This window comes from Falco rusticolus, chromosome 5 (assembly GCF_015220075.1).
Source record: "Falco rusticolus isolate bFalRus1 chromosome 5, bFalRus1.pri, whole genome shotgun sequence".
Taxonomy (NCBI): domain Eukaryota; kingdom Metazoa; phylum Chordata; class Aves; order Falconiformes; family Falconidae; genus Falco; species Falco rusticolus.
Genome location: NC_051191.1, coordinates 38139428 through 38427785, shown reverse-complemented (window position 1 = coordinate 38427785; position 288358 = coordinate 38139428). Strand labels below are relative to the sequence as shown.

At 39.0% G+C, this 288358-nt stretch overlaps 1 protein-coding gene across 2 annotated transcripts; it reads right to left on the bottom strand.

Moving 5' to 3' along the window:
- Positions 1-71681: 71681 nt before the first annotated feature.
- On the bottom strand, positions 71682-263474 carry TAFA2 (TAFA chemokine like family member 2). Of its 2 annotated transcripts, XR_005104598.1 has the most exons (6): positions 262852-263463; positions 127730-127836; positions 96919-97071; positions 95769-95893; positions 81030-81277; positions 71682-73784 (listed from the first exon to the last, which is right to left on the bottom strand). XR_005104598.1 is itself a non-coding variant. In XM_037390186.1 (5 exons), exons 2-5 carry the CDS (start codon positions 127833-127835, stop codon positions 73773-73775), a joined length of 396 nt encoding a protein of 131 aa, XP_037246083.1. In that variant the 5' UTR covers position 127836; positions 262852-263474; the 3' UTR covers positions 71682-73772. The 2 variants fall into 2 exon arrangements, 1 of the variants encoding a protein (XP_037246083.1); XM_037390186.1 differs by lacking the exon at positions 81030-81277 and having other exon boundaries at positions 262852-263474.
- Between the last annotated feature and the right edge of the window lie 24884 nt (positions 263475-288358).

The following is a 288358-nucleotide window of genomic DNA, read 5'->3' as shown; positions in this document are numbered from 1 at the left end:
TGCAAGAGGTACTTCAGAGTGGTGGTGTTTACCAAGGAATTCCTTCTGCCAAAGGAATATAATAGTAAAACTCAGCTGGCTCAAATATGAATTGTATTTTTGCCTAAATCAGCATCACCGGTACTGATGGACTGAGGTCCGCACTAAGGCATTTCAGGCTGCTTTACTTCAGACTTTCTTTAGCGTGGTCTTGTGAACTGAAGTCCCCTTAGTGTTTTGGGTGCTGAAAAATGAGCTCCAAACAGATTAACTAGCAAGGCACTCAAAAGCCTGATCACTTATGTCCACAGTCTTGACAAGAGGATTGCCTCGGAGCTCCAAGACTTTATGACTTGCAGGTTTCCTATCACAAATAGGAGCTCTGCAACTTTCATACCATTAGCTGGGAACTAGCCGCACATCCAGCCATGTTCAGCTAGAGCACCGCAGGTGAGTGACACATGGCAGCCCTCAGCTTTGTCTGAACACCTCCAGAGACCTGCGCTTTGTGCACGCTTCTAGAGACCCGGGCTCCTGCACTCAGTCAGCACACAATAATCCCGGCTGCAGCCTGCAAACTGTCTTCCTCAGCGTATAAAGGTTCCCAGCTCCATGCACACCTACAGTTGGGGATGTGGTAGCTGCTTAGGCATAACACAAGAAGTTCCTTTTTTTCTTTTTGTTTTTTTCTTTTTTTTTTTTTTTGTTAAAAGGAAAAATCCAGGTGATCCTTTTTTCTAATGTGTTTCCCAATGTCCCAAAAGTTCACAAGAAGTTCCTTTTTTTCTTTTTGTTTTTCTCTCTCTCTCTTTTTTTTTTTTTTTTTGTTAAAAGGAAAATCCAGGTGATCCTTTTTTTCTAACGTGTTTCCCAATGTCTCAAAAGTTTTTTACTGCTGGAAAGACTGATTTTCTTTAAGAACCAAAATAAATAATTTTTCAAAGTGTAATTCCTCTGCAACACAGAAATTAAATGTCACCCTCTCCACACCATTTAATTGGCAATTGCAAGCCAATGGCACAGACATCTGCCTCATTCTTCACAGTAGCAGCTCTATATGCACTTATCTGTATCACACACACCTACCAAAGACTGAAGAATACTTAAGAAATTACCTGAGATCCTCAAGACATTCCTCACACAGAGTGCAAGGACAGAACATGCCTAGCTTGAAAGGAGCATGAGAAAACTGTGAAGTTTCACCTGTTTTCTACGTAAATTAAAAGCTGCAGAGCAAGAGAAAAGGAAAGCAACAACTCATGGGAAAATTAAGTTCATGGAAGAAATAATATAATAGCTGTTATTTTAAGCCCAGCAAGGAATCTATGAGGATGTATTAAATAGGAATTATGTTTTTCAACCTTATTTCCTATTGACAACAAAAAGTTTTCCCGTACTTCAACCGTTCCCTAGATGAATTCATTTATTAAAATAATATTTCATATAACTATGTTCTGCCCTGTGGAATGATTACCAGCATTATATTTTGAGTATCTCATAGCTCCACAGAGAAGCCTTAATTGGATATATCAGTCATTTGGTACATTCTTCTTCCCTGTCTGGGCTATTTTAGCTCTTCAGCTGACAGGTTTATGGTGAATGTGAATAAATTCAGAGACAAATTAAAATCAAAGTCAATGTTGAGAAAAAATGAGAACAGAAGGTAATGTATCTATACAGAGAAAGAGACACACACATACGTTGATAAAAATTACTTTCATGTATGCAGTCCCAGATCCAGTTTCCTTCCTGTAGCACGGTCTGCTGCTTATACTGCCTCAAAGAGTCCTAAAGTACTCATGGATTTTCTAAGATCAGCTGCACAGAGTTGACCTCTGCCCCTAGCACCCAGTAGCCACAAACCATTAGTTTGATTCAAGACTATGTTGGTCTCTCAAATTCAGTTATTCAGGCAGGATAGCTAGTAACAAATGTAACAATGTGTACCACTGATTAGACAGCACACAGGACCGTGAAGCCTGGGCTAGAAGCACAACCAGACAGAAACCAACCATTCATTATTTTCAATTATTTAATGACTGAAGTAAACGCTGAAAAGGATTATCCAACAAAAGTAATAAACTTCCAGTTGAGGAAAACACCTGTGTTCCAGGCTTAAATGTGTACTTTACTTAAACTAAAGCAAAAACTGAGGTTCTCCACGGTCTTTCATGCTTTCTCAATGGCCAGGCAACTCATCACTGCACTTTAAGAGTAGTATTCCTTCTGCTTCCCTAGCATGTGTCTGCCTTGTAAAGAGGCTCCTCTCAGTTTAAGAAGAAATAACACTAATTTCTAGCCTTGTTTGTAAATGCGTTTTTGTTCATAAGATTGGTGTTATAGCACTTCAGTGGAATAGAAAACACCAGTTAATTAATTTTCAGGTGACTTGGGGTATCTACATCTCCTTAAACATTCATTTGTCTGGCAGCATGGAAAATGCCAGCATCCCAGTTAATACTGTTTGTAACTGGAGTTGTGAGGTACAGTTACAGGAATGATGTAAGAGAGATATGCCAAATAATCAAGCCATGCAGACCTAAAAACATGCTTAATGAAACTTGTTAGCCCAAGTTTACACACCTGAACTTTGATATTCAGGTACCTTATGTGCAAGCTTCTTAAGCAACTTGCACAGCAGCTTGAAAGAACTCAGGCAATGTTTTGTATGAAGCATAAATGATTCACCAGTAATGACGGCCACAATGAAATAAATCATAATTATATCAGACATTACTAAGGAGGTCACTGGGGATTATAAACTCCTATGATAATCCCAAACTGCAGATTAAATCAAATCTTAGCAGTTGAGTGTTATCATCAAGCTGGTCACACAAGTCAATTCCTGGCTCTGCTGGTGACAGTGAACCATAATTTCACTCACAGTCCTTAGATTTTCTATTAAGATTGGCATTGATCTTATTGCTTTAGAACAGCTCTCATGGAAAATGAATAACTTCTTTTTTGAGGTCTTCCAGCTATAAAAACTTTGTTGATTCATTTAAGTTTTCCTAATTTATGAAGCACCCTAGAGGCTTTGATCCCCTCAGAATCAGTACCTTATTCACACCTCAGACAGCAGAAGTCTATTGGTCTTCCAGGAAGATAGGAGGGCTGCAGTGAAAAGCCTTAGAACACCTTAGCCTAACCCTGCATGAGGTATTTACATGGACTGAGACAAGTACACGTAACCACAGAAAAGCATGTACTCTAAGATTAAAATTTTATTCAAAATGAAAACAACTAGCTTACCACACAAATTTTACAGTGTGATCTGCTACAGGATAAACATAAAGGTGAAGATAAACTACTTTGTATTAGGGTGTTTATTTTCTGATCAGTGAAGAAAAGTGGAAATATTGAAGGTCTCCTTTAATATCTGACAGCTGAACCCACCCTGCCTGCCTCTGCAAAACTGAAATGAGGACACACAGCTCAAGTCCTCTGCTTGCCTGAAAATAAATTTTCAAGCCATGAAGTCTTAGCAGAGTCATTCCAGCATCGTTATATTGACAGTGAAGTGGATTAAGTTTTCTTGGCAACCAGTAGTCTCTATACTCAAGTATATTTTGCTTTCTCCACTAAACAGCTACTCCTCCTTTCATTGGGAAGCTCTCCCAAGTCTGCAGGGTGATTTGGCACTCAGCTCCATTCTGCTAAGGGAGTTAAGAGCAGAGGTCTGATCCCCCACTTAAAAGTTGCTGGAGGGCTTACATAGGCTCAGGACTGATCCTAACACCAGGACTGAATTTCATTAAGGGGTGTTGACAATCACCTTGTTCCAGTTTGTAGCAGGTTGGGATGAAAATGCTATTAATTCTGATGAATATATGTACTAAACCTACATACAAGTAAAAGCAAGCACACAGACACACAATACAGTTTTCTCTTATTGGATTTTTTTGTAGAGATATTGATTTAATTATGATATATATATAAACATATTATGCTATGTTTATATATATATCATAATGTAAAAAACAGGGGATTATTTGACTATATAAAATTATGATTATAGCCTCTGTTCAGTTTCAGATCTGCAAAAGGTATTTAAGCTCTTAACTCCCTTGTGAATATATTTAAATAACTAAATTACAATTGAATCTGGTTATTCTGCATGAAACAAACACCACAGAACAGAACTTTTCATCATTGATTGTTAATCTTTTTGAAAAATTTTAGCTAAAGACTTATGGATTTGAAGTGCTTAGATACATACTTTGAGAACAAGTCCCTACAAATGGAGTTTGAAACATATTGTTAGGAGGATGTTGGGAAACATAGCGTGCAAATCCCTCATCAATAGATAAATAAATAATTTCAAAGATGCTAATCTGTCTGCTTTATCTCATAAAAAGGATTTTCCTGTGCATACAAAGCAGAATGATGGAACCCAAACTCACCGATTAACTAGTGTGTCAACAGAGCCACCTCTTAATTGCTTATCATATACAAGATGTAAGATATGCCACTACATCAATGAACATGATAATTGGTGTAATAGAACCACAGAGATAGGGTTTAAATAAATTCCTTACCAGCAAACCCATACGGACCAAACCAGAAGCCCCTTATGAAAGAAATAGCAAAGGTTTTCTAGATGGTTACTGTCTGACTATATCACAGACAAACAGAAAGAAATTTAAATCCTCTAAAGCACTAAATTGAGTTAAGATCAGTGTGTAATCTTTATCACGCTGAACAAAATACAGAGCTAATGGAAAAGTTTTTCATTGAAACAGCTGGTTTTTTAAAAAAGCACATATAATCACTCTTTTTATATTCTGACCAGTATTGCATGCCCTCCCATACACTGATGATGCAAAGCAACTAAAAACACAGGCTGGCCATTTTACAGGCTGACATCTTTTTGTTAGGGGGATCCTCCAAGTAGCAGACATCTGGGACTATAACCACTGCATCTGGTAAAGTACACAGTGGCAGCTACATAGCCTATGAAAACCGGTGAAATCATGCTGAAGTTAAACAGATTGCTTTAAAAATGTTTCCCTTCTCTCAGTGGGAGGTCACCCACCAAATCAAGACCCTTAGCAGAGGTCTAATACTGTTTTGGAATCACACTTTCAATTTTTACTTCCTCAACAGATGAAGATTCTATCAATGCAGCTGAGTATCTGAAGTGTCATGCTGGAGTATCTCAAACATTCAGTATGGTTTGGGGGAGTTCATTAGCTCTTTCCCCCCCCACCTCCCATCCTACCTTCTTTCTTCTTTCTTCCCTTCCACTTCTCTCTTATACTACAGTTAAAAGAAGCAGCAGCATAAAGATGTTCTGTTGTCAGTTTGGCTTATTATATCTTCTTCAACCTTTAAGCCAGCTCATCAAAGCTTTTATGAACTCAGTTTCTGCCACAGTCCTTAATATACACACCCACATTACCTCTGTTAACACCCTGTTTAAAATGGCATCATGCTAAAGGGTGCCTTTTAGACTGCAGATACTCTCTTCATCATGCCCTTTTCCATATTGCACTGGTACCTGCTCTCATAAGTGACTGTTTGAGGGAATTTGATTAATAACTGATTCAACACTGCACACATGTAATCATAATTGAAGAATTTTATAATTTATGGAAAAAAATAAGCGTATAATAAAGCTAAAATGTCACAGGTGACAATATACACCTTTTGTCTAGAATTATTATTCCATAGCTAGACAGGGGGCTGTAAGGGAAAGCAGTGTTTATTTGCATTCTAAGAGAGAGAGAATCCTTTTTTGAAATCTGCCACTATTTCATTGCAAAGTAAGGCATGTCTGGATAGACCTTTTTCAACTTTTCTCAGACATTTCAGTTTCCTGTTAAATTACCATATCAATTTCATTTTTTTCAACAGAAACTCCAGTAGGATAGCGACGTGTAGAATGGGGTTCATACACGGGTTTGTTCAGCAAAGGAGATAATAGCACTTTGGCAATACAGTTCCACCGCAATGCTCAGGGAGGGATTAGCAGGCAAGACAGACTCTTACTCCCCTAAGTGGTCAGACCCCAGTGAGCTATGATCAGGCTGACTACAGCACATTGCTCCTCTTTGGAAAGGGAGGGAAGGAAGAGGGAGACAGGAAATGTTGATTACATCTGCATCCTTCTGACTGGCATATCTGAACTAAAATGAATTGATTCTGTTAAATATTTCATTTTTCAAAAAAGCCGAGTAAAGAATATTCAAATGCAAAAGTATGCACACTGTGTAGGCAAGGTACTATCTATATAACACCAGTCCCAGAGAGTTCATAATGATATTCATTCCTGTGAAAAAGAAACTGGAATACTGAAATTAGTATCAGTCCTGAAAACATCACATCATTAAGAGCTTATGGATTCTCACTGTAGATGTTTTTTAGTGCTATTTTCTTTACTGTCTAAAAAACCTAATAGATAGAGCTTTTTATGGATTTTTTTCCCCCAAGAATCATGTTAATGATAACTGAATAGTGAAATTATGCTGCTTCATGAAACCAAAGGGAGGAATTCTGTTCTGCTCCTGTGATTCTTCAGGTGTAATTGCAACAAATACATGTAGGGCAATAGAACCCTCTAGTTAGTGATCTACTCTGTGTCACATGTCAAATGTAGTTTTTCCTCATGTCAATAGGTAAGGCAATCTTAAAATAAGAAGCTACATCTAGATACAATGGGTCCTAGGAATAATTTAACACCTAATATTTATTCACAGTGCAAATCTTTCAGCCCAACAGAGTGCAATTCCAAGGAAGATTCAGAGACAATGTTTGATGTTTGTCCCTTGCACATAGAACAGCAAGCTGAGTACTCACCAGGTCTTCACTCACAGGATGTTACTAACCTATAGGGACAACCCAGTGATGTGTGCAGGAACAAAATATTCTGAGGACATTTCAGTTTAATAACCCACTGGAGTATACCTATCTGAAGTCATTTGTGACCTCCAATGTGATGTTAGTAATATATAGTTAAGTTCAGGTTCTGGATGAAACTAGCACAATTTTCTCATTAAAGAAAAAACACAAAAACAATGAGTGGAATTTAAGAAAAAAACAACCTGCAGGAGTACACTTTATCAGAAAACATAGGGAGAAAAAGATAATGTTTTAAATTTAAAATGCCTTGCAGTCCTAAAGGTTCCAAAATCGATCATAAATCATACGATTTCCTCACCACTGAAAAGTATCACCTAATTCTTAATAATTGTAATTTATTTTACCATAATTCAGGGTACTTCTATTTTCTGTTACACACTGTGAAAAAGAGACCAAAAAGACAGTCACTGTCTTTGCATCAACCTAAATATAAGAGATACAAATTAATGTAGACAGGCAGGGATATCACAGGAAAAAATGAGATAGCATTGGTCACATCATTAGGGGGTGATCTCAGTATCATATTCTAAATTGCCATACCTGTAAAGGTATCTTTGGGCATTTTTGGCAAGAGCATTTTTTAGGGTTAGTGGTCAGTCTCAAATAGGTCAAGGGCGGAAACTGCAGAGAGCAATAAGTACACAGTCTTACAGAACTTAGGAGCTGATGACTGAGAATATTGTTTGGTGTTCAGTAGAACTTAGTACTGGAACTCAGTATTCAAACTGTATAATTGGTCACCAAAATCTCATGATATTGCCTCCTTTTTAATTAGAGCTTTCTAATCAGAAGCCACAATGAACTCAGTAGGACTTCTGATTTTTTCAATATTAAAAGTGCAATCAGGTAGAACAACAGATCTAATGAATGTAATTAGACACTGAAAACTTTTTTTTTTTTTTAATCAGAGAGATATTTTGGTGATGTATAGGGACATCAGATCTAAAGTCAACCTCTCCTTCCAGCATGAGTGAAATAAAGAAAGTATAAGCTCACTAAAAACTAGTTCTATTGACTTTGTGTAACACACAGTATTTTACTTTCTCTTGCCACATTCATGGAAAGTAATTGCATTTTCATATACGTGCACAATCCTTTTCGCCACATTTGAGTTCCATTTATTCTGCCTACACACCATAGCTTTCTGAAAAATGCACTGGCATAGCACTTTATCAAGTGAGGATATAGGCCCTTCTGTAGCTGAACAGACCTGCCTGTACAGCATTACACAATTCAGCCAATGTTATCTCATCCCACTGCTTCAGCTCTTTCATCCATTTTATCCTCTACCTAAAATTATCATCAGAGGTGGAAAAACCAGAGTACGCGTAGTAGTTTTTCAAAGAACAGAGGGCAGGTCTGGGGACTGCTGTTCATCATGATCTTCTAGGCACTTTAACTGATGTAAGCACTAATGGAATCAGGAGTCTAAATAACAGCTTTTGAATTGGCCTAGGAAGCCTTAATGGACAATCTCTCTCCTACAATAAATAACACAGAGAAAAAAAGATCTACAAATATCAGAGGAAGGAGAGGAAACATTCATTCACATCAAGAAATCGAAAGATTGATTTTATATGTGGCTTTATGTACATAATATGCACTCAGAAACAATTAAAAAAGATATCGACTTTAATATGTAAGAGTACATTGAAAGTTCATGAGGGTATACAGACACTTTCAGATCTGAAATCTTTTCTTACCCAATTCAAAAAATTAGCAAACAGGCTCTTGATATAGCATAGGAACCTGACTTATCACTAAACCCATCCAGGTACAGTCTGCTTTTTCTTCAGCTTCCTTACATCCCTAAATTTCTGGAGATTTCTTCCCTAGACCAAGCCCGCACACCCATTCAGGGTACGGTCAGAGCAGGATATGAGAGGAGAGCGCAAAGGGCACCACACAGAGGTAGGTGTTGCAAGTGAATGGGGATAAAGACACCACTGCAATTCAATCCATGTCTAATTAGGTCTGCAGAACTGTGCAAAGAACTAGACTGTGTCAGTTTATAGAAGCTGGTAGATACTTCTATTGATTTCTAAGGCTCTGACTCAGCACAGAAGTTACTAGAGTTTTAACTCGAACAATGTACGCAAGCATATCTACTGCTGCAGCAGGGCCTTTTTCCTTAGGCTATACTCTTGCACATCAGTGTTACACTGAAGTTCTATGTAGATCTGTCCTTTGCTGATGCGCATGAAAAAGCTGATATCACGGCTGAACAATTTTAGTGAAAGCAAATATTAGCTTAATGATAGTTATCCATTACACATTTTCACTATGTAGCTGGACTTCTTTTAAAGGATAGAGGTTCCCATTTATTTGTTTCAGTGTAGAAACAGACACAGGTTTTAGTCCATCTAAAATTCTACAAGATTTAACCAAATTAATTACAATCTCCTTTTATATTCTCTGGTTTTAAGAGCAATTATAGGTATAGCGAGCATTCGCCCAATTCTTCTTGTATCTGTAATATCAGATGTATTTTGAGGGTTGACCATTTACATTAATATTATGTTTTGAGAAACCAAGTACATTTAGATATTTTCATTATGAGTGTGATATAGCAAATAGCAAGGACGGATACACACAGAAAATGCACAGTGCTAAAAAATTCATTCCTTTCATATGAATGCACAATATCAGGGCTCAGGTCTTGTAGCTGAATACATTATCATATATTACACTGCTGACATGCACGCTCCTAGTTTGTGGCAAATACAATGTAATTCAGCTCAGCCTTCTTTCATTGCAGACTCTTGCATTTATTGTGTTTTAAGACATGTGCACATAATCCTACTAAGTTCAGTAGACTAATTTCTTCTTTTGCCTCTAATGGTGAGTAAGAAACCCTGGCACAGGAAGTACTATCTTTAGAGTAGCCAAGGAAGAAATTCTACCTGGGAAAGATGCCTATGTTCCCCTATGACCTACTGTGACCACATCCTTAGAAGGCAGTATTCTCTTTTGGTGCCTCACTATGCTACAGAAGGGTTAAGGTTTAATCTTAAGAACTTAGAAATAGTCATACACCCTAAGTCTGAAAAGTTAGTGTTAAGGCACCTCGATTGTTTGAAACTAATCTTTGTATACTTGTAAGCAATAAATTCAGGTTCTAACAAAGGGGTAACCCTGAAGGATGAAGGAAAACCAGCCCAAGGCCAGTGATTTAAGGCTGAGAAAAAGCAAGATACTGAGATGACCTGGTTTAAGACCCTATATGGGCACTACAAAGGAGAACTCTAGCCAACTGTATAAAGGAGTGGACAAATTTGCAGACCCTCGAGACCACCGAAGACCCCTCTTTGGGCAACTGGGCATGCATGAGGGGGGGGGGCAAATATTATAACTAGTTTTGATTAATTTCTTTAATATGTATGTCTTTTCTGTAAAATATGTTGAATATGTATACATGTACTGCATAAAAAGAGCTACCTGAGAGAAGGAAATTATGCACATTAGGTGGAGCGATCCCCCGTGTACCCAGTGCCATAATAAAGAATACCTGCTTCTTAATGTTGTGCTGTTGTTAAGGAGATTCATATTCCTGATTTTGGCGACAACTAATGCAGATTTGATAGAAGTATATTTAGAACTACTCCATATTCGAAATTACTTACAGAATGCTATACCAGTCAATGAAAGGAGGTAACACAACTTAACAAGAATATAGATCAGTCATGATAGCCCCTTGCAATAGTGGAGGTTAGAGATATACTTCAGTTTGAAACAATCAGATCTTTAATAAAATCACTGAGTGGAATTCTTTAAGAAGGATTTGTATCACTCTTGGTATTAACCATTTTCAAAAAAATGATCACAAACTAGAAGAATGGAAAAGACATAAGTTGAAAGAAAAGACGAGGAAACAGAGGAAATGGAAGGGGATGATTTGAATTAAATCCTACAGAGAGTGAGACCTTCATCTGAAAAAAAAAAAAAATCAATGGAAATTTCCAGTGATTTTATTTGGTACTAAAACATAAAATACAAATCTTTTCATATCCTATTGCCATGCAGCCTTTAAGAGGCTTAAGGCTCCTAAACAGTAATTCTTCAGATGGAGTTGCAAAGGATTTTGAAATATCAGTAGAAATTGTCTAGCACTGAAAAACAAGACTCCAAAAATCCCAGATCAGCACTTGTAAATTCAAATATTTATTTTGTTTTTAAAAACACCAAAGGCACTAAACAGAGATGAAATAACCTAACAGCATTTTTCATGCAGCTGCTTTATTTTTAAGCATCCTAGAGAGGGCTCAAGGGAAGAAAGCCTTATCAGCACTTTAAGGATTAAGTGCTAAGTGTCATTCACTAGGGGAACTGGCTTGAATTTCCCCCTCCCTGCCCTCCTCCAATTCAAGATTTATTTAACGTGATCAGACTGAAATTGATCAGGGCAGAAGACAAAAGAATTGTTTGCATGCACATCTGGTCCAAAGTTCAGTGACTCACAAGAAAGTCTCACTCACAGTAAAATGGAAATAATTAAGTATGCCCACATACACGCTGCCTTTATGACGAGTCTTTATCTGACAGTATTGGCACCTTTTAATACTAAGCAAAAGGATGCAAGCAGGATGCAAAACATCCATCTCTACAGCTGTTCAGCTACTTCCTATAGCAGTCACTGAAGAGCTATCATAGAAACTAATTATGAACAGCAATTTATTATTTATTATTTATGAACAGCAATTTCCCATGAACCCTCCACAAGACAGCATACCTCTTGGTGAGACCCTATAGGGCATCTCACATAGATCTCTGCCATCAGCATGCTTTTGACGGTACAATCCCCGAGTGAGAGCAACTGCCTTATATAGTCTCTTCCATCAAAGCTCCATTTTAACATAAGCTAAGGTTTCATTTGTGCTCAGTTCTTCTTTCAAGGTCTCTTCCAGAACCTCATTAAACTTTTGATTAGAAACTTCTAATTTTCAACCTAAATGTTAAACTCCATTGAACCTGGGGCAAATGTTGTACATTAGTTCAGTACTGGAAGGAAGAACTGCTGAACTCCCTTGATGTTTTGATAGAAAGTATTTATATCCCTTTCAAGTCTCTCTTGCTATGTTAAGAAATGGAAAGGGGAATATGTTCTCTCATTCTCCTTTCAGAAGATATCTGTTGTCTGTTCTCTTGTCATCCTAGCTGTCCTTCTTTCCTGTCTCAAATCCAGCCAGAATTATTCTTCTGTGAGAAAAGATAATCAGACGTGTAGGTATGATACCCCCAAATCTCAGCTACTGTACAACAGATTTAGTACTTTTTTACCTCTCAGGGTGAAATCCTTTGCAGTACACACTCGTGGGAGACATTTGAAGGAATGCTTGTACAGAAGACCTGAGAAATCATAAAGCAAAATGTAGGGTTTTGTCTCTGAAAGTTAATACAGAGATTAAGGATAGTTTCTTTTATTCTTTCCCTCATGATTAAGAACAAAATGTAAAATGTCTACTTATAGGCACTTTGATCACTGACATTTTCAGAAGGAACAACTACAAAAATCACTACTCTGTCCAGTTATAGGGTTGAAGAACAAACACCTATGTCAATATTCTTGATCTTTGTGGAATGAACTAAAAGCTGGGTTTTGAATGAATAAACAAAAAGCAGATGATCAGATGGCAGAATATATTATGCAGATGAAAAATTACATTAAAGTTGACAACATTTTTCAGTACAGCAGATTTATTAAACTGAGAGTAAGTATTCTTTGATGACTGCACTGACTTGATCACAGTGTAATTTCACAAGCTACCAATCACCTAGTTATAGATTGAATCCAAACTCCTTTTCTAAATTAAGGTAAAAATTAAGTATTGTATCATTATAGTCTTGCCAAGCACAGATAAAAGCGATTTGTGACAGCTGAAACAGCAGAGTGATTAAAAAATCCAAAACCATGGCAAAGTTAAAGAACAAGGAGTTAATTACTGAATTTCTATCTCGTGAGCTAACGTTGCCATCTTCATTGTCTCATACCTGCATCCATGCCACGTATTCACAGCAGACTCTGTCTGTCACCAATAAAATGTAAAGTGCCAGTGTTACTAGAAAGAATCTCCACACCTTAGTCACACTCCATTGCTACCTAGGATGTACATTGACATGCAAGAAAATCCCCAGCAGTATCTATTTTTGCCCTCTTCCATAACAGCAGAAATACTTTTTCTTTGTTTTTCTTTCTTTTTTTTTTTTGACACTTTGTATACTATACTGTGTGAGAAAGAACATACATAGTCACCTTTCAGAATTTATTCAAAGGAATATTCTAATTAAAAGTCATTGATAAGAAATTTTTACCATGGTTATGTTTTACAGTTTAGGCTATGCAAACCGAAATTATGGGGGGAAAAAAAATGTTTCTAGTTTAGTCACTTTGGAGAATAACTCATGGGCCACTTCCAGTTTATAATTTCTGTATGTTAGCATAGACGTTTCATTAATTTTAAAATTTTATACCTTGAAAGAGAAATCCTTTCATACAAAATAAGCCATTTTTGTAGAACTATGAAAAATTGTTTTCTATTCTACAGTCACTATATATTTTCCCTTTTGAGGGTTTTTTCCTAGTTTACTAAAATATTTACCAAAATAAGCCTGAATATTTAAAGAAATTAATCAGAAGTTCAAGCAGCTTTTAAGTTTTGGAAAATTCTTTAACTTAGAATAACCAAGATCAATTTTGCATACTATTCTTTGAATTAGAATAACTAAGAACAATTTTGCATACTACTATTCTTTTTTACCCTAACAAGTATCTAAAAGGGCTAAAACTAAAATAAGATAGTAATGTGCTTTTATAGATTTAAGAGTGCGTCAACAGACACACTGTTTACTCAATATGCTTTTCTTAACCCATGTCTAAGCATAATAAATTGCAAGTTAATTTTAGTATCATTCCAGAGTCCCAAGCTTTTAGCCAAATATTAAGTCTGAGGTAATGTTCTACATGCTTGCCATTGTAATTGCATATAAACAGATGTTAGCAGAGGGTTTTTTTGACAAAAGGAAATTAGTCACAGATGGTTGGAGAGTTAAAAGTAGCTATATAATAATAAAATGCTAATTTCAAAAAAACTTAACATCAAAAATAATGATCTTCAAAATCCAACTGAAAAGACTAAAGGCCATATTTTCTGATACTAATTTCCTTTCTTCCTGTTCCACAAGCAAAACTTGCATTACCAGCCTTTTCATCCCACCATCATGTAAACCTAGCTCAAAAATAAGGGGAGCACGTTTTTAACCTTTTTGTTGCAAAATACAGATCTATAATAATTTCCTGAAAAATTCTTTACCAAAATGTTCAAAAATGAGATGAACACACCACTCAGCGTTCTTTCATACTAGGTTCAAATAAAGCTTTTTACCAATAAGGTAATAAATTTTCCCTCTATTCAGTGAAGTTTTCTGCCCCATCAGAAATGACTCGTGTTGCTGATAGCTTAATCCTGTTACTACCAACATTGAGAAACATACTACTACCCTGTGACTGGTTTAACACTTTATTTCAAGTTTCTCTGTTGGAGAAACTTAACCAATGAAAAAAAACATTCAAAATGTTAGTTAAAAAAAGGAACAACTGAATGAGTACTCAACATAATTTGGAAGGCACATCATCAAAGCAATAAAATTCACACTAAAAGTAAAACTTGATATGTCCTAATCATGAGAGGCTACTCAAGAGTCATTACTGACCTCCCTGTGCAGAAAGAAAAAGCCAACATTTGGCTTTGGTTGGTTACCCAACCACTGGGAATTGTTTTTACTAGCCCAATCATCCTTGTTCCTCACAAAAGAGGATCAGGAGGATCAGAGCACAGGACAAGAAATGACATGAGTAATTAAACTTTTCACATACCCAAGTGATTAGCAAGAGGCAAATGCCACTGTAGATACATATCACACATCCTTGCCAAGTTGTGCATCTTTGTTAGTTCCTACTGGTCACTTTAACCCCTTTGAGACTAAGTACATCACATTTAAGGCTGATCAACCATTTCTGTGTAAAAGATACTTATCTTGAAAACAAGAAAAAATCCTACATTATGCTTCTATTTGGCTTCTGATACTCAAATAATCTTTTCTTCTCCCCCCCCCTCCCCCCCCGAAAGATGCATTAACTCTCCAACAGTCTTCATCGTTCCCTAGAGAACCTCATATGAAACACTGGTGCTATGAATATTTTCTCATGTCACCCCCATAATATTCTCAGTGCCTGAGTTCCAGCAAGAGAAAGTTAGTTAAAGTCTTGAGTAAATGATCAAAAAGATAATACCGATTGTTAAAAATAAATAAACAAAAATAAAGTATTTCAAAACACTGTGCTCCATCAAGCAAACTTACCTGTGTTTACAAGTCCTGATTACAGGTACCGCACTGTGGGAACAGCTTATACCATGGCAGCACAGGCATGGGGTCCTCCATGGGCTGCAGGTAAGATATCTGCTACCCTGTGGGCCTCCATGAGCTGTTTCACCATGGTCTTCTCCATGGGCTGCAGGGGAATCTCCACTCTAGTGCCTGGAGCACCTCACCTCCCTTCTTTTTCTCTGACCTTGGTGTCTTCAGGGTTGGGGTTTTTTTTGCATTTTCTCACTCCTCTCACAGCTGCTGCATGGTGTTTTTTTACTATTTCCTTTCTTAGATATGTCATCACAGAAATGCCACCAGCATCGCTGACAGGCTCAGCCTTGTCCAGCAATGGGTCTGTTTTGGAGCCAGCTGTAAGTGGCTCAGGCTGACATGGGGGCAGCTCCTGGTGTCTTCTCACAGAAGCCACCCTGCAACTCACCTGCTACTAAAACATTGCCACGTAAACCAAATACACTCAGATTAATATGATGAAAATTGAAAATTATTTAAATCAGATGGTGATCTGCCCCCATATAACTCCAAAGGGGAGAAACTATACTTGGAATTACTAGCACATCATAGATTGACTTCTGTACAACACTTACAGTGAAAAGTAAAAGTAGTCATAATCCATTATTTCTTTACACTGAAGATGATATATGCCTCACTGACCAGCAAAGAGTTCTGTTCATTTCCCACCTCTACAAAGACAGCCCTAACAGTGTTTTCTTTACAAAGTTACAGAAACTTTTAGTTTGTACTACCTTTTCAGAAATGTATTGGAGTCTTGTTACAGGCTGGGTCATCCTCATACTTCAGGAGAACCTGCTAAATCAGTGTTTCAAGTACTGCACATTTATGTGATGAAAGTACCATCAGGTACTAACCAATATTTGCTCAATACCAAGAAAGTATTGTCCTGACTAGTGTTTTATTGTGTATTAAAAAGTAGGACCTTTATCTCCTTACTGGTTATTTAAATATATTTCATTCTTTCATGTTCATTGCTGACTTCGTTCAAAACTCCTAAAAGACACATGACATTTTCCTGCATTTTTCCTGAAACAATTCTTTCCAGATGTTACTTTCTGAGAAGTAAAAATAAAATCAGTTCATATGGAACTAGACTTTTTTGCATTTGATTATTTTTATTACAGTTGTCAGTCATAGAGTCATATTTGTGAAAATCTTCCATATTTGGAAGTCCTTGCAGCCCTGAAAAGCAACCTTTTCAGCATCCTCGCGGAAAAAAAAGAAACAAATAAAAAAAAAAAAAGAAAAAAAAAGTCCAGAAACTACTCTCTCTGCCCCCGAAACAATTTATAACCTAAGATATTGTCAACATGAACACAAAAGATACAAGAACACTGCAGAAGAAAAGAGGGGACAGCAAGGTACTAATAAGGGAAATAAATGATGTAGGGTGGATTTTAACAAGGCCAGGGTCTTAATTAGGGAGGGATTTGGACAGAGAGAGAATAAAAACCCTTTCTTGTAATAAGATAATTAGTGGCAGTGGTTTACATCAGCACAAAACTAGGACAGGCAGTCAGCAATTAAAAAATACTGTTTCCTTGGTGGTGTCAGTCAAACAGCATAGAGCAGCAAACATTTCTAAACACAATGAAGTGCCAGGTATCAGCTGGAAACACAGCCCTTTCCTCTCTTCTTGTCACTATAGTTTTGAAACCCTGTAGTACTCCTTTTCTCTCTCTCTAAAGTACTTTGAAAGGTAAATGGATTATTCAAAAACCAAATACTAGATACTCCCTAAAACGGAGACAAAAGCATGAATAGGCCGGGGGGGGGGGGGGGGGGGGGGGGGAAGGGTTAAGAAAAGCTGTCAGATTTTCAATTTGGATATGCATCATATGTGGTACACAGGAGGCTCTTTCAGATAACAACTAGATGTATGATCAGGAAGTCAGAATCTACAAAGTTGAAAACAGATTAGTTAGATTATGCATAAAAGGCTTACTATCTTAGGAGAGCTAGAAGAGCTTAGGCAGACCCTGCGTGTCTGTCCTATTGAGATTTACATACCAACATTTTTGCCAAGGAAATAAACAGATAATTTACTACCAGCTAAGCATACCCTGTCTGTCCTCTGGCTCCCTTCTGAAATGGCTTTAGAGTCTTGAAAGCTACAGCAAAATATTTTCTTGTCTAACCTGTCGGCAGCAGCAGAAATATTCACTATGGACTGTACTGTTTATTCTCCATCCTTGGCACCTGGTAAATTATATATATATATTATTTTATTTTATTTTTTTTACAATCTGTGTCTGTGGTTCTTTATAATTTCTCTTACACAGGGACTGCCTTGGGTCACAGTTGGCCTATTTTTGATGGGAGCTCCGGGCATTCTGAAGTCTCTGGTGACTTGAAATATAGCCAGTGCCCCAGAGCATCCTGTGGGGCATCCTACACCAGCCCTGCAACGGTTGTAACCAGCATTGTGCTTAGCTGATAAAAGACATTGCAAAAGAAACATTTAAAATTTCTTACTCCTGAGGCAAACCATGTGTTAAGTTCTAAGCTGGTCAAGGAAATCTCCAAACATTATACCAATAGCTTCAATTGCTTTAGCCCTCTGTTAACTGATTGCACTTCTCTAATATGCCTTTCTCCTCCATACCCTTTTCCCTTCCCTACTGTGCCAAGCTCTCCCCACAGAAAAACTAGTGACCTTTCACACTATCACTTGTTCATTGTCCCCTCCTGCAGCCACATACTGCCACAGCTCATGAGTCTTGTCTGAGCAGAAATGCCTTGAGCAGGGGCAACGTAGAACTGTGCAGCTGCACGGAGCCTACCAGCAAGGACCTTCGTCTGGGCAGCACCAGTTACTGTTCTTGGGCCTAAGGAATAACCAGGATAAACACTGTAGATATCAGTCTCGTACTCCTAGCCAGGCACCTGCACAGGGTGCACATTAGGCATTGGCACTACACATTTTGAGGGCTTTCCAAACACTGGGATGTTACAGCTGTTAGGGTTCTACAATGTCAAAAATGTCATAGAAATCATGCCCATGGGTACAGTAAGGGAAAAGAAAGCATCAGTGGCACAGCTTGTGTTTGTAAGTTGGTGAATGGGATGGTTCAAGGGGGATGGGAAGACCAAGGATTATAAGCACAAGGGGATTTCTTGAACGTCATGTTATTTCTATCCAGCAGAGATTTTGTGCCCTCAGTTGTCTGGTTCCTGAGGTAGAAAACATACTAAAAAACGGCATCTAAACTCCTGCTCTGGGAAGCTTTAAGCTTAAAAGAAATTACATGTTCATGAAAGCCGGTGTCACTCATTACAGGGAAGGCAGACAGTCTCCCAGAAATTCAGCTTGTTTTGGGTAGCAGAGGTTGGGCCCCCTGAAAGTAAACCATCAAGTTTCTTCTGTTATTTAGGCCACTGCCCTTAATTTACTCTTCTGGGAGCAAAGATTATAAAAGCAGCAGAAAGGATAACAAAAAAATTCATTTTAATCTGAAAATAGCATTAGGGGTTTATTTTAATACAATTTCTACTTTCAGTTGCTATTCACAAGGGGATCTGCTTGTCACGTTTAGCATATTTGATCCCAATGCCACTGATGGTTCCAAGCACTGAGTCAACTGACATGAACTGCCACCACATCACTTTGTTGAACGAAGAAAGCATCTGGGACTCAAATATCTGACAGGCTTTACTTATGGCAACAGTAAAATTTTACTGTGCATTAGCGATTCAAATACTCAGTATCTTAAGCTTTTGAAAGGTAACACAGAAAATGTTTACTCTGGTATGACAAGACAATCTTTGACATGCATAAATCCTCACACACACTCTTCAACCTATCTTTTTCTTGGACTATACCAGGGTTACAGCAGAGGGGAAAAAAAAAAAAAGTCTAAAATCTTTTTTAGTGTTATTTTTTGGAGCAGGTAGGAAGAAGCAGCACTCACCTTCAAAGCCTGCCTAGGAAAATGAAAATCATTTTAAAAAAATGTGATGTTACCTTTCTGTTACAATTTTCTTCTGCTGTAATGACTGTTTTCCACTGTAATAAATAATTGTCAGGTTTTTTTCTTACAATTACAGGCAATGCAGAATTAGAATGGAGAAAACCTGTATTGCTCTGGGGATAGAAGTACCTGGAAATTTTAAAGGAGAAAAACTTTTATAAAAATATTAGGTTCACCAAGGCCAAAATATGTTTTTCTAAATGTCTTGGTAACAAGTAATTTTCGTTGCACTGAAGGCAAGGTTTCAAGGTAACATTGTCTGCACTTACCATTTATGCTACAAAGCTAAGTTGTGTGGAAGTGGTGGCTTTCTGACACTGAGGTCTGCTGTAAAGACACTAATAATCTAGAAATTGCTTCAGAATTTCAGCTTTAGCAAATACATGCTCTGTCCAATATGTCCCAAGCCAGAAGGCTCTAATACCTGCCTCCTATCTGCTCTGGATGAGTCAAAACCCCAAAAAATTTCGAAATGTGCAGAGCTCCTTGGAAGCTCCTCAGACCACAGAGCTTCCCTGGAAAATGGCATGACGTTGGCCTCAACACTGAAAAAAACCAGCCATTTCCCAGCTGCAGGGCAGAAAACTTCAAAGGTTTGAGACTGAATTTTTTTGTATTTGCTCTAATTCTGAGTGAATACAAAACAAGCAGAACAAAAGAAAATCCCTTTGAAAAGTAAATATTCCTTGCTGGACAGCTCTGTGGGGAAAGAGACATACAATGTAGCGTATCAGGCAGTTGACATGTGGAAGTTTGTAGAGAACTTCTAGCTTCCTCCCTCTTTCTCTGATTTCTGTTTCCTACAACACAAAATAGTAATGCATCCAACTCAAATGTTGTGCATTTCTCTGCACAACATGCTATAGACCGATACTGGTAATATGGCCACCAATGCTGCTGAAGTCCCAGATAAGCAAAACTTAAAAAATGGAAAACCACTTACTGCACTTTCCATTTGGTCACGACACATGTCTTAGAATATCCTGCCCTATTAATCAAGTCACCCTCAAAACCATGCTCAGCTCAGACCCTCTCTGGATTGATTTCCTGCAGTCTGAAGAATATATTCTCTTTGTAGCAGAAGATCAGAGAACTACGCTGTACTGAAAACAATGCACACCCCAGTTCTTTGCAGTTCAAGCTGGCACCAGGAAGCCTTGCCATTTCCACCACTTGGGTCTTGATAGACAGACAAAGAATAGGATTTGGATGCCTCAACACAGATGTCTGGTGGCAATTCAGATGCATTAATGTGCACTGGCAGGCCTCCGGCTGCCACTCCTGAGGACAAGAGTCTTCTGTAGATGTTACATTCTATATGGCAGACTTGTGTGGATGCTTTGATCACCATGGGGCCATCTCTAATGGTACTAAGACATCTGTATTTAGGCAATTAGAACACATCTAAATGCTGAGATAACTTCAAAGTAAGAGATATGAATATTAATGTCTAAACTCCCACCATAACCAATACAGTCAGTGGAACAATTCAGCTTATCATAAAGTTCATATTTAGCATCAGTTGATCTAAATATCTCCCCAGGCTCCACTGGTTGAATGGACTATGTGCCTATTTGCCATAACAGAAGTGTGGACCTCACTGACCTGTATACCCATAAAACTCAAGTGTCTCAATCTCAAATTTTAATCCCTCACGAGTGATTAGCACCTTCCCTCTACAGAGAGGCAAGCCAGCTCATCCTCTAATTCTGCCATTTGGAAGCACCTTTTTGTGTAGGTGCAGGTCTCCTACCACTTTCAAAGTTAGGGACCCACATTGTCTACATCAAAGATTAACCACAACCTGATATGTTTCTCAGTCCAGTTAAGAACAGGTTGATTGGACAGCCTCAATTTATTAGAATAGATGACATGAAAATGTAATCAAGATCAGCTAGTAAACAGTGCATAAAGCAGAAACAAGCAGGTTGAGGTTCAGGTAACATCTCAGAAACCACAAGGCAGTTTGGTGTATTAACTCAGGAGCAAAAAGGGCCAAGCAATCCGCACATTTCAAGGTGAGCTCATGCATAAGGATTTGGTGTTCACAGAAAGATACATCTACCTTGTATGTAGGTACAAGACTACAAAGAGTCGTGTTGAAGAGCATACTAGTCCTGTGTTACAGCTACAGTATGTTACATATTAAAGGTGAGCACTTTCAAATGTTCCCCTACTCAACAGGGTTACACAAAGCCTTATTCTGAGATACTTTTAGCACCTTTCATATAGACGACATCTATTAGCCTATTAAAATAAAAAGGCACAAAAACCTAAACAAAATGCGTAGGTGTTGCAATAGAAAAGAAAATACTCAGACCACAGCTCACAATGAAGACCTGTGCCTGGAACAGGCCAACAAATATCAAGTAGAGATCCAAGCACTGCTCAAGGTGAGCAAAAAATTGGAATTCGAGCCAAATAGGGTGGAAGAGAGCAGAAAGAGACAGAGGGAAAAACAATCAGAAAATATATATTTGAAAGCACTTCAAAGCACTTCACCTGCTTCTGCAGCAGATTCTAGTGCACCTACACAGCTATTCTGAGCTCCCAGAAACATTGAAATAAATCCTCACACAAGAAGCACCTGAGAATAATAAATCCACATATTAATGGGACATGTGAGTGACACTGCTAATGAAAACTAGTGCTAAATTTAAAGGAAAAAAAAAAGACTTTCTGGTATGCACCAAGACATAAAAAAAATCCATCTTCAAAAGTCTGAATACGATTCCCCAAACGAGTACAAAATAAACAAGAAAAGCCCTCATGTAACATGCCTATAAAGAACTCTTCAGACAGTCTTTGGACAGGGTAACATCACACTGGGGCATGTGGTTTATGATTAGATAAAAAAAAAAAAAGTTGCTCACAAGTATAATGTACAGCTGGTTTATCTTTTCTTCCTCTGCAGTCCCTGTAACAACAAGTGATAACATGTGCAATTGGTTAGGTAATAGAGTATTTTTTTCTTAGCTAGGAGATTGTGCCTCAGTGCAGAAAGAACTCCTTGACTAGAATCCCCCTCTGAAAGAATGGTACTTTTTCCTTGTCTTTGCCACTTTTAACAGACAGCATTTTTACCACTCTGGAGAGATTACCTTTAGTTTTGTCCAGGATATGTAAAATCAACAGATAAAGAGTAGCAACTATACCACTTGAAACTTAAATTCTTGTGTTGCAATGCTACCTCAGTACTGTATATGTCAACAAAAGTACCTCTGTTTCATCAAGTTAATAGGGGTAAAATAAATAGTTCCATCTGAGTGAGCTGGCTATGCATAGTCATGCCTGTCATGGTGGCAAGTTGCTATTGAGTTTGTGCTTGGCTCTCAACAGCAGACACATGTGGAATCCATTATAGTGATCTACCCCAGTCTGAACTTGCTGGCTTTAAGATTTGATGGGGTTTTTTTATCTCTTAGAGCTGTTGGTCTGTTAAGTCTGCAAAGACATCACAGAGCTATCTAAGGTTAATCTAAAGTCAACAGATTTTTGCTGATATGGCTATATTTTAAGTGGCACCACAGTTTATATGGGCACAGAATCAGTATTTCCCTATCCGGGGGATACTGCCTAGAAACTAGTTTACAAACTACTTAAATAGTGACATTAGAAAATACACCAGGTAAATATGCTACAGGTGTAGGATTGCCAAGAGGAAATAATAATGATTGACTTATCCACTGGTCAACAAATTATCTCAGTTGCTCACTAAACTCTCCTTGCAAAAAGGTAAGTGATCCTGGAGGAACAGTGCTTGCCCATGATACTGGGTCTACCATCAGCTAAAGTCTGTGCCAGAAAAACTTTGAAGTGCAGAGAAACCTGCAAGGTAGCTACAACCATACTACTCATTAGCACTCATTCTCATGCTGCTCCTGAGGTAGATCCAGACCTAGGGGAAGCAGGTTCCACTCAGTTTAGATCCTGCAGCCTGAATGCCCCATCATACCTTGTGGCAGATGCAGGCAGATGTGCCAGCATTTCCCTCTTCAGCCTCCACAGCAGCTGCTGGGGCCCTCCCCATAGCAGATGTGATTGCAGCATGCTGGATGCACCTAGGATTTCATTTCAGAAGACAAGCAGGAACAGCCCATCACAGATCTCAAGACTGATGCTGTCAGCATATGATTTGCTGGTTTGCCTCGAGGCCAAATTGAGGATGCTCTGTACAGGAGCATAAACGCAGACAACCAGTCCAAAGAGACCTGACCAAGTGTGAAAGTGATTTGCTGGTAAGATAGACTGAATACAGTTTTACACTATACAGCTTTCTCAAGAGTTACTGTAGCAGAGAAAAATAGCACGGCTGGAATAAAAGGGTTGGTTTTGTTTTTTTTTTTTAAGAAGCCACAGGAGATTCGTGGGGTTAAATAACTATATTGCTAACTAGATACAAGGCTTAGCTATTGCTGCTCTGGTAGAGATCAGATTACTTCTGAAACATAGAAGGTTGTGTTACAAAAGAACACTGAGATTATTTTTTTACCTTGCTTACTTACTAGATCCTCCTGTTTTGGACATGGATGGCACACCAAAGGTGACCTGTGCCTTCTCTGGATGATTAACTGAGTCCATAAAGGTATTGCTTGCATGCTTTAAGAAACAAAACTGCTTTAATCTTTTAGTTCTTACACATCTTTGAACGTATGGCACCTGAAGCTAGAGATCCCCCAATCACTGCTCCTATCTTAGCTACCTTTATCAGCCCTTCTCAATTCTTTGTGTTACCACCCCCACTCCACCTCTGTTCTTCCCCTAAAAAAAACACAATGCAGAAGCTCCAGCCTATACATGAAGATAACAGCTTCTCAAAGAGCGTAGAGTGACATGCTCTTCAGCCCTGCACCTGCTACCATGTTTGATATCTGGGCTGAAAATGCATTATACTTGGTCAATACAGACTAGTGGCACCATGAGAGTGAAAGTCAAATTTTCCTGTGCTGAGCCCAGTAGGGACCATTCACCTTCCTGATTTTGCCTGCTCTCACCAAGGAACTGCATGAAAATATCTGAATTCTAGACCAGTATTCTGATGCAGGTTAATTTTAACAGAGCTTAGACAACTGAAAATAATTGATTGCAGTTTTCAGAACCAGACCTGTGCTGTGCTGAACAAACAGCAGAGGCAAAAAGCATGATTAGAAGTTGGAATAGTTTGAGACTGGTGAGGCAGGAACAACTCCAGCACATTTCTTTAGCTATTTCCCATTTTACTAGCAGCCTTACTAGGAATTGGGTCATGGAGTGGTGTTTCCAATAACATTGCAGCCTGCTTTCTGTGGTGGGTTGACCCCAGCCAGCAGCTAAGCACCCACACAGTTGCTCACTCGCTTCCTGCCCCCAGCAGGATGAGAACACAATAAGAAGAGCAAGAAAACTCATGAACTGAGATAACGACAGTTTAGCAAGTGAAGAAAAGGGGGAGGGGGAGGGGGAATTATACAAAGGCAATCACTATACACACCCCACAAGCAGACCAAGTCCAGATAGTCTCCAAACAACAACTAGAAGACAAAACCCACATTTTTTTCTTCCTACCAATTTTACTACTGAGCATGACCTTTTATGGTAGGGAATATCTTTTTCAGCTGTTTGGGTCAGCTGACCCCGCTGTGTCCCCTCTCAGCTTCTTGCCCACCCACAGCTACTCACCAGGGTGGGAGGTGGCAGGGAGAAAAAAAGAGAAAGCCTCAATGCCGTGCAAGTACTTTTCAGCAATAGTCAAAAAACAGGTGTGTTTTAATCACCAATCCAAAACAGCACCATAACAGCTGCTGTAAGAAAATGGACTCTGCAGCCAGACCCAGTACACTATCTGTGAGGATCAGATTTAAAAGAGAGAGAGAGACAAATGCCTGTACTGCCTCTCCTACCTGGAGGGAGGATACCCACACTGGAATGGGAGTGATTTGCTCTTCACTCGTTTATTTCAGAGTCCACCAGCTACACTATATTTTTACACTACCTTACACCAGGGCATCATTAGCAATTAAAATGGCACTCCCTTTCCAGGGTTTCAGCCCAATGGAAGACATTTAGTCTTTACTTACTCCACTATGCTTGATTATTAAAGCACACATTTCTTCTGCTTCTACAGTCAGTTGCCATTGGTCCAGTTCACTTTATAGTGCCTATTTTGGGGGGTTCTAGAAATATAAATTAGATTACAACTCTTAACTTGGTCACCCAATTCATAAATAAACATGAAGTAGCTAAAAATATCGTTTTCATCTACAGATAATTCCAAGAAATTCCAGATTTTTGGAAAATTAAGGTATTGCTCTAGTTCCCTATTGAAAGTAATAAATGTGCAGTTAGATACTGTGGTAGACAATACTGTGGAGAAAACCCTTCTTAAAAATACAGTTCTGAATATGTTTAACCATCTGGACTCTCACTGTATCACACCTTTAGGACTGTATGAACTACACTGGACCTCACATGAATTTGCAGTCAGTGAGTGTCTGCAAGATTACAACAGTGCAGGAGCTGGACCATTACTTCGAGGACACTTTCTGTTGCTGAATACCAGAGTAACTGTTTCTATAGAAAGTAGTGTTCAACAGCAATAATTAATGTGAAATCATCTTATACTATTTATTGTATTGCTTTATCACCTGACATAGGAACTAAGCTACCACACTGTGTGATCCTTTATAGGAAAGCTTTGTGACAGATGCTCCCAAGCATGCTGCTAAACCTTAGGAAAGCAATTTCAATTAGTTGAATTGTGAATATTTTAAAACTGCTGACAAACACTTTTAAGCTGAAATGCTTATTAGCATATCTGAATCTGTTCGAAAGGCACATCTTGTGAGCTGATTGAAGGGGAAGCTTTAACAGAACAGTCAGGCATGTAGTTTCAGTGGTACTTGATGGTTCCTCAAAATGACCTAATTTCTTGTAATTGACTATCAGATCGTGTTTGCAGTCCCACTTCAGCATTTGCAAAAATCTCTTATTAATCCTTACCTACTATTTCAAAAAAGAAGTGTAATTGACATTTCTCTAATATAAAAGTAATCCCTGCTTTTCATATTCTAGTAAATGTTTCTAAATCTTGCAAAAGCTGCTGTTGTGGATTCTTTTGGAAAATAGACAATGCTTCTGTTAAGTCATCTAAATAGAAACATACATTTTGAAAATTAAAGCTGCCATAACATGACTGCCTAATCTCAGCAATATTGCAGGTGAACTAAAGGACACAACTTGGAAATGATACAGCATCCTTCTACTACAGAATGGTGATTTTCAACTTAGGTTCCAAAACACCTGCAAGACTGTTATCCCTACACATGTTTTAGGTGCTAATGGACCTAGCTTCACTTCAAAAAACTAATGAGTCATCAATATCAGACAGTAGATATTGATCTCTGAGAGGCACTGTTTAATTTCCCGTAGTCCATATAAAACTGCTCACCAGAGAAAATGTACTAATAAGTGTGGAGATGCCCATGGACAACAGGCAGCAGGGACAATGCCCTCTTTTAGCATTTGATTTCATTGATCTCGTATAACTTTTTTCCCCAACAGATGAAGCTCTCTAAGGTATTTCAGCAACAATCTTTATTTCCAGCATCAACGTGACATTTGATTAAACCAGTCTTTCTGGGTTTATCTTTAAAGTTACTGGATTATTCTGTGTTAAGAACTTAATCCTTTTGTTTTGGATATGATTCCATCTGTAGATGTAACTAACATTTTCTGTTCTCTGGATTATTTTTAACTCAAGGCCTTCCCACAGCTGGTGAATGCTTACACTTCTTCATAAGCTGAAGCTACTTATGACACTGCATCTGAGAGCTAATCTTATATTGTGTTTCTAAATCCCATTAATTCATTGTGAGTCTAGGAATATTGTAAAATATGAGGTTTGCTAGAGATATAGCAGAATATCCACACCATCTACTGTAGCCACTAGGCTCCATGTCCATTATAAAATAAAACAGGCTTTTCCAAACAGAACATCTCAGATAAAGTCCTGGTTTGAACAGTACTGTTAAAGAGCTGTTTTTTCCCCTATCCAAAGGCTATAAAAAATGCCTAGACAAGACAGCCTAGACAGCATATGTGATGACTTGCATGCCACGCCAACAACAACAGGCATCCAGCTCAGAAACCTTGGCTACTAAATGTCTGCTGAAAATGGACATCATCAGAAGTCGCAGCATGGGCTGGATGAATTCAGCAAAGTGTCGCTTCAAAGTATTTTTGAGTACCTTCTGTTATATCTGATTCTCATAGCAAAGGCAGAAAACTACTTGTGTCTGTCCTTCCTCCTCTGGGTTCACAGTGTGCAGCAGGCTGCTTAGGAGCAAGATCTTCTCATTTCTTATATCCTAGGCCCAACAGGGAGTTTAGGCTAGCTTAGCTGTTTGTCAGCTTACCTGGCACATATAGTCAGTACATTGTAATTTTCTTGAGAAAGAGGTCTGCAAGGGGAAAGCTTCACAAGGGAGAGGATGAACCTGTGAAGAAAACACCCCAGAATAGTGGTTTATGACCACAAGGGAAGTCAGTGCTGTGAACCAACATCACCAACATGCTCTAAAGTGCTGTCAGGATGAGGGAATCAAAAACTATACTTCACAGTAGAAAGGCTGAGATACCCTCTAAGTATCTTTCTTGATTTACTTAGTAAAAGAAAACTGACAACTCTGTAATAAGCATATCTACAAAAAAAGGGCAGGAAGAGGAATACAAGAAAATGGCGAGGCAGTCAAATTAGCAAATACATGAGACACACAGTTAGTAAATGAATTCCCTGTCCTGCCAGAAGGTCTTGGAGGACATGTGTAGCAACATGCAGGTGGTAGATAATCTGAGACACAGCTAATACAGAACCAGTGTTCAAAAATGAATACACGAGCCTGACAGCTATTGCCTCACAAACTTCACTTCTGGTTGAGAAAATGAAGTAGGTAAGCCAAAAAATGTTTGTATTCCAGACATTAACTAAACAACAAGGAAGAAATACCCTGGCTTCATTAGAAGTCTATTATGCTGGATCAAATTAATATGTTACGGGATACAAGCATGCGGAGGCAATTCTGAATTTTACAAAATTTTCACTAATATTTTTGGGCTATCTATTGATGTTCAATCAGTCTGGACTGGAAATAAACAGGTCACCATCAGAAAAACAAATGAAGAAAACACAAGCAGAAGAGTAGTAATACTATAATAAATATCAATGGAATAAACATTAGAGTGTTTTGCAAGGTCTGTAATTGTTGGCTTTGTACTCTTTTAACATAAAATTGATCATCAGCATTAAAGATGGAAAAGGTGTAATAGATTAATCTTCATTAACAATCAGGAGTATGTTAAACAGCACAATAGTTAAAGTAACGGATGATAATAAATTGGGAAGTGTAGCAAATGACCTTTCCACAGCAAAGGCAAAGAAATACAGTATAGAATTTCCTTGGGCTCAGCTGAATAGGTAGAAGATGAAGAAACAAGATGAAGCTGTTTTTCAAAACATGAGAAAAGAAACTAAAACACCAGTATTATTTCAGGAGAATAAACTGTGAATTACACAACAGCAAGTTGCACAGAAAGGACACTATGACTTTGACCTACATGTACAGAAGTATCTTGACTTACAGCAAAGAAAAAATAATTTGTTTCTACAAAGCTAGTAGAATTTAAACTAATGTATTCAATTCTAAGAAGCACAGCCCAACAGACATTGGAAAACTGAGGGTACCAAAAGCATGAAAATAATGTGAGGGTGTGGAGAGAATAATTTAACAGGAAAGACTTAGAGCATGAAATATCCATTGATTGATTAAGAGAAAATGCCTAAAGGAAGCTAAATGGGTAGAGAAATGGTATTAAGGTCAAATTAGGCAGACTAGGAAGTTGGGGTTTAAGTTTTTAAAAGAAAGATCTTTCAGGCTGTGTTTTATTGGAAACCCTTTTTGAAGTTTAGAAAACAAATTGTTGGAGACCATCTTACCTTTGCCAAGAAAGAGAGTTGGTTGCTTCTTACCTCATATCTAAATCCATCCACACCAAGCAATTTCACCATATCTTCAATGACAAATCAAGGAAAGGCAGCAAGGCAGAAAATCTTCAGGGAAAGTGGAAGAAACTGAATGTCTAGCAAAGGCACTAGATTTGTAAATATGTAGTGATTCCCTTTAAGATCAACAGACTTCAGCTTACACACTCTAAAAAAATAATTTAAGTAGCCTACCTGCCTCTTTAGCCCCTTACATGCATTTTGGAAATTATTAGCCTAAAAATCTGTATTAGTCTTCCACAAACATGAAACTTCACCTCCTCCATCACTTGTCCCCACCACTACTTCACATCTAAGTGCAGAGACCTGTGCTACAGACTGCCTCACCAAAAAGGCCACAAATTCATCACGCTGACTCAAGACTGCTCTATCAGAAAAAAAAATATTTTTTTTCCTTCTGTCCCCAAATTATCCATTAACTAGTCTATGGACACAGTTCTAGAAATTTCTTTTCCTATTCTTTTTGCATAGAATTTAACAAATTTTAAAGTGATGGAATATGCTTTTGTTACATTGTTTCAACTTCTCATGCTATCTCAGAAATGGTACATTGGATAATAAAACTGTTGCATGTTTATTGTAATAAGCAAGAATTTCTGGTAAGAAGACACAGCTTTGGTACACTAAAATGATAAAATATGCATTTTATTATGAGTTGCCAGAGAATTATTAATATTGTGCAACCATTGCATAGACATTTCAAGGTAAATTAAAATGCTTCCTATTTAGAAACTAATATCACATTCTGCTGAAAACTTTCAAGATAAAGTGAAGACATTTATACCAACTACATTGCATGACTAAGTGCCTTAAACTTTTCATTATAGTTTAAGATGCAAACAAAATTAGCAGACTTCATTATACTACTATAACAACTAAACAGTCATACTCCAAGTGAAATAAGGAAATATTCAAAGAAAATAAATGCATAGAAATGTCAAAGTGAAACTATTTTTTGAAAAGCTTAACATCTTTCAATCCTTCCTTTCTCCTCTGCTCCTAATCACATCCACCAAGAAAATAACTAAACTGAGCAGGTTTTATTTCACAGGCACAACAGGTGCCTGTAACAAGAGGCTCAGCTGACTCATTAAGCCATGCTAATTCAATCACTTTCAATCATGGTCGACTGTGTTCAAATGTACACAAGGGCTCTAAAGCAAGCACAATATTTTTCATACTTGTACCAAGAGGTACAAGAAACACTTTGAGAAGGTATACCATATAGTACTCTTAGAGTAATGTAAACTCTACGCTTGAAAAGTCTCTTAGTTCCCTGATTTAAACCAAACTGAGTGAGTTTTCCAATGGTGAATTGGTTAACAATTGTGTTCCTTTTTTCATTTTCCCAATTCTACTCTTTCTCTGTATTTTTCTTCCTTCCCCGTTTAGAATAGTCTTTCTCATTCAGAACGAAAACTTGAAAATGTTAGTGTCAAAGTTTAACACTGTGTGATATTTATTGTATATAAATCAGGGGTCGTCACACACGTGAGTACAAGACTAAGAATCCCATGTAATTCAGTAAGCTAAAAAGACATACTTTATATGCAGAATGAAGATTTTATTGTTTGTTGGTCTAACTAAGGTACTGGCAATCTAATCCAAGATCCATATACTTACAACAATTTTCACAGCTCATTCCTGGTAATAATACAGAAAAAATTATGTAAGCAAACTTTCAGAGATCTCCTTTTCTGGTGTTATGCTCAACCTTTCCCAAGTTCCTCATGATTTTAGAGTTGATAGTACAGGTCTGTCTCAAGAAGGTGAAAGGGTTTCCAGTGATCCGTCAGCATCTCAAGTTCTTCACCAGTATGAAAATGATAGGAGATTTGGGGCTGGGGGGAGGTCTGGTGCTTGTGTTCTTTGTCACTCCTGAGTTTGCATAGGGTTATTTTTATGTTTGTTAACACAAACCATTTGCTTTAATTCCATGTTATACCTGAGTTTCATTTTGTAATGGTCTGTAGAGACTTCTGTGCTCTGTTTTGTTTTGGTTTTTTTTTTAGTCCTTAGAACCAGTTTTACCCAGTTCCCAAGGTTACTTTCCTTTAGTGACCCGTAGTTGACTGTGATTTGTGTTTATAGCCCGGGGAACTCTGTTATCTGTCTATGCTTGCACTTCTAAAGCTCTTGCTATCATCCTGCTCTTGTACTTCTGTAGGCCTATGTTATAATCCCATTTCTCTTCAGTGGCCTTCAGGCTGTGGCTTCCTGATAACACACCTTAAAGTTTCATTAGCATAACTTAGTTACACATACATCTGTGTTCTAGGGGCACTGAAGGGTTTACCTCTATAAAAATAATGATCCATTAAATGTATATATCTACAAACACACAGACACAATGTTCCAGTATCCACCTGCCGCTGATACCTACGAGGTATAGCAACATCACCAATTTGTTATCATAATAGCTTTACAGCTGACTCAACTGTGCTGAAAATCAAGTAAAATAAATATGTCTACTTCTGACACTACTCACTTATACCATGGTTTAAGGGATTAAATTACACTTCAATGAATACAATAATTTTTAATAAGATGAAGAAACAGGGAGCACAGATATTTTTTTTTTATTATTGTAAAAGACAGGTGTTTTTGGTGGATGAATACAGCATTCCCTTCATTCAAGAGCAAATGCAGTTGGAGTACCCAGGGGAACTGCCCTGCTTCTTGTTTGCTGTAGGGAACGATGGCAGGCCACGCCATAGCTATGCCAAACAGCGGTGGATGCCTGTAGTGCTTTATATTGTTTAATTGCCACACCCAAGAAGCACAGCCCTACACAACCCACCCTGCTAGCCTGGCTGAGGCACACTGGGTCCTGTTGCCATCAACACACTACAGACGGATATGTTAGACAGGCCACTCAGGTCTGCTTTTAACTGCCAAACCCTTGCAACTTACATTCACACTGGGTTGACTGGAATGATTTTACCTCTGATTTATGTTGCCATATCCTTACCACGGTTCACCAAAGGTCAGGGAGGTACTGTTACACCAGGCCATGTGCATTTTGGCTAGGAGCCCCGTATTTGCAGACCCTCTACCAATTCAGGGCTGCATTGAATGGCATATACCATTCCAAGATGGAGTTACAAAACCCTAATAGACCAAAGGCACAACAGAGTTTATTGATAATGTATAATAACTTTTGTACAGCTGACAAGCCATTATACTCTTATAAAAGTCTTCCCCCAAAAAATAGGATGGATTTTTTCATATTGGACTTAACAATACCAGGGTAAGAATCCCTCCTCCTCTCTACAAGGACCTCTTGCTCTATAATCAAAGATTTTATATTTGAGAAGAAAACTTTCTGACCTTCATGTTTGTTAAAAAAACAGAAAACATGCAGATGAACTGCCCTGTTTTTTCCAACTCTGAAATCTGAAGATGTCAATTTAAAATGTCAGCATTGTTACCTACTTGACTGCACAAAGTTCTATAGATTCAAGGATATTAAAGCCAACAGACACTAATAGGCTAATGTAATCTGACCTGCATAATATATGCCGCTGGATTCCACCCACCCTTTCCTGCATCAAGTCAATAACCCCAGGCAAGCTAGTGACTGTACTTTTAGAAAGATGTTGAATCTTGGTCCGAAAATTTTGCATGGTAAACAAACCATCATATTTCAAAATAAAATATTCTTGCCATTAATTAAAAATAAGCTCAATTGTGTTCTCATGAATTTCAATGCCTTTGTCTTCTAATTAGTAGCTTGTTTTCTGCAAGGTTTAAATTACTTCCTCTACAAAAATTTTTTCACTGCCCAGAACGCTACTGGATGTGTTTGCACCATGCAGCAGAGCTCAGTGCAAATATTCCCAAATTAAAGGATGTTCACCAAGCCCACATAGTTCAGCTTCTCAGTAGGGCTTATAAAATTCAGATCTAGAGCCATGTGAACACAGCATAAAGGCCAGAAGCATTCACCCGCCTTACGTGTATTTCACGAGCCTTTGGATCCATCACATCACCCCGTAGCTATAGAATTCCAGCAAAAAAAACCCCACTATTGTTTGTAGAGGAATGAAGCTGGTTTAATTGTAATAATAATAATAATAATAATAATTGTATTTTATAATCCTGGCAATATTATTGTAATCTCAGCATTCTTCTTTTATGAAAAGAACACCATTACAGTCTGTCTCTGCTCCAGATCTGAGGTTTCTTTCAACAGACTCAAGGGTCTCCACTCCTGACTAGTGATTTCCCTCAGGATTTTGAAAACCTTGCTATTTGGGGTCAGTTCCACAAGTTTAGTTCTCATCCTCTAGTTTCTTGCATAAGCTAGAATCAAGTTTCCACAATCCAGCCCATCTCTAATTAGGGATTTACAGAGTGGGGTGTTTCAGAGCAGCAGTTAGATATGCCAGAATGCTTAGTTCTCTAATGCATTAATTCATTATTCTACTTCCTGGTTTTAGATTAAAATAAGTGAATCTCTTTACAGTCTCATTCCAATACATACTGTTATCAGTCTTTCCCACAACAGCAGCATTAAACCTGGAAACTATAACTTGCTTTCCGCACCCCACCCCCCCACCCCCCACCCCCCCCTGCATTTATTTTCTATGGTCAGTTCTGCAAACTGATGCAGTTCTTGCTTCCATTGTTTTAAAATCTTATGTGGGACTTGCTGTCCAGAAATCTGCCTTTTCCTAAGGTTCATTCCTCCAATGATTCTGGCTTGTTCCATTTGTAGCTGTTGTTTTCTCTCCTACCTCTCTCCTCCCTGCTGTAAGTCTCAGTTGACCATCACTACATTTCATATGCATACAGACTAATCTAAGAAAAGGTCTCCTAAACTAAACTGACTCCCTAATATAAGAATGATTTCCTGTAATTGCAGGCAGCATTCAACAAATGCACAAACATGTTGTCTTTCTCCTCCTTTTCCAAAATCAACCTTCTAGAGATATTTGTCCTACTTTAAGTTGCTGCTAAGTACAAAAGAGATATATTTCTAGTCCCATCCTTGCTGCAAATCAAGACTACAAAGAGGAAAAATTGATTCCAAACAGCCCTGTAATGTTGGAATTTGCCTGCAAAGCTGAACTAAATGATATTATGCCAACACAGAAAGCCCGTCATTCATAGTTTAACTGTAATGCACTTTGAACAGTCAGTTACCATAAAAGGGTGGTGCTATGGGTGAAACTCAAGCCAGCAGAAAGAAAATTAGCTCAGTCAACAGTAGATTTAATAAATGCCATATTCACTATGGTCTAGGTTCACTTCTTTCAGCAAATCTTTTTCTACAGTATCCAAATTACATTGGACCACATGACAGGACTCCACGAGAGCCAAAGCTTTGAGATGAGTTTCCTACGCATTAGCACTGAAGTAAGCAAACCTAGGTTCCTCACCAAATCTGAATCTCAAACGGTGGATTTTACTTGAATTTAAATTGGAAAAAATTAACACTTCATATAGAATAATGCTTATCTGCTGAGTGAGGAAAAAATAACTAAACCTCCTTGATCCTGTGTACTTCATAGATCAGCTTTGTTCTCATCCCAGCAATCTGCAGTTGCTTTCTATGATATGTTCCTCAATTCTACATTCAACTATACATTCCCCATTCTACAATACATTGCCACATCCCTGGAAACATTCAAGGTCAGGTTGGCCAGGGCTCTCAGCCATCTGATCCTGTTGAAGATGTCCCTACTTATTGCAGGGGGGTTGGACTAGATGACATTTATAGGTGTCTTCCAACCCAAACTATTTTATGATTCTCCTTAGGTCCATGGGGAAAACCCTACTCCCCATCACAGTTTTGACTGTGCTTCAATTTATCTCACTTCTTAGTAACCCGGCAGTCTGGCTTCCACTGGAAACCCTTCTCTCTGCCAGTTCCCTCTCCTCACCTCCATATCCAGCTGCTCAGAAAAGGGGTCTCATCTTCTGCCCTGAGAGAACTCCACCTGACAAAGGAAAAAGGCAGCCTTCCTCTCTTCTCCTAAATCACAGCCTTTTAAAGGAATATGTTCAACAATTAGATACAGCACATGGTGAATGAACAAGTTTAAACACAGGCTGTCACAAACCAGGTAAACATTATCCCCTGGCAAAAGACCTGGAGGACGTATCTGTTCTCAGTATTGGAGGATTATATTTGAAGCTTTTATAGCAATACTCAGGGCGAGTCAAGATTAATTCAGAACTGCCAGCTTGCTCAGGCCTCAGTAATAAAAGGGCATAAAAACTGCCAAACCAGGTCAGTCCGTCTTCCAATAGTAGTGTGCTAATAGACGCTTTGGGAAAGATTGTAATAGGAGTAGGAATAGCGTGATCCAAGCATAGCCTCACAGCTCCCAGAAATGAGTGCTTAGGGATTTCATGAGCTGGACATTGCATCTGGCCATCACATTTAATAGCTACCAAGGGAACTGCCTTCCGTGAGCTTGTCTAATCTGCCTTTGAATCCATTTTCACTCCTGGCCTCCACAGCTTCTTGTGACAAAAAATGCAATAATTTTATTATGAATTATGTGAATGAAGATTCTATCTTCACGAGGCCCAACTGTTTGCTCCTTGCTTCTTGTATGGTGAAGTTATCAGCCCCTATTCACCTTCTCCAAATCATTTATGGTTTTATAATTCTCCACAGTATACCTCTTCCAAGCTGGAGTTGTCCTGTTTTCTCTTTATTTAGAAGCTTGTTTGTGGTTCTTATTAAGGGATGTTAGGAGTAGACATGATTCTCCAGCAGTTCTGGTCCAGGACTCCTCCTTTCTGACTACTGGACCCCAGCCCTGTATGCTTGAGGACCCAGGGTTTGACACACACACATGCACGCACGCACCCTGCCAACAGACTACTGAAGACACAAACACAGCACTATCTGGAGTCACACGCATACACAGATTTGCAGGTTCCCTGAACACCAGCACAGATCCTCTTGCCTGCCTGATCCCCTCACCTAGATCAAGGTCCCCATGCTCCCGGGCTGCTCCAGCCTCAGATTTGCTGGTGAATGACACATAAACCAGACACACACACACATGGTTTGGGGAAGATGCAGATACTGGTTCCCCCAACACCCGGCATCAGACACAAGCTGTGACCACTGTCCCTCTCCAGTTGCCAGCACTGAGCTCCTCACTCACCTCACTCATGCTAGTCACCCCCAGTAGCTGGGTTTTTTTGAGTACATACTCTTACCACCCCAGTGACAAGAGGCAGAGACCCAGCACGTGCTGCAGCAGCTGATGCTGAGACCTCACTTGCTCCAGCAGCTGACACCACAGACCCACACCCCCAGTCAGGCTCCAACTGCTGGCACCAAATCCGCTCACATTGATCCCCAAGTAATTGGCACCTACTCCTGGCAGGACACATGGGATAGCAAGTGAGATTACACAGAGAGATAGTTAAGAAAGGATTTAATAAGGAGACTGCACAGACTGCGATGATCTGCAGACTCTGTCAGACAAATGTACTGATTAGCCCTGTTTTACAGGCAACCAGCCCTTTCACACCCCTTACTGTCTATTTCCTCTTTGTTCTTCCCCAGTTCCCTTCTCCTGCTCGTTCCCCCATCAGTCTGTACAGTCCCACCAACACTTCTTCCCCCTCAACAGGCTGGATGCTCAGGTTTGCATCCTTATGGAACGCAAAGTGCCAGTTTGCCCGCAGGTTCTGCATAGCCCATCAATTAGTGTGTCTGAGGAGGTTTGTTCTTCTCTTTGTCTCCCTTATTTTCATCCTTCAGGTTTGAGTCTATATTCTTTTCATAGCTTCCTCCTTTCCTTATCATTCCTTTTTGTGTTGAAAACGTCCTTGACCAGATACCCTCAAGGTAGTAGATACTTTCTCCTTCCACATACCCTTACATTTTTTTGCCTGTTCTTCCCTGAATTCACATCTCTTCTAGGGCTAGTATGCCAAATTTGAGCTCCCCATAAACAATTATAAGATACTGGCATGAAAGTGTTTTCTACTTGCTTCTTACTCTGTAATTCCTGAGGTTATAGAGCACAGGAAGAGAGGGAACCATCCCCGGTCTTTCTTAAGAGAGAAGTAGAAGAGAAGGAAGACCAGGTGAGAAGTCTGTCCAAGGCAATTTTAGCTTAATGCAATCTGGAAATCAAAGGATAGCACTTCATGAGTCTCATGTGTCATCAGTATAAACATAGTCACATTTTTTTGAAAGCGGTATAAAATACTACCTATTTTTGAAAAACAAGATTTGAAAGTCTAAATTATTTGGCCAGTATACCCAAAATATTTTTTATACTGTCGCTTTAACATAAAAAGTATAGTGAAAATTATAAAGGCAAAATTACTAGAAGGCATAACAAACTTATATGCATAATAACAAAGTTGTTTCTAATTAAAGTTACCATATTTTCATTAAACTTTATGTGAAGATTATAATTCATAGAAGCATAGAGTACCAGGTTGGAAGGGACCTCAGGGTTCATCTGGTCCAACCTTTCTTGGCAAAATCATAGTCTAGACAAGATAGCCCAGCACCTTGTCCAGCTGAATCTTTGAAGTGTTCAATGTTGAGGAATCTACAAGTTCCCTGGGGAGATTATTCCAACATCTGATTGTTCTCATTGTGAAAAATTTTCGTCCTGTGTCCAACAGGAATTTCCCCAGGAGTAACTTGTGCTTATTACCACTCATCTTTTCTATGTGACTCCTGTAAAAAGAGAGTCTTCATCTTCCTTGTAGCCACCCTTTAAATACTGGAATATGGTGACAAGGTCTCCCATAAATCTTCATTTCTTAAAGCTGAACAAATCCAAGTCTTTCAGCCTTTCCTCATATGGCAGGCTTCCCAGGCCTTTGGTCATCTTTGTGGCACTTCTCTAGACCCTCTCCAGCCTGTCCACATCTTTTCTGCCTAGTGAGGACCAAAACTGAACACAGTATTCCAGGTGTGGCCTGACAAGCACTGAGTAGAGTGAGATAATGGCTTCTTTATCTCTGCTGGTGACACCCTTGTTGGTGCAACCCACCACCCTGTTGGCTTTCTTTTCCACAGCAGCACACTGTTCACTCATATTGAGATTGTTGTCCATCAGGACTCCCAGGTCCCTTTCCACAGAGCTGCTCCCCAGCCAGGTAGATCCCAGCCTGTGCTGCACTCCAGGATTATGTTATCCCAGGTGAAACACCTTACACTTGTCCTTGTTGAACTTCATAAGGTTCTTGTTAGCCCACTCTTCCAGTCTATGCAGGTCTTCCTGCAGGGTGGCTCTCCCTTCCAAAGTGTCCACTTCCTCACTCAGTTTGCTATCATTAGAAAACATCATCAGGATACAGTTGATCCCATCACCCAGATCACTTATGAAGATACTAAACATTAGGCTCAGTTTCAATCCCTGGGGGACCCTGCTTGTGTCCAGTTGCCAGTTTGAAGAGAAGCTATTTACCTCCACCCTCGGTGTGGCCTGTCAGCCAGCTCCCCACCCACCACACAGGCCACTTGTCTAGACTGTGACACATCGGTTTCTCAAGGAGAAGGCTGTGGGAAACAGTATCGAAAGCCTTGGAGAAATCCAGGTAGACAATGCTCACCACTCAGCCCACCCACATCAGCTGAGCAGGGTACTTTGTCATAGAAGGTGATCAGGTTTTTTAAGCACGACTTGCCCTTGGTGAATCTATGTTGGCTTTTCCCAGTCACGTGCTTCATTTGACTTGTGATAGCCCCTAGGAGGAATCATTCCATAACTTAACAAAATTCAGTGTTAGGTAACATGTTACCAGGCCATTATAAATGTAACTGAAAAATCCGAAATCTGGAAAAAATGGTATTAAGACTGACTGAAACATTAAGTTTTATTTCCTTCTAGAAGAGCATTTTATTTGTAGTCTGCTTCCCTGCTATCAATACTTACACAGGTCCACGCCCATAAAGTTGTAATTTTTTGTCAGTTTAGTAAACTCAAAGAAAAGAACAAGAATAAAAAGTCTAGCAATACATCATAAGAGAAAATTACTTGCCTTTAATAATTAGTGTTTTCCATTTCAAACTGAACTGCACTTTATCTCTATTCTGTTAGCATTAATAGTTACAGAATTTTGTTCTTGTTATTTAGTTGTTACTCTGTTTGCACTACTAGAACAGTACAGGTGAGTGACAACAGAGTATCTTTCCATTACATTTTTGAAGACACCAATGTGTAATATAGACTGTTCAATTACACAGGCTGACAAAGCTTAAGCTTCATTCAAACAAGAATGTTCTTTTGCACGTAAATGCAGCAAAAAGCATAAATGTGTCTGATGTGGATTAAAGTAGCAAACACCTACTACTTGATTTTTTAATTAAGTGATAAAATAAAATGTTGACATGCACAGAGGAATATACTCAAAGAAATGATAGGCATGTACCAAACAATCATTCCATTACTGTCCTTTGGAGAACTGCTTTAAATAGTTTATTATTATGTATGTCATTGGAAACCAACAGACTGCTACAGACAGGCAGCAGAGGGAGTTCAGGTTTATTGCTGTTTCTCAAAAGAGATGAAGCACCTGGAGTTTCACAAGGGAGAGGGAACATGAAAAGGCAGTTTCTAAACCAGTTCCATTTTTTAAAAGTGTTATAGCAAACAGACTTTATACACACTTACAGCCTTGGAGAATCAGTCCCTGTGCAGAAAGATCTCCTACATGGCTGTGATGCTGAAGCTGTAATGCCATACACGCTGTTCCTCCCAGGGAGCATGTGGTAGACGTGGCAAAAAAAGTTGCCACAGCAGAAGTCCTCATGTCCTGGCCCACCCCACCTTCCCTGTGTGAACCTCCTTCCCACAGTGGTGACTGTTCCACAGCCCTAGATCAAGGTCTTCCAGGTTGCACCCTAACTCCTAACAAATTGTCATATCTTTCACAGCACCACTTTGGAGAAGGAGGTTCCCAGTCTCTAATATGTTTCTGTCTTTGATCCTGGCTTACTACAAAACATGCTTGGTGATTGTATGAAACCCAGTACAAACAGTAAGGTCAGAGCAAGTTAACATCCACCGTGTTGAACACAGCATTTTTCAGCAAACGTGGATCTGTTGAAACACAGAGGCTTTCCCCTCTCCATTTTGAGTTTGATGACTTTTCTGGCAAGACTGTTGTGTGGCAACTTGGAAAGCACTCTGCTGATTTGACACCATTTTGGCTTTTTGTCTAGCTGTGTGGCTTTGTTTCCACCAGAGGACAGAATGGTTCTTTTCAGTTCCACATCACCCTATTCAGTATCTCCTTGGGCGAGCCAGCTTCTGATTTTGACCAGCTGAGGGTAAGCCCTTCAAGTCACATTCCAAGTCACACCTAAAATAGGTCCTTTAGATTTGTCTGAAGCTAGGTGGTCCTTATCTCTGTATCATTGTGGCTGTATCTTCAGTGAAAGAAACAGGGAGGGCAAGTTGTAGGTGTAATTCCTCCAGCATTTCAGAACAGCACAAGGTTTCCTGTAAGTCCCCATACTCACACGTGCTGTTACATCCTCTTGTAGGAATCAGCAGCACACGACTTTTACCCAACAACCGTATAACCTAAATTTCTCTTGTCCATTTTTCTTCTTCACTTTTACAAAATTGAGGGGAAAAGGGGAGTGAAACAGCATTTCTTTCAAACTCAAAAGAGGAAATATGGGCCATCCAGTCTGTTAGGGCCATTTGCCTTGTTGTTCCTACAACCAATCTGAAGAGCCACAGAGTAAGGCTCGTCCTAAACTAGACTTCTAAAAGGGGGAAAAAGAATTTTTTTCTGGGAAAAGGACTACTGTGAAATTAATCCCAGCAGAAATTTTCTGAACTGTGGTGAAAAAGACTTATCCATTTGGGTACAAAAGCCGGTGACATTAATGAAACACGAAAGCAAGCAGTTAATACATGCATAGTTTATCAAGCAACATAATAAAGTGGCTTCTTTCCCCAGCTGTTATCCAGCGATTATCAGTTTTCAAAAACATGAGTCTCAATTCTGCAAGGCATGAGGCTCTTTCTCAGAACTCTGAATTAGGGAGAAAGGTTCCTTCCTACCCTGTCACTGAAATCAGGCCCCTGCACGGGGAAGTGACAAGACATGAGTGCTGCTGAATGATGAAACACAACGTACTCAGTCATTTAGCACAATGAGGAAGACAACGGACCAGTTCACATTCCCTTCCAAAGGCATAGGCACTGGCACTACTGTGCCGAGGCTGGTGGATATGTATTTTTACAGAAAAGACACTGGCAGTGACTGACTCAGTCTGACTTTGTCAATATCAGCTGAAGTGCTGCGTTTATCATCTCCCACCAGCTTTGCTCACCATCAGGCATTTACTAAGCACATAGCTTAATTCACCACAGATCACAGACTGCAACGGACACATCTCTGTGGAAAACATCCAGTGAATTTCAGGCTTATGAATTAATAGTATTTCAGCCAAACCCAGCCTGAGCACAAGGAGGAACATCATCGTCTCCCAGTCTGAAAGCTCTGAGGCCATGTGAAAGAAGGAAAGGAAAAGGACTGGTTTTCCTTTTTCCTATTTTGTAAAATATGCCTCCGTAGGTGTGAAATAGAAGAGGAGAGTTCAGTGAAGCATCATGCCTTCCTCAACTCTATTTAATCCAGTCAATTTGACTGAAACAATGAAGAGTAATCTCTTCATTGTCTCACCCTTAATAACCAATTTTGCTAAACCCCTTTCAATGGGAAACTTCTTGCTATTTCAAAACACATCCTACTGCTGTGTCTCATTCTTTCCTACAATATCAGTTTTGATGATTTTTAAATCACATAGCAAAGGTACCTGCTTTTCTTTTTCTTATTGATTTGTCAATTCTTCAAAGAATATATGGTGCTCCTTCTACATCTGAAGAGACAACTTTCAAGGAAAATTGTTTTAAAAGGGTAAATAAAACTCTGTTGCATCAAAAATCTATAAATCCAGCCTGTTTACAGTTCATTACAAAGAAAAATATCTCCTGAGATGGATTTCTTGCTTCTGGAGATGGTATAATGGTCAGCAGGTTTGCCAGTGTACAACATAACTCTCTTCCAAGAATTTGTCAATTGGGTTTTTGCACCCACTTGTCAGAGGCACCTTCTCCAGAGATATTTAATTTGAAATAATGGAGGACAGCAAGTGATTTACTTGGTTTGGATGGCTCAGAGTGGTCATTACCATTGCAGTTGTATGTTCTAGGATTTCATCTGCTCAGAAGGGAGACAGTATTAGACTAATTGCATACAAAGAAGAGGCAATATTTTTCTTCCCTATTTAGCTTTTTTCCCCCCACAAATAAAGCCGTATGCATATGGTGGTTTGACCCTGGCTAGATGCCAGCTGCCCACCAAAACCTCTCTATCACTCCCCTCCTTAACCAGGCAAGGGAGAGAAAACATAACAAAAAGCTCATGGGTCAAGATAAGAACAGGGAGAGATCACTCACTAATTACTGTTACAGGCAAAACAGAGTCGACTTGGGGAAATTAGTTTAATTTATTACCATTCAAATCAGAAAAAACACCTTCCCTCCATCCCTCCCTTTCTTCCCAGGCTTAACTTAACTCCCATATTCTCTATGTCCTCTCTCAGGGCAGTGCAGAGGAATGGGGAGTGGGGGTTGTGGTCAGTTCATCACATGTTGTCTGTGCTGCTTCTTCCTCTTCACGCTCTTCCCCTGCTCCATTGTGGGGACCCTCCTATGGGAGATCGTTCTCCATGAACTTCTCCAACATGAGTCTATCCCATGGGATGCAGTTCTTCACAAACTGATCCAGTGTGGGTCCCTTCCATGGGGTCACAAGTCCTGCCAGCAAACCTGCCCCCGCATGGGTTTCCCACAGGTCACAGCCTCCTTTGGGCATCCACCTGCTCCAGCATGGGGTCCCCACGGGCTGCAGGTGGGGATCTGCCCCATCATTACCCTCCACGGGCTGAGGGGCACAGCCTGCCTCACCAGGGGCTTCCCCAGGGGCTGCCGGGGAACCTCTGCTCTGGCACCTGGAGCCCCCCCTGCCCCTCCGTCTGCACTGACCCAGCTGTCTGCAGAGTTGTTGCTCTTACAAATTCTCTCTCTCCTCTCCTGCTGGCTTTTTTTGATGTTTTTTTTTATTTTTTGCCCCCCCCCCCCCTTCTTAATATGCTCTCCTAGAGGTGCTACCACCATCACTGATAGGCTCAGCCTTGGCCAGTGGCAGGTTAATCTCGGAGCCAGCTGGCATTGGCTCTGGGGGACATGGGGGAAACTTCTGGTATCTTCTTGCAGAAGCCACCCCTGTAGTGCCCATGTGTCCCATCATCATCGTCCCCGTCCCCCGCTAACAAAACCTTGCCATGCAAGCTCAGTACAATGGATTTGCTTCTTATTCTATGGGGCTTATTTTACTTAAAAGGCCACATTTAGATTTTGTCATAACTTTCTCCCATTTAGTCTGGGTGCAGATACTAAGAGAGAATCTCCTCTGTTCTACTGTAGATACTAAGGTAGAATTCAGAAACAACATGAGAGAAGAGTATGAAGTGTTGATGTAAGGATGAATTTTATGGTGTAATCTAACATGTGGTCTAATAGGTGCAACTAACAATCCCAGGGGAGGAAACAGAAAAGTGAATTATTGATAAATGACAATTAAATAATATATTAACTGTTTGGGATTTTTTTTTTTTTTTTACTATACATAAATATAAAGAAAGAGAGATCATAATTCTATCTATCCTCTGCTGATGAAACTGAGACAGCTCAGAGCTCATGACTACACCCATGTCTAGAAACTGGACACAAGCACACCCTGCCCCAGGGAAATGCCTCTTTCCTTTCCTTAATTCAGACCTGAGACTCCAAAATCCACTCCTTGCACACAACTAATTCTTGTGTCCCCTGGCCAGCACAACATGAGCCTGCACCTTCTCTCAGCCTTGTCCAGTGAGGAACACACTAAGCTGACTGTCCCAGTGCAAGCACAGTCATTCCATGTCTTACCCTTTAAGAACAGGATCCAAGCACCATCTGGAGGATGTGCATGCTCAGAACAGAGGTATCACACCCAGACATGCAAAGGAACATGACTGAGTGAGCAGGAGTGGCATCAGCAATGTCTGCCACCACTGTTAAGTGTTCACAAGTACTGAGTCAATGGTCACAGAGCAAGCACCTTCCTGGATCAAAACCCTGTCTTCTGTATAACACACTGGTCCAGCTCCCTTTTTCCTCATTTTCACACAGTCTTTATTCATCCCAGCCATGGTTTTAAAGATATCAGTCTCTGCAGAATAAGAGTTAAATCTTTAGTTTACCACTCAGCTATGTCCCCATGGTTCAACAAAATTAAAGCCAAACTGACCAAGAGACACCATTCTGTTTCAGGTAAGAAAAAGTAGAATGCTTTTATTTCAGTGACAGTGTATTGTGCTAGAATGCACTGCTTTGATTTTAAGGCAGTAAATCAACCAGTTAATACCATTCCAAAACATGGAGTTCCATTTTTTTTATTTGCCATTTCCAAGATCCAAGATATATTGTGTTAATAACAAACTACAAATTCCATCATTTATCCAGAAGACAATATATTAATAAACACTTTACTAATGAGGTAGACATGTATCAATTTTATAAATATTTAAATAGATACAACAATTTAGAGTATCAGGAACTGAGGGTCATTGAGTACTCAAACTGACGCCATTTAAAGAGATCAGAAAACAAATTCCTGTAGCTTTCTGAAGACAAGATGTTTAAGATCTGTTTCTCAGGTTGGGTTACCTAAATTTTGGAGGACTCCAAATTATTACCCTGTAGAAGATTAGATCTATTAAGCCAGTTAAATTTTAATTAGGGAAACTAAATTAAAATGAGAAATCTGGATTCTCAATATAATTGTAATCAGCCATGCTTAAGAAAGATACATTCAAACTGGAACTGTTGCAGAGCATGGTCACTAGAATGTCGAGGGAAAAAGAGATTTGTTTAGCCTAGCCTGACAGAGACTGTAATGATATGCATTAGCAGAACAGAGGGATAACAAATGAGTATAAAGTGACCGTGACTAAATTTAGGGTGGAAAGAAAAAAAATATTTAAAAGGCATATCACACAGTAGAGTGCTATAGCAGAAAACTGTAGAGTTAATTAAATCTATCACTTGGTAGACTGCAATAGCAGGGACTTTCAAATTAATTTGCCTGCATCCAGAGACAGTTCCTCTTCTTAGTTTTCCTAAAGGTGATATCCACTTGGCACTCAAAAGGAACTCCTAAACCTGCAAATCTTCACCAACAGGATTATATGGATGAAGGGCTTTTAGGTCTTGCATATTCAGAATTTTTCTGTGTTCACAGGGCTAGGAAATACATTCAACATAATTGTTTGTGAAATGATATTGTACCATTCCTGAACTGTCTTTGGAAGGTTGTGTTTAGGTAGGTGAGTTCATACAGTCCTGAGATTGAGATAAATTCCTTGGACAAAAGAAGCGTTCATGGGGAGTCATGTAAAAATTATAGGAGGAGATAATTTAGTTAAGCCTAATTTAGTCCCTGCTTCAAAACTCTTATGTCTGAGATTGCTTTATGACTCTTCTGCTACTTAAATGTGTGGCATGTTACTATAAATATGACAGCATTTCAAAAAACATTCATTTATGGCTGACTGCTTTAGTGGCTTAGTGAAAGTCAAGTGGATTATTTTTGCAATATGTTCCCCCCTATTAAGCCTTCTGTCCCAGCCTGACAAGAACTAAGAGTGTCCCAGAAGAGTACACTCTAAATTGTGGCTTGGGGAAGCTACTAATGCTGCTGTACTTGCTTTTATTAGCCATCTCCACTAGCTAACAACATTGGCAAGGAACTTGTTTTTTGTTCCTGGCTGCAATTGTGTGACAAGTGTTTCCAATTAGGGCATTAATTTTTGACCTGTTAAACCAGAAGGATTCCCCTGGCAGCAAAAGGGGAAATATAGCTTGACATCTATGAAGCTTCATTTAGTTCTGTCCTAAATGTTGTCCAGACAGAAGTTAGGAAGGTCAAGAGAAATTCAGAAAGCAGAAAAATGTATTCTTTTCTCAGCTAAAACCTGTATGGTGTGTTCGACAGGCAGCAGTAAACCTTCCTCTGCACTCTGGTTTTAATCAAGGGTCGCCAGCAATCCTAGTTTCAGAGGCAGTTTGGGGTGTAACTGGTTGCTTTTGAGGAGTGAATATACCACCTGTGGCCCTCTGCTTTAGGCTTCTGGACATTGTGGATGAAGGTGGTGGTAACAGTGAGGTTTGCTAGATGCTTTTTAGTCACCCTTGTGCATACAGATACAACAAGAGCCTGCTAAAATATCACAGCCCCACGTGCAGGTTAACCTACAAGAGTTATATCACTTTAGCTTCTCCCATAACAACTTCTCTGCTTCTATCAACTTCCTTGGAAAGTTGGTAGCAGAAATTTTGAAATCACACAATAAATTGTTAGAACTGAAAACAAAACTGGCACGGTCTCCAGTTGACCTAATATCCTCAAATAATTGATCTATCACCCAGACAGTGAAGAAACACCAGAAACCAGTCTCCAAGAGAGATTTCTGTTAGCCAGATGCTCCCCCCCCCCCCCCCCCCCCCCCCCGGATTTAGGGACTGTTACCTAGTCTCTTACCAGCTGTGTCATATCCTCCTGTTTTAGAGCCTCCATCTCGGTTTGATGCCACTCACTGTTACAGTGAGTTAACGCTTATTAACTCTGTGTTCATTGATATGAGCTTTGTATAACCCACCACAAGGTAAAAAAGAGTTTTATTAAAGAGTTATGGCAGAAATGTATGAAGTAGTAATAGCCATCTTATTCTTGAAAGATTTTCATAGCCAAAGACAAAATGAGAAATGATAACAAACCCCTCATTAAATGAGGATTCAGCATTTCTCATCCTCTCTTTAGTGAATATTTTTGAAATGTATTTTGCTGCTGCCAAAACCTGCAGCATCTGCTAAGATTTCCAGCTATATTACTACAGAAAGTAGAGAATAAAATAGGAAATGCCCTTTAAAATTGCCCACGACGTGACATGGCATTTCCATCTCACCCTCAGTTAGCATGTGTAGGTCTGCTGCAAACAGTTAGGCTTTGGGACGGGGGTGGTGGCAGTGTCCCCCAATCCATGCATATGGCTGCTAATAATGTTCTGACCTCTGACTTCTCTAATTATTACCTTCTACTTACATCATTCACCAACTCATTGTTAAGAGCCTGTTAACATATTATAAGACATTAATAGATCTTTTATTACCAATTATATTTCAGGATCGCTTTACATATAAATGCCCTATTGCTAAGTGTATGTCATCTCATTGATTCTACTCCAACGTACCAAACACAGTAGTTAAAAAAGGCTAATAACTCACTCATGTAACATTACGGGTACATTTGGTACCTTTCTCTCCTCTGATTAGAGACATATCAGCTCATTAAACACTAGTGTAAGAACACTAGCTGAGCCCTTCCTTTTAACAAACTACCAGTGTGAAACTAGAGGCTAAGCCCTTCTCTTTTAATGAATCGGTAGTACTGCCTTCATGATCAGGGGAGGCTGGGAAGAGATGGAAGGAGTGCACACAGTGTTTCAACCAGCTTTTGTAGCTACATAGGTGGCGTTTTTCATGTCTGATTTCAAGCACTTTTTAAAACTTCCTCTTGTTCCCTTCTCCGGTTGCTTCTTTTCTTAAAAATGTTGATGTTTGTTTTCAGAAAAATTGCTGTACTTGTATACATGCCACATTGAACAGAATCATTCCATACAATCATTTAGAAACTGTATAGTACTACAGATATAACAACAAATTAATATACCTGGTAAACATGAATATACTAAATAATTTAACATACAAGCATGTACAACTATGTGTCTCCTAAGTCGGACTAATTTGGAAGCATTAGAGGTCTGGGAGACTTTTGCTTCTATAGAGAATATGACAGCATTTCTTATGGTTGCCTTAATGAATAAAATCAGTCATTTTTTGCTCCCAATCCAATTGCATACTAACTGTAAATTGTTTCATGGGCTAACGGGTTTCCTCTCCTGAAGCTTTAAAGGGATATAAAGGTTTTATCTTAATGCAGAACTGAGTCTGCAGCATCTGGAAGGTACTCTACACTCATGGTAGGAAACTTAGCCCTCCAGCTATTGACGTGGAAGTCCCTCCTTTCTGGGTTTATCAGTAATCAGAAGGAAAAACAGATGCAGAACTAAACACAAAGTGAAGCACTTGGCCCTTAGATATTCACTGGTGGACCTCTCCACCTGAAACACAGATCAGGTCACAAGGCCCCTCCTCTCCCTACAGAAGCACGCAAGAAAAGAGTCACCGCAGAGACAGTTGTTTTACACGGTCCTCCCTGGGCACAGAGGACTCTCCATGAGCCTGTGCCCTCCCCTGTTCCACTTTCTCATGGTTTCTCTTTTCCTTTTCCTTCCCTTAAATATGATTTTCTTGCTGCCATGTTGGGATAAATTGTTATTGCTTGATCTCACTACAGCTCATGAACCCAATGTTTGCCAGTAGCATGTTTGCAAAACTGTTCAGATGGTACCATTGAAGGGTACAAAAAAACATTTCAGCAGAAATATATGCTGTAGCAATGTAATAGTGCCCATCCAACTCTTGGTTGATTTTCATGGCCAAAGGCAAGGTGAGAAGTAATAACTAATTCTACAGTAGATGAGGATTTAAGGGTTTCTCATCTTTTCTTTGCTGAATATTTAGATAAAACGCATTTTATAGCTGCCAAAAAAATTATAGCTCATACCACAATTTGCGGTTCCATTACCCAAGATAAATTAATACAGTATGACAAAGTAATTCAACAGATTTGCTCTGTTATTATTACCTGTTTCAGAACACCCAAATAAAATCAGTCAGCTGCAATGTATGCTGTGTCTCCCAGAGCTCCATGAGTTCTCTTGGTACCTTAAACAGAAATAACTGCTGGAAAGGGAAAGGTTACATTAATGCCTCTAAATATAGTACCAAATAAATAAGCTGTCTAAAACAGAGGTAACAAACTTATTTTAGGACCTTCCTTACACTAAAAATTTCATAATATTAGTAGTTAATAGGACACACATCCTCAAGGGCTATTAAATTACTTTACACATTACAGTCCAGGAAACAGCATTATTTGCATTTTAAACTGAGGAAATTGAGGAATAGAAAGGTTATTAGACAAAACATAAATGGTGGATCACATCTAAGACATAAAAGAACAGAAATGGTGACACAGATTCATTTAACAGCACTTAACTGGGTCAAGCTAGGAGTATAGTCACACCACATTCCCTTTGTTGATATAGGGAGTATATACAGTATATACAATTTTGCCATTATTGAAAAAAGGCCACAGGATCTGTATTGCCCTTACAGTGCTGGGTCTTGCCAGGGCTTGTCTGGGCATGGCTTAGCCATGATATCAATCATCTAGGAGCGAGGTAACTATTGTCAAAATTTGCTTTAACTTAGTTTTACCTCATAATAACAAGCAGTTACTCTATGTGGATTGATCTAGGACTCTAGAGAAAAAATTCAAAAGATGATCTGACCGTAAATACCAATTACAATGGTCAACAAGTGGTCACTATACAAGTGCAGCCTCATGAGTAATGTGACACCAGCTGCGAAGAAAAAAACAAATAGAAAAACTGAATAATCTGGAAACAATTAAAATAAGCAACATATAAGACATCTGTGTGAAGAAAACATATAAAAATAAATCCAAGCAGACGCAGGACTGAGGAAGAAACCCATATCATGAACATCACACTCCTTCTGACAAAGACCTCAGGAGTCTGATGACTTGTTATAGACCTCCCTTTATTCCTCTTCAATAGTACTGAAGGGTCAACCTTGGACCCAGAGGAACATTGGAAGGGTGAGCACAACACCAAGGAACAAGGGGGACATACTAGGAAGGCTTAGTGTAAAAATTTTAAGAATACTATTGTGAAGGCCCTCTGCGTTCATTTGGACTATTAGACTGTTAAAACAATAACTGGATTAGCAATAAATTCTTACCTCTATATAAATGATGTTAATGCCGTTTACTCATATCTGAATTTCCAGCACAGTGAGACAGAGAGCCTGGTCAGATCCTAAGGTACGTGGAGTGCCATAAGCTACATGGTCTTCTCTTAATTCTTCAATTCCATTCCCAAAAGGAAGCACTGCAAGTTCTCCAGGAGCTCACATCTTCCCTGTCAGCAATAATACCCCTATTTACAGAGTCAATTACGAATTCTTAATCTACATTTAGAAATTACACTGCTTACAACATATAATAATTATGGTACATTTGAACGCAAACCTCATTTTCTAATATGAGTTATCAATAAATAATATCCTTTTTCAGAAGGAGGAGCTGAACTCCTGGTCAGTTTCAAAGATAATAATCTGCAAATTGAAAATAATATTTTTCCACAAAAGGGATTTCATCCCTCCTGATAATGGCTCTACTGCTTTCAGTCTTATAATGCATGGTATTTTTGCATTCTTCCCACTCTAGAATGGTTGCATTTCAATAAGAGGTAAAATAACATTCTTCCTAATATATACTCCAAAAAAGCTAACATGTGAATAGAATGTCATTTTTATTATTAGACCCTTTCCAGACCGTTCCTCATAATGCAGAATTTGCACTTTTTGGCTGACTATAACATTGTAGAATATCATCTCTCTCTTTAATGTTTGGTATCACAAAATACCATGGCAGATTAATCCTGTTCAGTAGCATGATGCCCCAGCAGGAATACTTTAAAAAAAAAAATCAACAAAAAAAAAACCCACCCCCTGCAACACTAGCTTTCATTTCTTTAGAATACATGATTTCTCAGTAAAGGATTAAGAGTAGGAAATTATTGACAATAAGCCTAAAAAAGAAGCAGACAAATAAACCCAGTATTTGGTAAATCAAGTCCTGGGCAATGAGATAATGGGGAAGATTACTTTTGGGGCTGCAACCAGTGCAAAACCGAGCAATATTGAAGTTAAACAATTCTAAAAAGGAGATGCGGTAAGACTGACTTGGGCTCACAGGGACCTCTCTGAGTATTTTGGAAACAAGAAAGGATTGTCCAAAATATAAACAGGGAAAAAATGCTTAGGGTGAGTAAGAAAGTAGTAGAGAAACACAAACAAACAAGACCAGGAGTGGGTAAGTGGAAATGTGTAAAATCCAGCAATTGATAATAAGCTAGCAAAAGATAGTTAAAAAAACAAAGAACAACAAAAAAGATATAAAATCCTTAGAGGGCATGGCAAAGCAAAGTAAAATGTCTTGAGCTTTATGAAGAAGGTGATCTATTAACAGATGACAGTAAAGGCACAAATGTCTCAGGGTTTTTCACTTCCTTATTCACAAAAAGTTTAATAGTGATCTGACGCTTCACAAGATTGCCATTAACAACACAGTGATGTGAATAAAGGCCAGACTAGAATAAGGATATAGCAGAGAATATTTAGGTATTCAGGAAAATTATATATATTCAAGTCACAAGGCTTGAGAAAATTTATTGTAGAGCAAAGCAATCCTTGAATTGTTAGTGATTATCTTCTAGACTTCATGGAGAATAGATGAAATCTGAAAGGGATGGAGAAGGATAAATATTGATCTTACCTTTAAGAGAAGGAAAAATAAACACCTGGGGAATTAAAGCTCAGTAAACATAACTTTGTTATGCAGAATGATACTGATGCAAATGATTAAATAATCAATTTATAAGTTCCTAAAAACAATGAAGTAACATTAACCATCCACTACCCCTTTCTTGAGACAAAACCCTGTCAATGACTAACCTGCTTGTCTTTTCTGGCTGTCTTTCCTGCAGTAAACAGCTGAAGCACGAGCCCAGCTGCCTATGGAGCTGGGGAGTGCTTTTGGCACAGTCACTCTTAGGAGAAAAGGCAGGAGGAAATGGTCTGCACTGAAAGAGTTAATGAGAATGATCACTGTTTGGCATTTTGGTTCTGCCTGAACACAGTTGCATAGCAGGCAAAATAGCTATTTTTAAGGCAATTATCACTAAGTTGCCTCACACTGGAAAATTACATTAAGTGGGGACAATGTAAGGCTGCACTACATATAATTCTAGTCAGCGTTTTCCTGAACATGAATAGTGGAAGAGCTCCTTGTAACATTTGTGAGCAATTAAGCTGGGAGGGGCTGCAAACACTTTGGAGAGTAGGTTTGGAATTCAAAATAATCTTGATAAATTAGTGAAATGGGCTGAGGTCAATATGGCAAAATTCAATAACAACACCTATGAAGTACTACAGGAAACCCAAGTGCACAATATAACATGAGAAGCGAGTGACTAGGTAGCTACTCTGCAAAAAAGGACCTGGGGTATGTAAGGACTGAAAACTGGACAGAAGTCAACAGTGTGCTGCTGTTGCAGAGAGGGATGTACTAGGAGTATGGCATATAAGAAACAGAAGGCAACCATTCTGCTGTACAAGGCTCTGGCGTGGCATCCACTGGAGTCATTTTCAGCAGCGTGCTCTCAGAAAGATGCAAAAGAAAATGCAGAAGACAGCAATAACAATGAAATGGTTTAGAAAACACAAACTATAAAAACAGTTTGAAAGAACAGAGTATTTTTAGCCTGGAAAAGTCAAAAGGGAAGGCAAGATCCAATTCATCATTGTCACTCCATGATTTGTCACAATCTTCATGGCTTAGCTGACTCCTCCCGAGTGTTTCTTCCCCTTGTCACTTAAAAAAAAAAAAAAATCTAGACTAAGTTCTTCCATATTACCAGCAAATCAATAGCTGTGTGGATTAAAACTGAAACAGCCTGTTTACTTTGACAAGCCAATTGTCCCATCTTCCCCACCTAAATCCTGATTTCTTTCAGCTTTCCTTATTAATACTGTGCCTGTAGTATGTAAATTAATCTGCCTTTGAAAAAGCCCAACTAGACATTACTGACTAGATTTAGTTCACTGCATGATTTATTAATTGGGGTATTTATGACCATAAATTGATCTGTCATTTTTAGGACCAGATACTTGATAATATGCATAATCCTTAAAATATGCAAGATACAGATAAAAATACAGCCTGTTATCTGGAAGCCATCCTAAATCAGCTCCAAAATGATAACAGTTGAAACGACACTTCTCAGCTGATTTCTGCTTCTTTGACACAACCTTGCTCCTCTAGTATCATAAACAAATTATGTATTTTTACAGAAGAAACTTAGCTCATTTGCAGCACTTGAGCACAGCAAAGTTTCTTACAACACTTGAGGTACATGGTGAGAACCATTATCATCTTATCAACTGGCTCAGTAAGTGATATCGGCTGGAAGCTCATACTCCCTTGTTTGCATTGGAAGATGAAGCTGGAGGAATTGTACCACATTACATCACCCTGTATGCCACGGCCTGGATGTGGCATTGAACTTTTATTTGAGTAGGGAGAATATAAAAGAGAGCCTTCACTTTCTTCTTCAGGTGAGAATCAAATAAATGTTGGAACATTTGCAGAGCAAACAGCACTAGACACGAACAACCTACAAAACTGGCTGTTCAGTCAGATAATGGTGTTTCTCTTCAGAGACTAAGGTAAGCTTGTGTTTCCTCTTCAGTTTTGGTTTTCCGTTGCTGGAGAGAGTGTCTCCAGATTTCACAGCATAGTTCCCTTGCAGACACGGTTCTTTCTACCTTCCTGACATCTGATTAGGACAGAGTGATGGCTCACTATAACACATGAATAAGAACTGGAAAATTACTTAGGGGTTTTAGCAGTGAATTTTGTTTTTCTGGTATTTTTTGTTTTCTCTTTAGGCTTCAATCTGACATGGCAGCCCAAGGTCTTAATTATTTGCTAAGGAATCACAAATAGATGGATAGATAAACAGGAAGAGAAAAGCAGTAAGGTAATTGCATCTAGTGGGGAAGGGGGCTAATGGTGGTAAAGAAGGCAGAGATTACAAATGCTCCTGAATCAGATTTTATTTTCTTATATAAGAGGTTATCCTATTCATGGTCACCAATACAGCAAGCTCCAGGTTTAGGAGAATTTGAAACATATCATTGCAATGAAGGAGGGAGAAAGCTCTTGAAACAATGTGATGTTACCAGCTCCCAAGCCTAAAGCCCAGACTAAAAGGGAGAATGTCAGAAGAAATCAGGCCAGATTAGGCAGCCCAAGGGAGGCTGCTGCAGCTCCACATCCTTGGTCCAGCCAGTAGCAAGCCTGAGCAGGACCTCCTAGTAAGCAGATACAGAGCATCTGTATGCACCACATATATACAAGTATATGCAGCTGGCCATGCAGATAATACGCACAGCACTCACATAAACACAGGCAGCACCAGTGGCCTCATCCTTCTCCCCTCTCTGGATGAGCAGAATGGAAAAACACTGCTGAGAATATCTATGTCTATGTGTACATATGTAAACATATACAGAGAGAGACAGATGCATGCATGTGCAGTGTGGACCCTTCCAACATGTGGGCTCAGACACCAATTCTGACCAGTAACTCACCCCTGGATACCCTGGTCTACACAGACACACACAGACTGACACAGACACACACATCCCCCAATCTGGCCAGGACTCCCATGGTCCCCAACAGCCAACCCTGCTATGGTCTCACCCTCTGTGCTCCTTTTTGGGTGTGCAGACTGGCTTTTATCACACAACCTAGCAACAAGGCAGTCAGTGGCTGGGAATCATGTTCAGAGGTGGGAAGGAGGTAGTCAATTAGGCATGACAGAAGTCCTTTCATAATTATGAAAGCAGGGGAATCTGCAGAAAATTGAGGCAAATTCTGAACTGATGGAAGAAAGTTCTTCAATAAAAGCAGAAAAAAAAAAAAAACAGATGAAGATTTATGGACTTGGTTTGGTTTTGAAAAAATAGAAAACATGTATCCCACTGAGAACAGTTATGAATTTAGTACATGCTTGTTCACTACTACTGTATCACAAAGTTGTCAAAACTGCAAATGCAACAATGTGCAATAACATGGACATGTTAATTTTTTAATAAAGTCTGCCAAAACACACAGTAGGCAGAAGCTCAAACCAGTGTTTGGGAATGTTTTTCATCCCAGTTACCCAAATATTTAATCGGGATTGGCAAAACAACATAAAGAAAAATAAAATTCTCAACCATGACTTGAAAAGGAACCGTGGGACTGTGTGATATTTATGCAACACGGGAGATGCCCTACAGTTCACAACAAAGAAAGCCTGCCAGATGTTTGGCAATTTATGCATGCCTCATGCCATGGCCCTTTGCAACATTTTGTATGTAATGGAGGAGAAGCCTGCACAAGAGGAAGGCAAACAAAAGGAAAGAGTAATAGGTATGGACGTATTGAGCAATAGAATAGGGAAAAGATGTCAAGTCCATTTTGTCAGAAACTTTCTCTATACTAATCTTCCCTGCATAAAGATACAATAACAACACTTTTCTCTAATTAGACTCCTTCCGAAAATACCAGTGAAAGGTGTATTTTAAAAGTTGTGCAGTCTGCAGCCTTGGAGATTTTTAAGACTAGTTTAGATGAAGCCCTGAGTAACCTGGTCTGATCTCAGAGATGATCCTGCTTTGTGTTAGAGATTACGCTAGAGACTTCCTGAGGTTTCTTCCAGCCTGAATTATCCTGTAAATCTGTGATTCTAAAAAACTTTGCAGATCAAAAAGTTCATCACATAATCTGAAAGCAGCCAAGGCGGTGGGCAGGTTCTGAAAATTCGTAAACATATCATATCTACAGATATCTCCTTCTGCGGGCTATCAGTTACAACTGTGGATAGATGCCTGGCATAGAAGTTTGGGGTGTTTTTACCTGAAGAAATTGTGAGTTCAAACCAGAGTCTATTGAGCCTGATGCCAAATTATCTTTGAATGTCATTTTGTGACATCTGTCAGTATAAATGTCATCAAACTATGACACAAGAAGAGGGTAAGTTTAGGGAGGAGCATCCACTCAGAAGAGCTGTCAGCCTCCTTAGCCTGCAGGGATGAGGCAACAGATCTTGGACCTGTACCAACAGCTCCTCTCTTGACAATTTTCTATGAGAAGACTCCTGAAGTACTTGCTTTTCTAGGTTGCTCTAAGAGTGTTGCTGCAAAGTTCATGTTTGCATTATTTTTTTCAATTCATTGTGACCTTCTGGGATGGACTTTTCTGTCAACTAAACCTACTTTCCCCTATTCAAGCAGCATGAAGAATATCACTGATAACTGGTGAGAATTATGCCTGTCAAGGAGCTTTCCATTGGCAGAAAGATGGTAAAGGTGGAATTGCCACCTCCCATGGCATCCTATTTAGTGTAATGGGTAGGAAAGAAAGTTGACAGTAATGGTGCTGAAACAGTGCATAGAGTCAGCTAATAAATATAAACTGGAGATGCTGCTTGGGAACTGTTTAACTAGCACTAGGAAACAAACATGAAAAGCTGTACACTTTGCTCACATGCGTAAAGCTCAAATATAGCTACAACCCTTCTCCTGCTGTCTCTGTTTTATTTGGTTAATCATACCATACTTCTTGTGAATGGTTCATAGTTTTCATCCAAGTTCCTTCACCCCTACCTTGAAATTTTCTGTCAATGTGCAAAAGAATGTAAAAGATACACAATAATGCAAGAATTGGAAGCAATCAGAACAATTGCTGACAAAACGATGTCCCTTCCATAAATATTGCATTATGAGTATTGACAAGAACAACAAGAAAATTTACTGTGTACAAGATTCTGATTTCTACTCAGGCGAGAAATTGATGCCCTTTAAAAGCAGTCATTCATAACACTGGCAAAAATTCTCACAATGCTGAACATGCAGCAGCTGGTGGGATGCTCAAATGTCATGCTTTCTCTGTGAGGACATGAAACTATTGAAGAGTAAATATGTTAAAAGTGAAATAGAGTTAAGGAGGGTTTTGGGGCATGGGAGATCTACACTTTCTAAAGCTGTCCTGAGAACAAGGTTGTTCTTTCCACTTAAATTATGTCCATGGCCCTTAAGAGGTACACAGCTGTTGACACAGCATTTGTTACTGGTGGACATACATGAACCAGGAAAGGATAAACTTACTACTTTACTTAGAAAGTCATGTAAAAGTTGTGTATGGACTCTTCCTTGTCTTCTTAGCTGCCATCTTGGTAAGATGGTTATAATGGTACAGAACTTTCTTACAATAGTATGGAATGTCTTTATGTTTGTCTGTCAATGAGTGATTCTTATTTACTTTCTTTCAAGAAAGTATATTATATATTACTACATATTATATATTAGTACAATTTAATTTGTAAAGAAAAATACAAAACAGGAGTTAAAAATATTAGAAGATGCACATACAGAACACTAAATACAGCTGGATGTTGATATAAATCTATTTTCTGCACTGGTTTCCAGACTTTGTATATTAACTTCTAATCAGAATCTGCTGCTTGTGTTTCAAATCCTGCCAAATTAAACAATTTCACACTTTTCTGGAGGCTAATCTTAGCTCATCTTAAATTTATGTTTAATACAAGTGGATCAAATAATGGCACATACTTTGTTTGTTGCTGAGATGTGATAATTGTTAATATCTTTAGCTAGTATTTTCCATTAACATACATTAGATTACATCAGTTCACTTCATCTTGTGGAATGAGAAGATTAAACATCGTGGGGGCAAATGAATCCCCTTTAAGCCTCGTTCTTATGCTTTCATGAAGGGTAAATTGTAGTGGTGATGTAACCATAAAAAAATCCCCATTTGTTTGCTGAGGGTTTTAAGCAAAACTTGCTTTAATGCTTTTGGTTATACAGCTAATTATTAACAGTCCTGGAATCTAAAAAGCCTGCCAATCCACTAAAGGGATAAGTGAAATTTAGGGCTGTAAAAATACTGTCCACAGATCGCACCGCGTGCTTCCACCCTGCAATAAAGGGTCATCTTGAAAGTGAAGACTGAAGACTTCATGATCATTCTACTCTTACTCTTTGTGATAAAGCTGCCAGGAAAAGATATTAATGATGATGACTTTGAAATACAAACACTCATCCAATAGAAATGAAGTGAGTGAACAGATTCGTCAAGATCCACTGGGGAAAAAAAAATCCCCATTAAATGGAAACCACTTTCTGATTCAGAGCCAGACTGCAAGGAATTAGTCTAATTTGTAATCCTTATTAGCTCTATAGTAGGCTTTTCTCTGGCCCAGGAAAGGCTTACTGGAACTACACCCAGCACACAGACAATGAGCAAAATAGTTCTAGCCCATCCTCATAAATTTGGCTAAAAAGCACATAGCAATGAGTACCTGCATTCAAATATCCCTACTGATTCTCACCTCTCACACAAGAATACTTTGAGGCCATCCCAGGTTTACTAGTGATGTATTCAACTGTGCAAAGAATAGCTACATAATACACAGCGGAGAAGGACTTGTCCTAGTGTGATAGGGATTTTTGTTGGCTGAGCACACTCATCAGTTCTGTGTCTCTGCTGTGAAGTCAAAGGCAGGATCCATTGGAAGAGCTTTCTGTAAGTACACTCCAATCATTAATCATATCAGCTGGTCAGGGAGCCAACCAGGGGAGATGCCCCACTGGTCCTGCTGTTTACAAACAGGGAAGGACTGGTGGGTGATGTGGTGATGGGAGAACATCTTGATAGCAATCATGAGATGATAGAGTTCTTGAGTCTCAGAGAAGTAAGGAGGGGGTCAGCAGAACTGCTGCCTTGGACTTCTGGAGGGCCGACTTTGGCCTGTTTAAGAGGCTGGTTGATAGTCCCTTGGGAGATAGTTCTGAAAAGCCAAGGGGTCCAGGAAGACTGGACATTCTTCAAGAAGATAGATTTAAAGGTGCAGAAGCAGGCCATCCTCGTGTGCTGAAAGATGAGCTAGCTGGGAAGAAGACCAGCCTGGCTAAGCAGAGAGCTTTGGCTGGAACTCAGGGAAAAAAAATGAGAATCTACAACCCTTAGAAGAAGGGGTAGGCAATTCTGTAGGACTATAATGTTGTTGTGCAGTTATGAAAGGGTGAAGATTAGAGAGGTGAAAGCCCAGCTGGATCTCAGGCTGGCCACTGCCATAAAAGATAACAAAAAAGTGTTTCTATAAACAAAAGAAAGGCCAAGGATAATTCTTCATCCTTTATTGGATGCAGCGGCAAACATTGCCACAATGGATGAGGAAAAGGCTGAGGTACTTCATGCTTTCTTTGCCTCAGTCTTTAATAGCATGACCAGCTTCCTTCTGGGTACTCAGCCCCCTGAGCTGGAGGAAAGGGATGAGGAGGAGCAGAATGAAGTCCTCACAGTCCAGGAGGAAGCGGTCAGTGACCTGCTGCTCCACTTAGACACACACGTCTATGGGACTGGATGGCATCTACTCGAGGGCACTGAGGGAGCTGATGGAGGAGTTTATCAAGCCCCTCTCCATCATTTATCAACAGTTCTGGCAAACTGTAGAGGTTCCAGAAGACCTGAGGTTAGCCAATGTGATTCCCATCTGTAAGAAGGGCAGGAAGGAGAATCCAGGCAACTACAGGGCAACGAGAGGATCAGGTCCAGCCAGGATTTATGAAAGGCGAGTCCTGCTTAACTAACCTGATGTCCTTCTGTGAAAAGATGACCTGCCTAGTGGATGAGGGAAAGGCTGTGGGTGTTGTCTACCTGGACCTTACTAAAGCCTTTGACACCATCTCCCACAGCTTTCTGGAGAAATTGGCTGCTCATAGCTTGGACAGGTGCACTCTATGCTGGGTTAAAAGCTGGCTGGCTGGCCGAGCCCAAAGAGTGGTAGTAAATGGAGTTACAACCAGCTGGTGATCGGTCAAAAGTGGTGTTCCCCCGGGATCAGTGCTGGGGGTAATGCTGTTTAGTATCTTTATTGATGATCTGGATGAGGGGATTGAGTCCACCCTCAGTACGTTTGCAGATGACAGCAAGCTGGGCAGGGGTTTTTATGTGTTTGAGGGCAGGAAGACTCTGCAGAGGGATCTGGAAAGGCTGGATTGATGGGCCGAAGCCAACTGTATGAGGTTCAACAAAGCTCAATGCCGGGTCCCAAACCTGGGTCACAGCAACCCCACGCAGCGCTACAGGCTTGGGGCAGAGTGGCTGGGAAGCTGCCTGGTGGAAAAGGCCCTAAAGGCCCTGGTTGGCAGCCAGCTGAACACAAGGCAGCGGTGTGCCCAGGTGGCCAAGAATGCCAACAGCATCCTGGCTTGTGTCAGAAACAGTGTGGCCAGCAGGACTGGGCAGTGACTGTCCCCCTGTACTCAGCACTGGTGAGGCCGCACCTCGAATCCTGCGTTCAGTTTTGGGCCCTTCACTGCAAGAGGGACGTTGAGGTTGCCAGAGACGGGCAACAAGTGTGCTGGAGCACAAGTCTGATGAGGAGCAGTGGAGGGAACTGCAGGTTTTTATCTTGAAGAAAAGGAGGCTCAGGGGGGATATTATCACTCTCTACAGCTGCCTGACAGGAGGCTGTAGGCAGGTGGGTGTCAGTCTCTTCTCCCAAGTAACAAGCAACAGGACAAGAGGAAATGGCCTCAAGTTGTGCCAGGGGAGGTTTAGATTGGATATTAGGAAAAAATCTTCAGTGAAAGGGTGGCCAAGCATTGGAACAAGCTGCCCAGGGAGGTGGTGGAATCACCATGCCTGGAGATGTTTTAAAAACCTGTAGATGTGGTGCTTAGGGACATGTTTTAGTGCTGGACTTGGTGGTCCAGGGTTAACAGCTGGACTTGATCTATCTTAAAGGTCTTTTCTAACCTAAATGATTCTATGCTTCTGTGGTTCTGTGGTTCTATACCAAGCCACCTTTCAGAGGGGCTGCATCAACTCTCAGGCACCAAAGAAGCATCTGCATCACCAAGGATAGCAATTTTTCTTGTGGAATATGCCTCACATACTGCAGTGTAATCCACAGCACTATCACAGCACCTAGAAAGCATCCTAGAAGCAGCACAGTCCCAGGGTGAATGCAGGCAAGAAAACTCTGGTACCTCTGTGAATGCTTACATCTGTGGGGCACATGGTGATTTAGATCAGTCGTCAATTGCAAATGCATATATTTTAATGGAAAAAAATTAAAACCTGCTGTATTGATATGTTATCAGGTTTTTAAAGGACTGTGTGCTTAATTTATTTTCATTTCTGTGGTGATGAGACTGCTAATCTGCACTTAGTATATTGCATCTGAAAAATTTTATGGGTTTGACTATATAAGGGTTGATTTCTTTGTCAAAGAGAGTATCAATTTAAGTGCAAGCCTCTATGCTTTCTACTTCAGGGACACAGAATGCTATTTAATTGGCTTGTGTAGATTGCTTGCTGATTTTTGATACTTTAAAAAAAACGTTTGGCATTGCTGTGGTTTTCCATTTTCTTACAATTAAGCAGAAAACAAGTCCTTAATACAAATGCAGAAATTTATTAAACTTACAAATATATGCAATAAAAAAATTCTAGAGCAGTGCCATCCAACCTGCTGATTGCTAACAAGTACGAATATACTTTCTAAAATTAAAAAACAACGCTTAATCTAAAAAGAAAAATAAAAAGGAAAAAAAGTTAATTAAAACTAAAGTACAGCTTGTAAATAGCATTTTAAAACTTCCTACAGGCAAACTGAATGGCAGTGATCTCTGTTTTCTTCCCTACATCTACTTTTCTCTTATGCACACTGTGGAGCCGTATCAGAGCTGAACAAGTGGGGAGTACTTGTCCTGTTCCTCCTACAGTTACTCAAGATGTGCATTCCCTAAAATGAATGCAGCCAGTAAATCCCATGTTTAGGAACTTGCTGGTTCCCAGTGTGATGGATTACCAATATCATACAGCACGTTGCCCGATTCTCTCTGTTTATATTTTGAAACTTTGTGAGGAACCCAGAGCTGGGGGAAATCCAATCCATCTTCAATCACTGATATTTCATGATGTTGTAGAGATAGAAAGACCACAGGAAAATCTCAGCCTGAGGTGGAAATTAACTGCATTTTGTGGCACCTTTCAGCTGCAGCAAGCTATACAGGTGCACTTAGGACACTTGGATTAGGCCATTTTTTGGGTCCAGACGGATTAAGCTGAGAGGCCTGGATTTTCACTGCCATGGTGAAGGACTGCCACTTCACTGCCAAGTCAGATGGGACAGTCGCATGCCTCTTCCATAGCTTCTGAAGATCCAACGGACCTCAGATGTTGTAGCACCTGGCAACTGGGACACCAGGAGACTGGCAAATTTCAATCCTGATCAGCCAGAGAGGAGGAAGGGCTCGGGCAGTCCGTGTTGCATGTGACTACATGCATGCTCTGTATGTGTTCATGGAGGTGGCGACACAGGCACCAGTCTCTTGCCTGTGCTGATCTGTATTGTATTGTGTGTATACTTGTATATTCAAAGTACATGCCCTGCCTTGCTACAGTTTGGGCCTGGAATTTGGACCATCAGTGGCCATGTCTGGTAGACTGGGAGGAGAAATCCTTTGTGTCTTAAAGACCTCAGGATCTAGCTTCCCCTGGTATTCTCAGAAGCTCAGCTTCAAAGTACAAGTTCTTCTGGAGGCCAGTTTTTCATGCATACAACTACATGACATTGTGACAAAGAGAAACTTTGCACTGCTGGGAATACTTTAGCATGAACGTGAGTCACCATAAGAGACGTTCCCAGTCCAAAGGCAACCTATCTTGTACTAGTTAGTCTGTGTGGGGTCAGAAACGTTCTTCACTGATGGCAAGACTGGTCATCTGTCCTTGTGGTGGTTGGCTCATTGTAAGGAACATGGATGTGAACAGAAGTATTTCAAGTTCTGCTGGTAATATCAGGACTCCTTCGCTTCCCACAGAAGAAAAAGCAGCGCAGTCTAGTTTTGTTAAAACTGCAGAGCATATTTAGCCAATGAAAAGTTTATTGCAAAGAAAATATAACTCCTCTACTAAAAAACAAACCAAAGCAAACAAAACAAACATAGAGGAGAACACAGCACAGAGACAGATCCCAGAGTAGATTTCAGAAAAGCAGGGTTGCATATTACCGTATTATTGATGGGAGTACAGCATCGCATGGCACTGCAACTCCCCCATCACATGGTCCAGACCACAGACCCCATTACACCTACTCCTGCTCAGATCTTTGAAAAGTAAATCAGCTCATGCTGCTGGGCAGGTTACTGCTCCTGCTCAAAGTGGCTCATTGTGAGTTGGCTCAAGCATGCCTGCAGTCTGCTGTGTGGATGCCCCAAAGTGCACACAGATCAGCACACTCTGCAATATTAAACTCCTCAGCTCACACTCTTAGCCATTCACACGGCATTTTTTGTTGTAACTGTGAATGAAGCATGTTGAAATTCTAAGCCTACAAGCACCAATATTTCAACCGAACTCATTTGTGCACTTAGTGGTTGATCCACAGCCCACTAGAGACAATGGGATGACTGCCATTAACTTCACATCAGGCTCATAAAAAATGAGGCAGATAACTCCCATTAATGTTAATGAGAGTCATGTATATAAATCACCTAACTGCTGATGGAAAAAGAAACCTTTCTCTGTTCTGCTTTTTACCACAGCTTCCACAGCCTGTGTTGTTCATCCTCCTCCAATAGCATTGTGAAGATGAAAGGGTTTTCAACAGTCACATCTTTCTAACGATCTTGCTTTCTGTCAACGTAAGTCAAGCTTCATGTAGACAGAATACTTTAACCATACAGTCATGAAACAATTACATTTTAAGATAGTAATGAACAGAGTTAAAATTAAAAAAAAACAACCAACAAAAACCACCTTTCCTAGAAGGCAAATGATTATTATTTCTCAATTATTGTTGAGGAAGTATACTAACTTTTTTTTCTTTTCAATTCACTTAAAAAAAGAAAAATTAATTTCCTCAATTTGCATTTTCGCTAACAAAGATAACTGTTTCCCATTTTTTACCCCTTAACTCCCCAGAAGATGGGGTTTTCACGTCCTTTTTTGAGTTGCTTTGCTGCATTGATCGCTTTATGTTGCCCTTACACCATACAAAATCCTTTGTCCTATAGTGAAAACATATACAGACATACGTACCAGAAATTATAGTGATGTACAACACGTCCTATTAGCTTACCTTTCCTTTCTACACAATGGGTATGTCCCAGGTAGATAAGAATTAGTGTATCACTATTTCTGGCCTATTATATTAGTCCCGAGAGGGCTTTTGTACAGCTTAAAACTTTTTTAGCACTCATTACTTCTATACACACAAAAAAGAGCTTTCAGGTGTTCAGTATTTTCTAACTCTATTGCTTAAATAGATACACAGAAATTTTAAAACAAATCAAAAATAATTTTCTCTTTCTTAAATAGAAGGTAAAAATATAATACAGCATTAACCTCACTAATGTTTATATTTCAGACAAATTTTAATAGCATTCCAGAGGCTGCATTTTCCTGTACATTTCAATAATGATGGATGGTCAAGACACAGTGCAGGAAAAATGAGCTACTGTTAATGACTTGACACTAGCAGGAGATATTAGGATTCTAGAAAGCATTGCAAATGGATTTTTAGTTTTCAAGACTAGACTGCAGCTGCTCTGCTCCACCAGGTTTAGTCTTTCTTTGGCTGCTTATCCTTAAATCCTTAATTTGACACATTAATTATAGCCTCTCATATGTTCCATTCTTTCAGGTTCCTGTGTCTAGAAATGTTGCCACTCAAATACCAAAGTGCAAGCTTTCCATCATTCTAATAGTTAAATAATGGCAAGGCTATGCAATTGAAACAGCAGGAAAGGTCACCTTGACAATACTCTGGCTGGTAAAAAGTAGCTTAAGGCATCACAGTTCTTTATTGTGAATGAGTCGGCTGCTTTTATGACTATTCAGGATATTTTAATAATTACCGAGTTTGAGACAAAGTAAGAAATGCCAGTTTGGAATGCTGCAGATGATGAAATATGTGACATTTAAAGACAATATTTAGAAAGTATGTTTTTTACTATACTGACCAACAACAAAGAGAGGACGGGCAGGAGTCTGAACTAATGATAAAGTTTTTAGAACAGCTGGCACAGGTAGTCAGTGTGAAATTTAAACCCGAGGAGCAGTCCGTAAGAACCTTCAGTCACCAGCAAAGTTCTCAGAAAGCTCTGTTTCCAGGACTTAAGGAGCACAGGCATGGAGTAGAGATCTTGCACCAGAGCTTTGAGAGGAAAATGTGTTTTGCCACGTCTTTCATAAATTGCCTTTCATATCAGTTTTATGGCAGGACTAAAAGCAAGACTGAATTTCACAAATTTCTCAGTTGGAGATGAGTCCACGATATAATTAGCACAATTGTACAGCTATATGGTATCTGGTGAAACTGTAAAGATCCAAATTTATTGTCTTCTGTATTTTGTTCTTACCTAAGCCCTTGAAGTTTCATATGCCCTTCTATCTAGTTGTTCAAATTAACAGCAGCTTAATTTTCTAAATTATTTAGCTGAAATCCTTAAGACCAGATTTACCCAGAGAATAATTTTACTAAAGACAATGGAGCTAACCAGAGCACAATCTGCCTTGTACTTCCTTTTGTGTTTCCTTTCAGAACTGCTAATTGCAGAAATTGATTGTTTTAAGGTCGTTATGTTACATGCTTTAACAGAAATGAAAGGTAAGATCCAAGCTATATGGACTTGGGCAATAAACACATCATTAACTGAAGTCCAGTCAGCACTTCAGCTTGCAGTCTTCTGATGTATCTATGTTGCCTTCCAAAGACATAAAAATAGAGAAAATACTTGCAACTTTCCTTATTTATTAGGAACATCAGGCAAAGCCCTGAATTTAGATTATCCTGGATACCTCATTGCACACATCAATACTTAAGGATCCATCTTTCAAGTAGCTATCAATCTTTTATATTAATATTACTACTGCACAAATTTCTGTATAATCAAATTTGAATCAGAGCAGAAGGCTGGATATTCTGAATGACAGAATACAATCTTACACATAGGAGTTGTAACTTCCTTCACTGAGCAAGATCTAGCTGTTTGTCTGAGAGTAATTAAATCAGTACATCTTCAAGGCTCTTTTACTACTTCATCATCTAGTTTTTAATGTTGGTACTGACAGAATGAAAAAAGTACAACATGTTAATGAAAGACTTACAACCCAAAGAGCATTTTCCTGCAGAGTCTAAAAAGTCACTAAGCGATGATACTATTCTAAATGGTGCCACCAGTAGCTGACAGAGAGGCTAATACATATATAGCACAAATGAATAAATAGTAATATGATTAATAAATTGTAATAGGATGAACAAATGAGAAGCTGCAAAATACATCTTTTAAGTGCATTGTTCAGACTGGTGCAAAATAATAAATTTAAACCTTCACCTAATAATAAAAATTTATCCTGTACCTGTCAGAAAAAATACATAGAACAGTCAGGGTTGTCAGTATAAGACAAAAGCATGTATGGTAATGCATGTTTTGCTTCCTGCTAAGTCTTGTCAGAGAACTATTCTGCTCTGAAAGGTGCAGGGCAGCATACAGTGCAACTCTGCCTTAGAGGAATGGTGTAGTAATACAGTCCAGTTCCAGTAGTAATGGAGAAAGGTCAGGTCTGAATTTTTGGAGTTCTTCTCTCAAGAAATGACACCAGATCTTGGCTTTAAGCAGGGATATTTGCCAGCAAGTACAAACACAACTCTACCGCAAATGCTCCCTGAACAGCTATTTTGTGTCTCTTGTTCGAAAGAAAATGACCTAGATGGAAACATCCTGTGGACATATCAAACATTTTTAAGGCCTGTGGAGCCACACTGTAAGAGATGTCCAAACTGTTTGTGTGTCCTTCCAATATTTGTTTAGGTATTTGATTTAGCACTATGCAATAAGAGATATCTTGTCAGAATTGTTTCTTCAGGAGCTGGGCAACAATGTCAGCAGAAGCGTTTCTCTAGGTGACAGGCCATATTTCACCAGACATTGCAGTAAAGTTGTGCTGTTCCCAGGCATCAGCCTACCCGCCTCCCACCCATCTACTGGGTAACTTCTGCTAGTGCCCACCTCTATCTCCGGGACTCCCTATAGTACCGCAAGTGCTCCCTGTCAAAACCAGCTACATGGCCAGTATTGAGTAAAATTAAGAAGAGAAAAATATTACCATAAACTAGGAAAGAGTCATAAAAGTAATTAAAAAAGCATCACAAATATCAGCATATAATAATTTGAATTCATGTTGTATTATTTTTTGCTTGAACTCTAAGGATAAAGAATTCATTAATAATATTCAGCAATCATTAAAAGAGCTATGCACTGGGTATGATCCCCATCCATCAGTCAGCTGAGCTGGGTGAAAGAAACTTTATCACTATTTTTTGTGAAACACAACCAAGATATTCGTAAAAGTAATCGACACTGAAACCACAAACCCAACAGCCAAAAGCCTGTTCCTGCCAACAGATTTGTCTGGGTGGAATTTTGACTTCTGGTCATTCCTATTATTGAAAAAATCTTTCACAGCTATAGTTCAACTAAATATTTGGAAAAAATAATGTAGAAAATACAGACTTGACCTCAAATTAGCAGCAAAATCCCCACTACAATCCCTAAAGCCATGCTTTAACCCATCATCTATAAGTGTCTTTGAATGCACTGAGATAACAGCTCCATAAATGTTGATTTCTTATAAAGTGAGAAGAAAGAGTTTGAACTTTCTCCACTGTTTGCCTGTGTGCAGAGGTCTTTTATAATATAAATTTTAATACACAATCTGTTTTACAATGTTTTCCATCATCTCTCCTCTCCATATGTTCTCCCACTAGGAACCTAATGAGTTCTACATATGAGGAATGACAAGGGAATATGCCTGAGAAATAATTCCAGCAATTCCAGCATATGGAGGCATTGTTTTTGAGTCGCTTTTGCCATGAACATTAGGCAGAGCATCTGGGACCAAATTCTGTCTACCTGCCCATGGACATTAGCAAAATCATCATCTTCCATTTGTAAATTCTGCTGAGGTAATCTGCCACACAGAGAGGACTGTTTCATCAGCTTTATGATCAGAGAGCATATTGAAACACAGACCATTTATAGTTAGGAAAAAAAATGCCTCTATTCAGACAGAATAGTTTAAGATGGAAACCATTTTAAAATAAAATCATAGACACATCATCTCTGTCTTCTCTCCAAGAACTACAAAGCTTGTGTTCAGTTCCAGGACACTATTTATTAAAAAACTTTTCTTATCACTACTGAAGATTCACAAGAACTGACCGGATGCCAGGAAAAGAGAAAATGACCAAAAAGTAAAAAGAACAAAGAAGCCCAAACTCTAAACAGGTAATAAGGATTATATTCTTTACACCCAAATATTGTCAAGGCATCCAGAATTAATGACAAAAAGACAAACAGATTCAAAAATCTCCTTTATATGGAGACTTAGCAACTAAAACAACTAGCATACATTTTGCAAGTTCTGGTTATCAGATCTAAATACTAAGACATAAGGCTGCAGAAATCAAGTTACATTTTTGTCACGTTTGTTATGACAATAAGGAGAAAAGAGATCAAGTGATTCAACCAATATGATGATACTGGGATAAACTTGCAACACCACCTATTCATCAGATTCAAGAACAACGTCTCAGCGTAAGTATTTTGTTGTTTTCCCAGCTGTGCAGTTGAAGCAGTGAAAGCAAAGCCATAAATCCCAAACTACAGGGTCTTTGGGTTACCTCAGTGTTATAGGGGAAAAAAAAGAATGGCCCTGTGGTGGTAGATGATATAAACATAATTTTACAATTATTAATATAAACATAATTTAAAGAGATAATATAAATCTTCTACATTTAGGCTTACATATCAGCAATAATTATTATACAAATTATTTCTTTAACTTAGTTGGGCAATAAGCTGTTTTTCAGAACTGAAAACCAGATAGATTTCAAGTCTTTCAGTCATGGCTAATATTGATGTGATTGGTGATATTTAATCAAGAAAATCTATCATCAAGGAAGACCTGGATTTCACTCCCTATTGCCACACTAAATTACCTGTGTCGTAGCAAGGAAGGATTGAAAATAGAGGGAAGGTTCTTTAACTGTTAACCTGAATAGGGCCAGGCATGTGAACTCTAATGAAGCTGCTCATTCAGAATTTTCTGAGCAAAAAAGCCTTATCCAAACCCCACTGAATCACCAAGGCACCTTGCCATTTCTGCACTTTGGCTTTGGAGCAAATATTAGACACATGAGACAGACCTCTCCACCACGTCAGAGAACAGGTTTGAGTACCTGCTGTCACCACCACAGACACAGCTTTGGGATCCTGACTGTACCCCAGTGGTCCCATGCAGGACCCACATCCCCAGAACCTACATGTCTGGTGATGAAATCATACTACAGTGTTTTTGCCTAGGCTGGCATCCTGCTAACAACAGGATGAGAAAGAACAGTAATTCCCTTATACAACAGTTTCCAGCTGCCACCGTCAGTGGTCCACCCTACCAGATGGTCTTAAGTTAGTTTTGGATTAAGAGATGTTGGAAACACTTGTCATCACCTGTCAAAACAAAATTGTGGGAAATCCAGCCTTTTAATATACAACCTCTTGTAATCACCACATAAGCAGGGCAGATGAATACAGAAGATGCAAAGCAACAGCCATGGAAGAAATTTTTGCTAAAATATTTGCAATGACTGACTGTAAAGTGGTATCAGAAAGCTGCAAAACCTCTTACAGAAACAAGAACAAAGATGTAATTTGGAAATCTTTTCTCATTTTATAAAGGAATAAACAGAAAAGTTTCTCAGGGTACAAAATGCATTATAAAGACTAACTGACTAGGTAATTCTTATTATTCAGTTTAATACCACTGAAACCGTGAGAAATCATTTAATGCCATCAGGTTGTTCATGTGTGACATTTTATACAGAGCTATCTATAGACAAAAAGAAACTAGAGATTAAGGCAACACTTCTCTTACAAACCAAAACTGTGCTCCTGTTCCTTGCCAATATTTTTGTTAACAACAGATGTGTAAAATTCAAGGCATGGAGGAGGAGGCAGTAAATCAATAGAAAAGGATGCCAATCACATCTTTTGTTTTGTTATTATAGACAGCCTTGCATTACCTGGAAACTATAAATGCCAGCTGTACAATTATAATGAGCAAAAACCCCCTGAATATATTTTTATTAAACCTAAGAAAATAACATGCTTTATAGTAGATTTTTAGTTTCAAAACTAATCTACTGTCTGCAAAACTAAACCGCAGTTTTGTCTCCAGTTTCAAAGCATATTGATTCGACATGAAACAGAGCTGCATTCACTTGGCGAAGTACTGAAACACTACACCAGTAACATTCTGGAGCAGGGCTGGAGAAGCCAAGAACTAAAAGATACAGGATAGCAGGCATATTTAAAGGTAGTAACAGTGGTATCTGCAGCAATGCTGTTTCAAAGGCTTAGCACTCACTTATGACCAATAAGCCAGATACAATCAAGATAGAGTATTGAAAGTTTCTAAGCTCTATTTTAGATTTATTAGATCTGATTTGGAATATTTTTTTTTTTCAGTAAGACTCATATCTGGATTTCCTTTATGTTTTGTTGAACTGAAGCAATACATTTCAGTTTGAAAGGCTTGAACAAAGCAGTGAGTTTTCTTTCCCCATCCTTGTGCTGCCACATGGAACTGCAGAATAGGAACTCATATTCTCCTGCAGTTCAGAATTCTTCATGACTAGTGAACTGAAAGGGTAACATGGATTTCCCTCTGATCATAATGCCTGATCATCTTTGTGATCAGATGAAGCTGGATATTTCGATAATCTGGGAAGCAGTATATAAGGACTGAAGGAGTAATTGAAGCAGGATTCATCTTCACAGGCCTACAACATGAATGCCCATAGCTGATCTCATCTGCTGTACTCCATTTTCAAAGGCAGCACTGAAACCGGCAGTATGGACAGCTAACTGTGGTTCCTAGCTTGTTTTAAGATACACAAGTGAGTTCATAGTTGAACTGGCTTTTCTTTTTGCTTTTTTTTTTCCCTTTTAAACAGTTTAATACAGTATAAACAATTTAACCTGAAACATTACCTTTTCAGTAATGTCTACGATGTTCTGTTGCTCCTGAAAAGGTCTAAACAAGAATTTTTCAGGGTTTCCATTTTGTGAAGAAAAGACCCCATTTTTATTCTGTTTGGCCTGAAAACAGTATGCCCACCAGAATTTCACATGACAATGCTAGAACATTTGTGCCAAGTAATAGTTTCCTTGGAAAAACAGCTTTCAAAGCAGAAGGAGATATTCCCAGGTCTACTGAAGAAATAAAAAAAGAATATAACCTTTAAGATTCTTATTCACTGGGAAAAAAAATATTTTTTTGTTCCATGGGTAAACAGGTCTCTAAAGTGCACATCCATACAGGGAACTCTATTTTGTATTACAATTTTATTCACTTGCCATGAATATTAACAACATTAATCTACTGCAGATAATCTATTCAGTATATTTGAAAATCCATTTATTTTCACTTATTGATATGCATGTGTTACACTTGTATATAATACAGTATTTTCAGTGTTGGTTTAAGAACAAAGAAACAAAGAAAACAAATATTGAGAAGCATGATGTAGATTTTTGACCAAAGAGGGGCCATGTTCAGATTTTACAAAACAGCACATTTACACTTTGCACTGTCCCAGACAACCTCTTTAAGATGCTAACCTTCTGTCCTGCACCTGTTAGCATAAATCCATACAATATTAACCTATCCTAAAATACTGAGATACCTAGTTGCTGCTAATACAGTTTATCCTAATTAAATTTTAATCAGAAAAGAATATCTTTCCCTGCCAACATTTTTTATTATTTCTCAGCAGAATGATAGAATATACTTCTCAATTTTATTCCCAACAGTCATTTATTTTATTTAAGCTCTCCTGTGCAATAATACAGCAGAGGTAATGAAATGGGTTTGGAACAGCAGGGGCTACTGTGACAGGCAGAGCACTCCAAGGTGTTCATCCATCATGGAACTTAATATATAACTACCAAGCCTGTCAATGGCTTGTGATGATAAAATAATTTCCTTCTTTTTCTAGGACTCTGTTAGCCACACAGGACTTTTAAATAAGCTTGCCCCTATATATTTTTGACTACCATTAAGTGTGTGTGGTTTTCATTTCAATGCACCAAAGCATACACAACTCCATCACCCTCTCCAGTCAGCATGCTTATGCAGTGTCACTACAAGGAATTGCCAGTTGTATCAATATTACAGATGGTACAATATACATTAAATGGAGTATAAAATTATACATTCTGTAATAACTTAGAAAAAAGCTCATAGATGCTTAAGGCCTTTAAATATTGAGGATTTTTTTCATGTACAGCACATCACAAAGTTCAAAAATTGCTACTGAAACAAAAAATTAAAAAAATAAATATGATCTTGGCAAGGACCATATCTGAATTGGATGACCGTAAGCAAGCAAAATACCCACAAACTGTAAATCAGGGAGGGCACTAGGACTTTTTTCCTTTATAGCAAACAGACTGAGCAGACATCTACATAAGCATCCAACAGTACTTAGGTTCAAGCAAGAGATTTTATTTTTTAATAAAAAGACAAAAATTCCAAATGATTACCATCCAATTTCATAATTGCAAAACTCATTTACATCCCTGCCTACCTTTATAAAAAGGGATGAAATACTGTCATTGACTGCTTACCATGAATTTCAATGAATTAAAGGTTGGGAAAGTAAAATACATATCAGGAACACCCATCTCTTTCAAACTAAATGCAAATGTGTATCTTAAAGGTATAAAATGTCTTATAATGGAAGTGGTAATTGAGTTTTGACCACTACTTTTGTAACTGCCAAAGAGCTGCAGTAGTTGGCTAGCCTTAGGGAAACATGTCAACCTGACTATGCATTCTAATATGACTGATGTATTCAGATAACTATTACTTGTCAACAATAATTATTAACAATGGATATATATTTTCATTCCTATAACAAAAGCAACTTCAAGATGTTGAAATATGTACCTTTGAGAGCTCCAAGATTAGAATACAAATAAAAATGTCTAAAACTGCGCCATGCCAGAGGACAATTTCTGCAACAGAAATCTAATTAAAGCAGCGTGCAGTCCCACCAGCAATCTGAATGGTGGACCAGGGATCATTTTAGAGAGAAGGAACCAATACGTTTTGGAGGTTGACTTCATCAAGATGAAAAGCCACTGGTCTGGAATTGAGAATCTGAAAGATTGCTGCTTTTCTGCACCTTTTGAATATCAGCTCTTGTGATTACAGCTGCAAATTCCTCAGCAAGTGCAATTTTACAAGTGTACACAGTTCAATCAGTTGAAATCTTTGTGACACAGAAGTTCAAAATAACTTTCCAGTAGTTTTGTTCTCAAGGCTGTTGCTGATTACAAGCCAGGTTCTCATTGAAACAATTGATTCTGAAGGATACACCCCAGCAGTATAAAATTTCACTTCAGGTACTGCCTGGAGGAATGAAATTCCTATGTGTTGTATTTAATGTTATCAGCCTTGAGACTGACTTGATTTGTCTTTAGCTATCGGGTTACCTGTAAAGAAAAAGAAAATCAGAAAATCAAAACTGTACATAGAGAATCTGCTTCTGAAGTGCTGGAAACTGAGACTAAAATATAAGATCTCTGTGCAGCAAAGCTTTTTCAATTGTTCTTAAATAAGTGAATAATTCCCAGTGGTATTAGATGGGATTGCTCCCCAAATTAAATTGTGTGTTTAAGTGCCTTGTTGGAATTGGACTTGAGAAGGAGAAATTGAAATGTGACCATGCTTTAGAATATAATAAAACAATCTGAAGGTCACAAACTACCAACCCACAAATGTCAAAAGCATTGGTTTCAAGGAAAACTTCTGTATTCTGTTCATCCTTCTCAAAGTCAGAACCTCTGTATGGCAACAATTATGCTTTTAAAATGTTAGCCATTGAGTATAACAGTGACTGATATTGGAGATGTACTCCTCTGTTCTTTGCGTGCTACTTAAAACACAATCACGGAACCATAGAATCATTTAGGTTGGAAAAGGCAATGTTCACTTAAGGGCTAAATGCATCTTAGAAAGCAATAATCATTTAGCTGAGAAACAGGACAAAAATCATGCATACATAAACAAGAGAGAAATACATCCTGTTATTCACAAGATATAAAATAACTACAAAGGAATCCACTTAGAGCAGTTTCACCCAGCCTAACAAAACAAGAGCGGAACAGAAGGACCACCGAGAAAGAGCAGGAGACAAAGCATTTCACAGTAATTGGACCTTCCCCATTTCTGATTTGGATGTTAAACATTAGAAGAAAGAAATAATAATCCATCATATCAAAGAAACATAACTTTGAGGAATATTTCTGCTGTGTCAGTGCATACAATTAATGATAATGTAACATTTAAATATCAAGTTGTGTCAGGGGATGACAAGCCAACACTTGAAGAACAACCCACTGGAATGGTCACAGTAACACTTCACGACATCAAGGGGCATATGCTTTTCATTTTGATCACAGAGAGAAGGGTCGTGCTCCTTAATGATGAAACATTTTCTTGCCCTCAGCAAAGCTGTTTGCATACAGCTCTCGTCAGCTCTGCAGAAGCACTACCATAAAGCAGAATATTAAAAGCTCTGTTCATGGAGTTCATTACTTCAGTTTGCCTTCTCCACCAAGCTGTTTCCAGGAACTGCATTTAAGAAGGCAATAATAAAATTGTGCTTTGCTATTTTTATGATACATGGGTTTATTTATTACACTGCTCTTATTTTGTTTTGTTCTTGCTGTTGGAAACAGCCTCATGTGGCCTCTTCTATAGTGGAAGATTGCCTGAAAAAATAATGAAGAATTAATTTCAAAGTCAGGCAACATATTTCTATGCCCTGCTCCAAAGCTCAAAAGGCTGACACAGCATCTTACTGTTATTTATTTTTTGCTTTATTGTAAGAAGCTGGAATCCTGCTCATGGACCCAGGTGTCAATGAGCTACGTAATGTGAAACGCACATCTCATCCTATCCACAGGATTTTAATAGCCTTATTTAAGATAAAAAAAACCCCAAACCAACCTGATACAAAGCACACTGAAGACAGATAAAAGGATGTGAGACTCCCAAAGAGGCCATGTAGAGGCAGGGTCAAAGCTTCTTACTTTTCCAAACAACAGGGTAGACCAAAACCAAAGCAGAATCAAGAGGAGAGTTTTCTCAGAGGTACAACTGGACAGGTACAGGCACTGGAACTTGGCTGAATTCCCTATTCTGCCTACATACCCATAGACTAGACCTTTGCTATTAAAAAGAGAGAGTGCCAGCTGACTTTTGAGAGACCAAGTTGATCGTGATCCAGCAACATGTCCTTGCTGCAAAGGCGGCTAGTGGCCTGGGCTGCACTAAATGCATTGTCGACAAGCTGTGGGAGGTGATCCGTCACCTTTGCTCAGTACTGGTGAGGCCACACCTGCAGTTAGTGTGTCCAGTTTTGGGCTCCCCAGCACAACAGAAACATAGAGCTACTGGAGACAGTCCAGTAAAGGGCCACAGAGGCAAATAGGGGACTGGAGCATCTTCGTAAGAGGAAAGGCTGAGACAGCTGGGACTGCTCAGCCTGCAGAAGGGGAGGCTCAGAGATGATCTCATCAATGTGTGCAAATACCTGAAGGGAAGGCGCAAAGAAGATGAAGCCACGCTTTTTTTCAAGTGGTGCCCAGTGACAGGACAAGAGGCAATGAGTACAAATTGAAACACAGGAGGCTCCCTCTCAGAAAACACTTTCTTACTGTGAGGGTGACTGAGCAGTGGCACAGGTTGCCCAGGGAGGCTGTGGAGTCTACATCCTTGAAGATGTTCTACAGCCATATGGTCCTGGGCAACCACCTCTAGGTGGCTCTGCTTGAGCACAGGGTTTGGCCTTCCAGAGGTCCCTTCCAGCATCAACCATTCTGTGATCTGTTATTTCTATTACATCCAGCTCTGCCAATACAGGGGCTAAGGTGATAAACTGCATCTAGCAAAAAGAGTATTTTCACATGTATATGACTGCTCAGTTACATGTCTGTTTGGAAGTGTAAAAGTGTTCTCTTCAGTCACAAAGAAGCTCAGCAAAACCATAAACTGCAGGACTACCTACTACACCCCCAGCCCCGCCACCCTCACCTAGCTCTAAAACCGTATTGTGAAAATAACTGTATAAAAGCAACATATACTGTTACATAGAATAAACAGATGATATAAAGAAGAAAAAAATCAGATAGTCATTCAAATCTCTGCTCTATAACAGAAGGCTAATAATATACAAAGGTCATTTTGTTTATACAGACTGCATAGGAAGTCAAGCTGCATACTCCTGATTTATGATTACATGAGTGGAGTTTTTAACTGCTTTCCATTACCAAAAGTTTGATTATTCCACCTGCCCACATTCTTATTGTATTTTTCTTCTTTTCCTTTTTTTCTGTTAACTTCCAGGTCACATAATGCTACTCTGAGTAACACACACAGGGGACTACATTTGCCTCTATGTAGGAAGGTAATACTGGTTATGTGTGAGCACAGACCAGACATTAACATTAATGGAAGTTATATATCCATAGACATCAGGGAGAGAATAGACCTCTCAGATGCTAAAGGCAGTTTCATAACAAAGCAATGAAATTTTAGGTAATATCTAGTGATGGTATTCCCAGAAATGCTTAATTTTGGATGTATTAAAAGCTATTTGGTTTGACTGGCTGGGAAGCAAGGTATGGTGCCAAACGTCTTTATAGGAAAAGGGGGACTGATAGCACAATTTGTCAGATCCTTAAAATCCTAAGAGAACAGTAACACATTGAAAGGGTGCACATCAAGTCTAATAATTTTTTCAATTAATAATTTATATTAGACAAATTAACTTTGCTGCTGTTTAACAATACATATTTAAAAAAAATGACATAAAACCTATAGCATCCTACATGTAGATTTGAATTAATTTGTTCATTCTTGGAATACAGTGACTCCCTTTATGCTAGTATATTTTTTCACATGGTTGTTGCATCATAAATACAATGCATTAGACTCTCTTCACTTTCTTGTACAAAACATGCAATTAAAGTATAATTACTCCACAGTTGCAGGCTTTTCAATTTGAATTAGTGAGTGGCTGCTGTAAATTGGCTCTAATTGTATGTGAACTCACTTGTTTTATTTTAAAACAACAATATATAATTAAATACAAGTGAAGTTTTCCATGTTTCTTCTGCTTAGTAAATGTTCAAAACAGATTCAGGTTTTGGGTAGAACATTTTTGCCAGGGTAACTCAGAATGGACCAGAAATTCAAAGACCTCAAAGGCAGTGCATTAGAAAAGCCACCAGCTCAAAAAAATTCCCACAGCTGATGAATACAGCAGCTAATACCAACCATTCCATAAGAACAGATTCCCAATAAAAACACAGCCTGATACTTCTACTCAAGATTTCCTTCTGCCTTAGAAGAGCAGAGGAGGAAAATCAAGACTATAGGATGTAAAGAATGGCTGAGTTAATATTCCCTGGAAAGTAAAGTGCTTTTCCCTACTTTTGTGCACCTAAGCATCAAAGTCACAGGATCACAAATAGGTATAGTACAAATCTTCTGTTTCTTCAGAGAAACAAATGTATCACTAATTATTTGCTAACTACAGAATAGTTTAAATATGCCAGTAAGGCATGTAATTAATTATTACTTAATAGTATTAGAAGAAAATCGGTAACAATATGCAGTATACTGAAATAAGTGTGTGCTAGAACATTTCATAACACAACTTTGTACATTACTACTTTTTGACTGGCAGCTGTTTCAATTTTTTTCTATGTTTATTGCAAACCATATACAAAATCCATATTAGAAACAGACTCTTGAGTTTGCAAAGTCAAGCACTCGAAAGTTAGCACCTTGCCTTTCTACAGGTGCCCTTGCAACTCCAATTCTATTTCTTTTCCATCGTGTACAGTAAACAGAATTTACTAGGGAAGGAGTGCTGGAGGGAAGTCTGTTATAATGTCATTGGGACTATGTATCAATGCAAATGTAGAAAGGGGCAAATTTTTAAGCCAGTGTTTCTTCCCTCCACAGATGATTCAGCAAGATGATGGACCCTTGCTCCAGGTTTTCACCAAAGCATATAAATAAACACAAGAAATAGAAAGAACTTAATACTGGGTTGTTTAGGTTTTCTTTAATTAGAACTGTTTCATCAACTGTATAGGATTGTGTGTGTGGTAATAGCCTGTGTCATCAGAGCATACTCAAGAATCATCGAGTTATCTTTTGGGGGGGTTGGTTTTGGTGGATTCCCCCCCCCCCCCCCCGAGATATATAAGATAGAGAAAGGAAATTTTTATTTCTTTTTAAAGCAACTAATAGCTGACCCTGAGCCAAGTGGAATTTCATGAGACAAAGAAGAGCCATCTTGGCACCCCTGTCATTCTTCTGTAAGATATTAAAGGCATATGGGAAACAAAAATGGTGTGGGGATTTCTAGCAAATATGAAAAGGGTCTCACAAGTATATTAAATGACCAACATGAGATAAGGTAAATACAGGGAATGCTACAAGAATCCCATAAATAAATGCTTGAAGAAAGAGGCCCAAGAAATGGCTAGCTATGGACTGTCCTCCAGGACACGGAGACATCTCGTACCAAGACAGCCCTTATTTGAATGCAGTACATTTCCATCCATTTTGTGTCCTTATTTTTATATTCTTTCTTACACTGTATGTAAACAGATCACAAAAAGAAGTAATAAAACATGGTCAACAAAGTGATTCTTTAGCAAACATTTCCTAATAAGGAATGGTCTTGAAGGGGGCTGTATCAGTCATATTTTTCCATGACATAAATACTTCTATTTTGGTAGCGAAAACCTAATATGAATATTAGAATGCAGAAACAGAAGGGCCCATACAACCAGAAACAAACATCTGCCAATGCATTTTTTCCACTTATGCCCTCTAAAAATGAGGCCGAGGTTGGAAATGAATCTTTTGAACAGATGGAAGCATGCTATTTCCTGGACCTTCAAAATCCATACAGTGTGTTTGCCATGCAAACTGATACATGGCTTATGAAAGCAAATGACAGTTTGCATTGCCACTTGTGCATGCTTATTCACTGAAACAGTTCAACTTGTACTTGGAAGGTGCTTCTGATCTAATACCTTGTACCAGTGATATTCACAAGTACTTTGCAAACATTAACAAAGGACAGGCTCAATATTTCCTCACAGCTTGAGGATCCAGTAATTTATTTTCTAAAGTGGGGAAGCTGGACGAAAAGAGCTGTTAAGGCCCTTTTTGCAATAGGGCTCCTATATGCATACGCACTTCACAGTAGAGAGGCATGGATTTGGGTGTTTATGCTAAATAACTTTCTGGGAGCACAAGGAACCATTTCAGAAGTCTAAGAAATGTCAAGGTGATTCAACCATATGTCAAGGGTACACTTGCTAAAGTAACTGCAGCAGATACCTGTGAGTTAGGAAACAGGCCCTTGTTTCAGTGTCACAGACTATTTGACTTGGGCTAATGACAGAAGGAAAAAGTTGAGTGATTTGTGAGCAGTCTGGAAAACAGATGATAACTATATGGATTCATTTACCTTCAGAGGTTACATATTGATAGACTTTTTTTCAAATTTTCAAGTTTCATTCCTACTCATAAAACTTCGGCTCTACCTAAGTTTTGATATCAAGACTCAAGAACTTCAAATTTTTCCTTTTATTTTAGGCACTGCAGTATGAAAAGTGTTAGTCTAAACATGTTCCCAAGCCTGTGATGGAGCAATTTAGAATTCTAGATCCTCAGGGCTGTCCTTCAGCAAACATCTCTAGCTCATTTTATTAATTAAACAGAACATTTCCCAGTACACTTAAATGGCTCACAAGTTTCCCATGTCTTTGATAACCACCAGACTCTAACGCTTTTAATTCTTTCATACTTTCATCACACTGTAACTAATCAGAATTTCATTTGTGATAATTCTTGTGTTTGGACTTTCCACTAGAAAGAAACAAATGTGTTGAAAACTCATTTCAAACAATTCCTTTTGAAGTATAATTCTGTATTTCTTGTTTTCCCACTGCTCTTAATGATTCCAGCAGGACATTTTTGGTGTTAAAGTGAAGACCTAGACAATCAGTGTTAAAAATTGTAATTAAAATTAAAAGGTTTTGGAAACATTTCACAAGTATATTGAGCTTTCCACTTGCTCAAATAATCTTGAAGTTAGGACTAAAAAAATAGGTAAATGAAAAATACTTTAGAGCACAGCATACATTCCTGAAAATGTCAGAGTTCTTCATCTTAAACATGATTTTAAGATTAAACAGACAACATTTAGCATATTTTAGGAATATAGTGGAAATAGCCCTTTCCCAACTTTTTCTGAATGTTAAGCAATCCCGTATGGGATGCTGGGGTTTCAACTACAAAGCAACACCTAACAATGTATCAAGACATACTTCCTTTCTAAGTGCTCTGCTCTTCTCCAGCGCATCTGCTGCTTTCCCATGATAGTGAGTAACTTCAGTTCATCAACTGGCTCTACCTTTGAAAGGAGAGTGAGTGAAGAAAGATGTTTTAAGGCTCCCAGAAGCACCTGACTGACACACTGAGGCTGCTTAGGAGTGCAATGCAGAGTCTCTCCAATCACCCTCCTGAAGCTCTGCCCAAATAAGCCATGATTCCTGGACATCTGCAGCAAACTAAGCAACTACAATGAGGAGTATGGTAAAACAATTCCTGTTAATACTGTGTAAACCTGTATTTGTACACACCTGCTGCTCTGTGAGTAATAAACCAGGGCTGGAACACATTTTCTGGAGTGGTTTGACTCTTTATTCCTCAACGAACGTTCTGGCCCTTCCTTAGAATCCGACCAAGACTAGGATTCATCACAACTAGTGCTCCAACATGGAGCCAGAATATTTTGTGTGTGTGGAAAAAACAAAAATTGTCATCAGGCACAGCAGAAACCTCCTTTCTCTACTTCTCCATTCGGACTTGAGGAGTTTTACACGTTTGCCTAAGAAACAAACACATGTCAAGTACTACACTGTTACGGAATTATTTACAGAAAACAAAACTGGGATAGATGTAATTTTCTTTAACTTACAAGGAACAGTACAAAATGACAGGAAAAAACATATTTCAGAATCAGAGCAACTTCTCTCAGCAAAAAAGCATGGTCTCAAAAACAACCCACACGCAATAACAGTAACCCCAAAGGAAAAGGTTTAAACATACTCAAATACAAACTCATTGAGTTTTCACCAAAAAGCAACAGAAACCAATAGATAAATCCCATTTTGGCAAGTGTATCAGCAATCCTTAACTATGATAACACAGCAATTGAAAAGTTCTTTGAAAATAAGCCCCAGGATAAACCTGTGGTACAGAAAAGAACAATGAAGTAAGAATATGACTCCTTCTAAATGAAAGATCTGAGTGTGTTCTTCCCCTATATGTTTAAAGGAAAAAAAAAAACAACCAAACCAACCAACCAACCAAACAAACAAAAAAAAACCCACAACAAAATACCCTAAAACCAAACAAATGTTTAAAGTTTGAAAAGTGTGAGCATTCTGCAGAGAACTCTACCTACAATCATTTCTATGATTAGTAGGTTACAGGAAATACCATAAAATAACAGATGACATATTTCAGAAAACAAAATTAAATTCAGACAGCTACTTCCTTATCTAGATATTTGAGATAGTTTTTGGATCTGCTAATAATGATTGTTTCCAGATAGGGTTGCACAGTACCTCAAAAGATCACCTAAATCTCTTTAAATGATTCTTAGATTATTATTCTCCTTTTTTTTTTTTTTTTTTTAGGCTTTAAAATTAAATTATATTCTGCAGTTCATTAGAAATATACATTACAAGATTAAACTCATAACTTCAATAACTTGTTGCTTTAATAAAATATCTACACTTTTAAATACTATTAAAAAAATGTGTATGACTCTGTATTCATGTTTCCTTGATCTTGATAGTTTACAAAATAAACTTAATTGATACAACTCACTGGGGCAATTATCATAGTGTATTTCTGATGAAGACATATGAGTTATGTCAAGGGTAAATCTAATTTGTTCGTTTTTCAAATGTACTTGATTATTATTCTCTTCCAAAAGGTAATGCCACTACAATGCACATACCTAAACTTTCTCCGTGTTTCTGTAACTCGGCAGAGAGATTTAATTTATGGTAGAATTGTTTTAACAATTTTTCATTTATAGGCAACAGTTTTATATTAAAAGAAGACTTATACATAAAACTTATTTTACTTTCTGTAACAGATAATAACTGTAGAAATACAGACAAGGATATATCCTCTTGAGGTTTTTGTGGTGATCACAACTCCATAGTGGGACTGCAGCATGGCGGCATAAAAGACTGCAAGACAATTAGTTAAATAAATGTAATTTTCTTCTTACACCACTGATTCAATCTAGTCATCCCATCAAGTGGGAGCTAAAAACAACCTCCTTCCTTTTAACAGACAAGGAAACTGAAGCATAATAAAAGGAGTCATGCTACCCTTCAAACTGTGAGACGGTAAATGGAGAAGGAGGGATAGGAACATTGTCCTCCTGTCTTTGACTCTACCTGACCTCACTTACCTAAAGAAAAGCCTACTGTTCTCCTTGACTGAAAAGGAAAACCTGGAACAAGCAGTTTCCTGTGTTTAATATTCTAAAAATAAAAAAACCAACCAAACAAACCCCCCAGCCTTGTTTTAAAACTAGGTTGAGGATTTAAATTGCCTAATAGCTATAAAAGGTTTTCATCTTTTAATATATTTTTCCAGAAATAGGGAAAGATTGAACTTCAAATTATCCCACTAAAAAATCAGGTAGTCTAAATTAATTACATTTGATGTATTTTTTTTTTGTTCCAGATGTTTATGGTGTGTTATTTGTTCTGGGATTTTGAATGGAGAGTAACAATCCATTTGGACAAGGTCAAAAGAGAAATGTAAATTATTTCCTTACCTGTAATTTTATCTTCTCTATGAGGGTACCTGCTGCTTTGCTAGTGCAGTACTGATGTGTTTTCTGCCTTTGTCCCAAGCTTCAGAGATCCCTCTGGTGATTTTTCCCCACTTGCTTACCAACTTCCACTGCTGGCATTTTGAGGTAGTGCACTCACATTTGGCTCCAGGAATACTGTCAGCTGAGGGAATATAAGACAACTAAAAAACAAGTTAGAAAACAGCAGAGCAATATCCAGGCAGGAAAAAAAAAAGTTCAAAAACAGTGAATCAGTCATCAACTTGAAACCCTTCGATCATTTTCCTCTCTCTTTTTATCCACTTAGAATCTCCACATGAAGAAAAGACTTTCCCGTGCTTGGGGAAATTTTAGCCAAAGTCCAGGGTGCTGACAGAGTAGTGGGTACCCATTCAGAGAACAAAAAATTATTTTAAGGGCATATAATTTTAATTTTCTCCAGTATGAGTACCCATCACGCCATCAGTCTAATACAAATAAGAAACAGAAGAAAGGTGGCAGATTTGGGGGATTTCAGAAAAATCCCTGTCACTCTGTCTCAAGCCTTAACAGATCCAAGGAATAGGAAGACTCAAGGGCTTTTCAATTAAAAGCTGTCATTGATGAACAATTAAAAGGATTTTTCATTGTCCAGGGAAAAATACACAAAAGTCTGGTTCACTAAAAAGTAGTCAAGATTATGGTTGCTGATTCCCAACTAATAGTTGTAGTTGTCTTGGTCATCAGAAAAAAGAAGGGAAAAGAGCAACTAGTACTGTCAATTAAGCAAATATATTGAACACAAAACAGAGAGCATATCCACCACCCATGCTTGAAGTTGCATGTAGATGACAAAATTTCACCATCATCCTCTTGCACTTTTTACATGTAATGGTCAGAAGTTCCTGTGGCGTTCTTGGAAGAAGATAGCATAACACACTGGTATTAATTCCAAAAAAATGACGGCTTTGATGCTTTTTCCCAGCATGTGCCCTGAAATCACAATAAACTGATGCACGTAACTAGCACCATTCCTGAACTGATTATAAATGGCTTCATGCTTGAGTGTTATGGAGATTTCCAGGTGAAAGTGACAAATTCCTATAACTCCTCTGTACTGGGGATCACCTTGATACATGAGCTCCAGAAATTTAACTAAGAACCTGCTTTGGTATTGGATTGAATTTGTCTTTCCCAAAGAACCTGGCCAGTTGTCTTCATACCTGCATCTTCTCATTATCTTCTGACTAGTATGTGACCAAAGACAAGGTGTATGAATGAATCAGAGTAGCTAATCACAATTAGACACTGGTATTATAAAATCTCAAGTAATGAAGGAAACACCAAAAGGCTCTGAAGAGGTTATTGCCTTCAAATTTCAGGAATGTGAGTACCTATGATGTGCTTTAAGGTCAAGAGAGAGGAAAAGGACTCTGGTAATTTCTTGAATGACCCTCCAAAAAGAAATTGGCTTTGCAAGTAATCAGCTTCAAACTTGTCAAGTTCCATTGTAGGAAAAAAGTCTCGTGTTCCTTTTTCATACTTTGAAAATGTTGAACAGTAATTATTAACTGGAATTAGAATGATGCCTTGAAGATGATAAATTCCCTATGCTCTCATTTTCCAAGGTCACTCTGAAAAGATGACAAGGAGGCAGGACAGAGGGATCTTGGAATACTAGTAAGAACAGCTGCTCTGATTTTTCAGTGAATTTGCCTGAATTGGTAATAGCACAAGAAGAGGTAAAGTCCTTTGGTCTTCTTTTGGTAGGGACATGTTCCTGAGCCACAAAGCTTGAATTCAAGATGCAGGGACAAGCTGTTGTTCTTGTGGCTGGCATCAGTAAGATCTTTTCTGGCATTCTTGAACAGGAATAGGCAAATCTGTTTTGGACTTCTTAAAATATGCTGCTCTGTTAAGATTCTTTTATTACTACTGAGTTTGTAGGTACACGTTAGTTAGACACAATCCATTGTTTCCTTGAGATCATATCTATCTTCATAAACTGGAGACACACTTCACTGTGTTCACTTCTGGTTTTAGAGGTCTTGCCAATATAATTCTACAGGCCACATCACACAAATAAGTCGTGGTGAACTGGCCATCTTGCAGCTTCACTCAGAATCTCTACTTCAGAGCTCTATGACATTTGTCACTGTAGATATGGAAGGGGATGATTGATAGCCAGGACTGTGAGGTCTGAGAAGGAATCACCTGTGTATGCTAATAAATCAGTAGAAAAAAACCCTCAAAATCCATTTTATAGAACATATAAAGTCCTTTGGAGTCTTTTCTCCATACACAGCAGTAGTGTCTTCCCTAAGATTAACCTGGTGCTCACCAAGGTGGAAGAAGGAGTAAAATACAAGCTATGAAAAAAAAAATAATGAATGATTAGGATATTCTTACGGAAATTAATTTTGTGTTGGTCCTTTTTTAATTTAGTCCTCAATCTTCTACTTAGTCTTGCCTGAAATATATTTTTATTCTTCATTTTGAACAGTTCTTAGATAGGACAGGACTATCTTCTTTATTCTTATGGAGAAATAAGTAAGGTTTACAACCATGCTCACTTGGCTCTGCAAGGGAATAACATCTGAGTAATAGGATTTCAACTGGTTTGAGAGTCGTTCACTCTTCCAGTGGTGACTGTGCATAATGCTTTGTAAGACTGACTTTCTCTGCTTGATATTGATTATTATCCATTTCCTTCCTTCCCTATTAGAAGGCAGAAAAGCAGAGCTGCAACAGGGCGGTACTGAAGTTTTCTATAACCATTCCTAATGAGTAAGGAAATACCTCAAGAAAACTATGGAATTTTGGAAAATTGAAAGTAATACTTTTTGGACAGTTGGGGGCTGCTTTTCCACTTCCTCAATATAAGCTCTGCAACTAAGCAGTGATGCACAGTTTGTGAAGCCTGTGCCAAATACCCGTGGAAAGAGGCATGAGTTCTGCCTGCAGCTATCTAGGTAGTAGGTAATGCGAGGTTTCAGAACACTCCAGTCTCTCTGAGCTGAAATGTATCATTTCTGGCTGCAGAAATGATCCAAAGAATCCCTTACAGACTTGAAAGGAGGGTGAGACAAGAAAGAAACACTAGTTTTAGAGCATGCCAGCATGACTCATATGATGCTGGCATCTGAATATCATCTTCCTATATGGGAACTTGTGAGGTAGTAGAAGCTGACAAAAGATTTTCCAGGAAAATTAAAAAGGACTGCCAGATATTCAAAGAGCCTTTCTTGCACAGCTGCGAAAGGGCAAAGAGACTGGCAGAATGGAGCTGCAAATGAATGGAAATGTCTTTGATTCAGTGTCAGGAATTTTCCACTTTGTGGAGAAGTGGAGAAAACCAGTAATTTACATACAGCCTTCAGAACTCATTCTTATTTTCCATCACAGAGGCAGAAAATTATTCTTCAGACATGAGGTCAATATCTCAAACATGCCAGCAAAGGAAAAATTGGGGGGGGGAGGGGGGAGGGGGGGGAGAAAAGAAAGGAAAATACATCACAAGTTGAATCTTTTGGGACAAAGGCAGAAAACCTCTTGGCTGTACTGATGGAGTGGAGGAATCCCATGTGGAAGAAAATAATACTTGCAAAAATCACTGATTAGTTAATTAACCACATTAACTGAAAACCAATTGCATTTTTAAAAAATATTGCAGAAATATTTTCCTTTTATTTTCAAGTAATTCTGTCAATTTTCAGGTTCTGCAGAAGCTAAAATGATGCTTTACAGTGGATGCTAGCTGCAGTCTTACCTTAGAAAAAACTATTCCCTCATAAAAATGTATAAACCACAACATACATTACTAACAGTCTGCAAGTGTGATGAAGGGATTGCAAAAGATTTCATTTCTCATGATTTGTACAGTGTGTCTACTCACCAAAAAAAAAAAAAAAAAATAGAGTAACCCTTCCAGATAGCTAAAGACAAGACTCAGTGTATTCACAAGGAGTTGCAGCAAGGGACTGAAAAAATACAAGGAAAAATTGCAAACCTTCTAGGCAAAAAATGCTATTCTGTTTTAGAAATTATTTTCTTTCAAATAAGGCATTAACAGGCTCACTCCTTCCAAAAGAGCTGTGCCTATGAATATTGCCGTTAACCCATTCTCTCTTTTGATATTCCTCAGTTTTAGTTCTTAATATCAGTATCCATAGGACTCAAAGTCAGAACAGAACAAAATAAAATTTGAGACCAAAGATGTCTTGGGGTTGAATGTTTGGATTATCTTCACCTGCCCAACAAGTTTTCTGACCATTCAGCCTATGGCTCTGCTTATAACATTTCACTCCACAACACTTCTTCCTTTAGTCATTTCCACCATAACTTGTGTTTTGTGGGTATTTTTCAAGTACATTAGCCTCTGCGGAAAGGACTATGACTTGTCTAGATTTCTGTGACCTACAAATGGACATCATCAAGCTGTAGGCCTAAACTTATGTCAAATGTAGACTTGTAACAGGAACTTTTTAACAGGGTAGTACTAGGCATGCCAACTTCACATTAAAGAAGTAAATAAAGTATATAGCAGCTATTTTTCAGAAAATCAGTGAATTGCACAGCCCTGAATACTGATGATTCCTTGTAACATATGTTGGCTGCAGTGCTAAATATTTTCATCTAAATGTCCATGTGTCCCAAAAGATTAGTGTTTAGGTGACCTACAAAAAACCCAGAGCTTCAGTATGACACAATTGTGATGCCAGATCAAAAAAATAATTACTGACTTATACAAAAACCTAACGTGACCCCAGAAAATATCAACCTATTTCCATTACCAGCTCATTTGCCCCCTGAAACTTGTATGTATTTTTAGGAAAATGTGTACGTACCACTTATTGCTATTTTAATAACAGATTAGATACAGTTGGGTCTCTAAGTTAGCAATGAGAAACATGCTGAGACAGCTGCAGATTTCTCCTGGTGACAGATTAGCCAAAGGCATGGAAAGAGATACCATAGCAACAAGGAGGCTGTCACAAGTACAATCACTCTTTTCCATGGGTAATATTTTGCCACAGTTTGTGCACTTACTTATATTGTAATCACATCCTTTTTATGAACCACGAGGTATTCCTAGTCACTGTATTATTTCTGTAAATCTTCATCTGAAATTAAGGTAGAAGGTGAGGAGTCTGTAGACAGAGGCTCTGAAGTGAGGCAGGGGAATAGAACAGTTTCACAGTGATGTTGTTTTTTACTTTACTCATACAGCCCCTTAAATAATACTAGGAAAAGCAATTCCTGTCATTATTTTACTACTAAAACATGACAGATCATTGATTTACCCTGTAAGTATTTAATATTTCACAGTGTTCAAAGTAAAAAGGAAATTGTTTCATGTGATGGAAGTTAGTAGCAGTTTTACACTGAAAAAATGTCATGTGAGAAATACGTTGCCTTATTAGCACTGACTGACCACAACTACCACATGTCTGGCCTATCGGAAACATCCTAGAAAAACCTATACACAATATTTATATGATGAATTTCTGCTTTTTCTAATTATGTGTCATTACTACTGCTGTTTTTTAAAAGCCTGGAGGAGGAAAAGGAGGAAAGACATGAGGGAAGAGGCTACCGCAATGGCAATTTTTCTTTTCAACTCTGGCAGAAAAAAACCAGCAGTACTTATTCCATTTCCCACCCTCTGCTGCTGCTGAAGAGCCTGTGCATCTGCTGCTCACCCGGAGAAGCACAGATGAACTAACATAGCTGCATTGCTAACACTGATGTCAGGCTCAGCTACAAGAAAAATGCCATTTTCTTCTCATATCCAGGGACACATTTTAGCTCTCTTGTATTATGTTGTCTTACTCAAGCAGTGGTTATGACAGCACTGGTAGTAGTAGAGTCACCACTAACGCTGCCTCCAGATACTGGGAATCTCAGTAGCCTGCTGCAAAGTATTAGTATGCACAGGTACCTAACAAAGGTCCTTTCACTCTGTGCTGAAAGGCTTATGAACAGCATATTTTATAAATTCAAATATAAATAAAATTACTGCCTCTCCTTTCAGCAGCTGTAATTAATTTAGAAACAGTCCAGCATCTGCGAGTGAGAAAGATGAGATAGAAAATGTAAGCAGTATTTATAGATAGCAACAGAACTACATTGATTCATGGTTGAATGCATGTAGTGAACAACATTTGGCTTCACATGCAGCCAGTTGGTGTGTTTGGATGGTACACTTTCTCCTCTTCCAAGGATGTTATTCAATTTCCAGTTTCTTTTAAGCTCTGGATGCCATAATGTAAAATTAGATTAAATGGAATATTACAAATATCTGACTTCAGGCTCTCTCCAATATTGTTTTGGAATGTAGATAAACACTCTCAGTATGGATTTCTCTCCATCCTGGCAATATTTCTGTTCTTTTCACACTAGTCGTCTATCTCTGGTATTGATTTGGAAAGCAGATTTGGATTTGGAATGTAGATAAATATACTCAATATGGATTTCTTTTTGGCCCTGTAATATTTCTCTTTTATTTCTCTCTGTCCTTGTAATATTTTTTTTGCAGTACTCTATTTCTAATATTAGTTTGGCATACAGTTACATAGTAATATATTAGATATTGATTTCTTTCTGTTCTGCAGCGTGCTTTTATCAACATATTAAAAATAATAGCCAGTTTTCAGAGCAACAATTGCAGTTCCTTCTGCCCCTTATAAAAGTGTGGGTGCTTAGCTATTCTAGAAACTGGATGCTCATTTCCAAAATATGGCCATTCATGACCTGTCTGAAAATACTACTTTCACTTGTTTATAGGAAAACGTTCACCTTCAGCTTCTAGAGATTTTCAGAGGTTAATAATCAATACTTGCTATGCATTACATCTAAACTTTTTCATTAATTTATATTATTAGTATTAGTATTATTAGTAGTATTATACCAACAAGTCAACTGTATACAGACATGCACTGGTTGCAATTTTTGCTGAATAATAGGTACTGGACATGTTGCTTATCATAGTATAATTCACTGATTTTGATCATCACTGTGTATCTTCAGAACATTAACATTTTGAAGCTTCTCTTACACTATATTGCATTTGATAGTGGTCAAAGTCCAAAGCTTCCCTAACTGACAAAGAATGGAGGGCTTTTTTGATCATCTTCCTACTGAAAACCACATCAAAAAGACTAAAGTCTCCAAGCCAGCTTCTTCCTTTTCAACATTAAGTGAATGTTAGGCACTAAGCTAGTCATCATAGCTCTCCTTTAGAGTTATTAGGGAGACTTAAGCACCTCCAGAAGATAATTAATCTGACTTACTTTGGGATAAAATTAATTGCCCTCTGGAATTGAGTAATTCTCTCCAATACTAAAAAGACAGCCTAGAACTTAAGCTAGCCACCTCATCTAGACAGTCCTAACCCAAGAAAAGTCAAGTAAATTCCACTACATATATTTTAACCAGAACTTAGTACTTAGCGTTAAACTATGCCTCATTCCACAAGCAGTTCTACCAAATAAAACTAAAAGCTTAAGGACAAGGTACGATTTCATTACTGCCAATGGTTCAAAGCTGTGCCACGGCAGGTTAGACTGGATATTAGGAAGCATTTCTTCACCAAGAGGGTGATCAAACACTTGAAGAGGCTTCCTAGAGAGGCAGTCGATGCCCCAAGCCCTCAGTGTTTAAGAGTCATTTGGTCAATGCCCTTATTAACATACTTTAATTTGGTCAGCCCTGAATTGGTGTAGTGGGTTTGCGTGGCAAGGTTTTGATACAGGGTGGATTCCTTGAGAAGTTACTAGAAGCTTCCCCCACATCTGATAGAGCCAATGCCAGCTGTCTCCAAGATCCGAGTCCATCAGTGGTAACACCTCTGGGATAACATATTTAAGAAAAGGAAAAAAACCCTGCACAACTGCAGCAGGCGAGAGGCGTGAGGCTGTGTGAGCGGAGCACCCCTGCAGCCCCCCAGGCCGGTGCAGACGGAGGGGCAGGGGGGGCTCCAGGCCCGGAGCAGAGGTTCCCCGGCAGCCCCTGGGGAAGCCCCTGGTGAGGCAGGCTGTGCCATGGAGGGTAACGGTGGGGCAGATCCCCACCTGCAGCCCCTGGGGACCCCACGCCGCAGCAGAGGGGTGCCCGAAGGGGGCTGTGGATGCCCAAAGGAGGCTGTGACCCTGTGGGAAGCCCATATTGAAGCAGGTCTGCTGGCAGGGCTTGTGACCCCACGGGGGACCCAGGCTGGAGCAGCCTGCGCCTGAAGGGCTGTGCCCTGTGGGAGGGACACATGCTGGAGCAGGGGAAGAGTGTGAGGGGGAGGGAGCAGCAGAGATGTGAGATGAACTGACCGTAACCCCCATTCCCCATCACCTTGCACTGTTCAGGGGGAGGAGGTCGAGAAATCAGGAGTGAAGTTGAGCCTGGGAAGAAGGGAGGCGGGGGGAAGGTGGTTTTTTTTAAGTTTTGGGTTTATTTCTCATTAACTTCCTCTGATTTGAATGGTAATAAATTAAACTAATTTCCCCAAGTCTGTTTCACCCATGATGGTAGTTAGTGAGTGATGTCCCTGTCCTTATCTCAACTCGTGAGCTTTTTGTTATATTTTCTCTCCTCTGTCCATTTGAGGCGGGGAGTGATAGAGCAGCTTTGGTGGGCAGCTGGTGTCCAGCCAGGGTTAAATGACCACAACTGGTCAGGCAGTTGGACTAGGTGATTGCTGTAGGTTCCTTCTAAAGGGTATAGTCTATTCTATTCCATTTCACATGAAAAATATCAATGCATATTTCCCTACATCTTCATAAAATATCAGCCCAGGGACATTCCCCTCTCCCTGGCACAAGTGTGCACTTCTTCAGTCATGTCACAGCTCCAGGATCTCAAGATGAGACCCAGAATGCATGACTTTACCCGTGTTCCTCTGCTCTAGTATCTGCTGGAAATACACATGGGTTTATGGGCTGCCCAGGAGCTCCAAGCTAGTCTCAGGGTGGATGCCTGGGGAACTGGGACCACAGGAGGCATTGCAGCGTGCACTTTCATATAGGTTACATGCAGCTTCTGGTGCTTTTGTTTAAAGTCAGTCTCTATTATAAAGACAGAGGGCAATGTACTGTTCTTAAAAATACAAGGAAAGCCCGGCATCTAGATCTGCCCCTAAAAAAAACTCTATCCAGAGACCTCTGGTACGGAATACACCCCATAACTGAAAGAAATGTGAAATTATTTCTCATCAGCAATTATCTGACTGCAAAATGTTGTTTTCTAGTCTTTTTTAATGGGCTTCTTTGTTTAATATAAACTCACAGCATTTTTAAAATGTCATTGTAAATTTTATACATAATACTGCTATATTTTTTAGTTTTCAACTGGTGGGAAAATTCCTGTGTTTTAAACAGACATTTTCCTTATTTTGCAAAAAGAAAAGGAAACACAACCAAAAGAGCAGTTTGAATGAAAACAGTTATATCAGAAAAAGGCTGTAAGAAGAAAAAATATTTCAAAGGTAAAAAAAAAATCTTTGGATTTTCTCCTTTTGTAACACTTTTGTCATCATTTAAAGAGGGCAATGTGGCAATTTTTTTTGTGTGTTTATTTATTTATCAGAACATTGAAGCTAGTCAGATAGAAAAAAAAAAATCAATTCCTTCCTCTCACAAGTTTCTCAGTCTGGAGGAGAATGCCACAACGTGCCTGCTAGATCTCAGCTATGTGCTAATCTCAGCTAATTTTATAATGCTCCTATGTGTTTCTGAACATCCTTTTGTTGTGGTGTAATGCTCAGGAAGGCAAAACACGCACTTCTTATATGAAGTCAAAGAAATTACTGTTTTAGCTAAATTGTCATTGCCTTTTCTCCCCTTCCCCTCCTGCAGGCTACACAAACCCATAACAATCAATTCTAAACCAGCACAAGTTAACTCAGGACTTAGTTTATTTATACACACTTCCCCCGCCATACTCATTCCTCTTCCATGGTGAACTCCTAATGTCAGCCCTCTCCCACTAATATGCAGACAAACTAGGAAAAAGAGTCTAACATTTCCATAATACCTGGTTTTGCATTATGAAGATAAATAATTTCCACCTGTTTTCTTCACATTTTAATTCTGAGTACCACAATATTCATGCTATTTCTAATTCATTATTCATGTGTTACTTTACTAGATTGCCATATCTGAAAAAAAAAATGCAAAACCTCAAGTAGACCACATTTTTAAAAATCAATTCCTTTTCTGCCATTATTCACTTCGCCTTTTGCTTAGTGACTGATACCATAACTATTAAGAAGTTGCTATGATCATTTCTTTCAATAGTGTAATTAAATATGCTAACAGAGGTGGACAAGCAAAATACCTCCCTCCTTCACTGGTTTTATCTCTAACATAACGCTTAACTAATCACAGCTCAAGATGTGTAAACACAGATGCTGCTTTTGAACTGGGTATCCTGTAGAAGAGAAGAGCGCACTTCAGTAGTCAGTTGGTTAGGCTTTTTGTATATGAAGGAGGCAAACTTACACAAAATGTTTAGAGTTGAATATAGAGTTCCTTAGGCCTTTCAGGAAAGCCTTCACAAGGCTTTTCTGCAACGGACTTAAATCACCCAAGCTGTTCAGTTCCCTTTGTTTCTTTATGCTTTTACATTATACATGATAATCACATAAGGGTTATTTCATTTGACAATCAGAAACTTATTATTCATGACTTCTTAATACTGACTCTTTGTACAGTTCTTTTTATGTTTCTCACAAAAATGGCATTTTGAAGACACAGAGCACTTTAGAATTTTTCCTTTTATTTATATACACTTCAGGGAGCAGAAAGAGGAGCTACAAAAATATTGCAGTCACTACATATTAGGGAAAAGTACTTGCTTTTTGATAATAAGCTGCTCTCTTAGCACATAGAATCCTTCACATTTCCAAAAGCAATGTATATTTTTCTGGGCATCAGAATGATGTCTGTTAAAATCTCAGCCCCCTGCATCTGGAAAGATAAAGACCTTCATTCACCTGCCACCTGGTTTCAAAGAAATCTCCTCAAGGCAATTCCAATTGATATCTCCCTGTTTTGTGACCTCTTTTTTCCTACAGAAAGGTAATCCAGACCCACGTTTTTACTTGCAAATAAACACTCACAGTTAATACAAAACAGCACGCATTCTTTAAGACTAACAGTGCCATGCAGAAGTAGCCAGGACAAACTTAAAAACACACAGACACACATAATTATTTTTCTATTTCTATTACTATTACTAATTTCTATCTAATTCCTTCCATTTACATTGCAAACGCACACACATTTTACATGTATATCATCAGACTTGCATTGGCATGTACAAAGTGTGGGCAGCATTGAAGCAAGGTCAGCTTCAGAAAAAAACACATTTGAAAGAGGATTTAGGAGTGGAATTGTGTATCAAACATTTAGGAAGTGTCCTTCCTTCAAAGAATGTAAAAATGTTTTAAAGACATGTACATACAGAAACTGAGACATGTAGAGCTTTTTGTGGAACAGAAGGAATATAATTCAGTTAGCACACACTATATTTCACTACAACCAAGGTGTCCCAGCAATTTAGTGCCTATTCAAGGCAGATTTCTGTCAAATGACATGGACACTCAAATACCTGTGTAAAGTAAACATCACCCTAGCAAATTATGGTCTGACACTACAATCACTAAATACTTAAAAGCAAAACTGGTCATCAGTATGTGTGGTGGAGTGTAGGGGTGAAGGTGTTTATGTTTACATGCATGCACGTGTATCTGCAGAGTGCATTTTAATCTGTTTTATGTTGATGAAGAACTGTGTTGACCCTACAGAGATACAACGCTATAGTTTTAGGAAGTTTGAGTGAGTGCTTAACATTTATCTGAATGATTTGTTATTCTTCTATTTCTCTTAGCCACTAAAAAGCAGAGATGACAGCACTTTTGTTTTCAAGCATTGTATATGATGAATGTTAGAGGTATTTCTGTTAATGTAATTTTGAATCAATAATATAAAAAGTGTCAAATGGAGGAAAGGAACTCACTGAAATTCTGTCAAAATTCTTTAGTAAATACCAGTCATACAAGATGGAAAGAACCAGAAGATCATACTGTAATGACACATCAAATGCTTACCATACTCAGCAGTTTCTACAGGGAAACACTGTAATTCCATGTTATTGATAAAAATGCACTTTGCTACCCTGTGAATGAAGAGCCTAGCTGAGTGTATAGACTGTGCGACTGGTTTCAGGGAGAAATACATATCAGATTATAATACATTTGATCATTACTGGTAGTTGAAGAAGGGTTCAACTCTACTATCTCCACTGCTTACCTGAGAAGGTGTGGCACACTGCTTACCGTGTTCAAGCAATTGCAAAGTATGCTGAGAAAAGTGTGCAGGACCAGGAAGTCCAATCCCAGTATGAATCTCTTCCCACACATCTTTAGTCTTCTCAACTTGTGTCTTCCATGTGCACGCAATTTCCTGTGCACTTTTTTTTTTTTTTTTTACTTGTTGGTAACATGTCAGGTTGGTATCATACCTACCCTAGTTGTTTTCACTTTATTCCCAGAGGAACAGCTCCATCCCTTACGATCTGGAAGAACTTTACATTCCTCCCCTTCAAGACATGGTTGCATGTGGCACCACCATTTCTGCTCCACTATTGAAGCTACAAGAGAGGAAAACAAACACTTGTGCATGTACACTTTAATATGTCATTGTGTTGCAACATTTCTTCTGTTTTCCAAGAGAATGTTAGAAATATATTGACTGACAGCTGGGCTGTTATTTTCAGCCAGCTCAGAACCTTCATAAGAAATTAGATCTAAATTTGTGCAAGATGCTATGTGCTTCAAAGTCAACCTCTTTACTGTGGTTTTATTCTAATTTACTGCAGTTCAGGAACTAATTTCATAGCATTTCTTTCCAACCCTCATATCTTATTCTTCAGCCAGATTTCAAAGTTTTAAGTAGAACCTCTTCTTTCGACTCAGTATATTTTGCCTGATCTACTATGTAGTCTAGCATAGCCTGATTAAATTTATTCCCCAGTGATGACATATTTACAGCTTTTCTGACAGTCAACAACATATCAACAGTAAAGAGATCATGTAAAGGGTGAATCCATCCTGCACCTCCTTCAGAGAAAGAGATGTGAAAAATGAGCTAGTATTTCCCAAATAAAACATATGAGCCTATGCTAGATTTGTTAAGTAAAACATTAATATTGCACTGTGAACAGGAAAAATAGTGTTGTTCTAAAAAGACTAAAAAACAGCCAGAACTGTGTTGTTTGCTTGTTTGTTAGTGTATGATAAAAAAAAATAAATAATAAAATGTAAGACTGCAGCACATGAAAATTATATGCTCATGTAGATTTTGCATAAACACTTTAATTAACTGAATTTCATACAGCTCTGAGGACACTCTGCCAGTCAGATGAAATCTAACTTCTCAAGAGGTCTCTTTCACTGCCATCTAATAATTTTGCTTGGCATTTCCACAGAGTAAAGCAAAAAATTCATTATTCCCACCTTCCTCCTATTCACCTTGGACATGCCCTTCAAAATTCAGAAGCTTTCCTACTCTTATTTTAAATAGTTAACTTTAATGGAGTGGTTCTCATTGCTAACTTTAAGCAAGCAAACCCCTCTAGGAACATGCAACAAAAGGAAGCAATAGAGGTAGTCGCACCATCAACACAAGAAGGAGCTGCCCGGGTGGTACCTGCTACCTGCCCAGGGAAGCAGGAGCACTTCACTGTCTGTGATCTTTCTTCTATCTTGTTCTTATTGCAACATCTGTGGAGTGCCACCACTTCACACGTCCCAGTTTTAACATGGTGAGCTGTGAAAATAAGATGAGCAATTTGATAACATTCTGAGGTAGCATCATACTGTTTGGGTGTTTTTTTTCTTTAAATTAGAAATGCATTGAACTTGGCTCTATAAGGCAATCTGCTATGTATGAAACTAGAATTATAATGGTACTAACACTAGAATGTAAAGTTGATTTATTTTCCAAATGTAGTATAACCATGTCAGAGAGAAAACAGTGGCTAAAGAAGAAAAATTGGAGAAGGCTACATACACAACTGTTCCAGTGAAGCAGGAAGCAGAAACATTACAAAACTAAGCTAGAAACTATATTAATTTCTGGACTCTCATAAACAGCTGTGTATCTTTACCAAGATTTTTTTTCCCCCCAAGGGAGAAACTTTGAAATGGAAGTGTATCAGTGTTAAAATACCCATACATGCATATGTTTTCAGAATCTGTCTCCAGACTTTATGTCCAGGGTGGATGCAGTTTTTGGAATGATATCCCAAAACCTTCCTACAGATGGACAGAGAAGAACCAGCAGGATACAGGGACAGCCCTCAAACAAAACCCCAAAATAAAATCTACTAAGAAATCACATTTTAAATCTCTCTGCCTGGCAGAGCAAAGCAAGCCTGGGAACATGGGGAATCAAATTTTTCAAATGTGGGAGGCAACAGGATAATCTTCATTATCCCATATCCAGTACCCATCACCCCTACCCATGCTGCTCTAACTGATCACTAGAATGATGCTACTGGAGTCCTATGAGAGGGCCAATTTGGTAAGGGGGGAGCAACCAAACTACCCTTTCTGGTTCAGCAGCCAGTTAACAAAGGATCTGGAGTTCAGAAAAAGTCGTTTTAACAGAACCTTCAGTGGTTACTGATACAAGATCAGATATTTCTGGGGATAGTTCGTTTCCATCAGAAGGAAGAGAGAACGAAATCTGAACTTTTAGCTGGTATTAACCTACAACCTTGTACAGGGATAAATATTAATTATGCAAAGCAGTATGTGTTTTAACAGTATCCTTAAGTCCTCTATTTCTGCTGCTTTTTAACTTTTTGTATGCTTAATGCAAAGCCTATGTACCGAATGCTTCAGCTACCTTTCATGTCCCTAATGGCAACAATAAATGAGAGCTTCCATGAGACAAAGGCCGTACTGACAGGCTTTCAGGAGCCCAACATTGATCTCTGGATCCACTCAGTTGTTATTGCACAGAATCAGCTCCCAAAAGGCTTCAAGAAGGAGCACAGACTTGATGTAGGCTATGGACTCCAAGAACGTGCCTAGAGGCAAAAGCCACAGGCAGCAATTAGACCCTGGGTCTTCATCAACAAAACATAAACTACTAAACATTTCATTCAGCCAATTATGCAATTTTCAGGAGAACAAAGTCCACTGAACAGTCTGTCATCTTTGTCATCACTCACTGCATCATATTAGTTAGTCAGGTTAGATTATACTCCACCACATCATGCTGTACTACAGCTGAAATGATATAACACAATGCAAACAATTAACCCATGATCCATCATATTGTCATACAGTGAAATGTTACATATAAATGAGAAATCTAGGGGGAAATCTCTTTTTTTTTGCATAAAAATGCTTTTTTTTTAAATTATGTATCATTTTTAACTCAACAGAGGATGAGGAAAGGAATTCATACTATCTGCCCAAATTTTGCAGTCTCTGATATTTTCATACCTTCAATGCTGAGCAAATATTTTTACAGCTACCAGCACAGTCTGCTGTAAAAATTACTTTTGATTATTTTCCAAACAATTTCACTAGTATATATGCCAATAAAACAATTTAAATAAATACGTTCATTTTTCCCAATAAAATGGTTATAAGGTTTTTTATTTGTGAATATGTTAAAAAAATATTATTTTATTATGATTATTAGGTTATATTTCAAATGTATAATATATAGTAGAACAAACATGCTGATTTTGTAAGTTCACATTAATTTTTATTTTGATAGGCAATTACACATCTTATACACATACATACTAACACAAATTCACTTATTTGTATTTTACGAAAGGTACATAAAAATCCGATACTGAATCTACAAAAGAAAGCAAATCTAGTGCTAGGATGTGAACTTAGTCCCACTTTCTTCACTATATTTTTCTCTATATTGTATTTTTCACTATATTAGTTTTCAGTCCTTATTTGTATTCTGATGTGTATAACTGATCCTGAAATCTTGTCTCCTTGCTCTCTTATTAAATAGATTTACACTGCCCTATCAGGCCTACAGAAATGCCATAATATACCTGCTAAGAGAAAAAAAAAGTACAATGTGCACCAACAGCCATCTGAAATGGAAGCCAGTTAAGAGAGCTGCTGTAAAATTCTGTGAGATAAATGTTCATACTGAAACAAAACTTTTGAAAGACTTGTTTTGTAGTAATTAGGGAAAGAAAATCAGGCATTTTAGGGCTCTTATGGAAAATGAGTGTAATTAAATGAAATGGTCACTTACATTCATATACAATACAGAAAAGCATTTCAAAGGGGGAAAAGATACATGAAAAATAGGAGAGAACAAAGAATAATCACATACATACTACTAATAGTATTTGGGGAATCTTTATTAATAAAGCTGCTTTGACATTTTCTAGGTATAAAACCAAAACAACCTAGAAAAGTATACAAAGATATTTCAAACATTGAAAATCTAGGCCAACCATCTTCTTGATTCTATTTACCATCTAGAGTAAGCAATGAATATTCCTTGAGAGGAAACGTAGGGATTTCAGCTCCTTATGCTATCAAATAATTAAGTTCCAGTGCAGTAAGTACAGTATCTGTCACATTCATGTGAAATGAAAGCCTCTATACAGGAGATAAAGGATTTCCCACAACCTAATACAAATTAACCTCATTAAGCCACTGAACCATTCCACGAAAGGAAGGATAGTACTTTAGGAGATTCACGTTTTGGTTTTGTTTCCTTTTCTCCTAGCACAGACTTTAAAGTATGCTGCTTGCTTTGCAGAAAATGTTTGAGGAACTGAGTGTCGTTTCTGGAATCCTACAGAAATTCATTATTCAAAACCACTGCAAACACCCAGTCCTGCATTCTCTGCTAATGCAAGTAATCCTTCCTGAAATCAATGTGAAGGACTGAAGAAAGAGACTCAGAGATATATATGTGTACAGGCTGTGAAGTTTGATGATTATGCACAACATAATATATGTTTATATTATGTTCCAGAAGATATAGCACCATTATAAGAGCATAACTTGGAAAACAGACATAACCATATCTCACCCATTAATGGTATATCCTGTAATTAACCTGGCACTTTTACAGCATTTTTCATGTAGTGAAATCATCAATAACTATCTCATAAATCAATATGATATTGGTACACCAAAAGCTAAAGTGTTCATAACCATTTTCCTGGGGAAAACAAAGCTAAGTAATTATTATTCTTCATTTTACATAAAACTGAATGCACTTAAAGAGTGTGTTTAAACATACACAGCAAAGACCTTTAAATGTACGTAAATTCTACCTGTTCTTGTTCCTTCATGGCAACTTCAAATTTCTTTCCTTCAGGTGAATGAAATTTCAGTCATGTTTGAACAGTGCACCTGGCACTAAGTTATGGCTCCTACTCCTCTACTTCTGTTGGAAGTTTCTTCCAGGTCAGAAGGCAAGTTACTGTTCAAGGTTATTATTTTTCAGCTCACAAATATGAAAATAAGGTATTTAGCACAGATGCCGTGTTATACACAAACCTAGCATCAAATCAAGGAACATCTTCTGAATTCCACTGCTTGTTATGATCACCATTTCCTAGCCGCACCACTTAAACATTCATGTTCGGTTCTGACACCCATATATGCTCAGCTATCTGAATCTTTTATTTCCTGAAAGTCACACAGGTCATGCATTCACACAGACACTGGCCATTATCAAAGAGGAAGAAAACATGTTGCTGTGGGCTAGATGAAATAAACTCCGTCTGCAGGTTCCCCATCATTGCAGTAGCCACGTACAAACTGAAAAAAAAGCCATCACGAAGGCTTTCTGCAAAGACACTGGCACAACTGGGTGATACAGCTAAACCCAGCTAACCACTAACAGCCACTGGAAGGAAAAGAAGATCCTTCATCCCTTTTTCCTCACTCTTTCATCCCTTGCTTGCGTGAACACTGTCATTTGACAGTGATGACTGAACAATAGGGATTTAGACCAGCAGAAAAAGATCCCCTTTTTTTGTAGGGATAGTTCGCTACCAGTTTAGCTCCTAGAACTGGGTGCAGAGACTACTGAGAAGCAGTTTCAGCCATAGGGAAGCATCAGGAGCAGGCAGCCATGGAAACACGATTACCGCCTCCTGTGGAAACCAGTTCCTATATTGGCTTACAGATACTGCAGCTCTGCACTCTTACACAAAATAAATGTATCTTATTTTATTCTATTTCAGGTAATTCCTCTGAGGTCAGACAGACTATGTAAAATGTGCAAAGCTTTGTTTGTTTGTGTCCGTGGTTTTTAAAGTTCCCCCTCAAAAAAAAAAAAAAAAAAAAAGACAAGAAGCAACAGATCAGCAATAAGGAGAGGAATGGAAATGTCTCTTAGCCATGAGTTTCAATCACTCTTAGCCACGAGTTTCAATCCATATTGCATCTAATATGATACAAAATTTGGCCTTTTTGCCATCTTGGGTATAATCAGGAAGACATCCCATATGAAATACTACAGTGACCCAGTCTTTCAAAGTAGGCACATAAGCAGTCTTCATTCATGTAAACCATATCCACATGAGTAATTGCATTAAGGACTATAATGGAACTACTTCTTTTAATAATCATCTGCAAGGAAAAACAAACAATATTTCAGCAGATACCAGCCTGCTTCATCTGTTTCCTTGAGTGATTAGTCACTATTCTAAGCCACAATACTCAAACAAGTGTGTGAGGAGGGGTTATTGTTATCAGGAAAAGAAATAAAATTAGTGGTTATAATGTACCATTTTCCAGATTGGGCTCTAAATCACAGTCCTGCTCTTAAGTGACTAGGAAAAAAGTGGGTTTTCTTGTTCATGTAGTCTATTTGCTTTGTTCATACTGATTGACATGGAAAACAAATGTAGGTTATCTTTCTGCTACACTTCAGTAATTTCAATATGTCATATCAGTCTCAGTGTGTCACTGCAGATAGGAAGGATACAAATAAACCAGAAAAATCTCTCACACACAAAACCGCACACACACAGAGTATTTTTGCATATTTTCAATAGTTTAATAAGTGTTAGAAGCTGCCACATCTAAGCAACAAAACCTTATGCAACCACAGCTAAGCCACAATTTTCATCTAAGCTTTCTCTGTTTAAACATCAAAGATACATGAAAAAGAAATATATTGTCCAGTTCCTTCATTCAATTAATTTCAATATTTTCCAATATATTCTTTTATATGCACCTAACAGCTGGTAGGGAAAAATCTGAATTTAGTTTATTCACAGTCTATCAGCAATGGTGGTGACATTGCTGCAGATGTGTGATCTAAGAACATAAGCAATGTGAAGCTTTCCATTAAAGCTAAAATCTTTGATTTGACCACTCATTAGTGTAATTGGAAAAAAAGCAGACAAGATTTTGGGAACACAAGCTTCAGTTTGCTTATGTGAACACAAAAGAAAGCACACCTTCATTTCAGCTCCAAGCACCAGAGGGACAACTGGCAGCACAGACATCCGGAAAAGCTGATGTGTCTGCCATACCAGTCATCATCTCATTACCTCTGGCATGCAGCAAGCCACTGACTCCCAGCGAAGCACTGGTAGATACACATTGGCAGGAACCTTACTGAACATGACCTTTAAAGATTGGATTCAAAATTCTTGAAATGAATGGGTTTGGTCTGATCAGTGGTTTTGGATCAGAATTTCTATGATAGAGCTAATTTTTAATTTTTTTTCAATAAAGGGGACATCTGGATTTGCAACTAAGATATTTATTCTGATGATTGTGTACATTGCATCTATTACAATGATTGAAAAAATGATGACATATAGTCTAGATATGTGATTGAAACTTATGATCAATTAAGATTATTAAATCATGTTTTAAACCATCATTACAGTTGTCATGTGTTTTTCATTGAACAGTTCAATTACTAAAAGTACAGTCTCCAAGCAGTGCAACTACCTTTGAAATCCAGTCAAATTTGGTTACACACTGCACCTAAAAGTAGGTGTCCTTAGAGAGGAGCAAAAAAAATTGTTTTGACATTTTTTTGATTTTGTTTTGTTACAATATTTTTTATTACTGTAACAAACCCAAGGGTTTTTTTAAATCATAAAAATTGTCAAAACAAAGCAAAATATTTTGGGAAAAAACTATTTGGTATTTTTCTTTTTTTTTCTTCTTTTTTTTTCCTGTTTGGCCAGTGAACTGAAAAATCAATTACAGACACATCAGTAATCCCTGTGTCCTCAGTGGTGACAAGGCATGCCACATTTGTGGTGCATCTCAGGAAAGGCACTCATGCTGCTGCTTTATTTTCCAGATGACACATAGGGTTGTGCCATAGAATCAGCAGGAAAAAAAAAAATTATTCTGCACTATCATTACATTTCACATGGCTACTTAAAAGCTTATTTAGCTATCTATTTCATTGATGCCACACACATTTAAAGCATTCATGTAGTTTGAAAGTAGTGTGCAACTAAAAGCAAATACCAAATCTTACTTTTAAAGAGACAATTTTCTGTAGCAAGGAATACCTAGAACCGAGGATGTACAAAATAACTCTTACCTTAGCACAGCCCTTGGCTAAATACAAAGACCCTGGGGGCCCAGAGGAGCTGCAGAATGCTAATGAGCACCAACAGAGCACCCTGACCTGGTGCTCCCAGCGCCATCCAGGGCAGTAATCAGCCCCTGGCCTCATGGGAAATCCACTGAGATGAGTCAACACAAGAAACTACCTCCCCAGAAAGCCTTGCAGACTCAAGGGACTTATTGCATACAGGGGTCTAGGATCTGTCATCAGGGGAGCAGGATTTTTAGATTGTGTAAAATTTGACATCAGACATTTTGTGGAAACGTATATGACTCATCATGGGATGCTTAGGCCCAGGGACAGGGAATAGGACGGGGTCAGGATGGACTAGGGAGGCACAAGCATGATCAATAAAGGGGGCAGGATAAGAGGGGACAGGATAAGCGGGGCCAGTGAAGCATAAACAGCTACACATCAGTACACTTGCCTGGCTGAGCCTCGTGCTCAAACCCTGCAATCTATCCTACATTCTCATTAAATCCCCTTTCTACCATTTTTGTTGGTGAACTCTCTTCTGTGAGCAGGTATGCGTGAATGCTAGGGAAATTTATGTCAGACTAGTTGGTCATAGATTAAGAGATCTGATTACCTGCAGCTGGCGTGGGATCACAGACCTCATGGGCTCATGAATCTGAGCAAAAGCAACTGGCACTATGAGGGCACCTTGGACCAGTTATCAGTCAGACTGTCTAAAACCAGCTGTTGGAATGATCCATTTTGCCTATTTGTATATATATGTATCTCCCTCCACTAGCAGACTTCAATCCTAATCAGCCAGGGAAGAGGAAAAGGACTGGGCCATCCATTGCATGATTGCTGTATGCATTAATGTGGGTGCCAGAAAAAACATTTTGTTTCATTTGCATTGATCTGCGTGGTTGGCTCTGTATGTACTCTGTCTGTGAGTCTGTGTGTCTGTATGTTCATCCATATGTGTTTAAGGAGGATACATGTTCAGCCTCACCATTGGCAAAACCTGGGGATAAGGAGCTGCAGCAGCTTCACAACTACTCAGCTACTGTATTCACCAACCTGTAACACATGCAAGCGCGAGAAATGTTTTGCAAAGGAAAAAAAAAAATGAGGGAAGGCAGACACAGCATTTGGCAAAATCACGTTTAACCCTCAACATTTGCTTCTAAGAAATGTACACAGATTGTCAACGTGACTCTCTCATAGTAGGTAGGTTACCTGCTAGATCAGCAGATCAATAGCTGTAGAGAGGCACATGCCAAAACACTGCAGTGAGTCAAGCAGAAAAGGTGCCCTGTTTAATGAAAGCAGTCTATCCTATGCCAGAGGCCATGCAGACCTTTTTTTCTGCTTGATTTGGGTAATGCCATGATGTGGACAACTCCTTCCCATGCAAACACTTCTAACCCCCTACAAACACACCTTATTGATAGGAATTTGAGGTCTTACTGCTTTCACATTTCCATGCTTTGCACCTTAGCTATAGCTACTAAAAGTCACTCAGTCACCATAGGCACTGAAAAACTCAGACAGACAGATCACCCACCATGCTCTGCTTACAGCAGTGGAGAATCAATTTAGCTTACAAGTACGGCATTGCTTTTCATTTCTCTTTTACTCTGATGTCTCTGGCATCTCGGGACAGGTTCTCAGGTGAATTGTTAAACAGCAGAGCTGATTGCTTGGACTGACGATTTTTACAGTGCCACCTGTGGGTAACACATACCCAAAAGATCCTGCTAACTGCAGCCCCCTCCCGCCCAGGCTTCTTGGATTCAATGTGGTGTTTTCTCTCCTGAGAGAAACACTTTAAAATAACAAGAGTAATTCCTGGTAAGTGTTTATTCTGCAGATGTTAGCCCGGCTCCTCTCCTTGGGCTGCCTCTACCATGCAATTAACCGGTGAGTCCACTTGGGTGAAGGATAGTAAGCAGAGTTCATATGACAACACTATGCATACAGCATCTCTGGTAGCCTTTAAAAACAAAGCTAATGAATGGTTTGCCACAGTCACGTTGCCAAGCATACTTTTCTGCACAGTGCCAAAGAAAAATCTCATCCATCAGCTTGTCTGCCAGCCACCAGTTACAGCCATCTGTGTGGGAAGACTTTTTCCTTTTTGGAAAAAAATCAAGGAAAACTACAATGTAAGCACTCCCCCGAGAAGAGCTCACTAATGACCCTGTGAGATCAAGCCTCACATATTCCCCTAGTGAAACCAATGCACTGAAATGGACTGAAGGACTGAGTTATCTCCACTAAGAAAGAAAAAGACTTAGTGAAATAACATAGCAAGCTGGCACGGTCCCAGCTGGCCACACAATCTTTACAAACATAAAACCACAGATGGAGCACTTCATGTAGGATCTCTTGGACCTGCAGAGCTCACAGCCATCTGATTTTATCCTCCTGGCCGTTACTGAGGCTAATTTTATTCAATCAGTCCTTTGGCAGGAGTGAGCCAGCCTTAGTCAAATAAGCTTATCTCCTCTCTCACAAATGTCAGAGACTTTTTACGGCAATGGCTACAAATGATGCCTTCACACCAAACTTTTAGCCAAAGACAGAGGAACTCAAAACACAACTAATTTTCAGGTAGCCTGAAGGATAATTTCCTTTTCTTCATATGACCACCTCTCAGCGTAGAGTGTTATCCTGCCTAGGTCCCGCTTCCAATTTTGAATTCAGATGATCTCTAGGTTCACGAAACCACAGAGGGTTCAGAGACAAGATCACAAGCAGTGATCATTCAGGATCTTACAGCTCTTTATATGTTCACCTGCTGGAAGAGGAGGAGAAGAGCTTTCTGCCGCTTGCCTGGTGCTCACGACAAGCCCAGCTCCCCCACAGCAGCCAACCCCCCTGTCTCTCCAGCCTCCCGGTCTCTCCAGCCCCGCTGTCTCTCCAGCCCCCCCGTCTCTCCAGCCCCCCCGTCTCTCCAGCCCCCCAGTCTCTCACCGCCTCCCGCCACAGGTGCCCAGGGTGGAGCAGCTCCACCATTCTGCCCGTATGCTGAGCAGAGGCACTGACGAGAGGATGCTGACGGCGGCAAAGGCTGTGTGTTTCCCTAGGGGCCAGAAATGGAGCCGCTTTGCTTTTTGCAGGCAAAACGCTTCCCGCGTTTCCTCTCTATCAGCTGTGGGCCAACACCATCCACAAAACGAGCCTGTGTGGAGCTGGCGGAGAAACACCCAGGGCAAGGCACAGTTTATAAATACTACGGGAAGTCAAAAGCCCCAGTATCTCTGAGGTTGTTACCAAACATGTTGAGCAAATGATATATTAAAGCATGCAGACATTTCGTAAATTAACAGGCTGAGGTTTGAGATTACTAATTATATGATTTCACAGAGAAAAAAGACCAATCCCGCTCTCAGGCACTCAAAAGAACATTCGGCACAAAGACTTTTTATTCTCTCCTACTCTCTCTGTGGGCCTCCTGCCAAATATCTCGACTCAGCAAGAAGCGGTAGCACATGTCTCAGAGCAGCCTTCAGCATCTGACAGAACACAAAAAAGCCCACATTTTTTCCTCAGTCTCAGGGCTTCAGAAGACTGTAGCTTACACAGTTTATGGGGAATACGTTTCCCCTGTTTCCTTAGATGACTCTCATTATTCATTTTCTTTTCTTTCCAGTTGACCCAAACCGTCTCAGGGCACACTGCACTAGATGACAAATTAACGCGTTCTCAGGGACGCATCAGAAACAAAAAAAAAAGACACAAAAGGTTTTTTTCTACCACCACATATTTGAATGATCCTCTGGCACACAACCCTCACCTGAAGCAGCGTCTTAAGAAAAGTGCTATGTATGGGAGTCTCTATGAAATAGGATTAGTGTAACAAGGTGGAGAGGTAAATTCAATAGTCCTTTTGAACAGCCTGCCTTCAGGCTTCTCGTGGTTATTAGAAAATAGCTCAAGCACCTCAGTGGACTTTACAGGCCACTGCAGAGACAGCAGCTGAAACCTAGGGAATGACAACCATGGTTTCCCCAAAGAAGGATGCAGCTGGGTCCCTGTGCTCAATTTCCATCTCAACACACATCTAGCTGCTTATCTGTGATCTCGCTTCCACAATTAATGGGGTTTTTTTTATTTATTAAGGTGCAGAAACTTATTTAGGTAATAGATCTCAGTAATAAGAAGGTTGATTCATATTCAAGCACCTGAATGTTGCCATGAATTCCATTATCAAAGTATTAATGGTTTATTCCACTTTCATTTTTAAAGAATTATTCTTAGTGTCCCTTATTCACCCTGCACTAAGATTTTTCAAGGTTAGAAAAGCATGCAAAACCCCTCCAAACTGATTTGGAAGATTTTTAGGAAATTCCACCATAAAACGAAGACTAAAGAGAAAGCAATTACTTTCCAAGTAACCAGCACAAAGATTTTTTTCTCAGGTTGAATATGAACATTTCTTGTTTAATATCTGTATTGAAGAACTATTAAGCTAATCAGTCCTAGAATACACACTATAACAGAAACACTCTGGAACTTATGAAAATTCTGCCAACTTCAAGATTCCCATTGTGCAGAATTTTTCCAAGCATAATATTCAGAATACTGAGTCATTCTATATCCCTCTTCTATACAGAAAGGCAGTTATGTACACCTGTGCACTCTTTCATCTAGAAAAGCTATTTAAATAAATGTATACCATAAGATTGTAAGAATACTTTTTTACATTCATACGTGTGTGCAGATTCATCGCATCAATATGTGAAGAAATGTAATATCTTAGCTATAAAAGGCATTTAATTTTTTTAAATTCCACATTTTAAAACCTCTCCAAGATTTTTGCTTTCTTACTTGCTTGGCTGGTTGGCTTGTTTTTTACAGATAAAGTTTTAGTTGGTGTGTCAGTTTCTTTCTTTGGCGGTTTGTCTTGGCTTTGTTTTGCTTTGCTGTATATATCTTCATGACTGGACAGAATGGTATCTCTGTACTAATTTAAAGCTTCTTTAAATCTGTAATGTGTTTTTATAATACATCACATTCCATTCTGCAGCTCTGTAATGCATTTTTACTTAATCTGTTAATTAAACCAAGTTATCAAATATACCTTAAAATATTCCTTCCACAAACTGCAGGCACACATGCACACCCTTTCTGAAAACTACGTAACTTTTTTTTTTTTCTTTTTCCTTTTCCACCCCTGCCTTCCAGGACTTCCCCACAGTGCTTCAGACTCCCCCGCATGTATTAAGAGAAATTGTCAGGTGTCCCAGCACACAGCTCACCATCTGAAAGAAAGATCTTAATTTTAAGTTTCAGCTTGCTTCTGTAGAGCCCCAGGCAAGCTCTTTGAAGTACAGAGTCAAGGGAGGAACTTAACTCAGGCCTTTAGAAAAAAACTGCTAACAAGGCACATGTCTAGTCCTGTGAAATCCCCTTTTAGAGTGATCTCCCCTGCTACAACCTTCCCTCTACATTATTGATTCCATATAAATAGCAAGTCTCTAAGCCATGGGCATGATGAATCAATAAGTATCTAGACAGAGTCTATGAATTGAAACTCGATGGCCTGGGAAGAGGCTGTCTATTCTTCAAGAGAGGAAAAGAAAGCACATTTCAACAGGCAAAGCAAAAGAGGAGAAACTGCCAGGAGAGCCATTCAGAGCTGTGCAATCAAGAATATTTTTGCTCAAGGATTCCCAGTAGATAATACTTTCAGATATCTCTTCTTGCTGAAAAGGTATCTTTTAAGATGCTCCTAGCAGACTCCCTGGCACTTCTTTCTGAAAGAACTCTGGTTAATAGAAGCTGTTGATAGGAAACATATATACCACTCTCATTGCTATCCAAGTCAGAAGCTGCAAAAACATCACAGTTCCCAGAACCCTAGAAGCATGCTTTGTAAAAACTGTCAGGTAATGAAAGCATCTGATGTAATTCACACCTTCCAGAGAAACCTATTAAAAACCAAGATATGGTGGGGAAAAGAATTCATAATTATTCAGGGACTTTTTCAGAAAATAAGGACATGGCTTCATGCTTGGAATTTTGCCCTGTATTTCTATGGAAGCTCACACATTGCACCCAGGGATGCAAGGGGCCATGCCAGGCCAGCTCAGGATTCCTTTTCATTACTGCCTGTCCATGAAATAAGCTGGGCACCTTGTGTATCTAGACCCCTGCTGAGACACAGCTTGCTGGGCAACTCTTGGTCATGAGCTTTCCGGAACCATAAAAAGCACACCTGGAGCAGAATGTAAGTAAATTATTAGTAAACTAATTTTACATTTCCCCAGAGAAGTCAAGCCTCCTGCATTGAACGTGAGACTCACAGAGTGACCTAGCAACTGTGCCTCCTGCCATGAAGCAGGAGGAAGGCTACGGTGCTCTGCTGCTGCTGCTGCTGCAAGGGTTGGTGAAGGGGCTGCTGTTCAAGGCAAGCTTCCCATTCTTCACCAGCTGCAGCTCCCACAGCTCCTCCTTGCTGTGCTACTCAACACCCAGATCCATCCTTTCCCAAAAGAGCTGCAGCAATGCTCCCACGGTCACCAGGAATGAGGCACCCTCCAAAGTGTCATACTGGTGCCAGAGACTGCTCATGCCAAAGGGACAGTCTGAAGAGACATCCACAGGTCTCACATCTTTCTCACCGTTGTGAAAGGGTGAGTGGAGAAAAAGAGAGGGGTAGGCCCTCAGGGAGCAATGCAAATTAAAAAGTAATGGTCAAATTTTAATTCAAATGTTGCTAATAGGAGTTTGCAAGGAATCACTTAAGTAAATGACCATGTGCACAGAAAATTATAGCATCCATACACTGGCTGTGTACATCCTTTCATCTTTTTGCTACTTTAACATAGGGTTTTCCTCTCAAAGGTCAACATTAGAGCCTCATAACTTCAACCCTCATATTGCTCTGAAGAGTAAATTTTAGTTAAATAATGAAAGGTCAGCAGATTGAGAAGCCGTTGTTATCTGTGAGCTACTTTATACTCTTTCAAAGTCCCAAGTGCAAAGCTGAATGCCATGTACAATGCATAGTAGTGCAGCGTATTTGTCTCCCAGTGCCTAACAACATGTCAAAAGTGACAACAGACCAGTGGCCATTTATAAATATCCATAGTGCTGTGCCTCTTTTCAAGGTTAGATGAAATTGTTATGGGGAAATAATCAACTTCCCACAATTCCTTAGGAGTATCTACACTGACTCGTGACAAATAGTTTTACTGCTTTAGTTCTAAAATGCACATCAAAAAAAAAAAAAAGATGAGCATTAAATAATTGCCCAGGTCCACGGTACTGATATGTTGTGAAGGGAGCCAAGCGTAAGGTTCTTTAGCGTGCGGAAGACTGCCACAAAACAAGAATCACCTTCCCCTTCAATTCACCACCTTAAAAGCCAAACAGCAAGGGGATACGCTGTAGGATTTGACAAAACGCCATTCATGAGATACCTTGTCTGATCGCACACACAAATCTAGCGGGAGTTTCATCTTCACAGAGCTCAGAGGCCAGGGAAATCTTGAGAATAACACTAGCACATATCCTCCAGGTGCAGCTGTAGTTAGCAGAGCATTGTAACACAAAGCAAGAAAATGGGGAAATCAGAAACTGAAGATGCAGCACAGCGCCAGCCTTTCCTGACTTCAGCGGTACAGCCTTGCTCTAACACCTCATTCTTTACACGAAAGTGCTGCATTGCCTAGGTGTTATATTACGACTGGGCACCTATAATTTCTGAGGAACAAGACCCACAATAAAAAAGTAAACATGGACACTGAATTTCCTTTTATTTCACACACAGCTACTCTGATATTTGTGGTTTGTTTCTGCTCTTCACTTGGATTTTTACTTTGGCAAGTATACTACATAATACAGATTATATCTGATTATTTCTGGTCCTCTATCTCACCTCTTCAAGCAAGTGGCACATTCATTCACATTTCCTTTCCCGTACAGTCATATCTACAGTCTAGCAACACAGGTATTACATAAATATGTTGTTGGCTGAATGAACAGAAACCGAATTTCAGCAGTTCAGAGCCCCAAAATCAAGGCACAGCGGTGTCTGAACCTGCAAACTGGACAGACTTGCTGGGGTTTTGTAGTTTTATCCCTGCTTATTTTTTTCAAGTATTATACAGATGCATACATACCTACATACATATACAGTCAAGGACATACAAGAAAGTATCTCTAAGTAGAAGGATCCAAAACTTTAACGTAACAATGCATCTTGACATTTTTATTCACTTTCTGAATCTTTATACCATCATTTATTATATGATTATTGTAACAATAAAGAAAGTGGAGGTTCCACTGCTCCTTATAAAAGCAAAGACACATGTCACCATACATTGATGTCTACAGCTTTGGCATCTACTCTAAGCTGGACATCCCTGTATAATCAATCCAGAGCTAGAGACAGAAGCATCCCCAGGAGGTAATACCTGAATTTTAAGCGTGCAAGAGTAGATTGCTCCCTAAGGGAAAGAGCTACATTAGCGGAGACATGACTTGGTCCCTGGTTTGCCATTCCTTTTGGGAGACTGCCCTCTGGAGAATCTGACATGACCACAACACTGGAACAGGCCTAACAGGAGGTCAGTGCTCTACAACCATGGCTGCTCTAGGACTGATAATATATGTGTATAACTAAACCAAGCTAAAATATATCCACTGACTTATTCTCCGCTGAAAGGTTGACCTCTAAGATCTCAGACATTTGCCAGGACTCAGCAGAGGAGTGACTTTCAGGTTCAGATATAACACTAAAGTCAGAGGAAGAAGCAAAAGGACATTTGAGAAACACTCCCCCTAGCTATTATTTCAGGAGCTTTTAAAAATGTTACCATTTATGGCAGCGGCATATCTAGACTGATTTTTAAAGCTTTCTTTAAACAATGAACTTTATCCTGCAAAGAAAAAACAAATTAAAACCTAGAGGACTCGGGCAGACTTCCTGAATTTAAACCGCATCACTGATTTATTTTCTTGTTGTAGACAATTCGCTTTAATAAAGGGACAGAGAAATAGTCTGAAGCTTATAGATCACACTCCATAGCTGTAAAATAACTTTTCCACATTTTTCTCCAGGTTGTCTGCAAGAAAGAAATCTCAGGTGTCCCATCTATCTCCTCCTTAATTATTCATTTTTACTAGGCATGAACCTAGGAGATTCGTCCATAAAATAAATAAAGTACAAAATAAATGCCAAACATAAAAACTTCATTAAAAACTATTGAAATTGTTACCCCCTAGCGATCATTGTTATGAAAAATAGAGTGATATTTTATAGTCTAGCACTCCTCTCCTACAATGACTCTATTAGGATAAGCCATAATTTGGCATTTTCTCATAATTTTAGTGTGGGTCATAATGCTGCTTACGTGCAGACTGTTGTATTCCTAGTGCCCAGCAGAAGAGCAAATTAGTTTATAATCACTTCTACAGATCTGTTTGGACAAAAGAACAGAAGAACAGATTTTTAGGAGAGCTTTTCTGGCAGCTAAGATCAGTCTGATAAGGGATTATTTTACTTTTTTTTTTTTTCATACACCACTGCTTAGTGTGATAGTTTTAAATGTGAGTTCTTAACAGGATTTACTGTATATCCAAGTTAAAAAATGCTCATTAGACTAAATCATATTTGAAAACAGAAGCAAGAACTACTCTTGAGAAAGGTAATTGCTTCAGCAAATTCATTACTTTAAAGTACTTTCAGTATTTAATGTCAATAGTACTGAACAGACTAGCATTGTTTTTTTCAGAAACATGAAAAAATAATGACTGTAAAATGTCATCTGTGATGAAAAAAACCACATGAACTGCAAAAAATAAGAGTATGATTTCCACATGCCATTCAGATTATTTTAATTTTTATTTGCTCTGACTTTCAGAAATAACGTAAACTTCCTAATACCAATAAAATTAACAGAAAATGTTGTTAATCTATTAATGGAGGTCTTAGTCCAAAACAATTAAAATAAAATAATTTTGTGTTTTGCTATTTTCAAAAATAGCTCATTGATTCTGAAAATTTTTGGGGTACTTCTATAACTAAGGAACAGTCATTCTAGAATATGGCATTTTTACAGGCAATAATATGCAATGGTCCTTTCTGGTATTTATTTTTTAAAAGAAAATTAAAAATTAAACCTGTTTCAGATTTGTGAGGTACAGTATTCCTGACCCCTCTCTAGTAGCTAAGCTCTTCAGTCATTTTCATCTATACAAGCTGTTTTTCACTGTAAACACAGGACAATGTAATGACAGTAATGCTGTGACAGGAGGGTGGGTAATACGCACTGTCCTTAAACCACTAAGCAGAAAACGCATCAAATGATGCAGGGCATAAACTCAAAAGTCAAGAAAGGCATGAGATAAGACTGGTGAGCACTGTCCTTGCACTGTTGTAATGAAGAATCTCCTAAATCCCCACTTTTTAGCTGTTTACATCCCATCCCATCCCATCTCCTTCCCTAATATTAGGCAGAGGGCCTGACTGCACTTAATTCCCGCAATCCCCAAAGAGCAGTTTCCAAGACTGTTGTGCCAGCGAAGAGTAAAGAAGCCTTTGTGCTCATCTAAATTATACTATGAACAGGAGTGGCTAAGTAGGATGAAAAGTTAATGCTTTTCTCAGGTGTTTCCAGGGCGCCCTTTGTGTTCCGCAACCCAGCTTCCTAGTATACCATGTATTGTTATGACAACGGACAAAATATGCAAAATATTAATTATTTACTTGTCATAAATGAGATTTTCTGGGTTTCCCCATATTCTGAGAATGTAACCATAGGCATAGAAACTTTTTTTTTTTATTCTCTTAAGGTGTTTTTGAACCAAAACTAGAAGAAGAGAGATTTACACAGCCTTCATATGCACAGCATGCAGCGGTGTAACAAGATGGCACAATATTACTCTTCCTCCTTCCTTATTTAAACTTATATCTTCTCTCAGATACAGTTATATTTGCTCTTAACATCTCTGGCAGATGTTCTGGGATGAATGATGCAATTAAGAATCCAAAATTCCCATTTCTTCCAGATGCTTATTTTCTCGGTATTCACTCACTGGAAATATACTTACTTTCCACTCTGCGGTGTCTAGCAGTTAGCACACCTTTTTGGGTTGCATTTCACAAAATTTCCACAGTTAATCTGACACATGCCAATGCATCTTAGATGAAAGTTCAGCACCAGTAAACTTTTTTCTTATCAGTAGTAAATTTACATAACATAACTGAGCAAAGTTTTAAATAAGTATTTTACTTTTAAAATCTTTTCATTTTCTTGTTCATATGTACAATACTTTCTGCTGTCACCTTTTGAAAACTTAACTTTGGTTTTCCTTAGTGTTCCAGTTCCTTGGAGGAATCTAATGATGATTTCAGTCTTTTCCACGATTCATTGTCTTCACTGAGACTGGATTACAGGCTTAACCACTTCATCCTTGCTCCCCTCTCATCAGACACATACGTAGTCTTGGGTTCAGATCCTGGATCCAGAACATTTCTGACCTTCCCAGCAAGTCAGCCAGTCTCCTTATAAGCCCTAGCTCTCCTCTCAGACATGGTCCTGGAGGACAGGCCCAGCTGAAGCAATTCTAAGAACTTCCACCTAAAAATGCAATGGCACAACGCATCCAAGATTTGTGTTGGTCTTAACAGAACAGTTTTCTCAAGCATATCCTTTCTGCAGCTCTGCATTCACCCAGAATAACCCACGTATTCAGCTTTATATCTCAGTCATTCAAGGACACTTGATACTGAAGCTAGAATAATTTTGCAGAAAGAATTCTAAGTCTACTGCATTTACTTGAGAACAATTTGAGTACAAGAGTTATACAAATCTATGGGGAAAAAAAGAACAAGACAGACTTGGCAGCTCCTGCCTCAGCCTCCTCATCACTGCAGACAGAATTCTTGCTCAACCTGGTAAAAGAGCGCTGCACAAAGCAGACTGCTCTTTTATGATTTTCCTGCTTTCTGCCTTCTAAACCCTCAAGCCAGCCTCCATTCTCCAGTATGCCATGGCTTTGCTCCTGTCTGTGTGGAGAAGCGGGGTTTTCTTGGTCACAGTTAAATGGTACTTTCACACTTTAATGGAAAGGTCAATATTTCTGCATTATCCCTCTGCAAAACTCCATATTTTAGTTCAACTATGAGAAACACAGCAGACATCAAATCCACGTTTTACAACCAAACCTTTTTTAACACAACAGAATGATATTTGCAGAACAATATACAGATATAAATGACTCTGTCACGGACCAAATTTCACTGGCTTCTGAATTGCAACATGAGACTTCATTTGAACAGCAGAAATAAAATAAGACCTTTACAATTTTATTTGGACATTATGACCACGATACAGGAGAAGAATTATTAGGCAGATAAAACAATATCCAAACAGTCCTCCTGCTAAGAGACTTTCCAAAAATTCCAGAAGGTTTCCAATAGGCTGCAAACTCCTTGGTATATGAATTCAGGGAAGTATTCACACCTACACAGAAAGGCTGAGTTCCCACTTTGTGATAGGAATGAGCTCTGAAGGGTGTTTTGGAGTACTTAAGAGAGATACCTGAAACTGGATGTTGTGGACAATTTCCTGAGTTTTCAGTTAGGTTTGAAAAGCACGTAGTATTTTGTGAAGCTCCCATAAATAAATTATAATCATCTAAAAAAAACCTGAAATGGTCCACGTAAGCTATTTCATCAGTGATGACCTTGCCTTTTTCTCTTTCATCCAAGCCTCTCCTCATATCTCTGTGTGCACGTGCATGCACACATGCATGTGTACAGATGCAAGCTTCACTTCTTTGGAGCTGTTAGAATCATAGAATAGGATCATAGGGTCATTTAGGCTGGAATCATTTAGGCCTTTAAGATCATTTAAGTACAACTGTTAATCCATGTTCTGGTTTCAGCTGGGATAGAGTTAATTTTCTTCTTAGTAGCAGGTGCAGTGCTGTATTTTGGATTTCGTGTGGGAACAATGTTGATAGCACACGGGTTTGGTTGCTGCTGGGTAATGTGTATACTAAGTCAAGGGCTTTTCAGTTCCTTAGGCCCTGACAGCAAAATGGCTGGAGGAGCACAGGGAAACGGGGAGGGGACACAGCCAGGACAGCTGATCCGAACTGGCCAAAGTGATATTCTATACCATATGACGCCATGCTGGTATATAAGCTGGAGGAAGAAGAAGGGGGGGGGGGGGGACGCGTGACGGGATGGGGGACGGGACGGGGGGACGGACATGTGGCATTATGGTGTTTGTCTTCCCAAGTGAACGTTACACATGATGGAGCCCTGCTCTCCTGGGGATGGCCAAACACCTGCCTGCCCATGGGAAGTGGTGAATGAATTCCTTGTTTTGCCTTGCCTGCATGCACAGCTTTTGCTTTACCCATTGAACTGTCTTTATCTCGACCCACAAGTTCTCCCACTTTTACTCTTCCAGTCCTCTCCCTCATCCCACTGTGGGGGGAGTGAGCGAGTGCATGGTGCTTAGTCACTGGCCCGAGGTTAAACAATGACAATCTGGGACTGCCAAGTCCAGCACTAAACCATGTCCCTAAGCACCACATCTACACATTTTTTAAACATCTCCAGGCATGCTGATTTCACCACCTCCCTGGGCAGCCTGTGACAATGCTTGGCCACCCCTTTCACTGAAGATTTTTTTTCCTAATATCCAATCTAAACCTCCCGTGGCACAACTTGAGGCCATTTCCTCTTGTCCTGTCGCTTGTTACTTGGGAGAAGGGACCGACCCCCACCTGCCTACAGCCTCCTGTCAGGCAGCTGTAGAGAGCGGTAAGGTCCTCCCTGAGTCTCCTCCTCTCAAGACCAAACAACCCCAGTTCCCTCAGCCGCCCCTCATCAGACTTGTGCTCCAGAGCCTTCACCAGCCTCATTGCCCGTCTCTGGACATGCTCCAACACCTCGATGTCCCTCCTGGAGTGAGGGGCCCAAAACTGAGCCCATCACCAGTACAGGGGGATGACCACTGCCCTTGTCCTGCTGGCCACACTGTTTCAGATACAAGCCAGGATGCTACTGGCCTTCTTGGCCATCTGGGCACACTGCTGGCTTGTGTTCAGCCAGCTGTCAGCCAGCACCCTCTGGTTTTTGCAGCTTAGGCTCAGATCAGTTCCCTTACCTTCTAAAAAGATGAGACCTGTTTACAAATTTACATCGAGTCCTTTATGGTTGGCCTCCATGATCTTAAGGGTTTTTTCCAACCTAAATGATTCTATGAGTCTATGATTCAAAACCTACTACAGTGAAAGACTGCCCCAATAAGCCTTAAAATGGCAAATCCCCCTCAGCCTCCCAAAGTAGAGAAATAAAACTTTTTGTTCAGAAAGGAACTTTACAGATTGCAACCCAAAACACAGGAAGGATTTTTCTGCTGCTATTCCCCAGAATAGCTGACTGTTTCTGAATGTTTCCTTGCCACTTGTATGACTAAAGAACAGCTGTTCTAAAATATGACATTGTACAAGCAATTACTTAACACCGCTATAGAGTAAATTCAGTGAAGAGTATCAAGAGAGAAGGGCATAGTCTTTAGACATTACCAGCAGAAAATTAATGCAGATGAAAGTCAGATTAACATATCCCCTGAATGCTGCTGTAATAATCTCCACACGGGATGTCATTTTCCAGGCACAAACCTCCCAATGTGAATATGTGAGCTCCCCTGAGCAGGATAATGGAGGTGTGCAGTAGATACCATACAGGGCAGTCATCACTGCATGTATGGAATGTATGTAGTATGTATGGAATGTATATTGGAAAGCCTGAGGGGCAGTGCAGAAAACCTTTAAGACTAGCACTGGGGTACATGGCCTCCATACCTGAAACCAGATCTAGACTTTGAAGACAGAATTGGCCCTAATCATGCCATTACAGTCATTTTACATATCTGGATACTGTTAAGGATCATACTGTTAATTATAATGTGATGTTGACCCTATAAAAATGGCACAATCTCAACATGTTGAATTTGGGAAAACATAATGAAAGGGAAACTGTAAAGTATTCAGATTATCTTTTCAATTATATTTTTGTTTGATAGTCCCAGATATTAATAAAATTTTATGAGTGTTTCTCTGAGGAAAAAGGAAAAAACAAACTTGTCATACCAGTAAAGAAAAATCTGTTGGGTTTCTCCAGGATTCCAGGTCACTAAACAGTCTTTCTCCTCCTCCCTGATCACAGCTGCATCTAACATCCATTGCTTTCCTTTTCTACTCTAAGGAAAAGTTTATTTCAGATGTTATCTATCACATAATATACATTAAGGCAAATGAAAAGTTCAGAATATAACTGTAAGCCTAGAAAATAATATTTTAAATCTGGAAATGCTAACAAAAATATACTACTATATGCTACATTAATTGAGCACTTAAGAAGTTAATGAAACAACAAGGAAAATTCTGAACACCAGATCCAAGAGAGTGGTACTATTAAACCAAGGGTATTTGAATAAAGACAACCATCTAGGGGGGCTAACTGTTTCTTTCATACTATTTTTATGGGTTTAGTCAAAACTGTGGCATGCAAATGTAAGCACTGTTTTCCTAGGTATAAGGACAAAGGAATCTAGCAAACTGCATTACTTAGTTTACATAACAAATCAGCAGGACTAATTTGAAACCAAAAATATAAAACTGGAAAAGTAGATCTGATTCCAGTATTAGGAAAATGTCAACATTTACTCATGATAGGAAAAAGTAACAGCAGGGCAAGCATATTATCAGTGTTTTTTCAGCCCTAACATCTTACAATATTTTCCTAACAAAAAAGCAAAGGAAAGCTTAATCTTCCAAAACAGAAATTAGCTAAAAAAACAGCTGATCAGTGAGCCAGCTATCTAAAGGAAGATAACACTAATAAATAAAAGGGTTGAAAATGTTAAGAAGTTTGGCATTTCAAGCTGTAAAATCAACTATGTAACTTCTACAAGAAAATAATCTTTTGTGCAGTCATCTCCTTACCACTGCAACACAAGTTCTGAATGTATCTAAGGAAAAGATCCTGGGTACTCATTCATGGAAAGTTAATAAAAATTTGACATTAGGATGACAAGATCAGGCCCAAAATAAAGAACTACTAACCACTTCCCTTTTTATGTGTCTTAAAAAAACATCAAGAAACCATACTTGCCAAATACAAACAGAAATATTTTGAAGTGATCAATGTAAAGGAAAACGCATAGTATCTCATTACGACTTCCCAACTTCTCACTCCATGGCTGCCTCAAGGACAGACAAGTTCCATCACCAAGGCGGCAGCGGGAATGGGGGCAAAAATGAAGGCAGCCATTTGCTGTGATGGAGCTGGCAGCACAGGGAAGAAACAGGCATAACTCTGCTATTGCCATGATTTTGGCACCCATGTCCCAGTGAAGCATCAGAACTATTGGCATATTGGCAATCAGAGAAAATTATTTTCCATTATACCCTGGCAGAAGGCCAAGGAATGTTATCTACTGAATTCTAACAGATATTGTATTAGCATTTTAGATTGCAGTGACAGATACCAATATGAAAGTGTTCAACTGAGTGTTCTATTTTATCTTCAAGCAAATAGCAATTTTGGGATCAAGTTCTGATCCTGATATAACTGAAACTTCCAACTAATGCCCAAGCTAGATAAGAATATCTCATATCTTTCTTTCCCGTGCCTGCTAAAATAACTATCATCTTCCTTTGTTTCTATATTTAAACATTGATTACACTCAGAATTAAATTAGTGAAAGCTGCACACAAAGCATTCTCATTTAAGAGAATCTATCTCTGGGACAAACTTCCATAGTAGATAAGATTATCCATGTTTGAGACATTGAGCATATATGACAAAAGTTTGCTGAAGCAGGATTGACAGATTGACAATAGACAAGTGGATGCCTCCATCTCATATTTTGACCGATCCCACTAACATCTTCCAGCCTCACCTGGTAGCTCCTAAGACCTCCCTCTTATGTATATATGGTATCCACATACCTCCCTCTGTGTGCTTGAAAATTCCCTCATCTAAATATTACACAGTTTTCTCCTACCTAATTCCAGTAGTAAAGAACCTGGGAACATGCAGAGCAACTCTTAATAGACTTTGACAGGCCCACACAACCAGAAGGTGCATGCTGAACACATACAATTTGCCCAAAGGGCCAGATCTCTCACCAAATGTTACGGTACAGGCATTTCAAAAAAGCACAAACTGAGGAAAAAATGGCACTGCTCCTGCTTACCCTTTATATTAAAGCCCGCATCATAGAACTGGGATATCTGCATTTGGTACCCTCTTCAGCTCAAAGAGGTTCAAACCACTTACCTCATGTCCCCAAAGAATGCCATTACCTCCCATAGGACTTCTTTAGGAAGGAAAGAGAACAAGAGGGAGCGTGTGGCTGTCTAGTGGTTACTTAGCTGGAAGGAGGGTTGTCTTTTTACTGGTTTCTGTCCCCTGCACTAAATGTACTTACTGCTTTTAAAATTGAATACAAACACCCTCTCTTTCTGCATTATGAGCGCTGTCTTCTACACAGTGTAAAATCCTCAACAGAAAGGACAAAAAGTATATTGGAACTAAAAACACTGTAACTTCATGACGAAGGCAATTCTACAGGAAGACAAAGGTTTGAATACTTCAGAGGTCTTACATGTATCAGTTATCTAGACACTGAGACTCCAAACACTAGGAATGTAGATCTCAAAGACCAAAATGACAGGCAACCCCCTTATTTTCCTGAATAAAGTAAACTAGACAGCATTATTTAGCTGCAATATGTTGTAGGTATTTACCCAAGCTTCTGAACATTGTTGTTGGTAACTTGCACAGTCTAAATGCAGTCACAAGACACCACAGTAAAGGACTTGCACAGTTCTTCACCAGCTCTTCTGAATGATTGCAGCCTCTAGTGTGATTCTCAGCAGTGCAGTTACATATATTCTGCGGTGTTCCAGCTGATATAATGTTCAAGAATTTTTAATACGATTTTTCATACCAAATGCAATGAGACCGAAGTCAGCCAGAGGTCTGTAGTAGACCATTTCTTACAAAGTACCTTAAAACTTCAGCAAGACTAGTAATTCAAAGTCATTTATTATAAACTAGACACAGACATATTTTAAAACAGAGAAAACTCAGCGGTGCTAAGTAAAGCCGAACAGAAATAAAAGAGCCTATAAACAAATCTGCCCTTGGCAGGACGGATTCTTCTTTCCGAGTCTGCCCTCAGACCAGAACCCCTCAACACAGTCACATCTGGCTCCTTAAGTCCCTTCCTTTCCATCACCTCAAAAGGCTATCTGTTTGTCTCTTCAGCAGTCTTGTCAGTTGTCCCCCAGACTTTGCTCCTGCTGTAAGCTTCCTGCAAGCCAGCCTCTCTCCTTTTCTACCTGACCACCCACGTGCTCTGGAGGCTTTCTCCCAGCCTAATCAAGACAGTTCCATTTGGTCTACAGCAAGCAGTCAGCACAAGAAAAACAATGTCTTAACCCTCAGTGCTCAGAAGCATCTCCACTTAGGCTTGCCTTTAGTAAACTTCAAGGTACATTTACCCACATCCATAATATATGATATTTCTGATAATAAAGCTTTGTCCTAGGAGTCCAGGGATTACAAACCAGTACAGACATCTGAACATGGAGTCATACATATAGCAATAGAGTTACACACAGGCAACTGGGTGAATTTCAGTTAGTGGACAGCTGTAAGAAGAAAGTTTGGCTAGGAGAAAATCTATCCAAGGATCAGAGGATCAACAGTATCTGTAAGGCACCATACACAGCGCTGTTTGGAAAGCATTGCACCATCATGTCTCAAGTCCCTCGAACTTCCCTAATGATACAAAAGAACCACAAATATGACATAAATCACTTATTAAGCCATCTAAACAGCTGTCCTAACTCACCAGTGAATTTCACCCTTTGTGCATGAAACAGGCATGAGGGCATCGAGGCAATGCACATAGGCCATTACCATGGCTTTTAACAAAGTGCTATATTATCTCTCCTCAGAACAAATCAATTCCACAGCCCAAGGGTCAGGCAGAGCCAGAAGCCTCTCACATGCTGATTCAGTGCAGCGTTAGCATTACTGCACTTGCTAAGAGAGCCCTGCTGAGTGCTAGAAAACCAAAGAACAAACTTGTACCACCCTGTCTGTCTGCAAGGGCCACATACTCACTCTCCCGAACCGGGCACGCTACTGCCCATACTGGCCTACAGTATCACACTTGATTAAATTTGTTCATTACAATGAGATTTCTTCCCCTAAAAATAGTTCACATTCTCAAAGATACATGGGACGCGTGTTAAACTATACTGAGCCCTGTTCAGGGCTTGCCATCTTTTGGTTCATTTTCCTGATAGAAAACATGACAAATCTTGACCTAAGACTTAAAGATCTTCCAGAGCAAACAGGAACAATGAGATATACAAAGAAAATAAGATACCTGTGGACAATGATTACAATTAAGCTGCATTTCTAACTGTTTCACAAAGAGTTAAAATCTCCAGACTGTTCCTTAGGCTTTCCAGGACTGTTCCGCACATTTTATTTGTACTCTTTTCACAAAACAAAAGGAAAGAGACCTGGTGAATTGGGAAGAGGATGACCACTATCAAAAGTCCAGCCATGGATATAAACACATCAGCTCCACCTGAAAGCATGCCACTGCTGCCACTGGGTTTCTTGCTTCTCATAGTCGTACCCATTCCCAAACTCCAGGCACATGCATAGCACAGGCTACATCCACATCACAGCGTGGGTGCCAGCAGTGCTGCTGCCCCAGCAAGGCAGTTGAGAAAGGCAGACTCTTCTGGGAAGGGTGATCTAACTAGCAGCTTTAGAGGCTCAGCGGCTCCTCCACTCATCTGGGCTTCAGAGCTGCTACTCCGCTGCCAGGAGAAACCAAGATTTATTTTCTCCTTGTGAATAGCAAGATGTGCCCTCAGTAGTGCAAATTGACAGACAAGTAGGCGCAGCAGTTCCTCATTACAAACAATAAAGGGTTTAGTTTGTTTTAACTATATGATAGGCATCAATGAAAAAGTTCAGCTTCTGCGTGAAATTTTTAAAATTAAAATAAACTATCATGCCTTTTCATCTAGTATGTCCCAAAATACTCAACTACTTTGTTTATCTACATGGAGTGGTTTATGGTTCCATAACAAATTCCTTCTGGCAAGCAAGCATTCATGATTACCCATATTTTTAAACAACTTTTTATTTTCTCCAGGGATTTAAAATTAATATAAAGTTTATTGTTTTGTATTTTGAGGAATGTTAAACTATGCTCAGATTCAAAAGCACCCTTAATTTATTTAGATTATCTTATTGCATTGTCAATGTAAAAAAGAACTTAATAATTGCAAAAAGCTCACAGAAACCCAAATTTGGAAAGAGGTTTTTTTTAATGGTAAAATGTGTCTCACAGTAGCCTGCTATCTACAGAGGAGTGCTTGTAAGGGGCTGTCAGTGTATTTCTTTCCCAAAAGGACTAGTTCAACACTTAAAACCTTAAACATGGGCCGTGATACAGTGGTCACACAATCAATTCATGTTGCTTGTGACAGAAATAGCAAACAGGCAGTGATGCTGAACTGATGCCTGCCTGCCGTATCTGTCAGTGAACACTGTATGTTTGCATAGGTTTATTTGTTTTCCAAGTGCGAGCAATAAGTAGGAGGATCAGGATCGGTCATATAATAAAATACCCTTATGGATTTCTATCAGCCACCCTAAAGGTGTATCAGTTTTTAGACTTATAACCTTGACAACATCCTTTTGCAGACTGATAATGCCACTCTCGTCTTCTCACACATAGCTAACTGCAGCATAAAGGGATCTGGTTCTGCGGGCCGATTCACAGGTGCCTGTGCTCAGGTACAGCACACATCACCATAGTATCAGGGTCCCAAGTAAAATGAAAAAGCAGAGTTGCTGTTTCTTTCCAGAAGACAGGCTAAAAGGAATGTAAGTATGTGCATACCCAGGAACTACACAGGAGAACTCAATCCTGTGTGCGGCAAAAAAGTGAGCTTTGTGTGTTGTTTTAAACAGTGTGAGTGCCTACCTCTTTTAGCTCTTGGACTTTTTGTCTGGACTGATGAAACCTTAACAATCATTGAAGATAAATGGAGCAAAAGTGTCTTCTAAACCAGTCTTCTCAAGAGAAAGGACAGACCTGGTGCCCATACACCTGACGCTGAAAAGCTGTAATGTGAAATTTCAGTTTGTATCCCTGGTGGCTGCTCAACCGGACCTCAGAGCCTGCTTCCCCATGCCCTGCCTCCGCCTCTGGTTTTCTTGCTGCTGACTTGGGATTTCTCATTTGTGCCGTATCCCCAAAACAAGCACAATGAGCCTAGAGACGGCTTGTCAGAGTCAGCTGTTTATAACCCCATGGAAGCCTGTCTGGAAAGCAGAATGCTCATTAAACAATTTTTCACAAATTGATGATCTTTCCTTCTTTTTCTTTTCTTTTACAATAGCCCTCTGAAAAAGAGGTGGGTTTAAGAGTTGGTGCAACTGACGCATAATATGACTAAGTCAATACAAAAGTAAAGATTTTTTTTAAATGTAGGTTATCGTTTTTTGAAATTGTAGGGGCTCCTTCAAAGTCATTAGGGATTTTCATGTCAATATATTAGTAAGGACTTCTATAAATTAAGATTAATGATGCTAGGGATAATTATCACTGAAGAAACTCGCACATTTCTCAGTGTTTGGAAACTCCATGCAAAGGTGAAGTGTCAAATTCTCCTTGCATGTATCTTAGCTCAGTTTCTGCTATTAGAGCAGGGGGAAGATTTTCTGTGATACAATGAGAAATTAAACTCCCAGTATCTTGGAAATCAATGGTAGTTGAGCTGCATAACTCTGATTTGTACTTTGTAAAATAATCCCCCATATACAGTGAGTGCACCTGATCTGCAGACCTACCAAATCCACAAGCCAAAATCCTTCTGAATATTATTTCTTTCCAAAAGAATCTAAAGGTAAAATAGCTGTTTTTCGAAATTAAATGCTCAATTCAGCTTATTATTATTTTTGTTCCCTGCAAGACTTCTTCATATATTTTGCTAAAGGCATGAAAAGTGACAAATTAAAGAAAAGAAAAATTAAAGCTTTTTGTTAACTTGCAGGAATGTAAAAAATAATCCCTACAGTTGATAATCTGATTTTGCAGGGGGACTCGTGTGCATATTTCTTTTATCTAAAACCATCAAATTCATTATTTCTCAAGTTATTTCTGCTCTAAGGCTGGGGCTCAAATGCCAGGTACTGTCCAGATAATTAATGGTATAGCTCTGCTGGGGTTTCCTTTTCATGAATATACCTGGAAAGTTAAAATTGGTGGAGGATTGTTTCATTTTCAGTTATGAACCACTGATTCCCCAAATAGTGCTTAGAACTATAATTTGTTTCTGTGGAATACTTAGTGACAGGTTTTTACCCATGAGTTTTTCAAAAAGAGTACAAGCATACTTTTACAAAGTTGGAATTCGATTGAGGCAAACACAGCTTGACCAGCCCTTGTGGATGGAATCAAAATGGTCTGGAGATGAGCTTTCTGATTTTTAAAGAAAGATAATCAAAGACAAAAGAATTATGAATCTAGGCTAGAATATCTTGGCTCTTCTCCAATAGACAACTAAACTGGCAAGCCACAGCACAAGTCCATATTCTGGTTCAGAGGGGGAACAAAGGCAGAGCAAAGAGTGTCAGCATGATTCCTGCCTGGCACGATATCCGTCTTTGGTGGCCTGCAGGACCACATCAGAATCTGTTTTTTCTGCAGCCAAATCGCAACTCACAAAAGACTTTGCAGAAAGTGTTTCTGCATCCTGAAGTCCTAATCAGTGAGGTATTTTGAAGCAAGATATCTTCACACAGCAGAAAAATATCTAGCAGCTAGATATATAAAATACCTGCTCATGAAATCCTATCAGAGGAGAAGTTATAAAATGTACACGAACATCGATGAACTGAGGGGTGTTCTTGGAATCCTTCCCCAGTATTTAACTCCTTAGCTCTCAGTAATGTTCATCTCTCACCATTACTTTACCCAAGTTGTTAAGAGTTTATTCTGATCTTAAATAAGTGGATAAAGAGCCAACACAGACCATATGCAGATGAGACATGGACTTCAAAATCATATTATACTGCAGATCACATTTTAAGTTACATTAGCCTATAAGAAGGTATTAATACATGAATCTAGAGAGCTTGTTCCTTGCGTTAGGGGTTTACAGAAACACACGCACGATAAAAAACCTTTCTACAAGCTTTAATAAACCATCACAGCTTCTGCTGGTGTGTATACATTTTAAGGGCTGGAATGACCAAGAGGAAACAGATTTAACATTGTCACAAGCTATAACTGGTCCAGGGTTAGGAATGAAGCACAGAAGACAAACAACACTGTGAAGAAACAGTCTTTTTTTTGGTGATGAAACAATCACATTCAGCACACATTACCCATGAAGTTAGCCTTGACAGGCAACTGCACACACTAGCAGCATATGTGTTACTAAAAATTGTTTCTTTCTAAGGTTCCTTACAGGAATTCATTTGTAGCACACCTGCTATATGATAACTAAGCAGTATTTATTATTTGATTTTTTTTTACTTTAACATCTTTTTTATAGTACCATAATTGCAAATATTATAATACCGTAATTACAAAATTACCTAAAATCAGAGAATGCTGAAAACGTGACTGAAAAATTCTCACAAAATTAATGAAAGTCTATCCATTTAAAACTCTCCATCTTTGGTACTGATTAGTGGACCAATACCAGGAGACACAAATATGCATAAGGAAAAAGGTTGCATAGACTGGACACTCCTGAATTTGTTGACAGAGGCCACAGATATGACAGTGTAGTAGAACAGAGCAGAATTTCTCACCTTTATGATGATTTGCTCCAGATGCTAATTTCCCCCACAGCGTTACAACAAATATTATTATTAGCAGTTTTCCTTTTGTTGCCTTCTGTAAGTATCTCTTATTCATCCTGAAAACAAAAATACACAAAATTAAGTGTTTTATATATTAAGACTTCTTTAAAAAACATTTTTCAACTTAATTTAAGGAGAATTCAGGATGTTTTTATAAGTGTCTGACTGACAACTCTTAAGCCTTAAATTCTGCTTAGCTGTGAATGAGGTACATCATATAGAATATCAGTATAACCTCCCTCCCTGGTTCAGCAGCATTTCTCCACCCTGGTCAGTACCAGGAGAACTGAACACCTCCACTTACCACATTTCTCTCAAGGCACACAAACAGCGCTCATAACCACAGCAGCTTCCAAAGCTGGCAAGAAGGATGAATCCACGCAGCTGTTCAGCAGGTTTTGATGAACAGAGCAGTTCCACTAGTGTGTCTGGGGTCAGTCATGGTCAGTGTGGTTCTATCTGACTGTATAGTGGAGTTTTTAACTTTTGGGATTGCAACTCTTTTTGGATTGCGCCCATGAGTCATAAGGTGGTAACTGATTTGAATAGACCTCCAGCACATGTACCAACCTTCCCACAGGGAAATGCTCTTAGGAGGGCATGAATGGTTTGGAAACATGGACTCAAACAGGGCAGATTCACTAGTCTCTTTCCTGTCTATCTTCGGGTAATGAAAAGATTTGATTTACTGCACCAAAGGAAATTGCACACACCTACCCTCATCTTGCTCAGTGATGTTTTCACTGTGACAGCAAGGCACCGTGGTGGTTCAAGCACAAGGTAACACATTTCTCAGCAACCACCTCCAAAGACAAAATACCCCTCCACCTGCCAAAAAGACAAGTTGAGGAATGTAGGCTCTACTGCTTAAGGATTACAGTTGTGCAGAGAGTAGCAAGAGGTATAATAATGAAACCTTCTCTCACTTTTCATTCTCTGTAGAAGAGGCCTAGATAGCTGGCTAAGAAACAGCTCTGCACGATGGTCGTGTTTCTGCTGATAGGTCAATAGGACAATGATGCCTATTTCAAATCACTTATACTAGAAAAGCTGCAAATTTGATCACTTGAACAAAATTACTGCTATTTTGTAGTGCCTGGAAGTACGCTGCCTTTCTGAGTAGAAAAAACTGCATCACTTCAGTACGGTTGCACATTTGTCTCCTTTTATGTTCGTAGGAAGCCCAAAGGAATTTAGGAGCATGTCTTTTGCTCTGTTCATGTACAACACTATCTTGGGCAACCACAACTCTATGAAAGGCAGACAGCTCTATACAGAATTAACCAATAGCCTGTTCAAAGTCCCAAACCTCTTTCCATTTCTTCAAAGCAACTCCTTTCCTCTGAGCAAATTGCTTTCGAGCAGAACACCACAAGCTGATAAGGCAACCCCCCAACGCGCCCCCCCCCCCCCCCCCAATCCCACAACTCCACTCATGATTTTCAGACCTGTAACCAGACTACTTCCCGCAAAACTGCCAATCTTGCTCTCCAGGAGATTGATGAGATCTTGTTAGCGCTTGTAGGTTTCCACACCAGGCTCTGTGTAACAAATCACTATGACCCAAATTAAGAACCCACTGAGAAGCGTACCAGACCCTTTTAAACCTGAATTCAAAGCACAGAACTCGGCGTCCTTTGATGGAAGTCACATATCTACAGTGTGTTTCCCAGAGGTTCAGATATCATATTTATCAGGGGGAAAGAGAGAGAAGTAGGCAAGTGCTACATCTAGGATGGTGGATGTGCCCCTGAAAGCCTGACTGATTAATAATCACAGTGGAGGTCACAGTGTGCTGTGAACCTCACCAAGTTCTGCCTTCTTGCACTGATTCCAGTGCCTTTGGAGTGTAAACTGCAAATTCATCATCAGCTCCAGGTTTACGAAGCACTCAAAGCTAAAGGGAAGTACATTATTTGTCACTGTAAATAAGAACAAAAAAATGAAACTGGAATGCACATTCAGCGTATGCTCTTTCACAGCTATCTCTGAACAGAATATGAATTGACTCTTTCACTCCTGGATTCTCACACTGCACCTGTTATGATGCTCGTGCCAAGTCATCCCTCATTAAAATCAGATCTTTCTTCCTCACCTACCCATCACTGCTCGAAACCCAGTGATACTTGCACCATTAAGCAAAGTTGAATCTATTGCAGTTCCTTCCTGTATTCTGCTGATGTCAGATTCACTCGCTGTGCCACAAGGCTGGCAGCAAATGCACAGCAGAAAATGCAAATACGTAAGGAAAAACAGTAGCAGTGGGGAGAAAGAGAGAAAACCAACCTATCTGCCTGTGAACAGCAGCCCCTCAGGGTAGGTGGCAGACTGAAGATACAAACCTCTGCCCACAGCCCAGCACACCAAAGAGGAATAAGCCAGCACTGACTAAAGAAGAGACTGTTGTGCAAAGTAAAGGAAGGGTTTCAGCTTTGACACAGAAAATCTGGGCTCAATGCCATTGCCAGGTTTTCCAATCATGAGAAAACAATACACCACTTCTGTACCACAAGCCTATTACACTATTCTGCATTACTTATTTGTGGTATTCACCTTTAGAAGGACAAAAATCATAACTTTGCTTATAGCAGTCCCATAATAAGCACAACCAGCAGAAAAGCCAGTGCAAGTAGAAGTTAGTTCTAGCTTGGGACTAATTGTTCAGAGGCCAGCAGCAGCAGTAAAAAAAAAAATATCTCCACAGGTAAAGCATTCATAACATATGGCAGCTCAAATAAGAAAAAGTTGGAAGATGATGTTAAGTTTCAAACTAATTATGCAGTATAACACTAGACATGCAGCTGTGTGCGCTGGCCGCTCACGACAGTCAGTCCAAGGACACGTGAGTGGCTGCGTAAGAACAAACAAGGTACGACGCACCCTGCTCCCAGCAGTCCTGCTTACACACATAAATGCCAGACTGTAGCAATGCACCGCTAGAAATAAAAATGAAGGGTCTGTAGTCCAAGAAATTCTGGGAGCTGGGATGGATGCACCTCATCAGCAAAGTATGCAAACAGCTAGATAACAGGGAGAAGCCATGAGATATGCTCAGTATCTGAGTGCATGCGTTATCACCTGGACTCAGAAACTGTGATGCTGGTTATTTTTTGTGCATTTACACTGAGAAGACACTGGAACTAGACAGTGTTTGACCTCAGCTCTGAAACGTAACTATTAGCCTCTTGCAACCCTGATCCATGACAAGTGCATCCAGGAAATAAAATTACTGTACTGTTACTACACTAACGTAACAGGTTGTGTTAAACAGAACAAATGAGCTCTGAAATGAGGTCTACTTTTACTAGAGGTGATGCAGAGCTCCACAGACAAACTATAGCTGTTAACCTGAATGCTTTTCTCTGTGAGACATTTTCCTTTTCTATTTACCTTCCTTTCTGCAGAACTTCTCCCTCACTGTGATCCTTACAGCCTTCAGTAATGCCACATAAGCCAAAGGTGATCAAAACCGAGAACAGCCATGCTACAAGAGATGCCTACATTTGAAAATCAATTTTACACAAAAATACGAAGTTTATGCCTAACAAAAAATTACTTCAGTTTCTGTGTCAAACATATTGGAAATAACCTCGGGGAGCTCTCAGCACTTTCACACACAAGAAGACACGAAAGGCTGCCATGTTTGAGTTCATTTTCCAACGTGCTTCAAGGCAAGAAAAGGGAAAGATAGCTTCTTTTGTCATTCCAGGGACACATTCAAGATAAAACATAAAAGATGTCACACATATAAATCAAGCACGCAGTGGCTGAGCATGAGAGGACTCTGATGTGACTGTACCTAACACCATAACATAATTAATAAATTCACACAATTTGTAACTTTTGCTTTGTAAGATTCTTTTTCCCTGAAGCACACTCCGTAAGACCATCACCAGTCTGGCATCAAGGACTCTAGAACAGACTGTTCTAGTGATTAGTGACAAAAATAGGTTAAAGATTACAGGATTTTTTTATCAGGGTGGAACCTCTGAATCTTGCAGAGAATCTTCACAAACTGCTGTCAGCCAAAATCCTTCTCCCTGGCCACCGTGGCTCATCAGAAGCACACTGTGAATACACTAATAAGTTGCACCTGTCTGTCAGCCCGCTTCCAACAGATGTGGCCCAAGTATTCAGCTGTACTGAAACTACCATGCACAGAGGTGTATCTTCAATTTCACTGCAGCAATGTAGCATTCATAAGCTTCTGAGTTTCTACTTTCTTCCTTCTTTGCTTCTGGGCTTGAGATCAGCCACCTTGCCAACAGTTCAGAAATAGAGGAGAACCACATGGGAATTACCTTACATTGTACGGCCAGTGCTAAATTGCCTTGCTTTCCTATTTTAAGTGAAGTGTAACCTCATGTAATCTTTATTGTTGAGGAGAAAAAAATGTAAGGAAATACAGCTCTCATTCTTCCCTTAACAGCTTATACACAAAAATCTCATCTGTTTCCTAGAAGTAACAGCATTTTTTCTCTGTTGCTCCTTTTCTTTCTTTTCTTTACAAACATAAGCTTCTGTGAAGCTGTTCAAAATTCATTCATTCCTGCTTTACATATGTAGAAACTTTCAGTGCCAGTAAGATCCATTTGTCTTCCGCAAATACATATACCCTGTGAATGCAAGTGTTCATAAAAATAGGCATAAGCCTATTTCTCTACTGAATCCTCACGAAATGTTTAAGAGACAAAAACCTGATAGAAAATTAGTCCCACATTCTCTTGCTTTTCCTTTTATGACAAATATTATATTTGCTGCTTTAGAGAAATGTTAAACGAGCAGGAGAGATCACTTCTGACCCCAAGTCTCTTGTACAGAAATAATGCAGCCATTTACATTATTTTCCATACTGTGTTGAATCTTACATTATTTATTAGTTTTGTTAGTTTCTACATCCCAGGCAGTGCAGGTATTTGCAGTTTTATTTAGCCTTTCTTGTGTAACCCAATGCAGATTTAAAAATGCCCCTCTGGTGGATAAAGTCACATTGTAAAAGTAACACCAATGTGACCCCCATGTGTTTGCATATATATAAATTCCCTCTATGACATTCCTGTCATGTTTGCTCAGTGAACAAGTAATTTGCCACTCTCATTACTTCAGGTACAAAGTAGCTTGTGAAAATCAATCTTCTTTCTGCTTCATACATCACAGCCTGTAACAGACACAAAGTGCATTCTGATTCTGAAATGAAGCTGGGGGAAAAATTCAGACCTGTTCTCATAAGCTACTTTCTTTGATCTAGGTGGGCAAGGAAAGCAAGAGAATAGGCATTTAGCCTAGCAAAGCATGCAGGTCTTACGTGGGAGTCACATGGGACATCTCTGTGTGCAAAGCAAAAGGGGTGGCATTTGTTCGTTTTTTTTCCAAAAGTTGTTGTTTACCAGTGTGGAGCTTTTAATAGCAGAACAAGTAGCCCTAAACAGCTTAGCCTCGTTATTGAGAAATATTTGCAAATAGTTAAAGCATTGTTGGCAGATCAATACAGAAGGCTGTCAGTGTTACTTTCAGCTGAAGTGTACCAGTGGAAGGTTGAAGAATTTTAGGCTTAATGCCTTAAGGGCTTTTGAAAGGCTACTGTGCTAAGACTTAAGACACTGAGGCAAATAAATTCTTCTTCCCAAAAATACTTAAGCATATGATTGACATGCATGCCCATACTTGTCTTATTTAAATCAATGTGACTTAAGCACATAGTTAAATTTAAGCACATACTTTCCCAGACAGAGATGTACATACACAGCATGAGTTCTTGAAAAATGATTATCCAGTAAACTTTTAAAGGAAGAGACAATTTCAAGCAAAGAAAATATCTCAACTATCTGAAAAATAAAAAGTTATGGAATATATGAAAATATGCAATAAAACAAAAAAACATTTTTCTTTAAATGCTGCAATTAGTTTCCCAGTAGTGGGAAGCTCGAGACAGATGCACATACAGGTAATTACATTTGCCGACGGTATCTCAAAGCACTTGGATGTGAAATTTACATATATATTATTGTTTCCAAAATCTGATAAGCATGGACGCTTAAATTGCCAGAGGTATAAAATGCTTTAGCCACCTAGCTGTGTGCCACCTCACAGCTAGAAACCCTGCGAGATTATAGGGAAAACTTTTTTTCTTCTGAAATGGTATGTATGGTTGTGATGATATTGCCTTGAAAACTCAAATGATACTGATGAATGGCCCTCTCTCTATACTATCAGCGTTAATCTCCCCTGCTTGCAGATTAACACCAGCTCCTTGTAGACACAATTGATTGCAATTTTCACCTTCATTAATTTTCAGATGCAACACCTAACTGAAAGCAATAAAGAAAGCAATGAAAAAGTAAACAAGAAATGCACTGTCCTCCTAGCCAGCTTCAAATCAAACAATACGGATGTATTTAACTCTATATATTAAATTTTTTTCTGAGTCATTTCATCAGGATGAGCAAAAGATTGTTCACCTGGTCAATATTGATGCTGACACATTACTAAGTACACAGAAAGAAGATGTTATTAATTTTTGTGGGGTTACGTTCTATACTCCTGTGTATTATGAAAATATAAAACTAACAGTAATAATCTAACATTAGACGCGCACATGCCATTCATTGTGTTTTTAAGTGCCAACATGAAACTTTACAGAACATTTAAGCATCCAAGATATTTTAATATCTTTAATTTGCCCAATGATGTCCTACACCCTTGCAAAATAAGGTCTCACAGTAAAGTGTTCAGTATGAGAAGGTACTTAGGCTCCAATTCACATCATTTTCTCTGATATTATTATGCGACTTTAAACTCTTTTTCTCCCAGTTTCTGTGCTTAAGGAAGCTTTAATTTGTAGGGGGTACTATCTCTTCATCTAATCATCATGGCAGTAGTATTTGCTTATATCTTACCTGTGATCCTCTTGCAGATGGTTATTTAAATTTTCTTTATTCATATCTCACTAACCAATCAAAAGTTTAAGTGAAAAAAAAAAAAGGATAACAGTTCAATGGGCTTTGAACAAAATGTCTCACTGAGACCTGAATCACCAGGTATACTGTGATTTCATAAAGGCCATTGCAGTGGCAGAGATAAGCCTCCAAATCTATCAAGGCAGAGAAAGTATCAAATATTAATGGCAAATGGCAACTGAAGTGCCTATATTTAAAATCAAGGACGAAAATGATCTGGGCAAGTGTAAACCTATTAGTCTGACCTCTTCAGTTTGCAAGAGCTTAGAACAGGCTTTGAGGAAAAAGATAAATTAAAGACAGAGAAGTAAATAGAACATGGGATAAAATGTAGCAGTGTTACCAAGGGTAGATGGTGCCAGACTAACCTGACAGCTTTTTTGATACGATAAGTGATTTTCCAGACAAAGAAATGAAGTAGATATAATTTGTCTGGATTTAGATAAAGCATTTCCTACAGTGTCACTCCGGAACTTACACACTAAGCCAACAACTTTGTGGATTACTACAAGAATTGAAAGGTGGATCCAGGCATGTAACAGCAAGTAGTACTGAAATGGAGTATCGGGGACTAATAGCATTTCTGCTACAAGTTGGGAATTCATCATTTGAAACTACACATGTAAAAAACAACCGGTTTATTTTAGTTAATCACCAAGAGCACATCAATATCAATGTGACATGAGATGGCTGTGAAAAAAAGAAAATCCTATAAATTACTAAATTATATATTTCAAATAAAAACACCAAAGGACAAGTATGAATGTTCTTAAACTATCATTCAGAATAATTGATATAATTCTGGCCAACAATCTTCACAAAAGAAAAACTGAACCCACAAAACATATGGGTACAGTCTTCTATGATGGTCACAGGAATTAAGGCTCTGCCACAGGAGGAGTTTCCATGAGCTTAGCTTGTAGAGCAAAGCAAAGGCTGAAAGGAAACAGAGAAATCAAGGGAAGAGAAAAAACACAGTGAGGGCAAGAAACATATCCGTAAGAAATGGATGAGATGCTACCTGGCCAGCAGGCAGGATCAGGATGCTCAGCTCAGTGACTCAGGAGGTCTGTTTTGATTCCTTTTTGTACATTAGTACAGGAAGTCAAGTGCTAGTTTTTTTCACAAAGGAAACTATAAGCAAGTGCTTTCCAAGTGCATTAGCATAGTACTTTTTTCCAAGCCATTTCATTCTCCTCAAAAAAACCCAAAACTCACAGCATTTCTCTCTGTGATAACCTATGTGAAAAAAAACTCTGAGGCTCCTCACTAACGACCTGAACCCATGCTGGGCTCCATGCAAAAGTTGGCCATGCTGATGCACATCTAATTAAGATGACTATTCCTCCTTATTTTTCAACATCTTCAAGGCATAACTGCCATCTCTCTGTCACAAAATTTAGAGATGACCCAAAAAGACACAGTACTGTATTGGTGGACTATTCAGCACTAAAATCGCTTTTTGACTAACTTCATTGAATTAAAGTCATATTGTTGAACATATGCTATGATTAAGACTCCCTCACTTTTTTTAGAACTCACCCTCTTTTCTATCACACTTGCTTTGAATTGAAAATGTTCTTATTGTCATCCCAGTTTTAACATTGACATCATGGAAACATAAAAGTGGCAAGCATCACAATTGTCAAGATATGAAGGAGTCTTCCATAAGTCGAAATGTAGAAAACAAAAACTATGTACTTTCAAAATTATTATGCCTTTTAAGATAAAAAAGAAGAAAAAATACCATTAGAAGTATTCCAATAGGTGAATACATGAATTTATTTTTTTCTGTTATTATTAAATCCATTTCAAGTGACTACCATCTTAAACATAATGTCTTTCAAGCAATACTGGAGGACTAATTCTGGGATTATTACATGGATGTAAGAATATGGATGAAGTGCTATGGTTATAGTGCATGATCCTGCTGGACCTGAAATTTAGTATGTTCACAGGAACCCATCAGATTCTACTGCATGACTCCCTAATGAAAGTTAAATTTTGTTCTTCCAAAGAATTCTTCTGGAAAATAACATTGTGACAGACCTCTGCAGATAAACAGGGAAGCAAGACTCAGACTTAAGTTCCCTCCTGCTATTTTCATGACAATTATATCTGTCAGTAGGCATAGTAGCACTTCTGACAAATAATAGGTAGATCTGAGCCCAATCTATGTTTTATACCTGACTCACACATTTTAGACCACACTTGAAGGCAAGGGTTCAAGTGTAAATAAAAAATGACAGCTTGTTCAAATCACAGAAAACTATGAAGCTTGCTTGTGTAATGACCAAAACAGCTCTAAGAGCTGACATAACACACTAGGAAGACAGGAGAGTTGTCGAGTGGGAGTAAACCTAGTTGAAATACAGTCAGAACACATTTCTCCACTCTTCTAATGTCAAATCCTAGCACATGCTCATTCATCACAGCCACCGTAGGCACCACTTCCACAGAAAAAAAGGAGTGAGACCAAAGTTAGACCAGGCTTTTCCAAAATATGGATCTGGTACATAATGAACATTTCTATTCCTGAGCTAGTGCATAGGAAAAGACTTGAGAGATGTTAAAGAAAGGAAGCTAGGCTTCACAAACAACCTTCAGCTACCAGCTGGAAGTAGAACAAGAAGACTAGCAGATAATCCAGGCACAGAGCATTGTACACAGCAGAGGTATGCCCACATAGACACAGAAGAAAAATCTGAATTTTTCACTTACTTGTAGAAAGGTACAGCACCTTTTCTGTCTATGCACAAGATTTCATCAAATATTGGTGGTTTTTTGGTCCTGACATGCTACCTAATCTGTCACATAGACTATAACAACTAATGGTGTCTTGAGATTCATGCTATATGCCACACAATTTTGAAGTCTCCTCTCAGTCTCTGTTTCCTCACCAGGGGTCTGAAACAGTAAGAAATTATTAACAACCGGCTCATACTGGAAAAGATTCAGAGTATCCCTGTGACGGTTTGCTAGGAATGTGTAGACCAGGGGTCCTCAAACTACAGCCTGTAGACTGGATACATCCCCCCAGGGTCCTTAATCTGACCCCTGATATTTACAGAACCACACCGCACACCGCACCACACCGCAGCACCCTGCACCACACCACCCCACCCCGGCAGTTGGGGGGGGAACCAAGCAGCCGCAGATGGTGTGGTGTGGTGTGGTGTGGTGTGGTCTTTGGAGGAAGGAGAAACAGCACAGCCAGTAGAATCTGACCAAAGGTAAAAACCTTGTTGCAACCTATTAGTCTGTATGTGCTGTGATAATTGGCACCCTTTGTGCGGCTGAGTTGGACTCTGACTACAACAACTGGTGCCCAATATAGCTGAGACAAGTGGGAGAACCTGCAACCCATAATAGACACTGTGAAAGGTGAGCTATTGATGACTAATTGATATGCAATATTTGTTGTCCATCTTAACTTAAATTGTAACTGGAATGGATTCAAGTCAGGTCAGGATTTGTTTAATGATGGCTGAAGGATCTAAATAGCACCTAGTCTTCCGTGAAAACTCAAATCAATTTCCCAGCCCCTTTTCAAATATCCTCTTTTGAAGGGTTCTAGCAGCTATATAACAGCCATACTGACCACGCAATGCTGAGTTTCATCTTAGTGTACGTCTGGAAACAATGCACTCATTTTGGCATGTACTATACCAGCCTTGTAATGGCATTTTAATACGGTCAGGAGCTCATTAAATAGCCAGTCACAACCTGCACTTCCTAAAAGTCTATACCCAGCTTCCTGTTGCATGATATGTAACTTGGGATTAGCCAGTAGCGCACAACAGGAGGGTGAATGACAAAACAAATCAATAAATAGTGTTCTGCTCCTCTAGTTCCCTGAATCAGAGATTCTTACAAGATGCATTTCTGTTAGCATTTCAGTTTGGAGCTGGACTTTTCAAACAAATTTTTGAGTTGTCACCATTTACTATGATCTGGATCACAGTATGGAATGATACTGGAGGGCACGATATGAATCCCTTTTAGATCGAAACAAAGCAGATGAGCCTGAGAGTGTACCTAATGCACTCAAACAGTTTGGGGGATAAAAACAGCCTCCTCCGCTAAATGAATATAATGTGGACATCATGCCCTCAGCAACAACAGTTGGGGTCTAAAAAATCTGTAGGGATAAACTATTTGCTAATGTAGATGCAGCCCTACAATCTAATGAGGAAGGACATCATTATTATCATTATTTTATACTTGGATAAAATGCCCTTTTGGTTGTGACTGATCTGAAAAGCATTTTCAGATCTTCAGCAAACCACATTGGCATGTTGAAAGGGACCTGTCACCCAGGATGATCTCAGACAAGTTCTGATCCACGTTTTAGGGCCATTATTCCTACTGAACCACCACAGCAAAGGGAAGGACAGCTTGTGCACCAAAATCAGGGAACAGCTACCTGCAGTACATCCCCCTAATTTAGAGCATAGATTGCAGAATAAATTACTTCAAATTGCTCAGTGAACTGATCCATTTTGCGAAACAGCAAAGCCCTTGTCTTTCAATGCAGAAAATTAAAGACAAGAGCTCTGCTGTCTTTTCTGACACTGAGTACTACCTAATCTACAAGCAACACTACTGTCAAAGGAAAGTACAACTCATTGTAAAACTGTCAAACTGGATACTTTACTGGCTCCATACCTGCCATTTGCAGGCAATGGATTATTGACAGTTTTACCCTGAGTGTGGTAGCCAAGCTACCAATAACCACAATTTTAAGATGTGTAAGTTGACCTCTTTAGGTGAACAACAGAAAATGATGGGCCAAAAGGGAAAGCCTAAGAAATTACTGACTGGAAGTGAGCCATGCCCTGGCCAGCAAGGACCTGCCCTGCTCACCCCACTATATCCCCCAGCCCAGGGGGAAGGCACTGCCTTCATGTTGCATCAGCAGACAGGGCTTGAGGTAAAGACCAAGCCCAAGTACATTTCAGCTGACTTACTAAAAAAAAAGGTCATATTAATACTTAAATTAAAATTCTTTTATTCCAGCCTAGCAATTTAAAGTATCCTTAAATTAGAAGTTTATTAGAGTAAATTAAATCTGACTCAAGAGGGTTTTTTGTCCCCTAATACAGATTGGGCCAAGAAAATCCTCAGATGTTACCATATTTACAACAGGATTAACGGCCTCTTAACAAATTCTGCATTTGCATTCTTAAGCATACTCAGTGAAACAAAAAATTTGTTTGCTTTCATTTGTATTTCATTATTAAAGAGGGTTGTGTCATTATAATTTCATAAGAATTGCATTAACAGCACCAGTATTAGACACAAGGATGTTCAGGGTTCCATGCATCTTGTTTCAAAAGGGGTTACAGCCTGTGCTTGTAGTATTTATGATTAAAGACAGCTTTTTTCTTCTTTTTTATAGTCCATTTTTATAGTAAGTAATTGGAACTGTCTAGGAACTAAGCTGCCAGTAACAATCTAAATTTGGTAACATACAAGAGCAGTACAGTCCACTACGATTCTTTTAGTGCTGTCTTAGGCTTTCCATGTATCTCCTATGCTAAGAAAGCATCACACTCTAAATGTGCAAGACTTGAGAAGGGTCTTCAGGTAAGAGTGAGAATTAACTAGTACAACGCAGGAAGAGCCATAAATGAAAGCCAGCAGAAAATTACCCAAATTTCTAAACATAAACGGTGAGACAGGAAGGTTTAGAATGTTGTTTCTATGAAATCATGATTTAATTTTAATAAGGGAGCATTATAAATTACTAGAGCACAGGTACAATACTGTACATACATACAAAGAAAAAAATGATATAGTAATATTTCCATACCATTTCAGTCACTATTATAGATATAGCACTGCTATCACCATCAAAGGAAATGATTATGTGTTTGCCAGACTTGAGAAAACTCTATGTATGATACTGAGATCAGCAGTTCATTATATGTTGTTTCAATTTTGGAAATCACTGCAGCTTTCATAAGTTGAAGAGAAACAAAGCACAGCCTGAGCCGATGTGTATTTCCCTCTGTATCAGTTAATTCTATTTCATTTGAACAGCTATCTGCCTTACATTTGCCATAATCCTTGCCAGTAAAAGGTGAAAACTCTTCTTATGACACAGATGCAAGAAAGGATGTTTGCTGGTTTTATATTCCTCCTTGCATAATTCACAGTTGTGATCACTAACAATGGGCCTCCATTTCAGTACCCTGAGTGAAGCAAGCACAGCTCCCCCAGAGTTTTCTTGAGTTCTTTGATATTTAGTTTCTCTGAAAGCTACCAGAGTCCAATAATTAGATAAGAACTGCAATTTTAATCATCCTTTGTAGCTGCAGAGAAAATCTGATTTCTAAAGGCAACAAAACAAAGGCTCCATTTTCATGTACTAAAGCCTTAAGAACTTGAGAAAGATGAACCTCAGTTTCTGGACAATCACATTTGGCGAGTATTGCCAAATTTTTGGTTTGGAAATAACAAGTGGTGGTTACGTATTTATTTTATGCTTCTTTTTCAAATTATCTACAGATGCTGTATGGAAATTTATTCTGAATGGCTACCTTAACTGTGAGAAATTCACTGATACCATTGTTGTTCCTGTCTAATTAATATAAATACCCAAATGGGAATATAAAGAATTTGCATTTAAAAGTCAAAAATTCTGGAAAGGTGAATTTCCCCTCATTTTCCTATGTGAATTTTGAAATTTCACAGAAAAAATGAAATTGAAATTTCAAATTCAAAATGGGCTAGCACACAAGTGAATTTAAAAAATGCTGCCTAAACAATGACAACTTCTTACCATACAAACAGATATCTTTAACAAAAAGCCATTAAGATAAGTGGAAATAAAAGGGTATTAAATAAGTCTGCTTCTGTGGTTTTCTTCTGGTTTTTAATAGGTAATAGTAGGTGCTCCCTCCTGTTTAGCTGGTATCACAGCAAGGCATATTTTGTTTTCACTGTCAAACAAAAATGCCGCTAAGACTCTGTCTCCTGTGAATAGCAGGAATGAGGATGAATTCTCATGGGCATACACCTGGAAAAAAAGAAGAGCTGTCAATTTAAGTTATTGCTTTTAGGCATTTTCAGTGGTAGCTGGGTTGCTCTTGAATCTCCAGTCTAATATATTGTGTTTGATGGTGGCAATTCAAGCTTCTTCAGTAGAACAAGGAGGACCAAAATCTAATTGAAAGAAAGTGTCTAAAAGATACTTCTTTGCACACTGAGACCAGTGTAATTTTCTAATGCTGTATTTTCATTATACTTCACCTAAGATAAAACAGAGCTGATGAACCTAAGCTGTACACCATGACCTGAAAGTTTGGCAGTCATCTTAAACTGCATCATCTCACTAACTGCAAGATGTGCATAGCATTTACATGAACAAACAATGGAATGTAGTGGGAAAGCAACTCGCTCCCATAAATATAAACCACTGTACATCTGCAGTGTACTGTCAGCCAGATTAAGCTCATTAAATATCAATTCTTTGTTCAGCTATAATGAAATCTGTTACATGAGGCAAAAGATAAATGGGACACTTCTGATCACTGTATTTCAGAAATACTCATCTATAGGCAGTATGAGAAGGAGTTCCCACACCAAAAATGTTCTTTGAGCCTCAGTATAACATTGTTTTCTATTTTGGCCTGTTCCCCTTAATATGATCATTGCCAAATACTATTTAAAAATGAAAATGGTATGTTTTATTATTGTTGTCTTTTAGCTTGAGTGATGGTGATAGGTAAATATGCATTAATGATCTGAAAAGTAGGGAATAAAAATAAAGATGAGCCCACATTAAAACAGTGCTTTAGGAAAGTTCAAATCCGGAAAAGAATTTTAGTTCAAATTAACTTAAACATCCTCTTTTCAGCTTATAAAATGCATTAAAAGAGAGATGGAACTTATTTCTTTATAGCAGTAAGAAAGTTCTATAGCTTACTTGCTGAGAAAATACAGTTTCATTGATTAAAAATTATGCAGAAATTTGCATTGTCACATAGACCACTGTAAGAAGGAAAAGAATAAATCAAACTGAATACACAAAATGAAGGACAGGGCAACGGAACTTTTAATAATACTGTATAAGACATTCATCCAGAATATGGAAAATGCATGTGCAGGTCCTTGAAGGTAGCTGAATGAATATAAACCTTCATCTTCCAGAAAAATATTGTGATGAGTATGCAGTAGTGTATGGTGCTCTCAGATTCTTTAGCTAATGCTGCCTCTCCAAAACTTTATTATTCATTGCAACAGCAAAAATATATTTCACCTCCTAAGTGAATGTCCCACCCACCAGATGGCAGTCACTCTTTCTTTGAGCAATTATCTTTGATTAAAAAAAAACAGGAAAAAAAAAAAGCATCAAAGGATAAGCATTGGAGCAAGCTTCACTATATGATAGCCCTGATAGAACTAAATTTGTCCATGGATGTCAAAGGCAACAAGAAAAGCTTCTATAGGCACATCAGTGATAAAAGAAAGACTAGGGAAAACATGGGCCCTCTCTGGAAGGAAATAGGAGACCATGTTATCAGAGATATGGAAAAGGCATACTCAAAAAAAAAAAAAAAAAGTACTCAACTTTTTTTCCTCAGTCTTCACCCGCAAGTGCTCCAGCGACACCACCCAAGTCACAGAAAGGAAAGGCAGGGACCAGAAGAATGAAGAACCACCACTGCAGGAGAAGATCAGGTTCAAGACCATCTAAGGGACCTGAAGGTGTGCAAGTCGATGAGGCCTGATGAAACGCATCTGCGGGTCCTGAGGGAACTGGTGGATGTAGTGGCTAGGCCACTATCCACCATATTTGAGAAGCTGTGGCAGTCTAGTTTTATCAAATGAAAATTTGATGAATATCAAATGACATCCTGAGAAGATACTGTGCTTCCACAGAACCTCACCTTTTCTGCCCTTTCCCCTGTACATATCTACATGTATATTGCCCTGGGCGTGTAGTGGTCACTGCCTCCACCAGCACATTATCCTTTGGACTCTGGCAATTGGAGATAGAATATTCCCACAAGGCATAATATTTGTTCAGTCCCATGAAAACAATGTAATGCATATGGGGAGAACAAGTGCAAATCAGAGGGCAGAATGGAAGCAAAGGGAACAGTTTCAATGGGGCAATGTAACTGGTGAGGCAATTTGGTGGACAGCCAGCAACCTTGAAACTGTTTCAGTATTTCCACGTTTTATTTTAATCTTACTGCATCTAAATCCTTGATTCTGAAAATTATCTAAATACAAAACATTGAGCTCTTATAACCCCAAAAGCAGTATTTTTCAATGCAAGTGAAATGAATCTTTAAGGCCATTTGTGAAAACCACATTATTCAAAATCTACACAAAGTGATAAAAAAATATTGTCTTAGAAGCTGTGCCTTAGTTTGTTAGCTTGGAGTCATATGTGAATGTCCCGACATACTGCAGAATATGGTTTCTACATATTGGAAGATGGGAGTTTTAGAAATGAAACACACTTCACGTTCAGCTTTTGGTCACAATCTGTTCTTGAATTATAGAAGTTTGTAAGTTCTTTGGTTGAAGGTGTTCCAATTTGAGGAGTTGATAAATATTCATAAAAACAGACAGGAAAGACCTATATTCCACTGAAAGCTGAATGATCTGCATGAGGCAGCCATCACACTAAAAAGTCATTCCCTGATTGAAAGACTATTTAATATATATGTAGTGTACTAGTACTGTGAGGACATACTGCAGGAGACTTATCTCAGAAGACCTTCTGCTCTGGTAGTTATGACACTGACCTCAGGTAAAGGCTCAGCTCTGCCTTGTGCAAGACAGAAGTGAAAACTATATGCTGCAGTCATTAAGATAATGGCATAATTATGCAAAAGTGAACTCAAATTCCTCCAAGTAGAAGAGGAAAGTTGCCCTGCACAGTTAGAGAAAAATTTTAGTCTCTTGGTGTAACCAGGGAGCTTTATGATGAATCTGCCTTGCAGGTTTCTTTAGCTGTCCTACTTCTATCCGTCCTACTTCCTTTTCTCAGTGCTTCTGGGGACCAATTTACTATCTACAGATAACCACAGCTATGGCCATCGTATCTGAGTATGCGTGAACGAAGAAGGTAGGAAACACGCATGCCATGAAAGCACTAGATAGTACTGAACGAAGCCGCTGCAATCTCTCAGAATGACACCTAAAGACTAAGTTCCAGCTGCTGATTTTTGACTAATGTACCCTAAACAGTAGATGATACTATATACATGCTAACTTAGTTCCTGTAAAAGCCCATATGCAGTTTCCCCTATTTTTTACAGAATTCTAGAATACCTGTGGAATTATGAATTAGTTGGCTACAGCTAAAGCAAATTTTGGAGATATAGTTTAAAAGTCAGTGCACAGCATACTTCAAGCACTAATAAAAGCTGTTAGAGCTACACAATAAAAAAAAAAGTGTGAAAAATATCCCTTAACTACATGTTCAATAATGCATGCCAAGAAATCAAAGTATCTGAATGATTAGAAATTATTCAAATTGACATTCCCAGAAGTACTATTTTTCTATCAATAGAAGAATCAGTAGAAAGCAACTGCCTACCTCACAGTTCATCAGAAAAAAAATCACCTAGCTACACTTCATCAAAAAAAGACATCACACCAAAATGTCATTATAATCCAAGAATCAAGGAAATAATTCATCTCTCTATTTATGAGCCTATGATGTATCTAGTGTGCCGCGCAATGCTGATTTAAAATCTACTCAGTGTCTCTTCAGACTCTGATTCTTGAAAAATATTCAGTGCGATTACAAAAATTATTTAAGTTTATAATGGCCATTATATTAAAAAAAGTGAAAGAAACCGTATTTCTCATCATTCTAGCACTTTTTTCAGTAGCATAAAAGGTAAGATCTATGCTTTTCTTTTTTTCTTTTTTTTTTTTTTTAATAAAGGCTTTCCAGAAGCTGTCAAAGTAAGGTGAGCCAAGTGTTTAGACTTACTAAAAAAGAAATCAGTCATGCATGTCTACCTACCCTCTTAAATGTACCCACTAATTCAGTACAGTGCAGAATGGCTCACAGTGTATGAACATCAGTAACCAGGAAAGAGTAGAGCACTGATCCTGCTTCCACCATAATAACCACCAGGGTGTACAGGGCATGGAGCAAATGAGACTTCTTCACAGACTTAAGAGACTCCTCATTAGCAAGGTACTATGTTCATATCAGTCGACCTCTTGTAATGTAAACCTCTAATGCTCATACCATGCAGAATTTTGGTATCTCTCATGTTAAAATTTTAACTGCATACATATCCCTTGTCTGGGAGGCAAGATTTAATTTTGAGACAAAATACTGGATTTTCACAATTTGAAGAAGAGAACATTGAATTCTAAGATCCTTTTTCTCTCCATGAAAATACATAAGCGGTGTTAACATGCCTTAAATAAATCTGAACTTTTCAACTTTTCTGCAAATACCTTGACTTGATTTTGCTCATAATTTTTTTTCTGTACATCCATTTAGCAAGGAGAGGGTATTTAGGACAAATCTTTAAATGTGCCTTACTGGTTGATGCGTATGTTTATCATTTATCTGAAAACCTATCTAGATAATTTGTAGATAGAAGGAAAGTAGTTTGGGTTAGGGAAATGGAATTACTTGTTTTGATTGTGCCATTGAGTGTAAGACTAGCATTAACATAAATTGACAACAGACCCAGTGACTACAAACCTGTCACCTTTATATAAAAATTGCAGAAATTTTCAGTACTTCATGAGAGAAAAATTACTGTCCATCAGGCTGCATAGAACCTACATGGCAGACACACACTGCAGGTTTGAGATAAGCACCCAGACATTACTTGCAAGTTTATTCCCCCTAAAAGCCTCTCTTTTTGTTAAAGATTAATTATTAAAGATATAGTTGAGCTTCATAGCTGTGACCTTCTATGCACAGTATATCAAACAATATGAAAGCAGTCACTTTTAAAATATCTAAATTTTCAGTGTGTCTTCACTAAAGTAAGCTGATGCCATGTTTGTAAATATGCAATTAGATGTATTTATAAGACATCTGGCTCAGCTAAACTGAAGAGATAACCACAGAGTAATCCCCAAAACACTGAAGAAATAATCTCTAAGTAAAGAAATGAGATCTGTTGCTGATTGTGGGCAACAAAATCATTTCTGAATCCCATGAGAAAATGCAGATAATCTCTAAAACACAAGAGATATTATCAGGGCACTTGTTCAGTTCAGTAGCTGACACACTTGACTACGATGTGCACCAACATTTTAACCGCAAAGATTGCCACTCCCTCCCAGCCAAGGCAAGGGCAGGTCGTTTGATCTCAGTGTCATATCAGAATTTGTAAGTCAGAGGGAAGGCAGGGCTGTAAGTGCAGACACATCTGACACCTCAGAGACTGTAGAAACTTATTTCAAGGGCTGAACATCCAGAAGAAAAGCTGAGTTTAACAACAGATTACTCCACTTCCTTCCCTAAGGGACATAAGACTATGAGTCTCACACCACCAGAAAGGATCAGTAGCTTAGGACTGGCAAGAACACCTTCAGGTAAACTGGTTCAGAACACTTAAGGACACGTCACCAAATTGAGCTACGTACAAGTAACCTCTGTCCTATTAATCACAGCAATTAAATATTACCCAGGAAAGAACAGTTTGGAAACAGTCTGCAAGCACAGTGCTGAAAAGGTAGCGGAATCCTCAGCCACTCCCTAGTCTGCTCTTAGTAGACAGCCAACGTATTTTTAGCCACATAAACTGAGATTCACCTGTTTTAGCTAAAATAATTTAGAGATTAGGTCTCTAAATGTCTACATTTCTCTTACAGTTGATGGAGGGGAAAGGCAGGTTGAGGGGCTGGTTCACAGCAGCTTCACAGTATCTTAAAGGCTGCTGAATCATCCCTGCAATTGCAAGTTTCCCTCCATTCATTATAAAAGGAATTAGAGAAGCTAGTGTAGAGAGACAGATCTGCATTTTTCTAGTCTAAGGCTAGATAGGATGAAGTCCACCCATGGAGACCTTTACTTACCCAGCAAGAGTATATTCAACAGCTGACATCTCCTCCTTTCACACAGTTATGACAACTACATCCTCTCGGCAGGAGCAGGAGCAATGTACTGCACACCTATGCCAGCTACTGAGGGGGGGGGTGTTTGTGACCATTATGTTCACTGTATTCTTCTTCTGCCATACACAGAGTCCTCCACTGAAATTATTCCTGATGGAATGCCCCAAGGCACTAACTCTGGAAATTGAACACCCCACTGAGATTTAGCGGCAAGCCTATTCCTCAGTGCCATTTTCCAGAATACCTGAAGTCCTGACATATCCTTAAAAGGTATTCTATGTTTGCTAGCTTTCCTTTATTACTGTAAGAAGCAGAAATGACATTCCACTCAAGGAAAGCTGTGATTTCATTCCAAGAGCTGGAACACTAAGTCTACTGTGTCTCTGTGCAGACCTCAATCTGTGTAAGATCAGAGAACTGCTGAAATTTCTGCAGTTTCTGCTGTTCTCGTAAGAGCCAAAAAAACACAGTCTGAATAAAAGAGCACATAATATACAGACTTGAATATTTTCCAGCTTTTAAAAGACCTGAAATAAGAAATTTGCTTTTCTAATCAGAATTTAACTCCTGTTGCTTTAAAATTCCTCAGTAAAAATCTATTCCAATGGGAGTGTTTTACAAGTACCAAGAGTTTTGCTTTTACCTGATAACCAGATGGCAGCTCTTCATCTGAGATTTTGGTGTTATTTAGCTGGATTTTCATTTTTGTTCTTAATAGGTACAGCAAACATTTTATCCTTCTAATACTATATTTTAGCATATTTAATTGCCAAGTTCACAAGAAACCGACCCACTGCTTTTCCCAAGCAGATGGTGGAAGTTGTTTTTAAAACTGTAGTGAGACTTCTTTTCCAAAATGCTTGCATAGCTTTATGAAGTCTAATTGTTGTTCAGTATACACACAGAAGATCAGCTCATGATCATGTAGGCAGTTAGGGACCAGATATGCCAAGTGTTGAGCACTCTAGCCTAGAACTCTGCAATGGGACAACATTTTGTATCTAAAACTCAGCACATGTTCCAGTATCTGTGGAACTGGGACTACGCCTTCAGGTCCTGGGAGACACAAGGTCTTAATAAACACTGGTGTCCATTTTCGACTTTATTATTTACCCTTTCATTATACGTATCTTCCCTTATTAATTTTAAATATGGGTAATTTACAGCAATACAATTCAGAAAGATGTACAATAAAAACTCATTTTAAAATTAATCTCACTGTAAATGTCACGCTAAATCTATGGGTGCTGCAAAATGAAGAGTGACCTAAAACAACAATGTAAAAAATAAAGAATTTACATAAACTCATTTTTTGTAGTTTGGCAAATAAGAAATACGAAAAAGAACACTAGGTGAAATAAATCAGAAATGTAGGTCCAGGTATCTCCCAGCACTCTTTGAAGTTCAAATCTCGATCTGAACCCAAACACCATGCCTTGCCAATAATCAATAACTGTAAATAAATATTTTAGAATAACTTGGGTGCAAATAAAAAAAAAAATCTAAAAAGTAGTAGAACCACCTCTTGCCAACCCATTCACAGCACAGGAATACAGCTAGGGATGTAAGTGGGAGCAGCCTGTCTGCCCTGACCTGATCTCAGAGCTCTGTCCCCCAGCAAGGAGAGCTCCTGCCGCCCCATCAAGGCATGGGCAGCCCTCAGCCAAAGCTACACCAGCAGCTATGGCCCACGAGGTACATTCTGCAGGGAAAGAATTGCTAGAAGCAAAGTGTCGTGGCAACAGCCTCCTAAACCTTCCCCTACCTTCAAGGACCTGTCCCATATATTTTATAACAGAAAGTATTAAATACAATTGTTTCACATAAATATAACCCTAGTCACACAGAAGGCTTATATAAATAGCCATTGGCTGTTAACAAATCACTCTTCAGTGAGTTTGCAATATTTTTGAGACTGTCAATCCACGGCTTTTGCACCGTACTTAGCACAGTACTAACTCTAACAGCTGATGTCCAGAGAAATAAACAAGTTATAACAAATAGTGTCCAAGTAACATGAACTACTACCAACAACTGAACCATCAAATTAACAGGTCACTGATATTAATTGGGATCTTTGAATATTGCAAAATGTTATTCATTCGTATAGTAAAAGTCTGATTCATTACATAGTTACACAAAGACTAGGAGAGAATAAATACAATGGACTAATGAATAATATGAGAAAATGAACAGTATGCATTATCCTATGGGAAGATAATGATGTGCCATTAAAGAGATCGGTTATTATGCTTCCTAAATTTCAGTAATGTAGTTAAGAAAGAAGAAATAGGGCAAAAAGGAGTGAAAGAAATATAAAGTTGTTACTTAAAATGTGTGCCTAAGGACCTTGTTTGTATGCCCCTTCAAAATTTAATCTGATTAACAAAAAGTAATAATTTTCTGCTCAGTGCTGCTTGTGAAAAAATCAAGTTTTCGTCTTATGAAAGAATTTGTATGAAATGCTTTTCAGCCTCAAGATAGCTAACAAGTTAGTTATTAGAGTGCCTGCATAATTTTATGACACAAAGTAGGGCTTATCACACATTTCACATCTAGACTGTATTGTAAAAAAAATGTATCCAGTCATTGCTGGTTTTGACTGACTGGAACTAAACATGGTGGGAATAAAATGCACATTCTTTTCCAAATGCAAGAAGAAAGGATGTTCTCATTAAAATGATTTGCTGATATGACTTAAAACAATTTATTTAATCTTCACCTTTTTTATGTAAATATCCTTCAACCGAGAATATAAAAAATATCATTTAAAATAGATTTTGTAAAGTATAATGAGATGCTCTGTCAGAAGGGAAGACAAATTAAAAGTGCAATTCACACTGTTACAGCAGCATTGCCACCACGGAGCTACTAATCTTGTGCACAATGCTCACAGTAGAATGTACTCCAGTCTCTGTAGGGCACGTGATTATAGGCTTTCAGGGAGACTGAGATTTAAATTATTCATCAATGTGGATTTCCTTTTGCAGAAAAATTAGTGTGCCACATAAATAGCAAAGCTGTTAATTCTTGGTCTTTTGCAAATGAACTGCCTGGTAATAGAATCAGTTATTACCAGTTAGTTTCCCTAGCAGTTAGAATAGCAATATTCTGTCAAACAAAAAGCTGTATAGAAAAATAATGATAAAGACAGAACAGCCACACAGCCAATTAAATGTTCAGAATGCATTAGGTCCTGTAAATGTAAACAGCCATGCATAAAGCTGTCAGGAGATCTGACGAGTGCCAGATTACGGCCACAACCTGTATGTCCAGAGAACAATGCCATCTCAGCTACAGCACGTCTTTACATACACACACCCAGAGGGAACAGCATATCAAAATAATTTGCCTGAAAAAGACTTGCAGTCTTCAAAACTGCCAGGTATGGATTTCAGATGAAGTGAGATGTGCTTTCATCTGCCTGCTAACCACAGAACACCACAAGCCCATTATTTACAAAGTCAAACTTTATTGTCATCTTAAATGGTATTATTAAACTTTTGCACAAGTGGTACCTGCCCCAGCTGGGCAGTAGAGGATGGCAGTGTTTGTGACATGCCAGCTCTGTTAGCCCTTCAGCACAGCAATACCAGAGGCTGGTTTCTTCTATATTTGGGGGAACTGCCACAGAATTTCCAACCTATTGAGCAGATTTTAAAAAACAGTTCCCAACAGCTTCATGGAAGTTATTCATTGGGCACGAAGTTAAGCAGATGCCTAAAATTTTGGCCATTACTACAAAACAGGCAGTGCAAATCAGGGAAAGGGATGCACTGGTTCCTTCCTAGGTGCCTAGAATGGTTCTTTGGACTTGTGGCTGGCTCAAAAAATTGTAACCTACAAAAAAAAATATAAAATCTCTCTTTTTAAGAGAAAAATATTTCAACAGTTAAGTCAAAAAAGCAAATATCCTTGATTTAAATTCACTGCTTGATTTTATCCTTGACTTTTTTTTTAATTTGCTGCTTCTGCTTTAGGAATGAAACATTCAAAAGAACAAGTATCAAAGAGGAAAATATCAACTTCAGCAAAATATACGTGAAATGCCACCATTAAAATTAGACAGAAAATAATCAAAGGCACTACCTAAATAATTAAGTGCAAAGAAATGCATGCAGGTTGATACTGGAATAAAATACACCATCTCCAGTTCAAAATGTGAAATCTTTACCTCAACAGCCTGAACAGAAAACAAAAATATACCTTCTGCCTAGACTCAGGTCTCACATAGTTACACAGAAACCAAAGCTGTCCATGGTGTGGCACAATGTGGAAATCAGTCTGTCAGATTTCAGTTCAAGCCTCAGTTCAGAGTTTTGAGAATTCGCATGACAAAACTTTGGTCTCACAGGGCAAAGTGCATTCTCATTTTCAGTACTGTTCTTTCTGTACAACCATAACACTGCAATGGAGCGATAATGGATGTGGACCAGTCCTATGTCTGAGCAATAAATCCAAACACTTCAGTTAGTTTTGATCATTCTGTCCTGGAAGGCCAAAACCACTACATGCAAAACTTCAGGAACACAATCCATTCTCTCCAGAAACACAGTTAGATCTAGTCAGCCTCCCCTCCTACCCTCTGAAGGACACAGAAAATATGCAGACCAGCCAGGAACCTTCTCCATTTTTCACGGCTATCAATGGAGGCAGTCTGGCAGGTAACACTTTCTTTTTATTTCCCACAATAATGATCACAATACGGATGCTTGTAGCTCAAGGACATCTGCCTACAGGAGCTGAAAATATCATCTGGGACACAAAGCAGACACTCCTAGAAAAAGGACTCAGTCATTTATCTATTGCTTCTCTTAAATGTTGATTTTTTTATTTTATTTTGCAAAGATATTCAGCATCCTAAAGAAGGATGTATTTTACTCCATAAGAATAAGGTTGATCTTATTCACTAAAATAGTAAGTATCGCTGATTCTGCCTTGACAAAATCCACGAGGAGTGAGTTGCCACTACCAGCAAGTTCTACAGACTAGACACTCCTTCCAGGAATATAGACCTAATCCAAGAAGAAAAACGCACTGCAATAGTCTTCCCAGTTTTTATGCCATATAATATTACGGTTTAAAAATACAGCTGCTTTCATTATCTAGAAGGGGTTCATTTGTTACCATAAACAGGTCTGTTTTTTTCAAGCACAGTATTCACTTAATTTATGTTCTCTCATACTCAGGGACAGAAGCAATGCAAAATAGCACCCACATGGAAATCAGTCCTGGTTCCTAAACATTTTATCACAATTTGTGACGCTGACAGATGCAGATGTGGTTTTTCTTTCACTTAGGTTTCAGGTGTGAAGTTAAGCATCTTCTTTCACCAGTGTGTATGAATTGGAAATTTTGATTCTGAAATTATTATTAGGAAAAACAAACTGTAAGTAAGATCAATGGAAATTTCTTTTACATAATCTACCTTACAAAACTCTTATTCAAATCAGTCTAACTATCTGCACATGGATACAGCAGGCCTATTTGTCTTCTAATGGACAAAACCACACATAGTAGTGGTGAACACTCATTATTTCTCATGCCTCTTATCCCTTCTTTGCTTGGAATGTGTAATTTAGATATCCTTCCAGGAGAGCTCCAGAATGCCAGAGCTTTGGACAGGTGTAAAGACAGAAGAATGAAATACTTTTACGTAAAGACAATTGGTTTCTAAACATAGTATTTCCCCTGTAAATGGCATGTATTTACAAATATGGTTCTTGGTGATGATGTCTATAATTTAAAAGCAACACAGTGAAAACCTTGCTCTGCTGAAGCAGCACTCAAAAAAAAAAAAAAAAGATAATTACCTTGCCTGTAGTCTCACCTGTCTCTCTGGAACTAGCAGTCCCAGGGCTTGGGATAGACCTGTACATTGTATGTAATGGAGCAGCCAGCCTGAATATAGCTCCATGCCACTGCAGCTGGACAGCTTCTGTTACTCCAGTTACTTCATTTAGCAGGAGATTAAGTATCTCTACATTCCACAGAGGAGACTGAAGGCCAAGTCCCTCGGTAACTTTAAAAAGAGTCCAAGCACAGAAGAAATTTCTTGCAGATAAAATACAGCTGTCAGGCTATAAACTTTCCAGTTTTTCTATTCCCTTCCTTTTCTCAAAGGGAGGAGAGAGCTGAGCCTGGATAATTACATTGTCCTTTCAGCATAATTACCCAGCTTTGTCACTGCTTCACACATAATTAAGTATTAATATTACCCTATAAGTAAACAATACATACATGATATCTCTCAATGTGCAAGAAAGCACTGCCTTCTATACACTCTGTTAGCTGGAGTAAAATTATGAAATGCATGCTGAATCTGAACCTATACCATGCTGTCAGATATTTTTGTTTAAAATTAATTTGTTTGCTCTTCAGTACATTGAACCATTAAAAAATAATTTGCACAATGCTAAAAGGATTCATTATTGAAGGGATTCCTATGCAATGAACGCTGTGTCTAAATACCTAAATCATTACAGAAAACAAGATACTGGACTCAAGACTCCTGTTTGGAAACATCATTACATGTGTGTCAGTACTGTAAAACTGCCTGTGGTGGTTTAACCCGAGCCAGCAGCTCAGCTCCCCTCAGCCACTCGCTCACTCACCCCAGTAGGATGGGAAAGGGGGAAAGGGAGAAAACTCCTGGGCTGAGATAAAGACAGTTTCATAGGTAAAGCAAAAGCTGCGTGCACAAGCAAGGCAAAATAAGGAATTCATTCCTTCCCATGGGCAGGCAGGTGTCCAGCCACCCCCAGGAAAGCCGGGCTCCATCACGCGTAACGGTTACTTGGGAAGATAAATACCATAACTCTGAACATCCCCTGCTTTCTCCTTCTCCTAGCTTTATATGCTGAGCATGATGTCATATGACATGGAACATTGCTTTGGTCGCCTGGGGTCTGCTGTCCTGGCTGTGTCCCCTACCAAATTATTGTGCAACCCAGCCTGCTCACTGGCGGGGCAGTATGAGAAGCCCAAAAGCCTTGACTCTGTGTAAGCACTGTTCAGCAACAACTAAAACATCCCTGTGTTACCAACACTATTACGGTCACAAATCCAAAACACAGCAACTTACAAGCTACTGTGAAGAAAAACAACAATACAGCAGCCAAAAAACTACACTTCTAAAGAAGAATGGCAGTACATTAGATGCTCTTTACGTAAGTGCTAGTGACTGCATGGGGAGGGGTGCACAAAGCTGTTGAGAGTGAGGTCCTTCATGTTCATTTGTGAACTTTGAGACAAGTCAGCTTTAGAACTGCTCAGTCTGCGCAGCATCCTCTACTGAAAAATCACCAACAGAGGACAGCATTCACACAGAATGTTTCCCTCAGCAGACACCAGTGTAGGGACTCACTAGGATTTATGTAGTAGCAAGACCATTCAAAATAATAACTATAAATGCCCTATTTTCCATAATTTAGTTTCATCGCTTTCAGAAGCCATCTTTGTGTTTGCCTTTTAAAATATCCTATAGCAGTGACTTTTAGAATTTACTTATCAGTTGTAGGAAAAAGCACTTCCATTTCTTTGTCTTAAACTGCTAAATTAAGTTGGTGCTCCTTAGTTGTAGTGTAACAAGAGTGGTAATTTATTATTTTGTACATATTTTCACATTTCTTCACAGCTGTTTGTTTTCCAAAGGAAAGAGTCCTAATTTATGTTGTTTTTTCTAATAGCACAGCTGCTCATGCCTCTGGTTCATATTTGGTTAAATTCCCTGTACCCTTTCCAGTTCTGCTACACCTTTATGTGATAGAATTAGTGAATCTTGCATGTAGTAATCAAACAAGACTGTGCAACATGTAACTGCAGTAGTTTAATGAAGTTCCAGTGTTTGTTCTCAAAACCTTACCTCTAAATTTTCAACACCTACTTCTCTTGTTCAGTGTTCAGCATTGAGGTGACATTCTGTATAAAGTATCTGCTGTGATTCTAATATTGCTAAATGATAATAGTAATGTTAATTTTGAGGTCATTACTCTGTATGTGTAGTTAAGGCCATTTCCTCTGCATGCATCACTTGGTATTTATTGACATTGAATTTCATTTGCCACTTTATTACCCGGTAACTCAGTATTCTACCATCAAAATCTCATCAGATACTGTTTTAAATACTAGACATTATTTTGTCTGCAAACTTTGTCACTACAATACTCATCTCGGGTTTTGAATAATTTATGAGTTTGTGAAAGTCAAATTTATGAATATGCTGAAAAGCACAGGCTAAGCACAGACTTCTGCAGGAAGTTATTTGTAACCTCACTACACTAGAAGAACAAAGCATTGCTTTCTAACTAGCGATCTTTTAATAAGGTGGCAATATGGGTCTTTGTTGAAGGAATTTGTCATGACCTCTTTCACAGTTTTAACTATATTATATAATCTGCATCATCTATATCCCTTACTGATGTTTACTGATACATTCAAAGAACTCTAGACTTTTGACTCATGACATCCCTCTAGTTTCCAAGCCATTTTGGTGCTTATTGCATATCTTTATCTATATGTCCACTATTTCTGTTCTTTATAATAACTTACATCAAATTGCTTAATGCAACGATCAGATTTCTTGGTATGTAATTCACAGGATCATCCTGAGACCCCGTTTAAATATTGGCATCGCATTTTCCACCTTCTACTCATTTAAAATTGTAGGTTTCATATTACTATTAGTAGCTCTGCAACTTTATATTTAAATTCCTTAGAGCATCTGGATGAAAGCCATTAGATCATGGTGATTTGTTAGTATTCATTTTATTGACTTGCTCCGAAACATCTTTTATTGACACTTTAATTTGAGACAGTTCCTCAGATTTATCATCCATAAACAGCAACTCTGGAGTAAGTATTTTCCTGACCTTCTCTGCAGTGAACATAAATGCATAAAATTAATACAGATTTTCTCCACAATGGCCTTATTATGTTCAATGACTTTGATTATCTACCTAGCTATCACTGACATTCTCTGGCAGAGTTCCCAATTCCAGTTGGGGGGGGGGGGCAGGGGAGTTATTTGTAGGTTTCTCTCAAAGTGTTTTGTGCTTGATTCATTGCAATTTTATATTTAAACTGCCAAGTTTTTATTTATTTCCATTTTCCTCATTTGGATACGACATGCATTTCTGTGAGTTCTAACAGCTTCTCTTTGGTTGCCATTTAAAATGTTTTCAGTATTTTTAAAGTATTCTCCAATTAGTACTTAAGTTTATGGTTTATTTAAATGTATTAAGGTTACCTGCAAGTATTTTTGTCCTTGTTGCTGCTCCCTTCAGTTAGTTTCTTTACACTTTATCTTTCTCACAATCCATCTTTTTCATGTTAAAAGTACAGTGGAACTTTTAATTTTTTTTGTACAACATATTTGGAAGCAACTGAAATCTATAACCATTATTGTGTTTTCTGCTTTTAGAAATTCTCTAGTCCCTGATTATTCATGTAGGGAATGCTCATTTACTTGCTCTTTTAGTACAAGAACTACACAGGCATCCATGTGAAATTGTCAAGTAGAAATTTGACAACAGGCAATGGGAAGGATCCATTTCATCCCGCATTCCTACAGACTATGGAATTCAGTCAGCATTTAGGCTAGGTGTTCAGTAATGTAGTATAATAAAACTTTCCCTACTTAGGCACGTCATGTCAGCCTCTAGCAAATCTGTGATTTATTTTAACGAAGAGGATACCTTATATGACTTAATGCTCCCACCCATCTACACCATGACTTAGTGTGTCATTTCTATTTACTTTTTATTCCAGAAAGAAATGTGTGTCTGATTATCTTCTCTCCCTTTTACTTCAGAGATGCCTTTTATACCAGTATGCTTATTTAAAACTAGCCCTTTTCATCCCTCCATTTGGGGTTCAGACTTCAAATGTGGAGATGGAGCTGAACCTGCAAGACACACACAGAAAGGTATACAGAATATCACTGTATTGCTAATTACTCAAGATACGGGCAAGATTATTGAACAGTTATTTCAAAAGCTAGGAACAAACATTAACTGGAAAAGGTATTTATTATCAAGATATTAACTATACAAGATTAATTCCATGTGTGGTCCTTCTTATTCTAAACAAGAACTTATTACAAAATAGTTTACATCCAAAACAGTATATTGCATCAGAAAGACTGCAACTGCAAACAACTTCTCATAAATACTCTCATCAGCAAAATTCTTAATTTTCCTAGGTCATAAATATTCAGTGACAGCTGGTTTTACTTTCCTCTAAGAATATATACAAATTAAACAGTGTTACTCATTTCATGTAACTAAACACTACTGACACTAAAATAGGCTTTGTACAGACTACTGTGTACTTGCAGAAAATTAAGATTGTGAGTATCTCCTTTGTCCTCTTCCTAATTCAACTTGTGCAATATTAATTCATGTTGAATCTTCTAACTGAATGGAAATCTCAAATGCAAATCTCAAATACAACAGTGAGCTAGTCAAATTGCAACTAATAATATACAATAGTAAAGTCATAGGCAAATAAAACAGAAATGTAGATTTATACTATGAACACCACATTTCAAAGTGTCTTCTAGAGGTTGAGTAAAAGATAGTATTACACATGCACTTCATTGGCTTTCAGTCCCCAGTATGTGTTATTATCATGTCACGCTTGGAGGAGAAAAGTCTCCCTTTCAAGAATGCAACAGACGATACCGATTCTACAGATTGTACTGTCAAGGTTAAGATAACTATCGTGCAGATATATAGGCAGATAAACAGAAAGGCATAACCTTTTTTCAGTCCAGAAATTCTGGTCCACTCTTAGTTGACAAGGGAACGTGGAATCACAAGAAAATGTTTCATCTTGTTTCTTTTCATAGGAACAAGACATAAAGAAGAGGCATATATAGGTCAGAGCAAACATTCACGTAACTCAATATCCTATCTCTGGCAATCATGAAAAATTATACCTAAGGAACAGTATAAAATAAAGCATGTAATGGTAATTCTGTGATAAGTTCTTCCTACCTATAGAAAACTTCAGCACAGGGCTCGTCAAATGTTTCATTCAGGTTGAAGTACACGGGCATAGAAAGTTACTGTTCATGTATTTAAAGAAGCCATTACACACCTTTTATGAGTTGCATCTTCTTTTTCTTTACCTTTTCTAATTCTTCTATATGGTTTTCAGGACTAGAACCCTAGAAGTGTACAAATTGTTAAGGATGAAGACAGACCAGAGATTTGTACAGTGCCATAATGATGTTGCCTGCTTTGTTCTCTATTCCTTTCCTAGCAATTCATTTCATTCTATGTGCCGCCTTTGTGCACTGTTGGATCATTGGCTATTTCTAAGCATGGAGCTTACTTTTCCACAGAACTATTATAATTCCAATATTTCTGCCTTGAGTGGAAATAGCTCGTTCAGAGCCCATCATTATGTATGTAAAGTTAGCTTTTTCTCCCAGTGTGCATCACTGTCAACACTGAATCTCATCTGGCACTTTATCACACAGTCCCTCTGTATTGTGAAATCTTTTGCAATTCTCCTCAGTTAATTTCCATTTTCACTTCACTGAATAGATTACTATCAGCACACTTTGTCACCTTGCTAGTCACCTCTTTTTCCAGATCATTTATGAACATCTTGAACAGACAGACTTAGCACAGATGCTTCTGGACTCCACCACTGATATTTCCCTACTGAAAAAAAATTATTATTCCTATTTTTTCCCCATTTAACCATTTATTAGTCTAAGAGAAGACCTTCCCCTCTTATCTCATTGCAGATCAATCTTTCACTAGCTTCGATGAACAATCTTCCTAGAAACCTCTCTTCAGAATGCAAGTGAGAAATAATTTTCTGTGATTTTTGTGAAAGCAAATTTATTTGTGAATTTGAATTTCATTTTTTGACCAAAGGAATTTTTCACAAAATTACATAGTTAGATGTATTGGGTCTGGCTGAGCCCCACAGCAGCCCCCACAGCGCTGTGCTTGCATTGGTGGCTAGAAGGTGTTGACAACACCCCAGCGCTTTGGCTGCTGCTGAGCAGCGCTCGCACAGCATCAGGGCTGTCTCTGCAACATCCCCCCTCACCAGCAGGCTGGGGGTGGGCAAGGTCTTGGGAGGGGACACAGCCAGGGCAGCTGAGCCAAAGTGACCAGTGGGGTGTTCCATACCATGTGATGTCTGCTCAGATACAAAAGCTAAGAGAAAGAAGGAAAAAGGCGGTGGGGGTTGGGGGGTGGGGGTTGGGGCATTCCTTGTTTGTGACATTTATGTTCTGGAGCAACTGCTATGCGTACTGAAGCCCTGCTTCCCGGGAAGTGGCTGAGCATCACCTGCTAATGGGAAGTAGTGAATAACATCTTTTGGTTTCCTTCGCTTCTACACACATGCCTTTTGCTATTGCTTCATTTAACTGCCTTTATCTTGACCCACAATCATTTTTCCACCTTCTTTTCTGCCACCCTGTTTTGCTGAGGGAAATGATAGGGCAGCTTGGTGGGCACCTGGCATCCAGCCAAGGTCAACCCACCACAGCTGATTAAATATTTTTTAATGATCATTTTCATGTCTGTTTTCTTCTTGCTTACTTTGCCGCCTCAGAATGATCTTCTGGCACAGTTTTATGCATTTTGGCATTAAGACATTTAAACAATTAAAAATACAGGATCAAATAACCCTGTCTAATTTCATTATGTGCTAATAAGATAAATAATTTTTAGTTTATCTTTTCCAATTCCTAGCTAGAAATCTTATGTCTGTTAGACATTTTCTGGGTTTTTTTCTTATGATGGCCAAATAATAGAACTACTTGGAAGTAAAGGGCTGAATCACACTGGCCAATAGCTGAGCTGACTGGATATGACAAAAAATTACTTATAGGTCTTTTTGTACCCTAGCAATTCAGTTCAATAGTATTACACCCCCTTCCATTTTTTCTTTTTTTGTGTGAATATTTGGAAGTAAAGCTGTCTTGGAATATTCAAGGGAAGTAGAAGCTACATTATGAATCCAAGAGTAAAGAAATATTCACAATAGTATTTGCTCTGGAAGTGCTCCAGAGGCCTCCTTGAAAGCCCTCTGGTCTTCACTTGGCAAGAAGCTTAACTTAAGTACATAAGGTGTCCTGTTCAATTAAGAACTTCAAAAAAATACTTACCAAAAATTATTTCTTTTTGAACCGGGCCAAGCAGTGATTTAATAAAAGCCAAAACATGGGGTTTGCTTACATGACAGTGGGTGCAAATTCTCAATGCTTTCAGTTTCTACATATTGAAATGACCACAGTCCATACACAATATCATTATTTATAAGTCATTTATTAGTAAGATGATATATCATAGTTGAGAAGACTTTTTAAACTTTACCAAAGACAAAGGCATGGCAAGATCAAATCCCAGGACATCTAGAAGTACCAGATCAACACCAAAGAATGCAGAACAGCTTACATGCTTTAGCTTTAGCTATCTTCTAAAACCAGCAATGCTCATGGCACTGGCCTCTATGTAAGAGGACACATATAAGAATTTTTTCCCAGGCTGTTGCTGCGAGCTACAGTTTACTGGAGAAAATGTCAAGTCAGCAGAAGGTGACAGTACTCCAATACCAACAGGAATCTAAACAGTCAAAAGGTATCACTACGAAATCAAGCCACCTTCATCACATGAGAATCCAAGAGGATGCTAGAAATGTAAAAGAATGGCATATGCGTACAGCATAGGAGTTCAAGGAAAGAGTCACTGCCAGCAATTATTCCTCTCTGGACTCATACCATTATAACCCTGGCTCTTCATGCATGGTGGATGCTGCTACATTAGGAGTTAGTAGTCTGTCCAAGTTCTAACATTCCTGCTATCAGCTAAAAATGGCAATCATGCTATAGAGGAAATCTGTTATGAACTATTGGTTCAGTCGTTACTTGGCTATTTGCTAATCCTGGAAAACATATCCGTGATAGGTCTCTCTCTTCCCTGTCCCCCCCTGTCATGCCCACTTCTTGCATTACATGCTCATAATGTTGCCTTACCAAGGTGCTAACTTGCCAGTTTCCAAACTAACTCTCCATAATGAGAATCACTCCTTCACCACCCACCCAAAAGAACACTTACTACCTTACTATCTTAACATTTCAGTTTCTCAAAGCAGTGACACACTTTTTCTTTCTTCTTGTTCGAACTGAGGTGGCGTAAACCTGAGGAACAAATTGTGTCTGAAATGCAAGAAAATGTACCACTAATAATCTGCTAAAAAAAATCACAGGTCAATGTTAGCTCCTATGACTTAAATGTTCACTAGTCCTTCAGGCTGTTCTCTGCTAACCTTATTTTAATTCAATACAATTCAAATATTTATAAGACTATGATGGCACATTATGAACATGAACCCCACAGCATTAAAGGATTCATATCAAGAAATTTAGTTGAACTTTCTATGACCATTATTTGTCCAGAGTTTAAAAAAACTGGCTAGTTTTTCATTTTGTACTAGCCAGATGATTTATACATATTGTGCTTTCATATTTACCCTTTCAAGATGGCCAAACAGATACCAAACATGGATGGTCTGTGAACGTAATACTTTGTGCTTTCACTTTTTAAATAAGCAGCTGAAGAAGGCTGGAAACTGTAGTGCTACATTTTATAAACAAGATATAAATATGATTTGTAAAACTGAATGCAGAGAATTCTCTGTTTCAGTCACTGAGGCATCACAAAGGAAAGATGAATTGGTAGTACAACTTTATGTCTGTTTGGTCACAGACTGTAGTCCTAATCAATAAACAAATTGAGCTGAGTCAGCTTGCTCTCTTGTGCTCTTTGTAACGAGGCAAATATCTAACTTCAGCAGCTGCTGCAAGACAGTTCCTTCACAGTAAATTCAGGATTTTTAGTCATAGAAATTATTCTATAAGTGCTTAAATCACTACAGTGTAAATTAACCTTGTCGCGCAGTCCAGAACGGATACTTTTTCCAACTACGCAGGGAAGCTGGAAGAACTGTTCTGGTTAATGACATCAGCATCCAAGCTTCCCTTTGCTTTCCTAGAGATGTGCCTTCTTTGTTTTGAGACCACAGGGATTAGCTACACATTGTCCAAAATATAAAACACTGGCAGACTTTCAAGTGCAATTATTCACCTGCTCCCCTCAAACCACCTGTGACCTTAACTGCTCATTTTTCTTAATAAGAAAACAAACCATGCACCTCAGGGTACTTTAGTTCAGGGGAAAAAAGTAAAAAAGCAGTAACTCACACCAACAAGGTTCAAAAGGGTGTAGAGAGTGAAAACTGAGACTATACACTAAAAAAAAAAAAAGGGGGGGGGGATAATTTTAGTGACATGGAACAAAACAGAAAGCAGACTTGCTTCCTTGCTAGTTCTCTTGCTTTCCACAGGAACTGCAGCAAAGCTAAGCCAGAACTCCAGAGATACAGAATCCTAGAATGTTTCAAGTTGGAAGGGACCCATAGGGATCATCGAGTCCAGCTCCCAATCCAAGCACATTCGGTCAATTCAAGTTGATACCACAACTAAACAGGAACAAAAGTACAGCTGTCTCTCAGACTCATGAGTAACTTTCCCTGTAGCATCACTGGTTGCTTCTTCAGAAAAGAAATATCTTCAGGGGAGGAGAATTGATTCTTTGGGACATTTTCCCTTAATGTTATCAGATATTTCTGGGGAAGATGGATAGAAAAAATTACTGACATTCTGAAAAAGCCTTGAAATCACTGGACAGTGCGCAGTGTTCCCTTATGCACTTCTATCACAGGGAAAGCAGGAGGGACACCTGAAAGCTGAGGACATTCTCTCAATGCCTAAACTCCCAGTATCTGGCCTGTTTTAGGAGAAGAAAGAGAAAAACTGAAAAGGAGTGAAAAAAGGTGAACTCCTCAGATTCCCAAAGAAACAAGGCTAGACAACACTGAAGCACAGAGAGGTGAGGATGGGGAGAAAGGAGTCTCAGTGATGAGGAAATAAAAGAGGTAAAGCAACAATGAAAATTCAGAAAGTGTGGTCATTAATCAAAGGAAACTGTATGACTACAGTTCAATCTTCTGCTTTGTGTCAGCACTGCTTTCAGGTCCTGTACTGCTGAATGCAGGGAACTTTCCAAAATATAATCAGTAACCTGTGCAGACCCCTTGTAGCAACACCCCACCAGCGTCAGCAACCATTCAACCTAAAAACATTTTTGGACCTTCTGTTTCTCCAGAGCAGCCTGCAGAGTCCATTTTATATACGATCTAGTCTTGTCTGTATTAACATTGGGAATACAAGCAATAGTCAAGAAAGTAAAGAATATTAAGATTCAGCTTTGCAGCACACTGCAGTCATATTTGGGTGACATCAGTGAATGGCATCTAGTGACTATGTATGACAACTTCATCTATGCACGTGTTACAAATTTATGATATAGTCCATGAAGGACTCGTTAACTAATCCCTGAAATTTTCAATAATCTGAACTATAAATGTAAGGAATTTTACTGATTTTTTTAAGTCATCTCTTTTTCTCAAAACATGAATACAAAATATCTCTGATGAGGTATCCCTAGGGATTGTAATTTTGCATCAGTATCTCACTGGCCACTTGTAAATCTTGGAAAGTCTCCAAATATTATTTCTCAAATTGCAGTAAAGGCTTTCTCTGCACTGCCAGATATTTTGTAGCATACATCAGACAGCCATAATTCCAGGAACTATTGTTCAGCAAACCCTGTCTTTGTCAAGAAATAGCACCATTTGCCTTACAGTCTCCCAAATGCACCATTGCTCAGGATGCAGGTAACAGTTAAACAACTCTCTTCCTCAACCCAATTGTGTAACAAGAGAGCCTCTCAGTTAGGATAGTGAAAGGTCAACTGAGCCTCCCAGGACAGCAGCAATAATCACACCACTTTAATGTCCACCAAACAAAGAACTGAATTCCTTAAAAAAAAAAAAAAATAAAATCAGACCACTCAGTCTTTTACTGTGATCAGTGGACGTTGCAGCTCAATGGAAAATTATTTCTTTCTGTTAACAAACTCAAGTGTCTGGGACAGAAGTAAAAAGAAAAATCGATTTTATCAGCAGCTACCATAAATCTGCAATCCCACATTCTCAAATCTACAAATGCCTGAGCCAGTGCCTGAGTACTGGGTTGTCTATCAATATATATATATATATATATATTCATCCCAGGAGCTTATACAGTCTATCTACCTATACTTTAACTACTACCTATACAGTACTATGAATGGTAGCAATTCTGGACAGTATTACTACATATTACTAAATAGTTTAAGAGCTCTCACAGTGGTATATGGCTTCATGCTGAGCTCCAAAAATCTTGAAGAAGTACTTTGTTACTCTCAAATTTGGAAGCCACTAATAATAATACCAGATCTAGACCATTATTGTCACCCACCAGTCCATGCTTGCCTCCAGCCATGTATTTTGTCTTGAATAAAACTGATCTAAGACACAGGCTTGCAGATACAGTTGTTCTCTGTGTTCCTCTTCCACAAGCTGTCTTTACTCTCCATCACTCTACTGCTGCTTCAGCCACTACAAGCAGCTGCCAAAACTACTGGCAAAGCTGTTCAATACCAGCAGTAAACATTGTACTTAAGCCATCTATGGATAAACAGAAAATATATCACACAGATAGCTCCATATTTGCAATAACCATTTGTCCATGCTGACCAGATACAAGTTGAAAGTAATGTCTGCTAGCAAATGTACATACTTGTAATAGCAAGTAGTAAATGAAAACTGTGTCATTTGGCCCCAAATTGTAGAATTTCTATTGATTCTTACAGCTTTCCAGTTTTGCTAAATCTTTACCATAGCAGGGCATTCGGTAGCAGGGTAAAGAGACTGAGATAACTTGATCTGTTATCTTGTTTTCAATATACAAATTTATGTAAATATGGAAATTGTATAACCAATTATGAATAATCTATAGAATGAAAATTATTCACCTAAAAGCCCCGTACAACATACAATGAATTTATTTAGGGAAATAAATTATTCTAAGTCATAAGTTATTTGTCAAATAAATTATTCACTGTGAATTGTTCACCCCCTAGTAATCAAGGGCAAATCTGCCCTTCCTCCAAAGACTAAGTCAGCAGAAGAATGCAAATTAATCTGGAAATTGCAATAGCCATTGATCCATCTCTCTGGCATATTAAACACTGCAACTTGGTACTATTTCCTATTTCTTTATAAAGGCAATATTATTTAATTTGATGAAGATCAAATCTAAAAAGCAGAAATACTCAAAATAAAATAAAAAGCAGAAAGTAGAGAAAGTTCTTCTCTTGCAACAAACAGATACTCTGCCTAAGCAGAATTCACCCCAGACTCTTCATGCAGTTACACTTCTGTTGTGGTATGATAATCCTCTTTGCTCTCTCAGTTATTCACTCAGATCACAGCTTAAATTCTCTAGGTATTATATTGAGCAAGTATTCTTTCTCAAGATTTTTAGTTAATTAATTTGATATCTGTTTGTTTCAATTTCACTTTCACTTGGAGAGATAATTTTGGAGGCTGTTGCAAGACAAGCAAAAACCAATGTCTGAAGGTAGTTACTCTGTGCCTCTCCAAAGAGAAAGACCCTTGAGGCAATACAGTACTTGTTAAAATGACGCTGAATGCTTCTCATGAAACCATACCAGAAATACAGTAGCATAAATTATTTAAGTATGCATGGTTAGGTGAAGCAGGGGTTTGGATTAGCAGACTTCTTTTGATTCTTATTTTCTATTATTCTGTACTTAACTGAGTAGGTCTAGGGAGTTCTGCCATGGCTGTAATACTTGTATTTCTCATCCCTTCCCTGCTACAGTGTCCCCACCTTCTTTATGTCCTTTACTTTCTCTATACTACAATACATTTGTCTCCTGGCATATCTTCTAGCTTACCCGACTGGGAGATACCTGACTTTCTACATTTCTATTTGTCCCTTCCTATCTCCCAAACAACACTGATTTATCCCAAGTTCCTACTTTGTTTTCCCCTTCACAGGCAGAGTAATTCCCTAGGAGGGCCAGTCTCTGCTCAGACCTGTTCCCATGGTGATGGCGTGCCAGGACATCATCTGGCAAATCCTCCAAAGGCAGTGGGCACAGACATGCTGTTTGTGGAGCAGTTCATAGATTCCTGATTCATGTGCCTTCACTGGCAAAAGGAAGACCCTAGCACACGTGTACCCCAAGAGCTCCAGGTCACTCTCCCTTTTGCAGCTTCTCCAGATCCTCTTGCTGACACTCTGGATGCATAGGTCTCCACTTATGTTCCCTCTGAGGCCCCACAAACTCATTACACTACCTCATCCTCCTGGATCTGGTATGCTGGCCATCAGCACCACCAGGAGGATGAAAATAATGGCAAGGATCCTTCATCAGCTAACCTTTCTGAGCAAACCACCACCAGATGTCTTCCAAAAATGGCAGGCTCTCTCAGACATGCTCTGCTCTATGCCTTATTCCTGAGCCTGCTCAATCCATTTTGGAGCCCCTGACACTCAAAACTTTTTTTTCCCCTTGGTTGTTTCCCATCATCATTTGCCTATTCTCATGTTTGCTCAAGAGATACCTAGGCATATTAAAACAGGAAAGGTTAAGCAGTTTGGGAAGGCCATCTCCTCTCTTGGCCACACATGCCTCAAGCTCCACTCGTATTTGTGTATTCACTGGATTCCTTAGGGTAGCTGCATGCTCTCTCTTTTCATGTACTGTAACAGAACTCAGTGCGGAACTAATTTCCTGCCACACAAAAACATTTATGATTTCCACAGCTTTCCTGTCTCATAGACAGGAAAATAAAGGTCAAAATTTCAAATATTTTGCAACTTGAAAATGCCAACAGAAAGCATACTTTGGCAAGTCAAAATATTTATTTTTTTTAATTCTCATTCCATTGCTGATATTACTATAAAACAAATACATGTTTCAAAACAATTTTTTCAATTAAGACTAAAATCTTCATTTGTAAAATGGCAAATTTTGCAACTTTTCCTAAAGTATTTTAAACCAGGAAACTAATCAAAAAGCTATCTCCCACAAGCAGTTTGAAGTTCAGTCCCACCAATGTTTTCCAAGTAAAAATGGTTTCATCGAAAATTACTCTGATCTACTCTATCTTGTACATTACTGATAATGTTTTGATATGTAAGTCTTATGTGATCTTTTCAGTTTGCTTGTTCAAAAATCTTTGTTTTAATTCAAGTGACATCTTTATTTTTCTGATTAAACTGCAAATACTATTTTTTCTATCACATGTACAATCTATAGGCCAGAGTACAGTCATAACTGAGTTTCATATTGCAATATCATTGTCTATCTGATACTTAATTCTTATTTTGATGTGTATAGCACTTAAGCAACTCTTGGTATTTCTTGCTGTGTATTAGAACACAATATGAATCTTATATTAGGCTTCTAATTGCATAATTTCTCCAAGATAAGGTGATGTTCAAAGAGTTCAACATTTTCAAACCTTACCTCTAAAACTAAAGGCAGTGAGCTCTATACTTAAATACTAAGAAACAGTAAAAGATTCATTCTTTATTAACACTTCACATCCCATGTTTGGTGAAAGCTTAACAGGTAACACTAGTGCGTTGGAAAACTGCACCATGTGTGTTTGTGAATGTGTGTATACAAAAGCACAGTAAGTAACAGCAGAACATCTTTCTAAGCAAGTGGCAATTCCAACAAACCTTTTCACTGCTGAAATTTAATTTTTATAAAAATAGAATTTTTGCTGAGATACAGGTATCTTATTGCTGTTTTATATAATGAATCACAGGTTTTCTCAAAGTAAAGGAACAAACTAGTTTGTCTTTAATTGATGGGAGAGATTAAAAATTCAACTACATAGATAACTATGAAATAAGGCAACCTTTCATACAAATAAAATTAATCTAAATTAAAGGGAAAATGTTGTGTGCAGTGCCACTCGCATTTAACATCATGTGTATTGATAAAACTTTTCAAATGAAGTTGATTTCAAAACCAGTACGAAAGCAATTTGAAGGTAACACTAGTACAGTTCATAACTAGATACTTCTGCTTGTTTATGAGCTAATGTGGTCAACTATCACTGAAAAATTGCATCAGTGTCTACACAAGGTCCAACGGAGACTGAGATGCAAGCTTACAATTTTAACTTTGTCTTTTTCCTCTGCTCTGTATATAGATTATTAAAATTAAAGAAAGTTATCTACAGGCTAGACATTTGGAACGTGAGCAAATAAACTCTGTATCCTCTAGTGCAAATCCAAGTGATAGCATAACCTGTTTCCTAGGATGGTTGAAAAACATTACTAAATTAAAAGCCCCCAAAATAAATCTAACCTATTACTTTGTTTTCTGAATTTCAGGACAGTGATCTACATGTGATGAGCTCTTCTTTCATCAAAATCAAAAGGCTTCTGAGCAGAGAGATTTTATATAATAAAAAATAAAGCCACCTCCTTTCCTAGCCTCTTGTGTTTTCATCCCAGCCTTTAGCGGTAGCAGCTGAAGCTTCACAAGGATACAGGTGCCAAAGCCATGTACTCACATATCCCTGCAAAAAGAGCTGCAGTTCATCACATAGTCCGTAACACCTGTGACACAGCGGCAAGGACCTCTTGAAGTGCCTTGCTGATTTCATTGAGCAGCAAAAGCCAGTGCCCACCATGCTATATTGTTTTGCTTCTTTTATGACAGTGATAAGCGAGGCCTTGCAGCAGGGGGACCATTCATTCTGCACTATTAGAGACAACCCTTATTTGGTGCCTAATGTCCCATGACCCATAAGCATTAAAGGAACTGCTAAGTATTGGATCAGGTAAAAGATATGTTTTTGAGCCACAGGCATGCGAAAGAACGTATTGGAGAACAAAAAAGTTTCACATAATGAATAGAATACAGCACAGTCAGGTAATTAAATAACAGAACAAAAGGATAGTCTGACTTGGAGGCAAATTCTTGCACAGAAAAACCACCACCCTCTTTGTGGCAAACCCACAGAAACAGTCAGTCCCAGCCATGACAACAGCTGTCCTCTCTTGGAAACGCTGCTTGACCTGAGGGTTGCAACACTGGTGCAGGATACAAGTAAAAAAATCATGTCATGTTGTATTAGTCCATTAGTGCCTGGCTTCCTCTAGATTGTCAATAATCCTCTGAGAAACAGACTTCCACAAAACCAGCCACAGGGTTAATCCCTCAGAAATGCATCAGTCTGGCAGACTAGTAGAATAGTGCAAGCCACAGGCAATGGCAATACTGTGTCAAAGCCGTATCTTGTGGCCTAGGCAAAAAAAATGGGATATGCAAGCACAGCTTCTCTCTTCATCCTCCTTCACCCACTTCCCTTTCCATCAGCAAAAGAAAGGTTATTTTAGTCAAGCAAGGCTGGAAGGGACATCAGGAAGCACGAGGTCTCTGCTGCAGCCCCCTGCTCAAAGCTCAAAGCTCTGAGCTCAGACCAGGTTGCTCAGGGCTTTACCCACCCCCAAGGACAGACAGCACACCTGCTCTGGGCAGCCTTATAGTGGAAGAAATATTTTCATAGAATCATAGAATCATTTAGGTTGGAAAAGACCTTTGAGATCACCAAGTCCAACTGTTTGCCTTACGTTCAGCTTATGCCTGTTACATCTCAGTTTCCCAAAGAGCCTGGTGCCATCTTCTCAACCTTCACAGGGCTACCTGTAAGCTGTCGTTAGGTCCCCCAACAGCTACCTTTTCACTAGGCAGTGCATAAGCACTGGTCCCTCAGACACTCCTCACAGGGCAAATGCTCAAGCCTTGACCATCGTGGGGACCCTCTGCTAAACACACTCCAGTTTGGGTCATTCTTTGGGGGGCCCAAAACTGGACACAGTGAGACAAAGTCTAATAAGTGCTGAATAAGGGAGGATGATCCCTTCCCTCAACCTACTGGCTGTGCAGCCCAGGAGGCTGCTGGCCATGCTTGCTGCCAGGGCACAGGGCTGCCCCATGCTCAGCTGCCCACCAGGGCCCCGGAGAGCAGCTCCCAGCCTGGGCTGCTGCAGGGGTGTCTCCTTCCCAGGGGCAGCACCGCGCATTTCTCCTCATTGCATTAATACGGATCTAAACACCTTGCTAAAAGGGATAACGGAGACCACCAAGAGGAGTAACTGAACCTCCCACAGTAGCTGTCTGCCCAACAAAATCACTCATTTTCAGCAGGGTCAGAGCAGCAGGAGCAGCCACTGTGCCTGTCGGGCTGGCATTGGCCCTGCTGTAGCTGCAGCAGCAGCACCCACAGAACCAGCCCCAACCGACGTCCCTGCGCCTGCTGGCCCAGGCAAACCAAAGATGGGTACAGGCTGCGACTCAAAGGCTTGCTTAAAGCTATCAAATGAAGTGGCAATGGCAGTCTCAATAAGCAGAGTCCAATGAGTAGCTCAGGGAGAAAGCAATCATCTTGTTACCCCTTAATCTGACAAGAGCAGCACAGAGCCCATCCCGAGAGCAGAACATGATTAACAGTTATTCTAAGGTACCTCTGTGTAATCAGGAAATGCTCTGACAACAACTCCAGGAGGAGATTAAGGTCTTTTATCAGTAAGCTCAGTAAGAGAAGCACCTATTTGGCAAACAGGCAAGGGCTGGCCCTGCTCATGCTCTATGCAGGCCATGTAGCCAGAAGCTTGGCTGGAGTTTTCCTAGTGACAGTTCTTCTTAACCAGCCCCTCACACACACACTCAGAGCAGCTTGCCTCTGCTCAGCAAGCAGCAGCTAAGCAGTGCATCCCTCCTGCTTTAATCGAGCCATAGGATCACAGCCCTGCCCCTTCCCTTACCCCCCTGCTCCCTCCCAGCATGTCCCAGTGAAGCCCAGGCCGTGGGCTGACAGTGTCAGCCTGGACACAGCCCCATAAGGAGGCAAATGTATTTGAGTGGCAGCAGCGGCGGCAGCAGCAGCACTGAGCCCAAGGAGCTGCCCCTCGCCTGTGCAAACCAGTGCCCTGGGAAACTCACCCAACCCTACTGCCTCTGAAATACAATTTACAGGAGCCCCAGCTGCCTGGCCAAGTTTATTTTGTTGCTGCAGCAATCATTTTCGCTAGCCCCACTTGGCCCTGCCAGCTCCTGCATTGCCTCTAAAAAGAGGTTTTTCAGCAGGGAGGGAGGGAGAGGGGGAAACTCCTATGGAAGAGGAAATCTGCAGGGGAAAATCCATTTAGATCTATAAAAGCTGTACAGTTAAAAAGATCCTCAAGGCATTTTTAAATAAACAACCACTTCAGCATTCAACATTGAATCTGGAGGAAACCAGAAAGGAAAAGAGAACCAAGGGCACTACAAGCCATAGTGTATTTCCCTTCGAGCTTTGTTTTCTCCAAAAGACAATGCCACATACTTTATCACTGCACTACTCCAAGGCAATTAGTTTCTTTTTTTCTAGTATACTGCTGTGCCAGCTGATGAAGCTAGTAACAGATTTCAGTAGCAAAATTTTGCAAATGTAGTAAATTTTACTCACTAAAGGTTGAAACTACACTGTATAACTCCATACAACTGCAACAGTCATTTAATGATACCAACAAACCAGCCTATGTTAAAAGCTGGCTTTCATAAAAATAAGGCGATTTATTGGCTTGGCAAATAAGAAAGATGAAGAAAAAAATACCCAAATGAGGTAATAAACAACTTAATTGCAAAGAACCAATCATCAACTTAGTAGCCTACACAATAAAAAGAGATGGTGATGTAAATATCGTGTAGTTGCATCTACACGATGTGATTTAATTGGTAAAATGAATCAACTAGAGAAAAGACTGTAAAAAATCCAGTATCTTTCAAGTGTAGGGAGAAGGTCTCCTTTCTGGTTTGTAATGTGAAACATTATTGCTACTCTGTTCCCATTCTACTAACAAAATGTCACTGATGTCCACTGGAAGTCTGTCATGTCCCAAATTCATGACCAATTCCCTTTGCAGAGCATTAAGCTTTTCACCCCAGACCTGTGCTCAGTAAATGCCATTATTGTTCATAGTGTGATAATCCCTTCCCACATACGAGAGGCACATATAAAATTTAAAGTCAGACCTCTAAAAATTTCGATTTTCCTACCCTTTCCTCTATTTTGCCTTCTTGCCCAAGGAAATTGATGTGCCCTGAACTGAAACATTATATTGAATGCAAATATGAAGTGGAATGCAAATATACATGAGAAAGCATCAGAGGAAACAGCAGAACAGGGGTGAAAGCAAGGCCTGTACTAACAACCAAGGACACAGGTAACAGCAATGAAACACTCAGGGATGTGATGCTTCCATCAAGACGGGGGCTTGTGCTCTGTTAAGACCACAGCACAGATGACTCAGTATTCAAAACTCTACACTTTGAGAAGGAGGACAGCAAGACCGCAGCACATCAGATTAGATGCTCCTCTTCTTGCAGGCCCAGCTGGGCAATAGGTTGCAACTCTGAGATACCTAAAATCAGGAAACATAAACAATATCCAGCAAACTTGCCTAAAATTAATGACAGATTGAAGTAAGCAAAATTCTGATGCAAAAGGTCATGCCATAGTAACTGCTGGATCCTGAAGGATATAAAAGGCCTGGTCAAAACACTGGGTTTGGCCCAGATGCTGTGATGAGGATTCTGCAGCCAGCATCTCATGTCCTTTCTGTCACACCAGGTCACGTTGGCCAAACCACTTCAACAGACCTATGTCAATGCTATTGAGTATGTGGGGGTGAGAGTAGGAATGAGTGAAATCTGTGACAGAATGAATATGAATTAAAACAGTGTTTAAAATAAATCCACCTTCCTCTTCCACAAGATCTCACACTGGTACTCTTACTAATTTCCTGCAAACAGTGAAGGGGACTGTGCAGCTACATGGCCACAAGTACATAGGTTGGCATGTACTTTAACAGGAAGGATTAGGAAGGGGCTAGAGCTGCCATGACACCTTAAAAAAAAAATGATTAGCCTTTAATTATCTATTGTCTCCTGGTTTTATTAGATGATGCTTTAGGAACCTCCTCCCTTACTTGATGTATTTCAGAGAATCTTCCTGATTAACGCTTGTCCCTGGAAGATACTTCTGTCATTCCATAGCCCTCAGATACAAGTTCTAACCCATGTAGCCCCCACGGAGACATAGCCTATTCCCTTTTGGATTTCCTCAAGCTGTATATTCGGGGAATCTGGGTGCTTCCTACTCTTGCAGCACCTGGGCTTTAGGGATCACTAGATGACTATCCTTTGGTTTGGAAACATCTGAAGTTTGAAACCACCCATTGCTTACATACCTATGTCACACTGTTTGACCATCCTTCTGGAGAAAAAAAAAAAATCTTATCTAAGCTCAGTTTCCCATGTTGTAAGTTGCATTCATTGCCTCTCATGGAACAGCCTTTTCTACAGCTACTCAGTAATTACTCTTTCTCACAGAGTGCTCCAGTCAGATTCAATTTCTCTCTCCCCAAGGGGATTCATAGTCAGCAAATCCAGAACAAAGTTTTAATATTCTTTCCAGTAAGTTATGAACTAGCTGGTACAAGATGCAAACCCTTCTTCAGTGGGCCAGGTAATATTCTTGTATTTAATATCCTGCTTGGCCAATCTGGAGTAGAACTTTCCCCATATTACAGCATGAATTACTTCTATCCAGTGAACCTTCTATTTTGTATCAGTCTGCAGTGCAGCGAATACAAAAATATAAATGTGATTCATGCATGCAACTTTTTACTGTTTCTTCACTGAAATCAGACACATGATAATCAACCATTTGAGGTGACTGTGAGTTTGATTGCTGGCCCCACAAGTCTTTGAGGAATAAAAGTTTTCTATACAGGAGAAATTCTCATCCTGAACCTTTTCTATGGCTTTTTAGAGTTAGTGTTGTGGGGTTTTTGAGTCTTTAAGGTTTTTTCATTACTGATTAAACAGGTATTTGGCAGTATCTGACTGTCAAGGATATATCCTGACAAAGTGCCTTAACAGAGAAGATCACTCACCAGGGATATGAGGGAAGTGTTAATGTCTACTTAATCTTTGTCTCTTTATTGAAACTTGAAAGACCACAATTAAAGCAAAACGAGTTGGTATTTTTGTGATTTGGACACCTGTCCATTACAAATTTAAGACTTTCATTTCACATAGACCAAACAAAAGCTCTCAGGTGATAATTCCATTCAGACAGTGCCAGCCTAGCCTGGGACATAAATCAATGCCCTAGAGGTGAAAGTCTCCAAATCCTGTTGCTGTTTCACTAAACAATCCATTTTCCCATCCTAAGGATACTTGGGAGTTGTAAATACCAAGGCGATAACACAACCTAGATTGAAGAACACATTTTCACACATCCTTTAGTATCCTGTACTGGTCAGCTTATTACAATTGTCTGCACGTATCAATACAGAAAGAAATATTTGGCCATCCAACTGCAAAAAGAGTTCACAAAAATTAATGGCAGCTATAAAAATCTCATCACTTTATTTAGACTGAGTCTATTCTTACCATGAGCTTTGGAATGTGACAGCTATATGTGCTGTACACAGGATGAAAAATGTGCTGTAGCGTAACTACAGCTCCATGAAACTTCCCAGAAAAACTTCTTAGCAGTGCATTCCCTAAGCAGAAAACCAACCCATTTGTGAATTCACGTTGAATAAATCAAAATGTTTTAAACAAACTTCTGCTTCAATTTGTAACTTTTTAAAGACTATTTCACTTCAAAATGCATCTACAAAAATATCTTTTTATAAGTTTAAACCATTTAAAAATCAAAGTATTTCATTTTGAATCAAAACACAAGAGCTTTTCATTTTTAATTCAAACCCACAATTATTTTGGGTTGTGATTCTTCCAATACATGTCATATTTTCAGTAGTCCTGGTCAATCAAGAACACGCCTCTTGCCAAGCATTCCCCATTCCTCTGCATAGTGCAAATTTTCCACCACCCCACTCCTTCTTTGTTAAAGACTGTCTGCTTTGATAAGCTCAAAGAACTACCGTCATTCAATCAAATAAAATAAAGGTAAGGAACCTCCACTAATTTGTGTGCCTTGTAAAAAAAAATAAAGTTCCTGGTTTTGTTTCTATTCTGTGTGTAATATTTTAAAATATTATTAGTAGTTAAGAAAAAAAAAAAAAAGAAAAAACAGCTGAAATTAAAATATCGCAAAATAATTCCAGAATTAAAATGTCAAATCAAATTGACTGTGACAGAAATTGGCCTTATTCTAGTACACAGTAAGGCATTTTTATTTATCAATATAATTAATGATTACAGTTCACATTTAAAAGAATTTGCATTTTCAGACCTTCAGCTGTAACAGCAGTCACTTGTGTGCTGCTGGCAGGGGTGGTCATGCAAGGAGCTCAGAATTAGATAACCGGCTTTCCAGCTTCCAGCTTGTTCCTTTCCAGTTCTTTGGGTCATGTCAAAAGCAAAACGCTCTGCAGGACCATGGAAAGAGCAGCTAGGGCACCTCGTGCACTACCTTGCAGCAGGGTAGCCTTTCTCCCTCTCACACCAGGACTCTCCAGCAAGCACAGCTGTTTTGCACATGTGTTGCTACAACTGTTTGCAGAAGCTGCATGTTTCAATTTTGTTGCACAACTTTTAATATTGCTTGGAGACATACCAGCATTCCCAAATGGGTTAATCAAGATTTATGTTATATTCTATATATATATACATATATATATGTATGTATATATATAAAATAACTGCCTTGAATATTTAGGAGATATTTATTAGGATTTCCTACAAGACATTAAGATAGATAGGATAGGATAAGTATTAGGATGAATTGCTAAAAGGATAATACTGGAGAGGGATTTTTCATAAGGCCATGCAGTGACAGGACAAGGGTTAGTGACTTTAAACTGAAAGAGGGTAGACTTAGATTAGCTATAAGGCAGAAATACTTCATTATGAGAGTGGTGAGGCACTGGAACGGGTTGCCCAGGAAGCTGTGGATGCCCCATCCCTGGAAGTGTTCAAGGCCAGGCTGGATGGGGGCTGGATGGGGCTTTGCACAATGTGGTCTCATTTGCTACTATGGTTTGGTATATTGCCGTCAGTTGACTCATCCCGCTAGGGAGCTGACTTTATGTTGTCACTATTTGAGTCAAACAAAAATATTCAAGGACAAAAACAACAGGAAACTTTTGGATGGTATCTTTTAAATGAATTCCTTGCACTACATTCCTCTTCATCAGAGCATCTGCATGTTCCATTAGCGTGAATCACAACACACGCAGATGGATCAAGCAGCAATCACCACTCTGATCACATTCTTATGCACAGCATGATGAAGCTGACTAATAGAAGCTGGCTTTTATTTGCTAAATGTGGAAATGCTCAGTCAGCATTAATATTTCTTCTTTTGCATGGAGGAAAAGAGAGAAAACAGGTAAAGGGTAGCTAAACTGACCCCTCCTTATTTTGGGAGCACATTTGGGGGCCAATCTCCTCTGGCACTGAGTAGCTGAACTCTGATGGATGAATAAATTTAAAAGTATTTTTTGTTAGATATATATGAAAAACATTTTAGGCCACACAAAATATCTTCATAGAAAAAAGTATGGTTTATATGCCTACATATTAGGATCTAAGATGCCATTACTCCATATTTACAAACTCAAACATCTTCTTCAAAACTGAGCCTGTTATCTTAACCAAAGGTATTTATATTTATATATACATATATATATGTGTATATATATATATGCATCTATATGTCTATATGTCTATATTCTTCCTATTCCATGCATACAGGCGCTTAAAAATCACTTAAAATTAAGACGATTCACATGTTGTTTCTAGCTTAGCGATATGGAGAAAAGCTACATGCAAAGCAATTTCCTTTAATTTATGCTTTACCCTTTGAACTGCTTTCCTGTGTAGATTCATTGGGATCCTCTCAAACCAATGATTACAGCTTTCACTGTACCAAAACCAATGACAGCCTTGCCTGTATTTTTCCTTTCCAAAACACTACTGAAATAATCTTGTCTAAATACTGAAGTAGCTAAAACCTCAGATCAGTACAAACACAAATCTTGACCCAGATCCCACTGGGAAATGTTCCGTTTTTCACTGAAAAGGCAAGACTAGAAAGTCACTAGATGTTCTCCCAGCCCAAAGAGGGAACCAGCTGTATTTATGTCATTTGTCAGTGACTCTACATCAGTCCCTTCTTCTTCAGCCTCCCTTAGAGAAAATGCTTTACTGAAGACTATGGGAGGTCCCCCATCTAGTGAAAAATAAACAAGGACCCTGAGTTCTGCTTTAGAAAGATATTTTTAAAATTCCTCTTCATCACATCCTTGAGAGTCTGAAAAACATCCTTCAAATCTGTACTCTGAAGAGAGGACTGCACCTTTCCTGCAGAACAGATCTGCGAGTATACTGCTGCAGACAGACACTGCAGTAAAATTTTCCCAGTTAACAAAAGAGCTGCATACCCTTGACACACACACTGCTTTTTTATTACAATGTTGCAAATTAATTCTTTGCCCAGGAGGCTTTCATGGCTCTACTGTTAAAGTTATGCATGTTCTGAAAGGAAATGTTTAGATTATCTAAAGAAGCTGTCAAGAAAATCAAGCCTTTTGTTGAATGTTTGCATTTCACTGTCAGACACCTACCAGCTTCACTGGGACTATCTGCTACAAATAGCAATGAAAATACAGGACAGTAAATTAACAAAGATTACAATTTATAAAAGAAAATACTGAATTAATTCAAACTTTTGAAATCTTGAGAAAGACACATTGATCTCTGAATGCACTAAGGAAATCAAGATTCATACTCCCACATATCTTTTACTACATCCTCACAGTTAGACTTCATAATGGAACAAGAATTTTTCACGGCAAAACATTTTTTAAGATATAAATTAGTTCAATAAAAGTAAAGAATAATAATAATTTAAAAAGTGCTCTCATTGTTAAGAACATACCACTTTACTGGCATGTACATGAATAGTAAAGTTAATGGAGAAAAAGTCAGGTCTCTTAATTTCCCAGGCAAGGAACTACAGTTTGACATTTATATGGCAGAGGTCTCATCCCAAGAAGATCACAGGCTGTTACACCTTATAGTTCTAAACAAAGTTACGAGCTCTGGTTTTACCTCAGCCCTAGTAAGACTGCTTTCACACCATCAATTTTTAAATAGAACAGTGCAAAGAAATCAGTGGGGAGCTCTACTTAAGAATTAATATGGCCAAAATTCAAGCACTACACATTGTACAGCTGCCCTAAGACGTGCAATAAATGGCTGCTATTATCAATCACAGTAATTAGACTTCCACAGTATAGCTGTATATTGAGTTCTACAAAAGACCCAATTTGGTGTATTTATTGTTATTTGGATAATTTTCATGACATATCAGTTCCAAGCACAACGGGAGACATAGCATCTACTATTTGTTTTCATCAGTATTACAATATAACATGTGATTTATTTCTTTCCTTAGCGCAAAATAACTATATGCGTTATTAGAAGTGTGAAGATGATAGATATTTGATATTTCTTGAACAGCTAAAAGTTGAGAGCTCTGCTAGTTCAACATGGAATAGATTTCAAAGAATGAAATTGAGTTTTATTCATATGTTCATCATGGAAAAGTTGTTCATGAGAAGGCAGGTGGCACAGAGGGTTAAGTGCAAAAGCTCTTTGTTACTGAGTTTAAGTCGGGACTGAAAATGAGCTTTACTGTTCTCATGCAGCTAATCCAAGGGAAGACTGTGAGCTTCAGAAGAAAACATCAGTTTGTCACATCTTATAGCCTGTTCTGTAGATATATGTTACTGAAATAAAAGAGCGTTATTCTAGGGCAAAACTGTCAGTTACGTGGGGAAACTCCCACATGAAAGAAACACCTCACAATAGCCAACAGGCTTGTTCTAATGAGTTACAAAAAGAAGCAAAAAATGTTGTAAGGCATCTAAGATCGAGTGAATAGCTCTAACACTTTTTATAACTATTTTTTTAAAATTTGACAAATATTAAAATCTGTCTACCCCTTCTATATTTAGATTCTGTAATTATAAAAAAGTAAAGCTTATTAACATGGATATTGAAAATTTTGAATTCAAGGTGTAAGTCTCCTATTCTACAAAAGAAAATTATTTGATAAAGAAGAGCAAGAATTTCAAAAAGCATTTTTTTACATTTGGCTACATTTTGGAACACAACGGGTTCCTAGTCAAATTAAAAGAATAATTTGATCAAGCAATAGAAAAAAAAAAAAAGTAGTTTAACAATGCCAATGCATGCTGCAGGTAGAGAGGGAGTAACAAATACACCTTTCTGCAACTTACTATCATACTATACAACTGTGATATTAAACATAAAACTATTAACAAGTTTTAAACATTTTGAACATTTATGGAAGCTAGTTTACCTTCAGGTATGTATTTGGGCCTTTTGGAATCTGCAATCAGCTTCACCAAGTAGCATACAATGCTTGTTCTCTGCCAGGACATTACCCACAAACCTGACCATCCCTGTACATTTCTCCCTCTTCTAAATGGTTCTTGAGATCTCATTTTTCATTTCTTTTGTCTCATTTACATTTCATTTTACAAGCTAAAACCACATATTTTAATATTTTACAGAAACTACAGGCTGATCTGCTGCACAAGTGTCTGTCTTCTCACTAACTTCATTGAGCTGGTTGACATTTTATACATACCTCTGCACATAAACACAGCCATTGGGCTGAAATAAAATCCCAAGACAGTAAACATTTATCAAAGCTATAAGAAACTGAAAATGGGGTCCTATGACAGGACTTATTAGGGAATCTGACAATAGGCAGGGCTAGCAATCCCATTAATAATATATACACATATAGTGTATGACACGTTCATTGTTTATGATGACTAAAACTAGTTCACGGCAGCAGAGAATCAGCTTTGTAACTTTAAAAGTCCTTTTCTGTATTCTTTCCTTAGTTTTCAATAGAAACATTTAACTCTGCATGAGATGTGACGCGAAATTTCACAGGGAATGGCTTGTTCTGGGGACAAGTGGTTGATGGGAGTTGTAGATCAGGCTTGTAATGGAAGCTAGCTTCAACTTTAACTGTGCAATAGCTGTAACTGCTTCATAATAAGAAAAAAAGATTAAGTTTCGGTATATTGTTTTGTCACTCTGGCACCCTGGAGTCGGAAAGAACCATTTGCACAATCCAGTCAAGATAAGGCGTGCTAGGAAAATTGAATGAATATAGGTTTCTAACCTTTCTAGGGCAAGGATTTGTCAGATGTTTCTTTCTTCTAGTGTTATTTTGGGAGAGGTATTTTAAACAATTGGGGTACAAAAGCAATACACAGTGCTGTAAAGGTGGCTAGTACAAAGTAATCTCCATAGACACAGGAGAGCCATTTACAGGTTTTCACAGAGGTCACAGTGCAGAGTTAAATAGAAGAAATACTGCAGATTGAATTACGCTGCATATTCAGCAAATGGATTGTGACATATTTGTCTCTTAGTTGTACTTCAGCAATGATTAAAGTCTATTTTGTTACATATTTGACATTTTGAAAGAATTTCGACTTGAGTTTGCTTCTGTGTAAATGAAAATAAAACATCAACAGAAACAATTCAAGAAAGACCAGAGACATGCACTGTATATTCCTCTGTATGATCATGGCTTCTGAGCAATTATCTTTCAGCAGACCAAAGCATTAATTCCATTCTACTACCACATATATTTTTTTAAAATTTTGCTTTAGTGGGATGACACGATACTGAGCTGCCAACTATCGCTACAACACCTCCAAGAGAATGAGACACAGAGGCTCTGAGAACTGCTCTTAGATGTTCAGGAATAAATTATGAACACGCAAGAATTACCATTTTAGTGATAAAAATTATTATTACTAATGGTCTCTTAAGTATTTAGGTCACACAAATTTTACATTTGCACAGCAAAAGTTATCATGCTTTAAATTTCCTGTTAAGTCACATGTGATGTCCTGTCCAAAGCAACTTCAAGACGGTCAGACAAGTGGTATGTGGTCTTACACAATAAAAATATTTTTAGGAACATTTTCTTCCATGATAATTTTTAAGTGGTATGGAATGAAGAAATAAATCAGGCATGTGGGAGACTATTTATATTTATTAGTAAAAACTAAGCTGTTATCATTTTACATAATTTATGAAACATTTGGATTTTGTACCATTTCAAAGTTGGAGAAATGTGGCCATTTTGTTTTGGTTGCCCAGAGAAATGTGAATACAAATTACTGGTTTTCTTATTCTCCAATTGGTAAACTACACTCTTCTTTTTCTAAGCATTTTTCCTGTGCCATAAAAGTAACAAACAAGATAGTTTATTATTTCCTGTAACATATTTTTCATGTCAAAAACACACTTAAAAACTGCAGTAAGAAGTAAAGCTGCTCTTTGATTAAGGAAAACTGGTTCTGACTATAAATAAATTGGTCTACATAAAAGCTATGATTTTCTTCATTCTTATAAAATAATAATGTTCACAGGAATTTTTTCAAAACTTTTTTCCCAGGGATTGTGATTTAAAAAATCAATGTTATTTACAGTCCTTTATAAAGAATCACCCCAGAAAAGTTCATGAGGATCTTGTTTGTGTAATTAAAATGGAGTCAATAAAAATTAACAATTTAAAGATGGAGTAGCAGAATTAGATTGCACTTGAAGATAAATTCGTTTTTCTTTGCTGTTAGGAGTTACTATACTGACCTCAACAGATGTACAGGTGCGCTTGGTACTTGGAAGGACAACTGGACCCCTTTTGTAAGCACCATATACATTATGTCTAGCAATACAGACTGGCTGACCTTGAGATGTCATGTCTGGATGCACAATCCTTTTGTTGTAAGAGCAAGTCAATGATTAGAGAGTGGAATTACAACTTTTATTGCATCAGTCAGAAGGTATTTGCATGAAAATAGGTTTTTGTTGCTAAATGTTCTTCTAGAAAATGTCTTTTGAATATACACCCACAACTGGATCAGGAAAAGCTGTATCATGTACTAATTTCCTTATGAGTTGTAATGGAGGCACATAAGACTTTAAGAAGATTAATTACCTAAAAATGCAGGCAGCCTGCAGGGAAATGCCTACCTGAATCACCCAAAAAGTCTGGTGGCCGAATCAACAATAGGCCTTAAGCACCATTTAATAAAAAAGTCAAAAGGGGCCATCTACAAAATCCCTGCATCCAAATTCCTGACAGTCCTTAGTGAGCAAATAATCAGCAAGCACAAATTCTGGATTCCAGTCTCAGCTCCCAGTGCATAATACTCAGCAATAGTTTTATGTGTAAACCTTAGAAGCAGGGACTGGATCCTCAGTACCTCCTCTCTACTCGAGTGGGTTTCACTGTTGGCTACTGACTTGGTCCTCGTCCTTTGATACATCCCTTTCCACAGAGCAGCACAGATGCACTGCAGAATTAGATTTAGATCACATAAAATACCCAAAAGACTAGAGAGAGAAAAGGGTCAGTAATGGATAGCAGATGTAATCAAGATAGAACAAATGAATACAGCCAGTACAGAAAAATAGTCAAATCAGGGGGAAATACACTTCCAAAATGGCCAGATGATGAATCATTCTCTGTAGTTGTCTTTTTCACCATTGACTAAAGGTAGGCTGGGTTTGCTGACTCAGGCTACTTCAAAGCCATGAGCTGGATCTCCCAAGCCCACAGACCAGTGCAGAGCTCGCTCAGTAAGGCAGCCACCACCCCCACTACGGAGGAGGACAAGGCAGAATTATTGCATGTTCCTTAGTGGACGATTCACTTTATCTTTTGGAGGTTTCTAAGACAGTATGATGTTACATTTCCTTTTTCTTTCTAACCAATAAAATACTGGTTGTAAGCCTGTTTAATTTGGTAAGTGGAAGTGTCTCACCAAATACTCGTGTAGTGTTACTCAGTTTCCCAGGTCTCAGCGTTATATAGCTTTGTAAAGCACAAGGCTGTGCAGTGTTTTAACAACCCCTTGAACCTGGTCTTTGCTATGGCAAATCAGTACCTGGCAGAAGACACGTATAATCATAATAATGGTGTTAAGTTTATCAGTTATGTTGTAAACTTCACTTCGTAAACTTTCTTACAACTTACATGATTATCAAAAAACAGCAAACCATCCCAGAATGGCAGCATAAATTCATGAAACACTATTTAGCCCATAGTCTTTTTCAGTGAGGTTGGACAGTGCAATACTTCCAGCTATGTCATACCTACTATATCAGTAGGGAGATGTGTTTCAAAGGGACCAACATTTTCTGCTGTAAACAGTGAAAAGCTGAGCTCTTGCACGCTAATCTCCCAGTAATCTCTAATATTATAGAAAGTTAAAATCTATAAAGGATTTGGCATTAATGAAAACTACTCTGTTTAATCAAACTCCCTGTAGACAAGGGAACTTAAATGATATATCAATAAGCACCACAATGATTTGAAGTTTCATAAACATCATAAAGATCAATAAAATAACAAAGACTATTTTAAAACTTTTGTAGCTTTGGTGGCAAAAACATTTATGTCACAAAATCTTTAAAGAGCAGCAAAGCAGAATGCACTAGAGCCATCTACCTATTGCTTCTTTCAAAAACTGGGCAGAAATAAAATTATATTCTTAAATTCTTTACATAACAGAACATAGAACAGAATATGATAAAAACTTGAAGTATTTCAGTGACAGAACCACAGAACCTTAAGAACACTGTAAATACTGTCAGAAAAATTAATTTCCATTGCTAACGTGTTGATTTGAGTTTAGTCTTAAAAGAACAAGTTACGTGCTTTATAACACATTTTACTTTATTTTACATATAATTACCTATGCATTGCTGATCTCATTAAAATACTTCATTCTTTGCTATGATTTTCACATTTCATTATTTTATCTCTGATATACTTTTAAAAACCTTATTTCCAGGGACATCCAGCATATAAAGTTATCCTTATATAACCCCTCCAACTGCATCATCTACTGTTTGTACTCCACTAAAACTACTCGGTGAAATCCCTAATGACATCCTCAAAGCCTATACTTAAACCCCATTGAATTTCCATCCTCCTTGATTTATCAAATTACTTTAAAGTATATATAACCTTTCTTCTTCTTAAAACACTTAATTACAAAAATTTGACTGAGGAAAAGGTTGGCACTTGTATCAGAGAAGATCAGAACCAAAAGTTATCCCTTTTGTTTTTAATGTTTTTGACTATGCCTTGGCAGAAGCTTCACACCACATAGCTCAAGTAGGATGCACTTATTTCTTCTGCAGAAACAGAAACCAAGGAATGATTTAAAAAGTGTAAGTTTTGAGCTACTAAGACTAGACACTAAAAATAGATTTGACAGAAAAAGACACACAGTATTTCCCTGACACCCCTTTGAAAAACACAGGAGGAAAAGGAAAAATCTAATGGCCTATGGAGAAGTCCTCTCCCAAAGGACTCAGTGCTCAAGGGGGACATTAGCAAAGCAAGACTACTGAAGTGACAGCATCTCAACACTTCTTGCGAAGGCTCTCAAAAACAAGAGCCCTGCCATGCCCTTCGCTGGAGGCCTCTCCTCGCCATAGCCCTCAAGTCTGAACCAAACGTGACAGAAACTGTTCAGCTGGTTGAAAGGAGAAGGACAAGCCAACATCTAGGCTTCTCACACACCCTCTTGACTGTTAGTTCACTCCATCTGGGGAGTCAGGGCCTTTTCTTTCTATGCTTAAAGAAATTAATAAGAACTATGACTTTTAAATTTAGTTCCTCTGCACTAGTGGGCATTAAGGGCACATTGAGCCTGTGCTGAAAGCACAGACTGTTATTTTTTGTTTGTGGATAGAGAGAGAGCAAGGTGAAAACAGGACTTTAGAAATTGAACTAGGAGATATTGTACCACCAAGGGGAAAAGGGCAAAGAATGTACCTCTATATTTCATATATTCATATCTATTTTTCTTTTGTCAGTCTTCCACTATTGCTAAAGACTATGAAAAAAAATGAAAGATTATTTAAAATCTGAAGTGATAGGCTAGAAACTGGAGAGAAACTGCTCATGTTATTCTCTTCCTCATTTAAAATATATATATATAATCATAAATACCCGCATTAGTCAGGAAGGCTGTGTGGCTTACAGAAAGAGACACCTATCGTCACTGGTGACCAATACTCCTATAGAGCAAGGGAACTGCAGTCACAGGTACTGTGCTTGTAACAGGCAAGACAGGAGCAACTCTGTCCATCCATGCCATCTACTACTGGGCTCCTGTGCTCTGTAACAGAGCTGCATAACCAAAAGAGAAGGTTGACTCTTTGTAGTCCCTGGCACCAAGGGTGGAAGCCGGATGGCTAACCAGCATCAGTGCTTTCTACTCCCTTCATAAGCTGCTTAACACTGCCTGCCAGCTATACAGGGAACCTGACCTGCCAAAAGCCCAGCAACATAAAAGCATTGCTGGAATTTTTAACCTCATTCAACCCAATCCCCTGCTTAAAGTCAGGTACATAGAGCAGAGGTTTGTGGAGACCAGCTTCTCTATTTATAAAGCTGTGCTGCAGCTGTTACCAAAGTGTGAATAGCCAGTTTCAGTCACCTCATAGATAGACATTCCTTGGTATTTCCTTATGAGCCAATGACAGGAATTGATAAATGACAGTGCTATCTATTAATACTAATGAGATCACGTCAATCACCTTCTGCTAAAGAATGTTATTTGCATGTGTCTGTTCTCTAAACATCAGGCTGATGTAGATTCACACTGTGGGACCTCCATACATTACTCTGCAAGGCACAATAATGTTTAACATAAAACCACTTCTGCTTTGAGCCATCAGAACCCTACAACCCCGTGTCGGGTCTTCTTTTGAAGTGCAACCAAAACCACCAACCAGCCACAGCTTCAACCAGTACAGGAAGAAAATTTTCCATTGCAACACTTAGAGGGAGTAGGAGGCAGCAGGATCTAACGCTGTCCATGTTTAGCTCCAGACAGTTCTGTGTCTCTTAAGCAGTAAAGGAAGCTGTCTTTATTAACAAAGGTATGTCTGCACAGCTCCCACACAGAGGTGCTCAGGTTAGCGTGGACAAAGCCAGCCTATGTACTAAAGGCAGGTAACTCCCTTAGCACGGCACTCCGTGAATCATGGTACCCAGTTCTTCAGTGTGAAAAATTGATATTTTAAAATATTCCTTTTTTTTTTTCATCAAAGATCAATTAGGACACTGATACTACCAATAGACCAAACCCACAAAAATAGTATTACCTCAAAACTGGGGGAAAAAACCCAAACCACTATTTATAAATTTAAAGAAACAAAAGAATGATAAGCTAGCAATGTAAATCTCAGTGTGCTTCTGGATGAAATAGCCCATCTCATGGGGAGAGAGGAACCAGAAAAGTTTTTGCTTCCTAAGTATTGGATCCAATAGACACAAAAAAAAATCATTAACAACGTACCACTTATTTCCTTTAATTTATGAAGAAAGACCCTCAACTCCTACAGCAGGGCTCCACAAAAACACTGTCATGAAGAAGGTTTATTTGAAATAGACCACTACCACACTAGATGCAGAATTATTTGTCTGGGGCTTTTATAATTATTATATATCTTTTTTTTATTAAAATTGCATAGAAAATTGGTTATAGTCAGCAAATAACCTTGAAAGCTCTGAGTTATTTTGGGTTTTTTAATAAACTAGGATTTAAATATATAGAAACATACAACTTTGAGGAAAAAAACATTCAGACCTAAAAAAAATTGAATTTAAATGCTCATCATAGTGGCTTCACTTATGAAACAATCTATAGCAGCAGGAGATAAATCAGAGCACAGCGATAAATTATAGTCTTAATTCATCTGATTATATAAGTTTAGTCTTCTCTTTCTTTTTAAATCAGTGCTTGAAGGAATGAACTTATTGCTGAGGCTTCTCTTCCTGTCCTGAATGATGGATCTCACATTATTCTTGGAATTTCATATATACAGAATTTAGTACTTCAAAAACAATTTTCTTTGTTTTGATAACTTAGCTAAAAACATCTGCCGCATACTTATTATTGAAATATTAGAAAATCAATAAGCTGAAAGAATAATATAAAATATGTAAATGTTCCAAAAAATACGTGTTCATTGAGTTTTACTTTTTTTGCTTATCAGATCTTGTTTATTGAATGAAACTTTTCTAAAAAACTGTGATGTGAAAATCAGAAAGTAAGGAGTAGCTCAGTTACTTGATTATCCCTGGAAGTGTTCAGGGCCAGGTCGGTTGGTGCTTTGAGCAACCTGGTGCAGTGGGAAGTGTCCCTGCCCATGGCAGGGAGGCTGGAACTAGATGCTCTTTAAGGTCCCTTCCAACCTAAACCATTCTGTGATTCTACAACTATGATGGGAGATTGTACTGTTCAGCTAAGACTGGAAGGTTTAGAATAAACAGGTAACAAAATGAGTCAAGAGCTTAAGTCTACTTTAGCACTGGCATGAGATTAAATCGCTACAGACACAACTCAATTTTGGCATTAGTGGGAAGCAGGTAAATGCAAAAGGAGTGACAAGCAGACACAGCTCAGGGAAAGAAGTAGGTGGCTGAAACCTAGCTGGGAGTATTCTTCCTATTCCTCTTTTTGGGAAAGAGTAGCAAGACTTTCTTTTGTGCCCTGCCTTTCCCAGGTGGATGCGCAAAGAAAATGCTGTTGAAGGACTGGGACAGAAACAAGTCCTCCCAAGAAGCAGGCACTCAACGCAAGCAGGACCTGATGAGTTTAGCAGGTTTCCTTTCCCACTGGTCCTTCCTTCTCTTCTTGCCAGGCTGGCTTTTCAATCCTCTCTTGGGATTAACAAACCCTGGTGTTAAAATCTCCAACCACTTGCTTTTGCTCTACTCATGTCCTTTAGCTTTGCCTTGCTTTTTAGATAGAACCTTGTCTCTCTCTTCCATGAGCTCCCAGTAAAACATCAATCAATCCAAAAAAATGTATTTTAATTAGGTTTGAAGGACTTCTTGTAAAAGAGAATAGCGAGGAAGCAGCCAATTCCTGCAAAATATTTGCCATTTTTTCTCACAGTTCATATACTAGGAGAGGGTGAAATAATTTGTGTAATAACCAGCTGGATCTCAGTATTTCTCTCTCAAGCTGTTGGTACATTCAGTTTTTTCCATCTCTTCAATACAGTAGTTTTCCCACTGAACTTGCTGTTCCTTAAATTCCATCTGCTCTTTCAAACTATTACCCATCTGTGCAGCACGAACTGCAAATAAACCTTCGACCAAGTGCTGAGCGAGCATACTCTGGTCTTGTTATACTCCGTAGCCTCTTTCACTAGCTGGTGAATAATCATTAAGGAAGACCAACATCAGCTCAAATCATACAATATGACTCTATTTCTCTGTCGTAAGAAAAGAGGAAATTAAATATTTTTTTCTCGTTAATAAACACTGGTAATTCTGAATGTTAAAATAAGATTTCTTCCTAAATACACTAAAGCATTTAAACTGGTAACTGTGTCCTCTGCGTAACTAGGGTGTCATTTTCAGAAGTAGATAGTTACCGCCCTTCACTGTACTGTACCAGTGCCCAGGAGTACCAGCCGAAGGGACCCTCGGAGCCCGCTTCACTGTGCACCAAGACAGGGGTCAGCACCCTGCAGCACCACCAGCCCCACCAGTCCCGCACAGCTGTACATCATGAAGCCACGGTGAATGTTTGTCCACAAGATATACGACCTGGTGTGTAACAACCTCTAGCTTCTCACTACTATGCAAAATCAACATCTGCATTTCTCAGCAATGCAGCGCAAGGTGTTTTAAGAAAGCTTTTAAACAGTAAGCAATGCAGCGATTCCTCCACTCTACAGCTGTTTTCTTTCTGATAATACACTGTTTTGCTTTTTTGGTAGAAATGACATAACAGCAGAGAAAATTTATTTGGCCTACATGTAGCAAGAACTTTTGCATTTAGAATGTTCTCTAGCTAAAGTCCTGACAAATGATAGCACCACCTTTAAAGATACAGTCTAGTAGTCAGCCCAGGTTTCACAGAACAACAGACAAGAAAAGTACAACAAAAAACATTCCCTTGGATCACAAAACATGACAAACACGTTTCGCAAGATTACACAGGATTTCATGTCTATTGGTTCCTTAACAGACCTACTCTTGAATTGCTGTGGTGATGATTCCTCAGCAAAATGGGATATGATACTTGCAAATGCAAACCTATTAACAAAGTAAATGGGTTATAATACAAATTAATAAATGACTAAGCAACCATGCATGACCTATTCCTGATTTGTGCCATGAGAATCTGCAAACTGAAAGCAAATGAGAAAATTCAGCAGAGAGGATGACCATGCTAAGTCAAACAACTCCATAATTCTTTATTAAATTAGCATTTATATTCTAAGGAGTTGCTAATAACGTTTGGTTCAGTTAATACTGGATCTGAATTAAAGTTAATTATGTCAGTAAAGTAGATCTCTGCAAATCCAGAGTATGAATTCTGTGAAATTCTACATTAAAAAACGTAAGTTTATATTACTTTAATCTCTGCTATTACAGTATTCAGAACTGTATTTAAAAACTATGTATCATTGTTTGAATGAAAAATCCATCTTGATACAAATACAGACCCATTCTTTGATTTTTTAATGATTAAAACCACCACACACTTATGTTTTAAAATAGCATACTCTGTAATTATTTCTTTCTTATATTTATCCCTTTTTTTGATTTATAAAGCAAAGAAGATATTGTAGTATTTGTAATATTTCAAAATAGGACAAAAAAGTCCTAAGGCTTAATAGTGAATCCTGTGGGAGCAGACTGGAGACTTTTGCTCAGTTATAAGACATGGAATTTTTATTTAATACTAAGAAAAACTATTTTACTATACTCTGAATGCACAAGTTTCACATCCACTGTGTGCACCAGATCTTGACATAACAGTTTGAGTTCTGAAGTTAAACTGACTGCTGTCACACCTATTTCCTTCATTGGTACTCTTATCTCTAGATGCCTTACAAAAAAACAAATTTAATCTAACATTCCCTGGTAAAATTGTAGTCATATAAAGAAAACACTGCCCAATCAGTTGGTGTATGTTTTTTTCTTTCTTTTTCCTTTTTAGTATGATTGCTAAAAGTCCAATTGAAAGTGAAAATTCAGCATAGTACCATCAATATACCATGATAGTCTAGCCCTGGGCAGCAGGAGGGTCTGTGAAACAATCCTTCTTTCACTACCAGTATATTACAAGCCTGCCTTATATCAAGACAAAGCGTGATGCTTTGCACCCATGCATACCACAAGACTAACTGATTTAGGTTAGAAGGTGAATTATTTTGTAACATCTGCCTGCTTGGCATTGTTGCATAAAAATAGTAAAACTAAGATAACAGCAGTCAGTCTACAGCTACTTGATGGTATCAGGTAACCTGCACAGTCTACAAGCATGCACACCCATCTGAAAGACCAGGACAGACATGTGTTAGGGGATAACACCTGCCTGGACAACCTGGAACCTGCAGAAAGATGAGGTAATCCTTCAGACCAGACTTGTCCTGATCCATGGAAGATGTTTATCCAGATGGCATTGATGCAAGTGGAGCTTGGGGAAAAAAGGAGACACCCATTTCAGCTTCAGTTTCTCTCACCAAAGAGCTCTTGAGTCATGTCTTGACCTCAGACAGCTGAGAACCACCAAACACTTTGGTCATCAAGGCCAAACACAACATTAAACTTACAATACTGTGTACCCAAGGCTTGGCTAATTTGTTTGACTAATGCTTGATTTCCAGTTGTTGAGCCTAAGTAAAGGCTTGTATGAAGTTTTGAGATTTGCCTGGTGCCTCAGTGTCTCAGGGTAGTCCCATCACAGCACCACCCAGTCTCCTAAGAGTAACAGCTGCAACACCTGGAAATAGAAGCTGATACCTGGAAGAGCCATATGGTGTATTCAGTGAGGAATATTTTTCATTTACCCTTCATGTATATATATCAGAAAATTATAGCATGCAGAGTATTTCCTTTACAGACTTTTTAGAGATGAAGTATACTTGCTTTGAACTAATTTTCTTGCATGGGGTATACGTATATGGGGAAGTATATTAAAAAGTTTCAAGACAGGTTTTTCATTAAAAATCCCAGAATTTTAGAACTAAGACTGAAATTCAATCTTTAATTTCTATGACTTGCATATATTAGTCCCTAATTATATTAAAGCTTCTGAGACGAACCTTCATTCAAAGAACAGGCAGTTTTATACAGACATGTAACATAACCCTATTGGGGACATACAGTCTAGATTAAACCCCTCTAGGAAACATTTTTCCATCCAATATTCTTGCAAGTTATGTTTAGCCAGTGGCTATTTGAATTCATGTATAGTTCATATATTTCAGTTCATACATATACATTGGGATTAAATCTACTTGTTTTTCTCCCAGAATTTTTCTTAAGTCAATAATAGTTATGGAAACTGTGAAACTGACAGGTGAGAGTCTGGCAAGCTCCCAATTAAATGGGAGTAGTTAAGGATAAGGGCAGCAGAAGTATACATACGGCCTACTATAAAATCGCCTTCATTACCAGGCACCAAAAATAGCTGCCTATACTGTAAAATGTCTACTATCAACCAGTGCAAAGCAAGTCTGACATAACAAATCCCTTTCAAGAACTCAAGGAATCATGCAGAGGCATTGTTTTAGGAGAGGTCTTTTGTAATACGTGAAAAAATATCTCTTTACATGAATACTTTGTTTTATTTTATTTAATATATATATTTCAATATTAATACTGGAAAATATTCCATTTAAATGAAAAATTTCGTTAAAAAAGCAAATATTTGAAAAATAATATTACACCTTCTATTGAAAGCAAAAAGGCTCTTTGGGATCTCTCATGATGTCAAAGCCTGGCTGTGAGGAAGGTTTGTTAACAACGAAACAGCTTCAGCGTCACTCGAACTCTAGGAGATGGCTCTACTGAGAATTGTAATAGCTCTTTTGGAATCTATAAATAAATAGAGAAAAAAAGTATTGACATTGTAACAGCGCTTGCATTAACTTACACTCTGCCATGTCAATGCAAATGTATGTAACCTTTCAACTAAAAAGAAACAAATACTTTGCAGGTGATTATCTTCAGCATACACATTCTTTGAAGTTGATTCAGTGACCTGGCACAACCAGGAATTTTACAGTGGGCCAATGGAAATCAAATTTGCTGTACATTATACTCTTTTGAAGTTAGGAAGAAAAACACTCTGGCAGTGATAATTTTCCCTCATACTGAAGCTGAAAGAAATTTGTGGGCAGTCTGGATTTCTATGCATTACCTACCCACAACCTCCTCTGTAAAAATCTAGACACATGGGGTCAAAGCCAAGTAATAAATACACACTGAGCTTTCACCCTACCGCTACTTAACTCAGTGTAAAAGCTGTTCTTGAGTTTGATGCTTCATGATCAAGCTTCTAGGGATATGGTGACATTTTCTGTTATTTTTAGGTTTGAACCCGTCCGCAAGAACAGCTACTCCTAACTGTCAAGCAAAAAAAAGCTGCTCAGACCAATAGAGAGACAGAAAGAATTTAAATATAGCTAAAACAGGTCCAAATTCTTATTTATGAGGTCTGGGCACAGGAGGCAGCGTCATGACCAAGTGCACCAAGGATCAGCCCATGGGCAGGAAGCTCATCTCTTCCAAAGCAAAGGGTCAGCGTTCGGAGACCTGCAGTGTGCCCAAAACTTGAGAGGCCAGATAAGGTTAAAAACTCTCATGTTCAGTCTTTGTTTCTGAGCATAGAACTACGCAAAGAGGTTACTTCAGAGAAAGCCAAGGTAAATAATAAAAATGGACTTGAAAAACAATCAACTTGTGGTTGAATAGTGTGCTGGAACTCCAACAGAGCTGTCTGGGAAAAACATACAACCAGCAAGTTTTCTTCCTGGCCAGAAACAACCCCCCTTATTTGTCAACTTTTATGACTGTCTTTTGCCTCTGATCTAAGACCTACACACTTTGAATCACTGTAGATGCACACTGGATACACTTCTTACCCTGGAAACCTTTCCTTCTAGCTGTGCCAGCTATCAATCAAGTCAGAAGCTTTCATAACATTTTTAATACATCTTTACAGCTGTATTTTTCAAATACTTTTAACTACTGACATCAGATCAATAGCTTTTACGTTTAGTTTTGGGTTCTCAACTATTGCATTTAAGCTGTCTACTGTCAATGCTAACTATGCTAGATATTTTAACAGTTATAGTCAAAGTACACAGCTTTGACCACAAAGTAAACCTGTCACAGTAAATTTAAATAAAGTGGAATTAATATGAATGACAGAGACTAACAGGGAGCTGTTACCTAGAATTGACATGGTCCATCGAGGATTTGCTACTAATCCTGATAAAAATAATATTAGTATTCTAAAAAATAAAATAATAAATTATTTTAGAAAATAATAGGGAAAAAAATGTGATCCTTTTCTCTGGAGCAATGCTATTGCAATCGTTTTGTTAATCTGTGATTCTAGCAGCATAAAATCTAGTGAGTTATATGCAAGAAGTTATGCAAATTATATGCTGATCACAATGATTGATAGCAGGTCAAAGCAGCATGCTATTAATATTCTACTAGTGGTACTAGAATTACTGTAAAGTACTGTCTGCACACCACCAAGACAATTAACGACATCGTCCACACATACACTAACCCACATTACATTTTTTCTTGAACTTCTTTATTTCAGACACAGTGAAAAGAAACCCCATCACTACTTCAGCATTTAGCTTTCATCAGGACATACAGAACATTTCCAGCTGATAAGCACTAACTCTTACAGCATACAAGAGTTTCCAAATGCCACTCTCACACATTACCCAGGGGATATACATTTTAATCTCACTCTTAACATGCCTGTGTCCCAGTGAGCCAGAATTTTACAGCAGGCTGATTAAGTGGAAGTGTAACTTTTTGTTTAATTTTCCCTTTCAAAACACATTACCTGTACTGAAATCAGGGTATCATTACACATAGCAATGCACAGTCAGTGGTGAAGAGTAATACAAGAGACAGGTACTTAGCAAGGGAGTGTGGCAAAGTCCACGTTCTCCCTGCAGAGCCACCGCACTGCTCTTTAATAACCACCTCACACCGCCTTGGGACCACATTTATACAGAACAAAACTGACATTTTGAATGGAAAACTCACCTGAACCCAGCAAATGGGCATCACATGACATGGTGCAAAGAAAAATAAAAATTATGGGTAATAATAGAAGGCTACACACAAGTTTGAGGGAATCTCAGATATTTTTTCTAGATTACATGAAGTGACTGTGGACTGACACTGAGGTAGCACTGCTGTTCACTGAGCAGAGATCTCCACATCCCGATGCTATAAACCAGATCCCTTTCAACATGCCACTTTTCCCTTCTTATTTCATTCCAGTTCTTGCAAGGATCATTCATTTCTGCCTCTCAGATAGGGGGGTAAAAGGAGAAATCATCCCTTGCTTCTTCCGGTCACAACTTAGATCATCCTATGTATCAGCAGGCACAATCCCTTCCTTCAGATGATTCCTTTTCATGTTGTTTTTAGGAGTCTGTTTAGGTTAAATATCATGGCATTTGGTGTCGGATTAATGTACTTTGACTGGACCCTGTTTTGGGAGGATTTAACATTCTGGAAAGTATTCAAGGGTTCATCTTTTCTGAGAAGAAAATTCTTTGTACAGAATTAAAGCCATCTTTGAAATCCCAATATACTGTGGCACAGACAACTCTTTACACAATGACTAATTTTTTTGCTCAAGAGAAATCCATGTTCTAGTTCAAAGTGCTGTATGTTGTTTCCTGGTAATTCAATAATGCAGAAAACCTATAATTTTCCCTTGAGTTTAATTGGGTTGTCTTTTTAATCTTGCAGTTACTATTGCAAGTTATCTCCTCAAGCATACGCCAAGAGAATTGTATCATACCTATTGTATCTATATATATATATATAGTATCATATATATATGATGTCACTACTCAAAGATCACACCACCTATAGACAAGTTAATCAATTCCTCAAGTGCAGGTTATCTCTATTTTATGATGATTTCTATAGTGTGTAGCTAAGCAGTTCTCTGAGTGTGGGTTATCTCTGCTCCACCACAACTTTAGTAGTGTTGTAGCCGGATTCACAACTTAACAAAGTTGTACAGCCACTGCTGGGTCTTCTGCACATACACATACTAAACAATATATTCTGTGGACATTGTTTAACATCAATACTGTCTTCAGGAAGCCAACAACATTGAGTAGAAGGATGAATTATCATTTGCACAACCCTTAACCTTATATGTTTAATGTCTGCACAACAGTTAAGCATCTATGTAAGTGCTAAGTGCTGTTACCCACATGTGGTTTCTCCAGCCGGACTGAAGCAGCCAGGCAATAGAATTTGCTGGTCTGTTGGCAAAAGGAACTGCCCATCGCTACACCTTCACTGCTTCTGTCCTCTCTCTGTCCAAATGTGCACATTAACTTCATCATAGTTTTGTTTTCTGATTAAAGTTTCATAAAGAATGAAGATGGAAATGACTGCATATGTACGCTGGGAGAGCAGGGGTTGTCATTTACCTGAACTTTAGGAAGGCTGTCAACACTGTCTCCCACTCCTTTATAAATGTTAGGACATTACACTCTGGAGGGGCGGACAACCAGATGGATAAAAAACTACTGAGATGGCATGGCTCTGAGAGTCCTGGTTAATGGGTCATACCCTGCCTGCAGGCCAGTAAGTGGAGCTGCAGGTGTCTGTCCTTGGACCTGTCCTGCTTAATGTCTTCATTAGTGACTCAGAGGAGGTAATGGAGCACACTCTCTTCAAGTCTGCAGATGACACCAAGCTGCAGAGCCAGGTGACATGCTGGAGGGTAGCCCTGCCATTCAGAGACCCAGGTGGGGGCTGGAGAGATGGGCGTCAGGAGTCTGAAGCACTTTTATGAAATTCAACAAGGAGAAATGGAAAGCACTGCCACTGGGAAGGAAGAACCCCTGCAGTAGCCAAGGCTGCAGAGAAACTGGCTGGCCTTCTAAAGTCCCTTCCAACCTGAATTACCTATGACTCTATGATCCTAAAAGCCATAAGCCTCATTTAAATAGGTATTATAAAATACAGTTATATCTGAAGGTGAAATAATAATGGAACAGCTGCAATGTTTTAATTATGTGTACCAATGCACCTAACAATCTTTCTCTCATACTTGTGCACACACTTTTCCCAGCCTCTCCATCTTTCTAGGGAAAGTATGATATCAAGGACATTAGTCTCTTACAATCAATAAATGCACAGAAATCCAGACTTCCAAAGAATTCCCATTTCCTCTATACCAAGATTTCTCAGTACTTCTTCAGCAACAGATTTTGCCAGTTCCAGCCACTTGGGTTCTCAGCTTGTGAAACGTCCTTTTCCTTCAAATAATTAATTGTTCACTATTCACACATTTTCAAAGGTACTGGATGCCTGATGGTTGTTTGTATGCTTCAAAGGAAAATAGTTCTGTGTTTGTATTTCCGTGGTGTTTTATCAAAAGCAAGAATATTTGCATCCTTGTGAACAAGAGATACAAACATAGAAATAATTTGAGTCACATGTTATGAATCCTTCCCTGTAAGTTAATTTCAGTACAGTGGTCTGTAACAGCAATGTCATTTCAGTTTCCTTTATCTCAAGCAACAAACACTTCAGAAACAGAAACAGAAAGAAAAGAGTCCAGTGGTTGGGCCAACAGCTGCAAATTTAGAAGAATCTGCCTCAGTTCTCTAAACTATAAGTTTCCTACAGGTCCTTTGGGAACTCAGTCAGTCTTCTTACATGGAGACTGCATCCATAAAACTGGAAGGCATAGTAAAATAAATAATCCTTTTACAGTATAAAGTAAAATTTTGGAATACTCAGATAACGTGTTAACAAAGGTGGATCATGTACCATTAATATATAATCTTCCAATTAAGTTATGAATATGATGCATGGTGAAGTAGACATGTAAATATTGAGAAATCACAAAAAGAACATAAAACTACTTTACAGTGGTGAACTGAGTCTGCTGCAAAGCAAATCGCCAAGAGGTAAAAATGCTTTATGTGCTTGTTTTTAACATCAGAAATATTATGAGCTGAGTTCCCTGTAGTATTTGTGTCTGTCTGAGATGATTGCTGAAGGGCTAGCATTGTTTAAAGAACTCAGATGAACAAGGACATCATGTTGAGCAAGATATCTAGTTTAGAGCTTGTCTACTCATGACACTACAAAAATTTCTCACCATTTTCATCAGCTAAATCCTAATAATGTTGAGCAACATTTAGGGGTCGAAAACCAGGCAGGTGCTAACAAAACAATGAATACGTAATGGAAATGGCATCTTCACACATTAAATGCTGGAGGTTTGCAGTGAATTTTGCAGGATGTAGCACTGCTACTATTTCGAAGAGACTATCACTCAAATAACACACTCAGGCTTGCAATACCGTTCCTACACACTTCTGACAGGCTGTCAGTTTTTAAGGGCAATAAAACCAGTGCTATTCCCCTGAAAACACTTTCTTAACACTCATGAATATTTCCAAGGCAATGATTTCCTGTTTGGAGTTGGAAGTGCTGGGGAATGGTTTTGTTGGCTACACTGTGAGGTCTCGTGTGTGACCGTATTTCAAGGAGGCCCCAACATCTCACCTTTATTTTTCCAGAGGTGTCCCCAGAAGATCAGAAAGTCATTCAGCTTAGTTCTCCATCTAGGGAACTCAGCCATAAATATAAGCTCAAGTCAAAGACTGCAACCACCTCCCAGCTATTTTAATAACAAGTATTTATTTTTCATGCAAGTACTTTCAAGTATCTGGCTTATTTATTTTAGTAAAGAAGAGCTCATTATTTGAGCTCTCTCTCTATGAAAGGAAGCACAAGCATCCATCAGCTGTTAAGTGCTAGAAGCAATCGGGTTGGAATAGGGGTTTACTTAAATTCCCTCTTTACCATGACCCCCAGCCAACTGATGGGAGGACTTGAGATTCTTTACAGAAAACAGTTTCTCATTACGATAAAGCACATGGCTGATGGCTTTCTGAGTAGCTGGGAATGCAGGAAGCAACGTAACTGTCCCTCCCAAGCCCACTAGGAAGGTTTCTCACAGGCCATGGTCTCTGCAGTGCTGGAAAACCTCATCTAGGACCGCAGCAAGCCACAAACAGACCCTTTCCTTTGTCACAAATTGCACAAGACTTAGCCCCAACTTTTCCAAGGCAGACTGCTTTCTCATGTTCCTACAGCACACAGTACAACACAGCCTACGCAGAACTGTGTCTGTAACATGGAATCAAACTGAACACTTTCATTCCTTGTTTGTGCCTCAGGTGTGCAAAACAAATAAGTCCATTGCTTCCACTGGGGAGCTCACTCTACAGATAGCAATTCATTATTTAGTGGGGCATAGGAAAGGTCTGTAATACTCTATTTCTTCTCAGATAAATATTACACAACCATGTAAATATCAGTTTTGTCAATTCTGTTTCCTGAATCCTACTCCTTTCTTCTAAAAATCTCCCATTCTATTAATCTATTTTAATTTTTTATGAAGAGTGAATAAAGAATCAGAAAAAAACAGTGCAGATTACCAGCATTAAGATGGCCTCTGTTATGGTCCTTTGCACCACAGGATGTTTATCAAAAATCATCCATTGCTCTTTCAGCTGGGGAGCAATGCTAAAACCAAAAGGATGATTTTTTTCCTCCTGAGGGCTTATAACTGGAGGTTTTAACAGCCACCTTTGCATTCCTGAAAAATCATTTTATTTTATAAAGCAATCCACATCAGGGATTTCATGCACTGTCAACACATTCTCATTATTGTTTGCCTACACTCTTTGAACTGTCTCCTTTCAGCTACTGAAATATTAAAACTGCATTTTCCTCTGTTGTGTCAAAAAAGCTGTGCAGCTTAACAGGACAGGATTCAATAGTACCTGATCACTCTGTTCTCTCCAGTGAAACTGGAAGTGGGAATTAAATACATGATTTTATGAAAAATAACAGTTAAAATATAAAAACAATGAGTTTGCAGAGGCATGGAAAAGTGAATAGGCAATTTGTTGTTTTTTCATAATTAGTAATAAATGCTAATTAAGAAGTATCAGATGAAATAAGACAAAGTTAAATACAAATAGCAATGTTCGGACAGAGCAAACAGTACGGAAATCACTGTCACAGGACATGTAGATATCTAAAGTTTATACGGCTTCAGTTAGAGGAACCCATGCAAGAAAACTATGACAGTCTATTAAACACAAAGATGCAACCTCTGATTCAAAAAGTCCCTAAATGCAGTCTGCTGCAAAGGTACAATCAGCAGTCAGGGAAACTCTGAAAACCTGTCCGGTTTTCTGCTGTTCCACAGGGTCTCCATCCAGCGAGGAATCCCAGGCTGGACTGACACAGTACAGCTGTTCTCATATTCTCAATGTATAGCAAGACCCACAGATTAATTTAAAACTACCACCCAAATCCAGTAATTCAGTAAAAGGCATAGAGAGTAGAACTGTGACAGTCAGACATGACGTTATATGTGTTTGATTCATTTGAACTTACCTTTTATTAACAGGTCTTACTAATTTGTTTATTGGTCTGACTTTCATCATTCCATTGAGCATAATGCTGTATTTAATAACGATACCCTCCCACGTTCCTTTCTCCTATAAGGATGGAAAATGTTAATCCTGTTTTACAACCGAGGAGTCAAAGAACAGGGAAATTAGGCATTCCCCTTGAGATGAATCAGTTTACAGGAAGGATGCTGTACTATGGAGTTTACCTGATGATCCAGTTGTCCCCCTTGTGTCCTGATTTCCTACATTAAGGACTGTACAATAAATGTGTTGATCTGGAGGATCTGGGCTTGATTCCTGAGTCCCAGTCAAGTGCATTAGCCAAAGAATACTTTATGCTCTCAACTACAGAAGAAACTACCTCATCACAAAAATCAACCTACTGTCATTTCATTCAACATTTCTTCCCGTCATCCTTATGACACTCTGCAGCTGCCTCATGGCACAATTTTAGCTTATTTTGCCAAAGCAATGACTTTGTTATGTAAAATGTCTATCTTCATACTTTTGACCACTGTGAAGTAAGTAACAACAAATTAAAAATCACAACAAGAACTTATTGCAATCTCTTGAACATTCACTGATATGTGCTGTGGCAGATGATTACCTGGGCTACAGAAATGGATTATTTCTGTCTCTCAGACAGAGTCAGATGCATTGTCTTACTACAAGATACATTTGGTCAAGGATTTGAATGTGCTGATAGTGTTAAGGAACTGTAAATAACCAAAGATCAGTCAGAACTGTATTTGGAACATGATTATTATCCAGTACATGGAAGCTAAGTATAAGCTAACCACTGGGTAGAAGAAATTGCACTTTAAAAGAATCTAACCGTTCTTATATCCCCTGCTCAGATGTCAACCCTACTAACAAGTCAGAAGTTCCTCCGTGTGAGCCCCATACAGAGATAAGGCAAATGAAGGATTTCATTGGATACAAGCAAAGTGAGACTCCAGCCATAAGGTTTGGTTTTGAAAGTGAGTGGTACATGAGTCCCTTAGAAAATATAGTCACAAATAAGTAAAGCAGTCCTGAAATTTTCTCATGCTATGCATGTTCCTTATTTGTTTGTATTTCAGCATATACGCTGAAATCGTATTTTATCCATTGCATTATAGATATTTGCTTCAATAGAGTCAAACTGTAGTATTTAGAAGATAACAACTTTAATGGATTCCTCCCACAAAACATTTTGGACTGCTTTTATTTTTGATAGCAGAGCTTTTCTAATCTTTAGATCTATAGACTTTCATAAGGTATAAGATATTTAATGATGTAAGATTTAAGAATTATGCACCAGTTATACTGGCAATCCAAAAAATATGTCAAAATACAATAAAGTCTATGGATGCTGCTGATTCCAGGAAAGTCAGTTAAAAGTTTCAGAGTGATTTCTATGGGAACAACTTCAGAGCCCCAACGGGTTTGATCCAAAGTCATATTAAGTCCATGGTAAGATTTGCTGATCTTCTTTGTCTCGGATTTGTTCTCCATTCAAAAAGCAGTATGTTATATTAATCTGTTTAAAACCTGTTTCACTTGATTGTCTTCATTCATTGTTAAGGTATTTATAGAAACATCATCATGAATTAATGTACACTTGCTAATAATGAGCCAACTAACTCAGAAGCTTGACATCTCTTTGACCTCCCAATGTTTTCCATGTCAGTGGTTTGAAAGCTGTCATATGACTAATCAATGGATTACTGAACAGTCGGAAGTCCTGATAATTAAGTCACTTTTTATTAGTATTAATTTTACAAAAGAGAGTGCTAGTGAATCCAAGACAACTGACAAAAGAATTAAGCCCCATCATTTCCAGAACTGCTTTATTCAAGATAAAAAAAATCGAGACACACATATTCAAGAATGTCTTTTCCAGAAAGAAAACTGAACAGGATGTTCTGATACTATGTCTGATCCACACCCCAAAATATTAGCTTATTTTTTCTCCAAGAACACTCCCAGAGATACTCATGCCGACAACTTCTAAAATAAACTTTAAAAGTGGGTAAATAAAGACAGGTCTGACAGTACCATGATCACCTTAGAAAAGGAATGTGAGAAATTTCTGAAGTGCTAGTTCTAGGAAAGAGTCATGCTACCCAGAACTTACCTTGTTCCAGTAGGAACATTTTATATTCATTTTCATTTAATAGCTCATAATCACCGCCCTATTATATATGTCAATGCTTTTTTTTTTACTCTGAAAAAATTAAAACTCCATTAAAAATTGCAAGCTTCCTAACCCCGTTGCTCCATCTATAGTGCCTGATGACATTCATAGCCCTCAGGCTGCCATGGTTCAACTATAAATCCTGGTATAACAAATGGCAAAAATGATGGCAGGAAAAAAGTATTACTTCAAGGACACCAAGATCCAAATGATTGTCTGGCATATTAGAAAACACTAAAAATTGTTTAAACACTTCAGTAGCTTTTATTTCACACTTTTATAAGACTAAAGTGACAATTTTGTTATTTATAAGCAACTTTGAAGATACTTCAAAGCTGTATTTACTTGATACAGGAATATTTGGACAGCATTAGAGAAACATGGTAACTATATTTACTATAAAATAAGATGCCTTTGTATCAATTAAAATATAATATTGCAAAAAACAGAATAGTACGAGAACAGCCCTGTCAGCCCTAATGCAAGACTAAATAAATAATGAAACTACCCAGCCACAGAAAGAGGGACTGCTCCTGTGTTGTTGGATCCTTAATGTATCTGCAAAAGCAGCTAGACTGCCCTACATACAATGAAGTTCAACAACTTCGAGTGAACTGCAAAACACGAGATCCCTTTGCTGAAGAATGCCGTTCCAACTCTACTGCACTGGAACCAAGGGGGACCCAGTTTGTCTGCTTTTGCCAGTCCCTAAGAGGTGATTTACATTTTCATGAGGGTTAAAAAGTATAATTTTAGAATAAAATGTGGTCTTGCATTTTAGAACTAGTTAGAACTAATTGCTGAATACTGTCAAACAGTCTCATATAACATACGCTGAAAGAGATGCTGTTTAAGAACCCCATGGCTGCACGCTATACCTTTCTAAATGTCTGAATATATTCTAAATAAATCTCAACATTGAGTGAAACACAGCAGACTCCTATCAAGTCTACAAAGGCACCAATGGCTACAAAAATCATTCTGCATTCGGGGGGTAGAAGAACAACCTCTTAGTGAGGCAGAGAACTGTGGAAAAGTAAAATACAGGCCACACTTGCTCCTCCAGCTCAAGCAGCCGGCCTTCACAAACTGGGATCTCCATTAAAAAGGGGCGGCTGCACATTATCTACTGCACCACCTCTTTTCCTCATTGGGAAACATCACCTCTATCAGTACAAAACTGATTTATCAGCACCACTGATGCTTGTAAGCTGAAGAGGAATTTTATTTCAGTTACGCAGCTGCAAGCATACCTCTTTTGTCATTATAATTCCCTACCTATTTTTTCCAGTATTGAAAGTGGTAAGATTCAGCATGTCAGAGCAAAGGCCTGTCTCCTTAATTCAATGCTATAAACTGCAATACAGGAGTTCTACCAAGACTTAACAGTAAAAAGTTGGACACGCTAAAGAAGAGCTAATGGCCACAATCCTCTGCCCTTGCGGCAATGGCATGCACTGGTACACTGCTACTGTCGGGGAGTCAAGCCTATGGCTTTTGTCACTGGAAACACACACTGCTGCCTAATGGACTGCAGCAGAAATTAAGAAGCTTAGCAAGTTAGCCAGCAGCAAGAAATACGGCCTGAAAGAAGAGTTTATTTGAACAGACCTTCAAATTGCCTGTTTAAGGAGGCAAGTTTCCACTAGTTCTACAATGATTATCCTGCATATATCTATCTATGCAGCAATTTATTATAACTTGGAATGGATCATACTCTCTTTAGTATCTAAACTTTTTATGTGGGGAAAAAGACCCAAAACTTTCTCATATATCATTACATTACCACAGTACCTGAGCTAAAAAGTTACCTTTTTCTTAGATTACATTTATAAAATAAAGGAAGAACATCAAGAAACATTTTATAATAAATAGAACTATGTCAGATATTTGGTATAAAATAAACTTCTTCCAGAATTTTGATAGAACATTAACAGATTTCAGCAACATAAATGTTTTGAAATCTGATATGTTTACTGAAGCCTTGAGGATGTTGGTTTATATTAACCTTATATAGTTTATAAGGTAAGGCAAAATAACTTTATAATGCAGAAACTCCTTAAATTTTCAATCCTTCCCTTCTAAACAGTTGTTAAAACGAAAAAAAGATAGTTTTTTCAATGTGTTGGGCCATGGAAACTTGCTTATTTCAACACTGATGGTTTCAGGAATGCTGTTAAATTAGAAAACAACAAAACAAACACATCAAAAGGCACTAACTTCCCAAAATAGGCAATGACCAAGGTGCATCTGTGATCAATATTTTGTATTATATATCTATGATAACACATCTTGACATTCACAAAAACATGATGTCCTCAGGTCAAATCCCACAGCTCATATATAGGCTGAGCTCCACATTAACTTGGCTGAAAGCTGTAGTTTCCCTAGTGAAGAGATGACTTCTTGCAAATATCATAATTAAACTCCAGGAAGAGCACACAGCATTCAGCTAAAGGTAAACGAATATGATGTACACCCTAAAGAATTTAAAACCCAGAAATATAAATGCAGACAAACGCCAAAGCACCAACCACCCAGTCAAAGGACCCCCCAAGAAGCCTTTTTACTTTCTGCAGTAAGTTTTAAATATGTCTGATAAAAGACAAGAAAATACTTCAGTTGTGTTTGGAGGCCTATCTGGTTTGAAGTTATTTTGCCTTACTCACCATGGTGGTTCAGGATTTGTGTGTCAGCTTCTCACAGGATGAGGCAGCTCCTTCAAGCTCACAAGATGCGTATATACATCTGCGCAGATGAAAATGCCTATATATTCTGCTTAACTCATATTAATTATCACATCTATCAGCCTACCTGAGACCCACAGTGCTTTATACATAAAGCATGTTTATTTTAATAAGACATTTCAACTTCTTAATTACAAGGCTGCAAACAAGGTTACAAAAAGAAAATATTCTAGAGTCCTTGGCTACTTTAGCATCTCATGGAGAAAATCCTTTAACTTGTCTCAGAGCTTTAAGCTGGAGGAGAATCCTGCAAAGCAACACCTCATCTTCTGTGTGTGGCTCTGAGTCTGTGCCCTTTCGCCAAGTCTCAAAGACAAACCCAGCTCCGACATTTCTCTTCCTTCTCCATTTCAGTACAAATAATGTCTTCCTCTTCAGGCAACAGACTTGATAAACGGCCATCGTTTTCAGCTGGTGAGGAACCAGGTAAAAAAAAAAAAAGGCTAGGTGATAGTTATGCAGCATAAACCAGGTCTCAGCTCCCAACTTTTGGAGCCTGTCTGCCTGTATATTCTCTTTGCTCAAGAATATGACAGAATATGTTTCAAATAGGAAGAGAATGCATTGGAAGATGCTTTCTTTAGGCAGCCACAGTAGACTGAAGTGAAATGTTACAAAGCCCAGGCTAAAATCTAAATTGCCAGAAATAAGTTTGATCCACCGGAACCACGGAAGTGGATTTTTCAGCTTATCCACACCCTGTGTGTTGCTGTAGACCTTTATTTTTTTAAGTGACCAAAAAACAGGTACACAAGAATCTGTTAGAATGGAAAGCTTTCATTTAGCCATTGTAATATAAAGCATAAGCTGCTCTTCCTTTGAAACTGACCTCTTAAAATGACTTTTTACAGGTTCAGGCTTCCTCTTAGAGGGAAAAAGACTTCACTAACATAAGGTTGCTAATTAGACAGTGCTGACTGGCATACATAAACAGGTTAGCGCTATTACACATGTTGCTAAAACCACTCTGATTATTCTGCTTAGGACAGCTAAAAAACAGGATTTTCTCACCTATGTAACACTGAAAAAGAGATTTGCTCGGAAGAAAAAAAAAGAAAGATAATTATTTCTCCCTTTTCTGTCAAAAATTTTAATAGCCAGAGAAAAATAACACTTTTTATGTCTTCTATGAAATTTTAATATTGAAAATTATCATTAAATCTGGACTGTAATTTGGTGAATTTTAATCTGTGATTGATTAGCTTTCAGAAAGACTCACCCAAGTCCATTATTATACATTGCAAATTGAAAACAGGAATAGGAAAACCTGCAATTCAGATGTTCAAGTAAATACAAAGCATTTCCACATTGATTGAAAAAGAACACAAATTCAGCTTAAAGAATATCAGTAGATAATTTACTCTCTTGATAATGTAAAAATCTTAACAGACTTCATCAGGACAGCTCAGTAAATTGGATGATCTATAGGGAAGATCAGAACAGCAAAATGATTACTCACATGATAGGCTCACACTAGTAATGCTCTACGATCCCCCAAATACATGTAATAATTAATATGAATATTTTCTACTAACAAAGTCAGGTATTTTTTTAACATTAATAATCAGTGTAATACATCCAAATAATCTCATTTTTAAGAGAATCCTCATGGTAGCATAATGTGTCAGTTGCAATTTCCTAACAGCATGGGATGAAAGTCCCTAAAAGAGTGAATTACAGTAATCAGTCCTTGAGATGACAAAAGCATTAATCAGCATCTCTGTGTTTTTACTGCTGATCAAGGTCTCAGCTTGGCAATGATACAGAGACTGTAAAAAGGACCCCTTGTAACAGATGCAAATACTTACCAAATGGTAAATCTAAAAGCAATATGACACTTTGTGACCAGATGTATCAAATGATGCTAAAAGCCTTGCAGAATGTAATACAAAAGGGAGAGACTAAAAAATAAAGAATTATTTAAAATATTCTGCCACATAATTTGTGCTTTGTGAAGCATACCATTAGGTCTGGTATTTTTCCAAATAGATTAAACTTCAATAAATGAGAACATAATTAAGAATAAATGGAATAATTTCTAAATGACTTAAACACTTGGTCACCAAAAATGGATTACTGTTTTTGGCAGACTTCTTTGTTCTTCTAATTAAAGTCAACCATTTAAAACACTTTCTTCCTATTAATCTGACACATTTAAGGAAGGAACTATAAAATCTAACACCTTCTAATGAAACTGTTTCCACCTTGTATTTCTTCTCACTAAATGCTGACATTCTGCTCCCAAAGCAAAACAAACAGCTCCATGGATTTCTTGGGGACTGAAGCCATGAGCAATGTTTGACAACCAAAAATGCAGACAAACCACTAAGAGTGGAGACTACCTTCACTGAAGACATTAAGAATGTTGCATGTTTTCTAGGAGAGGGTCCTTCCTGATGAAAATCGACAATACTTAGGAAAATGTAGCCCGACCATTAATGACTACTGATCACTGTAAATAATTCAGGATATAAAATTCATAATTGGAATGAATGCAAGTTGCAAGACAGAAGCAGGGCTTCCATAGACAGCTTTCACACTCCTATCAGAGGTGTGATCTGGGAAGTGTCTATAGCAAGTTTAATACACAGTAATGGAAGAAAACTTGCCAAGGCAAATGAGCCATAACCATTTTTATCCAAAAACTGCAGTTTCAGTGGGAAAACTCATATTGCTTCATAGTTGGAGGTATCAGCAAGAAGTGGATGGGTTCAGAGGCTTCTGCAGCCTGAGAAAATACAAACTTATCCCCATCCTTCAAGGACAAGACTCTTGCCTTACCCTTCCCTTACTCTGCTGGCTGTGCCCCTGTTTACACAGCTCAGGAGGCTCCTGAATGTCCCTGCTGCAGGGCACAGGGCTGGTCCGTGCTCAGCGGCCCACCATGGCCCCAGGTTGTATCAGGTTGTGTGACCTGTCGCGAAGACAGGAAACCAGAAGCATTTCTCTCTCACGTTGATAGATACAATGGTGGCACCTGGGGCCGTTTCCTGCAAAAGCACTGACAAAGTGACATATAGGTTAGTTGTAGAATCATGCTTTAAAAGGGAAAGACAGGGAAAATCCCATGTCCTTCTTAAAAATCTGGGCCAAAAAATTATCCTAAGGGATGTTTTTACTATTCTAGTTAGGCAACATGGTGACTTTGGGGACCATAAAATCACTGAAGTGTGTGACTTACCCACCTGGAACTGGACAATGGTAAAGCCCTTCTGAATTTGGTGTCTTTTCGTTTAAAGCTTCTGCGCACTGCCTCATACACCTTAGATCAGACTTTTACAACCACCAAAATACTTCTTTATGGACACTTTTAATCTATTATCAACTGAGATGAGAGTAAAAAACATACATACCACACTAAGATGCACTACTGGGAAATCCCACAAACAGCACTAGATAAAATCCTCTGTGAAAATTTATTAAGCACCCAAGCCCCTGCTTTTCCTACTGTAAATTATACACTAATTAATGTTTCCTTCCTACTACAGAGTGGCATTAATATGACAAGAAACAAGATCACAAACACTATGAAAAACATGCAAAAACACCTGATTATCCCCCATTACTGAAAAAGGAAGCCAACATATAATTAATTAGTTTTACTCATTTTAGCTATGCCTAAATCTTGTAAGAAGCCTTACATCAGTGTAACTCCTATTCCTATATCAGAATATCATCTGAGGACCTGAACACACCCTTGTCTTATATTTTAATCATCACTGTTGTCATTTCTAAATCCAGTACAGGAAGAAGCTGCCACCTCACTACCACATGATCTCATTTGCTGTGGCATCAACATGGGAACTTTCTTTTGCTGACTTGACAAACAGAAATAAATCCTAGTTTTTTAAAACAACATTTAGGATTTATTAATTCTTGCTAACAGAACAGAATTTAACAGAGGCCTGCATCTGGCCATATAACTGCCTATTTTAATTTTAAATATCTTCCCCAGTGTATACTTTCAAAGAAATCTTCCTCGATGTATTTAAACTTCCAGAAACTTAATGAACAAAATAGGACAGACTTCTTTTAATATACTATTTTGTTTCCATGCAAAAGAAAAATCGGATACTGAACGAAGTATTATGTAAAATGACATGCAGTATATGGAATTATATGTATGCAGTAGTGTCCCAGCTCATTGGCCAAAGAAATGGCGTTAGATGGGACTCTTTCCTTCAAAACAGTCTTCTAGATCTTTCTCTGAAAATACATTTCTATGAGCAGAATTTAGTGCATATAGCTTCACAAATTTCAGGAAAAAATACAAACAAGCAATAAGCAAACTAAAGTGCTGACATTACCAACAAGTTTTTCTCATTTCATTACCAAGGATCTAGACTTGGAACAACAGTATAAAAGAGCTGGTATTAGTAATTTCTCAAATGGAATTGTGCTGCTAGGTAATTCTGACAGCTTTCAACCACAGATAGCTCACACTAATGAAGATGGATGCTATATTAGTAGAAAGATGGTGGGAAGTTAAAACACTGCACATCAAGGGATCTGGGTCCGACTTTTGTATGACTTTTGAATCATTTTGAGGGACAGCTTAATTCCCCACCCCCCCCACCCCCCCACCCCCCCCAAAGCACTGGAGTTTACCTCCAGGTAAAAGCAAAACAGAGATGATCAAGGAGCATGGAGGCTACTGCCTCACTGCAAGTTCAAGTGACTCCCAGATTTCACATCAGAAGGAATCTGAACTTTTCCTCCAGAAGAATCAGCTGGGACCACTGGAGCCTTGACAATGTGATTGCCTCTTGAGATCACCCAGGAACTGTAGCTGGCTAAATCCTTGTCATCTCAGAGACACAGGACATGAGCAACTTCCTCAACCTCTCTTATTTTCTTAACCGTGTCATCATAATTGCCACTTTTGGGCCTTTCACTGCTTTGCAAGTCTTGACTTAGCATTTGTTACGGAGCAGTAGGAACCACTTTGTTTGGTCAATGATTTTTGACTATCTGTGCAGCAGATGTTCTGCAAACATCAGATCCTATGAGGCAGCTGTTCCGGGAACCTCTGAGCAAGACATCTGTTGAAATAATTGCAATAAGCCTCAGTAATTGCAAGGGATTAGACAAAATGACAGAGCTGGTCTATACCTGCCCTATCTCACCTCTGTGTAACAAATTCCTTCTTTGTAATAGATAAAATATTTTCTTACCACTCTCAAGAATAATTTCTAGCCAGTCCATTAGCTGTAAAGTATTCTGAAGTCCTCAGGTCCCAGAAAGCAACAATCAGAGCAGTAAGTTTATCTAAATTCTAGAAAGTGAGTACAAAGCCTTTGAAAAACAAGACGTCGCACTACAAGCTCCCCCTTGCTCCCCCATATGCAGAACACAGCCCTCACCAGCTGGTGATGGAGGACCAGATTACTTCTTTAAAGCAAAAAGCAACATCCAGAGACTTTTAAGTCTCCTTCTATTTCTCTCATCTGTTCAGAACAGTGGATCTGCAGCTTGCCTCACCACACACAGCAACAGCAGATACCAGAAAGACCTTAGAAGAGGCAAACAGGAATTTCAGAGACTCAAAATTGCTTCCCCTAGCTATAGCTAAGCACATAAGAAGTACATTAGTGTTTTCTGTCAAGAGGGAGTTTTGTTGAGTTGGTGGCTTCAGATGCTTTTTGTGAGTTTTCTTTTTCCTTTACAAGACACTCTTGCCTATGACAGAGGAGCTGGATGAGCAACACTTAGGAAACAACTATCACATTCAAAGCAAACAAGATTTTGGGGGGTTTCATCCCAATTCTGCATGCTGGCACGAAGATGGAAAAGCACCTGCTTTCCACAAAAGAAAATGAAGAAGCAGCAAGTTCAGAGCAAATGTCAGAGCAGCAGAATCCAAACTTCTCTTGACTGCTCCTCTTGTGCCAATGGCCAAAATTCCAGACAGAATCTAAGAGGGAGGGATAAGACAACTGTTCAATGTAGAGTTAGAAAAATGTTCTTACCATTACCAAAAGAAGTATCTAATTAAGAACGTCCACTTATTATATCAGCTATGAAAGGGCTCCTGTTAGCAGTGGCATTTTTGTCATCTGAAAGGTTTGGACCTCTTTCAAACAGCAGCATCAATTGCCACAACACTAACCCTAATCTCTTTGCCATAATATTTTGTTCAAACCTCTTTGCCATGGTCTCAGTACCAGGAAACAGGCCTCAAGCAAACTAAACAATCCATCTTTCCCAGGTTTGGAAGGGAAGGATGAAGAGGCTAAGTCACCTTTCCCCTTTAGGGAAAAAAAGAAACCATGTTACTTTAATTATCAGAAAAATAACAGTAGCTACAAAATTCTGCAATGATCTAATTCTAGCTGTTACTCGAGAATGACTTCAACTCTGAGAACTCAGTTAGTGTTACCAATCAGAAAAGACATCAAAGAGAAAGATGAAATCTCAGAATATTGACATTGACATTTTAGTACTTAAGAGGCAAAGTGATTGATGTATGGCTCAAGACTGTCAAAATTCAAATTCTGCAAAGACAAGAAGACAAAAGCGGATTAGTTCTGTTAAAAAATGAATTAGTCTGGGAACACCAGCCACAGTAAGAAACAAATGAGGATGCATTCTTGCCCTGCCCACTACTAAGCTAGCTATCGTCACCTGTTTGTTTTCAAAACTAATTTTAGATTGGACTGTCAGAGTACCTTCTTCTCTACTTCCAATATGTGTCCAGGACAGGGACAGGACACCCCATGATGATGGAATGGCTGCATGAAGTGGAACTCTACTCACCAGCAATACTTCAGAGAGACACAATATTTCTACAAGGGGATAGCTGCTTTCATCACTGCACAAGAAATTTTTCTTCAAGAATTACTTTGCTGTATTCTGGAGTCTGAAAAATATATGCTGATTTCAGAAAACCTTTCAATTCTCTGGGACTGATCCTGACAAAACCTTTTGAAACTGGTCAGTTCTCTAAAAAGAACATAACCTCATTGGACTACTATACTTACTTACCTGACCACGAATCAATGCCATTACTGCTGGTTAGACATTTACAGGCAACATATTCTCTTCGTCTGCTCTTAGTACTTTTATTTAACATTATTCCTTAAGAAGCATACTGACGCTTCAGGTCCCATATATTTAGCACATGATTCCACCATGGAAGAAATGCACGCACTTAACATAGTGCAGTATGATGATCTCCCTTTCAGCAGCCTGCAGATGCACATACAGCTTCTTCACAGATACTACTGACCAGTTACATTTTGCAAGTCATATCAAAAAGCCAGATCATGACACTGCGCTGCTATTCCCAGTAGTTCTGTTTTGTAGTAGAACAGCTTTCTCAAAGAAATTTAGCACCATTACTGCTGTCCTTTTCATCACCCAACAGAGTACTGTCTCATGCAGCAAAGAAGGAGCTTTGGAGGTCAGACCATGCAGAAATCAGTAAGACCAGGTCTTATTCTTCAAGATAATACACAAACTTGCAGAAAATGACAGATACTATCCCATGTAAGAAATAAGCCATACAATCATGAGATGCACAGATAAACATAGAAAACCATTTTCTTTCTCTTACTAGATTAATTAATCTGCAATTTCAGAACTTGGTTCAACAAGGAGCAGTGCTGGGTCCTGCACTTGGGTCACAACAACGCCACGCAGCGCTACAGGCCGGGGCAGAGTGGCTGGGAAGTGCCCGGTGGGAAAGGACCTGGGGGGGTGGCTGGCGGCCGGCTGGGCATGAGCCAGCAGTGTGCCCAGGGGGCCAAGAAGGCCAACGGCATCCTGGCTTGTGTCAGAAACAGTGTGGCCAGCAGGACTGGGCAGTGACTGTCCCCCTGTACTCAGCACTGGTGAGGCCGCACCTCGAATCCTGTGCTCAGTTTTGGGCCCCACACTGCAAGAGGGACGTTGAGGCGCTGGAGCGTGTCCAGAGACGGGCAACGGGGCTGGTGAGGGGTCTGGAGCACAAGTCTGATGAGGGGCGGCTGAGGGAACGGGGGTTGTTTAGCCAAGAGAAAAGGAGATTCCGGAGAGACATTACAGGAGGCTGTAGGCAGGTGGGGTCAGTGCCTTCTTCCAGATAACAAGCGACAGGACAAGAGGAAATGGCCTCAACTTGCACCAGGGGAGGTTTAGATTGGATATTAGGAAAAATTTATTCAGTGAAAGGGTGGTCAAGCATTGGAACAGGCTTGCCCAGGGAGGTGGTGGAATCACCATCCCTGGAGGTATCTAAAAATCATGTAGATGTGGTGCTTAGGGAGGTAGTACGTTGGGGGCTTGGCAGTCCTGGGCTAATGGTTGGACATGATGATCTCAAAGGTCTTTTCCAACTTAAATGATTCTATGTTTCTGAGAAATTTCACAAACAATAGAGTGATTCAGGTTTATTTAATACACAGAGGTTATGGGGCCATGAATTCTTTGGACACGGATCATTTTTATATGAATGTAGTCAGCAAAATTCTCTAACCAGTATTCAAAAGGTTAAAAAGAAGCAAGCCAATAAATACTAGAAAGCCACAGTCCTTAGGTAAACATGATATTGTCATCAACACATTGATAAACAGCAGCTGACCACAAATTCAGTTTGCCTTACTTTGATATGCAATTGCTATTAATCTTTTTTGTTACTATGTGTTCCCTAGGGCAAAAAAGCTTAAAGTTCCTTATCTTAGGACCACAAGGTGTGTCACAGACTATTGTTAAACAGGTTACCACTTTGTGCTGGAGATGGGATAATCGTGATCCATAAGGCTCAGTTCCTTTACTGGGTGGCATGCAGAAGTCCATGCTTCCCATGAAGCTCATCAAAATTAATAAGCATGTTGCCTTCACAGAATGATTTGCAAAAGGAATGCTTAATGTCTACCATAATTCCCTTTTGGCTATCTTTATATTTTCCTAAGGTATCATCCTTCTCCTGTGTACTGACAAGCAATGAGAAAAAGTACGCTTTGAAAAAACAAGCTGAGTGGAATTAGGAGGAGTAAATAGTGTGCTCACTGGGAAGTAATTAAAAGCCATGAAGCAGGAAGAAGGCTGGAGGTGCCTAAAATGCATAATAATTAAAACCTAATGCATGTTAACTGTGAGTGAAGCATTGAAGTCATTGACATGAATGACAAAACTCCTACTGAATTCAATAGGGACAGGATTTTTACTCTGTATGTGCTCAACAAGAAGGCCAGTTCAGCTTCAGAGAGATTGATTGGTTTGAGGATAAAAAGAAACCCTGCTGAAAATGGAAACTGGTGGTTTATACAGACAACGATATGCATAGTTGTGAAATACCCACAAGAGAAATTAAAAGAGAGAATATAAACGAAATGAGTTAATCCTTGAGAAAGGGGAAGAAGAAATTATTTTTAAAATATGATTAGGGAAAAAAAACAAAGACCATTACAAAGGAGACAGAATCAAGAAAAATTCTGAATATGGAACAACTTTATCCTAACTAACACCTAGAAAGAAAGTGATGAAGCAGTTAAAAAGCAGAGATAACTTCGTAGAGCATAGCTATTGATAAAAAGCATATTGGGAATACTTGGGAAATTTGAATTGGTTCAGATAGCACATAGTCTATTTAACCATGAAACAGAAATGAATTAAGAAAGAAAAAGAAAAATAATTTGCTGTTCAGTATATCTAATCCCCAAAGCCCAGTTAAGTAATAGAACCATTCTTCAGAAACAGTCAACCCAGTTCCAGTGGTTTTAACAGCATTTTGTTAAAAAATGACACCACAATGTAAGTTTGCCTAGATGTAGTTAATGGATTTACATAAAACCCCAGAAATTTAAAATCCTATTGGATATCACCACTATCCTATAACAAATTTACCACCAAAAGTACTACTTGTACAGAGAGTCTACCAGGCTAATAGATTTTGAGTGGGAAACTTGGTCATTTCATTCGTCAAATGAATGAAATTTCATACACGATACACTGCATGTGAATAGCATAAAAACATGCAGAAGAATAGGTGCAGAAGATTACATAAGTACTTGGAGTTCAACTGTTGCAAGTACAGAATTCTGCTAGTTTAGTTTAGCTGGTATAGCCAAAAAAACTGACATCAACAGCCAGCAAGCAACGGATAGAAAGGAAATATTAGCAGCATATCAGCCCATTCAGTAATGATACTCTCCATGTCTGCAGAACACTTACAAAGTCACTCCTTACTAGACCAACAAATGTTCTCAGCAGAATAATCTTAATATTGAGTAGTAATTAATGAAAAATTATAAGCTGGAATTGTAAGCATGTAACTTGTAGAAGGGATATGAAAAGCCCTGAAAAAAATGTGGAAATCAAGTACTTTTAACAATACCAGCAAGCACATGATCCAAAATAATATAGCTTTCATTATCTGATCCGGTAATTCAGCAGTATGGAGCAAAAACATGCAATTAATTACTTACTTAATTTGTCTGTGTGAGGTAAAAAAAAAAGGACACAAAGCCAGCTGAGGGAGCTTGAGAGCCCTGTGTTTTTAAGCAGTGGCTCCAGAGAGTCCTAGTTGGAGTTTTCAGCTCTGATGAGACTTCAATGTCATCAGAGAAAGGGCAGAGGACAGAGCTTCTGAAGCATCACGAGCTCTGTCTCCACATCTTTTAACTCAGTCAGGCTGCCTGAGAAGAAGTAGGTCTTACAGAAACTATCCCAGACATTGTTATACTTCATATACAGCTGTACCTTCTCTTAAGAGACTGGCTATCCTAGTGCTGTGAGCAAAGACACTTCCAGCTGCTCTCATCTGTAGAGTATCCTCATGAGACACTCCTGGTATTTCTGCACTGCAATGCAAAGGCTTAATAAGAAAATATTCCACTCAGACATGAATCCTAGTCCTTCTCCAGACTACGCAGTTTGTTCCTACAGCCATACAAACACTCCCTGGAGACCTGACGCACATTCTCATGCACATTCTGCAGGGAGCTTTATTTTTCTTTCTTCTCAACATCCAAACACAGTATACAAAGTGCAGCGTTAAACTTCCAAAAAGTACACATTACTTATTTGTTCTTGACTGTAGTTCCACAAAGATGTAAGAAAAAGACAACCCGACCAGCAACTGTCCTATTTACTTTGTCCTACATCTTGTACCCATTGATTCATATTTAAATTTCCAGTCATTTTTAGCACGGTACAGTTATTTTTACATACTAGGTCAGGTCATTCTAGACATACAATTCATACTGTTACCTGCAAATTCTAGAAGGAAAAAGTCTCTTCAAACACTATGAAGAGCTGAAAAAATATTGAAAAGACTTAAATTATTAACAAAGAAATCACCTTAGTAATTTTGCGCTTTCACTACTCGTGATGAAATATTGAGCTTATTTTTAAGTAAGTTGCTTGTTTCTGTTCCTCTACAGAAGTGATATTCAGAGTTAAGACTAGAATCCCACTTATTTCTCTTTTGTTTTGCTCCTGAGTTGCATCACATACAGTGTGTAACATTGTGAACTATTTTAAGAGCTGTGAAAATCAGACATAAATCATTCCTGTTTCACAAGTCACCGTTAAGGGAGTATTTAAGGGGCTTTTTACTTTACTGTGACTACATAATTGAAAAGTAAGTACTAAAAATGTTTGAACATGAGATTCACTGGCTTAAAAAGAATACTGCCACAGTAAAAATGGATTCCTTGAGAGAATTAACTAATCATTAATAACTTGAATTGACAAAGGCAGCACTAATCAAGTTCTGGCTTCATAATAATTCTTATAAAAATGGGTGGAAAGGGAGAGCAAGCTAATGAAGTGAGAAGAATTTCTGCAAAAATAGTAATGAATCTACAGCACATTAACTCATTACAGAACTATGCTTTTATTTCAGTATTTCCTTTCCAGGTCAAGAAAAATGCAGGCCACTTAGGACAGGCTGAGCAGGGAAAAGAGAATGCTTTTTATTACTAGCAGCGCCTATGTCAATTGAGAAAATACCAGAAAAAGAGATGAGTTTTATGTTAGAAAGGGGATCAAGCATATGAAAGATACTGACCAGAAAGAATGATCCAGGTATAGAAACAAATGTACAAACTTGAAAAACACTATTGTTGAGTGCCCAGCTAGCAGGACTGCCATGCCACACTAAATTAAAGACTAACCTGAAAAAACCCCACATTTCTATCCAGGAAAACACAATACTTGAATCTGACCCTCAAAGCTGACAACAATGCTTGAGGACTCCAGTGGGGACAGAATCAATCTCTACATACAGAACTGCCCAGGCTGAAATGCGTGTGTACTGTAAAGCACAAGCACATTAAGCCTTAGGCTTCAGAGAGGGATCAGAACCATTATACATGCATAAGCCACATGTCCAGGCTCCGAAGACCTTCCAGAAGTGTCAAACATATAATGTGTGGCTCTACAACACAGCACACATGTTCAGAGGCTCCAAATAAGACTGTTCCTATGTCCACTGCCCCAGATGAGGCTACTATGAAATGTTGATGTGCAACAGCTGGAGTAGGGGCATCTGGGCTAGGGTTATCAGGTGTATTTAAATCCCAGACACACTTATAAAGTATTCAAAATGTGCCAAGATTTCTAGAGAATACAAAAGCGAAAATCCAGACATATGTATGCCCCTAACCCTCCATGAGAGCTTGTCTAAATAAACTTCGCAAACATCCACAACTCCCAGGTGTTTTTTTTCTGAGGTGATAATGGGTAAAATACTGTTACCTAAGTACTACACATGCACACACTGAGAGTTCAAATTACTTCACAAACCTCCTGGCCAGCTTCAATGTAAAGTGTTCACCTAATAAACTTCATTTAGTCTTTGCAGCTGCTTGAATCAGTGGGAGTCTTTAGCTGGCTCTGAGCTCTGGTCAGGTGAGAAAGCAAGCAAATGGAGTTTGTAAAAGCTTCTTTTCTTCTTTTTCCTTTTTTTTTTTTTTTTAAAGTCTTTACTTTTGTGTGAGTAAAGGCAGCTGCATTTATATTCCTTGAAATAAATCTTATTTGACACAGTTATTCTGTCTGACTCTCTGCAAGGCAGGCTTTTTTTGCCAGGAATAAAAGCTACGATCGTTATAAAACTGTGAGAAACGTCAATGTCATATAAAGGGAATGGTTATTTTATATATGCATGCAAATACAGAACACATACATTGTATGAGACCTGATCCTCTGATCATGCAAATGAGTAAACAAATTAGTTACATTTGCAGAGGACACCCTCTAACACTACTGATAAATAATTTCTGGGGGTGAAGCTGAGAGAAATCACCAACACGGGGTAGTCAGAACTTGCTATTTTTCCCTCTCAACATCATGTCTGATCATTCAACTTGCCAAAGCCTACAGCTAATTTAAAAGATCACTGTAATGCCAGTTTTGCTAATGGTTTTCCTTTTAGACTTCAACAGATTAGGATGTCTCCTCTCAGTTTTCTACTTGTAATGCTGCCTTGCACAATGCTGATCTTAATTTGAAGTTCTTTCCTCTTTTGTATTTAAATATATATATTTTTTTTTCCTCTTTTAAGCAAATCATACCTTCCTCCAATGGTATCGTATTTAGATTTTCTTACTAAAATACCAAGCCCTTCTATTTTCAATATTTTTTATTTTTCTCACTAAATTCCTCTTTGACTATGTATTACCATCTGTTAAAGCATTTCTCTGCAGAAAATCTGAAATAAACATTAAAAAAATGCCATAATTTCCAAGTGTCTTGAGAAACACAGTATGTCTACACTATGCAGTCCCACTATGCAGTCCTACTTTAGACTATTTCAGAATCTCAGATTTCTACTTAGTATGTTACAACACATACCAAAATCTCTGGTTGCATTTGACATTGCAGATTTGACTTAATTATGTACGAACATCTCTCCTTGTTTGAAGATTCTTCAGTCAGTCAGTTGACTGCTTTATGCATTTCCTCTGTACTACTCTCACAAGGAAAGCTCTCTGTTGCAGTATGGCTTAATTCTTAAGCATCTTCCTTTTACCCAGCCTGTGTTTGTACACCAGCAGAAGGACTGTGCTCATAAGAAATCATTTCTGCAATTGCCAGCTTGCAGAAACTCCCTGCACAGCCTCATGTGATCAGTGAGAAGGAACCTTAACCACTGCTTGGTGGCCCTAGGATGCCACATTAGACATTTTGCTCTGCCTCCCTCCCCAGCGGTCCCTGATGCTGCCTCTGGGGCAGACTGTTGGGTAGTGGGGGGGTATGATGCAGCGTGTGCCCGAGCAACATGCCAAGCACCCTAATGGCTGGGTGGGCTTTTCTCCAGCTGCTTTCAGGAACAAACATCAATCAGCTAGCAAAGACTGTAGCTAAAAAAAATAAAAAAATAAAAAAATTCACAAGGGACTGGTAGCTGTAATATTTTTGTTTCTTAACTGACACATCGTTCTGTACATTGCCAAACAAAGGAAGTTCTAACTAAATATTTATCTCCCACTCTCTCCCCCTATGAAAAATTAACATGCACAGGTTCACTCAGATGAACAGCATAAAAGAGGCTAACAATGAAAGAGTAGTATGAAAAGACAAAACATTCATTAAGGATTAAAAAAAGAAGGGTGGCTTTACACTGCCAAACAGCTTTTATTTAAACAGGCTATTGCATCCTGCCCCCACTACATACAGCCACACGAGGTTGACACTGGAATAAATCTCAACTCCATAAAAATATACTGACAACACAGGCTGCGAGAGAAGAGCTTGTTTACCCTCATCCTCCAGCTCTTCCCTTCCTACAAAATTCAGCACTTCAGTGCTGCATAAATCTGTGTACCATTTTTCAGGACTTCTCCAGCCCAGCTAACTTCTTTGGAGACTCAGAGACCATGGCACTTCAAGGAAAACTGGGCAATGCCCTCCTTCTGCGTGTAGAAGACACACACACACCACACCCTTCAAGACACCTAGAAAAGCACAGGAGATAGAAGGGCAGGAGGAAAGTGATATGACACAGCTATACCATTTTGATTTTTGCAAAATGGGGGCTGGTGGGAAAGAGGGAGCAGCTCCACTGAGAAAGGGCATGCTCCTCACCGCTGCCTGCAGGGCCTGGCACGCAGCAGTGCTGTGCTGCCTAGCAGGGACTGCAATGGGGGAAGAGCATGTCAGCCCTGCTCGACCCCCAGTGCACCCCCAGGGCCGTGGCACACAGGCATCACAGCAATCCCATCATTTTTTCCAGCGCCCACAACCCAGAAGTTCTCATGCGGGTTCAACTACAGCCACAACCAGTGCTCCTCCAGACTTCTGTTCATGCTAAGGGGATAATTTTTCAGTCAAGCAAGTAACTCAGTACTCACCTCATGCCTGAAAGTTTCAGATTCCAGTCTAAACTACCCAAAGCCACCCTGCTGTTTGCCTCCCTCTTTTTGTTGGCATGAAGAACGTTTCCTGTGATAAAAGCTAATGAAGCCCTAGGAAAGATGGCCAACGCAAACACTGCAAGTTTTTATGAATGAACAGGCTACACAGACGTGGCTGGGGATACTTTGTGTTCAGCTAATCCTGTCTTGGGCCAGGACAGATTACACGACTCAGAGTCCTTGATAAAACCTTCCTCTCTGATTCTGTTGTTTGTTAAAAAGCTATCAGCCACCTTCTCGCCCTTCTGCTCTCCACTGTGTAACACAGTATCTTCAAATCTAGTTTAAAAATAAAGGTTAAGCCCTGCGAGTTCAAGAAGGAGATGGAGCAGGTACCTTTTTATGACAAAGTCACAAATGAGACATGTTAGGTCAACCAAACTGAACAGATCCAGCAGAAAACACACCACACACTGAACTAATGATGACACGAGCCAAAGCAACGAATTCATCACAGACTTGGTGCCATGCCCACCTCCACAACCCCTGGAGTCCTGTCCATGTGGTCCTGTGACAACAGAGAGTGACAGACAGGAAATTAAACAGGGCAGTAGAACAACAAGCAGGACGGACAATGTTTATCCAATGCCCAGCACAAACCGGGCAACATCGAAAAAAACTAACTGGCCCTGGGCACTGTCCACACTCTGCACAACCCTCCCACCAAGAACTGATGAAAGCAGCTCTCCCCAAGAGGTGATCTGGCAGATGACACAAGGTGAACAACGAGGTGCATGGTGAGAGAAGATAAATATGGGGAAGAGGCCCAAACTGTGACAGGCCTTCTATGTGATGGTCATGCTAGAGACATGACAGCCCACTCGCAGACAGCCCCCCTCAATGTCCCTTGCCATCTCTCCAGGAAGGGATGGGAAGAAATCTCTACCCCTAGATGTCTCTTCCACATGTCTCCCTAGAAAAGGATGTTCTAGGCCATGCCAAAAATACCAGCATGGTGTGTTTCCATGCCACTGGCTTGATGGTTTGATCACTGCTCTGACTGTTCTGACAAGGTGAAAAAGAAGCTGTGAAAAAAAATGTCAGTTACATTTTATCTGGAGAATCGTTTGACAAAAGTATGATGGAACAGTGTGAAGCTTCCTCTGGTGGGAGACTAGGACATCCATCCAAAATGGAAGGAGGCCAAAGGGCAGAAATCAGAAGGGCTGTAAAAGATTCAAGTGGAAATACCTGTTAGCAAGAGATGTTTATACCCCTTCTTGTCCTCAGGTGTTTAAAGTACCTTCCTAGAAACTAAGGATAATTATTGTCTTGCTCTTGATACTGGACATGTCATTCAGCAAACTTTTCTAACACCTTGTGTTACGAAAGATAACATTTCCAAACAGTGAGAAATGAACCTGGGGGGTTTTGTACTTCTGTTTAGGATGGCTCTGGCAGTAAGAGCTGCATCCACAAAATAAGCATTAGAGAACCCAAGCAAGCATTGATACCTCCCCAGAAAATCAGAGGTGTTGAGCTCCCTACCCGATTAGCTTCTGCCTCCCACCCTGCTATATTACCCCCAAAATCCCATCATTTGGCAGAAGAGACTTTGCATGATGAGGAATGGTGCCAAGGCTGATGAAGCTGAAAACCTCTTACCCAGCATCGGCCAGGTGTCCCCGCAAGCAGGAGGGCTGCAGGGCACCGCACAGGGACGCCAGCGCTGTTCTTGCGAGTATTTTGCAAGGACCGGAGAGTCCAGTGCCCCACGCCTGCAGCAGCCACAGCATGTCTCTGCCAGGAAACTAAACAGGCTTCAAATGAGGCACCGGAATACCTCCAGGCAATTGTTCAGCTTTTTAACCAGTCCATTCACTCCACAGAACTGTTAAATGCTTTCCAGCATTTTAGTCAGTGAGGAAGGGACTTACATGTTATGTTGAGCTATGACCAAAAAAATACACCTGACTGAGATGTGCCTTTTACAACAAAAGACATGGATAATCTAGTGGACAAAGTGCATGTTTTTTTCCAGAAGGTTGTATCAATTTTAGAATTTTGGTCAAATTTTGAACATAAACAAGCTAACAAGAATACAGAAAAAAGATGATACAAAAGCCAGAGATGTGTCATTGAATGCCTTATTTTCACCTCTCTTTTACCGTTTTGTCTTTTTCTCCTGTTAAAAGACCTGAACAACAGTGTTGAAGGGAAAGATTTCAAAGTCTGTAAGTGTTATTAGATGAGGAGCCACAACACATCATACAGAAACAAGAATTGAAGAGGAAAAGATTTCTACCATTTAAGACCCTGGTCTTGCCAAAAGCAAATGCAGATGAATGTAGACTGACAAGCCCTGGAACAAAGAACCAAACTGACAGACTATCAACCAAAAGAAAGATTCTACAGCATAAAAAGAGATTGGAAGTTATTAAAGAAAAACCCTTTAAAGCCTTTGGCCAAGTATCCAGTTGTAGTAAAGAAAGCAAACAAGAAGTTAGGTAGTATTGCTAAAGGAATATAAATCAAAGCTGTTGATATTATCACTATAATAACACAGTAGCTAAACTTGCAGAGGGAATACATGGTACACTTTAAGTGCACACACACCAGAGGAAAATACAACTTCCTTTTTGGCAGGTTGAGCAAAAGAGCTATGAAATACTAACAGCAAACGGAAGGTTTGAATCAAACTAGAAGTCAGAGGCAATACCTGAGGTCCTTCCACCAGTCAATCTGATGATTTAAGATTTTTAGACTATTGCTATAGTACGATTACTAACAGGTTTAATTTATATTTTGGATATGCACAGCTTAGCATTATCATCAGAGCATGGTAAAACAGAAATCCAATATTGAGCATCCCTAAGAAATCTGTGCAAGAGGGTCACAACTGTTTCTGTAAGACAGACTGGCTGCAAGTGAGTTTTCTCTTCAACAAATAATACCCTTTGTAACAATTGCTGTCCTTCTTGATAATTTTCTCCAGCATTTGCCACCAAATCTTGGAAAATAAGGAAATTACGCTTTCCTTTTCTTCAGTTAAAGTGTGCTCTCCAGCCTTAATTAATAAGGGTAGCCAGCAAGTCACTGAGATTGCTGGATTTTGTCTTAATGCCTATGTTAAAGGTCACTGAAGACCTGATTCATAATTACCAGGACTGCATATGCCTGGGATATATCCCTTTAAAATAATACTGATGACATATTACTTCAACTATTGTCTAGTTTAGTATTGTTTAAAAGCTATGCATTTTCCTGCAGATTAAGAAATCCTGTGTTGAATGTTCTTAGGTCGCAGTTTCGTAAGTTTCATGTTTACCATGTACAACTATGTTTATCTAACCTAGTTTAGAAGGGGAAAAGGATTAAAAAAATCTTTCTGGGTGGGTTTTGTTTTGTTCGGGGGTTTTTGCAATATACTTTCAATATTTTTTCCTGAAAGTCTTTCTGTAGAACTGAATTGCACCATTATATTAAACACAAGTGCAATCACTCATTATATTAGTTGTTATTTTGGTTAAAATTTACCTATTCCTGTTTCTTATCAGAGACACAAAGTTAAAAGAAATGTCAATCCAAAAATCACTCATTTAAAGAACAGATACATAGCCATAAATAGCTAAAGACTTTGATCAGGCATTCCTCCCCAGCTACAATCTACCTCTGATATTAACAGTAGAAGAAAATCTCAAATACTGGATTCCCCCACTGAAAACAAAACTGCTTCACCAGTTTCCAAGGGTTCACACCAGAAAACTGTTAAAGAAAACACACACTAGCTATCTCAAAAGTTGGTAAAACACCGAAAGAAAGGTAGATTTTATTTTTGCTCTCAAATGTTTATATACAGTATCATGAAATTAACTGAAACATGAAGCAGAATGAAATCCAGGGAAAAAGAAGCAGCACTATCCAGTCGATGGAAAATTATACAAGGAAGAAAATGCAAGAAGGAACTGATGCAGGAAATGAGTATGATGATATTTTACAACGCTGGTAGCTTTCCTGTGCTTTTAAAATATTCTTGATGACTTTTTATATGAAATATATTTCTGTTACAGGTTGTGTGGCAACGTTGCATGATGCAGCATTTCTGTTTCAGACTTTGCTATCTGCAGGTCAGCTTAGCCTAGCAATTATGCTGACCTTGATACCAAATTTCCTCTGCCAGGTCTTCCACTGGGATAAGAACTACAGTGGTTTATACCCGCTGGGAACCCAGTCCTTTAAATCATCTTTTACCTCACTTGTAACACATGAGGTGATTGCGTCTCTTGGAGCATCCTGGCTGGATGGCGCGACATGGACAAGCACCAGGGGTGTGCCCGCCTGACCCGCTGGCAGATGCTTACTGCAGACAGGATGGCACCTTCAAGGCAGCACCACATGCCAGAAGAAGAAGGAGATCAACGTACGCAGCTAACAGCTGCTCCCAAGCCCACAGCCATCCACCCAGGGAGGCACGCTGAAAAGCCAGGCTTTAGTTTTGCATAGATTGTAAACATGCCAAGTTTACAAGTCTAATAAAAAAACAAGAGCATTACTGAGAAACAAGGATCAAAAGCTCCCTTCCCCTTATGACACTGAGTTCTGTACACGTGTCTCCCCTAAAATCAGCATGAACTGCTGGTGGCTGGGGAGGACTCTGGGAGGGCTCAGCAATGAAAATGAAAAATATTAGTTGACCGCCACCTTTCTGTACTGAGAGCTGTTTCTAAATACATGAACTAATATGAACTCTGGAGCAGGTACCTTATTTTGTTGTGGATTCGTATAGCTCCCAGGAAAACAGAGGCTGGTCTATGACTGCAGCAGGGTACCACTGCCCCAGCAGCAACATGGGAGCAGCGCAAACGTCAGTCACAGCGCTGAGATCCTGCCATACATCTGCCTGTGACTCAAGCAGGAAATCAGCAGATTTTCAAACAAAGCCTGATGTGAAAAAGCAATTTAAACTCCAAACCAGCTGAAATATAAAATGCTTTCTCTCAATATTTTTAAGAAAACAAAGCTGTAAGGCAGTGTCAAAGTCATTATAAAAAAACTACAGAATGTTTCTCCATTTTTTGTGTAGAGTTTTTCAAATGAAGGCAGCAGTCTGTTTTGCTGTGTTCAGAAGTGCTTCCCTATCGCAAGCTAAGTGAATAATGCCTTTCACACAACAGTGAGATAAAACAGTTCATGCAGACTTTCTTGGTACTTTGCAGAACAAAGCATCCTAAGAACCCAAACAATTCACAGCTGGTAATGCTTGTTATCTTTTTCTTTAAGAAATGGGATGCATAATAATGGCATTACCAAATGGTGGGATGTCACGCATTCCTCCCCCCTGGATTTATAATTCAGTGGCAGATGAGTAGCACATGAGTATCACTGCCTTGTACAGGTTAAAAGTGGTATCTTCTCATGTTCCTGCTTATACACGTATCTTCCCTTCTCATACCTTTCCTGAAAAAATATTCTTTGCCAAGCAGATGTGTGTTTAATGAAAATCAAATCCTTAGTGGGTGACAACACATAAAATATCGTGGAAAACAGTGATAGCAATTGAAGACATTCCCCACTTTCCAGTGTTTTGTCAGCATACACACTGAGGTTACTCACTTGCAAAGACTTGCATTATTCAAACAAGCCTACAAGTTACAGGAAAAAAAATCCTAATTTATGGTTTAATTACCTGCTTAGTCTTATTCCTGGGGCCATCTGCACTTTGCTCAGAAGCAGCCATTGGCACCTTCCCACGTGACTAACAGCATTAAAGATCCTCTTCCCTTCAGCACGCCCTCGCACAAAGCAAATACCTAATATCATATAACATCACCATCTAGTGGTGAAATATATTCATTACACGTAGAATCTCCATCACGTATTTTCCCACCGTACCATCGGACACGCACAGGGAGCGCGGGGCTAGCATAAAACGTCTCCTCAAGCTGCCTGAACACATCAGCCCATCACCTGAACAAAGTCATAATTCTTCATTTCCTTTAAACAAGTTCTTAGCTTTAAGCATATGAATTGCTCCACATAGATCTGATGAGTCTGTACCCCCTCCAAAAGATATTAAAATGATGCCATAAACAATCACCTAAGGAAGCAAAGACACAGAACCAGACTGGAAGTCATTGCAAAGCACAGTACTGCCTGTTACGAGTGTGTTGGCCATACACCTGGGGCAACAGCGTGCCCACAGCTCCTGTATGCCATGTAAAAATACATGAAACAATTTTCTTCTCCCTTGAACAGAGTAAATATGAAAAAAGTGCTTACTCCTCTCTGCATAAAGACAGAAGTTGTATTCAGGTGGCATCCTGAAGCCACCTCTTTTGCATGATTCCACTTACCCAAGATACCTAAAAAGACCGGAAACTGAACATAAAGGTAAATTGTTACATTTGGCTGCAATCCCTTTAGGAGAGTGTGAATGGTTTGACACCGCAGAATAAAGGCTACAGTGAGTCAGCAAGGCAGAAAGATGACAAATGGGAAACAGCAACAACTTGTTCTACAAAACAATAAATACTGGTTACATTGATGATGCAGAGCTGAAAAGCTATTTGACATGAAATAAAATTATTCAAAGTTAGAATCCTGTTCTAATGAAATGGGCCAATTTGCTCTACTTCAGTGGGCTTTTGGGAAACATTAGTACATTGTAAACAACGTATTAACAGAGAGTGCATATTTGTGAAGGGTAAATTAAGTCAATACTGAAGCTGTACGAACAATTTAGCACATAAAGTAGTGTCATGTACAAGTGTGGCTTGTCATCAGCTTGGCCTCTTGAATTTTTCTCTCTCAGAAAGAACTAGCTTGGCCCAAAAGCTGAAACACCCTTATACTCAGGAAAAAGAAAACATTAAACATGCACCCTACCAACTCAGAGAGCCACTAGTGGCAAGCTACGAAGTTCTGCTTATAGTGGAACAAGAGATTCTACAACAACACTACTGTATGAAATAGGTTCTTATAAAATCAAGTAAATTGCTTTCATAAGACATGATGGTCTAGAAGCCTTCTTCAGACTTTCACTGGGGCTGTTGCTTTTCTGCAAGATACATATTCATCCAAGAACCCTGAAAACTACTTAAATGCTTGCCTTCTTCACACTCAAAACCCTTAATTATCTAACTTAACAAGATTAATAATGTAACTATCACCCTGTGAAAAACTGATGTTCTTCAGAACCTCCTTTAAGTAGCCACTTCACTTAATGAAAAGATCAGCAAAAGAAGCAAATTTCCAAACATGAAACATTTATTAGCCAGCAGTAACAACTTCCTATTAAAAAATGGCAAATTAGCAACTGCAATGAATCCAACAATTGTTTAGAATGACAAGGGAATATGGTGACAACCTGACAACCTCTTATGAATAAAAAATTATGGATAATATTATGTTTTAAGAGATTCTGAACAGAAATGCCATTGACATCATGTAGTTTCTCTCCAATGTATATTTTGCTGCCCTCAAATATACAATTACATTATCATGAGCTTCAATTTATTATTTTCGATGTTAGTTGCTCTAATACATTTCGGTTTTTAAATCTTTCCATAAAGCTCTTTACAGGGACAACTAAAATTAATTTGAAACTCAGACTTAAAAGAATCAATATTTGGCTGGTATCTGTAATTTATTCAAGTCTGTTTACATAAGGAAAACATTAGTTTCACTGCTGAATTTGAGGCAGGAATTGACATATTCTGTTCCCCAAGGTTTCAAGAATTGAGAGCATCAGGATCTGAAGACAGAATACTTGCTGGCACAGGATTCCTGAAGCAGCATACCTGCTCTGCTCAGCCCACCTGCACTCTGCTCCTCACACCAACAACCCATACCCAGGCCTCTAGTTTCAACTTGTAAGTAATGATTATTGGCTAACATAATTTCATTCAACAAAATCAAAATCTAAGGCCAGGCCTCAAAGCTAATCTACACCACTGAATAGAATTCCTTTCTATTTTTCATTTTCAGAGAAAAGTTACATTTACAGACAAATGATTTGTCATTGATTCTTTGCTATTACTTGCACTTAAATGAACATCTTATGACATAAACTTCAGTGCACACAACATCAGACTATCATAACTGTTATAATCATATCCTAAAAAACTTCTTGCATATTGTAGAAGCACTAGAAGTAGCATTCAGTCATGAAAAGTAGCTTTCCGTCATTCCCACCTTCATAAATCTTAAGACAAAAATCACAAGGAGCCAATCACTGCCTAGCACACAAAAGCAAATATTGAACAGAACATTCATATCACCATATCTGTGGACATTTATTACAGATTTATAAAGAAAATTTCCTTGAATGGGCATGCCTTAATATTTTCTTGTCTAAAATCTGACAAATGAAATTCTGAAACTGTTTTAGTAGATTAAAAGAAGTGGTGGAAGATTTTCATTATACAGCTTTCAAGATTCCCTAGCATCTGCTGAGAGGACATCACGGCAAGACACAAGCAGTCATGATTTCTGAAGGTGCCAGGGAGAACTTGATACAGGTACTGGATGGGCCAAGTAGGGTGATGCTCTCCAGCATCCGCTGTTCACCGACAAGGCAGAGCTGCCTGGGGACGTGATAGCAGGTGGCAGCGGTGGCTGAGGTGACCATGCAATCGTGGACTCCAGGATCCTGGCCAGTAAGAAATGGATTACTACAGGGGTGTAGCCTGGGACCTATCCTGCTTAATATTTTTATTAGTGCCCTGGAGGAAACAGCGAGTGCACGCTCATCTAGTTTGCACGTGACACCTAACGGTGAGGGGCCAGGCCAGCCGATATGCTCGAGGGCAAAGCTGCCTTTCAGAGAGACCAGAGGGAGCGGAGAAATGGGCCATGAAGAGCTTTGGGAAACGCAGCAAGGAGAAAAGCCAAGTGCTACCTCAGGGAAGGAGGCTCCCCTGCTGCAGCCCAGGACGGGGAGGGACAGGCTGGGAGCAGCTCTGCAGGAGCAGAGCTGGTGGGTAACTGAGCATGAACCAGCCCTGTGCCCGGGCAGGAGGGAGAGCCAGCAGCCTCCTGGGCGGCTGTATTAGCAGGGGCACAGCCCGCAGATCAAGGGAAAAGATCATTCTCCCTTAATCCTCCACTCAGCACTCACTAGACCTCATCTATCTGTTTCCAATACACGAATAACCTGGACAAACTGGAGGGAGCTCAGCAGAGGGACCCCACAGTGGTCAGAACTGGAGTACTTGTCCTACAAGAAGAAGCTGAGGGACCAGGGCTTGCTTAGCCTAGAAAAGCTTTGGGGGTACCAAACAGCAGCCTGCCAGTCCCTACAGGGAGATTAACAAGAAGATGGAGCCAAGCTCTTCATGGCACAAGGACAAGAGACAACAGGCATAACCTGAAATGAGAGGTTCAGAGTGGATTTAAGGAAAAACAAAATCACCCTGAGCGCAGTCAGGCAGTGGACCAGATTGTCCAGAGAGGTTATATCTCCTGGATGTTTTCAAGACAAGACTAGATAAAGCTCTGCACAACTCTGAATTCAGACCTAACCCTGCTTTTCACAGGAGTGGACTTCTGAGGCCCCCTTCCCTGAATTACCCTGTGATCTTATTGTCCTAAGACTAAGTGATAACCTATCTCTAATCTCTTTCAACATAGAAGATGGTTAACCAACTAGAAGCAAGTAACTTCCATTAGTTTGAAAGTAGAGTGATGTCTATCCATGTTAAAATTAGCATTAATAAAGGCAAATAAGGATACACTGTCAGTGTTCAAATACTTCCATTTTGGCATTTTATGCATTGCCAAATATTCCTAATGAAGTTTTGTTGCTATTTTGAAAACACTCATGCAGATAATTCAGCTGCACAGTAATGATAACCCTCAAAAATATCTGGATATTCCACAGGTCAAGGATTCACCAACCTCAAAGAAACTGATGTCCTTTTCAAATGACTCTTTTAGTTATTTTCTCAACTACAAGGGGAAGAACACACATGAACATTTGCACTACCAAGGTGCACATCTGTTCTGTTCCAAGATTAGATCAAAACTACTCTTTCATTTTTTTGTTGTATTCATAAAGATTAGTCACTACAAATTTGACTTCATTAATCATCTTGGGTTTCCTTATTATGACATTTATTAGCAACCAAAATTTTTAAAGAATTATTGGTACACATGTTAGAATTGTATGTCCCACTATATATCTTACATATGAGCAATTAAGAAACTCTTTCTACATAAACTAAAGTAAGCTTTATGGCAATCTTCACTAATTCAAAAACTTTTTTTTTTACTCATTCTGGAAACTGCAAATCCTCTTCTTACTATCTGGAGCATTCTGACTTTTTAAAAGACATTAGGCCACAGTCACCATCATAATCACAATCTAGAAATAAATTAAACCAGGTAAACATTTTAATATTCAACTCAACATTACAGCATATTTGCTCTGTTACCTTTGCATCCTTGTGTCTAAGCCAATAGACCTCAGACATTTTTCTCTGTGTAATATTTATCCCCATGACAAATACATGGAATAAAACGATGTTTGGACACAAAATACTTAAGTACATACATAATCCAATTTACAGTACTTTTATGTGGGCCATATGCTTTCTAGAAATACAGTTCAAAACTTATCTTTTTGCATTTCCCTCATGACTGTACACTGTTTAAATGTGAGATCCTCTCCCATTCCTGGACAGGTGGTAAGCAGATGTGAGCTGTCGATGCTTGAGATCAAGTACACAGGATTGCTCTCATGCTCCCATTGAGAGGTCCCCTATGATGGAGTGATTATTCATAATATTTTGCTAAGTCCTTCTGAATTTGCTGGTGAGGTTCATTAACCTCATCTTAGGATCTGAAGGATCTTCTGCCTTGGTTCTCCCTTCTCTGAAACTCTCACTTAATCCTTGTCCTTAGTGAAAAAGGATCAGATTTCTCTTCCCAGTTCTACAACATGCCCTTGAAGCATCCCTGTAACGGTCATTTCAGCAAATCAGAGCACAAGAAACACACTGCTGTGAAGATGAACAGGGGATGAGGTCAGCTTCTTTGTATGGGCTGCAGAAATCAAATGGAAATACCAGTAGCTCTGGCCAGTCAAGGCCACTAAATATGAATTTCCATGTCCCATCAGAGTAAGATGGCCTGCTACTCTATTCCATCCTGCATAAAACATTCATTGGATACTCAAAATAAAACTTAAAGATTTCTATATGTGGCAAACTTCAGCTTTCGACATAATTTAGAAAAAAAAAATCCAGGATTTTTATCCTTACATTTCCTTATCTATGTAGCAAGTGGAAAAAAAAGGGGGCCTCTTTAGAATAACAAGTTCTAACAAGAAAGATCTGAAATATGAACCTGCCACCATAACTTCCATTTTCTGCATGCAATTTACCACAAAGCTCAAAAAAATACAAGGTTTCTTTAGACTGATTCTTAAATAGAATTATAGAAAAAGACTCAATTCACAGTTACGTTGTTTGGTGTTGCTCTGCAGAAGTTTGGCGGGTTCAGGTTTCCTCTTACACACGCAAAAGACGAATGAAATGAGGGGCATTCTCTCATAGAGATGTGGTCACTATTTTAGAGTGGCACAAAGGTGACACAGAAAATCCTCTTCAAAATTTAAGGCATTCTCAGCAGTCCCCTTTAACAAAAAGATTTAGCTCTGAAGACTGGTGAGGATAAAGTATAGATCATCTGCAGGATGGCTGGAGGCACCTAATGTGGATGCTCTGAACTACCCTCTGGATGTGCACTATGGTCGTTGACTAGGAAAAGCTGTGGGAGGAATAAGATAGCTGTCTGGAGCAACGGAATAGTAATAAATCTTTAAAATATAGTAACAATTTTTGGATTTCCGAAGTACTCATTGACAACTTGTCCCCTGCTGCACTGACACACTCTCTTACAGTAGTTCTGTGTAACTTTTGTAGAGGTATACTCTGCTGAATTTTTGTTCTTCTCAAAGAGGCATGTATAAAGGTGTCCCAGTATGCAGGAGCTTAGATCTACCACATCCTCCTCTGTGGAAAGCTTTATTGTATGACAGCTCGCTCAGACCTAGCTTTACTATTACTTAGCACCTAAGAAAAATCAGCACGTTTGCTGCGAAACAGGCATGGAAACAAATTGCAAAGTAACAAAAGTAAGTAACTTATTAATCTTATATTTAAGAATAAAGGTTTGGTTTCTCCATCTTCTTAGCTAGCTTCTATCTCTCCTTCTGCTCGTTTAGCTGAAAATTAGCTAACTTAAAATGGAGAGGGTTTTTGTCCAAGATGAGGGCTATTTGTGGAGGTGGAAAGGAGCCACGGAAGAACCAAAACCCTCTCCTACACCTTCGCAGCCTTGCAGGCATCAGTGCCGCTTAATTCTTTTGCATATTTGGATATAATACTTTGTGTGAGGATTTAACATTGTTAAACAGTGAGAATTATGTAGTGAGAATTTAGCATTATGAGAAATACTAAATGCACAAACTGCTTATTTCATTTATGGATATTCTTTTTCTATGAGTATCATACAAAGACTAATCATGGTATTAGCAGAAGCTGTACAATTTGGAATGGAACAGTTCAATGCAGCTGTGCATCCTCCTCTGCCTGGTTTTGGTGCTGCAGGGTACCTGGAGGGACACCGTCACCCAGGTTCCCGTTCCTCTGACCATACAATAAGCAGTCAAACATCAGCAGAACTGTATCCACCACGGCAGCTTGGGCTTCCTGAGTCTGCACACAGCCTGAAACCATGCCTTGGTGACAGGGGCCATCTCATTGCTTACTGCTCCCTCTGAAGTGTTGTCACACAGGCACAGCCTGTAATATTGTCACAGGAGCTAATCCAGCAGAAGGGGACAGAAACAACACCAGAGGATTTTAAAGTAAGAGTCTCAGCACAGAAGAAAGTAGAAAAAGATGGAGAAAAGAAATCAAAAGGCAGGAAGAAGACTGGCCTAGTGAGAAGCAGAAAGTCCAAGTAACAATACATACAAATAAGTTTAGGGACCAATGTTTTATTCTCCCCATGATCTCCACACAAGTCCCCCTGACATTACAGGGAACTGCAGAGGTTGGCTTCAGTCTATACTCCATCTGACAGACTATAAAATAAATGCAGAATCTCGCCTTTTCCTCTTCATGAATTTGCCATGCCAGATCAAAGAAGTGGGAATTTGGGACCAGTGCAGTACTGATGCAGCTGGCAGAGTTGTTTATTTGAGAGGCTAAATTCAACCTCCGCTTGGTCGAATAACTTAATTGTGCTTACCGGGAGCCTGCTTTTTAAAAGGTTCAGTTCTTTCTGCTGCCAAGAATCAGAGTTTGCTTTCAGCATGTTGAAATTATCTCAGGGGAAGGCTTTTGTGAGCCAAACCATTCCAAAAGTATTCTTAATTGCTTTCCACACTCTTGTGAAACAGGAGATTATGCAGCAAATCCACATTCTAAACCAGAAAAATTAAGGAGAGAGAAAAGTGAAAAAACAACTGGACAGATAAAAATAATAATCTTAACCACGTACCTTATATAATAAGATACAACTTAAGATGTTAAGAATTTTTAACAATCATTGTGCCCCACCATGGAAACTATAACCAGGTTACGTTAGTGACAGAAAGTACTCTATGTAGATGTATTTAAACAAATTGTACAGGCTACTACTTGAAAACTATTTGACTGGTCTATACAGATGCATATTATCTTTATTTGTAAACTGTCCCATAAATTAAACAGAACTTACAAGATATAGAGCCTTCTGAAGAGTAAATCATTTTCCCTTTCCCTTGGTTTGCTTTTATTAATATGTCAGAAGTTTCAGGAAGGATGAGATTATCTTTCATGCTAGAATAGCAATGCTGACACAACAATATCGAAGCAATCATTGAAAAACATTAGTCTGCAGATAGTTTTCATCTATTGTACTGAACTACAAACATATTTCTTCGGGTTTTGGTGGCAATGCCTCGGTAGGAAGGTAGACAAAAGGAGCAATTGAATACAGCCTCTGTAATCAACAGCTTTATACTCTTCAAAATGTCTAGGATTATGTAAGGAAAATTCAGAGAATTTCTCAAGTTTAGAGAACAAGGAACCAGAAAGCTTTGAAGACAGATTAGTTAAAAACAGAATGTCTATAAGTATTATGAATCATTTAATACAGATACGGGTGCAGATGGGTCACATAGATATCAGTCTAAATTCATATAAGATGTGACAGGTTTTGTCTCTTCAGTGATTCTTCTGTCAGCTTGAATAATTTGCAGAGGAATATATCTGCTTTTCCGCCCTCTACAGAGGCATCTCATTCTGTCATTCAGTAAATACAAGTATCCAAGTGGAAGCCTTTTCTAAATCTGTTCACAAACACACTCATGCGCATGTTTGAAAATAATTGTACAGGAAGCTCTAAGTGTTTAGGTAACTTGTATGCTTATTTTATAAGCATAATTTATAAATTGTCCCCGATTGTTTTCTCTGTAAACAGAATACAAGAAGAGCAATCCATAATTAGTGGTAGCTCAGGTTATGCCAGGAAACATCGATATACGAGGAAATGTAGGAGTCTGCCATAAATCTTCCGGGCTCAAAACAATCTTAGGTAAGAGGCTTGCTAAAACAGGCAGATGACAGGAACATGCAATACAGGTTAGCCAATGCACACCATATGAAATACTCCCGCCTACAGCCATGTTTAAAATTAGCATGCCACTCACCAAAAATAATAACAGGTTTTCAGTACATGATGCTATTTCATGTTAAGGTGGAGTAAGTTAGGCTGAAGCAATGCATGAAGAAAAGTAAAAGGTCTCTCTATTATTTCTGCGTAGAACAGAGACAGCTACAGGACTCAAACTGCCATGGTAAGGTGTGTCTGCTTGGAAGTGATTTAGAGATATTTGATCACGTCCTCAATCAGAAAGTAGATTTTATTAAATTCAGTCTCATTAAAAACCTCCTAATTACATTTCTTATAGATTAGAAATACATCCTCAGAAGCTGAGTATTTTCAAATTCAGTTGATACAGCATAGTTAGACATCTATGAGGCCTTTGACACAGCAGTGTCTGACATACTGATGAAAATGCATTACACAAAATCAATTTTGCACATCTTAAATTATTTTTTTAGAATCTCTCATTTAATCAGTTTTTAACCCATTTTTCTCCAGTGGTGCTGTTTCTAATGGAATCCCATAGGATCTATTCTTGATCACAGACAAAAACATTACTATGTAAAATTATTGATCATAAGATTTGTGGAACTTGCCTTAAATCCAAAATAATGTTAAGAAAAATCTGGATTCTACAAAGTGACATCATTTGGTAATTTGGGCTTATTTGAATTACTAGTACTTTTAACAGAAAACTGTATAGCAGGGTTGAATTATTCACATCTTACTTATTGTATGAGAAACTTTGAAGAATTTAGGCGGTAAGACAAGTAATCATAGGTGTGCAACACGGTACAGCACCATGACTTATATATTTATTTTTAATAACTGTTGAATGGGACATTGATGGAAATACTTTACTGTGCACTGCAAGGTATTACATATTACAAGCCCATCTGCAGAGTGAATGAAGAGAAACAGGAAGAGAACTTTCCCCAAACCTCTCTTTTTCAGCATGCAGCACAGTTCTTTGGGAAGGAAGAGACTCTTCTGACCCCTCCTCCTCCAGGAATAAAGTAGCAGATGTCAAAAGACTGCTGGTAATCAGAACCTGAGAACTCATTTAGAAAGTAACACCAGGGTATATAAGCTAGTTCCCAAGCAACTGCATCACTACGAACAAGTACCAAAAGAGAATGACGTGTGATTGTCACACATATGGAGAAAGAATCCCACTGTATTTACAAAAAATAAGATCAAATGGCCAAGCCCCACATAATATATCAAATAGCATCCTTCAGTAGGTCTCTACAAACATTGGAGTTTGCAGCTGAGGCAATAAAAGAAAGAGGCCAAAATAATTTAAATAAAACAAAAGTTTTCTGTTCAGCAAACAAAAAAGAACTACAAAAATTCTGTTTAAACTTGTAAATTTCTTCTGACTCCAAAGTGCATTTTTTATAGTTTTGGTGTCATATTATTCAATCATTTTAGAATTCAGGTCACTTCAAAAGAAAAATCTCATTTCAAAGTAAAAATCAAGTAATTTTGTTTCTGTAACACTAGAACATTCTGTGTATTCCTGAAAAAATACACATGGATGTTTGTCTTAAAAAATAAGAACATTTTAATGTTTTCAAAAATCCCTTTTTATCCCCAACCAAATCTGTTTCTCAGCTTGCATCCCATTTCACGTTGCAGCCTCTCCTTACAACTTCACTGAACCTGTAAATCAGGTGAAAATGTATTTCAGGGTATGTAAAATAAAAAGGTTATACTGTGTAAATTACAATCTCCAAATGCCGGTGCTACATTATTTCATACAGTAGTTCACTGATCTTTTCTATCATTCCCTTTTTTAAGGGCGGCACGTAAAGGCTGTAGAAGAGGTGAGGCAAACATTACACTCGATGGTATTTTTCTCTTCTGCAATGATTATACAGAGAGAAAGTCAAAACAAGTGTAATGACTCATAAAAGATTAGCAAAATGTCACATGTAAATAGCACTCTTGTGATGACATCTATAGACAAACCTCACTGGTAATCTTATGTTTGACAAACCAAAACCATGACTGAAAACAGTGAAAGCCTGGAGAAAAATCTGAGCCTAAAGTAGCTCTGAAGGGAACTCATAGCTGAAGACTGAAATAGGAAAAAGTCATTCCACTCCAGTAATATTGTCATGGTATGCATAAATAAGAAATGCACACAGGTACACCAGCATGCTCTGGTCACTACTGTGGCGCTGATTTCCCAAGTCCATTGGAAGATTTCGATGAGAGCTGCATGGCTAAATCCCAAAGACAGCAATAAAAGTCTCAAGCATACATTTAAAATATTTAAAGACTGCTTACTTTTGAATCTTATTAGATATAATGAAATCTTAGATGTGTATTTAGACTAGCTATATGCAAATCACAAAAAGTAAGAGCTTCTCAATAATAATAATAATAATAAAAAAGATTAGAACTTAACCCAAAATTTAAACCCCACTCACTAAAAGCAAGTATTTAGAAAAGTTTGTGCCATCCACTTTTGATTGAACACAACAGAAACTTAAGTGTAAGGTTGTGAGACCTTTTTTGAGACTGATAACCTTCTATTAACCTAAACATTCTGTTAAAAAATTGGTTCCTGCCTTGTATTTCTCAAGTGGGACCTCTGTCTAGAGTGGGACGTTTCTACCACTATTGCTGCTGAAACTTTCTGATGCGAGTTTGTTTTGATCTCAGTTATGGAATCTCAAAAAATAGATCAATGTGAAGTCTTGAAGAAATTATAAATATTGTGGATCACATTTACAGTGAAGAAACAGCAAGGGTTTGTCAGTTTAAATGGGCATCTTACATTGTGATTAAAATCCATCATTAAATAGAAATGCTTGGCATGATTCTTTCAAAATAATTCAAAATTAGCTTCTATTACTAGAGAAAATCAACTGAAACATCAATAAAGAGACACAACACTTTTTATCCTAGTTAGTGGTGAAGTCATGTGTGGCTTCCATACCATTCCTCACATTCACACTTTATCAGAGAATCAAAAGACTTTTTTAAAACAAATTCTCCCAAATCACAAGCTCACAGGTCCTCCAATGAGACAGTTCCTACAGAGTCAAATCTTGAGCTAAAATGTTACAGGAAGTGAATTTGGTCCAAGTCACCTGTAATTATACCAGGAGCCATCCTTACTAGGTAAAAAGTTAAAGGCATTTTGCCACCCTCTCTTGTCAAGAAAATACATCATTCACAATTCACATATTTTCTGAGGATTTTTACTTTACTTAATAATCCATAGAGACCTGACACGAGAGCGTCCTTCCCCTTACCAGAGGGCAATCTACTCTTCACAGGTTTCTCACTCTTGAAACCTAGTCTGCCTGCTCATGAGAGCCATTGTACGGGGTCAGACTGAAAGCACATCACCAGTAAATAGTTTCTAACAGTTGGAAACAGCAGGAGCCCTGTAAGAAGTTTATACAGAGCTTTTCACAGAGTAAATATGCAGTGATAATTTCCCCAGAACACATTCCCAACCTCTAGTAATTTGCATCTCAGTTAATTCCTCAGGCAGAGAGGGCATTATTGTTTTAAATAAGAATTTGGTGGTGTTTTCTTCATGGAATTGATCATTTCTGAAGCAATGTAAACTTTTAGAGTCCACAATGTCCTGCAGCAAGCAGTTCTGCAGCTCAGGCACAAACCATGCAAAGAATGCCTCCTGCCCCCCTGCCAGACCCAGCCTGACTCCCTTCTCCTTTCCCTTCCTACCCACATGAACTTCGGGGTCTCTTTCATTCTCTGTCAACACCCTGTCCGACCTAGGGCACTTCAAAATTTCCTGAACCCTAGCTGATCAGTCCTGCATGGAAGAGGGCTGATCTGCTCAAAGCTTGATCCCCCCAAACATTATGAGTTACAAAGTGCCACTTGCCTGTCACACTCATCTGGAGAGCAAGAACATTTCAGGGCTCTTCCCAACAGACACCGAGGCTCCCATCTTTGTAATTAATGTTCTTGTTCTCTAGTTTTGTTACGTGAAGAAACAGTAGGTCACAGTGTTGCCTTGTTTGGGTTAATGTTTGCAGTTTGTTGCACCTGTGTGTCTTACTGGTCTAATCAGTCTTGGAAGCATGTTGTAATATGTTCCTTACAACCCACACTGCTAAGCATATGAGACAAATATCTAGGAGTCGTGACATCATTTCCAATTCCTGGAGTTTGAGTGAGATCCCCAGCTAAGAGAACATGCTCTACCAGGTGCCTGAAGAAAATCAGAACCTTCACAGGGCACCACCTTGGAAGGATTTTTTGTGAACCTGAAAGAATAAATAACTAGAGATGCTCACAACACTGCAAGCAGATGGCAGGGAACTAACCAGGGAATGAAGAAGTCCTTCCACAATGCCTTTTTGACAATTTTATGCAAAGAGTCTCCTGTTCCAGAATGATCACGTAAAGTGAACCTGAACCTAAGCACCTTCCACAATCAAAAGGCCACCTTAGTCACCACATCTGTTCTCTCAAGAAAGCTCATGGTGAAGTCCAAACCAGGTTTCTGACTTTGGAGGAAAACATAAAGGAAAAAGTTTTTATCCAGTTCTCTACCAGAATACTGACAAATTCCAAAAGCATGGAAATTAAGTAGAGTTGATATTTTCTGGTAGTAGTTAATCCTTTTTTTATTTATTTATTTTATTTTATTTAACTTTTAACTTTCATTGGGAATCTCAGTCAATTTATACAAAAGGAATCTAGCTTCTACCTAGGTTGGGCAATTTTCACCCATTGTCTATTTTTCTATTTTAAAAATACTCTTAAGAAGGTATCCCTACACAGGGCAAACAAGATCTCATAAAAAGCCCTAATATAGATCATTTCTCCACCCAGATACCTTCTAGTGAACACCAGATAAGACTCTCTAAATGCCCATCAAAATCATACGCTCATCAAAAAAAATCAGAGCCACTACTACAGCATGCTGATGGGTTTATTGTCCATTTACAAAGCTATTTTTCTCTCAGAAGAGTGCAAGTACTCAGAGAAAGACTGCCACATGAAGCTTTGTCAAGATTCTTGCCAACTTTAAGAAATCTTAAACAAAAGTTTTATTTGAAATGAAACACAGGTCTAAATAAGATGGGCCCAGCTTTGTATTTGTACAAAGAATTCCAAGCCTCGTCACTTCTGCAAGTAGAACAGTCAGAAAGGCCTTGATGGAGGTTTTGAGCCCTGAAGATTCAAACCTAAGTCTGAGGTCTTTTAGAATGGCACAAGTTGACAGAATCTGAGCTGTAGAAGGCAGAAAGCTTTGCTGAGACCACTGTTGTCCCCGTGACATTACAGGGTAAGCTGCCCAGCCTTTCTTAGAGGCTGAACAGCCATGCAAAATTCTGCTTGCTCACTGGCACAGGCAAGGTGTTCTAAGAGGTCTCAGCACCTGGTTTGGCATAAATTGAGCCTGCCTTTTGCTAAAGAAGCAAAAATTCTCTTGCAATAAGGAATTGTAGCAAGTACATACTGACAAATGTTTTTACCTAAGCTGGCAGAGATAGAGATGTCATTCACTGTACGCCCTTGACAATGCTATTATTTGACTTCTCATCACATCTTGCAGGTGATACCATCTCCTAAGCCTGACTTCACTCTTCCTTACACATTGAGCAAAGAGTGCCCTTCTCACAGTTATAATCTTGTTATAAATGGTGTGAAAACGTCTGCGAAGTTATGCTGCTGGAAAGCAACCTAACTTACCTGCAGTTTCCAGGAAAAAAACTTCTTGTATAATTGCAATATGCACCAGGACAGATCCTGTTCAAAAATAAAAAGCTACAATGCCTTACATAAATCTGGAGGTTGAGTGAATAAAGGGCAGTGATCTGGAGGTCATAAATATTCTGGCTATGCACACTCCATATGCTCTGCAGTCCAACTATAAATAGCCTTCAAATTGCTACACATTTCAAGAAAGTTGAGTAACCCAGCTTTCAGTTTGTAATGTGAGGGTAAAAGTCTTATGATGCCACAGAAGGGCAGAGGAAAAGAGCTGCTGAAGCCATGTAGACATCTGCTGAAAGGGTCCTAGTTGTGAATTTCCACAGAGAGAACCAGCTGGCTTTGACACAAGCAAAGAAATGAGAAAGTACAAGGCCAGCCAGAACAAGGTCAGCTCTGCATGAGGAGCGAGCAATGCAGCTGAACACTGACATGAGTGGTCTATGGGAGGAAGAAGGGAACAGCCACGCATACCTCTGCTTCCACACGTCCAATTCCTAGCAAATTCTACAGCCAGCTAGGACTTTAGACTAATTTTCATTTACATGTCAAAACAAGTCTTACATATTTATATGTTCAGGAGTAAAAGCACTGCAAACAGAAACTGTGTCATCTGCCACCCCTTTCCAGTCTATTTACTAATAAATTTCATTGACTTTGAAACACTCTTCCAAGCAAAAACTACTGATGTACTAGACACTGTAGCTTTCTTGCTCCCTCCACTCCCCTACGACTGTTTTTACCCTTCTTTTGTGCCCTCCAGCTGCTGGCGCTGCCTATTCAAACCATTACCCTAGTCCTGGGCATCACACATCCAAAGTAGCAGCTAGCTGAATTTGGACACCATCACCAGCACTTACAGTGCCAGAGTTACTTCTGTCATATTGCCCTTGCAACAACTCTCAGTCGATTCTCAATGTGACAATGAAAAGCACTCTGTCATCTGTTTGGCTTCACACACAAATGTCATCCATCACTTCAGAAATCACTTCTCCCACACCCCAAATTACAATTTTGAATAGACGCTGGATTGTAAATAAATATCCCAAGCACACTCAAGAGGGAAGCAGACTCTTTCCCCCTTCTGTAACAATCAAAGCAGGTGAGCCATAGCATTTCAACAGGCAAGAAAAAAATCTAATCAACTTTAGCTATTATTGGTCATTCATATTAGCATGCTACTTTTCTTTTGACAGTTACATCTAGAAGTCCTCAAAATATCCAAAACAAAGAAAAAAAGCTATGTATTACTTCTTCTAGGACATTACCAAAAAATCTCAATTTAAATAATCACCCTAGAATCACAGCCAATTTATTTTGAAAACAGAAATGAAAGATTTTTTTATGAACATTCTTCTATTCCAGGCAATCAAAGAAAGCAGATTATGAAATCTAGTATTTGATCCATTTTTCACAGGCACAGTTCAGAAAACATCTATGCTTAGGCCACAGACCCATACATACAACATGTTCTTTGAGAAGTCTCTAGATGAGCTAAGCTCATTGATCTAAGATTTTGTGGATCTGAAGCTTTTGAAGGGCAGCCAAAAGTTTCACTTCATTTTTCAGCTCCTTCCAGAACTTGAGATCTTGCTTCTTGTTCCTAAAATACTTAGTTATTTACATTGTAAACAACATTATGCTGAGATGTATGAAGCAGGAAAGGTCAGAAAAACAAAGGCATCCTTAATGTTTTGTTTACTATTTCAAGTTAACCATTAAGGACCTATTTTATTCTAGAAATCAGTCTTGAGCTCTGAGCTAAAAAACATTGGTTATATTTTTTCAACGTTGTCATGCTCCTCTCTCTAGTGCTCCTTTCAAGATGCACAGGTTCAATTGCTTGCCCCCCATGTTTACTATAAAACACTTTTTGACAACACGAGGATGACCTTTCTCTACAGAACTCCCATCTCATGAATGCTGCCTCTCCATAAGCCCTTTGAAAGACACACCGTAACTGAAGTGGGTAACTTTAATTGACTACATAAAGATTCTGAAAGCACTTACTCAGCTTCAGAGCACAAGAGTTGCATACTGTGCCGGAGTACTCATCCGCGTTTGGTGTTTATTCAGAATACCAATCCTTTTTCCAAGAGTCTGCTACCCTCAAGCAGCAGCCAAATGGAGGGTGCTGTCTCCCATGTTTTCCTCCAGACTTAACTGGTCCCATGTCAAAGAGTAAGTTTCACACCCAACTTCTCTGTACTGTTTCTGGAGACATTTCAGTCCTTCAAACTGAAGGATGAAAAACAGTACCTTCAGCCCAGACCTAAAAAAACAAATGAAGCCTGATTTACCAATATTCCTACAAGATGAGGTGCTCCAATTTGAGTAAGTGATCACTAGGGCTCCACAATGCTCTACTGCACCTGATCTGAGACACACAGTGTATATCCCTGACAGACTACGGTAATTTTCCTATATACAGAAGCATCAACAATAAAGCAATATCATGAAATCAAACAGAATGTCTAAGTGAGGTAAGATTTGTAAAAGGAGATACTTTTTCCTTTAAAATTAAAAGATGCCAATACAAATTGTCCAGGTCATCACAATAACTGCATAGCTATTCAAGCTTTTATTTTCCATAGTTTTGAAAACTGCTCTCCAAACTATGATGTGGAAATAAAGCATTTTCAGTAATTATAGGCAAGGTCATTCCTCTGTCGAATTTTTAAAAAATCAACACGTATCAAGAGCCAAAATCTGTTTACAGGAAAATAGGCAAGTTTGATCAGCCGAAATTTTTCTGCCTGCAGCTCAAGCTTAGGCATATTTACAGACCAATCAAAAGCACCTGCAGATAACTCAGATTTGGTCCTCAGAATACCATGCAGCTGTCCTGATAGCTTTGTCTAGACGGGAACAAGTGATTCAAATTCTGTTTTGATTAGCTAATCTGATTATTGCTTCAAGATTGTTTCACTAGGGTTTGAAACAGTGAATGCCACAACTAAAAATGCACTGAGTATCAATTCTTGCACTACAGAGCCACATCTTTTTATCTTAAAGCTATAACAGCTCTCCCAAGCATCCAAATTCCACAGTGATTCTAAGCTTGTAGCCGACACGACAGCATCTCCTGGCTAACTAAGCTTTCTAACTAAAGCACAAAGGTGAAGGTCCATCGACAATCACTGAACTAAATAATCTAAACTAGAAATGCCAACTCATCCCTTGTGCAATGAGGATGCAGTTCTTACAACAGCTTGCTCAGTGATGAAGACCTAAACATGTTCTAAATCACATTTGGCTTGAAGCCAAAGATTTCAATTAAATGTTAAGAGAAAGAAAGGGGAAAAAAGAAATTCAACACATGACAGACGTTACTTGCAATCAGCAAATTTTCTCTCAGGAATGTTTTGCAGAAGTCTTTGTAAATAAAACCCACTGCAGATATCATTATAGTAAAGGTATGCAAAAACATTGTTTAGATGAAGATTGTTTGGAGATGAGGATTAGTTTCTTTGAGTAGACTACTTGAATACAAACCTTACTAAGGTTCATCTCCTTCTTCCAGGAGTTCCTGACTGCCTTTGTAGCAAGCTGTATCTCCAGAAATTTTTCAAAATTTTGACCTGGCAATGCCTACTTCTTTGGTGTAGAGAAGGGTTTCATACAGATCTGAGTCAGGACTCCTCAGGGCAGATACATTAACAAGTAGTTTAAATTTGATTTAACTAGGGAACTTGATTAAAATACAGTGGTGTTTGTTCAGCATATGGGCTGAACTGTATGCACATAATCTTTTTACATGAACAAATGACAGTAAGTTATGCAGGCTGTCTCAAAATCTACACATGTGATCTTAATTTGTGCTTATAGAAAGTTTCCACCTGGAGCTGCAGGACTGCATATTATAACTGAGGTCAAGGGAAGCTATAAGGACTTTGTATCCCTAACCTAAAGTACCATGGGCATGCATCAGCTGAAAATGTCCCCCTGCTCAAAACATGCTTTGGCTGGAGGGGGTAGGAAGATTGGGTTTATTGGCTCTGAAAAAGACCCATCACCCAAGGTAAAATCTGCTGTCTCTTCATGTTGAAGTTTCATTCCCATTAGCACTAAGCGGTACTGCTGATGCAGCCCAGCAGGTCAGCTGGACACTACAAAACATCAGGTGAGCTCCCCAGAAAGCAAACTGCCTCGTCTACGTTGAGAGTGGAAGTAGCATGAAAGTCAAGATTCTAGTGAGAGTTCTTCTGACGCTCTCTTCTATTCTGCTATGGAAGCAGAATGAAACCATATGAAGAACTAAGTAAAAGTAGCAAAAATTCTTCTAGAAGTGATGCTGATACACTCATTTGGGAAGGCTTGTGAGGAAACAAAATGTGAAACAATTCAGAAGGGCTTTCCAAAGTTCTGTTGTCTCCCTCCTTTTTCATTACAAAAATGGGGGCTGATTACAAATACATCTGTATAGCAACTGAAATAAAACCTGTCAAAAGCTACAAAGGTAGTGCTTCAAATGTGATGCAAATAGTGAACCTAAGATAATAATGCAATCTGCTTAATATGGAGAAATAACTGAATGATTCTTGACATATTCACTACAAACACGGTATATATGTATCCTGATTAATATGGGTCCTATAAAAGCCACCATGTAAATAATCAAAAAGTAGATAAATCAGTTTTATTTTCTGTTCTTTTTTGAAGTCTGTGTTTGTTTACAGCAAGTACATATATGCATGTGTACAGCATGTGTGCTCCTTCTAGAGCACACTGTGTTAGAACTTTCAAGTACTTCTACCCTCTCTAAGGGTCATAGAGAGTGGAATGAAACGGGTTCAGCAGAAATGTTCCACTTTGCACAAGTAGTGCTGGTCAGCTGTTTGTACTTGGGTTTTGTGATATGCATTTGTATGAACTCAGAACAAACAAACAACAAAAAAGGCCCAAAACAGATGTAGTATTGCCTTGTTACTAACCATTAGATGTCTGGCTTTAGAGACATTACCACACAGCTCATGGGCATTCCCGCCATATGCAGGCCTATGGCTTGGTCAAAACCCGGTCCACTACATGTAATGGTCACTTTGAACCAGGGCTGAACAAAGTTCCTCCTTCGCTCATTTTTACCTAAACAGCGTTCACCGCCAGTTCAGCTGTACAGATTGCTGATGCTAATTCTTTCTGTTATAGAGAGGCCCTAGGGTTTTAAACTGTACCCATCAATCTAAGTGTATCTATCCACTCTAATATCTGAAGACAGATTAGGTCACTAGTTTTGAAACCGGCAATAACAGTTATCCAAGTTATCACAAATAATGTACTAGGAATTGCAAAATGTTTGGGTTTTTTTTCATGGTGTAAGCATTTAAAAAGCAAATTTTAAAACTTTTTTACTTTGGGGGAGGTTATAAAAGAAGGCAGGTAAGTACATAAGAAGAATAACATTTATTCACTGAGAGAAGTATAATCCTCAAATTCTTGCAGGAACTTACAATTCTACCTGCCATGAAATATTTTATGTCTGTATTACAAGTAACATGAGAAATCTTTTTTCCAAATGTTACGTCTTTGGTTATTTGCATCATTTCTTGCAATTAAAATTATAAGAACTCTTCATAAAATGGCACTTAGGATCTTTCCAACCATAATTAACATTCATGTGTTTTGCAATTAATTAGAAAGTTAGAAAACTGCATTACTCATTCTCTAATTAGTCAGATATTGATGTTCTGCTAATACAAGTGTCCTGCAACAAGACCTTCTCAAATACAGATACTGGAGGAATCAAGGCAGGTTCTTCATAGTCTAGGAATAGTGAAGAGCTTTGAAGACCCTTGGCAAATTAAAATACAGTCAACAATTATTTTGCTGATAGTGAGAAGTGAAGCCAGGAATTCTGGGGAAGAAAAAAAGAGGGGCATATGGGATGAGGAGAGAAGGTACACTGCCTAATGATGTCAGGGTTGAGGCCCAAGCATTTTGTTTACCTAGTGACTTCAGCTGTTGCTGCCTACCCTAAGAATCACTTCACAACAAAAATTACAAGCAAAACAACTATGTTTAAAATTCTCTGTAATTGTGGAGTAAAGAGTTTCATAACCAAAGCAGTAGAAAAGCAGGTATTCTTAATTACTTACTCCCATTAGACAAAGAACAGAGCATTGCTTTGTTTAGTTTTCTGTCGTCATTTTTCTTCCAGTTCCGTAGATTAATTCTATCCAGCTCCAATGAGCACGATGGGAGTTTGGGGACTGATCCCAGTAGACCTATATTCTACAAAGAGCCCAAACTAAAGCAACTTACGAATCACAGTCAAGTTGTTCATGTTCATCAAAACCACAAAGGAAATCTTTATAGCATTCTCACTGTTTATTTTGATAAAACACTAGCAGATGTAAGAAATTATATACTTCTCACTTATCACAGGTCAAGGCACATGGACCCCTCCCACAGCTAGGGCAATATTCTGAGTTACAGTTGCAGACCTAATGGCAGGCAGCTGCAATAAGGACTGAAAGATTCTCTTGCAGGGGTCAGTCTTGCAAGTGAATGAAAGTAAAGGACAGAAAAAAACTTTTGCTTTATACTTGTTCAGCACCTCACTCCTGACTAGCTATGCTAAGTGCCACTGTCACAAAATAATTAATACAGAATATGCCTCTTTCATGAATGCTCATTTGTTTTATTGCTCTGAAACACTGTAAATAGATTTCTACACGCATTCAGTATATGCTTATTCATTCATGTGGAAACTTTCGTTGCCCCTTATTACAACATAGTCCAATAAATGCATGTTCTGAAGTTAACTACCCTTCTCGATGCTGCTCTCAGCAACAAAAGTTGACCTGAGAAATAAAATCTAATTAATGTCATGCTCTTTATGATTTAGAAGGAAAGCTAGAATCTCCCTTTCCAGTCCTACTTTTTAGTTATTCTCTGATATTTATTTCTCTCAGAATTATCAGAAACATTAAATCTAGCTTACCCAGTTTGACTAAGAGGCTCATGACTTGTGAGATTTTTTCAGTTCTGAGCTGAAGATCCAGCCTTTCAATGGGGAACTGAGGTATTTTTTCACGTTAGGATTTTGCACTAGACTACATCACTAAATGACAAAGAAAAAGATGAAAACAAAAGGTTTAGCAGAAAAGGCCTCCAAGGTTAATTCATTTCATAAGTGTTGTATATGATGCTATTATTCTTCCTGTTAATCAGTAACATAGGTACCAATATGTTCTAGAATAAGACACTTAAATGTAGGCATTGAAATCTAAGTACTCTGTTCAGTTGACTAAACATGATGTCTGACATGTCAGAGATCTGATACAGTGCTATAACGCCCATCAAAGTATCTTTGAAATTTTGACACATTAAAATACTCACTACAGATAGCTAAAACACACCTTTAAGGCAAGTTATTCAACTTGACCAACTTTCTGTGACTTGAAGTACAATTCAGCTGACCCAAAGCAGGTATCTGTTTTAGAGCAAGCAGAATCACTCTGCACATCTATTGATAAGAAAGAGGATTCAGGTGCCTGAACATAACAATCCAGAACCATCTAAGATCCCCAAGGGACTGGCAGATACGATGCAAGGCATCTTACATCTGATTCAGGTCAGATTCTTCACCCATCTGAAGTAGCACTTGGAAGCCAGACAAGATACTCTAGAGTGTTTAAACTATGTTATGCACCCGAACCCTACCCTGGATCTCCCTTGACTACGAAGCTAAAGCAACTGCCTCACATGGAGATAGTTACAACTGAACACCTATTTTAGGTGTCAATCTCATGCTGAATCCTGCCTCCACTGTCCTTTTTGGTAGGCTATGACTAAATTTCCAACAACAAAACAGTGAAAACCAAGCAGCAATGGATTCTTCTTTAGACTTCACAAAGCAGCAACAAGGTGACACACAAGTGTTTTACCTTTTGCACATCTCTGAACTCTCTGAAGAAGGAGTTTCTATTATCATTAAAATAGGACATTGTAACTTTGAATGCAGCTTTGCAAAGGTTCATTATCTAACAACAAAATGAATCAAAAAAAGGTGTATTTGCCTTTGATCTTGCATAGCTTGTGCTTTCTGGGAGGGTTGGGTTTGTTGGTTTTGGGGGGGGGGGGGGGTAGAAAAAAGGGAGATGTCTAAAAAGGTGTTCTTTTCAGATTCTGTATGCTGGTTCAGGAATTTTATTTGATGATGCACCATTATTACTCTTCTCCAAATACCAGGGGATTTAATACATTTTTGAGCAGAGGTTTCAAGATTAAAAAGAATAACTTCAAAAAGTAAAATTACTACCATACTTTTGAACAGGCAAAGAAACATAATATTATGAGACATACAAGACTACAGTTACATCTAGCCGTATCATTCCAAATCATAAAATTTAATTGCTGGGAAAAAGATATTCAGGCTAATCGGGTAACACAAGATGGTGGTAAAACAGAATTGTATCTGTCCTCCAGCTTCCGTACTTGCTAATATCAGTAAAAAGGTAAATTCCAACTACAAGTTTTACTAGCATTGAAAATGCTGAAAGGTGGTTCCATCTTCACCTTTTCAATCAAAATCAGCCACCCAAAGAGCTTTTATTACATGAGATTCATAGAGTGAATTTCAGAGTATCTGCAATAGGTATGTGAAGGGCTTGACTCTCTTTTCTCTGACAGATCTAGGCCATCTGAGCAGGTTTTAAACTTGCTTCATCACCTACAAGACTGAAATTAAAAAGGAGGGATGCGGTGCTCAGCCTGAAAGCTTTACAGTATTGACGGCTAGCAGAGAAACTGAACACATGGAGTTAACCGTTAAGGGATATGATGCTATTTTAAAAATCAAAATCAATGACAGGGCTGTTAGCAGTTGCAAAATTAGCTGCATCTCTGTCCTGTTTCTGGTGTCTGTTGCTCAAGCCCTTTAACTTTTCCTGAAAACACTACTGTATTACACAGATCTTTCAGTAACTGCTGAAGCCAAACAACCTCAGCTACCAAATGGAAGAGATGAACTGAAAAGTAAGATAGAAAGGACAGCCCTTGTTTTAAAATCCATTTTTTATTTTGCTATATTTGAGCCTTAGTATCAAAAATAACTTTGGATTTAATTTTTTTCTGTCTGTTTTATACAATCCTGGTTGCAGATCAGTTAATCTGCCAAAGAAGCCTGGTGTTGAAGGTCAGTGTGTACTACAGAATGGCAAAATGATGGCTATGCTCAAAGAGAGATAAAGGGATATGGTCATGAAAGCATTCAGAGATAGGTGGAAGTACCCTCAGATGGCAAAGAAAGGGAAAAAAGTAGATTTAGTTCAGGAATCATGACAAGTTCATTGGAAATTTAACTGGTAAATTAAAACACTTGAGGAAATTGCTACCATAAATTATTATGCTGGTAAAAAGAAAAGCAAGGAGTTGTGCTTTCCTATTACACCAGTATTACAATAATTGGCATTACTATTTACTAGGGTGAGTCACATTTAACTTAACCAATTTTTGTAGAAGAATGTATTTCTAAGTACAGAGAAGTTCTTAATTGTTACTATATAGTTACTTGTCAAAGACATTATTTCATCAATCACAATTTTAAAAAAGGGGGGGGGGAAATCCCCAAAAGCCCTAATGAAACAATAGATTCAGTTTCATTTTTCAAATAAAGTGTTTATTGGACAGAAGCCTAAGTTAAAGATTGATTACATTAAAAAAAAGAAAGACATGCACAATCTCTTCATCATTCTCCTCTTCCCCAATTATGTTTTTGTCTTCTTCAGTGCTAAAAAGTATTTACAATGGTTAAGAATGAAAAGGCCTCATGCCTTTCTCCAGTGTATGTATGGTTATATATTTCTGGGAAACACTAATGAAATGTTTTCCACAAATGTGAAAAGAGCACAAAATAAAAACAGAACAGAAGACAGAGGCCATGTACAGTTTCTTTCCTCCAAAACAGGAACAACTGCTCAACAACTGCATGAATTAGCATTATATAAGTTCTCCTGTAACAGTGTTACATGAAAGGTTGGCTACCACCAACCAACAGAAAGAACATGACAGAGCATTCATCAAAGTACGAAACAGTATTTTTTCCTCATTTCCTTCTTCTGTTAGCATCTAGTCCCATTTGTTCTCTGACTCCGGCCATTAGTGAAGTTCCTTAACAGAAAAATGTCTGTTGTCCTTCACACAAAAGAGCTACTGGGTAAAAACTACATGTCTTTATCAAGACCATAGTCACACCAGAAGAACCTCGGCAACAGCTAATAAAAACAAAGCAGAGAAATCGTTTGTCTGTTATGCTATTTCCTTTTCCAGTGGGCTACAACCGCAGACTTCTTCCAATTCATGGACTATGAATTAATTTCAAGAATTCTCCTGACACGAGGGTGTCTCCTGACACAGGTGACTGTAAAGAACAAGGATTTTCAAACAATAACTTCTACTAGAAACAATCACATTGTGGGAGCTAACATATCGCTATGCACAGAGCTCCAAAACCCCCTCCACCTCCGAAACTACCCCTACTCTAATACCTGCAACCATTATGGTAGGCCTGACTCATGCTTTGGCAAAGGCCAACTGAGAAAATGTTAATTAGCCAACAAACAACCACCCCAAAAGTGGTAAAACAGAGAAAGATGTACCTTTAAATCTAATGTGTCATTATTGTGATCTGAACTCCACAGCCCACTGCTGAACCAGGAATGTATTACACATACATTGTATATACATTGTATATACAGCAAAATTATGCAGATTTATCTCACAGTTTCTGTTGATAGAGTGATATACACTAATTTTCTGACTGTCACACAGTTATTCATATACAATAAGTTCATAACCTTTTTAGGATTGTTGAACTTTTGGGGTTGTAAATGTATTGTATACACAAGTGGGAGTACTGGCTGTAAATAAAAAGAAGAAGAAATATATCTGTGGAGAGGCAGTAACTGCAAGTCACTACAGCTTGGCCAGTAATTGGAAAGATGTTTTTTCCAGGTGCTAGATAAAAGTCATACAGATCTTCTGGTCAAGACCAGAATACATATGGAAATCAAAAAAAACAGACAGCTACAAACTGTCTCCCAGGAAGGAAGCCATGAATTACCAACGATTGCTCGAGGAAAGACACAGAGAGACTGAAGTATGCAACTCAGAATAGCTGTGGGCACAGAATTAAATCATAGCTTCTTAATTTTTCCAATAAAATAGTAAAGTTTAGGTAGGATTGGGTATACACAGACTTTTCTTTTACCTTTGTTTAACAGGTAGGAATTCTGTGGGAATCAAAAAAGTTTTGCTTTAAAAATCTGGCTTTGAATCACCTTAATCATTCACTAGTGAGAAATATTTTATTTCAGCTGACAGAATTAGGCCTGTCATGTGTACTATGCCAATAAACCAGAAAGGATTGCAGCTGAACTGAAGCAGTGCTGAAAAAAAGTTCCAGCTTCGAGAGAAATGAGGGGAGAAGGAAAGCTATCTGCTTAACTACTTATCTGTATACTCAGCTATTTACTCCAAAGGGGGTGCAGAGGTGCATAAGGCACAGGTAAGTTGTTAACTTCCAGTATCCAGCAGAGCACAGGATAAACATCACAACCCTCAGCTACAAAGGTGAAAGGAAATTTTCCCCCAGGAACATTTGCAATATTATTCCCACAAAGTAACTGTGAGAACCAGGCACAAGTTCTGATATGCAACAAATGAAGGAAGTCTGTTAGAGACTTACTTTTACCACAGCTTGAACATTAGGTTCAAACCTGAACAATGAAGGTTTTCTAAAATGTACATTTCTACCTACTGCCATGGCAGGGTCATGAATAAAGTTTCCTGCTGTCAATCATTTCCATATTTTTCTAGAGCAGAACTCTAAGTAGCAGAGGAAAAATTAAAATATTAGAGTTCATGGAAAGGTTATTGAGATATACTACAAGCTAAGCTATTGGCAGAATGCACAGACATTTTGTTTGTATCCATTAACTAGATATAATTAACCACAATGACAAAACCAGCATTATATAGCCTGAACTAGTAGTTATTATTGGGTTTAATAAATACATGGATGTAATGGAACCTGTGAGCAACAAAGGTTGAACTCACTCATCGTGAGTCATCTGCAATTTTTGACAACTTTTTATTAGACAACCACTTAATGTGAAGAATTATTCTAACAAATTTAATATTAACATTATCAAAAGAATACATGAGAATAACAGCAATTCCAAAATGTCCACATCCATGCAATACATATGGAATAACATTTGAGTTTGTGCTTAAGTTTACTCAAAGCATTCTCCTGGGGTGGAGAAAGAGCACAAACTGATTGGGGTTTTATTTAGTCAAAGCAAAAATTAACTATTCATCCATCCATGTATCTATTTTTATTTTGTGTTTTATTAAAATAGCATATGCAGTAGTCTTTGTCTATATTATTGATTACAACATGGCTACTATTGGACTGATATAATGGTCTCAAGGAGTTTCCAAACATAATTATAATGACATAATCCTTAGAGCATGGATGTGGAGGAATGCTATCTAAATAATGTCACTACTGTTGCAGAATTGGTTTCAAATTAATTGTTTCTTTCTAAAGCTATAATTATCAGGAGGAATGCAGTTAGTCAGAAAAGATGAAGTTTAAAAGTGCATAAAGTTTAATAGCTCATTAAATAGAAAATACATTGTAAATTTGGGAATCAGAATGACTTGCAGCTAACTGTGAGATGATGGGTCATGGCACATGAAAAGAGACTTTTTTGGCAGGAAAGCAATTTGGTAGTGCTGACTGCAGTCTGCATTTACTTGACATTCGGAAAGATCATATGACACCAATGCAGATGAGGTGAACAGTGAAGAGAAAAGGAAGGGCAAGGAGAGCTAGAGGAGAAAAAGTTAGGTTATGAGCAGCTGGGAGGATGATGAAGAAGAGGAGAATATGAGTGTCATTACTGGCAATTCAGTTTTTAAAGTGGGAATAGGAACAAGGTGTTACATTAAAGAGACTGGGTGATTTCACAAAGCTATAGCGACAGCTGTGTCAGCACTCTTCTCACAAGAGTGGGTTTATGTAGAATTAATATAGGTGAATAATTATGATTTTTTTAATTTCTCTTCCAATAAGAAAACATAGTAACTGTTATGCACCCATTGTTCTGAGTATGATTTTAAAAGCATGCTTCATTTTCTAAAAGCATGAACTGTGTATTTACTAGATGTCAAATACACATTTATAATAATGCAATAAATCAAAGCAACTCCAAATAAATTCTGAAACATTTAAGAATAATTATACCATTAAAAAAACCCCAAAACTAAACCGTTACAACACAGCCTCAAAGGGAAAGAAGCTCAAAACAGCTGAACTAAGCTGAAACTTTCTCCTAGTACACTTTCACATAAACAGCGACCCAAACAATTATATAAGAGGATCCAAATATGACCAGAATGGTAGAAGGAAACTGTGCATTTCTATGCCCACAACTAGACTCATGCCACACCAGCCTGCACAAATGTGAGGGCTAAAGCCCCTTAAAACCTCGTAGTAATCTAAAAGCACAAAGTGAAAAGCATGAAGTGATGTAGCACGTGGGCTCAGATTCACAGATAAAGCACAAGGAACTTAAAACGGGAAGTTACCCAGGGTTACATTCTCTTATTTTGTTAGGGTTTTACCACAAGCTGATCTGTGTGGTGAAACAAAATCTGGGATACAATAACCAAAACCACTTCTACCAACATGCTAGTTTTCACTGCGATACAATTAGTTTTCTTCATAGTAGCTCGTAAGGTGCTGTGTTTTGGATTGATGACCTTGAAGTGGCCACGGATAAGGCCACAACGCAGCAGGTACACCCCTGAAGGAATTGTAGCCCATGGATAAGGCCACACTGGAGCAGGGACACCTCAAAGTGACCGCAGCTGTGGCCAAGTCCACGCTACAGCAGGTACCGCCCCTGAGGAGACTGGTCTGTGGGTAAGTCCATGCTGGAGCAGGGGCAAGGGGAATGGTTCATTGCAATGTTATAAACCCTATGGCCTGGCCTATGGCAGACGGCAATGGATATACATGTAAATTGTTGTGACCCGTGATTTGAGTTGCGTGTTAATAGGAAGTACCATAGCAGGAACCACCCAAACCAGTGGAGGATGAGCCTCACAAGAAGCAGTGCAAGCGCAGCAGTGACCCAAACTGAGCTGGCTTTGGTGCCAAATAACTCCACACAACACACCACTTCTCCTGCCCAGAGTGACCAGCGTAACAGATAGAACCCAAGTCATGGACTGAATTAACTCAATGCACATTGTATGGATGTTACACAGGGGCGACCCATAGACTAAGGGAATGACATCTGTGCACATATCAAAGGGCAGGAAGGGAAGGAGGGCGATTAATAAGGATGCATTGGGTAGTGTGGGACCTGAACATTACATAAACCATAAAAAATAAGGAATGGAAACTGTACTACTTTTGGCTGGGATAGAGTTAGTTTTCTTCATAGTAGCTTGTGAGTTGTGTTTTGGATTTGTGAGCAAAACAGTGTTGATAGCACAGGGATGTTTTAGTTACTGCTGGACAGTGCTCACACAGAGTCAAGGCCTTTGCTGTTTCGCACATTGCCCCACCAGTGAGAAGCCTGGGGGTGCAGGACAGCTGAGCCGGCTGACCAAAGGGATATTCCATATCATACAACATCATGTTCAACAGTAAAAGCTGCACGGAAGAAGAAGGAAGGGAGATGTTTGAGGCTATGGCATTTATCTTCCCAAGTAGGCGCTACACGTGATGGAGCCCTGGTTTCCTGGAAATGGCTAAACACTTGCCTGCTGATACGAAGTAGTGAATATATTCCTTATTCTGCTTTGCTTGTGAGTATAGCTTTTGCTTTACCTATTAAACTATTTATCTCAACCCACGAGTTTTCTCACTTTTGCCTTTCTGATCCTCTCCCCCATCCCACTGAGGAGGAGTGAGCAAGCAGCTGGGTGGGGCTAAGCTGCCTACCAGGGTTAAATCAGAACAACCAAATCATAATGTTTATAAAGAGAAAATAATAAAATCTTGTTACCACAAATGAAAATTAATCTGCGGGGGGGGGGGGGCGGGGGGAGGAATAATTCCTAAATCAGAAGCTCCACCAGCACCTGGACTCATGGCCATATCTCTCTGAAAATCTGTTCGACAAATATCAGTGCAATGCCTTGATTATGAAGCTTTGGACACTTCGGCAGTGATGTGTTTTAAGTATTACCTTAATTCCAGTGCAAGGGATAGCCCTCATGATTCTAGATTGAAGAGAAAAAAGCAGGATCATATAATGAGAAGTGTCAGGCAACATTAAGCATATTGGCTGATAATATCGTATCTGAATTTATAGCATGTTATGTTAGCATACAAATACAGTATTTCTTCTGTCTTGATTCCAGTAAGCTTATAAACCAGAACTTATCTCACATTATTTGCTGCTGTTACCAGACCTCAAGATAAAACTTCCCATCTTATTTAAGTACAGCTTATTTGTTACAACACATAGATCAAAAAAAAAATGTTTTTTAAGCTGAATAAACACACGTAACAGTCCAGAGGAGGTATTCTTCTCCTGTGATGGTACTAAAACAGATCTTTTTTCTGCAATTAAACTTTAAGCATGACCTCATTTCTTGCAGGAGTACCATAGCCTGATATACTTTGTCAGAAAGTAATATTTCACTTTAGCGACACACCAGTAACATCACATTTGAAAATTTACATGATTGTAATTATAGTTTCTAACACTATAATACAGGGAAGCTACTTGTAGCATCTTTCTGAAAATTACCTGCTGTTACATAGTCTCTGTCCTGAATTTAAGAGGATTGAACGTTTATAAAAGATGTAGGACTGACAAGCCATTGAAACAAAGCTCAGGTCTTAAATTCATACCCGGAATACAGACACAAACCCAGTCATCCCAACAGCACCCCACCTACAAGCCTTCAACAGGGATTGCTCTAAGCAGTTAGCAACATTTATTCAGGCTCGCTTCAGAAGTCTTCAAGCACATAATTAATTTGACTAGTCCCACTGAAGCCACACACTTACAGCAGAAACGCCTTGCGTGATCAGACCTCAGGTTTTGCCTCTCTGTGCATGCAGCAGGCACACATCCTAAATTTTTGCTAGTGGTGACTTTTCTAACTTGGACACTTCTACAGTAAGAACCAAACTAAGACTACTAACTCACTTTAGGTAAACCATGAGACAAGCTTCAGATGGTACTGACTCTCATCCCTTACTGAAAAAGATCCAAATTTCAGTTTGCTACACACAAATGCCACAGAAAGGCATTATCTCTCCTCAGAGCCATCGAGCTGTGTTACTTTGCAAGTGCCATTAAGTACAATGACATAACAGCCAACAACAAATTATGGTTGAGCCTAGAACTCAAAAGGCCAAACAGATATCTTAAATGGGAACAAACACCAAAAAAGTTGCAATCAAAAGGAGATGTACAGCTCACAGTTTTAATGCAGCACTCACAGATCTCCCATTTGCACAGTCCTGAGGCAGAAGGTGGCACCTAGCCTGAGACTGCACGTCAGAGGCTTTGGGACAGGTTCTCTCATACATGTAGTTTCACACGGTGCGGGAGAAGCCACAGGGAAAGCCCATAACTAGGAAGACTGTCCTGCATAAAGATGTTCAAATGAGCATGAAAAGCCTTTTGGTGACTGACGGGCAGCACCATACCCTCTTGCCCATCCCATGACATGACATGTCAGACAGAGATGAGCAGAAGGCTACATGCTGCACAGCTAACTGGTTTGTGGCAAGATGGACCAGAGGCCACAGCTCTGCCTTATCAATATGGGATGCAGAAACAGCAGTGAGGGAGTGGAAGAAACACAATACAAGAGTATCACTGCGAATGCGAGAGACTTGTCAGGTCTGTGCTCCTGTATCTAAAAGAGCTAGTGTGAGACTGCATGTTACTGAAAGACTTATTTTAGAAATGTATTATATGCTGCTTTTAAAAGGGAAAAATACAGCAAAACCAGTACACTAAGCAATTGCAGTTTGGTTCTAGTAAGTCAGTCAAAATATACAGTACTGCAATACTGCCTCCTTGCATTTCAAGAAGGAAATTGCTTTATTGGATCAAGCCAGTGGTCTTTCTAGTCTAGTAAGTCATCTTCAAATACTGGATCTTAATATTGCAACAGAGGCAAGAAATCTTCCATACAGAGAGAGGCTGGCATACAACCAAAACTAAAAACTTGGTTATCTATTTCAAATGTTTCACACTTACCCATTTCTTAGTAGTTTTCTGTTTATACAATCGAATACGTTTGTTGAACTGTACTTATGCATTTATTTACTTGTGAAGTTTGTCAATCCAAAGCACCTTACGCAGCCTTAGCTCCAATTCATAATTTAAGCATAGAAGGTTACCACACACGCAAGTCCAAAAAAAGCAGTGTGTGCTACCCTGCACTACGGCTCTCTTGGCATTGTTAGAGGGATGCTCACAGTAGAGGTGGCTGCATACAGTGCTGTCCTGGTGCCGAGAGACCTGTGTTCAAGTTTCATATTACAAGATCAGCAAGATGTGAAGTGAAGCTGCTGGCAAATGTAAGCTATTAACATAGTACAGATTACAAGGTCTGATAAGCTTTAAACAAGGGGGGGGGGGGGCAGGGAACTATTTCCCACTTTTTACACATGAAATTATTTAAGTGATTCTTCCGTGCAGTGAAAGATACAGGAGCAGGAGCTACTCCTATAACTGCTTACTCCCGCAAGGACTAAGGATCAAATACATACAAAGCATCTTCTAGTTACTTTAAGCAATAGCTACAGCTACAATGCATTCTACAAAACAGTGTCCTGATGTATCTGAACAGAAGAAAGAGCTAAGAAAGCTTTTTTTAGTGACTTTGACCCATTTTATGTATGCAGTGTCCTGCCACAACTAGCACTGTAAAGCACGTCTATTTTCTCTCTTCTCTCTCCACAGCGTTTTTCAAAACACACTGCATGAAAGAAGCTCTCTAAATATGCCTTGATTTGTTTACCTTAAAAATGTGACTGTTTTGCACTAGCAGTGTAAAAAAGCACATTAGGTGGCCATTTTTATTTTGTCTTCTTTTTTTGATAAATAACTTGACTACATATGGTAAGCAAGAGTGGCTGGCAAGGGTGTATAAAGAATCAATGCACAAAAATCACTGTCTTCCGAAGTTCTACCAAGAGCAAAAGGAGATAGCTCTGTAGCTGTCACCAGGAAAAATGATCAAGATTACTGTTGCTGTTTCTACATTCAGTCCTACGTCTGATGAGTTTTATAAATCTTACCTGAATTAGGAAGAGGAATGTTTTGAAGTATGTATCAACGGCTCGCAAAACCAAATCACTGGGCCATATTTCCTGTTCAAATAGCTCCAAGAGTGGGCCTCTGTTTTTAAAAGGTATTTCAAATGTGAAGGTGCGCGCTTAGAGTGGATTCTGCCGAGTATACTATGTAAATGTTTTCTCATCCTAATAAAAAAAAAGCAAAATCCTTTTGTAGTGCACACTTACATTCAGTGATCTAAGGAAAATGGAACAACTCTAGCTGGTTTAAAATGTCAGAGCTTCAACTACTCCAACGGAACAATGAAAGTCCACACCAGTTGGGGATGCCCCTCTTAAAGTACAGAAATGCTCGTGAATGGGGACAGCTCAGCATTCAGCTCTGCCTGCGTAAGACCCTTCTGTTATATTAATCCAAACACAACTTTTGCCTCAATGCCTTTACAATTCAGCATTTCAAAAGGTACACGGAAAATGCGTTTTCAAACAAAAAGCTATTGCTACCTGAATTATCAGGAGCTGTAGTAGAAAATCAATGACAGAAGGGCATTTAAATAAGATGCTTAAACATAGACTGTAAATACAACAGTGAACACTAACTAATTAGATTTGCATGGTCTTCCCTTGCTTTAGCCTCTGTATCATCATGCAGTCTTTGTTTACTTTATTCTCTTTATTTGACGACGTTTGACTAATAAATACATTGATGAATTGCATCAGCAAATGCCATCCATATATCACAAAAATAGGATGTACTCAGTGCTTCTGGCACACTGATGCTAATGGATTTTTTTTTGTTTGTTTGAACTTTCAGTACTTAACAAAGGAAATAATACTGCTTTGCTGGATAAACTTCCTGATTTTTATTTTAATTTTCACTGAACAAACAGCTGCAGAATAATGTGACTTAATGAAGCATTTCTAATAAAATCCCGCAGAAGTTAAAACAGGGGCATAGAACTGCTTGCTCACTCACAGTTGTATCATTCAGAATAATTTTTCAAGATGGTGATCACATTTTTATGTAGATAAGTGTTAGATAATGTGATATTTTTGTCTTAAAAAGCAATTTCCTTTAGCGTGATAACTAGTTAGCATTGTTCCATTACTTATTTATAGTAAGTAAAACATACAACATAATTAACACAACGTATTTCTAATGCACTGTTTACACACGTTGGTAAGTAGCAACACAGACAGCAATAAATACAAGTGTGAAAATGATCAGCTTGAAAAATTCCATGGTATGTTTTCCTCACCAAAAACATTTGTAAAAATGTTCTTTATCAAGTCTGTCACCACATGTGATGAAACCATGAAACTTCTTGGCTGCTACATGTTTCTCTGCCGCCACAATTCAGCGTAAAGTATTATTTGCTTTAGGTAAATCTAGGTAGATTCAATGAATCATCACTTTGCAACCTGCCAGTAAAGCAATCCCCAATATCCGTCTGTACATCTATTTACTTCCGTTCAGAACAAGTTTTTCATGTATTCCCCACAAGAATTATCAAGTGCATTACAAGCATCTACACATAAAGCTGAGATCCCTCAGATCGTAAGAAGAGACAGGTAAAAAGGTTACCCCGTATGTCCAGTATGATAAAAGATGCTGCCAGATTAGTCATCATTCCCTGATTAAAACAGCATGACAGGAATCAAGATTTTATCTCAAAGTCACCCACTACCAGCAGCATATCTAAAATTAATACCACATTTATGAAAGCCCCCCCTTATGTTCAAACGACATGTGGAACCAGTGAATAGTAATCCTGATTTGCTATCAGCTAACTGAGCAAAGCTTGCCACTGAAATTACGGCACTTCGGCAGTTTACATTTATGAGAATAACAGTACTGTAGTTTTGGAAATGGGGACTTTATGAAAACAAAGAACAGACAGCTTTCACTAATGCCTCAGCAGTATCAGCTCTCTGAAATAAAATGCTAATAATGCCATTTATATGAATTACTTTACTACTGTTAATTATACACGCGCAAAACAGTTTAAGCATCAGTATGAAATGACTGCACAATCGTTGCAAAAAAAGTATAATGGAAGATGTAACCTTTGCCACCCCTGATAAAAATGCCTTGGTATGCTCTTTCCCAACTTCAGCTAAGCTACATTTCCAGTACCACTGAACTACTATTTTTCTAGTGTTTACCCTACACTACAGAGAAGAATCTTGATTTATCAGTTGATTTCACTTAGATCAGCCCATAAAGTAGCTTTAAAGTGTTAAACATATGGCAGGGTGAATGCTAATGTCTGAAACTGGTAAGACAGAGAAACCAGATAACAATTATCATTTAGTCAATAGCAATTTAAATGTATCCACTGCTGTGCGAAGACCCTAAGACCCTGAATGCTTTACAGGGCTTTCAGGGGTAGGGGTTGAGTATGTTTATTATTTAAATTGACAGTTCTGCAGGAGGCAAAGCACAGTTCTTTAAATACTGAGCCGGTGTCTGCTGGGGGGTGGTGGGTGGAAGCAAAGTACTTAGTGCTCTAAAAAAAATACTGATCATCTCCAAGCAAAACCTGGAAAGAGACAACTGTAACTACACATATAATTTAAAATGCTTTAAGCAATGATGTTAACTCCTGGTAAGAATGAAACATTCAGAAGAGCCATGCACAGCAACTCCTAACAGGGCAGTGCAAGCTATAGCTCTTTATTCTTCACATAGAAAACCTGGTGTCCGATCCTACAGCTCCACAGCAACAAAGGAGGTTATTTTAAAACTTTCTCTTCCAAAACTATAAATGGGGTGGAATAAGGGAAAAGCCCTCTCACCCTGGCACACGGAACCTGCCACATATTTAGCAGGTAAGTGATTTCACTGAAATGCGAAGAAAGCAACGTGGATGGACAAGATACGTTTCATATACACCACAACCTGGGGAGCGTCACACACAGACAGAAATTAAGCCATGACCCGCCTCTTTATAGCAATTTGTTTTAAGGATTCGTAGAGGGACTCCACGCACCTCCTTCCACCGCTCTCTGAAGGCGGCCGGTAACGGGGCCGGTAGCGCGGCCAGTAGCGCGGCCGGGCTCCGAGGCAGGATAAACCCCCCCGTACCCGGGCATTCTGCGAGTAAGCGGCCACCGTTCCAGTGCAGGTAGTTGGGCTGAAAAACGGGTGGGTTCCCCTGTCCCCCCACGGCTCTGCTGAAGTGTTGGTTTGAATGAAACCAAATAAAATGGGGGGGGGGGGGGGGGGGGGGGGGGCAGCCTTGCGGATCGCCCGGCGCAGGGCTGGAGCCGGCTGCCCCAGGCGCCCGGCGGGAGCCGCGGCCGGGCGGCCGAGCAGCTCCCCCTCACACCCGGCTTTCCGCAAGTTTTGGGCAGCGGGAGAGCAGCAGCCCGCAGCAGCCGCCCCGCACAGCCTGCGCCTGGCCCCGCCGCGGCCGCTTTCCGCCCGCCGCCCCGCGGGGTCTCCGCCGGCCGCGGAGGGCACCCCCCAGCCGGGCACCCCTCCACCCTCACCAGCGCCGACACAGACAAACACGCAGACACACGCCCCCGGAGCGCTCCGCTCACCTACCTGCAGCCCCGCTCCCTGCTGGAAACACCTAGCGATCGGCCGCCTCCCGTCGGGGGGGAGCTCCAGCCCTACCGCCCGGGCATCGCCGGCACACGCCCCGCGCCCCGCCAGCGCCCGGGGCATGGAGCGCCGCTCCGCTCCGCTCGGCTCTGCCGCGCCGGGGCAGGCAGCCGTCCGCGGGGTCCGGGTCTGCCCCGCCTCTCGGGGGATACAGCAGGAATCCGGCTAAGGGATGCCAGAGGAAGGGTGAAGTACGTGGGGAGGGAGGGAAGACTTGAAGTGTTTCTCGTGCACGATGACAGAGTATTCAAATAATAAAAATAATAATAATATTATTAAGAGGACGAAGTATGGATTAGGTATCGGAAAAGCGGAGAGTGAGGAAGTCCTGCAGCCCGGTGCGGCTCCCGCCCCTCCGCCAGCTGCGCGCGGTCCCGATTCAGCCCCGCCGGCAGAGGAAGGGAGGAAAAGCCGGCGCGTCCTGCAGCAATCCCTCCGTTAGAGCATCGCTGATTGGTTTGCGCCTCACACACCGCACGACTTCCCCCTCCTGCTCCCTCCTTCTCCCTCTTGGGAAAAGTAATTGGAGAGCGAGAGCTTCACCTTCAGCAGCAGCGGCAGCCGCCCCGCGCCCAGCATACACGCACCGCACCGCACCGCGGAGGGGCGCGGGCCGCCCCGGGCGGCGGGACAGGCAGCGGCGGCTCCAGGCGCGCCCTGCGCGGGGGGCGGCAGGGATGCCCTCCTCCTCCCCGCCGTTTGCCCGGCCGCCCGCTGCTCTCCGCCCGGCCCCGTGCGCGGTGCCAGGCCCCCGCGCCCGCCGCTCTGTCTGACCGAGGAGCGGGGCTCCGCCGGCAACTCCCGCGCCTCCCCCGCGGCCCACGCACACCGGGGCTGGGCCGCCTCCCGCCTCCGCAGCACGGCGCGGCCCCCGCCTCCGCGCCGCTCCGCTCCGCTCCCCGCCCGAGCGGCGCCGCGTGGGGTGCGAAGTTTCCGCACAGGCGCACGTGGCCGGGGAGCGGAGGGGCATCTCCGCGGCCCCGGGGCGGCCCCGGCGGGGTGCAGGTGGCGCCGCCGCCGCTGTCCCGGGACGCCGCTTGCCCTGCGGCGGGAGGCCGGGTGCCGGGCGGGGAGGGAGCCCCCGGGCCGGGCCGGGCAGCGCCCCCGGGGGCGCGGGGCCGGGGCTGCTGGAGCAGGGGCAGGGGCAGGAGGGCGGTGGCGGCGCCGGCAGCCAAAAGCTGGCCTGTGTCTCCCTCCAGAGGGAGAAGGGAGCCACGCACGGCGGCGGCGGCGGCGGCGGCGGGGAAGCCGCGGCCTCGGCCCAGCCCCGGTTCCCCGGCTGGTGCCCGGGTGGCGGGGCCGACGGCTTGGCCCGTGCGACTGCCCGGGGGTGGCAGCGCCGCGCAGTGCGGGCCGGGCCCTGAGGGCCGCCGCCTCTGCATGCGGGCGGGTGGCGGGTCGCAGCCGGCTGCCACGGCCGTTGGTTAACGGGGCAGGGTGGGTGGGTGAGGGTATGTGGGAGCGTGGCCCGCACGTCTGTTTCAGTGCGGTTCGGTGCTGTCTGAACGGGATGCACCCAAGTGGAGGGGTGGGAGCTTGAGAAGGTGAGCAAGGGCTGCATTCATTACAGCTGTATCAGAGTCAAGTTCTCAGTTTTCTGCTAGAATCCTTGTCCGCTCCTAGGTTAAATGGGGATGAGCACATGCAGCATTAAGTACCGATGTACTTAATCATCCGTTGCCTATTTTTTATTTGTACCAGCTAGTATAATAGCAAGCTTTCTGAAGAGAAGCTTTTGTTGAGTCCTTACTGTCGTCACATTTTACGCGATGTTGATAGTCAACTCTGAGAAACAGAAAGGGGAAGTGAAATACTTCCCCCGTTGGCACTGTTCATACTAGAGTTTTCCCATGTAAGTAAGGATCTGTAGAATATTTGAATTGGGTTTTTTTTCAAAGCAAATAGAGACCTAAAGGTCCATGCAGTCAAAAAAAGGCGAAAGGAGGGCTTAGCGTTGACTCCCCTGCACACAGTGATGCAGCTGTAGGATGAAATATGAAGAGGTTGCGATGGAAAGGGCAAGTTAAAAAGTCAGCTGGTATGTGGTTGTCACAACTGCTGTTGCAGCAAGCATTGCAGTACACCTACAGGCCTGGATACGGACTGCAGCCAAATTAAAAGGCTGCTGCTTGTAAAGACAAATGCAGTCTTATCTCATTCATTGGAAGCTGACACAATACCATCACAATTTCCCTGGTCAGTAACAGTGTTTCCGCATTTGCAGACAGCTGAAAATAATGCAGATGGAACTGAAACAACCAAGACCTTGCTGCTACCAGCAATGTAATTTCAGTACACTGAGGCAGACCCAAACTAACGTGAATCCACAGGGGTTGAATGTTCCTGCCCCACCAGTGCAAAATGGCATGGCATCCTGAATACACACTGGAACGGGTAACCATTCATTCCAGTTGCATGGGTCAGTGTAGGACCACAAGTATTGTTACTGGACTAAAAGCAAAGCACACTGAAAACACAGCTACAGCAGCTAAAATGCAACTAGAGCAGCTGTTGCACTTTAGGTGTAGCAAACACCTTGCAGTTATAGGAGCCCATACACATGTATTCGCTGCATGTGTCATTATATTCATGTTGACTATTCATTGTGAGACCAGAGGATACTGGGTAGTTTCATATTGGTGTCCTGCTGTTAGAAAAATCAGGCAAACACATCTGAAGACGGAAATATTATCATCCATTTAAAGCAATACAAACCCGTCACATGCAAACAATGGAAGAAAAAGAGGTAGACAAAGCAGGAGCTAATCTGAGCTCTTTTGAAACCAGGAATTTTGTCTCTGCAAATCTTGGAAAATACCATTATTTACAGCTGCTGCACACAATCACTTTGCACATCTGAAATCTGAACAAATCTGCAGTACTCACACACAGGTTGTGTGACACCATACTGAAAGACATGCTTTCAGGAAGCTTCTTCACATGCTTTCACAGTTGGCCAACACTCCTGGGAAGAACTGAAATGATCCATTGCACCTATACAGTGCAGCTGGTTTTACAGTGTTTACTTAGTAAGCCTGACTCATCACCAAAGGTGCATTTGTACATGCTGCACATGCACAATATGATAAATTTACTGTTTTCTGGAAATACCAGATTGGCAGTCTTTGTCCTACACAGCCTGTATTTATATCTTTCTGACTGGAAAATCCCCAGCTGAATACTGTGGTCTTAGAACACAATACAGTTACAGAACAGAATTATTATATGAATGTTCTCTCTTTCTTCCTTCATCTTGTTTCATTTTTAAGTTAGTGTCGCTATTCCTTACTTTTCATCAATCTGTAGAACTCTTCCATGTGCTGAAAGAAAAGCATAAAATATGAAAATGGGTATTGGCACGTGCAACAGACATAGTGTTTGGAAAAACTTCGGCATTTCCATTTCAAGGTGAACAGCACAGCATAAAAATCAGGAAAGTAAGAAGTTGTTTCTAAATAGTTGCATGTCTGTGAATCTGGTATGTATCTTTTTTAAAACACTGATTTTACTCAGAGGCATGCATGTTCTAAGCTGCTAAAGAGAAAGAAAAAAATTATATTTTGGTAGCTACATGTAGGTTTTGTCTCTAAGAACCGATGAGTTTGCTAATGTCTACCAATAATTCTGCTCTTTCGTATTTCTCAAGAGACTCCTCCCTTCCCATCACCCACCATGATACTAACCTAAACTAACTAGAAGTGCCAGTTGCAGCACTATTCTTCAGTTTAGCAGTTAGGTTCTTGGTTTCTCATTTTATTCATAAAGATTAGCTTCTTACTCGGGTCTTCCATCTCTCTTGATATTGAACTTCAGGTACTAAAATAAGGGACAAAGACCACAGCGCTCATCAGGAATATCTCAATGTAAGGAGATATGCAGTGGCTTAGAGCCTGATGTGCAGCAGCATCCTACAACATTCCTCTATCATCATCCCCTAAAGCTGGAGAAGAGGAAGCATAGATTCCAAAAGCCAGCTCGTATAAATTATTTGGGGTTACCATCCTGACATTCTGTGAGCTGGGACAGTCCAACAGTGCGTAAAAGTCTCCTTTACAATGTGTATACAGATACACAGTTATATATATAAACACTCATGTTTTTATCACAGGTGAGAATCTGGTCCACCAAATTTAAAGTTCTTTAAAAACTCTGGTACATTCCAGATATTGACATACAAAAATAAACATAATTGACTCTTGGAAAACTGATTGAAAATGAAAAGGCAATGGAGCAAAGTTATTCTGGGTTTTTTTAATAAGTCTCCCACAGTCATTTATTGAAATCATGCTGGTTATTGGATTTTGAAGGAAATAGGGTTTTTAGCTAGCATACTGGAATCATCACTGATCTTTCAGAGCTTCCACCTAAAATGGAAAAACTGACTGTAAAAAATAACAGAAGCAACCATTCTTTCTTTTCTACAACGCATAAGTGATTATGATGGGGGGTTTTACCATTTGACACCATTCTCCTAAGGTATGAAATGACATGGATTTCTTAGGTGTGCTAACATAAATGCTGCTCATAGAGTAATGACGTCTTCCAGGATGAAAAAAAAACCCAGATACATGTCCATATTCAATGTAATTTTGGGAACAAGAATTTTTTTTTTTTTTTCATTTAAGAGGAGAGAATGCCAAGAATCAGAGAAAAAAAGTGTTGAAGGTGATCTCTGGAGGTCTGGTTGCGCTGAGGATCCAAATCCTAGTCATGGGTGGGCTGACTTCGAAGTTAGATCAGGTTGCTCAGATATCTCCAAGGGCAAAGATTCTGACTACCAGCTTCTCTAGCCCTTTTCTAGCATTTGACCATTCTCATCATGAAGGCTTTTCTTCCTTACATCCAAATTTCTCAGAACTCCTCTTTCTACCTCTTGTGTCTATTGCCTCTCATCCCTTTGCTGTGCACTTCCAAGAAGCCTCTGGTTCCATCTTCCCTGTAACCATCCATAAGCAGATGAACATAGCAGTTAGATCTCTCTTTTCCCTTCTTTAAAGGGGCTAAACAAACACAGCTTTCAGTCTTCTTGTATGCCTTGCCTTCACCACTGCTAGGATGCACTGCTGACTCATGTTCAATTTCCACCAGCATCTACAGGCATTTTTCTGCAAAGATATTTTCTAGATAGCCAGTGCCAAATTTGTACTGCTCCATGGGGTTATTCTGTCCCAGGTGCCAGACTTGCATTTGTCTTTGTTGAACTTTATGAAATTTCTGTGAGCTGACTTCTCCAGCCTATTTTGATCCCTCTGAGTGGCACCCTTGCCCTCCAGTGTATTGACTGCTCCCCAAATTTTGGTGTCACCTGCTAAAGGTGTTTGCTGCTGTCATCCAGATTGTTGGTGATGACTGTAAGCAGCATGGGTTCCGGTACTGAACACTGAGGAATGTCACTAGTGACCAGCCACTGCTCTTTTAGCCTTGCAATTCAACCAGTTTGCACCCATTTTATAAACTACCCATCCAGCCCATATCTGCCCAGTTTGGTTACAAGGATATTATGGCAGACCATATCAAGAGCCTAATTAGAGTCAAGATAAAAAACATCCACTGCTCTCCCCTTCCCCACACAGCCGATCATGTCATTGTAGAAGGCAATGAGGTTGGTCAGCCAGAATTTGCCTTTAGTAAACCCATATCGACTATTCCACATCACCTTCTTGTCCTTTATGTGTGTGGAAATTACTACCAGGAGAATTTTCTCCATAATCTTCTTGCAGACTGACTTGTAGTTCCTCACATCCTCCTTCTTTCCATCTTGAAAATGGGCATATTTACCATTTTCCAATTATTTGGCACCTTCTCCTGTCACCATGAACATCTGCAGATGACAGACAGTGGTCTCTCACAGTGACAGCAGCCCACTCCCTCAGGGCATTTGGATGCACCTGGTCCACAGACTACTGTATGTCCACTTTGCCTAAGTGGTCGCTATTGATCTTCCCCTATAACAGGTGATACCTTAATCCCCCAAACTCACCAACAAAACAGTTAAACAAAGATGAAGAAACCCTGGGATGAATGCTGTTTACACATTATATCATGAATATATATATATATATATCTCATGAATTTATACCACAGAATATCATACACAGACCTTTCTTCTTATTCTGTTTCATTCACCAGAAAAATTCAGATCAAATGTAGAACAATACTTGGCCTCTCCACCTCTTGGAAATAGTCTTCAATTTTCTTTTTAACAAGTAGTTTGCTTGGTTACATTAAATATTTAATAAGCAACAGCTCTGTGCTTTATTACATCAAGAGGAAGAGTCCATGGGCCAAACATTTGGGGGTGACTACAGGGCTCTATTTCACAACAAAGGTGTAAATTACAAGAATATTAAGTGTAGTGCTGGTTTCTTATTGGAGGTACAGTAAGTAGTATTCATGAGCTTGGGAAAAGCCCCAGACCATATCCAGGAAAAACATGAGCCATTTGAAAAAAACAAACAAACAAACAAAAAAACCAAACAAAAAACCCAAAAAAACCCCTATCCCTCCAACTACATCTTCGGGACTCAGAGCAGGAAACAGAAACAATCACTAAATCAGGCATCCAGAGAAAGAAATCAGGAGAGAAATGAACAGGAGAAAAAGTGTTTGCACACATCTGGCCTATATTTTGGTTACTGTATTATAGAACTCATTTGTGCATTTGTCTTAATCTGATACAACATGGTAGTTCCTATATTCCCGTGTATCAAACAGCATAAGCTCTTGCGGTCGTGCTACAAAGAACTCCAAAATGAATAAATATTTTATCCCTGGTTAAATGCATGTTAATATTGTTTCAATTTTACATTAAAGGTTACATTAAAGATAAAATGGGGAAAAAAGCTGACCTTCTTATCTAAGAGATTTCCATCTAATTTAAAAATAAATATAACTATTTCCAAAATTATGCTTTGAATTATTTTAATGAATTAATTATGTTTACATAATTAAATTACATTTTTTAAAAAAGAGACCTTGTGAAAACAGAGGTTAGGCAGACCAAGAGTAGTAAAGGTAAGCAGGGATCAAGCTGATTTCACAAAGCAAATCATACTTACTTTTTTCTGAAACCTCTTTACCCAGGGCAACATGTGTTGGCAGACTTGAGAACTCATCTACAAGAAAGATTAGACTTCACTGTAGAGACTCATGCTGCCATTTATTATCTCATGATATAGCTTTTTCTAATCTGTGTACTGTCATTTTAAAAACAGGCATCACAAATTCTGGTAAAAAAGGTGTCAAAGCTTATTAGCCCAATAACTCAGTTCCCTCATGGTGGGAGATAAATTAGGGTGTTGTCATATATGGTGTTTGCTGTGGGGAAAAAAAAAAAAAGAAAAAAAAAGGACACTGAATTTACCTGGGTTATTTTTTCTACAGAAATAATACTACACCTGTTTTATAGTTACAACTCACTCTTTGAAATAGTATAATTCAAATTTCAGCAATTTTAGTGAAGGGTACCGTGCATTAAATAGGAATAAGTTGTTCTGTCCCTCAGTATACTTTATGATTTAAAATCCTTCTTCCTCTGAATCTTAAACACCTATGTTTTAATAACAGGATGAAAAATAAAAGAGAATTGCACTCAAGAATGTACTAGGTTTGTGTATGTGCATTAAAAAACATTAAAAGATGCTCTAAAGGTTGCTACAGTCTTTGCATTTAATAGTGTTTTAATAGTAAGGCAAAAAGATGTATTTTGAGATCATTTCTCTGCACATTGACTACAGGCAAGAGTAGAGCTTTCCAAGAGTCAAGACCAAAAGGAGTACTATTATTTAGAATATTATCTACTGTATTTATCCCAAAATGGCCTGAAACTGGGGAGGAGAGAGGGAAACCACAACAAAAATAGAATATGATAATTTTAAAATGTTCTGAATTGCAGATATCAAGATATTTTCAAAAACAAGACCAAAAGGAAACACTTTTTTTTTTTTTTTCTTTAGAAAAGAGAACCAAAGAGCATTTCAGCTTGGCTGAGGACAAACTGCATGTGATTAATGCAGAATCAAAAAAAACCCACTCCAAATATGTGAAAACTTACATTTTCTAGAGTAGCTATACCTTTCAATGAGATTACAGATGTGGAGTTAATTAATTACGTAGTTAATCATCTGAATAGAAGTAATTGCTTTTTGTATAAATATGAAAGGAAAGTATATGTATCTAGAGAGGATTACCGCCACTTAGATCTCCAGATGTGCAGGGCTAGGAAGTCAGACAGACTGAACCCTTCCTTCCTTCTCAAGCCTTTCCTCCTTCATCAACCACATGGGAGGAAATGCTAAAGGATGTGTGCTTTTGAGTTTTTCTGCTTTTTGTGGCTCTTGTTGTCTGATTCCTTTGAAGGGGATAGTCCAGCAGTCCTTCAGATTAACCTTGTCTTATTCAAAGCTTGGACTGCATGGTGGCAGAGCACCGAGCAGCCCTGGCCCTGCTTCAGAAGAGTTCACTGTGCCCCTCCCTGGTGTTACAACTAAGTCCACTGTCACCTGACTGAGGTGAAATTAGTATCTGGTTACCCATGCTTCACAGCCACATGTGGATGGACAGAAATGTCACCACCTGACCCCCTGCACGACATATGCCGTGCCTGGCATCCCTCATCATGCCAAAACATTTGCCCCGAGGGACCAACTGCCTAACTCTGGCCAGCCTGAAGAACTTCACTGCCTGCCAGATTGCCTCACATAGCAAGTCAGTGAAAATTTCCATTTATTTCTCACCCATGGGACATGGTAAATATAACATAAGCATCTTGGCTTGATCTTGGATGCGGGTGATGCTTATGTTCTGAAACCCACACCAAATACAATGTAAGGACGGTAAGCAATAACTGAGGAAGCCCTAGATCCTTGAGGATGTATCTTGTATGGTCATAAGAATAATTTTGACATTTTCATTCTGACCAATGCTTAATCGCATATACTTCTCTTCTAAAAATGTATCCCTATATTTTAGAACCAATCGTTTCTGTATGCGCTTGTGGCCCCAAAACTCAGTATTCTCAATGAACAAAATGAGCATTTTTACTAGTGGTTGGGGCGCACACATCCATAGCAGCTGCAGTTCAGGCAGATTTGGCAATTGGAAGCAGGTTGTGCTCAGACCTCAGAGTGAAAAAATTCGCTTTTCCAAGCGGTTCAAAGTTATATCAGGCGTCTCCACTCTGCACAGGAGACATAGCCTAGGAGAGCTGCTGCTGCTAGAGCGATAAACCTGCTACATAAATCTATGTTTTTCTCCCACTTTAAGCCTCATGACGCGTCTGCTGCTCCCTGACAGACACCAGAATCACCTCCTTATCCACAAGTGCCCTGGCTTTCACCGGCGTTAAGCACCCACAAGTGTCGGGGGGATTTCTGAAGAACTGAGAGCGAGCACTGTAATGGAGAGATTTTGCCACCAGATGTCAGAAGGCAGAGCACAGAGTGGATAACACATGGCCTCACCAAACCTCAAAAAAGGACCTTTCAGTTCTTTTATGCTTCCCCTTTCTTCTCCACTCTTCCCCTCCTGTCACATACAAGCATACACACACAGAAAGAAAATCACCTATGGAACGCTGGGTAGGGTGGGGTTTTTTTTGTTTTCATTGTATCCTTATACAGATAAAAAGCAGGAGATCTAATACCCTGTTAAGCTTCAAGTGAAATATCAAAGAATAAGAATTGCCTAAAATTCAAAGCTGCTAAACAAGCTGACTAATAACAAGTTCTGTGATCTCTGGAACTAATGAAGTCTCGTTTCCTATGGATTTTACCTCATGGTTGATTGAAGCTTTTCCTATGCTTGGAAACTTCAAATTTTCCCTTTTTTTTATAAGGGGCAAAGGGGGCCAAGGGACAGCTTTTCAGAGAGAGGGTCTTCTTTGCTGGCATGTTTTCTGATTGTAATCAAATAGCTTCAAGACTACTATCCATCTCTGAAATTTTGTTGAAATCAGATGGGGCTCCAAAATCCACAAGGCTTTCTTCTATAGGAAACCTAGCAAAAGAAAATACAAGGAACAGTTTAATCTATTACAGACCCAGATTAATGAAGCCATTTATTTTATAGTATAACTGTGCTAGAATTACTTAAACACCTAAACTTGCACTGGCAATTTAAATGTTCCATTAAATATTCTGAGGATTCCTTGTTTTTCTACCAGATCATGAATTCATGGAATATGCAGAAATATGCCTGACTGACCATCAGTCTTTGCTAATGAAACCCTGGTTCCTATGACTGCATGTTAGTGGGGTACCCGTGCTCCCTTTTTTCTCCCTTCTTTTCAAAACAGACAGTACATAGCTTAAAATGCCTTCCTTTACATCAAGTTTCCACATGCCTCCAGCACAGCCAAACAGGCGTCATTGAGACAAGATTGGCATTCTACCAGTGTGCTGTGACTCCAGCTGAAGTTACTCTGAATTTCTGCAATGATTTCAGTGGGAATAAGATTAAATGCTCAGCACTTTTCTCTTAATGTAAGCTTCTGCTTATTCCAGCTCTTTTTGATTGTATGTATTTTTACTATGCCAAACTAATGAGCTTTACTTTATTACCCTATCACATTTTAAGCTTTGATTAGTCTAGCTTTTAAAATGTACATAAAATTAGTTTGATTTTATTAGCTATTATTTAAATGATCACCCTTAAATTAATCCCTTTGTATTGTGAAGCTGATTTTGTTGCTTTACAATGGTTACTTATCCTTCCTGACCCAAGATTATATCGCATCATAAAAATTTAGCAACAGATTTTAAAAATTAAATGGAATTTTTATGAAGCATGAATGATATCCATGTGGACCCATCTATATTAATCTATAATAATGATCCCTTTTGAGCTATTTTACAGAAATGGATCAATTCTATGAAAACTTAGAATGTATCTGAGCAGACTTTGACATGGTTGACATGGTAAACGAACTTTAGCAGCTTCACGTTTAAAATATCATCCTCAGCAGATAGGTTCAGGGCCATTTCAGTGTCTGGTAACACAATTATACAATTACTAAATCAGCTGTGGGAGTCATAGCCAGCAAAACTTCTTAATGGTATACCCGGAAATTGCACACACGGATAAGCATAAGCCAATTTACTCCTTAAGTAAACAAGTTTGAGAAATGGTGATGACACTTGTTCAAAAACAAAGTTCATACACCTTATCAATTTCCTGGAGTTAGATTGGGTATGTTGGTCTTGGGTTTTTAGTTTGTTTTGTTGTTTTTTTAATAATGTAATATCCATATAATACAATCCAATACCATCTTTCCCTTCACCCTTTCCACATTGGCACAGCATATGATTACGCAGCTGACCTCCACTCTGACATCCCTCTCCCAGTGCAAGTTCTCTCTGTCGTGGTAAGCTTGTTCTTCATTTTTACTCCTCTCCTGTATTGTCAACACTGCAGGTAACTATGGGGCCAGGACAGCTTTTGTCCTAGTGCCCAGTAATATCTGCTTTTCTTCCAGGGTAACACATACTCTTGTTACATGGTACATATTTTTTGAGGTCAATGGGTCCATTTGCTAAATGGAGACATCTGAATTGAATCATAAACACTGACAGAATATATGAAATGTTATTGTCATAGTTCAACATTAGACTATTTTTAAAGTACCTACACTAGTCCTCAAGTGCACATCCTACTTATGCTAAAGAAAAGTCAAACAGGTCATTTGAGTTGTCTCAGAACATTAAAAGCAGCTTCCCCGCTTGCCATTACTACCCCTCAACCAGGCAAACATGTGGAAAAGAAATGGTGGAAACAGTTTTCCAACACAAACTGAAACTAGCCTTGAGCTGTCACAGATCAGGAGAGAAGAACAAACAGTCAAGCAAAATGATTTTGCTCCTGTGAGTGTAATTTTCTGTGATGCCTGCAAAGTTAATACACCAAAAATGTCATCTCAAGAGGGGAAAAAAAAATCCAGTGTAACTTCATCCTAGTTGTCTTTTCCTTGTATCACACTCAGGGGTCCTGCACCCTGCAGGAACAGCCCACCTTTCTTTTGTATGGAGCATGCACAGCCACTCCCTTCAGCCAAAGGACTAGTTTCTGCTGCACAGTGATTAAACCAAGGGAAGTTCTCTAAAATGTAGGAAATGGTGTCCATTTATATACAAATATTACCTGTAAAATAATAAAAAATATTAAGTATGAACACAAAAGCTGCAGGACAGTGATAGCAGTGGGCTGTGCCTATGGATTTTGCCCACTTCAGAAACTCCAGTGCCACAGCTGGTGCAGCAGCCAGACCTCTCCAGCAACTGTCCTGCAGTCCAGTGTGCATGTATTTAGATGCAGGAAAATGGGGCAATGAAGATGGGGAGGTGCAGACAGGTGGGAGCAGCAGCAGCTCTGGGGGCTGCGGTGGCCATGCAGGAGGCTCCAGGCAGCCCCAACAGCCCCTCGCTGCCAGGGGCTTGTTCTCAGCCAGCTCTGACCCAGGGCTCTATGAAACCACCTCTCCTGTTGCACCATCACCTCAGAAAAAAAAAAAAAAAAACCAAACAAAAAAACCCAGGATATTTTATGTATTTGTTTGAAGATCCTTGTAAATTCAAAAGGAAATAATTTAATTTTACAGGGTTGGCTGTCAATCAGTGATCTTTTTTATTACATTATAGGTTGCAGGTTGTTCCAAATGTCAACAGTAAAATAATTTCATCAGTATTTGAAAAAGGCATATGAGTTTGACCTACACTGAGTGACCACCTCTTGAAGTACTTCAGGCTTCTTTCAAGAGAAGTCTTGAATCATCTACAGTATCTACATTAAACTCCCAAATAAAAACCAGCATATCTATATTTCCATTGCTAATATGTATCATTTTAAAACAATTTGTGTTTATTCTAGTGTCAGCTAGCAGAAACAAAAAAAAATGGAACACAGATTTTTGCAGTCTGAGCCAGAGAGCAGCACCAGAATACACTTTGTCTCAAGCACAAGGTTAAGATGTAGATGGGTTAAAGCAATGAAGAATGCTTTATGAGGTATCTAAAGAGATAAAACAGCTGCATAAACACTCCTGTTGATATATACCAAGGAGTCTAGCTACACAGGTAAGCACATTCTCAAAGCCAAACTCCCATTCCTACCCCCTCTCCCCCGCCATAAATCCTCAGTACTGTGCCTTGGACCTGCTTTCATTCTAGATCAGCTATGTGCATTGCAGGAGATACCTGAGATTTAGTTCTTCCTAAGCACATAGTGGCAATTTGAGTCCAAGCCTCTCTTGGCCTGCAACAAGAAATAAGTCGGGGGCTTTCCTGAGCACATGTAGCTCTGCTTCTCAGTGTAGAACATGAGGACTACTATGTTCATTCTCATTTTCAGATGGATTTCCTCTACTAAATCTATCATTTAGGCACAGCTAACACTCCTGGGTGTCCAAACTCATAGATATTTATCATTTTGACACTCAGCAACTGAGAATTGACAGGCTAATGATAGGGCTGGGAGGGACCTTGAAGATCATCTAGTTCTGACCCCTCTGCTACGGGCAGGGATACCTTCCACTAGATCAGGTTGCTCAAAGCCCCATCCAGCCTGGCCTTGAACACTTACAGGGATGGGGCATCCACAGCTTCTCTGGGCAACCTGTTCCAGTGCCTCACCAGCCTCACAGTAAATAATTTTTCCCCCAATATCTTATCTAAATCTTCCCTCTTTCAGTTTAAAGCCATTACTTCTTGTCCCACCACTACATGCCCTTGTAAAAAGTCCCTCTCCAGCTTTCTTGTAGGCCCCCTTTAGGTACTGGAAGGCTGCTGTAAGGTCTCCCTGGAGCCTTCTCTTCTGCAGAAGAGAAGACTGATGTACCTATAAAAGTTTTTCTTGTTGCTCTTGACATCCCTGGCCAGATTTAATTATATCAGGGCTGTAGTTTTCCTAATCTGATCCCTGGCTGCTTGGACAATTTCTCTATATTCCTCCCAGGCTACCTGTCCTTGCTTCCACTCTCTGCAGGCTTCCTTTTTGTGTTTTATTTTGTCCAGGAGCAGCTTGTTCATCTATACAGCTGCCTGGAGGTTTTGCCTGACTTCTTTTTTGTAGGGATGCATCGCTCCTGAGCTTAGAGGAGGTGATCCTTGAATATTAACCAGCTTTCTTGGATGCCTCTTCCCTGCAGGGCTTTATCCCATGGTACTCTACCAAGCAGATCCCTGAAGAGGCCAAAGTCTGCTCTCCTGAAGCCCAGGATAGTGAGCTTGCTGTGCACCCTCCTCACTGCCCTAAGGATCTTGAACTCCACCATTTCATGGTCACTGCAGCCCTTGAGCTTCACATTCTCTGCCATCCCCTCCTTGTTGGTGAGAACAAGGTCCAACATAGTACCTCTCCTCTTTGGCTTCTCTACCATTTGGAGAAGGAAGTTATCATTAGCATGTTCCAGGAATCTCCTGGATTGCTTATGCCCTGCTGTGTTGTCCCTCCAACAGATACTGGGGTGGTTGAAGTCTCCCATGAGGATCAGGGCTTGTGAACATGAAGCTGCTCCTATCTGTCTATAGAGCGCTTCATCTGTTCAGTCTTCTTGATTGGGTGGCCTGAAGCAGACCGCCACTACCATGTCCCTGCCCTCACTTTAATTCTTACCATAATCTCTTGGTCGGTTCCTCATTCATTCCTAGTTGGAGCTCCATGCAGTCCAGCTTGTCACTGACATAGAGAGCGACACCCCTATCCCCCCTGCCTGTCCTTCCTAAAGACCCTGTATCCTTCCATTCCAACACTCCAGTCACAGGAGACATCCCACCACATCTCCATGATGCCAATAAGATCATGTGCAGGCATGCTCGTGTCTCTAACTCCTCTTGCTAATTTCCCATGCTAGGTGCATTTGCATAGAGACATTTAAGTTTGGCCCCCAGTGAAGCTGAATTTTGGCTGGAGAGGCTGGAATTCCTTTGTGCTGCTCTTCAGGTGTCTCCTGCTGACCTGTGATCCTCCAGGCTCTGGGCTTCTCTCGCTGGCACTGGCATCAAACTGGTAGGAGCTGGATGGATTGAAGATCCCCTCCCACAGCAACTTTAGTTCAAAGCTCTCTTCATCAGCCTGGGAAGCCCATGGCCCAAGATGTTCTTATCCTTCTCTGACAGATGGAACCCATCAGCCCCCAACAGACCAGGTTTCTCAAAGCGAGTCCCATGGTCTAAGCAGCCGAACCCCTGGCTGTGGCACCAGTCCTGTAACTGTTTCTTTATTTGCCAGATTTGACTGGCCCTTTCAAATCCCTTTCCTTTGACTGGGAAAACTGATGAAAAATGAGCTAACAAGCTGTTGAGAGGTTTAATTTAAGCCAAAACCAGGACACCCAAAACTGAAAGAGCCTGCCAAGTTGCCACTGCTGAGCCTAACTCAGTGCTTTGACTCCCCCACTTACTCTCCTTTCATGTTCCCATGCAAGCCCCTTCCCCCCTCCAATTCTTTACATGCAAATCCCAAACCTGGTAGAGCCCCCGGGTGCAGGAGGCACACTGCCCAACAGTGAGCTAGTGCCCCGAGACCTCCCTTACTGCCTGCTCATGAAAACCTCTCAGATAAACCCAGTGTGCCCGAACAGGATTCCCTGCATAGGCCTGGCCCATCACAAATGGGAGCTCTAATCCTATCATATAGCAAATGCCAGGAATACCAGGATTTCAATAGACAGCAAGGTCTGTACACCTCCGTACATATCTCCTTCACACGTAAAGCACTGAATACTCATCACCTGCAGTACCCCGTGTCTGGAAGGCTGGAATTAAACCACTGATAGACATACAGGGAGCGCTGTGCACACCATCAACGCACCTCCCTGCGACCAAGGAGATGTAAGTTCAAGTCCCTGCCTTATTTGGAAAGGATGGGGACTTAAAAAGAACTCTAATATTCAGGATGTGTCCTGTCTGTTGTGTAGTTTGGCTTCTTATTCTCCCGGGGGGTTTGGGGGTGGGGGGCATTTCATGAAGGTTTTTCTTCCACCAAAAAAATCTGACTAACATGATCTGATTTAAGCACATTAGAAGAATGTTCCTGCTCAGGATTCTCAGGAAAGGAAATCTGAAATGGTTGTGCAGCAAAGCATCTCATATTTTCCATATTACATTCCTACACAGATAATGTTTTGATGTTTAATTCCAAGCTATTTTGGGTTCCTCCAATGCCATAGGGTTCTGAGGCCTATTTTCTTGGGTGCCAGTTCTCCACAGATATTTTTATGAGACTCAGAATCTAACCTTGATCCTAAGCCCATGCAGTATACTTTGGGATTCCCATACTTGCCAAAAATCTAACTTATAATACCTTTACATTTTAAATCTTTTAATAACTACACATTTCTAAGCGCACGTTATGAACAAGACCTAGGAAATACAAGGGCACCTTGAGCGATTTTAGTTTATTGGTTAAAACAATCAGTACTTTACATAGTTGGCAAGCTGCAAGGCTGGAAAAAAAATCCCTAAGAAATAGAGTGGAATTCTCTTTCAAAATATTTCATTAATTCACCATTTAACTGAATTTTTCTGCATGGGCAGTGGATACGTGTCTGTTTCCAGACACAGATGACCCTGCAGAAAAGGCTACACCCTCTCTGTTGAAGGTAGTCCCTGTCTTTCATTTGCCACTGGATATGTTATTGTGAACTCTCTGCAGCACTCCTTCTCTTTTGAAGGTTGAAGATATTATTATGAAAGTTATTAATAATTCTTTTTCCCAGTGGATAACTATACAAACAAAAGTTGTCTATTTCATATTTGAAGTTCAGCTGGTAGCTACTAAAAGTAACTAAATTATGAAAGTGTGCAAGTTCATTTGTTTTCCACACTGCACAGGCTACCCACTAACTTAAGCTTAACTTTTCAGGTTTACCAAGTGTTTATGTGAGGTAGCTTTGGCTGTTCTTCTTTATAATTTTTATTTCTAGCCAAGGAGATTCTAATGCTTTTTTAGTTAGGATTTTTGACCTGAATTTATCAGGCAGCTGTTTAATGTCACCATTTCCTTTACCCTTCAGAAATAACTTATTTGTAAATTTAAATGACCTTCACCCAGAAACAGCTTCAAAGCTGATGATGATCGGCTTCTAATTTCTCCAAAGATGATTACAAGTGGATGCTAATATAGCTTTCACCCCTTACAAAAGAAAAAGGACTGCAATCCTCAATAATCCTAGTGCAAAATGCAAACACATAAACCAGTTTCATTAAAAAACAAGTAAAGCCGCCACTGCAGTCTTCACGGCAATAGAATTTTTCCCAGGAGATAGCATTTCATCCAGGCAGGATGCTTAGGTGTTCAAAGATAAAAAAGAAATGTTCCACGCTTCTGAGAGGACACTTAATGATTAATAGGAAAATAATGTATTAGTCTTGCTTTTTAAAATAATCAATGACTTTATGTCAGAAAGAATACAAACCAGAATATCATCATGGAGCTATCCACTACTTAGTAACTTCTGAATTATCTTGACAGTGCTCGATACTTTTCAGTCCTAAATTTAGATCTCAAAATTCAGAAAGCACTTAAGCCAGGATTCACCTCATCAAGCATTAGCTGCCTAATAACTCATTCTCTAGGTTCTCTATAAAAAACAGAAAGACACCTCCAGACAGCAGTTTATCTCACTTCAACACAGAAGGAATGAATCTTCCACTAGAAGAGGCTGGCTCTCTCTATCGACTAACGAAGCACCATATCCATTAACTGGGAGGGGACAGACCCAAAATGGCCAAAGAGTTATTTCATACCAGAGAATGTCATGCTCAGTATATAAATTGGGGGGAGCTGGCCAGGGCCTGACTGATGCTCAGGGACTGGCTGGGTGTTGTGCAATCATATTGTGCATCACTTGTTTTTTCCCTTATGGATTTTATTCCTCTCTCCTTCTCATTACAATTGCTATTATTATTATTATATTTCAATTATTAAAATGTTCTTATCTCAGCCCACATGTTTTACCTTTTTCCTGAATCTCCTCTTCATTCCTTGGGGCAGGAGGAGTGTGTGAGAGGCTATGTGGCGCTTAGTTGCTGGCTGAGGTCTGAGTAGCCACTCTTTCATTGCCCTTTAAGTCAATTAAAAATTTGTAGAAAAAGGAACTGAGAAATCAGTTACAACTTACAGCTACAAGCCAGCTTCCAGAGGTACCAAACACCTAGAACTCCCATTGACTCAAAATCTTATTGTGGATTCTTCTAACTTGTGGGTTATATTGTCTAATTGTAGAATGCAATAGAAGATTCAGTCACCATTTCAGCCTACCACACCTCTGCATGGTACAGAAAAGGCATGGCTTAGCAAGTTTCTACTCTGTGAACACAATATAAGTGGAGGGGTTTTTATCCATCATACCATAGCCCACTTCCTTACCACTTCATGCAGTAGCTTGTCTTGGATCTTATGTTCTAGAAACTGCTGCTGTAACTGCAAGTCTTATACTGGAGGCTGTGCTTTTATACTGTATTTTTGTATCACTTTTTGAGAAGTATTGGTAAGAGTTTGCTTTTAAAAAAAATAATATATATATACACACACACACACACTTCAAGGGTATTTTTACCTTAAACCCATCTATGTACAAGAAATTCAAACAGCTATCTACACTTGTATCTATCTAACTGTATCTCTTTATTACTACATTATCATGTAGTTAAGCTTCACTGAGTTCCTGCCAAGTACTGAACTCATCATCAGAAAAGTTATCCAAGCTTGTTCAAGGTCACACAGAATTGGCATCATAATTTAAACTAAAGCTCAGTGAGTGCTCCAGGAGTGCTCAAGTCATATATGAATTAGCATCACGCATAGGTTACAAAAATATGTCAGAACAAACCTCTAGCATAGACGTACTTAAATAGGTAAAAACTTCGTAATCGCTAGTAACTTACACTAAAGAATTTAAGGAAATATTACAGCCTCTGAAGTTCATTAGTTGTTTGTAACAGTTTACATCCTTTTTGTGTCAGTCTGGTACTTTCTTTTCTTAGCACAACAAAACTTTTGGGAATACTAGAGACAGAAGTTTTTTTAAAAGTGTAATCCAGTTTCTTTCATCTATCCAAGCCTCTCTTTATTTTATTTGTAAGGTAAAACAGTTAATTAAAGTATACCTGCTGCTCAAGAAAAGACTTAACAAGGAGTTGACAACACAGTTTTAAAAGTCTCAAGAATATTTTGTATCTAGAACAGCTAAATAAATATTTTCATTGTGCTTTTTGCCTCAGCTCAAGTACTAAAAAGATAATGTGCTTGTTCCCAGGCACAAACATGAAGAATAAGACCTGCTCCAATACAAATGTGTTCCCTTAGGTGTTGTTTGTCTCCCCCATTGAAAATGCCTCTCATAACTCATGATTTCTTCTCCAGGTGAGGTGACAGAAACATCCCTTTCCCTCTTCACTGTGCACGATGACTCTTCTCCTGTCTCTTGGTACAGGAAGGCCCTTGACTGAAGATACAAACCAGCTGGTGAGGAAACCCACCGGGCCTGCTAGAAGGAGTTCTATACCCATGCCCAGGCATAGAGATCTCACACAAGCCATCATGAAAAGGCTTTATTTATTCCTCATTTTCCTTATTTTTTAAATATTGCCTATTACTTAAATCTATTTAAAATGTAGCATAATATTTACTGAGACTTAAACTATTACATGCTTTCAATTTTTCATACTTTGAAATCATGTTGAAGTATATAATATGCCCCTACAAGAGCCAGATACTATGATTTTTAAGGGAAATGGTTTTTATATGTTGAATTACTGATACCGAGTAAAGTAACCCTATTGCTTTAGGGGAGAATGGACTTGTAAAAAGGTATCTTGCTCTCACAGGAAGGAGGAGAGATTTTAAACAACTTCTTTATCATTTTCCCTAAATCACTGGTGAGGCAAAACTCCAATCCACACATTAGCCAACCAAACCCCAACACTGACTGTTCTACTTCACACCAGGCTGGAAGTGGAAATCACTTTCCCTTGTACCATTACTAGAGGCAATTTGATCCCATTGTAGAAGGGAAAAGGATTTTTGTGCAACAGGTTCCAGGATGGCTGGATCTTGTGTACCACAACTTGATGTGAATTGTTTCTTCTCATGAATTCCTGTGTGCACCCAACAAGGGACAACAGTAACATTTGTGAGAATGAGTGTACTTTTTTCTCCCCCACTTATTCTTCTAAAAAAATTCTAAACACTCCAGAAGCTTATTCTGGAATAAGCAGCAACCCACAAATTTCCCAATTTATAACACTTTTCTACGTCTAGATATTTCAGTCAAAATATTTTATTTTTCCTTTTATAGATCCACTGACAGTCTACTTTGAAAGGTTTTTTGCTTGGTCATGACCATGTTCATGTATTTTTCAGGTTAGAATAAGTCTTAACAGGTTCCATAGCAAGGAGATTTAGAAAAGGAAAGCAGAAACCACATATTTAAAATGTACAGTATTAAAATACACCTTGATGTAATTTATATGCTGTGAATACCTTAAATTAGATATTTCCTTAATGGCTGTCATCCATACACATACATGTTTGTGCATGTAAAATCTGAAGCAATTCTAACACATCCTTTATTGCTATACTGCTGCATGTTCTGTTGGATTTCAGTAGTACCTAGTTAATGAAATTAATGCCAATGTATTCATACTTTAGATAGCCAAACAGTAAGAATACGTTGAATCAACTATACTTATGCCAACAACACTGATTTTTGCAACTTGTCTGTTGTCAGTATTAGGTCCTGCTACAAATCTCACTAGTATCTCCTTCCTCTTAAGTACCAATTATTTTTATCAAACAGCAGCCTATTTTTAGCACACAATGTGCAAACCTTACAAAACCTAACTTCTACATTGTGTTTAGATTTCATACATCTTCAGCAGCCAGTGCTTAAAGTCTACATTATGAATCATCCTTTTAAAAACTCAAGTCTCTTGAATTATATTAGCTGACATGTTTTGTGCATAGTTAATATATTTAATTTTACCTCTTGCCTTGAAAACCAAACAGTTCATTTAGCAACGATACAGGAGAAAATTTGGATCCATTCTGATATGCAAATCAAATACAGAAACCGATAACAGCTTTGACATATATGCCAACTATGCTTGAAACTTGTTGCCATCATACCTTTTCAATTAGTTTCCATATTTCAAATTCTTAAAGAAAAACATTTTTGAAAGAGATATACAAAGGTTAGCTGATTTGTAATAATTTGAAAATAAATCTTTTTTGTGTAGATAAAAGCACTGAGTTAAGGATATGGAAAGTAATTTTGTTTTGTTTAAAATGGGTAATTATTTCTTAAATCGGTCTCTGATTAAAATCAGATCATAGAAAAAACCTACTCTTCAAACTTTCTTTTTCAAGTCCTGGGCTATTAGAATTGAATATTTCAGTGTACGTTAAACAAATGCTTACTCAATAAACGTACAATTTATTAATGACATGTTAATTTTAAACATTATTTTAATATTTCTACATAGCAGATTTAGCTTATTATTTCTTTTAAATGTTGGTATAGTTTATTAAGAAGTCATTCTTTGGAAAACTAAAAAAAAAAAGAATGCTTCCCAATATTTAAAAATTCTAGATTGGAGTGATGGGAAAATGCTTTTCTTCCATTGTCATTAAATTAGGAAGACTTCTGGGACACCCTTTGTTGATCTGTTGATCCTGCTGAACTTTTCTCTACCATCATTCCCCTATATTCAGATCTATGGACTTTCTGACTTAAGTCGTCCAAGGATGCCTGGTCCTAGATATAGTACATGAAAGTAAGAAGGTAAAATAAGACTGAGCATGTCACGTTACACACATTTTAAAAATAACAGTCCTTTCTCCAAAAGTCTATACTCTTGCTTTCTCATTTGAAAGATCCTTTTGGCAATAGTAATTTTTTAAAATGTAGAAAAAATATGTCTGATTAAATCAACTAAATAAAAAACTATCAAATTTTTAAATGTTTTTTTTTTCTTATCTCAACAAAAGTGTGCTATTGGAATTGCAATTCCATCTAGCTGAAACAAGAATTTAACATCTTTACATTCAGCCTATGCTGAATGAGGCAAACCATGCAGACTAGACTAGGAGAAATACAATTCAAAAACTACACTGCAGTTGTGGTTTTATGGCCAGGAATAGGAATTTTATGAGAAATAGGAATTTTAATCATGTGTTATTTCCCCACCTTTCTGTCTTTCAATTTTATCCCGTATTTCTTTCTCTCTTTTAAAAAAAATGTGCATTCTTATCCACTTCTTTCCATCATTCATCCCATGCCTCCTTGGGTTCCCCCAACCTCGTTTAATACTGAACTTTTGTTCCTATGTCTTCCCCTCCTATGCTTACCTTACAGAAGCCCTGCTTTATCTTGCCATTGTGTAACTTTAGTCCACTGTTATTTCTGCTTTCTTGCTTTTGTTATTGAACTGTTTTTCAAAGAGGCTTACAATTCTGTCACTATTTTAAACCAACCAACTCCCATACATACAAAGAAGTAGTATATGGAACAGAATCAGCAGTGGTGGCACTGGTAATTGATCTTTTGCTCCACTTTAAATTTCTAAAAACATATTAGGTTAGTAAAATTGGCTCTAAAAGGCTTTCCACCAGATTTCTCAAGCAACAGTGAAATTACCAGTTTTTCTAACTGTATGTGTAAACACTACATGTAAACTGTGTCTCTGTGTCTGACAACAGCCCCCAACCAAAAAGGAAATTCATGCAGCCACCAGCAGCTACAAGCCCACCATATACATGAGTGCTTGCCAGACACTGGCAAGGGGAAGCTCAAGCCCTGCTTCCCCCCCTCCATAAATTCACAAATGTGGTGTTAGAGGTTTAGGAAGAAAATAAAGAGTAGTGAAGTGAATTTTTCTGTCGTACCCGTGAGTGAGACTTAACAGTTGTCTGTCATTTCTTAACAATTTATTCTGTACTCAAGTTTTCACCACTGAAAAGCAGAGCTTCTCATATCCCCCAAAATCAAGTTGTATTCTAAGTTTCTTTAGCCAAGTCCACTAATCGACTTGAAAACAAGAACCGAGAGCTTAAACTTTATGTTGTATTGGGAATCAATAGAATCATCAGTGTACACAGTTTGTTATCTGCAGCCTATTTACTCAATGTCTGTGCTGCTTTACACTGTATTAATTGTATCTTTTTTCAGTATCAATGTTTAGAACCATAAAAACATGTTTATAAAAATTCATTTAATAGCAGTGAAGTCAGGCAAGGATGGAGGCCCAGTGATTACTGGAAAACATGCTACCTCAGCTAGTTTTTCAATAGCGTGCATTCAGTTATATCGAAAGCAGTAAGATATAAAACTGTATTACAAATGCTTGTTTTTCATCACAGAGGGTAGGTCATTAATCAGTATGTCCAGCACTGTTTGTGTGTACCAGATGGTTTAAAACTGGAAGATCCTCAGGCACTGTCTAGGATAGATGTACTTAGACAGAATTCCTTGCTAGCTCAGAAAGCTTTTTTAAAAATACAGATTTAATGCTAACTGGCATATTCCAGGAATTTTGTGTAGGGGAAAGGTTTTCTTAAGCTTAGGATGCTCTTCTATTATGAAAAGCACAATTCCTTCTTGTGAAACACTAACGCTCCCAGAAAGAGACTTAGTCTTGTCTCTCCTTTGCAATCCTTAAACAAAGCTCTGCTTCAGATGGCACATTATATGCTTTTCTGTCTCATATTTGTAGCACCTAGTGTCTGTGTAGTATCCATTTCCATACCACAAATAGACCGAATTCAGGAATAGGACATTTTTCACCTAGTAACTACTGTTATGCAACCCAAAAAGTAGAGGCATGGGTGGCTCCAGGTGAATCTTGGCAAAGTAAACTGTTGACGGTCCTACTACAGACTGCTGAACAATGAAGTTTGGTTACCAGCATAGTGGATTGAGAAGTATTTTCTCTCAAACTTCCATGAAAATATCATTTTTGTAAAAATTTAAGTTTGACACACAGATAACTTTCAGGGTTTATAACACTGTCGTTATTTGTCAAGACCTGGTGTGCAGGGTATGAGAAGGTGTCACAGTTGTTCTTTCTAGACTCAAATTCTAATCCAGAAATTTATTTTTCAGGTGGCTGGAAACCTTCTTCTTGTTGTCCAGTTTAGTTTTCTCTCCTCTCATTAGAGCCATTAGATCCACAGCTCTCAATATAAATCTCCATGTATTTTGAACTTGCTTGCCCCTCCTCCTGAAATTTCAGATTCCGGCTCCTAGAGAAGCCATGAATGCCACCACCAGTCCCTTTGAGCTCTTGGAAGTTTTACTTACACATTTGGTATGACCTTCATACTCCCTTTCCAGCCACAAATCCTGATTTTGCCTTTATTTCAACATCATAATGTTTACTGATAATCCTGGCGAAATATTTACTTAGCTTTGGACTACCACGGCTGCATAAGAGCCTTACTTCCATTCTCCTTTTTGCTGCATCTAAATCTAAAGAGTAATCTTTAGTGCTATTTATAACAGCTGCATGCTACTACCTTGTAAGTGCTAATTAGCTTATAATACCTAATAGCTTCTAAGACTGGCATCTTAAGATAAATTTCTAGTGTTAGTCATACAACTCAGCATACTGTTAATGACTTTGGTGGAGGAAGGGAGATAGACATTCATTGCATGCATTATAGATACACCAGCTAGATCTACAAGAAGTAACTTTGTTTTGACATTTGTAAACAGCACCCCAGCCCAAAATTTCTATGCAATTTTGATTTTATGAAAACTGTATACAAGTGCGAGGCCAGAGAGAACCCTGTTAATTTAATGTAACACACGGACAACTTTCTTTGGTGAAATGCCCAACGACAGGTTGCACTGTTTGTACAAGGTTCAGATAAGAGCTACTGAAACAAATTATCCGTTGGTTTCTGCAAAGGTCTGGGAAAGTTAATGCGAGTCATGCAGCCTATTTAAATTCCCACCAGTGTTTGCACAATAATACAGACTACGTCCTTATATGAGTTATGGGAATCCAAACCACTCATTTGCTAGCAGGGCAAACAGCATCTAATTATGCACACACTTAAATTAAACCACTGAAGAGTATGTCGGAAAGGAGACGGTTCCTTATTCTATAAATAGGATCTTCTCCTTGTGGCACCAAGCCGCGGTCTCGCAGGAACGGGAAGGCTGGTCATTCCATGGGCGGCGGGCCGCAGCAGCCCACCGCCAGGCCTCGGGGCCGCCCCAGCAGGCCCGCCCCGGCCCGCCGCCCCAGCAGGCCCGCCCCGCGGGTTCGAGGCCGGCACCCCCTGCACCGCCGCGCGGGCCGCACCAGGCCCCTGAGGGAACCCGGCAGCGCCCGCCCCGGCAGGAGCCCGCCGCCCTGCCGGCACTGCAGCACAGGGCGCCGGCGCCGCTGCCGGTACGCGGACCCCCCGCCGAGGCGCCCCCTGCCCGATGACCCGTGCCGGGACACCC

Bases quoted from the DNA above. Each gene is read 5' to 3' on its own strand.
- TAFA2 (XM_037390186.1), bottom strand. From the start codon at position 127,835: ATGAATAAGAGATACTTACAGAAGGCAACAAAAGGAAAACTGCTAATA. The intron at 97,072-127,729 runs GTGAGAAATTCT...TTATTTTCACAG, and splicing joins TGGAGCAAATCATCATAAAG to CTCACCATGTTAAAACTGGG. The intron at 95,894-96,918 runs GTGCGACTACCT...CCTCTCTTGTAG, and splicing joins AGCTCCTTCTTGTGTTGATG to CTTCAATAGTGGAGCAGAAA.